The sequence below is a fragment of the Narcine bancroftii genome, chromosome 1, assembly GCF_036971445.1.
Source record: "Narcine bancroftii isolate sNarBan1 chromosome 1, sNarBan1.hap1, whole genome shotgun sequence".
In the NCBI taxonomy this organism is placed as follows: domain Eukaryota; kingdom Metazoa; phylum Chordata; class Chondrichthyes; order Torpediniformes; family Narcinidae; genus Narcine; species Narcine bancroftii.
In genome coordinates this window covers 354,781,601-355,027,885 of record NC_091469.1, presented here as the reverse complement: position 1 = coordinate 355,027,885, position 246,285 = coordinate 354,781,601, and the positions used below count along the sequence as shown (strand labels likewise).

Below are 246,285 nucleotides of genomic sequence, written 5' to 3'. Positions count from 1 at the left end.
CCTAAGCAAGTCAAGGGAAGAAATATTGTAGAGTGATTAATATTTTCATATCTATGGACTTCAAGTTTACTTTTGAAATTGTAATCAAACAGGAGAAGATCATTGCCCATCAAATCCCTACTGGATATGTATTGGTCCTATTTCTCCATAGCCCTGTTTCTACCCCTCTCTTTCTACCCTTTTCATTTAAATCACTCTGTTTTAACCCTCTCTTTCAATCCAGCTATTTCTACCTGTTCTTGATTCTGGTTTGCACGCACTAAGTTCCAGATCAAATCACCCTGTGTTTTGGAAAAAGACAACACCTTGCTTTTTGATGCCTTACTGTCACTTTCTTTTAAAAGACCATTGATTATTTTACTTGTGGGCAAGATCCTCTCCACCACAGTCGCTGCAGTATACCACCTAGAAAATGTGCGTCTCCTGTTGGGTATTTGTTCCCCATTGTAAAGTTCATGGTTTGGGGTAGAAACAGAGGGGCTGAGATGGTGGGGCAGGGAGGCTGTGACAGAAGGCTGGAAACATAGGGCTAAGATTGGAGGCATTGAAACAGAGGGATTGAAGAGGTGTGTAGATGGGCGGAGGCAGAGCGGCCGAGACAGAGGGGGGAGAATGGGAGCTGAGACGGGGTTGTAGCAAAGGGATGGAAACAGGATCGATACTGATGACCCCTCTGCTTCGACCCCTCCATCACGATCCTTTCATCTCTATCCCTCTTATTAGACCCCTGTTTCGACCTCTCTGTTTTGACATCTCTAATTTGACCCTTTTGCTTCCCCACCTCTGTTGCCACCCCTCTGTTATTACCACTCTGTTTAAACCACTCTGTCTCTAGCGCTCTCTTTCAATCCCACTGTTTCTCCATCTGTTTTCCCCCGTTTCAACCTTTCTGTTACTACCCTTGTATCTACACTTCTGTAACTCCCTCCATTCTCCCCCTCTGTTTTTACCCTTTTGTTTCCATCTGTTTCCATCCCTCTGATTCCATCCCTCTGTTTCTATTCTGCTATTTCAAATTCTGTTTCTCTTCCTTTTTTCCTGCTCCATTGCACCCACCCGTTTCTGTCCTTCTGTTTCTACCCCTCTCTTTCTACCCTTTTCATTTAAATCACTCTGTTTTAACTCTCTCTTTCAATCCAGCTATTTCTACCTGTTGTTGAAACCCTTCCATTTCTACCCCCCCCCCATTTTTACCCCTCTCACCATTTCAAACTCTGTTACTACCCCTGTGTCCTCCCCTCTGTATTTAGCCCTCTCTTTCAATCTCGCTGTTTCTACCTGAGTTTCTGCACCTGTTTTCCATTTCAACCTTTGTGTTTCCATCCTTTTGTTATTACCCTTTTATCAACCCTTCTGTGACTCCCTCTGTTTTTTTGTCTCAATTTCTACCCCTCTTTACCCATTTCCATTTCTATTTCTACCCCTCTGTTTCAAATCCTATTTCTCTTTCTTTGTTTATGCTCCAATGCTGCCACACCTCTGTTTCTGTCCTTTTCTTTCTACCCCTCTTTTGACCCTCTATGTTACTATCCCTCTGTTTAAACCACTCTGTTTCTAGCCCTCTCTTTCAATCTGGCTGTTTCTATCTGTATGTTTCTACATGGTTTTCTCCTGTTTCAACAGCTCTGTTTTCACCACTCTGTTACTACCCTTGTATCTACCCTTTTGTAACTCACCCTCCATTTCTATCCTCCATTTCTACTTTTCTTTATCTACCCTTCTGTTTCCTCCTCTGTTTCCATCCCTCTGTTTCAAATCCTGTTTCTCTTCCTTTGTTTCTGCTTCATTACTCCCACCCTTTGTGTTTCTATCCCCTCCGCTTCGACCCTGTCTTTCTACCCCACTGTTTTTAGCCCTCTTTTTCAATCTGGCTGTTTCTACACCTTTGATTAACTCCAGTTTCAACTTTTCTATTTCTACCTCTTCTTTTCACCGCTCTTTTTCTACCCATGTTTCAAACCCTGTTTTCAACCATTTCCACTCCAGTTTCCAACCCTCTTGCTCACCCACTGTTTTAATACCTCTATTTCTACCCCCTCCTTCTCTCCTTCCATTTGAACCCATTTCTAACCCACCGTTTCTCCCCTCTTCTCCTGTTTTGTCCTCTACTTCAACTCCTCTTTTTCCTCCGCTCTGCTTCTAACCTTCTTGTTTCCATTCCTCTATTTCCACCAGTTTCTACACTTCTATTTCTATCCCTCTGCTTTGACCCCTCCGATTTACCTGTTTTCCCCTTCTGTTTTCACTCTCTGTTTCAACCCAGCTATATCTTCCTGTCAACTACTCTCTTTCCACGCCTCTGCCTCAACCCCACTGTTTATACCCCTCTGTTTCTACTTCTCTCTTGATACCCCTCTCATTTAAACCACTGTTTCTAGCCCTCTTTCAATTCCATTGTTTCTACACCTGCTTTGTTACTGTTCCTCCTGGTTCCACTTCCACCCCTCTGTTTAAACCATTCTGTCTCTTGCCCTCTCTTTCAATCCCAGTTTCTACCTCTCTGTTTCTACACCTGCTTTCCCTGTTTTAACAGCTGTTTCAATTCCTCTGTTGCTACACTTGTATCTACCCTTACATAACTCCCTCTCTATTTCCATCTCTGACTTACTACCTCACTGTTTCTATCTCTCTTTCTACCCTTCTCATTTAAACCACTATTTCTAGCCCTCTTTTTCAATTCCACTGTTTCTACCTGTCTGTTTCTACCACCTGTTTTCCTCATGTTGCAACCCCTCTGTTTCCACTCTTCTGTTTGTACCTCTTGTTTTCACCCTTCTATTTATACCCCTCTGTTTCTACCCCCTGTTTCAAACCATCTATTTCAAAACCTGTTTCTTGCCCTCTCTATTAATGCGGCTGTTTCTACTTGTCTGATTTTACACCTGTTTTCCTCTTGTTTCCACCCTCGCTTTCTACTCCTCTGCTTCTCTCCCCCCCCATTTCAAACCCTCTGTTTCTACCCCTTGTTTCCTGCCTTCTGTTTTCCCCCCACTGCTTCAACACCTCTATTTCTACCCCCTCATTCTCACCGTTTCCTTGTTTGAACCCATGTTTCTACCCCATGGTTTCTCCCACTTTTTCTCATCTCCCATCCCCTGTTTTAAACCTTCTCTTTCTACACAACTGTTTCTACATCTGTTTCTATCCCTCATTTTTACTCCTGTTTTGACCCCTCCTATTTACCTTTCCCCCCTCTATTTCAATCCAGCTGTTTCTTTCACTCTGTATTAACTACTCTGTTTTCACCCGTTTCCACCCCTCTGTCTCAACCCCTCTGCTTCAACACCTCTGTCTTTCTACCCCTCTCATTTAAACCACTCTGTTTCTTGCCCTCCTTTCAATTCCATTGTTTCTACCTTTTCTACACCTGTTTTCCTCTTGCTGCAACCCCTCTGCTTCATCCCTTTGGTTTTCAACCCTGTTTCTCCTCCTCTATTTACACCCCTCTATATCTAACCCCCCCCCACCTGTTTCAAACCCTCTATTTCAAAACCTGTTTCCGCCCCTCTCTTTTACCCCTTTCATTTAAACCACTCTATTTCTAACCCTCTCTTACAATCTGCCTGTTTCTACCTGTCTGTTTTACACCTGTTTTCCTCCTGTTGCAACCTCTGTGTTTCCACTACTCTGTTTCTCCCCCACTGTGTCAACACCTCTATTTCTAACCCCTCCTTCTCACCCTGTTCCTCTCCTTCTGTTTGAACCTATGTTTGTTCCCCCACTTTTTCTCCTTCTGTTTTGTCCTCTATCAGTTTCCACCCACTTGTTTCAAATGCTCTGTTTCCACCCATCTGTTACTACCCTTTTATCTACCCTTCCTTAGCTCCTTCTTTGTTTCTCCACCCTGTTTCCAAACCTGTTTCTAACCCTATCTTTCTACCCCCCCCCTTCCTGTTTCCACCCATTTTGATACCTCTGATTCACCATTTTCCCCTTCTGTTTCAACCCCACTTTTTCTTCCCCTCTCTATCAACTACCCTATTTCTGCCCTTCTGTTGCCGCCCCTCTTTTTCCATTCCCCATTACTACCCCTATCTTTCCACACATTTAAACGCTTGTTTCTTTGTTTCTACTCCAATGCTCCCACCCCTCTCTTTTCATCCCTCATTTTGACCCCTTGATTTACCTGTTTTACCCTTCTGTTTCAAACCCATTTCTTCCCCTGTTTCTACTCCTTTGTTTTGACCCTTTCGATTTACCTGTTTTCCTTCAGTTTGCATCCTCTCTGTTTCAACCCCACTGTGTCTTCCCCTCTGTGTCAACTACTCTGTTTCTGCCCCTCTGTTTCTACCTCTCTCTTTCCATCCCTATCCCTGTTTCTTCCACTCTACTTCTACCTCTGACTCCCCTTCTGTTTCTACTCCTCTTTCCACTCCATTTTTTTCTACCCCTCTCTATCCACACCTGTTTCTATCCATCATTTTCTACTCCTATATTTTGATCCCTCCTGATTTACCTCTGTTTTCCCCTTCTGTTTCAACCCCTCTGTGTTAACTACTGTTTCCGTCCCTCTCTTTCTGCCCCCTCTTTAAATCCCGCTGTTTCTACCTCTGTTTCTACATGTTTTCTCTTGTTTTAACTGCTGTTTCCACCACTCTGTTACTATCCTTTATCTACCCTTCTGTAACTCCCCCTCCATTTCATCCCTCTGCTTCAACTCCTGTTTCCACCCCTTGGTTTCTCCCCCACTGTTTCAACATCTTTATTTTTACCCACTCCTTCTCTCCTATTTGAACCTGTTTCTACCCCACCGTTTCTCCCCTTTTTCTCCTCCTCTGTTTCGTCCAATCTGTTTTACCTCTGCATTCCCTGTCTGTTCCCTCTCCTCTGCTTCCAAACTTCTAACACTCTCTTTCTACCCTTCTGTTCCCACCTCTCATTTTATACTCCTGTTTTGACCCGATTCACCTGTGTTTTCTTCTGTTTCTACCCCAGTTTCTTCCCGTGTCAACCCCACTGTTTCTACACTTGTTTCTATCCCTCATTTTCTACTCCTATGTTTTGACCCCTCTGATTTACCTCTCTGTTTCAACCTCTGTGTCAACTACTCTGTTTCTAACCCTCTTTCCACCTCTCCAATTTACCTCTGTTTCCACCCTCTCCGCTACCACTGTTTCTTCCCCTTTGTTATAACTACTCTGATTCTACCCATTTCCACATTGCTGTTTCTATCCCTCATTTTCTACTCCTGTTTTGATCCCTCCGATTTATCTGTTTTCCCCTTCTCTTTTAGCCCCACTGTTTCTTCTCCTGTGTCAACTACCCTGTTTCTGGTCTCTGTTCATACCCATTTCTAACTCCCTTTTTCTGCCATTCTGTTTCTAAATCTTTGTCTGCCCCTCTCTTTCCTAACTTCTGTTAAACTCCTCCATTTAAACCAGTTTCTAGCCCTCTCTTTCAATTCCACTGTTTCTACCCCAATGCTCTTATCCCTCTGCTTCTCCTCCTCTGTTTCTTCTTCTTCATCAGTGTTTATATCCATCTGTTTCTGCCATTCTGTTTTGCCCCCTCTGTTTCATCTCCTCTTTCTGCCCCACTTTTCAATAATTTTGGTTTCTACTCCTCCATTCCACCTTGTGTCCACCCCTCTGTTTCTATCCTCTCTTTCTACCCTGTTTCTATCCCTGTTTCCACCCCTCCATTTCCAGTCCTCTGCCTCGACTCGTTTCTACCTCTTATTCTCACCCCTCCTAGGTTTCCACTCCTATGTTTTGACCCCTCTGATTTACCCTTTTACCCCACTGTTTCTTCCCCTTTGTGTCAACTCTGTTTCTGCCCCTATCTTTCTACTCCTCGGTTTGGACCCCTCTGTTTCCATCCCTCTGTTACTAATCCTCTGTTTAAACTACCCTGTTTCTAGCTCCCTCTTTCAATCCCATTGTTTCTACGCCTGTTTTTTTCCTCATTTCAACCACTGTTACTACCCTTGTATGTTCCCCTCCATTTCCAAACCTGTTTCTAACCCTCTCTTTCTACCTGTCTGTTGCCTCCCATCTGTTTCTAACCTTCCATTTTTTCCCCATTACTCTTTCTTTGGCTTGGCTTCGCGGACGAAGATTTATGGAGGGGGTAAAAAAGTCCACGTCAGCTGCAGGCTCGTTTGTGGCTGACCAGTCCGATGCGGGACAGGCAGACACGATTGCAGCGGTTGCAAGGGAAAATTGGTTGGTTGGGGTTGGGTGTTGGGTTTTTCCTCCTTTGCCTTTTGTCAGTGAGGTGGGCTCTGCGGTCTTCTTCAAAGGAGGCTGCTGCCCGCCAAACTGTGAGGCGCCAAGATGCACGGTTTGAGGCGTTATCAGCCCACTGGCGGTGGTCAATGTGGCAGGCACCAAGAGATTTCTTTAGGCAGTCCTTGTACCTTTTCTTTGGTGCACCTCTGTCACGGTGGCCAGTGGAGAGCTCGCCATATAATACGATCTTGGGAAGGCGATGGTCCTCCATTCTGGAGACGTGACCCATCCAGCGCAGCTGGATCTTCAGCAGCGTGGACTCGATGCTGTCGACCTCTGCCATCTCGAGTACCTCGACGTTAGGGGTGTGAGCGCTCCAATGGATGTTGAGGATGGAGCGGAGACAACGCTGGTGGAAGCGTTCTAGGAGCCGTAGGTGGTGCCGGTAGAGGACCCATGATTCGGAGCCGAACAGGAGTGTGGGTATGACAACGGCTCTGTATACGCTTATCTTTGTGAGGTTTTTCAGTTGGTTGTTTTTCCAGACTCTTTTGTGTAGTCTTCCAAAGGCGCTATTTGCCTTGGCGAGTCTGTTGTCTATCTCATTGTCGATCCTTGCATCTGATGAAATGGTGCAGCCGAGATAGGTAAACTGGTTGACCGTTTTGAGTTTTGTGTGCCCGATGGAGATGTGGGGGGGCTGGTAGTCATGGTGGGGAGCTGGCTGATGGAGGACCTCAGTTTTCTTCAGGCTGACTTCCAGGCCAAACATTTTGGCAGTTTCCGCAAAGCAGGACGTCAAGCGCTGAAGAGCTGGCTCTGAATGGGCAACTAAAGCGGCATCATCTGCAAAGAGTAGTTCACGGACAAGTTTCTCTTGTGTCTTGGTGTGAGCTTGCAGGCGCCTCAGATTGAAGAGACTGCCATCCGTGCGGTACCGGATGTAAACAGCGTCTTCATTGTTGGGGTCTTTCATGGCTTGGTTCAGCATCATGCTGAAGAAGATTGAAAAGAGGGTTGGTGCCAGAACACAGCCTTGCTTCACGCCATTGTTAATGGAGAAGGGTTCAGAGAGCTCATTGCTGTATCTGACCCGACCTTGTTGGTTTTCGTGCAGTTGGATAATCATGTTGAGGAACTTTGGGGGACATCCGATGCGCTCTAGTATTTGCCAAAGCCCTTTCCTGCTCACGGTGTCGAAGGCTTTGGTGAGGTCAACAAAGGTGATGTAGAGTCCTTTGTTTTGTTCTCTGCACTTTTCTTGGAGCTGTCTGAGGGCAAAGACCATGTCAGTGGTTCCTCTGTTTGCGCGAAAGCCGCACTGTGATTCTGGGAGAATATTCTCAGCGACACTAGGTATTATTCTATTTAGTAGAATCCTAGCGAAGATTTTGCCTGCAATGGAGAGCAACGTGATTCCCCTGTAGTTTGAGCAGTCTGATTTCTCGCCTTTGTTTTTGTACAGGGTGATGATGGTGGCATCACGAAGATCCTGAGGCAGTTTACCTTGGTCCCAACAAAGCTTGAAAAACTCATGCAGTTTGGCATGCAGAGTTTTGCCGCCAGCCTTCCAGACTTCTGGGGGGATTCCATCCATACCTGCTGCTTTGCCACTTTTCAGTTGTTCGATTGCCTTATATGTCTCATCCAGGGTGGGAACCTCATCCAGCTCTAGCCTTAGGGGCTGTTGAGGGAGCTGGAGCAGGGCGGAATCTTGGACTGAGCGGTTGGTACTGAAAAGAGATTGGAAGTGTTCTGACCATCGGTTGAGGATGGAGATCTTGTCGCTGAGGAGGACTTTGCCGTCTGAGCTGCGCAGCGGGCTTTGGACTTGGGGTGAGGGGCCGTACACAGCCTTTAGAGCCTCGTAGAAACCCCTGAAGTCGCCAATGTCCGCGCTGAGCTGTGTTCGTTTGGCGAGGCTAGTCCACCACTCATTTTGGATCTCCCGGAGTTTGCGCTGAAGATGGCTGCATGCGTGATGGAAGGCTTGTTTCTTCTCTGGACAGGACGGCTTTGTAAGGTGAGCCTGGTGGGCAGCTCGCTTCTTTGCCAGCAGCTCCTGGATTTCCTGGCTGTTTTCGTCAAACCAGTCCTTGTTTTTCCTGGAGGAGAAGCCCAGTACCTCTTCAGTGGATTGCTGTATGGTAGTCTTCAACTGATCCCAGAGGGTTTCAGGGGACGGGTCCGTGAGGCGGGTTGCATCGTCGAGCTTTGCTTTGAGGTTCCCCATTACTACCCCTCTGTTTAAACCACTTTGATTAAATCTGTTTCTAGCCCTCTCTTTCAATCCCGCTTTTTACCTGTCTGTTTCTACACCTGTTTTCCCTTCATTTCAACTACTCTATTTCAACTCTTCTGTTTCTCCCTTTCCATTTCCACCCTTCCATTTCAAACACTCTTGTTCCACCCCTCTGTTTCAATTCCTGTTTCTCTTCATTTTTTTCTACTCCTATGCTCCCACCCCTCTCATTCTACCCCTCTTTCAAACCTCCCTGTGTCTATCCCACTGTTCCATTTCCACCCCTCCGCCTTGATCCCTCTGCTTCATCCCATCTTTCTACCCCTGTTTTTTTCACCCTCTCTTTCTCTGTTTTTTTTAAACTTTATTTATAATTTTTTTAACCACAATATAATTACATTACATTCAATTGTAAATTATTTCAATAAATAATTATACATGTGGTATATATCCTCCCATCCCCCTCGATACCCTCTTCCAACCCGCCCCACAAAGATTAAAAATAGAAAGAAAAAATTGGAGAATGCTAAGAAAATAAAACATTGATGCAGAAAAATCTGTTGGAAGTTACCAAGTGAGGTCTTCAGCGAGCCTGTCAAACATGCAAACCAACATCTTGTAAATATGGGTGCCATATTTTCAAAAAACATGATATTAATCTCACAGATTATAAGTAATTTTCTCTAATGGTGTACAACTACTAAGGTTCTGCATGCCTACATCTATTTCTGACTTCCATGATATTACTGTACATTTCCTAGAAACTGCTAAAGCAATGAACAGAAATACAATTTGATAAATATTTAAATTTAATTTTGGCCTTATGGCCTAAATATTATTCAGTAAAAGCAACATTTGATCACAGTAATTAATCCCAAAAAATTACCTACCCCTAACCAAAATTATCTAACTTTAGTTGAATGTTAAAAAAGTTCCAATCTCAGATCTACACCTAAAACATAAATCTGATATGGCAGAATTTAATCTATTTAAATTTTTTTGAAGTCAAATATAACTGATGTATAAAATACATATTGAACTAACCTATATCTTACATTTATAGGTTTATAGTCATATTATTTTACACAACTCCATCCAATCCTTTTTACTTATTTGAATATTTAAATCTAATTCCCATCTTAGTATTGATGTATGCACCCCAATTTTGGGGGTCTTACATTAAAGTTATACATTACTGAAATAAATTTATTTATAGTAGTGTTACAAATCAGTAGTTCTAATCCACATTGATGATAACTCAAAGTAGGACCTATATTGCCAGATAAAAAAAATCTTTAACTTGGTAATAACAAAATAGATTATTGTTAGGTACATTAATTTTTTCCCCTCATTCTTTCAAGCATTATAAATCTCCCATCCTCAAAACAATCTTCAATCTTCTTAATAACCTTCCATCTCCAAATTCTCAAGAATTGGTTATTCATTGAAAAAGGAATAAGCCTATTTGGACACAGAGGCATTTTCCTAGATTTTAAACCTTTCATGCCAATTTTAGTATCAAAAATAACATATAATTTAAGAAATAACATCACAGTATTTGAACAAATTTGGGAACCATACATGGAACACAACAGAGAAGTCCTACCGCGGACCTCCACCACCTAAAATGACAGAAAGAGAAGATGACAAAATGAACTGACCCAGTATGTAAAAGTGGATGACACAAATTTCTTGTTTATTTTCATTGTGTGATGACATTGTTTAATGGGTTTAATGTATCATATATGTTGAACGTTGAGTGGGTGGGGATGGGGGGAAGGGAGGGGGAAAAGGGAGAAAATGACACTGTGTTTATTCAAGAGGGAAATGTTTGTGTGTATTTTGGTCAGTATGGTTCATAGTGTGAAAAATAAAAAAATTATTCAACAATTCAAATAAATGTTTCAACATAGATGATTCCCTCCTTCCAAATAACAGCTTGTAAGTAAAATCTTGGGGATCCATATTCTCTATTGCATTAAATTCAACAGAAGACCAAGATGGAATACTATTTAAATTAAACCATAAATCTCAGTGAGCTGCTTTATAATAATTTTTTAAATGAGCAAGATGCAAATTCCCCCAACTCATATTTCCAAGTCAATTTTTCCAAAGAAACCCTTGGCATTTTATCTTTCCACAAAAAATTCCTAACTACTGTATTTATATCCTTAAAAACATTCATTTTAACAGAGTTTACTCTACCAATTAAAGTAATAGGTACATTATTCTACTTTTAAAAATCAGCAACAATTCTATAAAGCAAGGGTAACTAATTTATTTTATATATTTTTTTAATCATTATCAATTCTAATAGCTAAATATTTAATACCTATGTCTGGCCACCTAAACTTTCTAACCATTTTATAATATGTACACTCACCCACAGCTAAGGGCATGATCTCACTTTTTTCCCCAATTAACTTTATAACCAGAGACTTCCCCATATTCTTTCAATCTAATCTGTAATTGTAACAGAGAATTTTTAGGATCAGTTAAATAAACCAAAACATCATCAGCAAATAAATTAATTTTATATTCTTCTTGATTCACTTTAATTCAATTGATCTTAGAATGTAATAAGTTCAATTGCTAAAATAAATAAAGCCAGAGACAAAGGAGAACTTTGTCGGCTTGATCTAGTTAATGGAACAGAAGCAGAAATTTGTTTATTAGTAATAACTTTTGCCAAAGGATATTTATATGTCTTTAGCCCAATTTATAAATGCAGAACCAATACTAATCTTCTCCAATACTTTAAACAAAAAGCCTGTTCCGCATCCAAAGTTACTGCAATACTATGATCTCCTCTTTCCTGAATTAAACGAATTAATCTTGCAATATTGTCTGCAGAATACTGTTTTTAATAAAACCTGCTTAATCCATATGAATTAAATCAAGCAGATATTTAGATAATCTATTTGCTAACAATATTGCAATAATTCTATAATCTACATTCAATAAAGGTATTGGATGATAAGATGCAGGATTTAACATATCTATCTTTCTTTGGCATAACTCTAATTATCACCATTGAAAAAGGATCCAGTAAAGAATAGGTTTCCGTTGCCTGCTTTAGTACCTCCATAAATGAAGGTATTAAAAGGTCCTTAAACTTCTTATGAAATTCAGACAAAAAAAACATCTTCTTCTAAGATTTTCCATTCTGTAATGAACTAAGCACTTATTAATTTCTCTTATTGTAAAAGAAACATCCAAATTTTTCTGATTTTGATATGTCAAGCTAGTTAAATTTATCTGAGATTAAAATTTTTTATCTATTTTACCTTAATCTCCAATGAATCCTGATCTATATTCATTGGAATTTTTTAAAAAACTTAACATCATTGATTTCTTAAGGATTATAAGTAATTGTCTTTGATCTCTTCCTAACAGCTTTAATTATTCTAGAAGATTATTAAGTTTTTAGCTGTCAAGCTAAAACTTTATGAGCTCTTTCTCCTAATTCATAATTACTTTGCATAATTCTATCAATCAATTTTTAAGTCCTATATGTCTGAATCCCATTAGGAGTTGAAATAGAGGGGAAGAGACAGTGTGGTTAAAATATCAGGCTTAAAACAAAATCGATGTGAGAAACAGTGGGCTTGAGAAAGGGATGTTGAAATAGTGGGGCAGATATGACAGCTTGAGAGAGGGCTAGAAAAAGAGGGTTAGATGAAGGTTGGTAGAGATGGATAGATACAGAGAGGTCAAAGCAGAGGGGAAGAAAGATGGGTCGAGGCAGAGGGGTGGAAAGAGATGGGCAGAAAAGAAAAGTAGAAACAAGGACAGAAACAGGGGTGGGAGCATTTGAGTAGAAACAAAGAGAAACAAGTTGAAACAAAAGAATAGAAACGGGTATCTAATGCAATCAATGAAGTAACCATCTTTATTAATCAGAAAACCCAGGCATGTCTCTACATTCTGCTGGCTCATGTCCAAGGCAGGTATGAGGGAAGAGAAAGAGAGAGAGGAGAGACACAGACATCAGTTCCAGAGGGACAAGCTGGCAAGCTTTGGAAGACGGCCTGGTCAAAGGAGAGGATTGACTGTCCTGTATTTCCCTTGGAATAGGAGAAACAGAAAGGAACTCTGTGGTGACCTGAAACAAGAAAAACTCTCTGAAAACCAGCAAGAACTCTCCTGAGTGGTAACCATTTACCTGTTAAGCCCCAAAGCCTGGTGAACTTTATTAATGTTAACTTTTGTGCACAGTACAAGAATCGCCTGCAACCAGTGAGATTGAACTGTGAACCAAAGAACTTTGCTGCACTTACACACATGTGCGCTTAGAGTTAGAAGGGGGTTAAGTAGGTTAAGTGAGTCAATAGAGATAAGTTAAAATTTGATTCTATTTTCATGTTCAAAGATAATTAAAAGCAACTTTTGTTTAAGTAACCCTTTGTCGTGGTGCATATCTATTGCTGCTGGGTTTTGGGGTCCTCTGGACTCGTAACATTTTCACTCCGCCATTCCATCATGAGCTGATCCACTCAGCCCCATTCCCCTTCCTTTTCCCCATAACCTTTGATACCCTGACTATTCCGATACCTATCAATCTCAGTTTGCTATCAAATATACCCAATGACTTGACCTCCACAGCAGTTAGTGATAGCAAATTTCAAAGGTCCACCACTCTCTGGCTAAAGAAATTATTCTGTAAATGGGCACCATTCAATCCAGAAATGTACCCTCTCGGTTGACATTTATGTTTCAACCAACATCACTGTCACATATCTAGTCATGATCTACTTGTGAGAGCTCTGAGCACAAATTAGGTGCCTCATCTCAGGCAGTAAAAATTAATAACAATTTATGTTTATAATTGATTAGAAAGCTCTTTGTGATTTTTGGGGCCATGAAAGATGCCACAGGAATGAAATGCATTATTTACTAAGAGAATAATGTGTGCACTGCAAATGTAATATATTAGCCATTTACAGTGGTGAGTGTATCTCCTCAAGAAAATACAACAAACTATTGTACTATTTACTCTCGTCCAACCCAAGCCATCCTCACTATGCTGCTGCTTGTTGGACTGCAATTTCACAGGTGCCTGTTATGTACATTTTAATCATTTTATGAAGAGCATTGAAAGCTGTAACCAGGAAACAAGCCTTATTAATCCATGATGCTATTCACCCTCCAAGCAAGTTAATAATTTTGATTCCATTTTGTCTGCCTTCCCTTTAGTCATCTAAGCTTCTTGTGTCTGCAAGAAACATACAATATCTTTGTTAAATGAACAAGTAGCAAACAGTTCAGTCAGAGAGGACCTTTGGTGGCCTCCATGAAAGTCTCAATTCTTGTGGTCTTGCTGGAACTAAATTAATATTTGTCAGACACAAAAATAATTTTCTATTTAATAGTGCAAGCCTTGCCTAACTAGTGATGTCACTTGTCTGGTGTAGGAAAATCAAAAATTCTGAAATAAAAATAGAATAGGCTAGAAACATATGTAAATGAAAAGCAGTGTAAATGCTTTAAGCCAAAGATGTTTATGACATAATGAGGAAAGGGAGAGAATGGTTCCAGCATTTTATTCTCTTTATTTACCTGTGAATCTATCAGCTGTGTTGTAATAACCTTACTGTGGGAGTACCTCCCTTTTCTTTTTTCTTTACAAATTATTTTGTTCATCTTAAACAAATTTAAAAATATAATGAAAATGTGAAGTGCTATATATGGCCATTAAACAATCAGTACATCAAGACAAGTATATAAATTGAAAAATATATCCATAAATCATAGTCTGGGTAGTATATTATAGTCAAACAAAAAAAAGAAAAAGATTAAAAAGGGGAAAAAAATGAAGGAAAAAAAAGAAAAAAGTCAGTCTTTTCCCTTTGACATATATATTTAACTTTGAAATAAAAGCAAAGAGAAAAAAAGGAATTAAAGAAAAGATGTAGGTCAAACAGTCAAATTATGATGAAAAATTATAAAGTGAGAAAATAAGTCATGAATGACTGCCACAACATCTGAAATTATATATTTGAATTATTAATTGAATACCAAATCTTTTCCATATTCAGACAGGATAAGATATCCCCCAGTCATTGGCCATGAGTGGGCGAGGCAGCATCCCTCCATTTAAGTAAAATCGCACATCTCACCAAAAAAGTGGCAAAAGAGTATGACCCTTAACTGAGGATAAAGGAACTCCATCCTTTCTTTTTGCATCAAAGAGAACCACCAAAGGATTCAGCACTAATTTGACATTCAGAATTAAAGATAGGGTGCGGAAAATCTCTCCCCAGTATTTTTACAGACTCGGGTAAGTCCAGAACGTGAATTAATGAAGCTTCTCCTCTCTTACACCTATCATAACTAGAACTTATATCAGGATAAAAGCGAGTCAATTTAGCTTTAGACATGTGCGCACTTTGAATTGCAATAAACAATGACAAGCACATAATGAAGAGCTATTAACCATCTTAAAAATAACATCTCAATCTTCAACTGATATAGTCAAACTTAGGTCCCGTTCCTAGGCATTATTAATTTTAAGAAACAAGGCCTGTTTTAAATATAACAGCTTCTCATAAATGATAGATAATAAACCTTTACAAAAGGGCAGAAAACTTTTTCAAAAAAACTCATCAACAAAATTTGTTTCAGACACTTTAGGGAAAATCAGAAATTTGAGACTAAAATATGTCAGATTTGCAAATATCTGAAAAGATGAGTTAGCCAAGTTAAACTTACCAGAAAGCTGATTAAATGATGCAAAGCAGCCATCAATAAAAAGATCTTTAAAACATTGAATACCCACTCTACTCCATTGTTGAAAAACAATATCATGCAAAAAAGGTTGAAAGAGGTGATTAGATAAAATAGGAATTAAGAGAGAAAGATTATGAAATGTAAAATGTTTTCTAAACTGTGCAAATTCTAACAGAATGCTTAACAATGGGGTTGTCTATCAACTTAATTGAAATAAATGGAAGTGAACAGCCAAGAAGCGCTATATTAGAGATTTTTTTTTGGGGGGGTGGAATTCAGCTCCATAGACACCCTTAATGAATGTTCAGTACAATTATAAAAATATGACCAAAACATAACTGATCGCCCAGTAATAAAATCTAAAGTTAGGTAGAGCCATACCACCATCCCTCTTGGGTTTCTGTAAGTAAACTTTGTTTACCCTTCCATATACAAGATGATATAACTAAATCAAGTGAATCAAAAATGATTTAGGAACAAAATTGGTACAGTTTGAGAATGATACAAACATTTAGGCAAACTATTCATTTTAATAGAATTAATACAGCCAACTAAATATATGGACAAAGATGACCATTGAGTTTACTTCACTTGTTTTAACAAAGTAAGATAGTTTTCCTTAAAAAGAGGTTTATGATTTTTTTTGTAATTGTAATAACTGTATTGAGATATGTAAATTGGCTTTCAACAATCTTAAAAGGAAAACCAACATACATTGACAGAGGAGAAGTTAAAGGAAAAAAAAACACTTTGTGTGGATTTAATTTATAACCTGAAAATTGACTAAATTGTGAGAGTAATGATATCATGGTGGTGGGGGGATAGGGAGGAAACTGGGTCTGAAATGAAAAGTAAGAAATCATCTGCATAAAGGGAAACTTTATGTTCAATCCCCCTCCTCGATATCCCCGAGACATTCATACACTCTCATAATGATATAATGGCCAAATCAAAAGATAATGGACTTAAAGGGCACACTTCACGGGTGCCACATTGCAGATTGAAAGGCTATGATTGTTGTGAATTAGTAAGAATTGTAGCAGCTAGATGTGAGGACTGTACACTAATTTAATCTGTGTAATAAAATCAGTACCAAAGTTAAAATTTTTCTAAAATTGTAAACAGATATGACCATTCTATTCAATCAAATGCTTTTTCTGCATCTAATGAGAGAACACACTTGGGATCCTTGTCAGAAGGCAAATAAATAATATTCAATAAATAACATATATTAAAATAGGAATACTGGTTTTTAATAAACACCGTCTTGTCTTCAGAAATAAATATTTTCCATCCTATTGGCCAAAAGCTTTGCTAAAATTTTAACATCAACATTTAATAGGGAATAGGAGGAACATTCAGTTATATCTTTATCCTTCTTTGCTATTAAAGATATACAAGCTTTGTTGAATGATTCCGGTAATTTACCCTGTATAAATTAATCCGCTATCACCAAACCTAAGTAAGGCGACAGCAATTTAGAGAATGATTTTAAAAATTCTACTGGAAACCGTCGGGTCCCAAAGACTTCCCAGACTGTAATAAAGAAATAGCAGCCATTGTTTCCTTCTGATGATAGGTTCATCTAGTTTAGTATGACTATCCAAAGGAATCATGGGAACACAACCATTCTATAAAACTCTTCATCAAGCTACTGTCATCTATACATTCAGAAGAATAAAGTTGAGTAAAATTTCTTAAATGTGTCATTTATCTCAATGATCTGATGTTACATTACCATTATCTTTATGAATCTTTGTAATATGTCATTTAACTACAAATCATCTCAATTGCTTAGCCAGTAGCAGCCTGCTCTGGGGGCTGACACAGCAAACAGCTGTCAAACATGGTGATTAAGCAAACAACACACAGGATGAGATGTCCGGTCCCATAGGTCACAGGAATAGCGGTCCAATAAACCAATCACTGCCAGGGAATCCAATCCAAGACAGCCAATCAGCAGTCAGCCAACTCAAGCCACACCACAGTGGTGATGTGGCCAGCTGCCTATAAAAGGCAGAGCTTCAGCCCAATAAAGTCAGTGTTAATTACATTCCCTTCATGCATGTCTTCTTTCTTTAACCTCATGCTATAACCACATTATACCTCGAGCTAAAACCATACTGACCCCGCAACAAGCCAAGAACTTATCAGATTTATCACCATGAATGTAACACGAACCTTTAGCCTTCAAAAGTTGACATTCAACTGGATATGTTAGTTTTAAGTTCAATCCATTTTTTATATAATTTTGAATTTTTAGTTTAATTTGGTTAATTAATACAGATCTTTCTTTGTTGATTTTCCTTTTTTTATTAACAGTGAAAGAAATAATTTGTCCCTGAGAAAAGCTTTCAAGTCATCCCATATAACTAAACTGGAAATCTCTGGTGAAACATTAGTGTCAAAGAAGAAAGCTATCTGTTCTTCCATAAATTTAACAAAGTCATTGTCTGAAAGTAAAACTGAATTGAAATGCCTTTTAACTTGAAGAAAATTAGGAAGGGTCATTGATAATGTAACAGGAGCATGATCAGATATCATAATACAGTGGTAATTACAAGAATGCATTAGTGGGATTAACTGATTATCAATGAGAAAGTAATCAATAAGTATGATGAACGTGTGAGAAAAAAAAAATTCTCTCTATTAGTAGGGTGAAAGAAATGCCAGATGTCTAAAAAGCCAAAATCTGATAAGAAAGAATTAATTAATGAGGCAGATTTACTTAATGTTGCAGGGTTAGTGGATGAACGATCTAAATTAGGATCTAACGATCAGTTAAGATCCCTGCCCAAAAAAAACAAATATATACTTGAATCCGGCAAAGGAGGAAATAAATATTTTTAAAAACCTACATCATCTACATTGGGAACATAAACAATAGGAAAAACCACCATTTTGTCATGTAATTTCCCCAAAACAATAATGAAATGAACATTAATTTCTGAAAAAACATTCTGCATAAGGAAAGGAATATTTTGATTAATAGGGATTGAAACTACCCTGGCTTTAGCTTGAAAGGAAGAATGATAATGCCACCTCTTCCACCACAGCATCAGGCATGAAACATCACGGCTCTGAATATGTGTCTCCTGCAACTGTGGCTTCAAGTTGTTTTAAATACAAAGACACTTTTATCTGCTTAACTGTATGGTTCAAACCTTTTAAGTTCCAACTGAGAAAATTGGTAGAGTTTGTCATATTAATTCACTAATAAAAAGGATTAATAGCTATAAAATAGATTTCAAAAATTTCAATACACAAATTAAAGTCTGGACAAAATGCCCTAAAAATATTCAGCCAGCAGATGGCACTCTTAGAACAGAACTTAGAAATCTTAGAACAGAAATTAGTAATTAGAAGGCAAAAACACAATAACACCATAGCAACGTGAAACAAAAGTAAACACCCCTTAAGCCAATGTTTCCCAAGGGTTCTGCAGAACAGTGCAGTGGAAGAAATGTATAGGAATAACTAAAACATGGAATAATTGTTTTTATTTAAATTACTTTTTACTTATTTCTTTAAAGTGCTGTGTTTCTGCAATGGAAGCAAACAGTTGCCTCAACACTAACAAAACTAAATGGCCTGACATCAAGATGCCATTTTCAACCAATGAGACTTGGATTATTTTGGCGCAAGGCTGGCCATATTTTAAAATTTAAACTAAAAGATATTCCACATGTGTAATACTGTATTAAGAACCACGGATTGTTGGCTTAAAAAAGAACATAGGAGACAGGATAATACATCTGAAGCAAGCACCGAGGTGCCACTATTTTTTCATGAAGATTCTTACATGAAGCCTTTATCTGAAAAATCAAGTGCAAACAAACAGATGTAGCAGGTCTTCCAGTGCTGCTAGACTTCATTAGGCATGTGTACGAGAAGGATATTAAAAAAGATGTGCTTCTTTGTTAAACTTTGCAAGGGCACACAACTGGGGAAATTTTTAATTGTATCAATGTGATAAAGAATGGTTTTCCATGGAAAAAGTGTTTACATATGTGGACGGATGGAGCCTGAGTGAAGAAAATCGTCCTTGGCAAAATCTCCTGGGCATCACCTATTATTATTATCCACAATTTACATATGCATGGCTGGATTTTCTTATTTATGCAGCAACAAAAACAAAATACAGAAACCGAATTGATGCAGCTCCTGACATAAGAATACAGCTATCTAACATTGTGCCCAACATTAAGAGGATCTGTGGGGACAAGAAACAATTCCATTCATCCCGTTAAATGTAAATTAGAGGCAACAAATTACTTCAATGTGGAGAATGGTGAGTTTATTTACTTTCTTACTATGCTTGTGTATATACCAGGTCTTTTAAATTGTAATTGATGATTGGGATTCCGCGATTTCCAAGTGCTCCCCTAAAGGGTTCCATGTGCACCCCCCCCCCCCCCACCGTCCCAACCCCCAAAGGCTCCCAAATAGATCAACAGTGAGCGAATTAATTTCTCTAGTATTTCAGCACTACTTCCCATTGGATTAGATGTTCTAGCTCCTAAAAATGTTTATAAACAATCCCCAAATATTTCAAATCAATAGGGAAGTAATGTTTAGGCTAAATCACAGTGCCCAGCTGAAAAAAAAACCAATTTGAAGACTTTTCAAAAAATGTATAATAGGACAAACCTGTTAATTATTTACCACTTGCGATTAAAAAAAATTAGAGAAAAATTCTATTTATCCTACTTATTCATAAAAAATAAGTAACCTAATATGTAAATTATATATAGTGAAGAAAAAAGAAATGTTTACATAAATACAATCAAAGTGGATAAATATCCTCAGACACTCTGTGCTTAACCAAATAATATAAAGCATATAAAGCAATCATTACTTTCACAGTAAGTACTATAAGACAAATAAGTAAACGTATAATGCAGGGGTCCCTTCATGGAATACTTGATCCCTCATCGACCCCCTGGCATGGAATCCTGACGCTGCATGGGAGGGCACTCTTCTTTTCTTTGGCTTGGCTTCGCGGACGAAGATTTATGGAGGGGGTAAAAGTCCACGTCAGCTGCAGGCTCGTTTGTGGCTGACGTCCGATGCGGGATAGGCAGACACGGTTGCAGCGGCTGCAGGGGAAAAATGGTTGGTTGGGGTTGGGTGTTGGGTTTTTCCTCCTTTGCCTTTTGTCAGTGAGGTGGGCTCTGCGGTCTTCTTCAAAGGAGGTTGCTGCTGCCCGCCAAACTGTGAGGCGCCAAGATGCACGGTTTGAGGCGATATCAGCCCACTGGCGGTGGTCAATGTGGCAGGCACCAAGAGATTTCTTTAGGCAGTCCTTGTACCTTTTCTTTGGTGCACCTCTGTCACGGTGGCCAGTGGAGAGCTCGCAATATAACACGATCTTGGGAAGGCGATGGTCCTCCATTCTGGAGACGTGACCCACCCAGCGCAGCTGGATCTTCAGCAGCGTGGACTCGATGCTGTCAACCTCTGCCATCTCGAGTACTTAGACGTTAGGGATGAAAGCGCTCCAATGGATGTTGAGGATGGAGCGGAGACAACGCTGGTGGAAGCGTTCTAGGAGCCATAGGTGATGCCGGTAGAGGACCCATGATTCGGAGCCGAACTGGAGTGTGGGTATGACAACGGCTCTGTATACGCTTATCTTTGTGAGGTTTTTCAGTTGGTTGTTTTTCCAGACTCTTTTGTGCAGTCTTCCAAAGGCACTATTTGCCTTGGCGAGTCTGTTGTCTATCTCATTGTCGATCCTTGCATCTGATGAAATGGTGCAGCCGAGATAGGTAAACTGGTTGACCGTTTTGAGTTTTGTGTGCCCGATGGAGATGTGGGGGGGCTGGTAGTCATGGTGGGGAGCTGGCTGATGGAGGACCTCAGTTTTCTTCAGGCTGACTTCCAGGCCAAACACTTTGGCAGTTTCCGCAAAGCAGGACGTCAAGCGCTGAAGAGCTGGCTCTGAATGGGCAACTAAAGCGGCATCGTCTGCAAAGAGTAGTTCACGGACAAGTTTCTCTTGTGTCTTGGTGTGAGCTTGCAGGCGCCTCAGATTGAAGAGACTGCCATCCGTGCGGTACCGGATGTAAACAGCGTCTTCATTGTTGGGGTCTTTCATGGCTTGGTTCAGCATCATGCTGAAGAAGATTGAAAAGAGGGTTGGTGCGAGAACACAGCCTTGCTTCACGCCATTGTTAATGGAGAAGGGTTCAGAGAGCTCATTGCTGTATCTGACCCGACCTTGTTGATTTTCGTGCAGTTGGATAATCATGTTGAGGAACTTTGGGGGACATCCGATGCGCTCTAGTATTTGCCAAAGCCCTTTCCTGCTCACGGTGTCGAAGGCTTTGGTGAGGTCAACAAAGGTGATGTAGAGTCCTTTGTTTTGTTCTCTGCACTTTTCTTGGAGCTGTCTGAGGGCAAAGACCATGTCAGTAGTTCCTCTGTTTGCGCGAAAGCCGCACTGTGATTCTGGGAGAATATTCTCGGCGACACTAGGTATTATTCTATTAAGTAGAATCCTAGCGAAGATTTTGCCTGCAATGGAGAGCAGCGTGATTCCCCTGTAGTTTGAGCAGTCTGATTTCTCACCTTTGTTTTTGTACAGGGTGATGATGGTGGCATCACGAAGGTCCTGGGGTAGTTTTCCTTGGTCCCAACAAAACTTGAAAAACTCATGCAGTTTGGCATGCAGAGTTTTGCCGCCAGCCTTCCAGACCTCTGGGGGGATTCCATCCATACCTGCTGCATTGCCACTTTTCAGTTGTTCGATTGCCTTATATGTCTCATCCTGGGTGAGGATCTCATCCAGCTCTAGCCTTAGGGGCTGTTGAGGGAGCTGGAGCAGGGCGGAATCTTGGACTGAGCGGTTGGCACTGAAAAGAGATTGGAAGTGTTCTGACCATCGGTTGAGGATGGAGATCTTGTCGCTGAGGAGGACTTTGCCGTCTGAGCTGCGCAGCGGGCTTTGGACTTGGGGTGAGGGGCCGTACACAGCCTTTAGAGCCTCGTAGAAACCCCTGAAGTCGCCAATGTCCGCGCTGAGATGGGTTCGTTTGGCGAGGCTAGTCCACCACTCATTTTGGATCTCCCGGAGTTTGCGCTGAAGATGGCTGCATGCGTGACGGAAGGCTTGTTTCTTCTCTGGACAGGACGGCTTTGTAAGGTGAGCCTGGTGGGCAGCTCGCTTCTTTGCCAGCAGCTCCTGGATTTCCTGGCTGTTTTCGTCAAACCAGTCCTTGTTTTTCCTGGAGGAGAAGCCCAGTACCTCTTCAGTGGATTGCTGTATGGTAGTCTTCAACTGATCCCAGAGGGTTTCAGGGGACGGGTCCGTGAGGCGGGTTGCATCGTCGAGCTTTGCTTTGAGGTTTGCCTGGAAGTTTCCTCTCGCTTCGTCTGACTGCAGGTTTCCAACATTGAACCTCTTTCTGGGGGCTTTACTGTTCCTGGGCTTTGGCTTGAAGTGAAGGTTGAGCTTGCAGCGAACCAGCCGGTGGTCAGTGTGGCATTCCGCGCTGGGCATGACCCTGGTGTGGAGCACATCTCGTTTGTCACTTTCTCGCACCAGGATGTAGTCCAGGAGGTGCCAGTGTTTGGATCGGGGATGCATCCAGGTAGTCTTAAGGCTATCCCTCTGCTGAAAGAGGGTGTTTGTAATGACAAGCCGCTGTTCTGCGCAGAGCTCCAACAGGAGGCGCCCATTGTCGTTGCACTTGCCGACGCCATGCTTGCTCAGGATTCCTGGCCAGGTTTCTGAGTCTTTGCCGACGCGAGCGTTGAAGTCGCCAAGGATGACAACCTTGTCGGCTGTAGGGGTGCGTTGGATGAGGTTGCGCAGGTCGGTGTAGAACTTGTCCTTTTCTGCTGGTTCCGCCTGGAGGGTTGGAGCATAGACACTGATGAGGGTGATGCAACGCTTGTTTTGGAGGGGGAGTCGCATGGACATGATTCGGTCCGAGTGGCCTGTCGGAAGGTTTTCGAGTTTGGAGGCAATGAAGCTCTTGACCATGAAGCCTACACCAGATAGGTGTCGTTCATCCGAAGGCTTGCCAGACCAGTAGAGTGTGTAGCCCGCGCCGCGTTCTTGGAGGCTGCCTACATCTGCCAGGCGGACTTCACTGAGAGCGGCTATATCGATGTCAAGTCTGAGGAGTTCATGTGCAATGAGGGCAGACCGACGTTCAGGTCGGTGGCAGTCAGCCTTGCCTAGCATGGTTCTGATGTTCCAGCATGCTAGCTTGAGTTTGTGAGCATCTTTTGAGGGGGAGGACGTGGAGGGGGAGGACGTGGAGGGAGAGGACGTGGACCTGTCCTCGGGCCTGCGCAAAGGAGCTTTTAGGTGGAGTGCAGTGCGCGCAGTACTGGCCCCACCCTTTACACCCATGGTTCGTGTGCCGTGGCCGAGCAAGCTGGGACGTGGCAGCGAGGTCCTTGGGTCGTAGGTTTTATATCGGAGTGGCCTTCTCCTATGCAGGTTTATTACCCGGGCTGGAGGGGTCTGCCTCCCCTCCTAGGTCGGTCCATACTGCCAAAGGTACAAAGCACACGTATCTTTCTTTTATGCTCAGTCTGTCCTCCTGTCCATTCTCAATTTATTCAAAGGCCACCACCATGGCCCACTCTTGCGAGAGATTGGCCATCACTGCCATAGGCTCTATTTTCTATTGATCTGCCCCTGTTTTCCATCACAAAAGTTCAATCAATCCCTCCCCCCAGTGTCATCCACCCCCTTTCAATTGCCTGGCATTTATCGACCCCTTGGATTGTCTCATTGACCTCCAGTGGTCAATACTGACCAATTTGGAGACCCCTGCTATAAAGTAATGAAATTCAATCATAAGTCAGAGTCATCTGCTGAACAAAGAGATGTCACTCAGGGTGCAGAATGGAAGCTTGCTTGATAATGTATTCACGAGCCTCATCTACTGTATTAAATCACTTCTTGTGCCCACTGGAAAGAGTAATACAAAGATGTGCTGGATATAGCAAGGAAGGCTTAACCCAAGATTACATAACTTCTCTGTAGATGGCTCACTGACTCATGACTTCTGAGCAGTAATCTTCAACGACTCTAAGTTGCTGGCCACGATACAGAAGTTTTCCCTGTGACGAGCTTCATGGTTCTTTTGTTTGATATCACTGTAATCATATGACCACCAAATGTGGTTGTTGCACAGATTTGGCTTTTGAGAACAGTGAGTGGAGTGCTCTATCGATCTCCGGTGGAGGAGGAAACATCTCTTTTCCAAATACTGATAAAAAGCAGATCTGAAAAATGTTGGTCAGTTGCCCAGTCTCAGTGACTTCAACTAAGCCCAAGATATGCAGATTTTGACGTCTGCTTTGACTTTCTAAGTCAATGATTTTTGCCATTAACTTCACGCTGTTGTTAGTTAATCCTGAGGTGGTGTCTTCCAAGTGCTGAACTAGGTCACTTACATCATTCAAGGTAGATTCAACAGAAGACAGAAGCTCACTTTATTTTTCCAACAGAAGGGCAAATTTGCTCAAACTTATCCTAAAGTATTGTGAGCTTAGAATTTAGAGCTTTGAATTCTTCAGCAATTATCTTTTTAGTCTGGGGGAGTGCTTTGGAGAAGTCCTTGGAAGATGGCTAGCCAGTATTTCTCGCTTCTTCCCATTGTTTCCAGCCTTGGTGCTCCTTGTATCCAATTTAACATAGATAAAAAATATAAATATGAAATCCAACACAATCTGAAAGTTTGAAAGGAATGCAGGGGAATAAAAGAGTATTGATTATGCTGGAACAAGTGACTGAAGCAGTTATTTCATGTCACAGCCAACCGAAAGTCCATACCTTCCTTAAATGAACCAGTAGTTCACTGACTCCAAAAGGCAATTAGAAATGAAAAATAATTGCTGCAATTGCCAGCAGTGATCATGGTCCATGGAGAAATAAGGTGAAAATTAATTGTCTGGTATCTGAAGATATAATATGAAACAGAAAGATTTGATTTTTTTTAAATTAAGCTAATGCAGATGAGGGGGTAATTTTATAGTTCTGATGTTGAGAGACTCAACCATTAACCCTTAAAATAAATGCCATAGTCTCAAACTCTCTGCTCCTTGAGGGTTTTCATTTCTTGATGACTAAAAATAATAAGTTCACACTGTTATGGACCATGGACTGATGTTTTGGACTGTGGACTGTCATCATAAAGGATGGAACTCTGCTGGAAACACTGTGTGACGTGGTGCATCTGGGTCGAGCTGTGCAGGCAGAAAGAGAGCAACAGCAGTTGGAGTGGCGGAGACCAACCAGGAGAGCTGTGTGAAAGGCACATACCTCATAGATAATGAAGGGTTAAGAACCACAATTTGAGAACAGTCATCTAAGGAGGCCTTGAAAAAGGATACATAAGCTATGGCAACTCAGCATTTGTCATCTCTCTCTCCAATGTTCAATACGATGTCCTTTTGGTTTTTAAGTTGGGGAATTGAATTTGGTCATTGAGCTTTGGGATTGAATTCTGTGGACTGTGTTTTTGGACTAACTTACGTGACTGACTGACCTGGGTTTTTTTAGGGATTTTTCTCTTTTTGAATATTGGGCACAGACTGTAATGGTCTGGGTTATTTTTTTATATACACACTATTTTTGAAGATACGATATTTGTTATAGTTACTTAAAGTGGGGTTAATTGGGATAAGACATATCATTAATAGTCATTAATAAATTTAAAGTTAAAATTTAACCCTTTTGAATTGAGTCTTCTGTTGTTGCTAGTTTGAGAAGTAACAACACATAACCATCCTCCACAATTTTAAACAGTTCTATTGTATCAGGCTGTAGTGACAAGTTAAAAACGAAGTAGGAATTATTAGACTCACATGACATTCAGCGCTGTCCTCTGGGGCCCAGGCACAGGTGTAAGGTGTAATTTACATTCTCTCCATGTAAATGACTGTTTTAAGCAGTTGCCAGTGACAAGTTAAAAATTGACTCGGTGGAAATTCTTTTTCTCTTGTACATGTTAACGGTGTAATGATGTAACAGAACACAATGGATCCAATTTCAGAACAATGGTTCAATGCACGTGCAATTCTACATTGTCTGATTGTCTGATTCTACATTGTCTGATTAGCACATCCTGCCTGATCAAATTTCCTTGCATGCTTTTGGACATTTCTGGAACATGGGTGTAGAGCTCGTCGAAAGAACCAAAGACTTGTTGATCTAGACCAAGGCTTTTATTAGCAAAAGACAGGAGCTCTTCATAGGTGGCCGACCAGTCCGGAATGATCCGACCTGGCTAGGGACACAACCCTTTAAGGCCCAGATAGTAGGTGTGGCTAAGCTCTCAGCCAATCACAGTCATTACACTCTAGATACTGTAACTATATACATTGGTGATAGGTCTGTACTATCACAATGGAATATCCATCCCAAAAATTATCCCCTGCTGTTCATTTTAAGTATCTCATGTGATGTCGTGAGTAGCATGAATGTCACAAGTTTCAACTGAGAGTCAGGGATTATCTTGAAAATGTTCTCCACTAACCAAGTCATGATGTTGAGCTGGGGTCTTTGATTAGTTGAAATGTGCAAGGGACTAGAGAAGGCGGCAAGTAAGCATAAATATCACACCACAGTCCTTCTGAGGGATAGGGAAGATATTCCCAAGACAATGACAAATGTACATCCCTTAGCTAAAGTTAAGAAACAATATTGTGGTTATGGATCATGGCAGCTGCAATTTCTTACTGGAATGACAATCTAGAAAGCAAGACTGAAAGCCCAGCCCAGGGATACAAATTCAAATCCTACATGGCAACTGAAGAATTAGTCAAATAAATCTGAAGTAAAAAGCTTCAATAATCAAAGTACAGCCCAAAGTGTCTGCGATTACTGATCATATTAGATGCTGCAACCCGCTTTGCATCAAAAATATTTCTCAATGGGGACATCACGTGATGTGGTGGAGTCAGGAAGTGGAAATCAGACTCTCCCTGGAATTATTTTTAAAAGTGCTAAATAACCAAAGTACATTTAACCAAAATTATTAAACACTGCTTGACTTTACAATGGTCTAACCGTATCACCTAAAAGAGGGAAGACTGTTGCTGGCCCATCGCAAACACTGACAGAACAACAAGACAAAGAAACAAGGCCTACCATCTCGATGGATCTGCAAGGTGAGGTGAACCCCGATGGAGGCCATCCAATGCTCCACAGCGCCATCACAGCCGCTTCTCCAGGTGGATGGTGTCAAAGAGGAAGATGCCGAAATGCACGTATGTGGGAAGACGCATAGGTGCAGACTAGAATAGCTCCAAGATGTTGCTGGAGCCAGCAGCGTTTTTGCTGGCTCAGATACATACCAAGTGCTATTTCAAGAACAAGAAAAGTTTTCTTTATTTGACTCACAGGCCAGCGATGAAGTGGAAGAAGATCAAGAGGAAGTAACAAAGCAGATAAAAATTTCTAAAGATAAAGGTAGGAAACTAAAAACGCTACAGGAAGAAGACTGTACAATGCTCAGTTATTGAAAGAACTGAGGGAGATGAGAACAGACATGAAAAATTCAGATAAATGGATGAAGAAGTACTTTGCTATTGTACATAACTTGCAAAATAAAGTGGACAATGTAGATGAAAGAGTTAGAATTATAGGGGCTTGTGTGAGGGAGGTACAGGACAGAATGGTGAAAATGGAAATTGAGACTGATGCATAGGCCATTGAAAAGAAGCAACTTTAGGTAAAAATTGATTTAACTTTAGTAGAAGAAATAATATTAAAATTGTTGGTCTTAAAGTAGGTGAAGAAGGAGATGATCTGATAAGATTTTTTCAATAATGGATTCCAGAGATCCTGGGATAGGATAAATTTGAAAATATTATTGAAATTGAAAGGGCACATAGAGCCTTGAGACCTTGGACTCCATCAGATCAGACACCAAACGTCTTCGCTATCAAGACAGAAAGAAAATATTGGGTCTAGCACCACAAGGTGCCAAAAACAGACAAGGTCCATTGGAATTTCATGGAACAAAGATAATTTTCTATCCTGATATAAGCTTGGAATTGCTGAAGAGAAGAAAAGAATTTAATACGGTGAAACATGCTTTATGGAAAAAATATTTATTTTGCGCCATCCTGCAACTTTGAAGGTTTTCTTTCAAGGGAGACAGAACAAATCATGTTCATGCAGAATAATTTGTTGAAATACTGACAGTTAATCAACAAGAGGGAGTTTGAAAATGCTTTGATTAATAAAAAGCATTTTTATTTTTATTTTTACTTTCTGCATATGTGAGAATGATACATGGTAAACATCTTGGGGGAGGGTTTAAAGGAATTATGAACTGACTACTATCGACTCGTGTATTTGTGGTAGATGCCACAACCTGTAAAATGGAGGGGGGTAATGTTGGGTATTATTTAAACAACATTAATGGGGTGTTATTGTTATTTTCTCTTTCTTCTTATTTTTGAATATTATAATTGTTATAAAGTTAAACTGATTATGTTCAATTCTTTCTTTTTCCTACCTAGTTTGCTGAAAAGGACATCCTTTAACACGGTAGACAATAAATACTTGGATTGCCAAGGAGCTTTAATCTTAACGTGCTAAACTGACCTGTGAAGAGAAAAAGAATACTGACATACATTTAAAAAATGAACATAGGTATAGCTTTTTTTACAAGACACTCATTTAACTCAGATAGAACATCAGAAATTAATAAAAAGGCTGGGTGGAATATGTCACAGCTTCTTCATTTAATTCAAAAGCAAGGGGAGTGGCAATCTTGATAAAGAGGTCTCTTCCAGTTACAATTCAAAATGTACCGATTGACCCTGCAGGAAGATATGTTATTTACATCGTCCATTTTTTTTTTCAGAATTTTAGACCCTTATGAATATATATGCACTGAATGTGGATGACGAAAAATTTATACAAGAAACATTTCTTAATCTGGCAGGAGCACATCAGAATATTTTAATAGTTAAGGATTTCAATTTTTGTCTAGGTCCAGTTTTAGATAGATCAACTAGAGCAGTAACAAGGGCAAAAGCCACCTTGACATTAATGAAGGACCTGAATTTAATAGACATATGGAGAAGAATTTACCAGAGAGAGAGACAGATTATTATTTCTTATTCAAGGATAGATTTATTTTTAATTTCGGCACATATCCAAGGTAGCATTGATCAAGTTGATCATAAAGCAAGAATTTTATCTGATCACCCACCTTTATTAATGACACTTACAATGTTAGATCAAGAAGAATCAATTAAAAGATGGAGATTTAACTCAATGTTATTAAAAATACCAGATTTTTGTGATTTTGTTAGAAGACAAATTCAAATTTTCCTTGAGACTAGCTCTAATTTGGTTAGTAATAAATTTATTTTATGGGATTGTGTCAAAGTATTTAGATGTGGTTTGGGAGGAATTGCTAGAGCAGCTTGCACACACACACATTTTAAAACACAGAATATTTGCAGGACTTTTGCAGAGTGCTTTTTGCAAGAGACAACAAAGTATCGACATACAGCTTACCTGGGAGAGCTTGTGATTTTTGCAGGTAGAGTCAGAACAGCTTTGCTCTCAGAGAGGGAGGGAGTGAAACAGAGAGGAGATATACAGAAATCAGTTCCAGAGGGACAAACTGGCAAACTTTGGAAGGTTGCCTGGTCAAAGGAGAAGACTGGCGATCTGAAAGGTGACTTGAAAGCAAGAGGATCATCTGGAGAACCCTGAAGGGGGCAAGTTTCATCAGCTAGACTGATTGAGAAGGAATCAGTTGTGGATGTCCTGGAAAAGGAATCTCTCTCTGAAAACCAGCAAGAACCCTCATGAGTGGTAACCATTTGCCTGTTAAGCACCAAAGACTGGTGAACTTTGTTAATGCTAACTTCTATGCACAGTACAAGAATTGCCTGCAACCAGTGAGATTAGACTGTGATCCAAATAACTTTTCTAATCATAAATATACATTACACACACCTGTGCTTAGTATTAGAGGGGGGGTTTAAGTAGGTTAGGTAGGTTAAGTACATAAGTTAAAGTTTAATTCTGCTTTCTTGTTCAATTATAATTAAAAACTACTTTTGTTTAAGTAACCCTGTGTTGTGGTGCATATCTATTGCTCCTGGTTTTTGGGGTCCTCTGGACTCCATAACAGGATGCAATGAAAGCATATTTAAAAGGACAAATTATGTTATACTTCTATAATTAAGAAGGACTATATGGAAAAAATTAGAACAATTGGAAAAAAGGATAACGTGTTTAGAAAAATATCTCCAAATACGGACCTCCGTGGAAAAACATAGAAGACATAAATAAGAAATTTCAGTATAATACATCACAAATATATAAAACAGAGAAAGCAATAACGAGAACTAAGCAGAGATATTATGAGTTAAGTGAAAGGCCTCATAAGGTCCTTCCTTAGCAGTTGAAAACAGAACAAATTTCAAGAATGATTAATGCAAATAAATTAGAGTCAAATGTGACAACCTATAAATCTCAAGAAATCAATGAAGCTTTGAAGCAATTTTATTCTAAATTATATAAATCGGAGTTGCAGAGAGATGATAACAGAATAGAAGATTGTTTTTATATCACAAATAAGGCTACCAGGGTTAACTTTACAGGAGCAAGCAGAGCTGGATGCCTCTTTCAATAAAGGGGAGAGAAGCATGAGCTCATTACAAAGTAATAAATCTCTGTGAGAAGATGGGTTCCTGCCTGAATTATATAATGAATTTAAAGATTTGCTGATTCCTCCTTTTATGGAAGTTTTAGACCAGGTACCCCCCTCCATAAATCTTCGTCCGCGAAGCCAAGCCAAAGAAGAAGAAAGACCAGGTAGCAGTAATACACATTCTCCCAGAATCTTTTCCTACTGCAATAATAATGTTAGTACCAAAAAAAAAGACAGAGACCCTTTAAAGCCATCATCATATAGACCAATTTCACTGTTAAATGTAGATTACAAGATAATGGCAAAATTTTTAGCTAATAAATTTATGAAATGTTTACCAAAGTTGATAAATATGGATCAGACAGGGTTTGTAAAAAGAGAAAATCTGTGGATAATGTAATTGGCTTACTTAGTATAATACATCTAGCACAAAAGAGGGGAGATCTAACTGTGGCAGTGGTTTTGGATGCAGAAAAAGCATTTGATAGATTTGGGATGGGACAGGTATTTGCAAATTGGGTTAAAGCCTTAAATAATGAATGTAAGGCTAAAGTTGTTACAAATGGTCAGGTTTCAGCACCATTTCCATTAACTAGATCTAGTAGACAAAGATGTTCATTATCACTTGTTCTATTTATTTTAGCAATTGAACTACTTGCTGAATTGATTCAATGTGATCCTGATATTAAAGGTTTTAAAGTTAATCAAGAGTATGTTATTTACTGACAATTTTTTTAAAATATTTTAGTTTTAATTTTTTTTTAAATATAAACATAATAAAATTTTCAATATCACAATATATTAAACATTTTCTTACGAACAATAGCAAACAAAAACAAAACAGTCCCTCCCTCCCTCCCCCTTCCATACATATGAATTCACACACTGTCAGAGCTTACATATTATTTAAATATATAGAATACGACTGGGGAAACCATGTTTAAATATATATATAATAGTTGCATTTATAGTCCTTTTTTTCTTTTTTATTACTGTATTTGGGCCCCTATGAGGTCCAGGTATGGCTGCCAGATCTTTACAAAAGTGTCATATTTATTCTTTAAATTATATGTGACTTTTTTTCCCCCATAGGTTCGTTTCTGCAGTCCATTGTACTATAATAAGTAGAGGGGAGTCAGACTCCAAGTGATCACAAAACTTTTTTTTTGCCACAGCTAGTGCTATTTTTATAAATGAGATTTGTAAATTATCCAATTTGTTTCTTATTTCCATAAAATTACTTAGTAGATATAGCTCTGGATCACCAGTGAAGGCTATTCCTGTTATCCTGGTTAAATGGCCTCACCTTTACTCATGATCACGTAGCATGTAAAAAAGTACTTGTCTCAGTCCCACATCTGAAACCCATCTCTGATATTTCTGCTTTTGATTTATGTAACTTCTGTGGGGTAAGATATTGTTGGTGTAAAAAAATATACAGAACCAATCCGTACCTTGCATTTATAATTGATGTCATCCTGTCCTTACACCATTCTGACCATCTTCTTTCTGAAATCACCACATCCAAGTGCAACTCCCATCTTTCTCTTGGCCTCTGTAATCCTGGTTTTGCACTTTTGCTCTGGAGAGTATAGTACATTTTTGTTATAAATTTGGGTGTATTCCTATCCATACCATTTGTTCTGTTTCACTCATTTTAGATGGAGTCAACATTGGCCCCATCTTTCTCTTAAGAACGATCTAAGATGGAGAAAACAGAAGGTCCCATTGTGTTTTAATTGTTCAAAGGACATAAAAGTTCCTTCCATGTAACAGTCTTCAATACACCTCATACCTTTGTCATAGCACAAATTTAATATTCTATTGCCCATGTTCATAGGCAATAACACATTTTTACACAGTGGTGCTTTTATTGATAGCCCTAACTTTTTACTGATAGGTTCATTAATTTCTTGCCACATTCTGATCATATGTATAAGTATGAGATTATCTTTTTTTAGTGATTTAACATTCCATTTATAGATAAAATACTTTGCTTCCCCCTCCTCCAATGAGTACAATCCCATCTGAATCCAAGAAGGGGTGGGGTTGTCTTCAATGAAGAAGGCTGTGAGAAATCTAACCTGTGGAGCTAGGTAATTTTTTTTTAATCTGGAAGTCTAAGACCTCCCTCCCAGCTATTATCTTGAAATCAGCATTTAACAGGGATATTGGTCGATATGATGAAGTTTTTAATGTGTCCCTTTTTTTGGTAACACTGTAATAATCACGGTTGAGAATGATTCCGGGAAGGTCTGTGTTTCTACTGTTTGGTCCAGAACATCCATTTACAGGGGAACTAATAGTTCTTTAAATTGTCCAGAAAACTCAGGTGGGATCAATTCTCTCCTGATGATTTAATAGCCTGTAGGGTACCCAGGGCTTTTTCAATTTCTGCCCTTGTAAAGGGACTGTCTAGTTCTATCCTTTCTCTCTCTTCTAATTTTGGAAGTTCAACATTCAACAAAAAGACTTCCATTTCACAATTGCCTCCTAGTAATAATTTTGTGTACTATTGTCTAAAAATGTCATCGATTTCCTTTTGTTTATATGCTAGAGTTTATGCCTCTGTTTTTATGGCATTTATCATTTTTTTTTGAATAATTTATTTATAGTCTTCCAGATTTGAACTCAACAATTTACAACTTTTTCATCAACAGTATTTACAAATCTGTCATTCACAACTTATCCTTATCCAATCTATGCAAATTTTCTATGAAGTCCAAACTTATCACCCCTTCCCCTCTCTCCCTCCCCATGCCCTGTTCCTTCCATATCAAACGCTTAAAACATAAACAACCAAAAATGAACATGTAAGGCATTAAAACATTCACAACTTGGAAATAAATTATTATGGGTCTGGCCTGGTCCAGTGGTCAGAGATAGGGCTGATTTTCCTTTTTTCCCTGGCTGAACGTAGACAGACCCCTCATTTCCACACACCCTCCACCCCCCCAGAATTGGAGAGGGATTTCAGCGAACCAGGCCCTGAGGCAAAGTTGTCCTTTTCACAACTGTACTCCTATATGGGTCAGGTATGGCTGCCTTTCAAGTTATAGGTAATTTTCTCCAGGGGAATAGAGGCATACAGCTCCCCGCTCCATTGCACAATACTCAGGCAAGAGTCAGATTTTGGTAACCGCTATGCACTTCCTGGCCACCGCCAATGCGATCATTACAAATTGAATTTGGACAGCTTCATTGTAAGTCTTATATCCATTATATTGCCCAACGAGAACAATTCGGGATCCTGTGGGAATTCCTTACCTAACATTTTCCTGAGGACTCTGTCTAGCTTTGTCCAGAAGGGCCTCACCTTGGTATACATCCAGGTCGCATGCACAAAGTCTCAATGCCGCATCTAAAACACTGACCTTTTAATCTTTTGCGGCATTAGGTACAGCTGGTGCAAAAAATTATATTGCACCAGCTTGTACCTTGTATTGATGATCGCAGTCATGCCGACCCAACACAAGTTGGATCAGCACCACTCATCAATCATTATTCCTATGTCTGACTCCCATTCTGTCTCGAATTATGGAGACCTCGTTTGGGTCCTTCCGCTTGGAGCAGGGAATACATTGCTGAAATAAATTTCTGTGTGATCACCCTTCACTGCACTTTGGTAGGATCATAATTGGACCTAATTTGTCCTGTAGAAAAGATCTGAAGGTAGCAGTGGAATGTCCTGTTTGACAAATCATATTTCTCAATTGCCCCTGTTTATAACAATCCTCTATGTGCCTGATGCCGATCCTACGCCAGGCATCTAGGATCTTGTTACCCACCATCAAAGGTATTAACTGGTTTGGAGTCAGGGGTGACTTTGGAGGCAGCCCAGGTTTTGTTTCTAAATATTGATTAATGTAATTCTAAATATGAATAATTTGTTTTAATATGGGGCTGTCTGTTTTTCCAGATAGCAATTTGGCATCCCATTGTAAATAACGTCCTCTGCTACCCTCTCACCCATGATGTGCAGGCCAATTGGTACCCAGGATGGCACCTCTCCCCTCCCATAGACTGAGGAGATGTAACTCAACTGGGTTGCCCAATAATATTTTTTTTAAGTCCGGCATCCACCCAAACTATAATCCCAGCTTAATTTCTCCAATAGAGATCCTAGCTACCTTCACATTCCATAAGAATCTTCTTAACCACGAGAGCAGGGCCTGAAAGAAAGCCATGGGCAATGCCACAGGCAAGGTCTGAAAAAGATTCAGGAGTTTTGGCAGCACATTCATTTTCACACAGTTGACCAGGGACATCCATCTGTTTAGGTCCTCCTTGAGTTTTCTCACCAAGGGGATATAATTTAATTTGTACAAATTATTTACATCATTATCTATTTTGACTCCTAGGTACTTGATCCCATTTTGCTGCCACTTTAGGTAATTGTTTTTTTTTGGCATTGGCTAAAATCCCCTCCCGTAAGAAGCATAATCTCACTCTTCTTCCAATTAGTCTTGTACCCGGAGACCTCTCCATAATTTTCCAGAGTAGAGTGCAGCTTGGGCAACAAGTTTACTTGGTCTGTCAAATATATCAATATATCATCAGCAAATAAACTGACCTTATGCTCTTCCTGGGCTACTTGAAACCCCTTAATGTTTACATCCTGGTGAATAGCCTCTTCCAATGGCTTCCTGTCTGCTTGATCTTGTGAGCAGAAAGGTTGAAGAAATTTGCCATTGGTTACAACTTTCACCATGGGTCCATGGTATAGTGCAATTAAAATAATCCAATTAACGATAGTTGGCCCCAACCCTATTTTCCCCAGGACTTTAAATAAAAAGTCCCACTCTAATCTGTCAAATGCCTTTTCTGCATCGAGAGTCACAGCAAGACACCTCTCATTTCTGGTTTGCGCCAAATGTATTATACTTAGTAGTTTGCCCACGTTGTCTGCTGCCTGCCCTTTTTGTACAAACCCCACTTGATCTTTATTGATTAGTTCTGGCAAATTCTTCTCCAATCCATTTGCCAGGTCTTTGGTTATTATTTTATGGTCTGTATTTAAAAGCAAAATTGGTCTATAAGAGGAGAGCTTTAACGATTTTTTAAATCGTCATGATGATTGCTGACAAAAAAAGATTCCAAGAGTCTATGAGTCTCCATTGCCTGATCTATCACCTCCATATAAAGAGGTATCAACAGATTTTTGAATTCCTTATAGAACTCAGGTGGAAACCCATCCTCTCCCGGAAACTTGTTGGCTTGCAATGAATTCAATGCACTCACTATTTTTTCTTCCATGAAGGGGCAGTTGAAACCTTCTTGCCCTTCCAGATTCAAGTTTGGCAACTCTATTTTAGATGGGAACTCACCAATTTTATTCAATCTTACTCCCAATTCTGATTTTATAAACTTTCATCAAATTTCTGAAATGTGTCATTAATTTCCTTTAGTGTGTAAGAGATCCTGGCATCCCCTGTTTGTATTGCATTTATTATTCTTGAGGCTTGCTCTGTTCTCAACTGCCATGCCAGAACCTTATGGGGTATTTCCCCCCAATTCATAATATTTTTGTTTAGACTGTCATATGGCCTTTTCAATGTTATATGTTTGAAGTGTGTTATACTTCATCTTTTTATTTACTAAACCCTACAATGGTCTTCTGAGCCTGATTTTTGAAAGCCTTTTTCTAGAAGAGCAGTTTCTTGTTCCAAATTGCTCACCTCCCTCTCATATTATTTCTTTGTTGCTTTGGTATATCCAATTATTTGACCCTTCAAATACGCTTTGAGGGTGTCCCATAAAAGGAATTTATCTGGAGTGGAAGTACAGTTGGCCTCACAAAACACATCTATCTGTGTTCTTATAAAACTACAAAACTCTGGTTTCTTTAACAGCAGTGCATTAAGACGCCATCTGTATACTGTTTCCTGCTTATCTGGCATCTCAATCTTGACTACTAAAGGTGAATGATCCGAGAGAAGTCTCACCGTGCACTCAGCTTCCATGATCTTACCCTCTATATGGGCTGAAAGCAGGAAAAAAATCTATTCTAGAGTAGAAGTCATGTTGCCTTGAGTAGAATGAATAATCCCTCTCCCTCAGATGCTTCCTCCTCCACACATCTATTAAATTCATCTCTTTCATACTGGCAATAGCGGCATGTACCACTTTTGATTTCACTATTCTTTTTAATGACTTGTCTAAAATGGGGTCCAGACAAAAATTAAAATCTACTCCAATTAAAGGAGACTTATTCTCTTTTGTTTTGCCGATCTCAAGAAAATATCCTGCATAAACTTTTCATCATCTATATTGGGAGCATACAGATTCATTAGTGTTCATGATTCTGAGTATATTTGACAGTGCACCATTATAAATCTGCCTGTTTTAACTGTTGTCACACCCTGCTATCTCACTGGAACACTTTTCCCAATAAAAATTGCCCCCCCCCCCCTTTCGAACCGAACGAGGAGTCCAATACCTGACCCAGTTTTGGTGTTCTAGTTTTGTTAAATGAGTTTCTTGGAGGAAGGCCAGGTCCACTCCCATTTCTTAAAGTGTGCCAAGACTCCTTTAGTTTTAATCTGTGCGTTCAGACCATTAACATTCAAACTTGTGAACCTAATACTTTTAGCCATTGCCCCAAGGGTTATCATATAAATATTTCCTTTCTACCTCTGTTGCCCTGAGACCCCTCTTCATCCAGCTCTCCACCATCAGCCATTTTCCCCCAACCGCTTGAATCACACCAGACTCTGGGAGATAAAAACAAAAACTAAAATAACAAGCCACACTAAAATTTAAAAAAATGGAAGCACATATTTGGAATTGGGTAACATGCTTTACTAATAGGAAAGCGCAAAGACAATGACAAAAACTAAAGTAACTAACCAAACAAAATAAAAAGAGACGCAAACACCATTTACAGTTATACCTTTGCTTAATCCCCTATTATCCTTTCCCCATATTATACCCACCCCCAGCTGCTCAGTGACCACCTCCCTTCGGGTGTCACCAACCCCCCCCCCCCCACAACAGGTTGTGCAGTTCGCAGCCTTCTTCTCCTCCCTCTGTCCCCCACACTCCCAAGAAAAATAATAACATTCACTTCAATTTACTACAACCTAATTTTCCATAACCTCTTTTTGTTTTAACACCAGGATACATTACACTCCACAAGTCCATACATCCCTGAGAGTTAGTTCCCACTGTTAGTGTGGGTAAGTCTTCACCCATTTGCTGTGCCCTCTCTGGGTCTATAATCTATTACAAATAGGTCCTCCTAAACAAGGAATTCTTCCATCCCCCAAATAATATCACCTTCAGGGTAGCTGGGTACTTCAGCACATACTCACGACCCTTTTGTTTGATTAGCCTCTTTGCTGGCTCCAGCATCTTTCTGACCTTTAAGATTGTCACACTAATATTGGGATAAAAAAATACCTTATTCCCCTCTATTTCCATGGGGCTCCCTCTCTTTTTTACTCCCGACTGCTGCTGCCCTCAGTATTTCCTCTGTCCTGGTATTACAATAATTTTACCAGGACAGAGCGCGGTCTTTGCTCAGGACCCAGCTTCGGATGGAGGGACTGATGCACCCTTTCTATTTCCACTCTCTCCCCCAGTGCACCTTCACCCAGCACCTTGGGGATTCAGCTTTGAAAGAAACATACAGGGTTCTGTCCCTCAATCCCCTCTTTCAACCCCACTTCTTTAATGTTGTTCCTTCTGCTAGTTTTCAAGGGCATCTAGCTTCCCCCATGCCTGGTCCTTTTCCTTCATCAGGGTATCTATTTTCTTACTTGTAATGTCTTTGGTTGCCCCTCAACCACCAACACCCTTCTCATCAATCCTGAAAAGGTTCCCTGCACCCTGTCCAATTTTTCCCCATATCTTCAGCCCTTTTTTCTATTGAATGGAAAAGCCTATCCTCCATGAAGTTAAGTGCTTTTGTCTCTTTGAGGCTGTCCTTCTGAGTCCAAAGGCTCCTTGGGGACTTCCTCCTCCGCTGCTTGGGATCTCACCACCATTCCTGACCTCCTCACTCCTGCTGCTGTCACTCTCCTCCTTTGCTGATCCAGCACTGGACCCGCCACTGACACTTACCTCCTCAGGTGACCTGATGCTGTCTTGATCAACCTCACCTGCCGCTCCATCCAACCAGAGGCTGACTCTGCCACCAAAGTTATTCTCCATGCCAGGTCCAATGCTATCTGGTTCCTTTCCAACCGCTGGTCCATCCAACCCAGGGCTGGATCTACCACTGAGGCCCAGCTAAGCTGCAGCATTTCTCTCAAGGTTGGGTCTGGTGGCGGAACCTCCTAAACTCCTTGTAGGCCAGCTCAGGTCCATCTCTGCGGTTCTCAGCCCCTCTAGCTCGTGACTGTCGCACCCATTGGGACTGCTACAGGGATCGCCCATGCCACAGGGATGCTCATTCTGATGCTCCCGCTGCAGGAGGAGGGATTTCAGATATCTCTCTCCCTCCACCACTTCCCTTGGGGATTTCTTCCACGACCTGATGGCCTGGGACAACATCCTCTCTCAGGACTGAGTCCTCCTGCTGGGCGGGCTGTATGTCTGAAGTTGCAGTTTCTTTAGCGGGCCTCGATGCGGTCCTGCCATTTTCCTTGCCACGAGGCTGCTCAGTTCGGGTCTTCTGCTTCAAAACTGCTTCGTTACCATTCCTGGATGTGGATTTGCCTTTCTTTGTCATTTTTGTATTCTTGACGTGTTCTAGCATCTTTTGTGTGTACTCTGGTGATTCCTTTGAAGTTTTTCTTCCATTAATTTTCTTTCTGTCTTGGGAGCTCTGAGTTTCTGCCTCCTATTCTCTTTGCATCACATGTTCTCTGGCATTTATCATTCTTGATGACTCCTGTTTTAATCTGTCAAGCTAAAACCTTGTGTGCCTTTTCACCTAACTCATGGTATTGTTCAGTTTTTAATATAGCTTTTTCTTGTCTATAGGTTTGTGTTGTATTATATCTTAGCTTTTTATTCTCAAGTAGTCTATATTCTTATTATAGTCCTGTACTTTGTTTTTTTTTCTAATACTATCAATTCTTTCTCCAAACTATTTATTTGTGCCATATATTCTCTCAAGATTCTTTGTATAGGATATAATTTGTTCCCTCAAATATGCTTTAAGGGTATAGATGGCTGATTTGTTTTACAAAATGTTTTTATGTCTCTTTATAAATTCACAGAAATTTGTTATTTTAAGTAGTGTGGTAGTAAGATGCCATCTATATATATTTTCTTGCTTTTCCATTATTGCATTAGTTAATGTTAGTGGTGAGTGATCTGATAGAAGCCTTGCTAGATATTGTGTTTTTAGAACTCTACTTTTTAAATGGGCAGACATTAAAAAAAATTCAATCCTGGTATGTGAATCGTGCACTCTTGAGTAAAGGAGTAGTCTCTCTGTGGAATTTAATTGCCTCCATATATCAATAAGATTTATATTCTTCATGCATGAAATTGTGGTTTTTGCTGCTTTCAACCTCGTTATTGTTCTTGCAGATTTATTTAGTATTAAGTGCAAGCAAAAGTTAAAATCTCCTCCAGCCAATATATTTCGTCTTCTCTCTGCAGCTTTAAAAATGATATATTTCATAAAGTCTTCATCATCATAATTTGGAGCATAAATATTCATAATTATCCATGCTTCTCCATAAATTTTACAATGTGGCATTACATACCTTCTGGCTTGATCAATCAAAGTGCCTTCTATTAACACTGGTGTATTTTTATTAATTTCAATCACTACCCCTCTTGCCTTTAAACCAAAGGGAGATATGATTATTTGTCCCACCCATCCTCTTTTTATCATGTTCCTATTAAGCAAGATGTGTTTCCTGCAAAAAGGTTATCTCCACTTTTAATTTCTTTAGGTATGCCAAAACCTTCTTCCTCTTTACTGTACCATTTATCCTATTAATATATATACCATTTTCAAAGAAATATTGTATAACAAAGAAATCTTTCCAATTTAAAAAAATACTGTAACATTTCCCTTTTAAGAGAAACTTTCCTTTTAAGAAACACTTCCCCTTTTGTTTCACTTGTAAGCACATTTCCCTTTTAAGAAACATACACATTTCCCCTTTAAGAAACACACACACATCCCTAGCTCTGACGGTGATGTTAACAATAGAACTCAGAAGCCCGTTGGAAAGCACCAAGTACTCTTCCGAACAAGAACAAGTGTCATCATTTAAAACTGCTCCTCTACTGGTGCCATTTTCCCCCTTAAATCAGAGATCCCACCTTGCTATTTCTTCACCACATTTCTTTCTCTCCAGAGATTTCCACATAAATTACAATTTTTCTTTGAGCAGTAAAATCAAGGCGGTTCTGTTCTACTAAATATAATTTTTTTTAAAATATGTCTGTGGTGATACACCACTAGACTACTGCAGGGGGCAACCTGCGTTCCTGCAGAAGTGCACTGGAGGACAAGGCAACACCTGGCCAGCTGTCAATCAGATGACCTGAATGGACCAAGCCCCAACTGGTCGGCTGCCAATCACCCTCCGGGATATAAGCTAGATCCAGCCCCTCGAGGTCAGTCTCAGAGCCAGCACAGCTACTCTCACAGCCAGCTCTGTGGAAGTTTATGTAGAATAAAGCCTGTTTGAACAGACTTTATGTTTTGCTTGTTTGCTTCTGCTCAATAGCGCATCACAACTTATTCTACATAAAATTTGAAGCTGTAATGGAGAAGCTCCTGAGCGCCGGGAGCCTCGAAGTTGACCCACACCATCTGGAAGCACAGGCACGCTTCGAAACCTGGAAGCACACGGTCGAAGTAATCATCAAGGCACATGCCGACAACATCCTAGACTCCAACGGGAAAAGGCTCATCTTACTCCATTCGAAGCTGGGTCCCCAAGCATTCCAGGCCCTTAAAGACTGCACCGAGTACTCTGAAGCAATGAACACCCTAGAAACCATGTACAAACCTCCCACAAATCTGGTCTTCACAAGGTACCTTCTGAGTATTTGTGCCCAGCTGCCCAGAGAGATGGCTGAGTCCAACCTGGGAGCGCTACGTGAGTTAGCCCGACCGTGCCTGGCAGAACCCAGGGTGAACGAAAGGGAGGCAGAAAGGTTGATCAGGGACGCCTGCATCCTGGGTCTATGCTCAAGAGCCGTCAGGCAGAAGGTGCTAGAGGACAATATCTACTCCCTGGCCAAAAGAGTGAAGGTAGTCCAAACCCTTTAGGCAGCAGTTCTACACACCGAAGCCTTCAACTCCAGGCTTCCCATGGTCAGCACAGACAGCAGCTGTGGCTCAAAACCAGACGGTGGATGAGAACATCACTGCTGTGGGTGTCCCACGTCCATGTAAGTACTGTGGGTCCTGGTGTGGGTCAGATTGACGATCATACCAAAACTGTCCAGCCATAAATCAGTACTGCTCAAGATGTGGCAAGAAAGGCCATTTCACAAAAGTATGCCTTTCAAAGCCTGCTGGCAGCTCAGCGGCCCTTTACAACTGGCCCCCCTTCCCACCTGATCCCAGCACATGCGATTGCCAGGTGACACCATTGCCCCTGCTGCAACTGCCGGCCTCCCCGACCTCAGCAGCCCTACTTCCAACCTCGCTGGCAACGATCGCTGCATGCACGCTATGCACCCAGACCAGCCCTTGACCTCACCAGCGCCACCCCGCTAAGATGCCACATCCACTGACTACAATAATGTCACTTCCCTTCCATCGAGTGACATCACTTCCGCCGCCCGCAATGACATCACCAGCGGCAATGGCTGACAGCGTGATGACACTTCCTCCAGCACAACCAGCACAGTCGGGGAGGAAGGCCAGCCAGGCCACCACCACACACCTCCACGCAGTGCCGCTATCTCGTGTCGGGCAGGCGCTGGTGCCACAACCACCCAGGCCGTCAACGAGCACAGCACCGATGATGATGACGACGTGGTCAACACAGGCACTGACCAGGCCACCATACTGATGCACCCCATGCCTCTGGATGCTGCCGATCGCCACCCAACACACCCCACACCTACAGAGAGTGCCAACAGCCAACACTCACCTCTTGCAAAGCACCCCAAGCCTGCAAAAGATGCCGCTGGCTGCAACTTTCCTCTGCCATCGGGGAATGGCGACTCAGGCCCCAAGATGGTTCTATTGGCCACAACACTGACCAGGAACATCCCTCTTGGCCTTGGGTGCTCCATGATGGATGTCAAAATCAATGGGCAGGTAACGAAATGCCTAATCGACAGTGGCAGCACCGAGAGCTTTATTCACCTGAGCGTGGCCCACTCCCTAAAACTTAAAATCCACCCCACCACCTTCTCTATCGCCTTCGCTGCCAAATGCCAAACTATTAACACCCTCGGGTGCTGCTCTGCTGATCTGACTGTGGGGAGGGAGACATACACTGGGTTCAGGCTTCTGGTCATGCCCAAACTCTGCGCCCCAGTCCACCTGGGCTTAGACTTCCAATGTCACCTGCAGAGCATCACCCTCACCTTTGGGGGGGGCCCTACCCCCACTCACGCTCCACAGCATGCTGTCCAACCAGCCCCGGCCAACCTGCGGCCTCTCCACGCTGCATCACCCCTCCCACCCTCTTCTCACATCTCACGCCAGACTGCAAGCCGATAGCCACCAGAAGTAAGTGCTATTGCACCGCGGACAGAGACTTCATCAGGGCAGAGGTGCAGAGGAAGGTCATGGATTACAGCCAGACCATCAATCAGTACACCCAGCTGGATGACTACCCCTTACCGAGGATAGCCAATATGGTCAATGAGATAGCCCACTACCAGGTCTTCTCCACGACTGACCTGAAGTCGGCCTATCACCAACTCCCCATTCACCCGCAGGACAAGCCTTACACTGCCTTCGAGGTGGAGAGGCACTTCTACCAGTTCCACCGAGTTCCATTTGGGGTCACAAATGGGATCTCCGTCTTCCAGCGGGAGATGGATCACATGGTAGACCGCCATGAGCTAAAGGCAACTTTCCTGTACCTGGATAATGTCACCACCTGTGGCCAGCAGGACCACAAAGCAAACCTGGAGAAATTTCTCTAGACGGGCTGAGGAGCTGAACCTCACTTTCAATAAAGAATAGTGCATGTTCAGGACCACCCACCTTGCCATCCTGGGGTACATCGTGGCACACGGTGTCATCAGCCCGGAACAGAATGGATGCACCCATTAATGGAGCTGCCCCTTTCCCCCACACTCAAGGCCCTCTGCAGGTGCCTTGGCCTTTTCTCCTATTACTCACAGTGGGTTCCTCACTTCTCAGACAAGGTCCACCCACTGGTCCAGGCCACAACTTTTCCTCTCTCTCCCAAGGTGCAGGCAGCCTTCACACGCATCAGGCAAGTTATCGCAGATGCCATGATGCATGCCATGGATGAGGACTCCACTTTCCAGGTAGAGAGTGATGCCTCCAATGTGGCCCTTGCCTCTACCCTTAACCAAGAGGGGAGTCCTGTCACCTTATTCTCCAGGACCCTCCACGGTTCTGAGCTAGGGTGCTTCGCCAAGGAAAAGGAGGCCCAGGTGATCATGGAAGCGATCCACCACTGGTGCCACTACCTAGCCGACAGGAGGTTCACCCTCCTCACTGACCAGTGTGCAGTGGCGTTCATGTTCAACACCACCCACAAAGGCAAGATCAAGAACAATAAGATCTTGTGCTGGAGAGTTGAGCTGGCAACGTACAGCTATGATATCCAGTACCATCCGGGAAAGTTTAACGACTCCCCTGACACCCTCTCCCGGACCTGCGCGTCGCTCCATGACGACCAGCTGCAGGCACTGTACGAGTCCCTCTGCCACCCGGGCGTCACCCGCTTATACCACTTTATCATGTCCCAAAACCTCCCGTACACCATCAGGTATGTCTGGACCATGACCGAAGCGTGCCGGGTCTGCGCGGAATGCAAGTCCCGCATCTTCCGCCCACCCCAGGCCCTCATCGTAAAGGCCACTTGGCCCTTCAAGTGCCTCAGCATAGACTTCAAGGGCCCACTGCCTTCCTTGAATCGGAATGTCTATTTCCTAATGGTCATAGATGAGTACTCCTGCTTCCCTTTCGCTATCCCATGCCCAGACACCTCCACAGCCACCGTCATCAGGGCATTGACGCAGATCTTCACCATGTTCGGCTACCCTGCATTAATCCACAGTGACCAGGGATCTAGCTTCATGAGTGAGGAACTGCGCCAATGCCTGACAGCAAGGGGCATCGCAACTAGTCACACAACCAGTTACAACTCAAAAGGTAATGGACAGGTGGAGCGCAAAACCGGGGTAATCTGGAAGGCAGTCCTTCTGGCCCTTAAGTCTAAGGGGTGGTCCATAGAGTACTGGCAGGACGCCCTACCTGAGGCGCTCCATGCCATCAGGTCATTCCTGTGACCCCTCACGAATGCCTGTTTTCATTCCCCAGGAGATTGGCAACATCACTCCCAGCATGGCTCACATCCCCGAGGCCAGTGCTCCTGTGCAGACACATGCAGGCCCACAATGCCGAACCCCTGGTCGAGCAGGTGTTCCTCCTACACACAAACAATAACTACACCTATGTTAGGTTCAGCAGTGGCAGGAAGGACACCGTCTCAACCAGGGACCTGGCACCAGAAGGAGCACCCAACACAGCACAACAGCATCCTTCATCCCAGGACCACGGCAGCCTGACGCACTCCCCTGACCCCGGACAGTTGTGGATCACCCAAGACCACCCCGGGTACCTCAGACTCATTCCAACCATGGGGATGAACCCACCCCTCCAACGCCTCACACACACTTCAACTCTGGCCGCACCAGCCACCCCACCACGCTGCACCACACCAGCCACTCTGACCCCCACCCCCCCCCTGACTAGCCCCCACTTACCCTCACCAACCTTTGACTAGGAGCCAACCCTGCAACGGTCACAGAGTCTCCGACAGCTGCCGGACCATCTAAACTTTTAAATAATGTATATATGTTTGGGGCTTTGGTAGAACATGGAATGTAACCTCCCCCCCCCCCCCCACCACCAGGATAATTTTAAAGGGGGTGAATGTGGTGATACACCACCAACCAAATGCAGGGGACAACCTGTGTACCTACAGAAGAGCACTGGAGGACAAGGCAACACCTGGCTGGCTGTCAATCAGCCAACCTGAATGGACCAAGTCCCACCCAGTTGGCTGCCAATCACTCTCTAGGATATATATAAGCTAGATCTGGCCCCTCAAGGTCAGACTCACAGCCAGCTCTGTGAAAGTTTATGTGGAATAAAGCCTGTTGAACAGACTTTATATTTTGTGTCTGCTTTTTTGCTCAAAGGCACATCACAACGTCTTTTAATTAGTCCCATTTTGAAATGGTCTTTGCAGTCTTCTCATTTGGCAACTTTATTTTTTTCATAACTTTCTTAAAAATTCTTCCTCTTCTTTTTCTTGAAAATTCATCAATGACCTTCTGAGACATCCACCCTCAATGTTGCTGGGCAAGTTATTGAATATTTAAAGTTTTAGATCACAGTTGTCTCTTTACTTCATCAAATTCCTTTCTTTGTTTGACCAAGACAGGGCTAAAGTCCTGGAAACATTGCTTTTGCATTGTCCACCACCAATGGGTCATTACTATTTTTTGAATAGTCATATGCTGCTCCAAAGATAACATCCCTCTCCCAGTAACAAAAAAATCTTACTAGGACTGGTTGTAGTTGCTGTTTACTTTAGCTTCTCTTTGTGTTATTTGTGCATTTCTCAGTTGCATGAATTTGGTCCTTTGGCCACAAGCTTTACCCCTTTACATGACCAAATGAAAGAGACTGTTTGCAGTCATGGTGTCATACTGTTCAGGTAAGGCCACCTATTTCCACCTCTAGCACGAGACCTGATTCAACCCCGGTCCTACTTACCTGTTGCATGGCTCTGTTACTTCCAGGTTGACTATTCCAATGTTCTTCCTCATTCTATTCTCTATCAGTATAAAGTCAATTACTGTCCCTGTCCCATTTGGCACCATCTCATTCACTTATCGCACCTCTGCTTGGTCTTGATTCTGTTTAAGCAGTACCTTTCACTGTAAAATTTTTACCCTTGTTTACAGAGTCTTGCTCCTTCCTATCTTCTCCAGAATGACAGTCCTTTGACATAGACAAATACTCTTCCAATTTTTGGGTATCTCTCATCTCTGAATTTCACTACGAGGAACTCACTACCTCTCTAATTTGTTTTCCTCAAGATGTCCTTCATCTTTGACCAAATATGTTTTTCAACTACCCTAAAATTTATTCATTTGGTTTGGCAATTGCATTTTTCTATATTAAATGCAAGTTATTCGACTTCCATTTATGATTGCATCAATGCAATCAGATGTCATAATGTTGCTGGCATTGAATCACAGAGCATTCCTTATATTTCAGATACTGAAAATAACCTCAACCTCAAACCAAGCACAAGATTAGTTTGACAAAACATCTTTTAAAAAAAATGTTTGAATAATGCAAAATTTAAATATATACTCTATCGTCACTAAGTAATATTATCCTGTTTCTCTCTCGTGAATGAAGATTACATAAATTATTGCAAGAATGTCTGGATTTCAAAATCTCTTTTTATTCTCTTTTATCAAGATGTTCAATTTTTCACAGAATCTCAACTGGAAAATCCTGGCTGCAGCTTTAACATTCATGGGAGTTGAATAACAGAACACATGCACATTAAATGTGATCTTATGAACTGCAAACCATTGCAAATAGATAACAGGCAGTTAACTCCAACACTGTTGAGAAGAAGGTGATATTGTACATTAAAGATGAAAGTTTTAACAAACAGTAAAAATGTAAATGTTACCTTACTACAAATATATAAATTTAACTATTCTGTAGATGTGGAGATTTACAACATAATCATAATGTAGAATGTATTATTTAGTAATATTAGAGGTTATACTGCCAGACTATGCATAATCATTTTAGATTTTCTCTTGGTAAAGGTGCAAGTTTGATTTGACTCTGAACTCAGTGATGACAGGTATGGAACGTATTAATCAGTGTGCTGGAAAGGTACAATGTAACTTGGGGATTGTGAAAGTTTGTCTAAACAACTGAGTCAAGAATTGATGTTATCAATCATAAATCCACTGCTAACTGTTCTAGCACGAGCTGCATTTACACCACAAGATAATCTTCCCCATAATCTTCAGTTGTAGAAAACAAGTATACACATCTTCTATTATATATTACTGCATGGTCCATCTTCAGTAAGTGCATTTAAGTTTTACCTTCCTAGATTTGAACTGATGAAATTTTAATATTGGGGGTTGCTTTTAAATAATAAAAAAGTTAAATGGATGTATAATACAAATTAAGTGTCATAAAATATTCAAGATGCTTTGCTATTACACTATTTCAGTTATATTTCTTTCAAAGAAATCTTACTTTTTATATGTGAAATATCATACCCCTTCAGGAAATTTCAAAACTGATTATACTTAACAAAAAAATTTTGAAGTCTAGTTGCTGCTAGAAAGTAAGAAAAACATAAGCTAATATGCAATAAATAATCTATTTCCAATATTTATTGGCTGAAATATTGGCCAAAAAGCAGAGAACCATTATGATCTTGATTAAATAGTTCCACAAGATCTTTTATATCCATACAAAAAGGCAAAGGAGTAGAACTTTGTGTTGGTTTAACATATTTGAAAGGCAGAATCTTTAACAAGTCGGCATTCCTTCAATAATTGCACTAATGTGTCTTGATACTATGTTCAAGAGCTTTCCATGTTAGAGGAAGACTTACCACCTAATGAAGGTATCCTTAGCTGACAAATCAACCAACTCAGCAGATGGACCAGCATCAGTGGGAGAAAAAGAATTGTTGATGTTTTGGGCCAGACTCCTTCATCAACATACTTTGATTCTTGTACATAATCAATGCCCAATGTGTTCCGAGCAAACAGTGTAAAGCTTAACAGAAATTATTCCTTATAACCTACGACAAAGAACTTCAATCTGTAAATAATATCATGTGACAACACATTTTTCAAAAGGTTTGCTTCCTAAAAAAAATGGGGAACACAAAGATAATTTCAGTTTTGCTGTATCACGTAGGAAGATAGAGAAACATTAAATTAACTTTGAATTTATCATGTTTAATCACATAATGATACTGACACATTCCATTAGTTCAACAGTCCCAAAAGTGTTTTGCCACTGATTTTGATTTCTACTCAGCATCTGATGCCTCTCATGTCAGTGTCCAACAATAGTCGGCCAGTAATGAGGGTTTCCAGGAGCCCTGATATGGATTTTTTCATGGTCACAATGTTCTGGTGAAATCTTTCACCATGTTTGTCACTAACTGCACCAAGATCAGCAGGGAAGAAGTGCAAGTGAGAATGCAGAAAATGAATTTTCAATGACATGTTGCACTTCATGATTTTCTATGCTTGAAGTTGACTTAAAATATGACTGGAAAACACAAAAATATGATATATCTAAAAAACAATATATGATAAGAACAATTTAAGGTGATTTTCATGATCAGCAGCCCAAAATCCATAAAATATATCCAAACATGTTCAGGAAGAAAAATCTTTATTGTCCAGTGTAATAAGTATCAAGAATAATTATTTCAATTTGTGCCACAATAATCTCAGCTGAGACTTTTTGACATCAAAATTACAAACAGAAATATAATGGGTACACTTCTCTTCCTGTAAAATGACTAAAGACATCTTTTGTAAAATTAAGTACAGAGCATTAATGTAAATAGTTGTTTAATATGAGTTTAAATGTGCTGCTCTTGAGATTCATGGCATCTTTTTAAGGACTTTCTGGTGTTCTGGCCAAATAACTGAAGCAATCAGTACCAGAAAAAAAAGTCATGAGTTGACAGTTCACTTCATTCTTGCATGGGGTTTAAACTGGGTATTGTTACTATTTGGGGAGGCTGAGCAATTTAGTGGACCAAATTATCTGGCACTAACATTATTCCCACAGAACATGTTGGAAATTCTTAGTAGGTCAGAGAGCATCTACTGAAAAAGAAATAGAGTTCAGAGTCAAGACCTTCTCTCAGTAGTTATCTTTCCCAGATCTCTCTGGTTTTTTTGCTTGTGAAGCTGGACAGAGAATGCATAACGCATGCTTGAAGCAGTTCTCCTGAATTTGTATAGGTACAGCAGAACTTCATTTTGCACATTAAAAGCAGACTTATGCCTGAAGAATGCAAATGTTTCTGATGTAGCTATAAGGCCATTTTGAAAGGAATGTATGAATTAGCCAATTTATCTGCCTTAGCATTCCATTGGCAATCACAGGGACATGATATGTCCTTATAAAATGGCTGCTATGTTCTCTTATGCACACGCCATAGATCCAAGGATATTCATCGTAACAATTCTGCTAATTTTTCTGCAAAAATCCTCATTTCATGATTTTCTCCAATAACTGTTACATGTCCCCATCAGTGGATCGACCTTCTCAATTCCATTTAAATAAGCTTACAGCAATTTTTGGCAGGATACTTCTTTCTGACTCCAAATCTCTGCTTCCAAGCCTAATTATCTGGAGACTTAATACCTCAATGCTTGTGTTTCCACTCTTCAAAACTCCCTGACCACAAAACACAATTCATCCAGAAAAGTTGCACTCACCATGTAACAGGATTGCCTCTAATCACCATTCACTTGAATTTTTACCTTCTTAGCCAATAGTGGTAGATCTGCATGTCATGCTTGGATAGATCAGAAAACACTTGAGAGTCAATCATATTGCAGTGGGTCTGGAGTCACATATAGATAAATTTTCCATTTCTAAAAAGAAAAACTCCTAATCAATGTTTTACTTAATTGTGGTATTTGAATTCCATGTTTGTAGATTTTTTTGAATATTTTTATTTTAATTTTTCCAAAACCCATATTAAATGGATCATACAAATAGAATTTTAAAATTACAGTCTCATTTGATTGCCAAATCTCACCCCCCCCCCAAATGCTAACATTAAAAAAAACTATTGTTCAAAAAAGAAGGGGTTTTTGAGCATTAATTAATCCGTATCTTGATCTTCATGAATTTGACGCTATGAACCCATTATTTAAACCTTTTTGGGGAAATTAATTATATCCTTAAGCCAGCATGATTCAAATAAGGTTTCCATATTTTAACACTCCTTATTTCAAATAAGGTTTCCATATTATAACACGCCTTATTTCTTTCTAAGATTAAAAGTTACCTTTTCCGGGTGGCATGACTTTGCATTTCCATATTTCAATGAGTAACAAGTCGGGGAGTAGGGTGGGGGAGAGTCAGACTTCCATGCAACAGCTATACATTTCCTGGCTACCGCAAGTGCAATCCTCACCAACTGTATTTGATAGTTTCGTCCCAATAACCATGAGATTCCTCAACAAATACAGTTCTGGTTCCAATGGAAATCCACTTCTACAATTTTAGTCAAAATTTCTGCCAAGTCATACCAAAAGGATCTTACATTCACGTATAGCCAGATTGAATGTATAAATGTTCCAACCTCTACACACCTCAAACACGAGTCGGGAATTTTAGATTTTAAACCGTGCAATTTTTGTGGTGTAGGGAATAATTGTTGCATAAAATTGTATTATACCATTCCAATTCTGAATATGAATACCTCTTTGAAGCACCTTAGAAGGATTTACAGCATTAAAAGTCTCTGTAAATTGAGCTGTAGTGGTAAAGGAGGCTCAAGAATCCAGACAGTATTATGTTTTTAAATACTTTTATCCCAAAAAAAATCAACACATTTGAATGTAATTAATACAAATTTCAAAACCTCTGGGCAAACATATTTGCTTTACAAATGTCAATAAACCACTGGAAACAAGTACAACATACTCCTCCATCTACTCCAATTAGTACTGATGTGTAAAAAAAAATAAACACATTAATTGATCCAAGAACTCATTTTGCAAACTACTGATAACAATCGCTTGTGGTCAATGCGTGGCATGGAGTTTGTTGCTTGAATGATCAGCAACCAAACAGTTGTGGGGATTGCCTTGAAATGCCATTGCTTAACCGAACAAGTGCAAAGAAAAAAAAAAGCAATTCACTGAGAAGCATCGCGCAGGGTCCAAGAAATGAAAATCACCATGCTGTGACCCAAATCTCGGGAGGACCAGTGTCACATTGCTCAAAACGGACATTGATTACCTGTAATCCCCGGAAAACGAACGTGTACACGAGTACTCTTGATGGTTTAACTGTTAGAAAGGCTGGCCCAACCCTTTCAAACTTGCAGATCTGAGTGCAAAAGACAGACAGTTATGCTATAGACTCTGTACAACCGCCTTCCCACCAGCTGCGTTCTGCTCAATTCTGTGGGTGTGGACCGTGCTACCAAGGCAGAGACCGTGACCCGTGGCTGAATTGAGGTCGTCGGTCCGGGCAAGGTATCGGAGGCAGGCATGCAAATTTCAACCTCTCCTCTGCTCCATGCCGTTGGGTAGGAAGCCTGCAATAATGGGCACCGGCCAGATCAGTGCAGCCACGCTCCAGATGATGATGACCATGGTCATGAAGCAAGCCACCAGCGTGGATTCAATGGGCTTGCGGTTAAGTCTCCAGCCCTTGTCCCAGCTCAGCTCCTCCAAACTGAAGTCCAGGCAGCAGAAGTTGACCTGCTGCCCTTGAAGGGGTGTTCTCCGCTTGCGCTGGCTCCCCTCGCAGCCGACGCACAGTTTAAATTCTTGCTGACCCCCGCCTCCGACCCCCACATGGTCGATGATGAGAGGGGGGAAGACCCTGTTGAAAGCCGCAGAGAAGAACGACCTGGCATTGGTGTTGGTGGTGAAAAGCAGCACGTCGCAGTGGAATCCCAACGATCTCTCCCAACGGGCCAGCAGCGACGTGGTCACCAGCCTCAAAACGGTGATGTTGCACTGGTTGTTCCGGGCGATGGGTCTGTCCGCCGTGACAGCCCCAGAGACCGAGCCCAACTCTAAGGCGGCCAACGAGAAGTTGAGGGAAGTGTCGTTGGGTTGCAGGAAGAACTCCTCTCCACTCCAGCCCCTGCAAGATGGGAGGCTGGTGGTGGCGACCAGAGCCACTACCAGGAGTTGGAAGGGCAACATTACCCTCTCCCTGGATGCTGCATGGTATCAGGGAGGTGCTAAGAGGGAGCTTGTGACTCTGCCAATCTCTCTCTCTCTCTCTCTCTCTCTCTCGGTGCAATGCATGAGTTCCAGCTGCTGCACCTCCTTCCTGTTTTTATACAATCCTGCAACACAGTCGCTTAAAGCTGTCGCACCGTGGGAACATTTTCTTTTCAAACCTTGCAATTTTCCTCAAATTGCCACGCAGGTGCAAACAGGACGGTTTTCTTGCCAAACATCCGTTCTCGCACAAATAGATTTTTTTTCTCCCCCATTTGAGTATATACACCTCCCCATTGTAAACACAACTAGTACTGGCGTGGTCTGACCACACGAGACCGATAGTAACTCAAAGCTACAAACTGCGTCAATATCATTTTTGATTCTGCAAATCGATGCAATTGAGTGTTTCCTTACATAAATGTACAGTTCCCGGCTTTAATCGTTTTATTCAGGTAATCTAGATCAAGTATTTTGCTTTCACTTCTGTCGCTAGTTATTACTGTAGATGCTAAAATGTATTGATTGTTTAAGCTACCGAATGGTTATATGGTTAATTATTTGCAGCTTCTAAAATGCTCACTATCACTTTACTCCCAGGGTTGCTCTGTCTTCCAACATACAAAGAGCGTTTCTGGGAGGAGCTTGCAGGATGGATTTTGTTAGTGCTCGTGTCTTCTCTGTCACGTATTAAGTCCAGATAATGTTACCATCATTTAATAGTAATTTATGCACGTACTGTTTAAGGTTGGTGTAAAGGGTATTAACTAAGATGAAGTGTTTTGAAACAGTTGGAATATGCTTGACTCAATGAGCAGTTTATGCACCACTGAATGGACAATTCACATCCTGAAAACTGATTCCAGATGCAGTCTGGAATGCAATCCAGTGCTGAGGATGTGCTTCCCCCCCCCACCCCCACCCCCATGACATATTAAAACGCCGGCTTCTATACTCTATCAGGTTAATATAAAAGATTTCCTGGCACAATAATGAAAAAAAGTTGCAATATTATCTCCAGTCTCCTGCTCAATAGTTATCCCTCAATCAAAATCATGAAAGTACATTTTATATGTACATCAGCCTCTGGTTATTTGTGAAAGTTTGCAGTGCAAAAATCAACATCACCATTTCTAATATTACAACAGTGAAAAGTATTATAATGGACAGCAAGATTCTCCATTCTTAGAATGTGTTGCATCTTGCTGCATGTGAATAGGTTATCCAGTATTAGAGACATGAGGGAGTTGTTATCCTCCTCTGGAACAAGGAATAGGTTTAGCCAGTTAGTTGGTGGGTTTTCTAAAAGGCTGGTCATGTGCAGTCAGAACAAGTAATATCTGTGCATATGATATCAGTGAAGTTTATTACAGTTGCCATAAATTTGGATTACTTGTTGAATGCATTTGGTTATGAGTTTGTTTTAATAGCCACTGTGAAAACAAAATTCGAACAGGAAAGATGTAGGTGAAGAGAGCAATATGAAGGTGGGGACAGAGGGGAGATTAGTTGGGGTAATGGGAGAGACAGAGAAATTAACTTTAAGTAATTCACTGAAAATATATCATGTGATAGTATGGGATCACCACGCTATATATTTGTATATATTTACATATAGTGATAGTGATTGGCTGAGAGCTGTAGCCACACCTACTGGCAGGTCATAAAGGCCTGCTCCTAACCAGACCCAGGTCAGTCTGGACTGGTCGACCTCAACGTACTGTCGCCTTCTTTTCTAGGACCCTCCAGGGCCCAGAAAGCTGACACTCCTCTGTCAAGAAGGAGACCCAGGCCATTGTACGTCGTTGGAGACAATACCTCTATGGCAGACGCTTCACACTGTTGACCAACCAATGAGCAGTCTCATTTATGTTTAGCAACAACCAGTAGGGTAAGATCAAAAATGACAAAATTGACAGGTGGAGAACCGAATATTCTGTACCAGCCTGGCAAACTCAACGACCCACCCGACGCCCTCTCCCATGGGACATGCACCAGCATCCAACTGGACAGGCTGCAGAGACTCCATGAGGAGCTCTGTCACCCGGGAGTCACCAGGTTCGCACACTTCGTAAAGGCCCACAACCTGCCCTATATGGTCGACGAGATCCACTCCATGACTCGAGCCTGCCCAGTATGCGCTGAGTGCAAGCCCAATTTCTTCCGGCCCGAGAAGACCCACGTCATTAAAGCCACCCAGCCCTTTGAACATCTTAGAGTGGACTTCAAGGGGCGGCTACCGTCGACGAACCATAACACCTACATTATCACGGTGATCGACGAGTACTCCCGCTTCCCGTTCGCTATCCCCTGCTCGGACATGACCGTCTCCACAGTCATAAATGCACTGCACAGCATCTTCACCATTTTTGGGTACCCCAGTTACATCCACAGTGACCGGGGGTCTTCGCTTATGAGTGCAGAGCTGAGGCAGTGCCTTCTGAAGCACGATATTGCTTCGAGCAGGACCACCAGCTATAACCCATGCGGTAATGGGCAGGTCGAAAGGGAGAATGCCACAGTCTGGAAACAATCACACTTTCCCTCCAGTCTAAAAGCTCCCCAACCACTCGTTGGCAGGACACCCTCCTAAATGCCTGACACTCCATCAGGTCCCTGTTATGCTCTGCCACCAACGCTACCCCGCACGATCGTATGTTCTCGTTCCCACGAAAGGCGGATCGGAAATGACCACACCGACTTGGTTGATGGTCCCTGGACATGTCCTGCTGAGACATCATGTCTGGTACTTGAAAAACGACCCCCCCCCCCAGTCGACCGAATAATGCTGTAACACGCGAACCTGCACTCTGCTTATATCAAGTACCCGGACGGGTGGGAGGACACGGTCTCGGCAAGGGGCCTGGCTCAAGCCAGATCTAACATTGTCACATTCCACCCCAACCTCCCTCCAATCCTCCCCTAGATTACATGCCGGGACAGCGGGACCAGCAGCACCTTGCGGATGATGACAGCAGTAGACTGGACCAGCATACGGCCAACGACAACAGTGAACTAGGTGAAACTGCACCCACACTCAGGGACTCCAGTGATGATACCCTGCCAGCTACCCCGATTCCGGCGCCACGACGATCACGTCGGACAATTAGGCCACCTGACCGCTACAGCCCGTAACCCCTGCATGCTATACCACCCCCCTCCTTTTTAACTTACCCCGGGGTCAGTTCTTAAAGAAGGGGTGAATGTGATAGTATGGGATCCTATCACCACTGTATATATTTGTATATATTTACATATAGTGATAGTGATTGGCTGAGAGCCATAGCCACACCTACTTGCAGGTCATAAAGGGTGCTCCTAACCAGACCCAGGTCAGTCTGGACTGGTCGACCTCAATATACTACACTCCTGTCTTTTGTTAATAAAAACCTTGGTTTGAGTCAACAAGTCTTTGAGTCATTCGACATACTACAAACCAAAATTAGATTTTCTTATCACAATACGAGAAAGCAATTGTCCGTAAAGTATCAAGCAACAAATAATATTACATACATGTAATGAAAGATCAAAAGAAGTGAATGATTACAATGACTGATGACTATGGCAAGGCAAGAGAGAGGTTGTAAATTTAGTCAAAAATAAAAAAGAGACATGTTGATTTCAGGAAGCTACAATCAGACAGCACCCTGCAGGAAAATAAACATTGCAGGAAATACCTCAAGCAGGGCAAAATGGACATGAGATGTCCTTGGAAAGCATTATTAAAGAGAATCCCAAGGTACTTACATTTAAAAACAAGAGGGAGAAGATGTTTAAGGGAGATGTGTGGAATAATATTTTTACACAAGAGTGGTGGTGGTCCAAGCAGATACCAGAGTTGCTTTTAAGTGACTTCAAGATTGACACATGAACATGAAGGGGTGAAGAGATATTTATCAAATGACAGCAGCAGAAATTGGCATTTTGTGGAATTATGATATTGTGGCTATTAGTGAAATTTGGTTGCACAGTATAAGAATTGCTGATACCAGTGAACTTGGAGGAGTGAGAAATGAGATTGGACTGTGAATTAAAGAACTTTTCTGAATTTACACACACATTATATACACTTGTGTTTAGAATTAGAAGGCGGGTTAAATTAGATTAAGTTAAAGTTTGATCCTGTTTTTAAATTTAAAGATAATTAAAAGCAACTTTTGTTTAAGTAACCATTTGTCTTGGTGAATTTCCATTGCTGCTGGGTTTTGGGGTCCTCTGGGCTCATAACATTTGGGGGCTCATATTTTCGGATTGAAAATTGGAGTTTTAGGATCTTAAGCTTTTAGAGTTTTATGATTTATTAGTTCATTGGTTTTTCCAAGCTAATTTAAAGCTTGTGTGTGTGTGTGGGAAAACAGCAGCAATGGATGTTAGTACATTTTTGTCACAACCATCACCTGCAGAGCAAGAGAAAAGAGGAACTGATGGTTATTTCTAAGGCGTTAAAGCTGACTCAAGTCAAGAATTGGATGAGGAAAATACAAATGCAGAGGATTATAGTGAAATTATAGGTGAAGGAAAATTTGTTGAGAAAGAAAATTTTCCAGAGGATAGATCTATTGAATTGCCATTAGAATTGGAGAAATTGAGGGTTAAGAAGAAAGAGAGAAAAGGAACTTTGAGTTGCAGAAACAACAAAATGAGTTAGAGGAAGCTGAAAAATGGAGGAAAGATGAGTTGGAGGTAGCTGAAAAATGGAGGAAAGATGATGAAAGACAAAGAAAATATGACTTGGAACAGATTGAAAGGGACAGACTGTTGCAGTTAGAGAAATTAAAAATTGAATTGGAGGAGAGGCAAAAGAATTGAGGCTGTAACTCCTGGGAAGATGTTTTTGGCTAGTAGTGAGGTAAATCTAGTTCCTCCTTTTGATGAGGGAGATATAGATAGATATTTTCAGCCTTTTGAACAGGTGGCTCTGAGTTCAAGATGGCCAAAAAAAATTGCCTCTTATGCTCCAAAGTGTATTGAAGGGAAAAACACAAATTTCATACTCTCATTTGACTACAGAGCAAGTGGCAAAATATGATACTGTTAAACAAGCAGTATTGAAAGCTTCTGAGTTGGTTCCAGAAGCATAAAGACAAAAATTTAGGAGTTTGGTGAAAACATGGAATCAATTTAATATGCATTTTGCTCTGGGAAAATCTGTTTGTTTTGACCGTTGGTGTGCCTGAAAAAGAATAAATAATGATTTTGACAGATTAAGAGAATGATATTAATTGAAAAAATTAAAAGTTGTGTTCCAAATGAGATTAAATTATACCTGGATAAGAGAGACATGGGGACATGGCAGAAAATGGCAAGGTTAGCGGATGAATATGCCCGGATTCACAAAAATAAATTCAGAATATTAAGCCTTTTCACAAGGTTAATAATGAATAGATTAGTAAGCCTGTTCAGAAGGTTAATGTAGAGCAGACTAGTAAGTCTGAAATTAAGTCTGGGAAGAATGTTAAGAGAAAAGATGAAGGTAAGGTGGGAAAGGACAGAACTTCTGGATTTGTATGTCATTTTTGTTAACAAAAAACCTGCCACAATTGATCTTCTTTAAAACATATCTATATACAATATAAAATATAACATAATCTGTCACAAGGGTAACTCAAGTTGTTCCATTGTTTCAAAAAGGCTCCATAATTAACCATGGAAATGATAGGCCTGGTGAGCCTGACATCAGTCATAGGTAAATTATTGGAAGGTGTACTAATAGATTGGATATATAAATATTTGGATAGCCAGGGACTGATAAGGGATAGTCAACAAGGCTGAGTGCATGGTTTAACAATCTGATAGAGTTTTTTCCCAGAGTTTACCAGGAAACAATGAAGGAAAGGCTGTGGATGTTGTCTACATGGACTTTAGTAAGGAATTTAACAATATCTCACATGGAAGGTTCCAGCGCTTGGTATTCATAGTGAGGTAGAAAAATGGATTCAACTTTGGCTATATGGGAGAAGCCAAAGACTGATAGTGGATAATTGCTTCTCAGACTGGAAGACTGTGACTAGTGGTGTGCCTCAGGGATTGGTGCTGAGACCATTGTTGTTTGTCATCTGTATCAATGATCTGGATGAAAATGTGGTAAATTGGATCAGCAAGTTTGAAGATGACACTATGATTGGAGGTATTGTGGACAGTGAAGAAGGTTTTCAAAGCTTGCAGAAGAATATGGACTGGCTGAAAATGGCATATGATGTTTAATGTAGGCAAGTGTGAGGTGTTGCATTTTGGAATGACAAACCAAGGACAGACATGGTAAATGGTAGGGCATGAGGAGTGCGGTAGAATAGAAGGATTTGGGAATATAGATTAGATGGTTCCCTGAAAGTGGTGTCACAGGTAGAAAGGGTTGTAAAGAGACCTTTTGGCATATTGGCCTTCATAAATGTAAGTATTGAGTATAGGAGTCGGGATGTTATGGTAAAGTTGTATAAGACATTGGTGAGGCCAAATCTGGAGTATTGTGTGCAGTTTTGGTAACCTAACTGCAGGAAAGATGTCAATAAAATAGAAAGAGTGCAGAGAAGATTTACTGGGATGTTGCCCAGACTTCAGGAACTGGGTTATAGGGAAAGGTTAAACAGTTTAGGACTTTATTCCCTGGCGCATAGAAGAATGAGGGAAGATTTGATAGAGGAAAACAAAATTATGAAGAGTTTAGCTAAAGTAAATGTAGGTAGCTTTTTCCACTGAGACTAGATGAGATACAAATCAGAAGAAATGGCTTAAGAGTGAAAGGGGAAAGTTTAGGGGGAACATTTGGGGGATCTTCTTCACACAGAGTGGTGGGAGTGTGGAACGAGTTGCCAACTGAAGTGGTGAATGTGGGCTTAATTTTTAATATTTAAGAAGAATTTGGACATGTACATGGATGGCACTTGCAGAGCTGCATGATGTGGTCAGTAAACAAGAGATGAACCACCCCAACACACTACAAATCTTAGTCAGAAACTTTAACCAGGCTTTTTCAAGACAACCCTGTCCAACTCCCAACAGCATGTAACCTCCTGAACCAGAGATCCCAGCACATTCAATCACTGCTATGTTAAAATATGGTAGGCTTACAGTTCTTTCCCAAGACACATTTTGGCAAGTTGGATCATCTGGCTGTGCTCCTAAGAGGCTCTAGAGACCAGGACAGCTAGAGACCAGTGGTCATAGTAGGCTGAAGTACAGTTACAGAACTTCCTCTATTCAGCAGGTTTGGGGTGTTCAAGGACTCAGCTGAGGATCTGAATATTACACCAGGGCAGTCACAGATTTCCTTAAAACATCTGTGGATGAATGTATACCTAACAAATCATTTACGATTTCTCCAACCAGAAGCCCTGGATGAAAAATGAAATCCGGAACCTGCTGAGAGCCCGATCACAAGCATTTAAGTCCAGAGATCCAGATTGCCACAAAAGGAGCAGGTGTGACCTGCGGAAAGCCATCTCCCGGGTAAATTGGAGTTTCTGGACGAAAATGGAAACCACGAGGGACCACCATGGCAGGGACTAAATGACATCACCCGCTACAAAACCAAATCCAGCTCAGATGGAGACATCAAAGCTTCACCCCCTGATGAACTCAATGCCTTCTACGCCTGATTCAACCACAAGAACAAGAAAGAACCATCCTCCGCACCCCCATGTCCCCTGATGATCCTCTTCTGTTTGTATCTGAGGATGATGTGAGGGCTGCCTTCAGGACAGTGAATCCGAGGAAAGCATCTGGTCCAGATGTAGTACCCAGCCAAGTATTAAAATTCTGTGCTGACAAACTTACCAACCTATTCACGGATATCTTCAACCCACTCTGGCAGGGCACGGTACCCACCTGTTTCAAACAGGTGCGAATCATACCCAAGAAGAGTGTGGTAACCTGCCTAAATGACTATTGAGCAGTGCCATTCACTTCAACAGTGATGAAGTGTTTTAAAAAGCTGATGCTGAAGCACATTAGCTCATGTCTGAGTAGCGACTTGGTTCCATTCTAATTTGCCTACTAGAACAATGGGTCTATGGCAGATGTAATCTCATTAGCTCTACACAAACACCTGGAATACCTCATACATCAGGATGCTCTTTATCAACTACAGTTAGGCATTTAACACCATGATCCCCTCAAAACTGATCAGCAAACTCCAAGGCCCAAGGGACTCAACACCCCTCTGTGTAATTAGATTCTGGATTTCCTCACCTCCAGCCAACAATCAATGAAGATTGGTAAGAGCATCTGCCCACATTATCCATCAATACAGGAGGACCACGGGGCTGCATTCTTAGTCCCCTGCTCTACTAATTTTACACCTATGGCAGTGTGGATCAGTACAAAAATAACACCATCTACAAATTCACTAACAATACCATGGTAGTGGGTTGTATAAAAAAGGTGATGAGTCAGCAAAAGAAGGGAGATTGAAAATTTGGCTGAATGGTACACCAACAATAACTTCTCACTCGTTCATCAAAACCAGATGATGATTGTTGACTTCAGGAAGGGAAAACCAGAGGTATCCAATCTAATGATCATGGGGAGGGGGGGTGATCAGAAGTGGAAAGGGTGAGCAAATTTGAGTTCTTAGAAATCACTATCTCGGAGGATATTTCCTGGACCCAACACGCTCATGGCATCATGAAGAAAGCATGACAGTCCCTCTTCTTCCTCAGAAGTTTGTGAAGGTTTGGTATGACACCAGAAACCCTGGCAAATTTCTACAGAGGTGTGGTGGAAAGTGTGCTGATCAGCTGCATCATGGACTGGTATGGTAACACTAATACCTGAGCATAAAGCCCTGCAAATGGAAGTGGACACAATCCAGGACATCACAAGCAAATCTGTTCCCACCAACAAGAACACCCTCTACCCCCTTCTCTTTCCATTCACAAACCATTCCCCCCTACTCCTGCTTGGTGGTGTGCCCCCTCCCTTATCCATCTATTACCTCTTGCCTGTGGACTGTACACCTCCCCCTCTCCACCCCCCCCCCCCCACCACCATTTTGTTCGGGCAATTGCTACACTCTTTCTTAAGATGATGAGGACTCAAGCCCAAAAATTTTGTTATGTATCTTTATCATTGCTACATAAGTACACTTTTGACCAGCTGAGTTTCTCTAGCATTATTTTTTTAATGATGAAGCTGCTTCTCCAGATGGTTATCAAAGCAAGATAAGCGAATGTAAAACTTATTTGGTCAATGCCTGCTCAATAAGTTGCATCTAAAGGGGTTGCTTAAAGGCAGAAAGATAATGGAGAGGAAGAGAAATTTGTTCAGAATTCATAGCTCAGGTCCTCGGCAGTGGTAGGCATGGCTGTTAATTGTATGCAATTACATTTGAGTTGTTATCTCTAGTTTTGATTTTTGCCTGTGGGAGAAAACTCAGCCAATGAAGAGAGAGAGAGTGAGTGAGTGTGTATGTGTGCGCACACAAGAGAGCGCTATGGACTGAGAGGGACAGAGAAAGAGCGAGCACTGTGGTGGTACACCACTGGCCTACTGCAGGGGGCATCCTCTGAACCTGCAGAAGAGCAAGGGGACCAGACAACACCTGGCCAGCTGTCAATCAGCTGACCTGAATAGACCAAGCCCCACCCGGTCAGGTGTCAATCACCCTCCGGGATATAAGCCTGAGCCGGCCTTTGAAGACACTCTCAGAGTTTACAGCAGTTCTCCTCACGGCTGGCTCTGTGGAAGTTCATGTTAATAAAGCCTGTTGTACAGTCTTTGATTTTGTGTGTTTGCTTCTGACCAACAGCGCACCACAAGCACTATAGAAATGCAAGGAAGAAGCTTGGCAGCAGATTCAACATAGTAAGTAGAGAGAGGGAAATACTGCAAGGAAACAGACCCTTCAGCCCCTGAGTCTGTGAAAACCATCAAACACTTGTGAACACTAATCTTGTGTTAAACTTATTTTAGATTTCCTCCACATTCTCATCAACTCATCTCATATTTGGCAACTCGTGAATGTCGAGAACTGGCTTTGTGTCAGGAGTGTTTAGAAGGTAAGTGGAGGGAAGTAAGCCAGGACTTGGCAACTGGTGAATGCTGGGGGCTGGGCTTTGTATCAGGACAGTTTAAAATGTAAGCAGAGCAATGATTGGTTGAGTCTGAGCTACAGATAGAGCCTGCAGCATATGAAAAGAAGGGAAGCTCAAGGGAATTGACCAGTAAGGAGCAGCCAGTGTGTGTAAGTGGCCCAGTACAGGAGTGGAGATTCAGAAGCTTTGGCTCGAGATACTCCAGTGAGCAGAGGCTGAGGACGTGCTACAGGTAAGGTCATGTAAGATGTTTGCACAGTTACAAAGTGTTGGTAGTGAAGATGGCAGTTAGGGCAGTGAAATGCTCCATTTGCAGGATGTGGAAAATATGGGAGAGCACAATTGTCCCTGAATTGCCACCTGCAAGAGGTGCGTCAAACTGCATCTCCTTGCAGACTATATTAAGGGAACTGGAGCTGTATCTGGATGAAATCTGGATTATTTGGGAGGCAGAGGGAATAATAAACAGAAGCTAAAGGGAGATAGTCACACCCAAAAGACAAGAGGCAGGTGCCTCTTAGGTGCCTGTTAGGAGAGGGAAGAGGTATAGGGAGACAGTGCTGCGCATCCCTGTGGCTGTTCCCCTCAACAGTAAATTAACCATTTTAGATACTGTTGGGGGTGGAATAATGTACCAGGGACAAGTCATAGTGGTCAAGTCTCTGGCACAGAGTCTGGCCTTTCAGCTAAAAAGGAGAGGTGGGAGAAGAGGAGAGCTATAGTGATTTGGGATTAGATAGTTCGGTGAAGAGATTGGAGGTTCTATGAACAAGATCAGGACTCCTGAATGGTATATTGCCTCTAGTCAGGGATGTCTCAGATCGAGTCCACAGCACTCTGAATCAGGGAGTGAGCAGCCAGATGTTATGGTTCAAGTCAGTACCAATTACATAGAAAGGAGTAGAGATGAGGTCCTAAAGAGGGAATATAGGGAGTTGGGAAGGGAGTTGCAAAGCAGGAGCTTAAGGGTAGTAATTTCTGGATTGCTGCTTGTGCCATGTGCCAGTGAGGGCAGGAATAGGAAGTTATGGCAGATGAATGCATGGCTGAAGAGTCAGTGTAGGGGGCAGGGGTTCAGATTTGTAGATCATTGGGCTCTCTTCTGGGGAAGGTATGACCTGTACAAAAAGAATGGGCTGCACCTGAATTGGAGAGGGGCCAATATCTTGACAGACAAGTTTGCTGGGGAGAGTTTAAACTAGTTTGGCAGGAGGATGGGAACCAGAATGTGAAGGCAGAGGAATGGAGCAGAACGTGGAAAGGATGATGCAATGTGTTGTGGGTTTGTGAGGAAATACAGGCAGGAGAGGAGGTTAGGGAGGTCCTAAATTAATACTTTGCTTCACCAGAGAAAAGGCCCTGGGTCAAGGTGAGATTGAAATAAACCCAAGATGATATGCTAGACCATGTTGAGATTGAGAAAAAGGAAGTGCTGGATCTTAAAAACATTAGGATTGATAAGTCCCCGGGACAAGATGAGATATATCTAAGGGTGCTGTGGGAAGGGAGGGAAGAGATTGCTGGGGCTCTGACATTGATCATTGCATCCTCTTTGATGAAGGTAGGATGATAGATGTGTTGTATGTGGATTTCAGTAAGGCATTTGACAATGTCCCAATGGGAGATTCATTCAAAAAGTCATGAGGCATAGGAAACATGGAACTTTCACTGTATGTATTCAGTATTGGCTTGCCTGTAGAAATCAGAGAGTAGTGGAGAGCAGGAAATATTCTGCCTGGAGGTCAGCGACTAGTGGAGTTTCACAGGGACCTATTCTAGGACATATTGTGAAGTTGAGGGATGGGTCAATAAATTTACAGATAATACTAAGGATGGAGGTGTTGTTGATAGTGTTGAAGATTGTCTTGTGTTACAAAAGGATATGGACAAGATGCAGAGTTGGGTGGAAAAATGGCAGATGGAGTTCAAACCAGAGAAGTGTGAGTTGATGCATCTTGAAAAGTTACACTTCAAGGCAGAGTACATGGTTAACAGTAAGATACTTAACAGTTGTAAGAACCGAGGGACCTTGGGGTCAAATCCATAGTTTTTTTCAAGGTTGCCATGCAGGTTGATAGGATAGTGAAAGTGGTATGCTGGGCTTCATTAGTCAGAGTATTAAGTTCATGAGCCATGAGGTCATGTTGCATATATATATATAAATCTCTGCTGAGACAACACTTAGAATATTGTGTTCAGTTCTGGTCATCTCATTACAGGAAGGATGCGGATGCTATGGAGAGGGTGCAGAGGAGATTTACCAGGATGTTGTCTGGATTGGAATATATGAGGAAAGGTTAGCAGACTTGGGCTTTTCTCTTTGGAGTGAAGAAGGATGAGTGTTGACCTCATAGATGTCTACAAGATTATAAGAGGCATAAATAAGGTGGACAGTCAGAATTTTTTTTTCCCACGATGGGAATAGCAATCACAAGAGGACATTTGTACAAAGTGAAAGGAGGAATGTTTAGGGAAGACATCAGGGTTGTTAAGGTTTTTATACAGAGAGCTGTGGGTGACTGGAATGCATCACCAGGGGCTGTGGTGGTGAATAATCAGAACATTTAAGAAACTCAAACAGGCAGGAAAATAGTGAGTTATGAGGTTGGAAGGGTTTCTTTTTTTTTGGGGGGTGGGTAGGTATATATAGGGTGGCACCACATTGTGGGCTGAAAAGCCTGTATTGTGGTGTTCTATTCTAATCTATTCTATTCCATCACTCACCTACTCATGAGGGGAAATTTACAATGGCTAATTGACCTATGAATTTGTGCAACAAGGATAGAATTCTCTTTGTACTCACCTACCACCCCATTGGCTTCTGCATCTAACATATCATACTCTGCCATTTCTGCCATGCAGACAAATCTTCCCCTCTCCACTTCTTCAGGGATTACACCCTCCATGACTCCCTTGTCCACTCCTCCCTTACCACCAATAGCCCCTGAGCACCTACCCTTCTGACCGGAGGGTGCTGTACTTACACCAACACCACCTCCTCACCAAGGGTCCTAAACAGTCCTTTCAAGTGAATCAACACCTCACTTGTGAATCTGCATGAGCCATCTACTGCATCTGGTACTGTTGTTGTCATCTCATCCTCAGAGACGTTGGACACAGACTGGGAGATCACTTCATTCAGCACCTTTGTTCTGTATTCAGCAATAGCGGGGATCTCCCAGAGGTCACCCATTTCAATTCCTCGCCCCATTCCCAAGCTGACATGTCTGCGCAGTCTCATGCACTGCCAGACTGAGACAACGTGTAAATTGGAGGAGCAACATCTCATATTCTGTCTGGGCACCGTCCAAACTGATAGCATTAACCGACTTATCTAGTTTCCATTCACCCTCATCCCCACCTTTCCCCTTCCCCTTATTTCTTGTTTCCTCCTGCTCTATATTCACTGAGCCACCCCTTTCCGCGATCAACTCTTATCTTTCCTATCCAAGTTCAATTTGTCTGTTGGACTGTGCCCCTCCTTACCCTTTCTTCCTTTTTTCTCCAGCTTTTTTTTACTGAGGCACCTACCTTCTTGTTGCTCATACTTTGAAGAAGGGCTCAGGCACAAAGGTTGGTTACATATTTTTACCTCCTATGGATGCTATGAGACCTGTTGAGTTCCTCCAGCATTTTTTTGTTTTTATTAAAATCACAGTGTCTGCAGATGCTTGTGTTTCACTAACACAGGAAGGAAGATGTTGAGGAAGAATGTGTCACAAAAGAATATTTTGAGGTTGTTGCTTTATCAAAGCTAAATCACACTTATGAGAGTTGATGCGAGATAGTGCGACCATGGAAACGGTCCACCTCTGTTATCGTACAGAGACTTATTACAATGCTAACTGAAAATTGGCAATGACAAGGAGCTTTGCTGTATAACCATAATGGTCTTTTTGATTTAAGTTGTGATCACTATTAAGGTCAATGTTACGCAACATTTGTTAACAGAAACCTTATGAAGAGAGTGATTTGGTAAAAAGTCAAACAGAATAACATTCCATGACATCTTATTTTAAGATTGAGATTAGTCTGAATTTTCTGATGCAAGAATTATTAAGGGTGATAAACAGTAAAGATGCTCGAATGAATATCCTTTCAATGAAGCTAATTCAAACAAAAGAACACACTGTATATATTACTCCTCGAAACGTTTAACTGGGATCTTCAAAAGTAGTAGATATATTTGTAGTGTGTATTGTTGAGGGTAAGGTGGCCTCTCTGTCTAGAATCCAGTGGGAATGTGGATTCTGGAGGGTCATGTGACCTCTCTGGCTGTACCCTAGTTGGAAGTCACTTTATCTACCAATTAAGAGTTAGATCTGCTCACAGGTGAGGCTGACGCACAATCGGTCCTCTCAGGTCACATGGACGGGTTTTGCATTGAAAAAGCCAAGCATGTGCAGTCTCTCTCTCCCTCTCTCGCCAAATGCAATGGGTTCATACCAGATCCTGATGCTGGAGACCAACTTCATTTGATGTACTTACAAGTTGTAATTAATTTAGTTTTTTAGTGAGAGATTTTGTGGGTACTCTGTGTTTAACCCTCACATTCTCAACTTCCAGTTGAGAATGTTTACCAGAGATGCATTTGCATCTGATGTGTAGTTATTTGTGTATTATTGCTGTCTATGTGCTTGTTAGTTGTGATCATTTATGAACTCCAGGCTGTGAGCCACAGGCAGCTCTGGAAGGTCGACTGTAGTGGGCCCATCTTGGATCCTGAGCAACGGCGACACTGGAGTTAAGGTTCATGTATATGTACTTGTTTAGTTACGTGGTATACTGTGCCTTTGGGTGGTGGGTGCCGAAGAAGTTAAACATTTCTCGGTATACCATGGCTGTGGCAGGTGGGTCCTGAAATTAAATTCTAATTTCTCAGAATACTATGTCTGTGTCTTATGTATGTTAGTCTGCCAGTGTGTGCCCTTTTTGTTAATTCCTGTGTGTAAATAAAGACCATTGTTTGTTTATAACATGTGTCCAGCCTTGATTCTTTTTGAACCACCAAACCTATTCTTGAACACAAACAATAGTTCAAAATGTTAATCCTTGGTTAACATTTTCAACTTTTCAAAAGAAATTGAACATAAAAATTAAAGATCTTGCATTTCTACAGGACTTTTTATGACCACATGATATCCTTAAGTGGATAATCTAATTAAATGCTTTTAAAAAGTGTGAGAAGCTAAACTGCTTCCAGGTTCCCTAATAATGATTAGATCTTCTGTTTTACTGATGTTAAGAGGTTAAAATTGTTCAGGAAACCAGGGAGAACTATAATGATGTATTTCATGCTCATCTAAAGGAACTGACAGGACAAACCGTGTACTTTATATCAGAAAGATAGATACATAACTAACATTTCAGGCTTGATCCCTTCTTCACGGTATGAGCAATATGTAGGCAGTTGCCTGAATAAAATGGTGTGGAAGAGGGGCAGGGGGAGGATCACAGGCCCACAGGAAGGAGGCAAATAAGGGAGGTGAGATGGCTCTGTGAATGGAGAAGGAATGGGGAAAGTCTGCAGACTTTCAATTTTGGAGCTGACAGGACCTTGCTTTGCTGAAAAGTTGCACCCTTGTTAGTACTACACAGTGAAATTTCAACCTTTTTTTGTCTCTAAAATGGAACTTGTACTTGAAACCTTTTGTTTCAGAGAAGAGGAAAATATCCACTGAGCCACAGTAGACAAATGCATCAAGCACTGAAAAACATTCAGACCAAGATTTGGTTATTACAGGAAGGATGCAGAAGCTATGGAGAGGGTGCAGAGGAGATTTAATAAGATGTTGCCTGGATTCAAGAACTTGTCTTATGAGGCAAGTTTGACAGAGTTAATACTTTTCTCTTTGGAGCAGAGGAAGGTGAGAGGTGACTTAATAGAGATCTAAAAATTATAAGAGGCATTGATAGGGTGGACTGCCAATGCCTTTTTCCTGGGGTGAGACCAGCAAACACCAGAGGACATCTGAACAAGCTGAGGGGAAGAATGTTTAGGAGAGGAGTCAAGGTTAAGTTTTTTTTATACACAGAGTGTGTTTCTGGAATGTAGGCTGGTACAATAGGGACAATTAAAGACTCTTAGACAGGCCCATGGATGCAAGAAAAATGGAGGATTATGGTTGAGGTAGTGAAGGTTTAGTTTGTTAAGTAGGCTGGGCCAAAGGGCCTGTACTAATCTCTGAAAGTTCTATGTTCTTAACTGAAATCCATTTATGAATTGATCACTCTGATGTATGATTCATTCCACTCAAATCTAACTGTATTTTCCTTTGCTAGCATCCAGCCTGGCAACTTGTTCCAATTGTTATTTGTTCTTTGAGATAGGTGACTGTTTAAGTTCAAAAAATGTCCATCTATATTATTTAGCGGTTTTTTTTCCTTTGCTTTTTAGGGTGACTGTGTAAAAACAGTTGTCCATTCTCTTAGTTCTCAAGAGCATAAAAAAGTTTTATGCAAGAGAGGGCACCAGATTTTCTCACATTTAGATAAACAAAGAAACCTGCTTCGTGCTCCCATCCTACAGTGTGGACACCAAAGCTCTCTCCAGTCATATCGCATGGCTCAATGGCTAATACTCTTGTGGATTCAAATTCCAATCCTAAAACTAGAGTACATAATTCAAGCCTTGCTTCCACTAATGGCACTGAAGGAATGCCCGATTTATGCAAACTAGCTGTTGTGTTTTTTTTTTACATTGCAATACTGATTTCTCGACAAAAGTCCTTCATTGGCTATAGAGCATGTTAGGACATTCCAAGGCTTTGAAAGGTACTAAATAATTGGAACTCTTTTTTTCACTATTAAATCACTTCAAGTTTTGTTGTCAATTAAGATCTTTAAGTTGGGCCAATTCATGTCAATTGTTTCATCCCACAGATTCATAAGCAAGAGAATCAGAATTTACTGTCGTGAACATGTCACGAAATTTGTTGATTTGCAGCAGTATCACAAGTGCAAACTTACAAAATTAATAAAAATAGTGCTAGAAAAAAGAAAAAGTCAAAGCAAGGCAGCGTCTGTGGTTCATTGTTCATTCAGGAATCTGATGGCAGAGGGGAAGAAGCTGCCCTTGTGCTGTTGGGTGCTCATCTTCAGGTTCCTGGACCCTTTCCCCGATGGTAGCAAAGTGAAGCCTGGGTGGTGGTGAGGACTTTGAGGATAGAGAATGCTTTCTTAAGACACCACCTCTTGTAGATGTCCTGATATCACAGGCTGAGTAAACATAGAACATAGAACAATACAGCACAATACAGGCCCTCCGGCCCTTAATGTTATGCCGACCCATATATCCCTTCCTAATAAAAGTACTAAACCCTCCCTACCCCATAGCCCTCTATTTTTCTTTCATCCATAAACAAACTTCTGCAGTTTTGCTTGTCCTGAGCATTGGCACCTCTGTACCAAAGTGATGCAACCATTTGGAATGCTCTCCATGGTACATACACCTATGGAAGTTTTTGAGAGTCTGTGGTGGCTCACCATAAGGCAGGTGAACTGGCCCCACTTGTAAGCCACGCGGCGGGGCAGCCAGCCAAAATGGCGCCATCGGGGGTTTCCCTCCCTTCCAGCCCGGATGACGTCAGTGCCCTCCAGTGCAGTTCTCACCCAGATCTGGGCTGGGAGTACAAGTGCAGCCCAGCAGCCTGCAATAAACTAGTCTGCTCACTGAGCTCAACTCGTCTGATTGTGTGTGTTGTTGCAGGAGCAGTGTAGCTGCCGCTACAAGTCTTTGGTGACATAACGAATCTCTTCAAACTCCTCATGAAGTATATCCATTGGTGAACCTTCTTCATATATAGTAAGCATCTTGGCTGCATGGATGAAGTTGGCCAAAAGGATTTTTTTTCTTTTTGCTATGATTCCATGATTGTATGGTCTGCGGCTTTTAGGTGTCTACTGCTGATTTAGTTTATATTCTCCAGGCACATATCAGCTATAAATGATTGATGTAAAAGGTTCAAAAGACAAAGTGGCTCCTTTTGATCTTGTGTTCGTAGGCATCAGGATATTGCAGCTGTTCTACTAGTATCACCTTGACCTCACACAGTTGGTAGAGCAGATTAGAAGAAAAAGACCTAATGAAACAATATAAGGAAAGAAAATCTTTCCACTATTAACCCTGCTTCTGATGCGAGATAAATCATTTAGTCTTGTTATTTGAGTTGAAATATTTCAATGAGTTGCTTAATTCTTTAAGGCAACACCTGCAGTATTCACTGAGCTGCAGAAAAATTCATTTATATAGCACCTTCTACACTTTTTTAAGGACATCCTGAAGCACTTCACAGGCAATGAAATACTCTATGTGATGTAAGAAACTGGATGATTTGAGCACTGAATGCTCAAATCAACTGAATGTGGTCATCTGTTAGGGTGACATTTAGAAAAGACTAAATATTGCACTGCACTTTATTCTGAAGCTTTTCTTAGAGATAGGGCATTGAAATATTTATATCTACCTGTGAGAGCAGGGTTGGGGAGCAATGCCTCATCTGAACAGAAGCATGGCTGAAAATACAACACTCCCTCAATGATGCACTGGAGTATCAGCCTAGCTTTTTGTCCTCTTGTCTCTGGAGTGGGGCTTCAACCCACAGTCTTCTGACTCAGAGAGAGAGTGCCACCCACCTGAGCCATGCCTTACTGGAATCATGAGAGATTATGAGGGTTGCATGCCAATCAAAGTACCTGTGTGGGCATCCCGCAAGGTTCTATTTATATCAGCAGGCACATAGAGAAGATTTAAAGTAATCTTGCTATTTTGCATGATTAAAATTTAATCCACAGTTTAAAATGTGATGGTTGAAGGAAAGCTAGGTCTGCACAGATGGCAGAATTATTGAAGTATTGCTAAATAGTCTGCTATTATCTGACCTCTCAGAATTGATCACATGATTAAGGAAGAAAAAACAAAATTACAGACATTAACTGATGAGTATGCCACAGAAAAAAAATAAAGTGTTGTTGAAAGATAAGCTTAGCCAAAAAAAATTTGCTTTGAATTAAGTTTTTTGTTGACATTTAGCTTCTACTTTAACTCCAAGCATGCTGGTTAAGTTGATTCATTGTCTGGACCATTGCAATTTTAACTTGCGGGCCTTCTTTAAATCCTTGTCTTCCTGCACAAAATGAGGAGATGGGGTAAATGGATGACTTGAATGAATCAGTTGAGGAAGGAAATGCAACTTGATCAACATGCCGATGCCCAAAAGTGCCACTGCAGCATGTTAGACTCATGATCAAGGGAGCTAAAATTGTGTTGTGGTGACATCACTCTGTCTGTTCAGCAAGCTCTCAGCTGTCTGGCCAGGCTGCCCTCTGACCTCACTTTGTGTATTGTTAACAAACCAGCAGGCGGGAGTCTATCAGGAAAGGCAATTTCAAATAGCTTGGTTGAAAATTTAACCCAGCAAAAGTTCGAATCAGGCACTCTCTGTAAGGAGTTTGTACATTCTCCGTGTGTCCACTTGGGTTTCATCCGGGTGCGCCTGTTTCCTTCCACATTCCAAAGATGTATGGGGTTAGAAGGTCAATTAGTCACAGGGGTGTACTTGGGCCACGTGAGCTCATGCGTCAGAAGAGCCTGATTCTCGGTTGTATATCTAAATTTAAAAATAGAATTAAATTAAAATTAAATGATTTCTCTGGCTTGATAATCTTTAGGAATCTGTGTGTAGTTCAACATGAGTTTCCAGTCAAGATGTGAAGTAGCATTCTGTTTGAAACAACATGGGTAGCTTACCAGACAGACTATTTTGTTTATATTCAATCATAGAATATGGGCAGTGCAAGTAAATGAGCTACTTATAAAGCATTTCAGAGGGTCATTAAGATTCAATGCATTGCTTTGGGGCCAAATCACAAATTAGCCAGACCTGGACCACGAGCTTTTACAATAATTCAGTAACTTCATAGCTTCTATTTCCAGAATTTATCTAATTAAATTCCCTGGTTGCTATGGTGGGAGCATTCTGTTTCTGGACCACTGGAGAGAGCTGCTAGATTCCTCTTTCTTTCTTCTCATTCTTGTTTATCTCTCCCTCTCTTGGCTGCACTGTTAGCCCAACAATATTTTTCATTATTCTAATAATAAATAGGAGAGAGACTGGGGTGGGGGGGTGGGGTAGGTAGAGAAAGAGCAAGGGGAGAGGGAGAGAGAGAGAAAGGAAAGCAATAAAGAGATGAGAAATTGACAAAAAAAAGTTCAACAAAGGGGAATCGAGAGGTCCTGGATGTACAATGCTCCAAAGGAGTATCAGGCAAGATCTTGAGCTCCAATCTATGCAATCAAACTTTACACTGTGTGAATCAAGGGCAAAAGTACCTATTGAGCCACATCTAACAGAAATATACTGATTCCTCTCAGGAACATTATTAACCTCCAGCATCATGGACATGCCTCCAAAATGGTGCTTGGAGGAAATCTGCAATTACTTAAGACTGTTTCATGCAGACTATGTAAAATTGAAAGCTTCTTGATTGTCAGGGATGGCTGCCCTCTGTCTTCTGAGTCACACTGATATTTTTGCCAATCTATCATGAAGGACAGGCAAGAGAGGGGTGACAGCCTCAGTAAGGGCAAACACAAGGTCAAAGCCTCCCCATACAAATGGACAACATTGCCATCTTCTGCACTGTCAGTTAAGAAAGTGATAAAGTCCTAGAGCCAGTTTAAACAACTACAGGGGCCAAAATCAAAGTCATATTTTTTTGGCAAAAAGTCTGACCAATCCTTTGTTTGCATCACCATTGGGCACAATTGCCCAAAGCAACTGGGAATATGATTCAGAATAGCTGTGCTAAGTTCCAAGGACTGGGTGGGATACATAGCCAAGTTCAAACAGAAACTGAGATTGCAAGAGTAGCGCTTTCTCTCCATCGCAGTAAAGAACAGGTTATCAAATGCAAAAAAAAATCAAATGCAAGGTGTCTGGCTGTTGCAGTCTGGTCCAGACCAAACTCCTCTGCTGCTACAATCACCCAAAGCACTTTTCTGGTGGTGGTATCAACTGGGTAGACCAGGGGTATGAAAACTTCACTATGCTCTGAGATTTCGTCTGTTTTAGGTGCTATAAAAGGATATTACTGTACAAAATTTAATTCAGTTCGATTGTGCTAGATCACATCTCTCTCACATACAAATTTGTGCAGGTAGTGATTAGGTAGTGGGCTGCAAGGAATGTTCTTGGTGACCTGTAGGAAAAAGGATGCCCTGTCCTGTATGCCCTGACAGATAGTTGCCCGAGTAGACTGTTTGAGTCATTTGGATGAATTCCTTATCATTAGGACTTACAAACAAGGACCAAGAACTTGGTTAGCTGGAGATGAAAAGTGTCCTCTACATCAGAGCACAGCATTGTTTCCCAGCCCACCCTGGTCTCCTGATAGTTGGGGTGAAGAGGAGACAGTCATCTACTTCCTTTTACAGTATGGAGGGACTTAGCAGTTTAAACAGTGCCTTTATATAGCAAAGGAGAACACACCTTGATGAAACAAATAGCCTGAAACATTGGTGAGTGCGGTCCGGCACTCACTACACTATACTAAAAAACCTGCCCCAATTTATCTCGAAAAAATATCTATATATAATACAAACACAACATAATCTGTCACAGTTTCCACCTACAAAGGAATGTTAACTGGAGTTAAAATTCAGATATAACTGAATTGAATTTAAAATCACTGAAGAGATAACAATACACAATATATAAAATGTTATAACAATGTAACCCAATGTTGAAAGTATATATTTCTATACATGATGAATTTTAACATCTTGACAAACAATCTGCTGTCACATTATTTGTACTTCTGATATGATTAATTTGTAGATTATATTCTTGTAATATTAAACTCCAGTTTAACAATCTTCTGTTTTCATTCTTCATTTTATTCAAAAACACCAGAGAATTGTGATCAGTAAATATAACAATTGGTTCATGAGAGGTACCAAGATATACATCAAAATTCTGCAGAGCAAATATTACAGACAATAGTTCCTTCTCAATAGTGGAATAGTTCCTTTGATGAACATTGAATTTTTTGAAATAAAACTGCACCTGCTGCCCCCTCACTGGCATCCACTGCTAAAGAAAATGGTCAGTCAAAATCAGGAGATTTTAACACAGGGTATGGCATAGCATCTCCATTTTCCAAGGCTGTATGACAAACTTTAGTCCACACAAATTTCTTCCCTTTCTTCAAAAGATTGGTTAAAGAAAGAGCAACCTCAGCAAAATTTCTGCAAAACTTCCTATAATATCCTGCCATTCCTAAAAACCTTCTCACTGCTTTCTTCCCATTGGATATAAGAAATTTAGAAATTGCATTCACCTTAGCTTGAATAGGTGCAACTTTGCCTTGACCTATGTTACAGTAGAATCTGCAAATTGACATTTTGCTAAATTAACATTTAAGTTTGCTTCAGATAATTTTGCAAACAATTTGTCCATTTCTCTTAGATGTTCTTCCCATGTATTACTTTTTGTGACCAAGTCATCAATATAAGCATCTGTATGTATTAACCCTTGGATTACTGAATTAATCATCCTTTGGAATGTTGGATGGGCATTTTTCATGCCAAAAGGTTACAAATTATACTTATATAAACCGGATGGAGTTACAAAAGCTGAAATAATTTTACCTCTCTCAGTTAGAGGGACACACCAGTAACCCTTCAACAAATCCAACTTAGTAAGAAATTTAGCTTTCCCAATTTTATCAATACAGTCATGAATTCTCAGAATAGGATAAACATCTGTTTCAGTTATTGAATTAACCTTCCTGTAATCTGTACAGAACCTAACAGTTCCATCTGGTTTTGGTACCAGAATACAAGGAGAACTCCAACCTGAGTTCAAAGGTCTAATAATATAATTTTTCAACATATATTCCACCTCCTGATCAATGTTTTTACTTTTCTGAATGTTTATTCTATATGGGTGTTGTTTTATGGGTCTTGATTCTCCCACATCCACATCATGATAAATCACTAATGTCCTTTTTGGCACATCAGGAAACAAATTTGTATATTTCAAAATTAATTCTTTCAACTGCATCTATTCTTGGAACTTAAGATGACCTAACTTTTCCTCCAAATTTTCCAAAATTGCGGAGTTAGACAGGTGCACAGGAACCATGGTTTCTTTAAGGTTTTATCCTCACAAGATTTTGTTTCCATAATCTTATGATGTATAACTTTCTCAACTCTATCAACAACTAACATCTCTGATACAGATTGTTCTCCACTACCCTTATTCTCATAAGGTTTCAACATATTTATGTGACAAACCTGAGTTGCATTCCTTCGATCTGGAGTGTTAATAACATAGTTAACATCATTCAGTTTTGATTTAACTATGTACGATCCAGAAAATTTAGCTCTCAAAGGATTATCATGTGATGGGAACAAAATTAAAGGTTTACTTTCCTGTCTTAAAATTTCTCACTTGAGCTTTCCTGTCAACTAAATGCTTCATTTTACCCTAGTCATTTCTAAATTCTTTTGAGCCAAAGTCCACACTTTTGTTACCTTAAGTCACTAAGATCTGTATCTGTTCTCGGTTGCTGAATTAACCCTTTCCTTGACAAAGAGAAATCCTTACTCTCACAATTAACCTGCTCTTTCAAGAATATTTTAGCAGCACTGGGCAAGTCTCTATCAACTGGATCTTCCTCAGCCCTCATCATTTTCTTAGACAAAGACCTTGTAATAGCACAAGCAGGATATATCTCGTAATCTTTTTTAACATCATCCTTACTAGGTGATTTGTTAATTTCAAAACTGACCCACCTTTATCCTCTGCCAAATCATTTCCTAATTTCTGCATGGGTATCTCGGTTCAGCCTACCCGCACACATCACTTCCGACAGAGGCCCACAGTTTATCTCGACACTCTGGGATATTTTGTTGTGACTGCTGAGAATGCAGCTCCACCACATGACAGCCTACCATCCACAGTCGAATGGCCTAGTGGAGGGGTTCCATAGGCACATGAAGGCTGAACTGATGGCCTGCCTCCAGGGACCTGGTTGGGTGGATGAGGTGCCCTGGATTCTCCTTGGAATAAGAACAGCACCCAAGGAGGATCTCAACTCCTCATCAGCCAAATTGGTTTTTGGAGCCCTGCTCATTGTACCTGGTGAGTTCATGCCCACAGCATGTGGACAGGAGGTGCCACCGACTGAAGTCTTAGGCAGACTGCAGGAGCAGATTGAAAAATTGGCCCCAGTTCCCACATCAAGGCATAGAACAACTACACCCTTAATCCCAAAGCAGCTCCAGGACTGTGAGTTTGTGTTTGTGCATAGAGGTGCACACAGGCTACCCTTACAGAGGCTGTATGAGGGACCCTTCAGAGTGCTATGAAACAATCATACAACTTGTGTACTGGACATTTTGGGGGGGGGGGGGGGCAACCAGAGACATTTACGATTGACTGACTAAACCCTGTTCATCTTGACCTTGATTATCCCTTGTCACGACCCCTGATGCAAAGGCGCAGATAACTACCCAAGAACAATGGACATTGATGGGGCCAGAGGTTTAGCTTCCTATCAATGGTTCGGGGGGGGCGGGGGGGAGAACTATGTAGCGGATCATCGGAGGCTTAATTGAACTGGCTCGGGAGGTTCTGAGTGACATCATGACATCACAATGCAATGACATCATTTGGAACATGCAGGGATTTAAAAGCTGCAGTTGACTGTTTGAGTAACAACTTTTACTGAACTTCAACACAACAACATCTGATCATTTTCTCCTTCTTCATTTCACACTGCGACATAGTTGCTACGCAGGCTTAATTTTGTTTGGCCTGCATCTCCTTATATTTTTCTGTAAGTGGTCCAAAACCAAAAAATGTTTGGCCACCCCTGACTTAAAAGAATTACGTTGAAGAAGGGCTCAGGCCCAAAACCATAGCTATATATCTTTATCTCCTATGGGTTCTATGAGACCTGCTAAGTTTCCCCAGCAGTTTTGTGCTTTTATTTAAAGAATTCAAAGATGTAAATTTTAAGGAAAGATTTAGGAAGACATTTCAGAGCTCAGGATCAAGGAAGCTGATTGTATGGCACTAATTACAATTACATTTGTGGAGCAAGAGGACAAAACAAGAGGAAATCTGAGCTCCCAGACAGCTACACAGCTGAATCAATGAAAAATAAAGGGAAGGCTTCAGAGTTATTTATAAACAAGGATGAGATATAAACAAAGATACTGCAGTATTGCTTGAAAGAAGCACAGGCAAGAAAAATGAATCAGATTGGTGTGAGTTAGTACGCGGGTCGCTAAAAACAATCTGCTGGAGGAACTCAATGATCAAGCAGCATTAGAGGGGAAAAATGGTCTAAACTTTGGGTTGGAACCTTTCATCAAGACAGTCTTACTGAAGGGTTCCAACTCAAAATGGTGACCACTATTTTTCCCCCACTGATGCTGTCTAGCCTGCTGAGTTCCTCCAGCATCTGCAGTCTCTCATGTATCTCCACAGACAGCAATATTTTGGTAACCAGAACTTTATGGATGTTCAACTCCAAAAGGCAGAGCTAATCACCTGGCCAGTGAGTCAGTGGCTCAAATTGGATGAATGTGACACTAATTTTGTTCAACTTCAATTCCTACCAGGCAGAGATATAGAGTAAGGGCGAGGTGGTGGGATGGAAAGTAATGACTTCATTCTTCACAGTACTTTGTTGCCTTTTAGAAAGACATAGATCACAAACACGTGAAGAAATCTTCATTCTATACTGCAAATGACATAAGTACAGGAAATGCTCAAAGGAAAATTGGTAATCTGCCGAGATATAAAAGAAAAGCAGACATTTACACTGGCAACATCTATTGATAATTCATCACCAGGACATAATAAAATTAACCAAAATATTAAGATCTCTCGGATAGGAGTCAGCTACAACTGACATTCAAATCCATGGGATAGGAAGTAGATTAACAGCGATTTCTGCTCTGCCTCACGATTATGTGGCCCCTTCTCACTGCTGGAATGCAGGAGTCCAGAAGGATATAGAATCCTTTCCAGTAGTTTGAAGTATTGGCTCAGAAATTATCTCAGGGACAAAAAACAATTCAAAGCACTCACTACTGTCAGTTCATAAATTCAGTTAATTAATAAGTATGGAATTACAAATTAAAGTCACAAATGGATCGTAAACCTAATAAATTGTTATTAATAACTCATCTGTCTCGCTATGGGCTTTGGGCAAGGAAATGTATCATTTTGGCCAACATGTGACTCCAGATTCAATGCAGCTCAGAGAAGCTGTCTACCAAGCCATTAAATTCAAGAGTAATTAAGGATAAACAATAAATGCAGGTTGTCATTGATGAGAATAAAAAATAATATGCAGCAATAGGCTGCATTCAGTAGGAATGAACTTTAGAGGCCACCAGTATCCCCTGTGCAATGATAATTCTATTCTGATAGACACCACCCTGAATTGCTATTTCTGCAAGTCCGTACAGTTGTGAGTTATGATGCCAATGGAGGGTCTTCCTTCTTCCATAAATTAATTCATCATTTGAGAGATGTAGGCATTACTGACAAGGCCAGCATTTATTTTCCATCCGTAATTTCCCTTGAGAAGGTGATGGTGAGCCTTTTCACTGAACAGTTGCAGTACACCTGGCGAAGTTGCTACAGCAGTGGGAAGTTACAGGATTTAGACTGAGCCATGCTGAAGGAATGGCAATATATTTCTGCTAAAGAAAGTTATCTGGTTTGTACCAAGTTACTGTATACAAGTTGATTCCTACTTTCTGCATGGCAGCAGTAATTGCATTTCAGAATAATGTAGTTTGTTGCCTTCAAAAATGTTTAGTGAGATCATAAGATAATGAAAGGAACCTATATAAAAATATATATTCTTCAAGGCAATGTGGGTACTGAATGCTCACTTCTAACCAGCGCTATCATTGGGCTATTGCTTTGCTGGTCCATTCTCGGGCTGAGTGGTCCTCCTAACCTCACACAGGTTGTTGGTTATTTCCCTCAGCTGTCACCTGCCCTCTCCATCTTCCCAAAGAGAATATGCTGGTTAATTTGTAATAGTTGTAGCAAGGATTCCCCACTCTCACTGCCTGATCCGTGCTTGGTTCAAGTTACCAACTCACAGATCATATCAAAATGAGGCATGATTACTGATTTCATTCCATTTTCCTACCTGTTTCCACCTAAAACAACATATACCACCTCAACCGAAACCTTCTCAAACCCTACATTATCATGTAATGCCTGTTCAAAATGGTTTAACATTGTATTTTTAATAACTTTAAAGCTTTGACTTACGCCATTCAGTCATTCAATAGATGTGAGAAATCACAATGTCGAGTTTGACAATTGCAAAATAATTGCCTAGCTGTTGCTTAGTAACATAACGAAGGAAATATGTACCAATCTATTTTTAAAAAATGCTTTCTATATTCAATATCTTAGGAGGAGGGGAAGTACATTAATTTCAAAAAATCTAAGCCATCAGAAATAGTCTTCCTGAAATGATGAGGTTAACATGTATGAATAATACTGTTAGGACATATTATAATGTAATCTGTAGGAATAATGGATATGCAAGTTATCTCTTACATTAAACCTTGAACTGTAGATGTGAAGATTTTGATCCTATTTTTATGTTTGCAATATTGAAAGGCCCATTATTATAAAATTACCAGAGGAAATGCAACAAATCCAATGGCTCTTTCACATCAATTAAAATGTAATTGAAACTAGGATGTTCATAATTTGACACCTAGCCACATCAGATATTTGGGCAGATTTCCAAAAACTTACTCAAACAGGCAGATTTCAAGGAGATAAAGAAAGAAATATGGCTAAATAGAGAGGTTTAGTAAGGAAATGCGAAAGCTTAAAGCTTCCACTGTTGAAGAGATAGGGGTAAGTGGTGGAGAGTTAAACTTGAAGATGAAAGAGAGGGAACATAGAAAATTGATGACATTTCATCAATCGAAAAGTCATTAAAATTAAATATTAGTGATGTTTCCTATCTCCACAGATGCTCCTGATCTACTGGGTAAATCCAGCATTTTCAGTAATATTTCAGACTTATGGCATTCACAGTACTTTACATTTGGATTATTATTTATTGTAATGCTTGGTAGAAGAGCAATGGAAACAAATCACAAGGAGATGAGGTTAATAATGATAATGAGATGCTCAGTTTTGCTTGATTGCAGGGTGAGGGTAGAGACAGAGAGAAAAATATTGTGGAATCTCTAAACAATTAATTTGTTAATTGCAATGATAAATGCAGAAAACTCATGCTCATCTAATACTGGATGTTGAGAAACAAGCAACACAAAATGGTAAGAGTGAAAGATTGAGGGAGTTGATACTTTGACTGAACATATACGTATGTGGAATCTGACTAAGTACACTCAAAAGTGCTTCACTGCTTTCTGATTAGACCTCCATCCTCAATCTTTTTTTGGCTATGGTCCCCTTCGGACTCTGCTTGAAGTTTGTGGGCCCCCTTCCCTGTGAAGCAGTCAAGTTTTGGATTCTTCCATATGTCTCCCTACCGACTACATAAAAATGTAAAAAATATTGCTGTACATGAAGTGAAAAGAAAACAAGGCTTTTACTTAAATGTGCTGTGGCCCCCATTGAGAATGGCTGGATTAGGCTACCCACAAATTTTTCAGTCTGCTTTACTGTTGAAAAAGGAAGGACTCCTTATTTAATTACCACTTCCTCACCCGAGGGCCAATCAGGAAGAGGAAGAAAGCAGCACTAATTATCCATTGCCCCATCCATTTCTAAGCAAACCTATAGCTTTTATTGCATTCAGTGTAAAAAATAACCAAAAACAAAGAACTCAGATATTATTTCATGCTTTTTGCATCAATTTAAAGAGAGAAATTCATTGTCAAAGTTAAAGTTAAGATTTATTGTCAGAGTACACACATGATATCTGTAATGGAGTAGAAAAAATATTGGGAGAATTTGGTAAAATTAGACTAGGTTACATATATACACACATTTTAAAACAGATCTTATTTGAAATACTGAAGAATTCATATTCAGTGGACTTTACAGAAACTATGGAGAATGCTATGCATATTTTACAAGTAGGTGCTAATTGAAATGATGTCATAAAATGAATGGACTATTGTTTGGACTGGAGACACTTTGACTGTTTACAAGGCTTCTGAACTTTCTACAAAGTGCTCACAGAAAGATTACTCCTGGGTTTTGTTTACCTAAGACAACAGCTTGACCAAGAAGGATACCTCCTGTGGTTTGCTGAAGAAGGTGGGTGATTTGTGGCAAGTGAGAGAGTCACATGGACTTTCTAGCAGTCTCAGTTGGAGAGAGAGAGAGGGGTAAAACAAGCTCTTTCAGCCAGTGTGTGTGTGACACTGAAAGATGGCTGAAACAAGCAGGAGAAGCTTGTTGGAAACAGAAAGCTCCAGAGTGGCAGATGGCTGAAAGTGCTATCTGTCTGATATTTCTCTTGGAATAAGTGGAACAGAAAGGAACTCTCTGGTAGCCTGAAAGAAAGAGGTTATCATCTGGAGAACCCTGATGGGCCAAGTTTCATCAGCAAGACATTGAGGTGACTAATGGTGGTACCTCAGTTGTGGAAAACCTGGAACAACAAATCGCTCTCTGCAAACCCTACAAGAACCTTCCTGAGTGGTAAACATTTACCTTTCGAGCACCAAAGCCTGGTGAACTTTATACATGTTAAATTCTGTGCACAGTATAAGATTTGCCTGCAACCAGAGAACTTGGAAGAATGAGAAGTGAGATTGAACTGTGAATCAAAGAACTTTTCTTAAATTTACACACACATTACATACATGTGCGCTTAGAATTAGAAGGGCGTTAAGTTGGGTAGTTATGTTAATAGATATAAGTTAAAGTTTGATTCAGTTTTCATGCTTAAAGATCATTAAAAACAACTTTTGTTTAAGTAATTACTTGTCTTGGTGAATGCCTATTTCTACTGCGTTTTGGGGTCCTTGGGCTCGTAACACATCACATGTCATGTGATCTTGAGAATCCTGAGATTCTCTTTCCTGTGGGCCAGACAGAATTTCTACTTATCGATAGTGAAAAAAACTGTACTCAAGATACGTATACAAAGGAGAGAAATATAAACAAAGAAAGAAATACAGAGAGAAAAATATATTGCTCAAAGTCATGGTCCTTAATGTGTCTCTTACTGAGCTTGTTGTTCAGGAGTCTGATAGTGGAGGGAGTCATTTGCTCCTGAGTCTGGTGGTGCATGTCTTGTGGTACCTATACCTCTTCCTGACAGCAGCAGTGAGAATACAGCTGGGTATGTGGATCCTTGATGATTGCTGCTGCTCTCTGTGTTGGCAGTATTTTCTAGATAGTGGGGAGACTATTGCCTGTGATGTACTGGGCAAAGTCCACTACCTTTTGCAGGGGTTTCTGCTGCGAGGTGCTGGTGCCCCCAATCAAGGCCATGACACAGCTGGTTAGCACATTTTCCACCACACATCTGTCAAAGTTTGCTAAGATTTCCAATGTCATACAGACTTGAGCAAACTCCTGAGGAAGTAGAGGCGTTAATGTGCTTTCTTCTTGATGACCTTAGTGTTGGGTCCAGGAAAGGTCCTCTGAGATGGTGACTCCCAGAAATTTAAATTTGTTAACCATCTCCACCTCTGATCCCCTTATGATCAGTGGATCATACACCTCTGATTTTCCCTTCATGAAGTCCACAATCAGCTCCTTGGCATTGATGGCAATGTTTTGTCAGTACATCATTCAGCCAAGTTTTCAATCTCCTTCCTGTATCATTGCCCCTTTTATACAACTCACTACTGTGGCATTGTCAGCAAATTTGTAGATAGTGTTATTGTTGTTGTATCAAGCAACACAGTAATTAGTGTAAAGCGAGTAGAGTAGGGGACTACAAACACAGCCCTGTGGTGTTCAGGAACTGATGAAGATTGTGGAGATGTTCTTACCAATCCTCACTGATTGGGTTCTGGAGATGAGGAAATCCAGGAGTCAATTACACAGTTGGGTATTGAGGCTCAGGTCTTGGTGTTAGCTGATCAATTTTGAGGGGATGAAGGTGTTGAATGCTGAACTGTAGTCAATAAAGAGGATCCTGTCATATGTATGTTTCTTGTCCAGGTGTTCCAGGGTTTGGTGTAGAGACAGTAAAATGGCATCTGTGACTGCTGTAGGCAAATTGGAATGGATCCATGTCGCCACTCAAGACAAGAGCTGATATGCCTCAACAACAGCCTCTCAAAACACTTCATCATGGTGGATGTGAGTGGCTGGCACTAGTCAGTAGCTATTTAGGTAGATCACCACACACCTCTTGGGCACTGGTACCATAGTCCCATTACTGATGGAACTGGTCTCAATATTGGAGAATGCTTTACAGCATTTTTTTGTTCAGAATCATCCCATTTGTCAGAAATGTTTTGATAATAATTTTCAATTTCTTTGATGTTGATACATCATTGCATTAATGCGCAGAGCTGAAAAGATCTGTATTAAACTCCTCCCTCTTCTTTAAGAATTCAAAACTTATGTCCGGGTCAAAAAATATTTTTTGACCCCTGTATTCCAATGGTTTATTGTTTTCTCTAATTTTATTCCTTGTCTGCTCCAGATAATTTTCTCTTGTCTGTCATATATCTCAAAAATTTTATTAAAATTGATCTTGGTTTTTGATGTATCTGTGGTTTTGGAGCTAGTGTTCTGTGTGCCCTTTCTATTTCCATTTCTTCCTGCATTTCTGTCATTCCCAGGACCTTCGGGATCCATTCTTTTATAAATTCTTTCATATCTGTGCCTTCTTCATCTTCCTTTAGTCCCACTATTTTTATGTTGTTTCGCCTACTATAATTTTCCAACATATTAATTTTCTGAGATAACAACTCTTGTGTCTTTTTAATTTTTTATCACTTTCCTCTAAATTTCCTCTTAAGTCATTTACTTCCATTTCTACAGCCGTTTCTCATTCTTCCACATTTTCTACTCTTTTCCCTATTTCTGTCATGACTAGTTCTAATCTTTCCATTTTGTCTTATATTCTTTTCATTTTTCTTTTAATTGCACTAAATTCTAATGACAACCATTCTTTTAATGCTCTCATTTGTTCTTCAAAAAAAGCTTTATCTATATTCTGTCCACCTGTCTTACCTTCTATTTCTCTGTGAAGATCTTGGTCTTCTTCTTCCTCTCTTCTCTGTCTGTACCTGTGTTTGTGTTTTCTTTTCTTCTTTGTATCTGTGTCTCTTCTGATTTTTCTGATGACTAGCTTGTCTCACTTTGTTGGGTCTCTTCTTGCGTGGCCTCTTGCTGTTGGTCCTCTCCTTCTGAGCTGCTCATCTGTCGAGCCTCCTGCTGCTACTCCTCTTGCTGTTCACCCCATTGACTTTCTTTCTCACCTGGTACTTCACTCCCTCTCATGCCACTTTCCTCATCTTCCAGCTGAGAGCCCTGGTGTCGGGCGTCCCTCAGCTGGTCGCGCCGTGGTTGCCCACTCCTCAGCTGAGCCCCCCTCCCTTCAGTGTTTTCCTTTACCTTAGATTGCGCACTGCTCATGCGTGACTCCTCGCGCATGCGCAGTTGCGCACTTTTGCTTGGCTCAGAGCACCATTTTTGCAGTCCACCAGTCAGGGGTTGCGACTCCGCAGGGCCAACACCAATCTCAGAGATCAGGTGCTCTTCACCACCTCAGCTCCCTGTTCCTTCATGCAGGTAAGGCCTTCTCCTTTCTTTTCCGGTGTTTTTTCTTCTTTGTTTCCCGTTGTTTTACTTTTTCCTTCTTAGGTGCCATCTTCTTTCTCTTCTCTGCAACTTATTTTTTATTTCTTGTATTTTATATTTATTGAACTTTGTCTTTTCTTAACTTTTTTTCTTCTTTTCTGGAGAGGGCTGGTTTTACCCTACCGGCCACTACTCCATCACATGACTCCTCACATTTATCATTCTTGATTACTCCTCTGCTTTAATCTGCCACAATAAAACTTTGTGTGCCAAATTCAACTAACTTATAGTATTGTTATTTAGTATTGTTACCGTTCTATATGTTCCTACAGTATTATATCCTAGCTTTTTATTCTCCAGTAGTCTATATTCTTCTTGATCACCTGTTCCTTGATTTTTTTTCTAATTCTATAATATCTTTCTCCAAACTATTTAATTCTGCCATATATTCTCTCTTAGGATTTTTGTATAGGATATAATTTATCCCTTCAAATATGCTTTGAGTGTGTCCCATATCAAACAACTATTGTTAGTAGATGACTGGTTTATTTCACAAAATATTTCTATGTCTTTATAAATTAATAGAAGTCTGTTCTTTTAAGTAGTGTGGCATTAAGATGCCATCTGTATACATTTTTTTGCTTTTCCATTATTGCAATAGTTAATATTAGTGGTGAATGATCTTATAGAAGCCTCATTGGGTATTCTGTTTTTATCACTCTACTTTCTAACTGGGCAGACATTAAAAATAAGTCAATCCTTATATGTGAATCGTGCAGCTTTGAGTAAAAGCTCCAAATATTGCTAAGATTTAGATCCTTCATATATGAAATTTTGGTTTTTGCTGATTTTGCTCTCATTATTATTCTTGCAGATTTATCTAGTATTGAGTTCAAGCAAAAATTAAAATCTCCATACAATATATTTTGTCTTCCCTCTGCTGTTTTTAAGAACATATCCTTCATAAAGGTTTCATCTTCATAATTTGGAGTATAAATATTTGTAAATGTCCATGCTTCTCCATAAATTTTATAATGTGCCATTACAAACCTTCCAGCTTGATTAATCGAGGTATCTGCTATTAACACTGGTTTATTTTTATTAATTAGAATAGCCACCCTTCTTGCCTTTGAACTAAAGGAAGATAATATTATTTGTTCCACCCATCCTCCTCTTAATTTATCATGTTCCAATTTGGTAAGATGTATTTCCTGCAAAATATCATATCTGCTTTAAATTTCTTTAGGTATCTCAAGACCCTTTTCCACTTCACCAGCCCATTTATCCTGTTAACATGAAGACTAATAAATTTAAGTGTTTTATCCATACCATTTTTCAAACAAATATTCTATAACAATAAAATCTTTCCAATTTTAAAAAATAATGTAACATTTCCCTTTTAAGAGACATTTCCCTTTTAAGAGACATTTCCCTTTTAAGAAACATGCACATTTCCCCTTGCTCTGATGGTGACATTAACAATAGAACTTGGAAGCCCACAAAAAAAGCCTACGGAATCTTCCAAAGAACCTCTCCCTTTAGTGCCATCTTTTAAAACTGCTCCTCTCCTGGTACCATTTTCCCCCTTAAATTGGAGATCCAACCCTGCTACTTTCTTCACTACTTTTCTTTCTTTCTAGAAATGTCCATGTAAATTACAATTATTTTTCTTATAGCAATAAAAACAAGATGGTTCTGTACTACTAAATATTTAAAAAAAATATTTTAGTTAGTCCTGTTTTGAAATGGTCTTTTCAGACTTCTCATTTGGCAACTTTAATCATAAGTTTTTAAAAAATTCTTCCACTTCCTTGTTCTTTAAAATTCTTTGATTACCTTTTGAGACATCCACTTTCAATATTGCTGGGTAAATCATTGAATATTTAAAGTTTTTAGATAGCAGTTGTCGCTAAAGTCCTGAAAAAAAAACATTACTTCTGCATTGACTTGTTTTGTCTCAGCATTTGTGGGATTCATGTTTCAAAAAAACTCACTGGGTCTTTCCCCTCAATTCCTTCTTTCAGTCCAATGATTCTTACATTGTTAGGTCTGCTGAAATTTTACATATGATCGATCTTGTCCAATCAATCCTTTTGTGTCTGTGTCCCATGTTTTTGCTTTTTCTTCTAGAGCCTTTAGCCTGTCTTTTGTTTTGTCCAGCTCAGCCTCCACTTGAGTCATTCATTCCGTTAGATCTTCCATGATTTCTTTAATTTCCGATATCTTTTCCGATGTGTCTCATCGTTGATTCAACGTTCTTGAAATGAGTGCACAAAGTTTCCATTGTTCAGGATGGTGGCTACACCTTGGACCAAACCCCCCAGCTCTGCTGGCTTCAGCCTGTCTCAAGTCCCCTCCTGAGCTGCTCCTCATCAGGCTTTCACTCATTATTCCTGACTGAGCTGTTGCTTCTTCAGTTTTTGTTTTTGGTTGCCTTGGTCCTTTAGCATTATTTTATCCATTTTTGATGATAAAATTCTGTTTTTTGAGCTTTCAGACTGTCTTTTTAATACTTTTTATGGAGAGCTCTTTCAAATCACATCTGCTCAGATCCTCAGCATGGCCCCAGCCCTCTGTCTTCTTTGAGCCTTCTTAATCTTTCTCTTGAGCTTTTTCTTACTTTTTTATGCTCCTCAAGTACCTTGTCTGTTCCATATTGCCTATACCTGCTACAGACCTTTCTCTTCTTCTGAACCAGATCCCCAATATCCCACAAAATCATAGGTTCCTAATGCCTGGTAATTTTGCCTTTAATCCTGACAGGAATGTACAAAGTCTGTACTGTCAAAATGTTACCTTTGAAGATCTTCCACTTACCTCGCACATCCTTGCCAGAAAACAACTTATCCCAATCCATGCATTCTAGATCCTTTCTCATTTCCTCAAAATTGGCCTTCCTCGAGTTTAAAATTTCAATCCGAGGGCCAGACCTATCCTTCTCCATAATTAACTTGAAACTAATGACATTATGATCACTGGACCCAAAATGTCTCTACTTATACTCTGCCACCTGTCCTGTCTTGTTCCCTAATAGGAGATCTAGTCGGGCACTCTCTCCATATATTGATTTAGAAACCTTTCCTGAATTCCAACCCATCCGGTCCTTTTACAGTCAATATGTGGAAAGTTAAAAATCTCCTACTGTCACAACTTCATGTTTCTTGTAGCTGCCTTCTTTGTCATTTCCTTCCTTTTTTTAACAAAATAGCACCGAGCATAGTGACTCTTTGAATAGCATTCAAAAGAAAGCTTTTCCACTATAACTTGGTCTACCTGACAATAATAAATAAATTCAAACAGGTGACCTGCACAATCTTTCACAATTCTATGAACTTTGGTTTGTTTTTCAATGAAAACATGTAACTTTACATGAGTAAAACATGAAAGCCTGCAGACAACGTGACTGAAGTAAAAACATTGCTGGATCAACTCAGCAGGTCAAACAGAATTCAGAATCAGAATCAGGATCAGGATATATTGTCATGAACAAGTCATGAAATTCGTTGTTTTGTGGCAGCATCATAGAGCAAACATACATATTATAACCATCTTACGACATTACTATAAAAAATAAAATAATAGTAACAATAACAGTGGACGAAAAGTAAGGCAGTGTCTGATTCATTGTTTATTCAGAAATCTGATGGCAGCGGGGAAGAAGCTCTCTTCGTGCCGCTGTGTGCTGGTCTTTAGACTCCTTTACCTTTTCCGCGATGGTAGCAGAGTGAAGAGGCCATGACCTGGGTGGTTGGGGGTCTTTGGGGCTAGAGGCTTCTTTTTTAAGACACCGCATCATGTCCTTGATGGAGTGAAGTCTGGTGCCTGTGATGTCGGAGGCCGAGTTAACAACCCTCTGGGGTTTATTCTGGTCCTGTGAGTTGGCACCTCCATGGTAAGCAGTGATGCAACCAGCCAGAATGCTCTCCACGGTACAACTGTAGAAGTTTATGAGAGTCTTCGGTGACATACCAAAGTACCTCAGACACCTCACAAAGTATAGCTGCTGGTGAGCCTTCTTTGTGATTGCATTATGTGACTTCCTCTGAAGATCACCTTCATCTCCTTGGTTTTGCTGATGTTGTTGTAATTACAGCATTCAACGAGCTGATCTATCTCCCTCCTGTACACTTCCTCATTGCCATTTGCGATTCTGCCAACAACTGTGGTGTCATTGGCAAACTTGTAGATGGTATTGGATTTGTGCCTGGCCACACAGTCATGGGTGTATAATGAGTAAAGCAGTGGGTTAAGCACATATCCCTGGGGTGCGCCTGTGTTATGATCAGTGAGGAGGACACGTTGTTTCCAATTTGTACTGATTGTGGTTTTTCCGATGAGTAAGTCAAGGATCCAGTTGCAGAATGGGGTACAGAGGCCTAGAGTTTGTAGCTTCTTGACCAGCACTGAGTAAATAATAGTATTGAAGGCTGAGCTATAGTCTATGAAGAGTAGCCATATGTATCAATTTCTGTTTTCGAGGTGATCCAGAGCTGAGTGGAGAGCCAGTGATATTGCACCTGCTGTGGAGCAATTGTGACAATAGACGAATTGCAGTGGGCCCAGATCTTCACTTAGGTATGTGTTAATTCTAGCCATGACCAGCCTCTCGAAGTATTTAATCACAGCAGAAGTTAGTACAATTGGGCAGTAGTCATTGAAGTAACCCCATCTACTCTTCTTGGGTACCAGGATAATTGATACCCTTTTGAATCTGGTGGGAACCTCTGACTGCCACAATGAAAGTTGAAAATGTCCATGAACCCTCTGACTAGTTGATTGGTGCAGATTTTCAGTACCCTGCCAGATACGCCGTCAGAGCCTAACACCTTGCAAAGATTCACCCTCTTGAATGATGTTCTGATGTTGGCCTCAGAGACAGATATCACAGGGATTTGTAGGGATTCTAGTAGGCATTGTTTAGTTCTTCTTCTCAAAGCAGACATAAAGGTGTTCAGCTCATCAGGTAGTAAAGCATTGCAGTCATACACAGTGTTCGCCTTCACTTTGTAGGCTGTAATGGCCTGCACTCCCTGCCATGGCAGGCATGTATCTGTCTCTGCTTCTAGTTTCCTCCGGAATTGCCACTTTGCTTCGGATAAGGCCTTCCACAGGTCGTCCTTGGACTTCTTGTAAAGATCTCAATGCCCGGCCTTAAATGCCCTAGTTCTCTGATTCATCCAGGGCTTCTGGTTGGGAAAAACCCAGTATTTGCATGTGGGTACACACTCATCTACGCAGGTCTTGATGAAGTCAGTGACACGTGTTGCATATTCATTCAAGTCTATGGATGAGTTCTTGAATATGTTCCAGTCCACCGATTCAAAGCCGTCCTGCAGATGCTCCTCTGCCTCCCTCGACTACACCTTTGCCGTCTTCACCACTGGTGCTGTGGTCTTCAGTCTCTGTTTGTACACCGGGACAGCCAGGTCATCAGACTTGCCTAAGTGCTATCGTGGTAATAGCTTGGTATGCATTTTTCATGGTGGTATAGCAGTGATCAAGTGTGTTGGTTCCCCTGGTTTCGCATGTGATACGTTGGTGGTAGTTTGTCAGAGACTTCAGGTTGGCCTGATTGAAGTCCCCTACAATGATCGGGAAGGCATCCGGATGTGCCGTCTCATGGCTGTTTATCACAGTGCTCAGTCGCTCCAGTGCCAGCCTGACGTTAGACTGGACAACGTCCATTATATAGCAAAGATAAAAAATACATAACTGACGTTTGGACTTGAAGCCTTCAAGCACAAAATATTGGTTATATATTTTTTTCTTTGTTATATAAAGGACAATGTTTGACCTGCTGTGTTTCTCCAGTATTGTGTTTCTCCTTGTAACTTTATATCATTGTCTTCTACACTTTACACTTTCTCCCTTTGGTTAACAACAATCAATCAAAGATTTAATATTAAGTGCTATCCCAGCATCAATTTCCATTTGAGGAAGAGATTTCCAAACTTTCAGCACATATTACATGTACGCGTTTCCTAATTTCACTCCTGAGGGGCAGTGAGCATATTGCTACACTCCTCAATCAGTTGAATTAATTTCTCTTCATCTGTCTCCTTAATTCTTTGAAAGCTTTCCTTAACCTTTTAAATTCCTTGGAGTTTACAGATCCAAGCTGAAATATAATAACTCCAAACTCAATTGAAATTAAATATCTGTTTTCATAAAATAGTTATTAAAATACTCTTTCATTGCAGCATTTCATGCAATAAATATTATGATGTAGTTGGAGAGATCCATGATTATTAATCAATTTGAAAAGGATGCTTCATCTGAAAATATCTGAAATCATTACCCAAACTCACAATTATTGCTTTCTCATTAAAACTGAAAAAGTGAAAAAAAATCTCACGTGAAAGTGATTTTTATGTAGAGACTCTCTCTGTCCATCTTCCATAATGGTAATTTCTAATCCTCCAAATGACAGGCATAATGGTACTGCTTAATCTTCCAAATGGCAGACACAATATATCTTATTAAAGATACTGCAGTGATTATTGAAATAGATTTCAATACCAGAGGTGTATGGTCCAGTGATCACTGGGGAAATCAGAGGTGGAGAGTGTGAGCAAATTTAAAATCCTGCGAGTCAATATCCCAGAGGACCCATCCTGGACTAAACACACTAATGTCATTGTGAAGGAAGCACGTCAATGCCTTTACTTCCTCAGGAGTTTGCGGAAGTTTGGCATGACATTGGAAACATTTGCAAATTTCTACAGATGTGCAGTGGACAGTGTGCTGTTTGGTTGCATCATGGCCTGATATGAGGGCATCAGTACCTCTGAGTGGAAACCCCTGCAAAAGGTAATGGACACAGGCGTAGTACGTCACAGACAAAACTCTCCAAACATTGAGAAAATCCACGTGAAACACTGCTTTTGGAGAGCAGCAGCAATCACTAAAGATCCACACCACCAAGGAGGATATGCTCTGTTTTCACTGCTGCCATCAGGAAAGTGCCACAAGAATCTCAGGGTGTATATTATGTCATGTATGTATTCTGACAATAAATAAATCTGAAATCTGAAGACTCATATCACTAGGTTCAGGAACAATTGTTACCCCTCCACCATCAGATTCCTAAACAACAGACAAAATCAGACTCTCAGTTAAGCCTCTTACTTTGGACATGATTTATTGCTGAATATTTATTTTTTCTGTATTTGGTTAGTTTATTTACATTTCTTTTTGTTTTTATTTCTTTCTTTTGTATACATTTCTTTGCCTGTAGTTTTCTCACTATCGAAGTCAAAATTCTGCTTGGCCAGCAGAAAAAAGAATCTCAGGGTTGTATGTGATGTCATGTATGTACTCTGAATGTTGAACTTTGAAATTGTGTGAAGTGTTTCTTACTTGAAGTCACACTTTGAGGGATTAAGGACAGAGCCTGGAGCCTCTGGAGCCTAAAATTTTATCTGTGGCATCCTAGGGCATTCTGTTAATTATAAATTTTAATGGCTGGGAGATTAGGCACATTGCTGTTCAAGCATGCTGACACATTGGTTTTAAGTCAGATTTTAATTTAGAATTAATGTTTTCATTAATGTTTAAATCCCTTTGTGGACTTGCACCTTAATCTCTATCATCTTCATCTTCCACAATCCAATGAGATTTTTGGCTCCTCCAAATTTGGACCCTTAGGCATGCCCAAAATTATTTGGTCTACTGTTGGTGACTGTGTCTTCAGCCACTCAAACCACAATTACAAGAGTTAGAGTCATAGAGCCACACAACAGGGAAACAGGACCTTTGGTCCAACTTGTCCATGATGACCAGCTTACTCATCTGATTTAATTTAGCCTACATCTCTCCGACACTTGTAGCTGAAAATATGTCATTTAAATGTTATAATTGTACCTATCTCCATAACTTCAGCTAGTTCCAACACCTCAATTGTAAGAGGTTTCTCTTTTGGTCCCTTTTAAATCTTTCCCTTCCTCATCTCAAATCCATACCATTCATTTTTAAGACTTGCCTGGGGGGAAAAAAACTGTGACTATTATCCCATCTGTGCACCTCATGATTCTGAATACCTCTGTACGATTACCACTCAGCCTCTTATATTCTAATGTTAAAAAAAAGTACATCCAGCCTCTCAATCCTTAAACACCTGGTAATATTCTTGTGATATCATTTTTGCTCTCTACAGTTTAATAACATCTTTTCTATAGCTGGGTGACCAGAACTGCACATAGCATTCCAAATGTGGTCTCATCAATTTCTTGTACAGCTGCAATGTGCGCACAACTCCTGTAGTCAGTGACTTGGCTGATAAAGGAAAGCATGCCAAGCAAGTAATTCACTATCCTACTTAGCAGTATCATCAATTTTAGGGACCTATTTACCTGTACCCCAAGGTCTCTTTACTCTACAACATTTTCCAAGGTCCAATTGTTTACTCTAAAGTCCTGCCTTGGTTTGACTCACCAAATTTCAACATCTCGCACTTCTCCGAATTGAATGTCATCTGCCATTCCTTGATCCAGTGGCCCATTCTAGATTGTGTCAAAATCGTTGTACAGTAAGCATAGCAGATAGTGCAATGCTATTACAGCACCAGCGACTCAGGTTGGAATCCAGCACTGACTCTAAGGAATTTATACATTCTCCCCGTGTCCACAAGTTTTCTCTGGGTGATCAGGTTTCCTTCCACTCTCCAAAATGCACAGGGTTGTATGTTAATATATATTTTTTATTTTTTTAATTCTGATTTATACATACAGAAGAGTAACAGGCCCTTCTGGCCCACGAGCCCATGCTGCCCAATTACACCCAATTAACCTACAACTCCCAGTATTTTGAAGGGTGGGAGGAAACTGGATCCCCCAGGGAAAGCTCACGCAAACACAGGGAAAACGTACAAACCCTTTACAGACAGAGCGGGATTTGAACCCTGGTCCCAATCACTGGTGCTATAACAGCGTTGTGCTAACTGCTACACCAACCATGCCACCCTTTTGTTAATTCAGGTGAAATTGGTTAAAATGTCCAAAATCAGCTTCTACCGCTCTAAATGGACGATGAACTACAGATACTACCTCACTTTCTCTTCTACTGCATTCATTTATTTATATTTGCACCCGTGATGCTCTGTAAAACAACAAATTTTGTTACATGTTCATGACAATAAATTCTGATTCTAAATAAAATTATAAAAATTTTAGATAATCTTCCTCAATATCCAATACATCATCAATTTTAGTGCCATCTGCAACTTTATTAATCATTCTAAACAACAGTAGACCCAACACTGATCCCATTGATCTCCAGTCTGAAAAATAAGCCTTCACTTTGGGTTTTGGCCCGAAACCTTGGTTACAAATCTTTGCTGCATAAGCAAGTAATTCACTATCCTACCTAGCAGTATCATCAATTTTAGGGACCTATTTACCTGTACCCCAGGGTCTCTTTACTCTACAACATTTTCTCTACTGAAATTCTTGCTGAATTTCTCCAACAAGTTTGTGTAATGAAGTATAATCACAGTATCTGATTACCAGTTCTTGCTTAACTCCAATCACCATCACTCTCTGTTTCCTACTGTCAAGATAACTTTGTATCCAGTTGGCTCACTCATATGATTGAACCTTCTGAACTGGTCTACTGTGTGGAATTTCTTCTTTAAATTTGCTTATAAAAAGTTCATTTTAAAGAAAAGTTTAAAACAAGTAGATTTTATGCCTTATTGCAAATAATTTTCCACAGTAAGTTTTGTCTTTTGCAGAACTCAAATCACCTCAAGCTCAATTCATTGTTTACATAACTATAACATCTTCCACATTAGGCTGATCCACCAAAGCATTTTTATGTATAGACATTGACATATTGGATGAAACATGAAATTAAAGATTACAAGACTAGGGGGTTTAAAAAAAGGTATGGGATCAATTGAACTGATCATTCAAAGTTGCTGGCATGATCAGGACATCTGAATAGCCTTCCTCTCTGCTGTACGATTCCGTTATGCAATATTTTGGGTGGAAAAAGCCAACACAGTCAAAACCTGTGATTTTATCATGATGACCAGTAGTCTGTCAATCAGCATGCTTTTCATAAATATTGTACTTCTTCGTCTGGTCACTTGATACATAAGACAACACCTTCCTAAAGAGAATTGACAAGTTAGATAAGGGTCCTAATTTTTGAGGACGATAATATAGAAATCACTGAGAAATGCCAAACTGGATGTCTTGGTGAGTTTGAGCCCTGAGAGGCATCACAAATTGATAGACTGCAACCTCCTGTGAATATAATCTAACACCCGCTAAGTCACTTGCTGGTGATCTCAGGAACATTGACGAAAGACAGACAATATGAACTATATTTTGACATAATGATTGACAGTGAGGATAGAAAGAAAAGACTTGGTTTAAAGTAGCAAAATCATTTATTTACTCTAATTATGTTCTTTATTCAGAGGACTAATTGAACACCAGGATTGATTACAGATTCACAGGAAGAGAAAACAGATGAAGAGGAGGTGGATATTTGGCTCACTCCTCACGTTCATGTCTTTGCAAAAATTCTTTTTCATCTTTCAAATATCCTAGCCAATACTGGAATTAAATTTAAAAAAATAGCATCCTGTAACTCTGTATAGAAATAGGAAATCTTTTTTTGTGACATTTTTTCAAGTTTAGGGAGCCATAAATATTGTGACCATGGGAAATGAGTGGTGGAATCATTGCTGTATTTATTTCCATCCTTAATCACTCTGAGAGGACTGTGGATCAATAATGCAATTGGGTCTGCAGCCAGAACAGGTAGCATTAACTGGCCACATTTGAACAAAAGTTATGAGAGCAGGAAAGGCCATTTGATCCCTCAATGTTCTCTAATAAAGTAAATCACTTGATACAAGAAAGCAGCTTCACCAACACAAGGACAATTAGGGATAGGTTATTAAATGCTGGCTCAGCCTACAAAGGTCACATCCCTTAAATGAAATAAATCTCAGTTCCAACTCTTGCACATTTCTGAAGTCCCATGATTCTTTTTATACCCAAAAGCCTAAAGATTCCATCCTTCCAAGTGCTCATTGACAGAACAGCTTAGATGCATATGTGAAGAAAATTCAAAACGTTCAGAATATTCTGCAAAGAAAAAATTCTCCTGAAAGGATTCCTAAAAGCTCACCTTTACTCTGAAGATGTTATTCATACCTGGTGTTAAGAGCTCAAAGGATCCCAAAACCCAGCAGCAATAGATATTCACCGCAAGTAGTTACTTAAACAAAAGTTGTTTTTAATTATCTTTAAACACGAAAACAGAATCAAACTTTAACTTAGCACTATTAACTAACCCAACTTAACCCCCTTCTAATTCTAAGTGCACGTATATGCAATGTGTGTGTAAATTTAAGAAAAGTTCTTTGATTCACAGTTCAATCTCACTTCTCATTTTTCCACGTTCACTGGTTGCAGGCAATTCTCATACTATGCACAGAATTCAACATGTATAAACTTCACCAGACTCAGGAAGGTTCTTGTAGATTTGCAGAGAGAGAGATGTGTAGTTCCAGGATTTCCACAACTGAGGTACCACCATTAGTCACCTCAGTATCTTTCTGATTAAACTTGCCCCATCAGGGTTCTCCAGATGATAACCTCTTTCTTTCAGGCTACCAGAGAGTTCCTTTCTGTTCCACTTATTCCAAGTGAAACATCAGACAGATAGCACTTCCAGCCATCTGCCGCTCTGGAGCTTCTCCTGGCTTGTCACAGCTCTCTGTGTCACATACGGTCCAAGACTCCCTTCTGTCTCTCTCTCTATCTGAGATTCAAACTGCCAGCAACATGTCATTCTCTCTCTCACTTGCAAAATCCCCGACCTTCTCCAGCAAACAATAGGAGTTAGTCTTCTGCTCCATGTGATGTTTTAGGTAAACAATAACTTCTCAGTGAGCACTTTGCAGAGAGGTCAAAAGCCTTGCAAAAAGGTGAGATCCCATCTGCACATGCGCAGCCATTACATCTGTTGACTTGTAAGGAGTAGCACGTGTTTTTAGCTGGGAGCAAAAAGGCACTGAATCAGTGGGGAATCATAATAGGGCAACCCAAAAAAACACTAAAATAGTAGGCCTGCAGGAGCAGAGCCATGAGAGTGATCGCAGGAGAGAAATCCATAAAAATGGAGTCAAACCCCCAACTGGGCCCTCTGGTGGGAGGTTCTCGAGTCCAGATGAGGGGAGGCCCTGATGTAGCCCTCCAGAGTGGAGGCGGAGGTGTACTGGAAAAGATCCGGGACAACTGGTGGAAGGTTCCTGGGTCCCGATGAAGGGCTGGGGCAGAAGCAGGCGGAAAAAGTCCGAGAAGGAAGGCCTCCAAGAAGAGCCCCCATAGCACTTTGTTAGTGCCAAAAATCCAGCGGGCCTGCTGGGGTACAGTGTCACAGCTGAGGAGCAGCAAGGCCAATCTACCTCCATTGGGGGTAGGATGAGATGGCATTGGCCTATCTTCACTGAAGGTGGGGTCCAAGCCTGGCTGCACTGACCTAGCTTCGTGGAAGTCAGGGTTTCAAAAAGCAGGTAGTGATACCATTATTTCGCTGCATGAGGTGAGCTGCTTGAGATGATTGGACCTCAGTTCATTGAGTGGCAGCGAAGGAGAGTATCCCGCACAAGAGCAGGTAGGACCTGTTGCAAACCTAACATATTGCGTAGTGAAGTCCCCCACTCGACGGGCAAAAATAACCACCAGAAAAGGCCCGAGGAAGGGCATAGGCTCTGTTCGATGGGCACCCACTTGATCAAGGTTCAAGAGTAAGGCCTGCCAGAGAGCAGAAGCCTCGACCAGCGATGAAAATGTAAGTCGTCTGGACAAATTGGAGGAACTGGTGACAGCCATGGTGAGTAAGTTTCCTACACCATCGGAGCAAGGGAAGAACATTTATTATTATGCATGGAAAGATGATGAAGGGCTGGTAATGGAAGCTGAGTCACCTAAATCCCTATACACAGCTCAGGCCAGCTCAGATCAGAGCCATATACCAACTATTGCTGCAAAGTTTGCAGTTCCGAAGGGTATCAGCCAACCACTAGAGGATGATATTGTGGGGTCAATAACTTATACGGAATCCAATGCTTTTCAGGAGATGGTACTAGTAAAATCCATCAAGAAATACCCCTGCCCCGTTAACTGCCCTCTGTTGGAGGTACCTAAGGTAAACCCCACAAGGGCAAAGACATGAAATTGTAGAGACTACAGGGGTCACTGGTTTAAGTATCGCTGCATTTGTACAATTATCACACAATTATCAGTGACCCAACAAGACGCTCTGCGGCTGTTATCCCATGGAAACTATGAACTGAATACCTTCAGGAAGGAGCTGATTAAGCCCGACCTAAATGTAAGATACGCTCATTTGTGCAGACCATCTAACCCTGTAACAAAATTTCTATTTGGTGACGACCTCAGCAAACAGGTAAAAGATTTGAATGAGCAGCAGAAGGCAGCGGCTGGTGTGGTCAGAGTTTCGAGAGCACAGGCAAGAGAACTTGTTATGTTTCACTCCTATTGCAGGTATGCAGGGGAATTTAAGCGGGTTATCCGAGGTGGCTTCCTGCTCCAAGTATCTTTTTTCGGCAACGCCCGCTGTGGAGACAGCAGCAGCAAAATTTTCTCACTCAAAGTGCTTCGCAGAGGTGGGCCCAGAATGCACCAGCCCACAGACAAGGTGGGTCGAGGAAGTGAACGCTTTGCATTTACAGTTGAGAGCACTTGATCATTACAAGGCTTTAACGGTTGGCGGTCGATTAATGCTATTCTATGATAGATGGTTGTAGTGAACTGGGATTCACTAGAAGTGTGCTGTACTAACGACTGGTCCTGCCTCCCTGCTCCTCCCCATTGGGCCTGAATACACCTAAATCCAGAACCCCTCTGAAGCCTATTCGTGAACCCTACCTATGTTGTAAGCTAATAAAAGCTTTTGTTCTCCCTCCAGTCGAGTGTGAACTTTTATCTATGCCACAATTTTATTAGCTTAACAAACAAGGATGGAGACATTGCTCAAGCCCAGTATGCTGACAGTAGACCCTCAGTCCCCAGCTAAGGAGTTCACATATTGGCTAGATTGTTTCCAGGTCTATCTGAGTGTGACCAGGGACGTCTTCCTCACAGACTAGCTCCGGAGGTTTGCGCTCATCTCAAGGGTAGGGATGAAGGGGTACGCAGTCATCCAAGACTGCCCGACATATGAGGCCACCGTCGAGGCACTGAAGGCCCGCTACACGAAGGCCCCAAATGAGGTCTTAGCGAGGCACTGGCTCACCCTACGTTGAAACACCCTGGAGAGTTGATTGATGACTACCTGCTGGATCTGCAGACGCTGAAGTGCAGGTAGGAGGCCACTTCGGGCCGTGTCTGGGAAGATGAACGGATCCGGGGCACTCTGGTTGCAAGGGGCCATACCTGACCTCACAAGGTATGCTCGAGTCAGGAAGGAAGGACCTCGCTAATCATGTCAAACTGGCCAAATCCCTGGAACAGGCCAGTCTCGAGAACGATGATCTAGAGGCCAGCGAACGCGCACTCTCGGGTAGCATCTCCAAGGACCAACTGCTCCTGCTACGACGGCCCTTGCTCTAACGGCTGCCGCTTCCCGAACCCAGGAGTGCTTTTTCTGCAGTAAGGGACAGCACCCCCATGCCCGCTGCCCGGCCAAAGACTCAGTGTGCTCCAGCTGCGGGAAGAAGGGACATTGGGGGAGGGTCTGCCACACAAAGGGAGGTCCAGGGAAGTCCACGGCCTTTACCACTCCTGGATCCAAGTCTAGCCCTGAGCCATTTGTCCTGAACTCGCCTGAGATCACCAGCTGCGCAACCTGCTGCCTACGGAAACGGCATGAAAAGGCATGGCAGCCATATTGCAGTGGCCTGATTTTGAACTCGGTGCTATCATCGTCAGAGGAGGAAGGAGGCCAGCCATCTTGCCACACCACGAGATCAGCGCCATCTTACCTGCGCAGGTCGACTCAGGACAGAGGGAGCCACTTGAGGGTAGAACACAATATCTCCAGCGACCTGGCATCGCTGGTCCTCGACCAGAGCAGACCTCACCAGCTCAGCAACTTGATGGTGACGGTGAAGGAAAATGGACATTCGATCAAGTGCCTGATTGACATAGACTCCATAGAAAGTTTCATAGACTCACGGACTGTGCAAAAATATAACGTAAAAATGTACCCATCTCATTACCAAATCTTCCAGCATCCCAGTACCATTCGGCTTGTGTACAGAAACATTTGAGGGGGGTGGGGGGAATTTTGTAAATTTTGCATGTACATTTTAGATGAATTGTGTGCCCCAGTATTGTAGGGTCTGGACTTGCTGCATCACCTTAAAAGTGTGACCTTGGAGTTTTCTGGTCCTCTTCCTCCTGTAACAGTTTTGAACAAAGAACTCTCAAAACCAGAATCCACTTGCAGCCTCTCCATGCTGAACATTGACACCACCCCCCCCCCCCCAGCCCCCCAGTTCCAAAACCTGTCTGTCGACTGTAAGCTCATCGTCACCAAGAGCAGGAGGTACAGCACAGAAGACAGGGATTTTATAAAGACAGAGACCCAGTGCCTGCTGGAGGAGGGGATCATCAAACCCAGCACCAGCCTGTGAAGAGCGCAAGTGGTAGTAGTAAAGGGGGAAAACAAGACCAGGTTAGTGATTGACTATAGTCAAACAATTAACAGATACACACTCCTGGATATGGTGAATGATATCGCACAGTGTCGGGTCTATTTAAACATCGACCTGAAAGCTGCCTATCACCAGCTGCCAATCCATTCCAAGGACCGCCCATACACGACATTTGAGGCTAATGGTCAACTCTATCAGTTCCGGAAGGTCCCTTTTGATATTACCAATGGGGTGTCTATTTTTTACCCGCAGATGGACAGGATGTTGTCGAGAATGGGTTGAAGGCTACTTTCCCCTACCTTGACAACATCATCATCTGTGGCCACACCATGGAAGACCATGACACCAATCTCCAGAGCTTTCTACATGCGGTGAGAGCCCTGAATCTCACTTACAATTCTGACAAGTGTGTATTCAGGATTACACAACTGGCTATCCTTGGCTACATGGTGGAGAATGGCGTCATTGGCCCCGACCCTGACAGGATGCGCCCCCTGTTAGAGCTTCCCCTCCCTGGGACCACAAAGGCTTTGAGGAGATGCCTGGGTTTTTTCTCATATTACACCCAGTGGGTCCCTCAATATGCCGACAAGGTTCGTCCCTTCTTAAAGGCCACCACTTTTCCCCTTTCAGCCATAGCCCAGACTGTTTTTAATTACTCCGAAGTCACATTGAGAAAGCAGCCATGCATGCAATGAACAAAAGTGTATTTTTCCAAGTGGAAAGTGACACTTTAGACATCGCCCTGGCCACTACTCTCGATCAGGCGGGCAGGACAGTTGCCTTTTCCTCACGGACGCTTTAAAGCCACAAGCTCCGGAACCTGTCTGTGGAAAAGGAGGCTCAGGCCATTGTAGAAGCCGTAAGGCACTGGAGGCACTTCCTGGCTGGTAGAAGATTTATGCTTCTTACAGACTAGCACTGTGTCACATTTATGTTCAGCAACACCAAGTGAGACAAAATTAAGAATAACAAAATTGCTAGGTGGAGGATCGAACTCTCCACCTATAATTTTGACATGATCTACCGGCCAGGGGCCCTTGACGACCCTCCAGATGTCTTGTCCAGGGGATGCTGTGCCTCCGCACACACCGGTCAACCGTGGACCATAAACAACGAGTTCTGCCATCCAGGAGTCACCCATATGGCTCATTTGGTCAAGTCCCACAACTTGCCCTACTCAATAGAAGATGTCAGGGAAATGACCAGGTCATGCCAGGTCTGCACTGAGTGCAAGCTGCACTTTTATCGCTCCACAAAAGCACACCTGATTAAGTCATCCAGTCCCTTCAAATGGCTCAGCGTCGATTTTAAGGGACCTCTCCCCTCCATGAACGGGAACATCTACTTTCTAGCAGTCATCAATGAGTACTCCCACTTCCCGTTAACCATCCCGTGCCCAGAAACATCTGCCTCATCCAATATGAAGACCCTAGACTCTATTTTCATCCTGTTTGGGTATCCCAGTTATATTCATAGCAACCAGGGCTCAGCCTTCACGAGCAACGACCTGTGTCAGTATGTGCTGGTGAGGGGCATCATGTCCAGCAGGACTACCGGGGGAACGGACAGGTTTAAAAAGAGAATGCCACGATCTGGAAGGCTGTCAAACTTGCTCTAAAGCAAAAAAGCCTTCCAGACCCACGTTGGCAGGATGTCCTCCCCATCGCGCTCCACTCGATTTGGACACTACACTGCACTGCGACTATTACTACTCCTCATGAGCTCATGTTTACATTTGACAGAAGGTCGGCATCAGGGTCTACAATCCCAGCCTGGCTCACTAATCCTGGTCTGGTCCTTCTCAAGAAGCATGTGAGGAGAAGCAAGACCGACCCCCTGGTGGAAAAGGTGAAATTGCTCTATGCCAACCCTACATACGCCTACAAGGAGTACCTGGATGGCAGGTAGGACACCGTCTCCATCAGGGACCTGGCACCCACTGGAACAGAGGATCCGTTGCCTCAGGTGCCCCATGAGCTACCGAGCTTTTTCTCTCCACACCCGCTCGGGGCCTCTAGAGACCCAGTTCAGGAGGAGAGTTAACCCCCCTCCATCATTGAGCTGGAGCCCCAGCCCACTACCCTTCCATCACAGGTGGACCAGGAGACTTAGTCCCCCAGTGCTAAGGCGCTCCAGCAGAATCTCCAGACCCCTGGACCGCCTGAATCAGTAAATAGTATTATAAACATTTCTCTTCTGTGTCTATTACCGGATTCTGATCCTTGTTCTCTTCATCCACAGACCTTTAATTCTGAAGGAAGGGGTGAATGAAATGAACTGGGATTCACTAGAAGTGTGCTATACTAACAACTGGTCCTGCTTCACAGCTACTACCCCTGAGGCCAATATATAACCCTGGTTTCTAGAACCCCTCTGAAGCCTATTCTTAAGCCCTACCTGTGTTTTAAGCTAATAAAAGCATTTGTTCTCCCTCCATTCATGTGTGAGCTTTATCTATGCCACAAAGGTATAATATTAGCACTGATGCCTCTATTCGGCAGATAGTGAAGGGGTATAAAATCGAATTTGATCCACAGAAAACCTCTTCAATAGGGAGGAAGGGTCTATATACATTTATATGCAGACCGCAACTGATGGAGGCTGTACATGCCAAGAGAATGGTGTTAAAAAAAGAAAAACGTTATTGAACGTTGTAGTCATGAAAAACATAAGTTTGTATCAAACATCTTCACGCGACCCAAAAGAAGTGGCGGCACTAGAGTCATACTGGATCTATCGGATCTTAACGAATATGTCTCATACAGGCATCTTAAAATGGATAACATATATTCTGTGATGACAATGTTACGTAAGGGCTATTACATGGCCTCGATAGATCTGTAAGATGCATACTATTCGATCACAAACTGCCCACAGTACAGAAAATTCTTGAAATTTACTGGAAGGGAGAGCTATGGCCGTATAAGGCTTTGCTGAATGGGCTGTGAGCTTGGTGCCCAGGACATTTACCAAGTTACTGAAGCCGGAGTTTACAAGGCTTAGGAAAGAGGGGCACGTGGTAATGGTTACCTAGATGATACCCTTATCATGGGCAGATCGTTCGAGGAAACAAAAAGGGCAGTAGCAGCCACCTCAAGATTATTAAGCCATATGGGATTTCTTGTACATCGAGAGAAATCAGTGCTGGTACCTACTAAGAGGTTAAAATTCCTCAGCTTCATTATTGATACAGAAGCCATGAAAGTTACCCTGCCCGAGGATAAAGTGGCAGAGATTAGGACAGCCTGTAGTCGGCGGGCTCATGATGGAGTCTCATCCCTCCATAAGAAAGGTGGCCAGGTTGATTGGGAAACTGGTGGAAGCTTTTCCGGCAGTACAATATGGTCCACTAAATTATAGGTTCCTGGAAAGGGACAAAATATCAGCTCTTAAGGCAGCTAGGGGACATTTTGACAGGCCCATGAGGTTAACAAGTGAGGCCAGATCCAACCTGACACGGTGGATCGACTATATCTTGTTGGCTTATGTGAGAATCGAGCTCAGAAAAGTGGACCTGGAGATCAGGCCAGATGCTAGTGGCAAAGGTTGGGGAGCTTCGAATCTAAAGGTTTCTGCTGGAGGCAGATGGATGGACAGAGAGCACAGGGAGGCCCCAAAATCCAATATCAAATATTTGGAAATGCTGGCAGGTTTTTTAGCACTAAAGACTTTCTGCATGAGGGAAGCTGACATTCATGTACTGCTGAAGTTGGATAAGACTTGAGCAATGGCCTACCTCAATAATATGGGAGGTCTCGAATCTCCTTCTTGTAACAAGCTAGCCATTGATACTTGGCACTGGTGCATTCAAAGAAACATTTGGGTTACTGCCGCCTACCTGCCGGGTCGGATAAACACACAGGCAGACCTCATGTCCAGAAAATTCAATGATAGCACTAAGTGGACTTTGGGTAAGAAATATTTTAAACTACTAGCAGACACCTTTGGCATGCCAGAGATCAATTTGTTTGCATCCAGGTTCTAGGTTCCAAGGTTCGTGTCCTGGATCCCCAAGCGGAGGCCATTGATCCCATTACCCTAGACTGGTCAAAATATAACTTTTATGTGTTCCTCCCGTTCGCCTTGGTGGCGAAGTGCCTGAATAAGATACAGGAAGATGGTGCCACGGGATTGTTGGTAATGCCAAATTGGCTTTCCCAATCTTGGTTCCTCATACTTCTTAGGCTTATGGTGGGGAGTCTGTTAGTATTTACAAAAAACAAAGGCCTGCTAAGCCAACTCGGTGTCAAAGATATCTCATCCATTCTTTCACTTAAATCTGTTAGGTTGCAGGATCAAAGAGCGAGGACCAACATAAACGCTCTGCAGCCTAAAACTCTGGAGATCCTGTGGGCATCTTGGAGAAAGTCTACACAAAAACAGATGCTTGCTATGTGGGGAAATTGGAAAAGTAATGTGCCCAAATCGGATTGAATGAACAGTCAGCCTCTATTGGAGGTGTACTGAGTTTTCTAACCGATATGTTTTATGTGCAAGGGACCAGCTACAGTGCAGTGAATACAGCAAAGAATGCACTGGCTGCTTTCTTGATGCTCCAGGACTCTGAGCAGGAGATGATAAACCACTCCCAATCAAAAAATTCATGATAGGAGTGTTCCACTCGCATCCTCCAGTACCAAGATATAAGGAACTTTGGAACGTAAAGATTGTTTTGGACTATTTAAAGCTATTGTCACCAACTTCCAGTTTGGATTGAAGTAGCCTGTCCCATAAACTGATAATACTGGTGACCTTGACATCGACCCAGAGGGTACAAACTTTGCTTGCATTCATCTGGACTATATCCATTGGGAGGAGGACTTTGTAAACATTCAAGTTACAGACATTCTGAAACATAATAGGCAAGGAAAAATTGGGACAAAATTTTCATTGTATGCATACGGAGAAGATGAAAGATTATGTGTGTTGATTGTTTAAAAAGATATGTTGTATGTACAAAACATAATAGACAAAATGAGAAATACCTCTTTATACATTATAGAAAACCGCATCAGCGGGCTACCTCCCAGACGTTGGCCAGATGGCTGCGGGAGGTCATGAGAGTGGCTGGAGTGGATATTACTAAGTCTGGGTCCCATTCAACTAGAGCGGTGGCAAACTCGGCAGCCGATAGGGCCGAGGTCCCTATCTGGGATATCCTTCACCAGGCAGAATGGAGTAATGAGAGTACCTTTAATAGTTCTACAACAAACCTTTACATTCAGAGGGGCAGAGTTTCCCTGCTTCCATCCTACACGCGGCAGATTGATCAAGACTGCAGACGGGGAACCCAACGAACTGATTATGGTCTTTCGGACCACCCGAAGGGGATAAGCCACTGAGCTACAAACTCTCATGTTGGCTAACCTACTTACATTGCGAAGAATAATAAAACATTAAACGAGCACTTACCTGTGTGAAGTTTGATGATTATTATTTGAGCAATGGGAGTTGGTGAGTCAATGTACCCACCTCTCCCTTCCCCTTTTTTCTTGTTTACGGATAAAGATATTTGGTTTGTAATAAATAATATTCAGTCACAGGTTTGTGTTATGGTTAGTTCGTCTAGTTTAGCTCATTTAAGTTCAGTGGCTTCTCCCCTCCAGACTGTAAAGAAATGGCTGCGCATGCATGGATGGGATCTCACGTTGACTCACCAACTTCCATGGCTCGAATAATAATCATCAAACTTCACACAGGTTAAGTGCTATGTTTAATGCTAATTTTCCTACAATCACAGCGTCTGCAGACTTTTGAGTTTCACTCCTCTCATTGCTTTAGAGTCCTGGCAATATAGATTTAATATATTCAACCCTCATTTCAGTCTTTCTAAAACAAATACAGTTGTCTTTAATATCATTCTCCACACACGGTCTCACCAAGGATTTTTGTAATTGCAGTAAGGTTCCTCCTTGCGTGAACTGACCATCATATAGAGACCATGTTTAATATTCTTCCATAATGAGTTAAATTTCTAAATTTACAATCAGTATTAAGTAAACTGTTAGCTGATTTGATTTGATATCGGTTCCAAAACTACTAGATTTACTGAATAAAACACAAAAATCTGCAGGCAGCATGACTGAATATTTATTGATTTATTAAAACTAGATTTATTGATTTCAGTTTCTCTAAAGATGTTTACCATGTTTCTTGAGCTTCCATACCCCCTTGGATGGATAGTTTCCAATGTGATAAGTCATGAGATTTCTTTATACCATTTAGGGAGTCAATGTGGTGGATTGTGCTTAATATGTTCTGAAATTGAATTTATTTCTTTCTTCTCCGACTGCACACTGCACTATTACTGAAGCTGTAAAACAGGTTTAATCATCAGTACATCTGCCAATTACTGTAACTGGATTCCATAGTCAAGATCAACTACAAAGAACACAGACACCCAAGGATCCATCCCTTTAAAAGCCTAGAAAATAGAGCTTAATCAGTGATAGCAAGGCAGTCTGCAATTACTGGAGAAAGCACTTGGATAATGTTACCACACTGAATTTCATCTCACAGACCAAATAAACCTGATTGTTCCCAACCTAGACATAATTACCCAAGAGCCATGCAACTATTAAAAACAAGGCCTCTGAAATCCTCACTGAAGCAATAAAATATGGCTTTGTATTTCAGATTTATTGTCAGATGACATACATGACATCCACATGCATCCCTGAGATTCATTTTCTCCTCCTGGCATAGAATTACCACTAATTGGTAGTGCAAAAAATAAACTGTACTCAGTGTCAACATGTAAACAATCAAAAGAACTGTAGACAGATAATGAATGTAAACAAATTGACTGTGCAATACAGGGAAAGAAAGAAAATCAAGTGCACCATTAAGAGTCTTTAAATTAGTTCCTGATTGACTTTGTCATTGAGGAGTCTGATGATAGAGGGGTAGCAGTTGTTCCTGAACCTGCTGGGGCAAGTCTTGTGGCACCTATACCTCTTTACAGATGGAAGCAGCAAGAACAGAGCGTGTGCTGGGTGGTGTGGGTCTTTGATGATTGCTGCTGTCCTCCAACGGCAGCATTCTCTGTAGATGTACTCAATAGCAGGGAGGGTTTTGCCTGGAACATACTGGGCTGTGTTCACTACCTTTTGGAGGGCTTTACACTTGGGGTATTGGTGTTCCCATATCAGACTGTGATGCAGCCGGTCAGCACAAGTTCCACCACACCTCTTAGAAATTTGTCAGCGTTTCCGATGTCAAACCAAACCTCCACAAACTCCTGAGGAAGTAGAGGCGCTGATGTGTTTTCTTCACAATGCCATTGGTGTGTTGGGTCCAGGAAAGATCCTCCAAGATAGTGACTCCCAAGAACCTAATTCTGCTTACCCTCTCAACCTCTGATCCCCCAATGATCACTGGATTGTATACCTCTGGCTTTCCTGAAGTCCAACAGGTGGTCATTCATGAACTTATCTCTTATCAGAGGAGGTGAGAGTTCACTAGGTGATCTCAAATGTCATCATTGTGCCCATTTTTGAGAATGGAAATTTCCAATTGTGGAATTTTCAGAAGAGCATCCTTATTTTTTTCACAGGGAATGTCATCGCAGGGATTCCCTTCAATAGTCTCTGTTAGTGGCTGAATAATTCCTTCCACAACCATAATGCAAATTCTGTTCTTCTGTCCATCAAGAGGGAGAATGGAAATAATCTTCTCTGTGTGTCAAATCCAAAAAAAGCCCAGGAAGCAGTATTAACCACTGTATAGCCTTTATAGACTTCACAAAAAAAGTTGTTGATTTTTTCAACTGAGAAAAATAATGCAAACTCATTTGCAAATTTGATGGCATTAAAAAAAGGTTTTTCAATCACCTATACGCTTAGGGGTAACATGCAAGATGAAATCCTTTCCAAATGATCCACAATGCAGGCTGGAGGCCTGCAAAGCTGTATCATCTCATCAACCTTATTTCCTATCACCTTTGCTGCAATGCATCACCTCAATTTCAACAAGCATTTGAAGTAGACCTTCTCCATTAACAATGGCGTGAAGCAAGGCTGTGTTCTCGCACCAACCCTCTTTTCAATCTTCTTCAGCATGATGCTGAACCAAGCCATGAAAGACCCCAACAATGAAGACGCTGTTTACATCCGGTACCGCACGGATGGCAGTCTCTTCAATCTGAGGCGCCTGCAAGCTCACACCAAGACACAAGAGAAACTTGTCCGTGAACTACTCTTTGCAGATGATGCCGCTTTAGTTGCCCATTCAGAGCCAGCTCTTCAGCGCTTGACGTCCTGCTTTGCGGAAACTGCCAAAATGTTTGGCCTGGAAGTCAGCCTGAAGAAAACTGAGGTCCTCCATCAGCCAGCTCCCCACCATGACTACCAGCCCCCCCACATCTCCATCGGGCACACAAAACTCAAAACGGTCAACCAGTTTACCTATCTCGGCTGCACCATTTCATCAGATGCAAGGATCGACAATGAGATAGACAACAGACTCGCCAAGGCAAATAGCGCCTTTGGAAGACTACACAAAAGAGTCTGGAAAAACAACCAACTGAAAAACCTCACAAAGATAAGCGTATACAGAGCCGTTGTCATACCCACACTCCTGTTCGGCTCCGAATCATGGGTCCTCTACCGGCACCACCTACGGCTCCTAGAACGCTTCCACCAGCGTTGTCTCCGCTCCATCCTCAACATCCATTGGAGCGCTCACACCCCTAACGTCGAGGTACTCGAGATGGCAGAGGTCGACAGCATCGAGTCCACGCTGCTGAAGATCCAGCTGCGCTGGATGGGTCACGTCTCCAGAATGGAGGACCATCGCCTTCCCAAGATCGTATTATATGGCGAGCTCTCCACTGGCCACCGTGACAGAGGTGCACCAAAGAAAAGGTACAAGGACTGCCTAAAGAAATCTCTTGGTGCCTGCCACATTGACCACCGCCAGTGGGCTGATAACGCCTCAAACCGTGCATCTTGGCGCCTCACAGTTTGGCGGGCAGCAGCCTCCTTTGAAGAAGACCGCAGAGCCCACCTCACTGACAAAAGGCAAAGGAGGAAAAACCCAACACCCAACCCCAACCAACCAATTTTCCCTTGCAACCGCTGCAATCGTGTCTGCCTGTCCCGCATCGGACTGGTCAGCCACAAACGAGCCTGCAGCTGACGTGGACTTTTTACCCCCTCCATAAATCTTCGTCCGCGAAGCCAAGCCAAAGTAAGCAAAGTATCTACATAATGAAGATAAAACTATTTAACATTCAAAGATTTTCTACCATTTTTCAATACACATGGCAACAAACAATTCAATTCAATTGAGAAGTGCAGATAAACATCCTGCAAAGCATCAAGCCCTTCAAGACTCTCTGACAGGATTACAAGGAGGCAAAGTGAAAATCAGAAGGATCCCATGCAACCTCTCCCTGTGAAGCTCCACACCTTTCACTTGTGGTAGTTCATCCTTGATTTTGTTGAATAGTGGAACAAGCTGGATGGGTGAAGCGGTTTCCGTACAGAGCTCTTTAGTCATTTCAGAACCCAAAAAATGAGAGTGGAAGCAATGCATCTTCAACCCCAAAGTGCAACCTAAGAACCAATAGCAAGTCCCCTCTAGCTAATCAGTATTTGGTAAACCACTGTAATATATGATCAAACATGCCTATTGGCTGGTTGTACCTGTGGCCCCTCCCCCCACAGGCTCCAGTATAAAGGTGGCTGTTCCACAGCCACCAGCAACTCAGTGCAGGACAGCCAAACAGTAAGGATATGCTACGTTTTCAAGTGAATTAAAGCCTTTTGGTTTCTTCACAATAGTCTCCTGAGTGATTGATGGTGCATCAATTTAATTTATTTGAAATTTTCTACAATGGAGCAGATCCTCAAACCAGAAAAACTGGAAATCCTTGGCTGTGTCGTAGAGAAATGAGTCATCAGTCCGGACCCAGACAGCATGCAACCACTCTTGGAGCTTTCCCTCCCACACAACCTCAAGGCCCTGAAGAAGTGCATTTGGTTTTTCTCCGATTATGCTCAATGGGTCCCCAATTATGCAGACAAGGCCCGCCCCCTTATCAAAGCTACGTCCTTCCCCCAGTGGAGGAGGCTTGTGCAATCTTCGACCACATCAAGTCCAACGTCGCCAAGGCCACAATGCACGCTGTGGACGAATCCATCCCTTTTCAGATGGAAAACGATATGTCAGACTTTGCCCTGGCAGCCATCCTTAATCAGGTTGGTAGGCCCATTGCATTTTTTCATGCACCTTGCAGGGCCCAGAGATTTGATGCTCGCTCCTGAGTCAAAAAAGAAGCCATGAGGCACTGGCACCATTACCTGGCTGGTAAGATATTCACCTTGCTGACTGATCAATGCGCTGTCACATTCATGTTCAACAGTCAACAGCAGGCCAAAATCAAAAACAATAAAATGCTATGGTGGAGAATAGAATTATCCACCTATAATTATGTCATCTTGTACCGGCTGAAGAAACTTAATGAGCCACCAGACACCCTGTCCCGTGGGACTTGTGCCAGGGCCCAGATCGACCAACTACAAAACCTCCGTAATCCCTACCACCCGGAGTCACCAGGTTCTTTCACTTCATCAAAGCATGCAACCTGCCGTACTCCATTTACGAGATCAGGACTATGACAAAGAACTGCCAGGTCTGTGCTGAGTGCAAGCCACACTTCTACCGGCCAGACAGGGCACAACTTTAAGTCACTCACCCCTTTGAGGACTCAATGTCGACTTTAAAGGACCCCTGCCATCCAACGACTGTAACATACTTCTTTAACGTCATTGACGAATATTCCCATTTTCCATTTGCCACCCCCTGCTTGGACACAACCACTGCCACAGTCACCAAGGCCCTGTGCAGTCTCTTCACTCTATTTGACTTCCCCACTTATATCAACAGCGACTGGGGGCTTTCCTTTATGAATGATGAGCTGCGCCAGTACCCGTTGACCAGAGGCATTTCCATGAGCAGGACCACCAGTTACAACTCCCAGGGTAACAGGCAAGTGGTGAGGTAGAATGCTACGGTCTGGAAGATAGTCCTCCCAGTCTCCCATTGGCAGGAGGCCCTCCACTCTATCAGGTCCCTGCTGTGCACTGCCACTAATGCTACACACTAACGTATGTTTTCATTCTTCAGGAAATCTGCGACAGGGACCACACTCTTGAATGGCTGATGTTTTTGGCGCCCGTCCTGCTCCAGAGCAAAGTAAGGAACCATAAGTCTGAAAAGGTCCACTTCCACCATGCCAACCCACAATAAGCCTACGTGGCATATCCAGATGGACAAAAGGACACTGTTTCCATCAGGAACTTTCCTCCCTCAAGGACCTGGAGACTGCTGCTAATCATCCCACACCCTTCTCACACACACACGATGCACCGGACCTCTGGTATCCTGCTTCTGGCCCAAGTGAAGCTACATCAGGCATAGTGCCTACCCATCAGCACAATACTGATGAATGTGAACAGGTGCGCGAGACAGTCCAGGACTCCACTGCTGCCCCACAGCCACAACCGGTTCTACGACAGTTCCAAAGAATGACCAGACCACCTGATAGGCTGAACTTATGACTTTTAAATTGAAAATGTGCAACTTTGTAAGTTCTACTTCATCCCGCAGGACTCTTTATAAACAAGGGGTGAATGTGGTAAACCACTGCAATGTATAATTATGTGGTCAAGCATGCCTATTGGTCGGTTCTCCACAATAGTCTCTTGAGTGATTGATAGTGTAACACAGTACTCTGTATCTGGTGATGCTGGATGGAACTGCTGGTTTGACTGACCATCGAACACTGCAGCACAGGAAGAAGGCCTTTGGCCTATAATGTCTGTGGTGACCAAAATGCCAATTCAAATTGCACATCTGGCTGTACATGGTCTCTTGTCTGCCTGTTCATTTTATTTGTATAAATGCATTTAATGTTACTATTGTATCTGCTTCCACCACTTTCCCTCTTGGCAGCACATCCCAGGCAACTGTCACTCTGAGTGAAAATAGCTTCCCTCGCAGTAACATCTCCTTTAAACTTTCCCGCTCTCAACTTAAATCTGACATTTACATCTTAGGAAGACTCTGGCTAGCTACCCTATCTATATCTCTCACAATTTTATATCTTCTACCACGTCGTCCGTCAGCCTCCAATGCTCCAGCAAATACAATTATGTTTGTCCAATCTTTCCATATAATTTAATAGTCTCTAATCCAGACAAAATCCTGGTGAATATCTGCACCCTCTACAAGGCCTTCATATCCTCCCTGGAATGTGGTAACCAAAAATGCTCCAAATGTGGCCTAATCAGCTGCAACATGCAGCATGTCTTTTGGTTCTGTGGACAATTGCACTGCTGTATCAAAAAGAATTGGCTATCTATAACTCAACATTGTTTCCTTTTACATTTAAAATGTTGTACAAGTTAGGAGCAGGATCCTTAGACTTGACCCGATAATCAATAAGATCAGGACAGTCTGAGTGTAACTTCAACTCCCTATTCCCATTTTTCTTTTATCCCTTTGCTTATGGATCTAACTTAGCCTTTAAAATAATTGAAGATTCCTATTTCTCTGGCCATTTAAAAGAATTCCAAAGATTCATGATTCTCTGAGAGGAAAAGAATTGTTTCATTTTGCATCAGATCTAGAATCTCCTACAAGTGGAAATAACCTCTCCAAATCTATCCACAGGATGATATATTTTAATCAAGACCTCTCTCACTCTGCCAAACTCCAGTGGATACAAGCCAAGCCAGTCTAACCTTTACTCATATGACAAACCACCTGCTCCACACATTTGTCAAGTACATTTTCTCTGAATTGCTTCCCACGATTTTGCATCCTTCCACTGAATACATGAATAAAGAAACAAGTATTTCTTTTAAAATATTTTTATTGAGTTTAATGTATAAACTTGCATACAAGTTAAATGTAACCAGTCATTTTATATACAGGTAAAGAAAATTAGAAAGAATAATATAACAGTGTTAGCCAGTTGCCTATTCATATGAAAAAACAAAGCAATTAACATATTCTTAATGTACATAATTAAAACCATTTACGAAATTATTTGAGTTTAAAAACAGTAAACCTATAGAACTAAAACTAATCTAACCCTCCCTCTAATCAAAATTACTGTTAGTTATACAAAATGAAGTTTGGAATCAGATAGTGACCTTCAGGCATCAGATGACGAACTCCTGGATTCTTCAGAAATCTTAATTCTTCCAATCATAATAGTATTTCAAGAATGGGCAAATTGAAATTTCCTATCTTTAATATTGTATCTAATTTTCACCAAGCCTCAGTAAGACTTTACATCACATAACTATTGTGCATGGGTAAGTGAAGAACCATCCTTCCATTTCAGTAAAATTGAGTATTCTTTTCCAAATTCATTTTTGCAACCAGGGCTTTGCTGACAAGGTCAACATTTTTTGCCCATCCTTAGTTGCCTTTAAGAAGGTGGTGATGTACATTTAGTAGAGAGTACACACTACAACTACCATGCACTTGAAGTTAAAGGAATGAATGTTTACTGTGTTGCCAATCAAAAAGGACCCCGCAAGAAAATTTAAAACTGCAGATGCCGGACATCTGATATAAACACAGAAAATGTTGGAAACAATTGGCTGGTCAGGGATCATCTGGGCAAAATAATTAATTGATGATTCAGATCTTGGACTCTACAACAGAAATGAATGCTTTGACCTGTATGGTACCGAGCTTCTTGAGAGTTGTTGGTACTGCCCTCATCCAGCCTAGAGGAGTAAATTATGCTACACATAATCTGCTGGAGGAACTCAGCAGATCAAGCAACATCAATAGGAGAAAAAGAATAGTCAACGTTTTGGGCCAAAATTTTTGACCATTCTTTTTCTCCCAGTAATGCTGAATTCCTCTAGCAGAATTTGTTTAGCTTCAGATCCCAGCACCTGCCACCTGCTGTGTCTCCGAGTTCATCGCGCTCCTAACTTGTGAATTGTCAATGGTGGAAGGTCTTTTTACCTATTCTTCACACTATTTATATGGCTGGTCTGTTGAGTTTCTGGTCAATGATGAGCCAAAAGATATTGATGGTGGGGCCTCAGCAATGGTACTACCATTGGATGTCAAGGTTTGGTGGTTAGACTTGATCCAGTTCAAAATGTGTCACTTTTGTGAAGTGAATGTCATTTGCCATTTGTCAACCCTGCCTGATTCTTGTCTAGGTCTTGGTGGATCTGAGCATGATCTGCTTTATTTGTTGAGGAAATTGCAAATAGAATTGATCATTATGCATTTATGGAATGAAGGTGATTAATGAGGCAACTGAAGTTGGTTGGGTCTACAATATTGCAGTGAGGAACTACTGCAGTCACATCCTTGGCCTCAGACAATTAATGGCTAACAACCATAACCACTTCAGTTTGTGTGAGGTGTGACACCAACCATTAGCGATTTTTGGTGACTTCAGTATTATTAGAGCATTTCATGCATACTCAGTCAATGCTGACTTCATGTCAAGAGCAGTCATTCTCACCTCACATCTGGAATCCAATTCTTTGGTCCATTTTTGGACCCAAGTCTATGATGAGATCTGAAATTGAATAGTCCTGACTCTCAGTAGAACTTGGCATCAATGAATAGGTTATTGATGAGCTACTTGATAGTAGCTGCCATCACTTTGTTAACGATGGAGAATAGACTGATCAGTCAGTAATTAGCACTGTAACAATGTACACAGTACTCTATGTGGTCATATCAATAACTTGTATTAGAGGATAACTTTCCTCTTTTGTATTCAATTCCTTGACCAATAAACCATAATATCCTGTCTTCATTTACAGTTCCTTAATGTTACCTTTTGGTGAATCTTGCACCAGGACATCTGGGTCCCTCTGCATGTCACTCTACACTTTCTCACCATTTAGTTAATTTGTTTTTTTTTTGTTTGTTCCTGGCAAAATAGACAATTTCACATTATCCAATACTATACTTCATTCAACAAATGATATTCCCCAAGAGCAGAGAGCAAAACTTTAAATATAAGGAATATAAATACTACATTAAGACATATAGAATGAAGCATTATTAGTTTGCAGTGCACAGATAATAAGTGTTTATTATAAATGCAAATACATTATTCAGTAATATCACACATCCCCCATCGTATTCTCGTTGATCCACTTTAACTCATGTACCGTTAATAAGATGTATGATAGCTGTCAACACCTGGCATCTTGAATAATGAAGTGCATACTTAAAGAACTCTTGATTTTATTGCTGTTACCTTCTGGAAAATGCAGAATTCAAGCAAAATAAAGATAAATCTTTATACGAAGATCCTATGTCCCATGGAACCAAATTTTGATGATTCAAGAGGGTGCTGAGGGCAAGATAGGCCTCAGGCACTGAAAGTTTCCTGATTTTATCAGAGGTTAGACTTTGGAGCTCAGGTTGCTAAAAGATCACATAGGGCTCTGGTGGCTGCAGAGGCTGTGGGAACACTGGAGGTGAATCCATGGGAACTCAATATTTCTGAAGGGACTCCTGTTTGCTTCTTGTTCTGTAAGTGGCACAGGGCAATGCTTGTAGCAGGTAAAAGAACATTTCATGTAATGTTACATTTTCCATATTATTACATAATAATGAAAGGAATCTTGAATCCTAATTTCTCTCATTTTAGGTAACCTCACCCCCATCCGTTTCCTTCTCTTCTTATCTACCCTTGGACTGATCTTTTTCTCTTCTTCACTCTAATTTTTCTTTCTACACCCCTTCCTAATGGTTTCTCTTACTACACCTTCTGTCCTATACTCTATCCATACAGTATAGAGTACTCTATACCCCTCCCCCAGTTTCTTCCCCCCCCTCCCCCAGCTTCTTCCCCCCTCCCCCAGCTTCTTCCCCCCTCCCCCAGCTTCTTCCCCCCTCCCCCAGCTTCTTCCCCCCTCCCCCAGCTTCTTCGCCCTCCCCCAGCTTCTTCGCCCTCCCCCAGCTTCTTCGCCCTCCCCCAGCTTCTTCGCTCTCCCCCAGCTTCTTCGCCCTCCCCCAGCTTCTTCGCCCTCCCCCAGCTTCTTCGCCCTCCCCCAGCTTCTTCGCCCTCCCCCAGCTTCTTCGCCCTCCCCCAGCTTCTTCCCCCTCCCCCAGCTTCTTCCCCCCTCCCCCAGCTTCTTCCCCCCTCCCCCAGCTTCTTCCCCCCTCCCCCAGCTTCTTCCCCCTCCCTCAGCTTCTTCCCCCTCCCTCAGCTTCTTCCCCCTCCCTCAGCTTCTTCCCCCTCCTTCAGCTTCTTCCCCCTTCCTCAGCTTCTTCCCCCTCCCTCAGCTTCTTCCCCCCACTTTATAGATGTAATTTCACCTATTCTAAGTTTGATAAAGGATTCAGACACCACACATTGAGTGACCATTTTTACCTTTGTATGCTGTCTGACCTGCTGAGATATTCCAGCAATTCTTTGTCTGCTCAAAATGTTAATATCTGCGGCTTTTGTGTTTCTCTGGCTGTAGGGTCATTCTAAATTTGAAACTTAAGATGGGAAGAAAATCTCAATTGTTATTCTTGCATCTTTTGAAGGAAAAAAATGGAGTTGCAATCCACAGAAATTTGACATGAAAATTCTGTCAAATTATATTTGTCTCCATTAGTTTCAATTAAATAAAAGCAAATCCAATGATTTATCAAAGAATGAGTTAGGCACAGCTGAACCTGTTTCTACTATTCCCAATGATCACTTCACGAATCAGAGGAATACTTTTAGACTCTAACCAATGGATATTAAATTCTATCTAAAAATGCTTAAAAGTTCAATTAAGGTTACCCTAGGCAACAACTTGAATCAATCTGTTACATCTGCTCTATGAACAATTTGCAGTGATTTGGAAGGGTCCCTGTGCCTTAAAAGCTCAAAGTATTAACCTCATTGCTTTGATAACAGTCATTTAAACCAATGAACTGTTTCTGTGGCTCACCAGCAGGTCATATGTGAGATAGTCATTGTGAAAAATTATAAGATCTGAAAGTTAAGACCAATGTAATGGTATGTGATGATCTGTTAATGTACAGGTCAGAATTAGAACTAAAGGCAATTGTCACTACAAGCGATTTGATGAATGGAAAGATTAATGATCAGTGTTTTAACAGCATAAGTAGCCAATTATCAGCAAGAAAGACAGAATCACATGAAGTACAATGTTCAGGCCATATCATCAGACTAAGTGGTCAGGAAGACCATACTGGTGATTATTACTTTAGATCAGCAATCTCTCATTAAAATATTTTTCATGCAACATTAATTTTCACTAAGAACAGGAGCCATTGATTCCCTTTCTTGGGTACTGAATGGGGTTGCTTCATGGCTCACAAGAAGTAGGTTTGTAGATCATTTTAAATATTTTAAGTTTTCCCCTACCTTTGATCCTTTTATAATTCTATTTGAATCATAGCCTTTTATAGCAAAGGAATACAATAACAGATCTCTGATTCCTTGTTTGCATTGCACTAATATATATTTTCTAAATTAAAAAAAATTTTTTTTGACATACAGCACAGTAACAGGCCATTTCGGCCCATGAGTCCAAGCTGGCCAATTTATGCCCCATTAACCTACACCTCTGGTATGTTTTTGAATGGTTGGACGAAATCGGAGCCCCTGCAGAAAACTCATGCAGATATGGGTAGAATGTACAAGCTCCTTAGAGAGTGGGACTTCAACCCTGGTCCAGTCCTGATTGGTAGTACTGTAAAGGCATTGCGCTAACTGCTACGCCAAAAGAATATATTCATATTCTTTTTTAAATTACCATGAATTTTCATCCTTGTATCTTGTACACTAATAATTTTGTATCATAAACTTGTATTGAATGATTTTGCCTAGCAAAAATGCTCTAAAACTTCTGTTGATGATCTTGAATTTGAAATATATCCTGCTGGTAATCTAGCTTCTGATTTACTTTATCATAATTTTGATCAACACCCCTCACTTTCAAGGTTTGAAAGAAATGTAAGCTTTGATCTTTTCTCACAAATAATCAATCTCATGTCACTTTAAAAACAAGTTAATACTGGCTTCTGTTAATGAGGTGTATTAAAATTCTGTAGTGTCATTTAAAAACCAACATGCAAGGTTAATTGCAAATGAGTAAGACCCTATAACAAAATCTTTGAAATCGAGGGCAACAAGGAGTTGAAGTGATGTTAAGAGAGAATAATCTTTATCCGATTTGCAACATGCAAAATCCTCCTTCCACATCTGTTACTTCTGGTTTGTTCAAAGGGCACCTGAAACTTGTGTTCCACGATACTCACAATCAACAGCCTTAATGCAGTAGGATTTATTTTTCATTCATTTATTTGATCATGGCTACCAATACTGGCATTTATTGTCCTTCCCTAGCTGTCCTTGCATCCTTGGTAAACCACCTTCTTTCAAGTCTAGATTACTAAGGCACTTTCACAGTCCTGCTGGGTGGTGGTTTCAAGATTCTGACTATGTAACAACAAAGGATTGTGCAGCTTAGCTTTCCTTACCTGTTTACAGAATCTGAATGGCATAGTGATCCACCTTCTTTCTGGGAAATTTTGTGGGTTTCTTCTCTCTTTGTTGGGGAAAGGATCTCTGGCTCCATGACACATCGCTAAAGGTAGAGAATATTATGAATCTATTGTCAAAGTTTTTAATCTCTTTCTTCCAGTTTTAAACTTTCCAAATTCCTCTTTTTTTTTCTGCTGGCCTTTTAAATAATTGAGATTGAATTTACTGTGTCTCCATGTTTGCTGCTCTATGGTGAGACACAAGCAATTCCCACATCTTTGCAACACCCAGCATTGAAGTATTCAACTTCTGACACTCGTCTGGGTTAGGGGCACAGTTGCCAAAGACACTTTAGAAACAGAAGAAATGCAGATTCTGAAATATTGAGTGAACAAAGAGATGCTGTAGGAATTCAATGGTCAGTAGGCACTTCCACCTGGATTTCTCATCGTGGATGCTGCCTGATCTGCCGACTCCTGCAGCTTTTCTTTGTTCTATCAAAGGCGCTCACCTTCTGGATACTGCTGCTTCAGGTGACAAAGGTAGGAGAAAGGGGTCAGGGTGAAGGTAAGAGGAAATTGGGAGAGGGAAGGAAAGAAGGGACAAAGGACAAATATTATCCCTTTTGGCCAGCATCATTTCCCCAATCCAGCTGCACGGCCTACAGTCATCAATCCCCGGGGCCACTGTTTGACCAAATTACCCCAGAACATTATTTGTTCCAGTCATTCAATGGCATGGGGTTTGGAGGATTGGAGGCGCTATGCTGACATCGTCCGAGCCAGCAACAGACGCAGGGTGTTATCAGAATTCTTCCCGGAGAACCAGACCCTTATTGCCCATTTGGCAACCCTACCACAGATCACACAGGAACGAATAACTTTAAAACCTCGTGTTTCACTCCAATTGTGGATGTGTTCACCAGACATTTAAATACATCACACGCCTGGAGCTCTGAAACGGGCAGCGTCATCATTCTCGCAGACGTGGCCGACAACGCGCCTGCGCGTCAGCTCCCTCCTTGTCGGGTTTGCGACTGCCATCAATAAAGATTGTGCACGGCCAGTGCTTTAAATAAAGTATTGTTGTGATTCGGCAAGATGGCGGCGCCCAAGCGATGAGGTATGTCTCGGCGTTAGAATCGGAAAACGATCGCAAAACACTTTCAAACTATCATCTGCACAACGAGGGGCTGGTTATTTATTCTCTCCTGTGCAATTTCACAATGACAATGGGATTTCGTATCCGCGAAATGGGATTGAGCAACTTTGTTGGTTGAGCATGGACTGAAGGGCGCAGCCAACGTCAGGGTGCTGTGGAGAAGGTCCAGAGTCCTTCCGTTTCGGGCAATGAGGGGCTGAGACCGAAGGGAAGGCCCTCAAATAACCGGGGGTGGGGAGAGTTACCACCAGGTGCCACAGTGTTGGCAGTGGTACTAAATAGAAAATGAATGTAACAATGTACAGCGATAGAAATGTATGGATATTACAGTAAAGGTGTGAAGAAACAGAATGGTTTTCTTTTTGTAAATAATTTATTGTGAATGAAATCTATTTTTAGTTAAAAATTCAGATTTTCATCCTTGGATTCAATACTACTCCAATGAGGTTCAAAGTAACTTGTGCCACATGTAACTTGCCAATTTGACACATATAGCTTTCAAGATTTGATGGAGATTTCAAAAGATTTTTATATAATCAGATTTACCAGTTATTAATCTTGACTTTTTTCAGCTATTTTTGTCATATTTATAACCTCTGATTGCATTTTTATTCTTCACTTGTGGCAACCCACTTACCAGCAAGCAAACCAGCTCCTGAAATGAGCTGTGAAAAATGCAGGAAATTGACCTACATTCAATACAGGTTTCTATCTAAGCTGATGACATCACTGATGATGTCATTTCCTGTCCATGTGACAGAAGCAAGTGATGTTTATCAGCCCACATGCAAGCCTGGAGGTATCATTCTTGACCTAGATGCCATAGCATATATGTTGGCTTCCCCATGTGTACATCTTGGCAAGATGTACAGTGATTCCACATCATGTACACTAGCATCTGTAATAACTTGGTATAGAATGCTTCACTACACACTAACCTTTATTACTCCCCTCCTGTTGGCACTTCCATCACTTAGTCAATCAATATCTTCTGTCTTGTCGCAGATATTACCCATGGATTTTTCACCCTTCTCTATGCAATTCAAAAATTATTTCTAATTTCAAGATTCAATTTATTGTCATTTAATAAAGACATTGCAATATTACATGAGATTTGTTTTATTTTTCAATAAGACAGAAATTGTCTGAAGCACCTCTTACAGTCAGAGAAAGAGAAGCAAAAGAAAGTCCCTCAGAGTGGCAGTGTTCACGGATTTGCCTCCAGTGCTTCTGCAACTACACAGAGTTCAATCCAATCAGCATCCTGAGCTTCAGATCCAAACCTCTGATACAATCAGGAATCCCTCAGCACCCTCTTGCATTCCAGTTCCGATACCTGGTACCTATTCAGCCAGTCTTGAAATAGTCTCCAGCAGTCTGAGTATGAATTACTCGACTACAGTCATGAGTGCCTCACCTCAAGTTGCTAACTGCCCACTCCCTGTGTGTTGTTCAGCCTCTGGGCATCTCTCTGGTCCGTCGCCATGGTCGCTGTCCCATGGGTCATCTCCTCTGCTTCTCTTTCTCAAATAGTGGGTGGTCTCTCTGTCTTCTGGTGCCCTGTGCCAGTCTCTGCTTCCCTGGAGTCTGCAATTCCTTGTGGCTGCTGCCAATCTTGGGCACATACCTTGCAGTTACAGCAGTTTTATATAAAACCATCATCTGCTCCATTTACAGGGCATTTAAAACCTGTATGGAATTGACGCTGTGACTTTGCTCACCATGGGTCCAGACCAGCAGCAGCGCTGCCATTTTTTATTTTCTAGTTCAAATATAATTTTATCTTCCTAAACAGGTTCTGCTTGACTTTAATAAAATAGGAATTGGAAACAAAATAAAATGAAACCTAAATAGAGCCACATCTGCAGTAAAGGATATATTAAAGATTTTAAATTGAATGTTAGTTCAAAATTCCATGATAAAAGATGATCAGCTCCTTCTGGGCATTGCTGGAGAAATATAAGAGTCCTAAGATAGATCTGAATGTGTTCAGAATGAGGAATTAAAGTGACTATCCTTAAAGCATTCTGGAGGGACCATTTCCTCTGCCACCTCCTTTGTCTCCACCAACTATGCCTCATTCCACTTTTCCTTGTCCCTAAATAGGCCCTTTAGGATGGAGATGAGAAAACATTTTTTTACCCAGAGAAGTGTGAATCTGTGGAATGCTCTGACACAGAGGGTGGTAGAGGCAGATTCGCTGATTATGTTCAAAAGAGAGTTAGATAAGACTCTAGTGGGCAAAGGAGTTAAGGGTTATGGGGATAAGGCTGGAAAGGGGCACTGATGGTAGTGATCAGCCATGATCTGTAAAATGGCGGTGCTGGCTCGAAGGGCCTACTCCAGCTTCTATTGTCTATTGTCTTCCTTACAATTTGGAGATCCAGGCAATCCTTGCAAGAAAAGAACTTACACTTGGATTCATCAGTCCTCATGTTAGAGAAGCCAAATGCAGATTGAATGGCTACTTTGCAGAACATTTCTACTTAAGCATGACTTCCATTTTCTTGTCACTTTAATTCTCCATCTCGCCCTACTGGTTTTTGCCTTCCTATGTTGTTCTAATGATGCCCAACTTAAGATTGTGTGCAGAAACTCATCTTTTGACTGTGTATTTTACAACCATTAAGAATACAAAATGTACATATTACCGATATTGCCATTTATTTTCTCCTTCCACACCTGTGCCTGTGCCTTAATTTTCTTTCTTTTTCAATCTTTTTATTAACATTTCATAATATACACAGTATAAGGAGAATAGAAATAACATTATTAAAATGGTATGTCCAAGTCTACATAATATAAATATATAAATTTCAAAGAGTGAAAATGTGAAATTAGAAATAATTCTCCTAACAAAGAAAGCAGAGATAAAGAAATAATTATAATATATATATTTTAAAAACTCAACTAATAAAAAAAATAAAGAAAACAACTGAGTGGCTTATCCCGAGAATCTGGCGAATAGTTTAAAGCAGACCTCCATCCACTCCTACAGATAACAAAAATGCCAGTTATATCCCATGAAAGTAATCAATAAATGGTTTCCATGTTTCTTCGAATTTTGTGGTTGTATCTAAAGTACGACTTCTGATTTTTTTTTTCCCCCTCAAATTTAAGAAAGACACAACATGGGAAAGCCATTGAAATAATGAGAATCAGAGGCTTTCCATGTAAGTAAAATGGCTCTTCCAGCTAATAGTGTAGGAAAAGCTATAACTCAATATGCAGAAGTGGGTAACTTAATCTTGCAATATGTTTTCTATTGTATCGAAATGCCAGTTCTTTGTGTAATTGTTATCTTGATGACCCTGGTTTCTGTTCTTCCACAAATATTCTCTGCTCTCTCCAGCACTCCCCCTGTCTTCTATGTTTAAAAAAAGCTCATGTTCACTGAATTTTCTGGCTCTGATGAAGGGACACTGATCTGAAATGCAGTTAATGCTGCTTGACATGAGTGCTTTCAACATGCTGATGATGTTGCTTAATAATAAATTTTGGACAATGTGTGTCAACTGAGATGAGTTGATATTTGAAAATTCAGGATTATGTGTGAAAGTAGAATGAGGAACTATTTACTGGGTAGAAAATGGTATTTGCTTTTATCCAAGAGACTCAATCTGATATTTATGCTCAACATGTACATCCTTCACCCTTCTTTTATCAATCTATGTCCTTCTTTTCCTTTCTCCATCAGTTGTTTATCTGATGTCCTCTTAAGATAATTAACAGTATTCCCTTCAAATAATCCTCATCACATAGGAAGTGAATTTGTTCCCTGTAAATAGTATTTCTTTGATTTTAAAGGTACCTGATTCGTACAAAAGATGAAGGCTGTCTTGTGGATGTTGAGCCATTCCAACTCCAGCTTGAAGAGATGTTTATGTGGTTGGCACAATTTACCAAAGCAAAATGGAAGCCAAGTGCTGGGATGCAAAAGAAATATTTACAGTGAGACAGGAATATGGGAGAGAGATTATCGGCCTCAAACACGGAAAAGTGTGGAACGATATTGGCGTTCAAGAATAAAAGAGCAATTTCAAATTGCATCCAAAACTGATGTAAGTATTTGTAAAAACATACAGATTATACGCAAGGTTTGAAACACATTCATGTTAACCTGAGATTAAGATAGGAAAGAACACAGAAATAAGAGAAGGCATTCACCTCCTCGAGGCTCAATGTTGAAAAGTAAATGACAGATTTACCAGTGATGTGCACGTCCTGAATATTTTCTATTTTTGCTGAAAGTTTTAGCAATATGTCATCTATCTTCAGATCTGTTCTCTGAAACCTTACCAGATATGGCACTGTAAAGGCAAAAATTCATTTGACAAGAAATTTAAAAAGCATAAACATTCAACAAATTGGACACCCAAAATAAAAAATAAACATTTCAGGTCATCGTCCTTCCACCACACAGACATTTCTACAGATATTTTTTTTAAATCTACCAACTCCCAAAACGACCTCGATCTACATTTCTCCACACCCAGTCCTCTGCAGGATTCTATTCCTTTCTCTCAATTCTTCCATCTCCCTCATTCTGCTCCCAAGATGAGGTCTTCCAGTCCAGATCATCCGAGATGCCCTCCTTCTTCCAAAAGCATGGATTCCCCTCTGCCACCATCAACTCAACGCCTAGCTGCCTTTCCTCCATTTTCCATTCATTAGCCTTGGACTCCTCTACCCCGAGATCCAACAAAAACATGATTCACCTTGCCCTCACGTACTTTCCCCCACCCCCACCAAACTTTACATCCAAAGTATTATCCTCCACAATTTCCGTCACCTACAACATGATTCCACCACCAGACACATCTTCCCCTCTCCACCTTCTGAAGGGACTGCTCCCTCTGTGACTCCCTCATCCACATCCCTTTCCACTAATTGCCCCTTTGACACCTTCCCCTGTGTCCGCAGAAAGTGCCATACTTGAACCCACACCTTGTCCCTCACCACTATTCAGGGCCACAAACAATCCTTTTAAGTGAAGCAGCACTTCAGTTGTGCATCTGCGGGAGTCATCTACTGCATCCACTGCTCTCATGTAGCTGTCTCTATATCAGAGAGATTGGATGCAAACTGGGAGATTGCTTTGCTGATCGCCTTTGCTCTGTCCACATCTATGACGGGACACCTGTAAATTGAAGGAACAACACCTAATATTCTGTCTGGGCACTCTCCGTCCCTCTCCATTCATAGAGCCATTTCCTAGCTCCTTTTTTGCTGGTATGCCCTATCTCCTTTATTACCTCCTGCCTGTGGGACTGTGCTCCTCCACATGCCCCTCCCCTACCAACCTCTCCATTTTGTTCAAGTGCCTGTCCACATTTTGTTCATACCTTGATGAAGGGCTCAAATGCCAAACATTGGTTATGTATATTTATCTTTATGTCATAAAGTACACTATTGACCTGCTGAGTTACCCCAGCATTGTGTTTTACCTCACTCACACAGGAGCAGACTTTCATGTTTTATGTTCTTCCGTCATAATTGGGAAAAGTTAGAAATAAAACATGCTTTGTTGAAGATAAAGTGGGAAGGGGGAGGAGAACAAAAAGAATCTTAATGACATGATCATTGGAGAAATAAAATCCAGATTGGATGACCACTTTCAGGATACTCCATTCCACTTTGACGTGTATTATTCTTGGGATTTGAAATTGTTCCAATGAAGGACAAAATAATTTTGCATATTAGCACCTTATTCTCTGTTGTGCTACCTTTTTAATTGATGTCCTGCCTCTACTTCCTATTGGAAAGTAATTATTTAGTTCAGTGATGATACAACCAGAGCATCGTGAGCTTAAAATGAGTTCTTACAGTCTCATAATTCATTTTTATTTTTATTGCAGAAATCAAAGCCAAAGTGTTATGTGCTTTCCATGTTCCCATATCCTTCTGGGAAGCTCCACATGGGGCATGTTCGAGTGTACACCATTAGTGACACAATGGCCCACTTCCAGAGAATGTGTGGATTTCAGGTACGGTAACTTAATTGTATTACAATATTTGTCTGAGTTTAAATTTTATCGGCAATTTGTACTCGATATCATTGACAGTTTCCATCAGGAGACAAAAGAGAGAAAATGTCAACTGCAATACAGAAAAAAAACCAGTGAGAGTCCTTAAATGAGTCTCTGGGTTTATTATTTAGGAGTCTGATGGTGAAGGGGTAGCTACAAGTTTTGTGGTACATGTGGCACATCATCTTCCCGATGGCAATAGTGAGAACATTGTATGGCCTGGGTGGGGTGGATCCTGAATGGTTGTTACTGGTCTCCGATAGAAGCATTCCATGTAGGTTTTCTTGATGGTGGGGAGAGTTTTGCCTGGGAGATCGCTTCGCTGATCACCTTTGCTCTGTCCACATCTATGACAGGTTTCTCCCAGTGGCCAACCATTTCAGTTCTGCTCCCCGTTCCCACACTGACATGGCTGTCCGTGCCCTCATACACTGCCAAACCAAGTCACCTTTAAATTGAAGGAACAACACCTAATATTTTTTCTGGGCACTCTCCCAACTGGATGGCTTTAACATCAACTTCTCTGGTTTTTGCTATACCTCTCCTTATCTTCCCCATCTCTCTCTATCCATCCTTCAACTGTCCACTCCCTTCCTTCTCCATTCGTGGAGCCATTTCCCATATGTGGCTATGTCCACTATCTTTCACAGGGCATACTGCTCCGAGGTGTTGGTGCCCTATTTCAGGCTGTGATGCAGCTGGTCAGCATACTTTCCACTACACCTCTGCAGATTGTGCCATTTTTTTTTTGAAAGAACCTTTACATTAATATGGCTTCTTCACAATGACATTCATGTGTTGCTTTCAGTAAAGGTGCTCTGAGATAATGACTACCAGGAATTTAAATTTTCTCACCTTATCCACCTTTGATTCCCCCAATGATCAGTGGACCATATATCTCTGATTTTATCTTCCTAAAATCCACAATCAGCTCCTTGGTTTTGGTGACATTGAGTGCAAGGTTGTTGTTGGTGCACCATGCAGCCAGGTTTTCATTCTCCCTCCTTTATACAGACTTATCACCCTTTTTAATACAACCCACAACCGTGGTATTGTCAGCAAATTTGTAGATGGTGTTATTGTTGTACCAAGTCACACAGTCATAGGTGTAAAATGAGGAGAGCAGGGGGTTAAGAACATAGCCCTGTGGTGCTCCAGTACTGATGGAGATTATGGAGGAGATGTTATTACCAATCCTCACAGATTGTGGTTTGGAGATGAAGAAATCCAGGATACAATTAAACACTGAGGGATAGAGGCCCAGGTCTTGGAGTTGATTTAGAGCAAATATCAATTAAATGCAAATGTTTCTATCTTCCCCAAGAGTTCACGTGAGTAATTCTCACCGGAGTTTATATTTCCCTTGATGCATTTACTACAGGCATTTGCAGAGCTGCATGATGTGGTCAGTAAACAACAAATGAACCATCCCAATGCTTTACAAATTATTGTAGGTGATTTTTACCAGGCCTGTCTCAAGAAAACGTTGTCCAATTATCACCACCTCATAACCTGCTGTACCAGAGGTCCCAGCACACTTGCTGACTACTACACCAATTTAAGTAATACCTTTCGTTCTTTCCAGAGAATGCATTTTGGCAAGTTGGAACACTTGATGGTGCTCTTGCTCTCTGGCACACATAGCCTAAAAAGTGAGGTGCTGGAGATCAGGACAGCCAGAAAGTGGTCATGGAAGGCTGAGGATCGATTACTGGATTGCAGCGAGTCAGTGGATTGGTCGGTTTTTGAGAACTTAGCTGAGGACCTGATTGATTACAGTAGGGCCATTACTGATTCGTTCAGGGTTTTACCCAACCAGAAACCATGGATGAACATTAAAATCCAGAACATGTTGAGAGCTAAATTACAGGCATGGAAATCAAGAACACTACAAAAAGTGGAGGTATGTCCAATGGAAAGCTATCTCCTGGGAAAAGTGGAGATGCCAGATGAAAATGGAAACAACAAAGGATACTCAATAGCTGTGGCAGGGTCTAAATGATAAAGACACATTTGCTGCAATAGGGGACAGCAAGGCTTCACTCCCAGATGAGCTCCATGTCTTCTATGCTCAGAAGAAGAATGATCCATTGGGCACACACCCCCCAATCTCCTGTCAATATCCAAAGATGATGTGTGGACTGCCTTTAGGACAGGGAATCCAAAGAAAGCATCTGATCTGGATGGTGTACCTGGCCAAATTCTAAAAACCTGTGCTGACCATCTTCACTCTGACAGGGTGTGGTACCCATCTGTTTCAAGTTGGCTGCAGTTGTACCAGTGTCCAAAAAGAGTGTGGTAACCTACCTAAATGATTATCAACCAGTGGCACTCACATCTACAGTGATGAAGTGTTTTGATAGGCTGGTGTTGAACCATATCAGCTCCTATCTGCATGGTGACATGGATCCGTTCCAATTTGTCTGCTGCAGCAACAGGTTTAAGGCAGATGACATCTCACCGGCTCTTTACAAAACTCTGGGACACATGGACAGGAAAGATACATATATCAAGATGCACATAATTGACTACAGTTTGGCATTGAACACCATCATCCCCTCAAAACTAATCAGAAAATTCAAGGACCTCACTATGTAATTGGTTTCTGGGTTTGCTCACCTCCAGACCCCAGACAGTGCAGATTGTCAAAATCATCTCCTCCACAATCTCCATCAGCACTGGAGCACCACAGGACTGCATACTTAGACCCCTGCTCTACTCGCGTTACACCTATGACTGTGTGGCTCAGAACGACAACAACACCATACACAAATTTGCTGACAATACAGGAGGGAGATTGAAAATTTGGCTTTATGATGTACTAATAGCAAATGTGCACAAAGACCAAGAAATTGACCATAGACTTTAGGAAGAAAAAACCAGAGGTATATGATCCTGCTATCATTGGGAGATCAGAGGTAGAGATTGTGAGTAATTTTAAATTCCTGGGGGGTCACAATATCGGAGGACCTGTCCTGGGCCAATCATATTAATGCCATTGTGAAGAAAGCATGACAGCACCTATACTTCCTCAGTGATTTGAGTAGGTTTGGTATGTCAATGGAAACCTTGACAAACTTCCACAGATGTGTGTTGGCTGGCTGCATCACGGCCTGGTATGGGGGCACCAATACCTCTGAGTGTAAACCCCTGCAAAAGGTAGTGAACATAGTCCAGTACATCACAGGCAAAACTCCCCACCATCCAGAACATGTACATGGAACATTGCTGTCACAGAGCAGCAACAATTATCAAGGATCCACACCACTCTGTTCTCACAACTGCCATCAGGAAGGAGGTACAGGTGCCACAGGACATGCACCTCCAGGTTCAGAAATAGTTGCAACCCCTCAACTATTAGACTCCTGCACAACAGACTTATTCTGAGACTCGTTTAAGGACTCGTACTTTGTTCATTATTTATTACTGAATATTTATATTTCTGTATTTGTGCAGTCAGTTCGTTTGCAGTTTTTTTTTCAGTACAGTTTACATTACCGATAATACGAAAATCTGCCTGGCCAGCGGAAAAAGAATCTCAGGGTTGTATGTAATGTCTTGTATGCATTCTGACAAGTTTGACTGTCCAGAAGGTAGCAAACGTAGTCAAGTCAATCACAGGTGCTGACCTCCAATCCATTGAATACATCTATGTGAGGCACTGTCTTCAGAAGGCAGCCAACGTCATAAAGGACCCCCTTCACTCTGGTCACAAACACTTCTCTCTGCTACCTTTGGGAAGAAGGAACAGCAGGTTGAAGTCCAGCACCTTTTGGTTCAAGAAAGGTGTTTTTCCCAATGAGTATCAGGCTTTTGAGCTTTTTATCTCGCTAACTATAAACTATCCCAGGACCACAAAAAGACCTACATGCACTATAGCACTACTCCATTTACTGACTTTTTTCTTGCACTCATTGTAACTGAATACTTATTGTCTATCTTTCGTTAATATGTATTATCTCTTTCCACACAAGGGTAATACTTGGTGCATATGTACATTGTGCTCATGTATATATCAGCAAACATTATTATTAATAATAACAATAGCAGAATATGAAGCACAATACCCAAACTTAATTTTTGCTCGACTCCATTTACAGTTGTTTTTTCACATAAAACCACTAGAATTCTGTTCAATACACAAGATATAAACTAGTTTTGCATACAACAAAAATTGGATCTTTCTTCTCAACCCTTGTGTTGCAAACAATTAAAGATTTTCTAACAAGTATAAATGACAGGAACAATTAAATTGCATTATCTTTCATCTTCACTTATACCAGCTAATTTTTCTGTAGTACAGTAATTCAAGCCTTTACTCCATTTATAATTGCTTATTGAATGATGGTATCAACCTTCAGTGCACTATCAATAATCTAGCATCATCCTCGATTAATGTCAAGCAGCCATTTGAAATGTCTGCCATATCTTTGGACTCTGCCCAAATAATAACGACGGATATGAAAACAGCCTGAAGGTAAGTGAAAGCAATGAGAGCAAAGTCTAAATGATAAATAATGCTTAAAATAGTCTATATACTTCCTGCGAAGAGGAACAATTATTGGCAGTAAAACCAAACTTACTCATGCAAGCAGCTGCTTGAAAAGTTTATTAAATATGAGGAAAGCAGAACAGGATATAGTCTGTGGAGGTGGTCACGTGTTGGAGTAGTGGCTGGTTAGGAAAAAACATCCCTCCACAGAGAAAATTGGAAAAAAATAGGTAGAAAATCAAGACAGAGAGGAAAACATAAAATTGCAAGATAAAAAATATAAGAAGAACCTGAGAATGGCTTCAAAGAAGGAAAAGACTACAAAGATGAGCAAAAAAGAGATGAAGAAATCGCTGGGGCGGGGGGGGGGGAGGGGGTGGGTGGGGAAAGAAAGGCATTACCGAAGTCCATGAGTAGGGAGCTCTTCCAAAGAGGATGGCCCAAGCGGTGAAGCCGGTAAGTGGCCAGCTTGGCAGCAATATCCCCCAGGCGGTCTGGAGGGTTGGCTTGCGGAACCAGAAAAAGAAATGCCATCGCACATGTGCGACTTCTCATACATGCGCAGTACGTCTTCAAAAGAAGACACCGAAGGGAATGGATGTTGACAGCAAGGCGCTGACTCAGTAATGGGAGAAGCTGCAGAGAAGACACCGATAGAAGTGAGATCAACACAGGGCCAAGAAGAAGAGAAAGACATACAAGAAAAAAATACAAGGTTTAAAAAAAAGACGCAGATGGTAGATAAGTAATAGTTTGACAGTCAAATAAAGATTCTAATGGAAACAATAATGCCTGAGTTCAGTACTATTTAAAAATAAAACCATGCAAGAGACAGATGTAAAAATGCAAAGAATGGCAAATGCTATGGGAGAAGTGAGAAAGCGAAGTGATGAAGTGGAAGACAGAGTGATAGGTGTGGAAATGGAGGTGAATGAGTTAAGAGAAAAATTGGGAGATAAGGAGATTAATAAGACATGCCAAAAAATTGTAATTTTTAGAGAATTTCAGCAGATGTAATAATATAAAAATAGTGGGTCTGAAAGAAGGGAAAGATATAAAAGGATTTATAAAAAGATGGATCCCACAGATTTTGGGAGTAGAAGAAGTCCAAGTAGAAATTGAAAGAGCCCACAGACCATTGGCGCCAAAGTCACCACCACAGCAGAAACCATGATCCATACTGATTAAACTATTATGTTGTACAACAAGAGAGAAAATATTGGAACTGGCAATGAAAAGAGTGAAAGAAAATAAGGAAGTATTGGAGTACAATGGGAAAAAAAATTTTTCATCCAGATACAAGCTTTGAACTTTTAAAGAAGTAAAAGGAGTTTAATTTAACAAAAACTGTACAAAGGAGAAAAAAAAGGTTATAACTTTGTGTTATGGCATCCAGCAGTGTTGAAGATATTCATCCCTGCTGGGCAAAATAGACTTTTCAGATCCAGAAGAAGCTCGTTGCTTTGCAGACCAAGTACCAAATAAGTAACAAGAAGAGGAGTAAAGAAAATAATAAAAGGACTGTTAAGATAATGTTTATAAATAAGTTGGAATGTTAATAGTTTAAGAAAAAAAAGAGATTTAAAAAAAAAGCTTTTTTTTATATTTTTAAGAATAATATATAGTGATTCCCTGAGTGGGGCTGGGGAGGAGGGAAGATTTGTCCATTGTGAAATCTGTTGACATTTGCTGTATACACCGCAACCCTCGTAGGAAAGGGAGTTGTGGTTGTCTTGCGAGATGGCAAGGGCAATTCAGTAAAGGGGAATTTAATATTATTCTTTGGTTTTCTTATGGTTTTTGTTATTTTCCTACTAGTTGTGTCATCGTGTATAGTAAAGAGTAAGAACAATCTAAAGAGTGATTTTGGAAGAAGGGAGATGGAGGGGTTGAAGAGGTGGGATAGAGGTGAAAATGGATGGGTAAAATGAATACATTGAACTATATGGCTATAATATTAATGGAATTCACGATCAAATTAAGAGAAAAAAGTTACTGACACTAGTTAAAAAAAAAAGAGAAAATAGACATAGCATTTATACAAGAAACACATTTAACTGAGTTAGAACATCGTAAACTGAAGAGAGACTGGGTAGGTCACATAATGGCATCATCATACAAAAGTCGGGGGAGTTGCTATATTAGTTAATAAGAATCTGCCAATTAAGATAAAGTAATAATAGACCCTGCGGTCTATGTAATGATGATGTGCCAGATTTATTCAGAATCTTTGAATTTGTTGAACATTTATACACCTAATGAAGATGACCAAAAATTTATGCAGGATATCTTTTTAAAAATAGTAGATACACATGGACACATTTTACTAGCAGGAGACTTTAATTTAAACCTTGACACATTAATAGATAAAACTGGGAAAACTTGTAAAATATAAAGCAGCTAAATTTACATTGAACTCAATGCATGAGATGAAGATAATTGATATATGGAGAAAACAACATCCAAAAGAAAGAGATTATTCAAACATAAAACCTATTCTAGGATTGATATGTTCTTGTAGTTGGCTCAGATTCAAGGAAGAGTTTGAAAGACCAGGTGTGTAACTTCCCTCCTGTATGCTGACTCATCAGCCCTTTTTGTACAACCCACTACCGTGGTATTATCAGTGAATTTGTGAATGGTGGTGGTGTTGTGCCAAGCCACACAGTCATAGGTGTAAAGCAAGTGCAACAAGGGGCTAAATACACAGCCCCGTGATGCTCCAGTAGTGGTGGAGATTGTAAAGATGTCTTTAAAGCAACAAGCAGGAGACATTCTGGCAGTTGAAAGCTCCTTGCAAGGGTTTTGACAGAGTGCACAGAAAGGTCACTGCTGGGTTCTTGTTTAACTAAAAACAACGGATGGGAGCAGAAGACTAACTCCTATTGTTTGTTGGAGAAGGAGGGGGGCTTTGCAAGTGTGTGTGTGAGAGAGAGAGAGAGACTGGACAGTCACAACTGAAACAAGCAGGAGTAGCTTGTTGGTGCTATCTGTCTGTTTCTCTTGGAATAAATGGAACAGAAAGGAACTCTCTGGTAGCCTGAAAGAAAGAGGTTATCATCTGGAGAACATTGATGGGTCAAGTTTCATCAGCAAGATATTGAGGTGACTCAGTTGTGGAAATCCTGGAACAGCAAATCTATCTCCGAAAACCTACAAAGAACCTTCCTGAGCAGTAAACATTTACCTTTCGAGCACCAAAGCCTGGTGAACTTTATACATGTTAAATTCTGTGCACAACATAAAGAATTGCCTGCAACTAATGAACTTGGAAGAATGAAAAGTGAGATTGAACTGTGAACCAAAGAACTTTTAAATTTACACACACATTAAATAAGCATGCGCTTAGAATTAGAAGGGGATTAAGGTTAGTTAAGTTAAAGTTTGATTCTGTTTTCATGTTTAAAGATAATTAAAAACAACTTTTGTTTAAGTACTATTTGTCTTGTGAATGTCTATTGCTGCTGGATTTTGGGGTCCTTTGGACTCATAACACTAGCATTGTTTACTGAAATTAGTGACGCTAGGTCAGACAGGATTTGTTAAAAATAGAAGAGCAGCAGATAATGTCTGTAAATTTATTAATTTAATCCATACAGCACAAATAAATAAAACATCAACTGTGGCAGTAGCTCTAGATGCAGAGAAAGCTTTTAATAGGGTGGAATGGAATTATCTGTTTAAAGTACTACAGAAATTCAAATTACCAGAAAAATTTATTAATTGGATTAGAGCACTGTATCTTCTTTGGCTTGGCTTCGCGGACGAAGATTTATGGAGGGGGTAAAAAGTCCACGTCAGCTGCAGGCTCGTTTGTGGCTGACAAGTCCGATGCGGGACAGGCAGACACGATTGCAGCGGTTGCAGGGGAAAATTGGTTGGTTGGGGTTGGGTGTTGGGTTTTTCCTCCTTTGCCTTTTGTCACTGACAAAAGAGCACTGTATAAAGTGGTAACAAATGGATTTGTTTCAGACCACTTTAAATTGAGTAGGTCAACAAGACTGGGATGCCCATTATCACCATCCCTGTTTGCTTTGGCTATAGAACCATTGGCAGAGCTGATAAGAAAAGAACCAACGATAAAGGGAATATAAGTAAAAGAGGAAGAAATTAAAATTAGCTTATTTGTGGATGATATTATAGTATATTTAACGGACCCAGATAAATCAATAGAAAGGTTATATACAAAATTGAAAGAATATGGGGAGATATCAGGATACAAGTTTAATATTGATAAAAGTGAAGTGATGCCAATGAACAAAGTCGATTATACAAAATGTAAAAGGGGATCCCCTTTTAAATGGCAATCACTGGCCATACGTTATCTAGATATCAGGATAGATAATAATTTAAATCATTTGTATAAATTAAATTACCATCCGTTAATTTAAAAAAAAATACAGAAAGACAGAGAAATGGAAAGCCTTACCATTTACTTTAATAGGGAAAGTAAACTGCATCAAAATTAATGTATTTCCATGTCTACAATATCTGTTCCAAACATTACCAATTCCCTTGACAGGGGATTTTTTTATGGAATTAAATAAAATAATAAGAAAGTTTTTATGGAAGGGTAAAAAAAAAATCAAGAGTGGCTTCGGAAAAATTAACACGGGTGTATTAAAAAGGAGGATTGCTGTTACCAAATTTCAAAAATTATTACAGGGCAGCACAGTTAAGATATCAGATTTTTATCAGATGGGAAATAAAAACAGATTGGCTCAAGATAGAACTATATAAATTAGGAGAAAAGGTACCAGAACATTTACTTTATGAATGGGATGAGAAACTGGTGCAAAATAATAATCCACCAATACTACATCAAATACTAAAAATATGAAGAGAATACACCTGGAGCGAAAGGTGATAAATTATCAAATATCAGACAACCCTGGTCTTACTAATGCAAAACCCATTAATTCCTTTTACAATAGACAATTTATTTTTTAAGGAATGGGCAAGAAAAGGAATTAAAAGAATAAAAGATTGTTGTTTGGGAAATAATTTATTGATATTTGAACAGTTAAAAAATAAATATGGAATATCACATGATACAATATTTTCATACTATCAGTTGAAAATGTATTTAAAAGAAAAGTTGGGAACTAGTCTAAGATTACCTGAGAGTAGCTTCTCTGAATACTTAATTACAGACGCTGCGATAGTAAAAAAAAATCATAAACATGTATAGTAAATTGCAATACTAGGAAAATTATGAAGCAATATATAAACCCAAACAAGATTGGGAAACAGATTTAAATATACGATTAAAGAATGAAACATGGAAGGAACTATGCGCAGGGACCATGATTAATACAATAAATACTCTGTTTCGTATGATCCAATATAATTGGCTACATAGATTAAATGTTACACCTCAAAAGTTAAAAGAATGGAATCCAACACTGTTGGACAAATGCTTCCATTGTAAATAAGAAACTGGAACAACAATACACGCAATTTGGACATGCATAAAGTGAAAAATTTTTGGGAGGATTTAAACCTAATATTAAATAGAATTACAAAAAAATTGGATACTAAAAGACTCAAAAATCTTCCTGTTAAACAACATAAAAAAAGAAAGAATTAGGTCTAAAATTAGACAGGGCAGCAAAAACGTGCACAGTGATAACTTGGAAAATGGAAGCAACAATGGTACATAGAAATGAACAAATGTATTCCATTAGAATAAAATTACCTACAATCTAAATGCCAAATATGCTTTATTTGAACAAATTTGGGAACCATACATAAAGTATATTAGAAACTGCCAATTTCAGACCTCCATCTCTTGACATGATGTTACAGTTATGAAAATAGTTAAATATGAAATATTGGATGACACTTTCTTTTTCTTTTCTTTCTCTTTTTTCTATTATTTATTTCTTCCTTTGTTCTTTCATTTCTTGCTTTAAGTTAATACGGGGTGGGGAGGATGGGGAAGGGGAAAAAAGGAAAATGTCACTGTGTATATTTTAATGCTGAATATTTGTACATATTACTAATGTGGTTCGCAGTGAAGTATTAAATAAAATTATTTTTAAAAAAAAAAGAACAGGATATTGTCTGCAAAGTTTCTGGAGGCAGTTTTACACTAATTGCTGATATATCCTTGGACCTTGGGGGAGACTAGTGTAGAAATTGCAGGAGCCTGGCAAAAATATTTAAAATGTCCTTAACCACAGGTGAGGTGCCGGAGGATTGGAGGGTAGCTCACATTGTTCTGTTGTTTAAAAAAAGCTCCAAAAGTAAACCAGGAAATTACAGGCCAGTGAGCCTGATGTCAGTAGTAGGTAAATTATTGGAGGGTGTACTGAAAGATCGAATATACAAGTATTTGGACAACCTAAGGCTGATTAAGGATAGTTAGCATGGGTTTGTGTATAGTAGGTTGCATTTAACGAACCTTATAGAGTTTTCAAGGAGGTTACCAAGAAAGTAGATGATGGAAAGGCTGTGGATGTTGTCTACATGGACTTTAGGTAGGCCTTTGAAAAGGTCCCACATGGGAGATTAATTCAGAAGGTTCAGACGCTAGGTGTCCATGGAGAGGTTGTAAACGGGATTCGAAATTAGCTGAATGGGAGAAGACAAAGTGGTAGTGGATGATTGCTTTGCAGACTGGAGGCCTGTGACTAGTGGTGTGCTTCAGGGATCAGTGCTGGGACCATTGTTGTTTGTTGTCTATATCAATTATCTGGATGATAATGTGGTAAATTGGATCAGCAAGGAAGATTTTCAAAGCTTGCAGAGGGATCTGACCCAACTGGAAAAATGGGCCTGAAAATGTGAGGTGTGGCAAGTTGGAAGGACAAACCAAGAAAGGACCTACACGGTAAATGCTAGGGCACTGAGGAGTGCGGAGGAACAAAGGGATCTGGGAATACAGATACATAATTCCCTGAAAGTGGTGTCACAGGTAGACAGGGTTGTAAAGAAAGCTTTTGGCATCTTGGCCTTCAAAAATCAAAGTTTTGAGTATAGGAGTTGGGATCTTATGGTAAAGTTGTACAAGACATTGATGAAGCCAAATATGGAGAATTGTGTGCTGTTCTCATTGCCTAACTACAGGAAGGATATCAGTAAGATTGAAAGAGTGTAGAGAAGATTTACTAGGATGTTGCCAGATCGTCAGGAGTTGAGTTATAGGGAAGGAATAAATAGGTTAGGATTTTATTCCTTGGAGCATAAAAGAATGAGGGGAGATTTGATAGAAATTTACAAATTATGAGAGCTACAGACAGAATAAATGCAAGTAGACTCTTTACACTGAGATTAGGAGAGATGAATACAAGAGGACATGGCTTTAGGGTGAAAGGGGAAAGGTTTAGGGGAACATTAGGAGAAATGTCTTCACTTAGAGATTGGTGGGTGTGTGGAACAAGCTGCCATCTGAAATGGTTAATGCAGACTCGCTCTCAAGTTTTAAGAATAAATTGGATAGAACTTGTCATGAAATCTGTTGTTTTGCGGCATTACAGTGCAAATATTGCTATATTACATTTAAAAATAAATAAATGTCCAAAAATAAGAGAAAATTATGTAGTATCTGTGGTTCATTGTCCATTCAAAACGATGGCAGAGGGGAAGAAGCAGGGTGTTCGTCTTCAGGTTCCTCTGCCTCCTTCTTGATGGTAGCAATATGAAGAGAGCATAGCCTGGGTGGTGAGGGTCCTTAAGGATAGAGGCTACTTTCTTAATACACTGTCTCTTGTAGTATCAGTCTTCACTCCATCAAGTGAAGACTGATGCCCATAATTGGGCTGGCCGAATTCACAACTCTTTTTTTTTCCTGACCTGTGCATTGGCACCTCCATAACAGACAGTGATACAACCAGTCTGAAAACTCTTCACCTTTAGAAATTTGCAAGAGTCTTTGGTAACATACCAAATCTCTTCAAAATTCTCACAAAGTATAGCCGCTGGTGAGCCTTCTTCGTGATTGTATCGACATGAAAGCCCCAGGTCAGATCTTCAAAGATATTGACACCCAGAAATTTGAAGTTCTTAATCTTTTTACACACTCAATGAGGACTGGTGTGTATTCTCCTGATTTCCCCCTCCTGAAGTCCACAATCATCTCCTTGGTTTTGCTAAAGTCGAGTGCAACTAGTTGATCTATCTCCCTCCTATACACTTCCTCATTGCCGTCTATGATTCTGCCATTGATTGTGGTGTGATTGGCAAGTTTGGAGACAGCATTTGAATTGTGGCTAACTGAGAATGTAAGTTTTTAAATGTTGACTGGAAGAGAGAAGCTGGCTGCAATCCTTTCTTTCTTGTTATCAGCTAGAGCTGATAATGACCTCCTTATTTGGTAATGTAGTAAAAGGATACAACTCTGATTAACAAATCCCAAGAGAGTTCTAAGAAATATGTACTTATGGAGCAGTTTGTTCAAATGTTCTAGAAACCTTGGCGTCGGTATAGTGACTTTGATCCAATAAATAGTCACTTGAAGGCTAAGTGAGACACTTATTAGTGACACATTTTCAATTAGTTTCAATACAGTCCAAATGTATTTAAATCAGCGAATCTCAACTTTTTTCTTTCACTCACATACCACTTTAAGTAATCCCTATGTCATTGGTGTCTGTGATTATTAAGGGATTGCTTAAAGTGGTATGTGAGTGGGAAGGGAAGGTTCAGAATCATTGCTCAAGACCTAATTGTTATTGAAATATTTTGCTTGAGAAAAATTGTCATTGACCCATTTCTTTTAGAGTTATGAAACTGTGCACATAACGAGTCAATTAGGTATGACTAAAACAATGGTTTTCAAACTTTTAATTCCCACCCATATACCACTTTAAGCAATCCCTTACTAATCACAGAGTACCTATTGCATAGGGAATACTTAGTGGTATGTGAGTGGAAAGAAAAAGTTTGAGAACCACTGATTTAAATCTTTTATTCCAACACATTAAATTATCTTCTTTAACGTTGAAATAAAATATCTATAAATAACATCTGTTTAAACTTGCTGTAACATTTATGTCAACTAACATGGTCAACGAAAGTTATGAGCATTTCACTCACCCTTCTCTGGCTCCATGTTTATAGTATTATATCTAAACTCCTGATTTGTACTCTGCCCCACCGTGCATGCTCCAGTCGGCACTCCAACGAACTCCCTGTGAATGCTCCTGGAACTGTGCATGCGCATAACAACAAAAATGGCCGTGAAAAGTTTTTTAAAAAATAACTCTGATGTGTCCAATGATCATGTAGAGACCAAATTTACCTAACAAGGTAAATAAATTCTTCACACATTTTGGCCCCTACAGTTGGAATGTATAATTATTGTAAGCTACGAGGCAGACTCTTGTGGCGAGACTGCTGTTCTTGGCAGTACTTCATGCTGTAAAGGAGTTCTCACGCTTTGCAAAGTGATTAAAAATCTGTTTGTGCAGCTGCATTCATGTTGTTTTCAATCAACCAAAGGTCCACACAGTCATGGGTGTAAAGCCAGTGTTTAGTCAGTAATCTCAGGACCTAGTACCAAATATGTGTTATGTATCTAAATTATAAAGAGTACCTAATCTATAGCACGGCAGAATGATCTTTTCTGTGCTTGAAATCTACAACAATTTTTCCTTCCAGAGATTACCGTATTTGACAGCATATAAGACCTTTTTACTTAAAAAATCACTCAAAAAAAGTCCCTGGGTCTGTATGCGAGGGTGACATTTTGGTGAATATGTTGAGAGATCATCATACTTGCTAGTGTTGCCATCTTGTGTTCCGCTCCGAAATACAAATGCATTTGTATCCTCAAGAAGGTGACACTATTTCATGCAAACTAAAAGTCATAACCTATGCTAAGGAGCTTGATAATGAGGCAGCAGTGAAATTTTTTTTGAACGCCAACAGCAAAAATGATACGTGATTGGAGAAACCAAACAAAAAAATGGCTACAGACTGCTAAAAAGGGTAAACACAACCTTCATTGTCCAGCCCCATGTTGGCCACAACTTGAGGAGGATTTTAAAAATGGGTGATGAATGAGAGGTATTTAGGGAAATGCATTCCTACCAAGATCATTCATGAGGCCAGGAGATTCGGAAAAGAACAAAGGAATGAAAGTTTTTGCAGGAACAAATGGCTGGTGTTACAGGTTCATGAAAAGACTGGTTTATCAATGTGTACAAAAATGCCAGCAGATTATGAAGACAAAATATTAGCATTTCATAAATTTGTAATAAATGCATGAAAAATAATTTGTTTTGAAATAGGGAACATGGATGAAGTTCCAATAACATTCGATGTACCATCCATCAAGACTGTGAGTGTCAAATGAGCTAAAACAGTCATAGTAAAAACCACTGGTCATGAAGATACACTATACAATAGTTCTGGCCTGTTGTACTGATGGCAGAAAACTGCCACTGTTTGTAATATTTAGAAGAAAGATTCACTCCAAAGAAAAGGCTGAATGAATGAAGCTGGAATCAATTTATGGTTACAGAAAATATTGCAAAAGCGTCCCAGTGGATGATTAAAAAAAACCTGGACTTCTGGTCTGGGATCAATTAAGGGCACATAGAACTGAAGCTGTTTAAAAAAAGAAGGTGGGAGAACTGAAAACCCAGATAGCTGTAATTCCTGGTAGTCTGACGAGCTAATGTGTGCATAAACAAGCCATTTAAAAATAGCATGAGGGAACACTGGAACAAATGGATGGGAGAATCAAACCGTGAACTCACATAAACAGGAAGAGTGACATGTCCCACTATGACACAAGTGTGTGAGCGGGTGAAGACATCTTGGGAAAATGTAAGAGCTGAAGTTATTGTGAAGGCCTTTAAGAAATGTGGAGTTAGTAATGACCTTGATGACACTGAGGATGAGGCATTATTTGAAGACAGTGATACCAGCAGTAGTGATGATGAGTTTTTGGCCTTTGGCAGTGGCGATACTGATAAATGTTCAGTCAGTGAAGATGATTAAAGTTATGTAACAGAACACTGATGTTTTCCAAACCTTTTATTGTGTTTTTCTTTATGATGGATACTTGTAGCTTGTTCTCTTATAAAATGTTTTCTCTTGTTAATTAAAGCAGTATTAAAACTATATCGTATTATATGGCGAGCTCTCCACTGGCCACCGTGACAGAGGTGCACCAAATAAAAGGTACAAGGACTGCCTAAAGAAATCTCTTGGTGCCTGCCACATTGACCACCGCCAGTGGGCTGATAACGCCTCAAACCGTGCATCTTGGCGCCTCACAGTTTGGCGGGCAGCAGCCTCCTTTGAAGAAGACCGCAGAGCCCACCTCACTGACAAAAGGCAAAGGAGGAAAAACCCAACACCCAACCCCAACCAACCAATTTTCCCTTGCAACCGCTGCAATCGTGTCTGCCTGTCCCGCATCGGACTGGTCAGCCACAAACGAGCCTGCAGCTGACGTGGACTTTTTACCCCCTCCATAAATCTTCGTCCGCGAAGCCAAGCCAAAGAAGAAGAAAACTATTATATATATATAATTATTATATAATTCTTATATGCCATTAATATGGGTTGGCTTTCCAGTTTCCAAGCCTTGACAGAAGGCAACTCAAAAAGAGAAAGGGTATAAAAGCCAGTTTTAAAAAAAAAATCTAATTCCTGGGAGTCTCTTTCAGGTTAAATCTGACCAGCGGATCACCTCTGTACCATTCTCACAGAACACCAAGAGAATAAGAGGACTTTCACCTGATCATTTTGTTTTAAAAAAAATAAATCCCAATCTAAATAAAAAGTGTGTGTAAATTTCCCAACTTCTGATCATATCTCTGGTCTTAAATTTTGACACATCATAGGACTTTTTACCAAAAATAATTTTCAAATAATTGAAATTAATCATTCAACAAATTAAATTCTCTTATTCATATGGAATCTTTTCTCCCACCTGACTTATACAACACTTATCATGTTAAAACATATTCAAGCATGCAAAACTTTCCAAAGAAACACAGATTATATCATTAAGTAATCAGATATAATTTAGGAAAAAATGTTCAATTCTGTTAAGCTAATTTTTAAACTTCATTAAAAATATTCCTTTGAGGTTTTAAAAAAAAATTTTTCATGGGATGTCTGTATTGCCAATAATGTTAATGTTTATTTTCTTTCATTTATTACACTTGATCCAAAGATCATTTCAGAGGGCATTTAAGAGTTGGCTTCATTGGATATTGAATCAAATATAGATCAGAGTGCGAGGTCAGCATATTTATTTCCCTGAAGGATGTCAATGAATCATATTTTTTTAATAATCTACAATTTTCTTTGCCAATTTCACTGACACCAGTTTTTTAAAAATAGCTGGATCAGGTTGACTTTCTAATATTTTAAAAGCAGACTAGATGTATACAATTTAAAATATCTATCATGAAGAATATCTTCGTATTGAGAGTCTTATGAAAGTACAAAGAACTGCAAATAGGTTTAATGGAAAAGCATATTCCGACTGGATGACTTGTATTTGTACTGGAGGGGGACTAATATCCTTGTGGGTAGGTTTGCTAGACCAGCTCTGGGGGGTTTAAACTAGACTTGCAAGCGGATGGGAAGCAGAGTCAGAGCGAAGGGGAAGAGAAAAAAGATGGTAACATTGTATGCACAGTTAAAAGTCAATGGGTTGTATGTGGTGAAAATGTTCTCAAGTGCATCTATTTCAATGCAAGATGTATTGTAGGAAAGCAAGATGAGCTTAGAGTGTGGATTGGCACAAGGAATTATGACATTGTGGCTATTAGTGAAACTTGGTGGCCAGAGGGGCCAGACTGGCAGCTGAATGTTCCAGGCTTCCATTGTTTCAGATGCAATAGAGTGGGAAGGGTGAAAGGGGAAGGAGTGGCATTGCTGGCCAGGAAAAATATCACAGTGTGGTGGTCTGCCGCGGTGGCGATCGATCTAGCACTCCAAGTGGTGAGCGCAACTAAAGGCCAGCAGCCCACGCAACGGCACTGGCCCAAACAAGTGAACCGATGGGTGAACGGCAATGGCAGCTTAAAGGCCAGCGATCCCAAAATGACGTTGGCCTTGCTGCTCAGCCAACAGACGGGGACAGCGCACAGGGAAGAAGGGCATTGTTATATAGGAAAGTGCCTGCATACGGGAAACCCAATTTTGTTATGCATGCTGTGATGTCAGTCAAGGGGGGGGTCACGGCAGGAACAGTGGAAGTATAAAAGTCGGGCCTGAGTCCTAATAAAACTCAAAACTTAACTTGACTACACTACGTGTGTGTGTCATCTTTTAAGTAGCGCATGGCTATAATTGGTGACCCCAATAGTTTAGACGGCATTTAAACCCAGTGTTGAGTGAACAGGGAGCAGTCAATCCAATCGCACTCAAGCTGCTGACCTTCTGAACGAATCAACCATGCATGTGGTTTGACCAGGCTGAGGCACAGTTTCAGATCCAGCAGAATCCACCCGGTACTACCACATGGTGAGTGTCCTTGACCAGGACACAGCAGGCCGGTTGGCCAACTTCATCCAGGAGCCCCCATCGGAAGGCATGTACACCGCCTTCGAGGACTTGCTGATTGAGACCTTTGGGCTTTCACGGCATGAGAGAGAGGCACATCTGCTCCACTTGAACGGGCTAGGGGACAGGCCTCCATCAGCCCTCCTGGGCAAACATGTTTGAGCAAGCATTCCTGGAGCAACTGCCCATGGACATCCAACTGCTCCTGGCTGCTGCAGATTTCAACGACCTCCCCACCCCCTCCCCCCCCCCGGAAAGTCGCAGCATGAGTGGACGTCTGTGGAAACAGAAGAGAGAGTGCTCAGCATCCTTGGGGCTTGTCACTAAAAGCTGCAGCCAGAATCATGCAGAGCTGCCAAGACGCTATCAAGGAGAGTGGACTTCGTGGCACTGGCGGAGGCGCAGCAGAAAGACAAGGAGATGCTCCAATACAGGACTGCCATATCAGGACTGCAGCTCCAGGACATACAAGTCAGCACAGGTAACACCACCCTCCTGTGCCAGGTCAGACCCATTATCCCGGCGGCTTAGAGACTGCAGGTTTTTGACTCCATCCATAGACTGGTCACCCATACATCAGTCTGGTGGCCAGCAAATGCATGTGGCATGGATTGCAAAAACATGTCAGCAGGTTGGTGAAGGCATGCATGCAGTGCCAAACAACCAAGGTACAGCAGCATGCCAAGACCCCACCTCAGCACTTCAAACCCACAGAACGAAGGTTCCACCACATCTACGTGGACCTAGTAGGACCCTTGCTGGTATCCCATGGTTTCCACTATCTGTTCACAATGGTCAACCGCTTCCCCAGGTGGCCAGAAGCAGTCCCTTTGGCAGACATGTCCACAATCTCATGCACCAGGGCCCTCATCTTGTCCTGGGTGGCATGGTTCGGGTTACCATCCCACATCACATCTGACAGAGGGGCCCAGTTCACCTCCAGTCTGTGATCTGACCTCGCCACCCACAGCACAATGGGTTGGTGGAGTGCTTCCACAGGCACATCAAAACCGCACTCATAATCAGACTCCATGGACCCAACTGAGCACACGAGCTACCATGGGCGCCGTTGGGCATCCGAATGGCACCCAAGGAGGACCTCAACACCTCTTTGGCTGAACTCATCTACGGAGCTCCACTGGTGGTCTCACTGGAATTCGTATTATCCCCAAGCAGACAGCAGTACGACTCTGCAGAGTTCCTCAGCAAGTGTCGGCAACCTGGCCCCAATTCCACCTTCCAGGCACGGACACATGAGGATTAACGTGCCCAAAGACCTACAGATCTGTGAGTATGTTTTCATTCACAGGGGTCCACATCATCCACCACTTCAAAGGCCATACGAGGGTCCATTCTGAGTCAACTGCAACAACGGGGCCATGTTCGAGCTGGAAGTCGGAGGCAAGAAGGAGGTCTTCACCCCAGACAGGCTGAAGCTGGCAAACTGGGACCTGGCGTGCCTGGTCGAGACAACAGCACCACGCCGAAGAGGCAGGCCACCGAAAGCTGCAGAGACTTTGCCTCTGGGCACCAAGGACAAAACAAGGACAATACTGCCAGTTTTGGAAGGGGGTGGCATGTGGTGGTCCGCCGCAGTGGCGAGCGAGCTGGCGCTCTGGGCGGTGAACACAACCAAAGGCCAACAGCCCATGCAGCAGCACTGCCCCCAACAAGCAAGCCGGTGGGTGAACAGCAAGGGCATCTTAAAGGTCAGCGACCCAAAATGGCACTGGCCTTGCTGCACAGCCAACAGACAGGGACAGCACTTGGGGAAGAAGGACATTGTTATGCAGGGAAGTACCTGCGTGCAGGAAACCCGGTTTTGTTATGCATGTTGTGACGTCAGCCAAAGGGGAACATGACAGGAATAGTGCAAGTATAAAAGTTGGGCCTAAGCCCTAATAAAACTCAGAACTTAACCTGACTACACTACGTGTGTGTGTCTTCTTTCGAGTAGTACGTGGCTACAACAGCTGTGCTCAGACAGGACAGATGAGAGGGCTCATCCACTGAGGAACAGGAAAGGTATAACCACACTCATAGTGTTGTATTATAGACTGCCCAAAAGTCAGCAAGAATTGGAGGAGAAAATATATGGAGAGAGAGCAGATGGCTGCAGGAAACATAAAGTTGTGATAATAGGAGATTATAACTTCCTGCAAGTTGATTGGGACTCCCTTAGTGTAAAATGGCTAGATGGCTTGGAGTTTGTCAAATGTGTTCAGGAAAGTTTTCTAAATCAATTTTTGAAGTACCAATAAGAGACAATGCAATGCAATAAATCAGAGCAATGTATATAGGAGTTGGGATGTTATGGTAAAGTTGTGTAAGATATTGTGAGGCCAAATTTGGAGTATTGTCTCCAGTTTTGATCACCTAATTACAGGAAAGATATCAATAAGATTTATAGAGTGCAGAAAAGATTTACTAGGATGTTGTTTGGACTTCAGGAACTGAGTTACAAGGAAAGGTTAAACAGGCTTGTACTTTATTCCCCAGAGCATAGAAGAATAAGGGAAATTTTGATAGAGGTATACAAAATTATGAGGGGTGTAGACAGAGTAAATGTAGGTAACCTTTTCCACTGAGGGTAGGTGAGATACAAACCAGGGGACGTGGGTTAAGGGTGAAAGGGAAAAAGTTTAGGGGGAACATTAAAGGAAGTTTTTTCACATGGAGTTTGAAGTGGTAAATGCGGGATCATTTTTAACATTTAAGAAGAATTTGGACAGGTACATGGATAAGAGGGTGTAATGGAGGATTAAAACCATGTGCCCAGATGCTTTTTGCTTATGTGGAACTGACGACACTGGGTCCACACGCAGGTCACCTTACTTTCAGAACTAGCAGATGTAATTAAACTCAGCCATGGGGATTTATCTGAAGATACACTTTGAAATGGAATTCCACTGTGAGGCCCAGGGAAAGCAGTTGTCAAATGCAACACTCTGAAATTGACGAATTGGTCACAACCTGTCTTGCTCGAGAAGTTTTAATAAGTCTTTGTATCTACGAGATAAACCAGGAAATCATAACATCCTGGTTCCATAATAATTAATCTTCTAAATTGTAGAATATAATGTTCAGTTTTGATTTTGACTGACAAATGTTAGAAGGAGTAGGCGCATGATTAATTGTTTTTGGGGTATATAAGCCTGTGGTCCTGCTGCTGAAGTTTAGACTCTCCGAGGGGTGGGAACACCCCTTGTCAAGAAGGAAGAACAGCCAGAGTCCGAGCAATGTCCCGGTCGGGGGAGGTGGAGAAGCTGCTACCGGGGCCCTGACAACCTACTACAAGTGTGCAGTCGTTGCCTCGCTTCGGCAGTTGGGACCAGTCCAAGCATTGATAAGTATAGTTGGGAAGGGCTTGCATATTGTAGTGTGAAATCAGCTTTTAAATTAGTAATAAACATTTGTATAAACTGAACTGCTCTCGGTGTGTGTGTCTATTTTCTTTCGGTAGCTCAAACACTGTGACCAATCTAAAATGAACAAAATGAGAGGTATAAGTTTACCCAAGACAGAGGGTATGGAGGGCTAAGGACTAGGTGCAGGTCAGTGGGATTTGGTAGAATAATGGTTTGGCACAGTCGAGAAAGAGCCAAAGGGGTCTGTTTCTGTGCTGTAATTTTCTATGGTTATTTATTTCAATAATAGGGAAGTCGTCATCTACTTCTTTGAATTGCAGGTCTTGCATCCAATGGGATGGGATGCATTTGGATTGCCAGCAGAAAATGCTGCAATTGAGCGTGGTTTGGATCCAGAAAAGTGGACAAAAAGGTAACGCAAGTCTAAAAATGGACATTTCAGAACTGTTGTCCAAATTATGTTTCATAATCAGATAATATTCATTACATGGTCTTGGAAAGAGCAGCGATGAGATGTCACTTGAAAGACATCCGTAAGGAAAGGGCCTCTCGCGGCTATGGATTTTCAGCATTTTTTCAAATCCTCCAGCTGTAAAGAAATAGCTACACATTTCTGTATCATGATGGTGCATGTTTTTAAGGGGGGATTTGCTATCCGGGCATCAACGACACTTGTTCTTCTCAGTGAGGATTGCAGCTTTTGGAGATGCTGTTGCTTTGACAATAGTGCAGATGGATTTAAGGTGAAGCTAAACATACATATGAATGATGCAAGAATAATGGAAGGATATGTGTAAAAGCAAAAATACCTCAGTTGCTGGAATTCTGAAATAAAAACAGAAAATGTTTGGGGTATGCAGCAAGTCAGGCAGCAATAGAGAAACAGAGTTCTGATAGAAATGAACTCTTTTTCTCTTTGCACAGTTGATGCCTTTCTTGCTGGGTGTACATTGGAACGATGAAAAACGGTAGGTAGGTTTACGTGAGCATTGACTCCTGGGAGTGATCTGAGAAGTTGAAAGCAACATGAAAGTAACAAAGTACATGAAAGCAACAAAGTACCAAGAAAATTCCACTCCCCCCCCCCCCCCCACCCTTCCCTATACAATGGTGGAGGCTTCGGCTTTTGAGGATTCAATCCAACTGTAGGTACAAAAGGAGGTCATCCTTTCTTTTGCATGCACCAGTTAATTGGGTTGCCTCTGCTCTGCAAGGGGAAACCGCTTTCTTGAGAAGCTATCTTCTTTTCACGCTAGGTGCTTGGCAAAGCTGATGCTCTTCACTCCTAATGCTTCTGCCTCTTGGGTGTCTGTTGAAACTAAATGATTATAATAATTGACATTTTAATGGAAGTTTTGAAAGCTTACTGAAAATAAAATAGCAGCTGGAGTTAAAGGACTAGGAAACTTCGTAGCAGTTTGTAACAGGGTATATTTAAATAAATGTGGATGGAGACATAAAGCACTATTTTTGAACAGGTAACATTCCACAGGTATCTATAGGAGAAATATGAGCAAAAGAAATAGTTGGTAGATATTTGGCTTCTTGAACATTGGCACTCTCATTGTACTCCCAGCAATTTAAAAGGAAAGGAAACTGAAGAAATTTATCTTAAAAAGACTGACCTAAATTATGGATGAGTCAAAATGGAGGGTTGTCTTCAGACTGGTGTCCCTTGTGCCTGCTGCAGCCCTTCTGTGTTGGCGGGCATTATGGATTTAAGATGTGCCACCAAGAAGCTTTATTGAGTTCTACGATTGTGCATCCCTGTACATGGTTCACATAGCAGCTGCATGTCAGTCATATGAAATAATTAGGATCATGCAACAAGTAGAGTTGTTGTGCCCTGGATTGCAGTTAAGCTATTTGAATGTTGTTGCATGAATGACGAATCTATGCAGTCCAAGCTAATTTGTATGTTGAAGTTGGGGGGAAAAAAGACTTTGTGAAGTTGAGGGGGGAATGACTTGCACTGATTTGAAACCCAGGAAATTTTTGCCTTGAAATGTAGGTTGAGTAGACATAAGTTTACATAGCCAATAAACCTAGCTAATGTGTTTACTTAATTGGCTAATCTTCACTCAGAGGGTTGTAAATCTTACATTTTTTTTAGAATCCACCTTGCTTTCACCCAGTTAATCTTACATATATATTCCTTACTTATCAAGGATCACCATTGAGCAGGGGTGGTTTGGGTTGAGGCTGGCCGCTGATTGGATTTTTATTTTCCTTTCATGGGAACATATTTTAATGTTATTTTTCTTGTCAAATTTACAATATTGTTTAATGTATTACATTCAGTATCAGTAAATCAGAGCAATATTGCATGTGAGCTGGAGGGGGATCAAAAACCTTGTGGGTAGGTTTGCTAGTGGTACTCTGGGAAGTTTAAACTCGTGATGTAGGGGGATGGGAAACAGATTCCAGAGCAGACTGTGAAGTGGTTATTAAAAAAGGGATATTGTTAAGCCTGCAGACAAAGTCAGATCAAGAAAAGTTGAGCATGATGGGAATAATGTTCTGAGCTGCATCTATTTCAATGCAAGCAGCCAAGACACTGTGGTTTCTAGTGAAACCTAATTGCAGGAGGGGCAAAACGAGCAGCTCCATTTTCTGGGGTTCCATTGTTGTAGATGTAATAGAGAGGAAAGGGTGAAAGGGGAGGAGTGGCATTACTCATCAGGGAAAATGCAACAGCAGTGCTCAGACAGGACAGACTGGAGGGCTCATCTGCTGAGGCTATATGGATGGAAATGTGGAATGACAAAAGGATGGCCACGTTAATGTGATTATATTATTGATCTCCCAATAGTCAATGGGAATTGGAGGATCAGGTTTGTTGGGAGATAGCAGATAGTTAAAAGAAGCATAAGGTTGTCATTGAAGGTTATTTTAGTTTTCCAAATATTGACTCGGACTACCATACTGTAAAACAGTGGTTCTCAACCTTTTTCTTTCCACTCACATACCATTTTAAGTATTCCCTATGCCATAGGTGCTCTGTGATTAGTATGGGGTTGCTTAAGATGGTTAGAAAAAGTTTGAAAAACCATTGTTTTAATCATACCTAATTGACTCGATATGTACATGTTCATAACTCCAAAGGAAATGGCCCAATGACAATTTTTATCAAAGCAAAATATTTCAGTAACAATTGGATCTACAGCAGTGGGTTCTCAACCTTCTCTTCCCACTCATATACCACTTTAAGCAATCCCTTACAAATCACAGAGCACCGATGAATTATTTAAATTGGTATGTGAGTGGAAAGAAAAAGGTTGAGAACCACTGCTGTAAAAGGACTGGAATGATTAAACTTTGTTAAATGTGTTCACAAAAGTTTCCTTAATATATAGCGTTCCCATTGGGGAACTTCTTCATTCAGGATGATGAGAGTGTGGAACCAACTGCCAGCAGAAGTGGTGGGTGCAAATTCGCTTTCATCATTTAAGAGAAGATTGGAGAGGTATTTGGATGGGTGGGGTATGGAGGGCTATGGTCTGGGTGCAGGTCAATGGAACTAGGTGGAATAAATAGTTCATCATGTACTGGATGGGCTGAAGGCCCTGTTACTGTGCTGCAGTGTTCTATAGTTCTAATATTTGTCTTTACTGTGGATCATCAGTGGACCACAGGATGAGAAATGCTGATCTAATCTATGCTGTTGTGGATGTATTTTGTTGGCTTCTTGGGGAATTGTGGATGTCGGATCAGTTGGGAACTTGGATTAAAGGTATGGTGGTGCTTATCTTAAAAAGCATATGGGCTTCAGCTGTTCATTTTGTTCATGCTTGGTTATTTCTCTTGATTAAGCAATACACAGTAGCTACCAGATTTTCTGAAACTTTAATTGTAGTACCTGCAATATTTGGATACATATTTTAAAATAAAATATTATTATCTTTACTTCTAGTAACATTGCGCATATGAAAGAACAACTTCATAAACTTGGTCTGTGTTTTGATTGGAATAAGGTAAGTGATAACTACATTTGATTTTGAAATTATTACAGATTGAGTACCCCTTATCCGAATACCCAAAATCTGAAATGATCCAAAACTTTCTTCATCCGTGGTCCCATAATACTTAATAGAGTTCAGAAATCCCAATCGGAGAATGAGATGTAGTGGACTCAAGCAGTGCATTATTGAGTGTAGATTTTTCAATATATGTCTACTTCAGTTATTTTGTGCATATAATAAATATTTGTATTGTAACGTGAATGCATGAGTGGATTTTTTAAAATGGTGTTCCAAAATTTGAAAAAATCCAAAACACTTCTGGTCCCATATGTTTCGGATAAGGGGTACTCAACCTGTATTATAAAAATAAATAATGGAAATTGTCAAGATGGGTTAAAAGTTACAGGGTGTTACACAACTAGTAGAACCCTCTCACCTCTCCAGCAATCCGTCAGTGTAGAGTTTCCACCTTCTCCCTGTGACCACATTGACTTCCTTCCACATTTCAAAGATGTTTGGTCAAATAATTAGCCACTGTAAATTTCTGCTTCGGTGGTTAGTGGAATTTTGGGGATGACAAGAATATGGAGAGGATATGTTGCAGGGACAACAAGTGGGATGTGCGCTTGCACTTATTCTGTGAACAGGTAGAGACTTGGTGTCAAAACCGCTGCATTCTGTCAGAAGCATATAGACAGGAATTATTAAAAATGTTTTTACAATAATTGTAAAAATAAATTTGTTCAATATATCAACAAAGATTCCCCTGAAATTCAAGGGTTAAATTACAAACAGAAATTGTGCAAACAAGGATTTTAATAGCATAAATGGTGATTTGGTTGAAATTTTCAAACTATTAAAGAGGACCAATAACATAGAAATAGACGATTTTTGCTAAATGGGAAACTTGTGCTGAGGGCATTGTTTAAAAATTCACACCAGGCCTTTTAGGAGTGAAGTTGGAAATAGTGGAACATATTGAAGATGGCAGGAATTTAGAAACTCTCTTCCACAAGCAGTAATTGATCACAAGTAACATCATTAATTTTGAAATTGACATTTTGTTAACCAAAAATGTTAAGGGATATGCAGAAAATATCATTTTCCCTTATGCTTGTTTGTTCACAGATTAGCTGGAATATTATTAAATGGTAGAACAAGCTTAATTGACTTTTAACTTTCCTCTTGTTCCTTTAAATATAAATTTATGACAGAATGGAAAACAATATCTAGGTATTATAGTGAGATAGGACCGTCCATTTCCCAAAGGGAAATCATCTGAACAGGAAGAGTGGGGAGGTTAGCGATCACTCAAGTTCTGGTTGCTTCATTGCCCTTTAGGGAAGAGTAGTTGGGCAATGTATAACCTACCAACACTGTACCCATGGCGTTTGGACATTTTGATTAGTACCATTGTTAAGGCAAGTAGAAGGAGAGCAAAGAAATTTAATCCTGTTGAAGGAAGGAATGTGAATGTTAGAGTCAAAAAGCTTTTATTGCTATGTCATAAAATAGAAAAAGTAATATTATACAAAATTTCCTTTAGTCTACCATAATAAGGTGGACAAAGATTCATGATCAGCAGAAATAGCCAGGCCCCTTACTTTCTCTTTTACTTCCCTTCCTCTGAAAGTAAGGGGCCTGGCTATTTCTGCTCTCCCCCCCTCCTCCCCACAGAGTCATTGAGTGTCGATGGATTCGCCTCCAGAGCTCCTGCAGTCTCCGCAGCCACACAGCCTTCATTCCAAACCATAAGCAAATCGAGTTCCAGATCCAAACCATGACACAATCAGGAACCCCCAGCATCCTCTCACATCTCAGTTCTGATATCAGGTACCCCTTCAGCCAGTCTCGAGCAGTCCGGAGCCTGAATAGGTTCCTTGTAATGAGTCACCAACAGCCTGCCATCTGTAAGTTCTTCAGTTGCAAAGCCCCTTACTGGTCCACTGTCAAGGTTACCTTCCTGTGGGTTGTCTCATCAGCGTCTCCTTCAGAAACAAGGGGAAATTTTGTAGAAAGCCAATGAAATAGTTTTTTAGAGCAGCTTATTGATGAGCCCATGAGTGGATTGGCTATACTGGATTGGATGTTGTGTAATGCACCAGAAGGGACTAGAGAGCTTGGAGTAAAGGATCATAATCTGAATGTCTGCCATCCACAGGTGTCGGTGCTGGGGCATTTCTTTTTATGTTGTATATTAATGATTTGGATTATGGAATAAATGGCTTTGGGGTCAAGTTTGCAGATGATACGGAGAAAGGTGGAGGTACTGTTAATGAAACACGAAGGATGCAGAAGGACAGACAAATTAGGAGAAAATGGCAAATGAAATATAATGTTTGAAAGTGCATTGTCATGCACTTTGGTAGAAAAAATAAACAGTCAGTCTTTTTTTTTTAAATGTGGAGAAAATTGAAAATACTTAGATGAAAAAGGACCTGGGAGTCCTTGTGAAGGATAACTTGAAGGTAAACTTGCATGTGGAGATGGTGGGGAAGAAGGCAAGTGCAATGCTAGCATTCATTTCAAGAGGAATAGAATATAAGATCAGGGATGTGATGTTGAGGATTTATAAGGCAGTGGGATGGCATGGCTAGCATAATGCTGTTATAACATCAGCAACCCAGGTTCGAATCTGCTGTTGTCTGTAAGGAGTTCATACATTCTCCGTGTTTGCGTAGGTTTCCTCCAGATTTTCTGGTTTCCTTCCACCGTTCAAAACGTACCAGGTCTGCAGATCAATTGGATGTAATTGGATGGCACAAGGCTAAAAGGCATGTAACTGTGCTGTATATTGAAATTTACATAAAAAAAAAATGATTCACTCAAAAAGCATTTAGACGAGGATCAGAATGGTTCAGAGGGATGATTGATGATTCCAGGATGAAAGGATTATCATATGAGGTGCATTTGACTGCTCTTGACCTGTACTCATTGTAATTTAGGAGAACAAGGAGGAGATCTCATTGAAACATTTTGAATGTTCAAAGGCATGGACGGAGTAGATATAGAAATTATTTTTACCCATGGCGTGAGAATCTAGGTCAAGAGGGTACAACCTCAGGATTGAAGGGTGCCTGCTTAGATCAGAGATGCGGAGGAATTTCTTCATTTAGAGAGTGGTAAATCTGTGGAATTTGTTGTCACAGGTGGTTGTGGAGGCCAGGTCATTGGGTGTATTTAAGACAGAGATAATAGATTCTTGATTAGCCAGGGTATCAAAGGCTATGGGAAGAAAGTCAGGAAAATGGATCAGTTCATGATTAAGTGGCTGGGTAGACTCACTGGGATCAGTGGCTTATTTCTGCACCTTGCCTTATGGTCTCTCCTTTTTCTAATGCCCTGCACCTGTCCTCTGCACCTCCAGTGTCTGCAGACCCTTGAAGCTGTTGATGGACATAGGCACTTCCATCTTGGGTCCAGACCCCCGTGATTTCAGGATTTTAAAATAAACTACTTTCGGCTCCTTTAGCAAGCTGTTTAAAGACTGTGCAGAGGTGACTGGGCAGTTGACCCCTCAGGGGAGCTCTCCGCTGGGTCCGCACCAGAGGCATTGATGCCTCTTCTCTGACAGCACCATCATTTTTTTATTGGAAACATGATTAAAAATTGGTGGTGGAGTTGAGTCTGGTTCTGTGTCTCAGAAGGAAAGGATAGAGAGGTTGAGGGCAATGATTGGGCTTTCATTGGTTAAGGGTATTTGAAGGGACCTCAGTTTGATATCAAAGATAATGCAGCACTCTCAGTAAAGTGCCAGGGCGCCAGCTTAAGTTTCTGTGCTTAAGCAACTGGAATAAGACAAAATTCCTGACTTAGTGGGAATTCTAAAGAGATATAGTTGACATTGAGCTGTTTTACAAAGTCAGCTTGAGTATGACAGGCTGAGTTTTCTTTTTTTTTTTAGCAAGATAATTTTACTCTGAATGTTGTGTGCAGACATGGTTATTGAAGTGATTTGTTTTGTTGGTTTACAGGTTTCACCGAAGTCAATTCACCGATGGAAAATTCACTGATTATCAAATTCACCGGCGGAAAAGTCACTGACTTTTAAATTCACCCCAAGAAAATTAAACTATAAAATTCACCAAAGGAAAAATCATTGACCATCAAATTCACTGACAATTCATTGAATGAAAAAAATGAATTTTTAAGAGGCATAGCTCATAATATATCATTTTAATTTTAATGAATTTTTAAGTGTCCTTTAATAGAGCTTTTAATTAGGTGTTGATTGGTAATTCCTGCAGATATTTGTCAAACAAACCTCTCCTTAGGTTGTTGCTTTCGTGCTGCCTGTGCTAGTTCTCCCCCCCCCCCCCCCGCCCCCCCATGGTGTTCACCTCTCCCGCTCCCCTCCTAGCAGGGATGTACGCCAGTTTAAAGCTGATTTCGTACTACAGTCCTGGATCTCTTAACGATTCCCCCTCTCCCTATTCCCTTCCTCCCCCACCAGTCACCCCAAGAGAGAACACTGCAGTTGGGTGTCGGAGGAGGAAATGGAAGGCAAATCCAAGAGGGAGGTGAGATGCGGTAAACAGCATTCCCTCAGCTCAAGCAGCATTCCCCAACCTCCAACCAACCAACCTAAATGCTGTTGGGGTGAGCGCAGATTAATTTTGAAGTCAGTGAACTTTCTGTCAGTGATTTTGATGGTTGAAGATTTAGTTCCTCGGTGAAATTTTCATCAATGAATTTACCATCGGTGAATTAAATACTCAGTGATTTTTCTCAATGGTGAATTTTTCATCAGTGAATTTTTCGCTGGTGAAATTTTTGTCTGTGAATTTTCCATTGGTGAATTAAATGGTTGGTGATTTTTTTCATTGGTGAACTTCAGTGTATTTTCCATTAGTGAATTGATTTTGGTGAATTTACTGCACACTGGCTTATTATGTTTTAATCTGCTCTTCTCTTTCTCCTTTTAGGAAGTGACCACCAGTCAGTCTGACTATTACAAGTGGACACAATTCCTCTTCCTCAAGATGTTTATGGCCGGGTTGGCCTACCAAAAGGAAGTAAGTTCCAGACATAATTTGTTTTATTCATTAGAAAAATAAATGGTGGCACACAAGGTTGCAGTGGCCATTTCGGCTCTACAATGGTGAAATTCCCCCATCCTACAGATATTTTCTACAATTGAGAAACACTAGAGAAAATGAGAAATACAACCTGGACTTTCAAACTGGAGGCTCGGACTGCTAAGTTATTGAGAGTCTTTATTTTACTGAAGGAAGTGACTCAGACTGTAGTTAACAGCAAAATGGATCGCTGGAGACGTGTGGGAGGTTGTCAGAAGCACTGTGTGAGAATTCACGGCCATGCTGAATGCCACAGTTTGCATTCCACCTTTGGCGATTGAGGATGAAGCAATGAAGGAGCTTTATGGTGCATCTGTGAAGCCCAGATGTCTCAACCTGATTCTTGCATTGTTCAACTCCAGTTTCAACAGCAAGTTAACTTCACCACCAGAGGAGAGAACACCCTAGATCGAGTGTACACCATCGTCCCTGGTGCTTATGTCATCCGTCTTAGATATTTAGACCACATCTCCCTCCTGCTAACCTCTGGAAAATCAAACAAAGTCAGTTCACAGGGAAATCAGGACATGGCAAGAGGGCAGCCACAGCAGCTCAAGAAGACTGCTTCAGGACCATAGACTGGAGCTGTTTAGGGAGAGGGCTAACTACAAAGGTTATATAAATATTGAAGAGTACATAACTTCAGTGACTGGCTACATTAGCAAGTGCATTGAGGATGTCATGGAGATTAAAAGTGACTTAACCAGAGCTAAACAGAAACTTTGGTTGGACACAGGGGTCCATGCACTTCTCAGAGCTCAAGATGCAGCCTTCAGGTCTGGAGAAAAGTTGCACAACATCAGCCAAAATCATCCGTGCAATCCAGAAAGCAAAGCGTGGGTACACACAGAGGATCCACAGTCAGCTGCACAACACCAGTGACAAGAGGCGTATGTGGCAAGGAATCAAAACAATAACCGATCACAAGTCAACCTTGTGGGTCAACAACAATGCCTCCCTTCTGAAAAGGTTTAACACACAGTTCATGTCGCCAAAGAAAGCTCCATCTTCCCTGAACAACAGGCCCCTTGCATACCTGCGGCCGAGGTGAGGAGAATCATGACCAGGGTGAGGCCAACAAGCCAGTGGGGCCAGACACCGTATCCAGTTGGGTACTACAGGACTGTCCAGACCAACTGATGGAGATCCTTATGGACATCTTCAATACATCATTGCAGCATTCCATTATCCCTGTAAGTTTCAAGGCAGCTACCATTATCCCAGTACCAAAGAGGACAACAGTAACAGGCCTCAACGACTACTGCCCAGTGGCACTGAACAACACCATGATGTCATATGTCTGGTGATGGAATGTCTCAAAACACACCTCCCATAGACACTGGACCCATTTCAATTAACCTACAGATGGAACCATTCCCATGGCTCTACTCCATCCTGATCCACCTGGAGAACGACAGCTCATACATCAGGCTGCTGTTCATTGACTTTAATTTGGCATTTAATACAATAATACCCCAGAGGCTAGTGGAGAAACTGTCTTCACTGGGATATAACACCCCTTTCTGTAATTGGATTCTGGACTTCCTAATGGAAAGACCACAGTCTATCTGGGTTAGCAGCAGAACGTTGAACATCAATACACCAAGCACAGGCTCACCTCAGGGCTGTGCGCATAGCCCGCTTCTGTTCATATGAGTGACCCACGACTGCATCACCAGATCCAGCTCCAACAGAGTAATCAAGTTTGCAGATTTTAGTAGTTGGCCTCAATAGCAACAGCGATAAGTCGAAATACAGAGAAGAGGTGAAAAATCTCATGAAATGGTGCGGCAGTAACAATCTGAGTTTTAATGTGAACAAAACAAAGGAGATGATGGTGAACCTCAGGAGGATCAAGGACAACCACCCTCCACTACACATTAATAACATGATAGTGGAGAGCACTAAGTTCCTTGGAGTCTACTTCAGAAGTGACCTATCCTGGGCACAAAACAACTCACTTGTCAGGAGGACACAATAGCGACTGCACTTTCTGAGAAGGTTCAGGCTACCAGTCACCATCATGTCAACTTTCAACAGGTGCTCTATTGAGAGTGTCTTAGCCAGATGCATCAAAATGTTGTATGGTTGCTCCAGAGCATCAGATCAGAGGTCAATCCACGGGACCTTAAAAGCAGCAGAGAGGATCACTGGGTCTCCCTCCCACCCAGTGATGTGATTTACTGGGATCATTGTTTAAAGAGGGCTCACAAAATTAGGTAGGACCCACTACCACCCCGTACACAGCATCTTTCAGCAACTCCCACTTGGTAAAAGATACGGAAATATTAGAACCAGAACCACCAGGCTAAGGAACAGCTTTTTCCCACAGACAGTGAGATTGCTGAATGATTGTTGAACTGGGAGTCACGTGATGGAGTAGTGGCCAGTAGGAGAATACCAGCCCTCTCCAGAAAAGAAGAAATAAAGTGAAAAAATGCAAAGCTCAAGAAACACAAAACACAAATAAAAGATAAAGGTGTGGAGAAAAGAAAGAAAATGGCACCTAAGAAGGAAAAACCAAAAGCAACGGGAAAAAAAAGGAAAGACGCTGGAAGAGTAAAGAGGCAGGGACCCGCCGTGGACAGAGGAGCCCGCTCCCTGAGGTTAGTGGAGACCCCTCAGGGTCGCGACCTCCCGACCGCGGGACTGCAAAAATGGCTCACTGAGCCAAACAGAAGTGCGCAACTGCGCACACCAAGGAAAAGGAAAACACCGACGGGAGGAGGGCCCAACTGTGGAGTGAAGAAGAAAGCAATGGGAAAGGGAGAGATAAGAAAGAAAAACAGCAACAGGAAACCCAACAGATAACTAGCCCAGAAGAAGAGGACCAACAACAAGAAGCTATGCAAAAGAACACCCAACAAACAGGCAAGCAGCTCAACAAGAAAGTCAGAAGAGACACAGATACAAGGAAGAGAAGTAGAAGACACAAACCCAAGAGCAGACACAGAAGAAGAAGAACACCAAGCTCTGCACAGAGGAATAGAAGGTAAAATAGAAGGACAGTATATAGATTTTAAAAAATTTCAAGATCAAATGAAAGCATTAAAAGAATGGTTGATATCAGAATTTAGTGAAATGAAAAGTATAGAAAAAAAAAGTGAGTAGAATAGAGCTGGTCATGACAAAAATAGGGAAAAGGTTAGAAAATGTGGAAGAATGAGAAATGGCTATAGAAATAGAAGTGAATGACTTAAGAAGAAAATTAGAAGACAGTGACAAAAAAGTTTGAGTCACAAGAGTTGTTAGTACAGAAGATGGATATAATGGAAAACTATAGTAGGCAAAATAATATAAAGATAGTGGGCCTAAAGGAAGAAGAAGAAGGCAAAAATATGAATTTATAAAAGAATGGATCCCAAAAGTGCTGGAAATACTGGAAGGCATGGAAATAGAAAGGGCACACAGAACACTAGCCCCGAAACCACAGTCAACAAAAACCAAGATCCGTTTTAGTAGAATTTATGAGATACATGACAAGAGAGAAAATATTGGAGAGGGCAAGGAATAAAATTAGAGAAGACAAAAAACCATTGGAATACAAGAGTCAAAAAATATTTTTTTACACAGACATAAGTTTTGAACTCCTAAAGAAGAGGAAGGAGTTTAAAACAACAAAATCAATCCTATGAAAAAAGGCTATAAATTTATGTTAAGATATCCAGCTGTGCTTAAAATAGTTATCCCGGAGGAGCAAAACAGACTGTTCTCGGATCCGGAGAAAGAAAGAATTTGCAGAACGCCTGCAGGATAGAAAGAGAGATGAAGAGATGTAACAAGAACGAAGAATGACAACAAACTACATATAAAGATGTAAAAATAATGTTTAAGTAAGAACTAAAGAAGGGAAAGAAAAGGGAAGTAAGGGAGAGGGGAAAAAAAGGAGGGGGAAAAAAGAGAAGAAAAGAGGGTGAGCTTTGTTTAAATGTGAAGATAAAAGTTTTCTGGAGGGGGTTGGGTGGGAGAGAATAACAGTCACTGTGAAATCAGTTGATGCTTGCGAGCGGGTTCACAATCTGAATGGAGAGGGTAGTTGTGGTTGCCCGGTGAGGGACAAGGGGCAACTCAGAGAGGGGGGGACACTTAGGGTTAAGGAAATTTTAGATGTGGGAGTTGTTGAAGTATTTTATGTTTTAGAAGTGTTATACATTGAGTTCAAAAAGAGAAAACTGAGAGATGAAAAGGGGAAAGGTGGTGGTGAGGAAGCAGGAATGAGGTGTAAACAGAGTATGAGATGGCCATGTTGAGCTATATGACTATAAATATTAATGGAACACGTAACCAAATTAAACGAAAAAGGCTATTAAATTTTCTGAAAAAAGAAAAAATAGATATAGCATTCGTGCAAGAAACACATCTAACTGAAGAGACTGGGTAGACACGTAACGGCAGCATCATATAATTCAAAAGCCAGAGGTGTAGCTATATTAATCAATAAAAATGTACCAATCAAAATAGAGGAGGAAATAATAGATCCAGCAGGGAGGTATGTAATGATAAAGTGTCAGATATATTCAGAATTCTGGAATTTGATCAATATAAAACGTACTCAAGGATTGACCTGTTCCTGTTGTCAGCCCATATCCAAGGGAGAGTTAGGAAAACAGAATATAAAACTAGAATGTTATCTGATCATTCACCCCTGTTATAAGCAATAGAACTGGAGGACATCCCATCAAGAACATATAGATGGAGATTAAACTCCATGTTACTTAAAAGACAGGAATTTAGAGAATTTATTGAGCGTCAAATTAAAATGTACTTTGAAATAAATACGGAATCAGTGAAAGACAAATTTATATTATGGGATGCAATGAAAGCCTTCATCAGGGCAGATAATAAGTTATATAACTAAGATGAAAAAGGACTACAATCGGGAAATAGAACAGCTGGAAAGGGAAATAATAAGTACAGAAAAAGAACTAGCAACAAGGGAAGATGCAACAAAAAGAAGAGAATTGGCAGACAAAAAAAAATACGAAGCATTACAAATGTATAAGGTGGAGAAGAACATAATGATGAGCTAAGAGAAAAAACGCACAAAATACTAGCCTGGCAACTTAAAACAGAGCAAGCTAAAAGAACGGTATTGGCATCATGAAAAAAGGACAAACAAATTACATATAACCCAACAGAGATCAATGAAAACTTTAAGGAATTCTATGAACAATTATACAGAACTGAGAATGAAGGGGTAGAAGACAAAATAGATGAGTTTTTAGCTAAAATTGAACTACCAAAATTGGAAGAAGAGGAGCAAAACAAATTGATAAAACCATTTGAAATAGAGGAAATACAAGATATATTAAAAAAGCTCTTCTTTGGCTTGGCTTCGCGGACGAAGATTTATGGAGGGGGTAAAAAAGTCCACGTCAGCTGCAGGCTCGTTTGTGGCTGACCAGTCCGATGCGGGACAGGCAGACACGATTGCAGCGGTTGCAAGGGAAAATTGGTTGGTTGGGGTTGGGTGTTGGGTTTTTCCTCCTTTGCCTTTTGTCAGTGAGGTGGGCTCTGCGGTCTTCTTCAAAGGAGGCTGCTGCCCGCCAAACTGTGAGGCGCCAAGATGCACGGTTTGAGGCGTTATCAGCCCACTGGCGGTGGTCAATGTGGCAGGCACCAAGAGATTTCTTTAGGCAGTCCTTGTACCTTTTCTTTGGTGCACCTCTGTCACGGTGGCCAGTGGAGAGCTCGCCATATAATACGATCTTGGGAAGGCGATGGTCCTCCATTCTGGAAAATTAAAAAAGCTACAGAACAGTAAAACGCCTGGAGAGGATGGACTCCCAAAAGAATTCTATAAAACATTTAAAGTGTTATTAATTTCTCCTCTCCTGGAAGATATCAACCAGATAGAAGAAACACAAAACTTGCCAGATTCATGTAAAACAGCAATAATTGCAGTAATACCAAAGATGGGGAAAGATCCACTAACACCAGCATCATATAGACCAATATCTCTACTTAATTCAGATTATAAGATAATAACAAAACTATTAGCCAACAGATTGGCCGACTGTGTACCAAAAATAGTAAAACAAGATCAAACTGGATTTATTAAGAAAAGACGAACAACGGACAATGTCTGTAAGTTCATTAATTTAATCCATGCAGTACAAGGAAATAAGATACCAACAGTGACTGTTGCTTTAGATGCAGAGAAAGCCTTTGACAGGGTAGAATGGAATTTTTTATTCAAAGTACTACAGAGGTTCAGTCTACCAGAAAAATATATTAATTGGATTAAAGCATTATGTAAGGGACCATTGGCGAATGTGACAGTAAATGGTATGTATCGAACCAATTTAAATTAAGTAGGTCAACGAGGCAGGGATGTCCACTATCTCCCTCACTGTTCGCTTTAGCAATAGAATCATTGGCAGAACTGATTAGAACAGAAAATAAAATAAAAGAGATAAAAATAAAGGAGAAGGAATATAAAATCAATTTATTTGCAGATGACATCATAGTATACTTAACAGAACCAGAAATATCAATAAAAGAACTACATAAGAAATTGAAGGAATATGGAGAAATATCGGGGTACAAGATCAACGCAAATAAAAGTAAACCAATGGCAATGAATAATGCGGATTACACAGAGTTTAAAAAAGAATCACCATTTAAATGGCAAACACAAGCAATCCGATACTTAGGTATTAGAGTAGATAATAATTTAGGCCATCTATACAAATTAAATTATCAGCCATTAATGAAGAAATTACAGGATGACTTAGAACATTGGAAAGATTTGCCACTAACATTGAGAGGGAGGGTAAATTGCATTAAAATAATGTCTTCCCAAGGATACAATACCTATTTCAATCGTTTCCAATTCCCTTAACAGAGAAATTCTTCAATGAACTAAAGAGAATAATAAGGAAATTCTTATGGAAAGGGGGGAAACCGAGGATAGCACTAGATAAATTAATAGAATGGTATAAACAAGGTGGTTTGCAGCTACCAAACTTTAAAAATTATTCTAGAGCAGCACAATTAAGATATCTATGAGATTTATCAAACAAGGGAAAAACCAGAGTGGACCAAGATAGAGCTAGATAAAATAGGGGAGAAGATACCTGAACATATATTTTATAAGTGGGATGAAAAACTGCTGCAATATAGAAGCTCAACAGTACTGCACCATTTACTCAACATATGGAAGAAGATTCACGTAGAAAAGAAAAAAACAAATTACCAACTACCAAAATTATTATTGATGCAAAATCGACTAATCCCTGTCACAATAGATAACCTTTCCTTTGGAGAATGGGAGAGAAAAGGAATTAAAAGAATAGAAAATTGTTTTTTGAGAAATAATTTATTATCATTTGAACAAATGAAGTACAAATATGGAATAACTCATGGTACAATGTTTGCATACCATCAACTGAAAGCCTACTTAAAGGATAAATTGGGAAACAGACAGATAACCAGAAGGAAGCAGCTTTGAATATGTGATTACAGAAACAACGATAGTAAAAAGATTTATAACAAACATGTACATCAAGCTGCAAGAGAAGGAAAATGATGAAATAAGCTATAATCCCAAACAAAAGTGGGAACAAGATCTAAACATAAAGATAAAAAATGAAATATGTGAAAGTTATGCTCTGGATTGATTAAAAATATAATAAACACGAGGTTACGCATGAAACAATATAATTGGTTACACAGGCTATATATTACGCCCCAAAAGGTAAATAAATGGGATCCAACATTATCAGTTAGATGTTTTCGCTGTAAGAAGGAAACGGGAACAACAGTACATGCAATTTGGGCATGTGAAAAAGTGAAAAAGTTTTGGGAAGATCTAAATCAGGTATTAAATAAAATCACAAAAAGCAACATACCAAAAAATCCAGAGATCTTTCTTCTAAGTAATATAAGAAGTAAAGAATTAGGCCTCAAACTGGATGAAGCACAAAAAATATTTATTATGATAGCCTTAGCTGTCGCAAAAAAATGTATAATGTCAACTTGGAAATCAGAAGAGAGCTTGAGAGTACAGCAATGGTACATAGAAATTAATAAATGTATTCAACATATTATTTAAAAAATAAAGTCACATTATTTGAACAAATTTGGGAACCGTACATGGAATACAACAGAGAGGGCCTATCGTGGACCTCCACCCCCTAAAATGATAAAATGAGAAGACAAAATTAAAAGTAGATGACATAATTTTCTTGTTTATTTTCATTGTGTGATGACATTGTTTAATGGTTTTATTGTATTGTATATGTTGAACGTTTAATGGGTTTGGAGGGGGTTGGGAAGGAGGGAGGAAAGGTAGGGGGGAAAAGGGGGAGAAAATGCCACTGTATATATTCAAGAGGGTAATGTTTGTGTGTATTTTGATTGATATGGTTCATAGTGTGAAAAATAAAAAATTATAAAAAAATGATTGTTGAACTGCTAAGACAACTCACTGTAACTTATTTATTAATTATGTAAGTACTGTGCATACAGGTATGTATCATTTGTATGTGTGTTGCGTCTGAAACCTAGAATACAGCACAATACAGGCCCTTCAGCCCTCGATGTTGAGCTGACCCATATACTCTTTCCTTAAAAAAATACTAAACCCTCCCACCCCATAACCCTCTATTTTCCTTTCATCCATGTGTCTAAGAGACTCTTAAATATCCCCAATGTTTTAGCCTCCACCACCATCCCCAGCAAGAGATAACAGGCATCCACAACTGTCTGTATTTAAAAAAAAATTACCCCTGATGTCTCCTCTAAATTTCACCCCCTCCCCCCGCTTAACTTCGTACATATGTCCTCTAGTATTTGCAGATCCACCCCTAAGAAGCAGTTGCTGGCAGTCCACCCTATCTGTGCCTCTCATAATCTTGTAGACCTCTATCAAAAGTCTCCTCTCATCTTCTGCACTCCAAAGAGAAAAGTCCCAGCTCTGCTAACTTTGACACATTAGACTTGTTTCACAATCCAGGCAACATCCTGGTAAATCTCCTCTGCATCCTCTCCATAGTTTCCACATCCTTCCTATTATGAGGTGACGAGAACTGAACACAATACTCTAAGTGTGGTCTTACCAAAGATTTGTTGAGTTGCAATATGACCTCTTTACCCCGGAATTCCATCCCCCTATTAATGAAGCCCAACGTCCCATTGGCCTACTTAACTACCTTATCAACCTGCACTGGGACCTTGAGGAATGTATAGATTTGAACCCCAAGGTCTCTCTATTCATCCACATCCCTAAGTGTCCAACCATTAACCCTGTACTTAGCCTTCTGGTTTGTTTTTCCAAAATGCATCACCTCACACTTATCCTGATTGAAATCCATCTACCACTTTTCTTCCCAACTTTGCATCCTGTGTATATCTTCTTGTAACCTTCGACAACCTTCAGTTCCATCCACAACTCCTCCAACTTTCGTGTCATCTGCAAACTTACCGATCCATCCTTCTACCTTTTCATCCACATAATTTATAAAAATCACAAAGAGCATGTGTCCCAGAACAGATCCTTGCAGCACTCCACTAGTCACCAACCTCCAGGCAGAATACTTTCCTTTCACTACTACTCTCTGCTTTCTTCCTGAAAGCCAATTTTTTATCCACACAGCTAAGCCTCATGACTTTTTGGATGAGTCTCTCATAAGGGAACCTCATAAAATGCCTTGCTAAAATCCATGTAGACCATATCTATTGCCCTACCTTCATCAATTTCTTTTGTACCTCCTTGAGTAGGCTGTACTTCCCCAAATGCTCATAGATCCTATTCTTAAGAATCCTCTCCATTAATTTGCACACCACTGACTTAAGACTCCCCGGTCTATAATTCCCAGGTTCTCCTTATTACCTTTTTTTAAACAAGGGGACTACATTTGCCATTCTCCAATCCTCTGGCACCTCCCCTGCTCCCAAAGAGGATTTAAAGTTCATAGCTACTACCCTAACTATCTCTTCTCTCACTTCCCACAGCAGCCTGGGTATATAGCATCTGGGCCCAGGGACTAATCAATTAGTCAATAAGAAGATCCAACGTTTCCACTTTGTCCAGCACACAGGCCTGTTCAATTTTGACCTCACCACAATCAAGGTTCTTTTCCCTTGTAAATACTGACACAAAATATTCATTTAGGTCCTCCTCTGCCTCCAGGCACATGTTGCCTCCTATATCCTTTAGTGGCCCCACCTTCATTCCTGTCATCCTTCTGTTCTTCACATATGCATTGAATATGGTTCTCCTTAATTCTAAATGCCAAGGCCTTCTCATGTCCCCTTCGAGGTCTCCCAAATCCTTTTTAAACTCCTTCCTAGCTACCATATACTTCTCATGAGTCCTTGCTGTTTCTTGCTTCCTTTATCTAATGTATGCTTCCTTCTATTGGAATTCTTTGAGATGGTAACAGGTAAAATAGATGGGGGAGAGCCAGAGGACGTGGTGTACCTGGACTTCCAAAAGGCCTTCGATAAGGACCCGCATAAACGACTGGCTTCCAAAATCAAGGCTCATGGGATTGGGGGCAAAGTATTGATGTGGATTGAGAACTGGCTGGCAGGTAGAAGACAGAGAGTTGGGATAAATGGCTCATTTTCTGAGTGGCAGGCGGTGACCAGTGAGGTACCACAGGGATCTGTACTGGGACCCCAGCTGTTCACAATTTACATTAATGATCTGGATGAGGGGATTGGATGTAATATCTCCAAATTTGCAGATGACACGAAGCTAGGAGGGGTTGTGTGCACGGAAGAGGGGGTCAGGAAGCTCCAGTGTGATTTGGATAAATTGAGGGACTGGGCAGATACATGGCAAATGCACTACAATGTGGATAAATGTGAGGTTATCCACTTTGGTAATACAAACCGGAGGGCAGATTACTATTTGAATGGCAATAGATTAAGAGATGGGGAAGTGCAGAGAGACCTAGGGGTACTTGTACATCAGTCTCTGAAGGCGAGCATGCAGGTACAGCAGGCGGTTAAAAAGGCAAATGGTATGTTGGCCTTCATATCAAGAGGGTTTGAGTATAGGAACAAGGATACCTTACTGCGGCTGTACAGGGCCTTGGTGAGACCACACCTGGAGTATTGTGTGCAGTTTTGGTCACCTTATCTAAGGAAGGATGTTCTTGCAATGGAAGGAGTGCAGAGGCGATTCACCAGGCTGATACCTGGAGTGGCAGGAATGACTTATGAGGAAAAATTGCACAAATTGGGATTGTACTCGCTGGAGTTTAGAAGATTGAGAGGGGATCTCATAGAGACATATAAAATTCTGGCAGGACTGGACAGAGTGGATGCAGATGGGATGTTTCCAATGATGGGAAAATCCAGAACCCGGGGCCATGGTTTGAGGATAATAGGCAAACCATTTAGGACCGAGATGAGGAGGAATTTCTATACCCAGAGGGTGGTGAATCTGTGGAATTCATTGCCACAGAGGGCAGTGGAGGCAGGTTCATTAAATATATTTAAGAGGGAATTAGATATATTTCTTCAGTATAAGGGTATTAATGGTTACGGAGAGAAGGCGGGGACGGGGTACTGAACTTTAAGATCAGCCATGATCTCGTTGAATGGCAGAGCAGGCTCGAAGGGTCGAATGACCTACTCCTGCTCCTATCTTCTATGTTTCTATGTTTCTTCCTCTTGACTAGCTGCCTCACCTGTTTCATCAGCCATGGTACCCTTTTCCTACCATCTTTTCCTTGTCCCGGTGGGATAAGCCTATCTTGAACCCTGCACAAGTGGTTCCTAAATTTCCTCCACATTACTTCTGTGCTTTCACCCTTAAACACGTGTTTCTAATTTTTTTCTCACTAGTTCCTGCCTCATCCCTTCATAATTAGCCCTTTTTCAGTTGTGTTTTTCCATCGTTCTGCACTGTGGACTGGAGAACACTATTTCATCAGGTTGCACTGTACAATGGGATAACAAATAAATCTGAACTTGAACTTGTAGTGAAATGTGAGCATTGATTATATTCCTGCATTTGTTGTCTATCCCTAAGGTAGGGCAGAAAAGGATTGGATATTTCCTTCTCTCAAAGATATGAGTAAACCTTCTGGGTGTTTACCAACTATTTTATAGTCATGATTACTAACACTCGCTTTTTACTCCTGATTTATTTAACTGATAACTTTCCAACAGCTATGGCGGGATTTAATTTTGTGGTTTTTTATTAAAATCCATGCTTGTTTAATAATTTTCCTCTTTGTTTCTGTGCTACTGCACATTGTGATCCAACAGAGTGATGCAAATATTACAGAAACATTATTCAAGTTAGTTGTAACTTTCATCCAACACATTTATTGCATAAGGGTGATTTGTAACTCATTATGATTGGGATTATTTGTGTTTTGCTTGAGGCTACTGCTGCATGAATCTTAATGTTACCTCCTCGACACAGACACACTTAAATGAGGAACATGAGAGTTTTATCTGAAGGTCAGAGGTTATGATTTTTTTATTTTTATTTTTAGACATACAGCACAGTAACAGACCATTTCGGCCCACAAGTCCGTGCTGCCCAATCTACACCCCATTAACCTACATCCCCGGTATGTTTTGAATGGTGGGAGGAAACTGAAACCCCCCAGAGAAAACCCACACAGACATGGGGAGAACGTACAAACTCCTTACAAACAGCGCAGGATTCAAACTCCAGTCTGGACCCAATAGCTGCCGCTGTAAAGCCATTGCATTAACCACTACACCAACCGTGCCATCTTACATGTGAGATCAGTGTACAAGTGGTTGAAATTTAAATATCCAAATGTGATCAGTGTAATCTAAATTTAATCACATGCATTATACATTTAGAATGATTTAGAATTACGAGAAAACCAATGGCAGAAAAGTAGGTATGTGACCATCTGCCCACACTGATTAAAGAATGAGCAAATTCCACTTGGATTTCAATCCAAAACTTCGTGACTCCAGGGCATCATGTTTTTTTTTGTAACATTTTCTACTCTTTAAAGTACAGGTACACAATCCTTTATCTGGACATCTAAATTCCGGAAAGCTCCAAAATCCAACAAGTGGGGAGAGAAATGGCAGCGGCGAGTTGGGCGGGCGAGAGACCGGCAGCAAGAGTCGGGCGGGCGAGGAGTTGGGGGGGAGACTGATAGTGTGAGTCGGCGGGCGAGGGGGGGACCGGCAGCGCGAATCGGGTGGGGAGACTGCAGCGCGACAGGAAGGGGTTGGGGGTGGATACGGCAGCACAATTCAGGTTGGCTTAAATCTAGCTTTCCGAAATCTGGAAAAATCCAAAATTCGCAACACACTGTCCCTCAAGAGTTCCAGATAAAAGATTGTGTAGCTGTAGTAACCACTTTTTGAACAACAAAAGTTTTTGTTTCCAAAGTAAAAGCAGTGCAGGGTTGAAGACATTGGTCAGCACCACAATTACAGAAAAAACTATAGGTGTAATGATTGTTGAAACTGGAATGTTTATTTATGCTTCTGGTCAATCTGTGGTGTGTTGCTGATCAGAGATATCTTCTGGCCTTTGTTGAACTGGTATATCCTCGCAAATTCAGAAGTCATTCTGCAACACATGAGCCAATATTTTGAAGAAACACTTTTTTTTCTCCTGTTATCTTCACTTTGTTCCTTCTGTTGAGGAAGCCCTGCCTTTCATTTAGCAAAGTAGCTTACCACTGGCACAAGTCTGTAGTTACTGAACTGAATTCATTGTGTGCATATACATTTGTGAACACAAATTCTAATTTATTTTTTATTGTTCTTCAGGGATTGGTCAACTGGGACCCAGTGGACCAGACAGTGTTGGCTAATGAACAGGTGGATGAAAATGGCTGTTCTTGGCGGACTGGGGCAAAAGTTGAACAGAAGTACCTCAAACAGTGGTTTATTAGGACAACAAACTATGCAAAGGTGAACATATCACAGCGACAATGAGATGGGCATGCAATGCTTTTACTCACCTTGAATTAAAAAACACCTCACAACAAGTTGTCCTTCACCCAAATTAATAGCTGTTTTCTCACTTACCTCTGAAATCCTTAAAAGTTTATCAAGATGGGTACAATTGTTTAAGCTTTTAAAGTATGCAATTTATGCCAATTCAATTTATGTTAAATTATCTAAAGGATAATATGTATACATTATGCAATGTATAATACACACACACACACACACACACACACACACACACACACACACACACACACACACACACACACTTGTTTGTGCATGTATAACTTGCTTAATACATTGTTGCTACAATTTCAGGTCTAAGTTACAATGCTCTCACTTCAGAATCCGAAGGTTATCGAGCACAATATCTTCACTACCTTCATTATAGTGCTGAGGGAGAATTTGACTGATGATGTTAAATTTAAGATCTACTGTCTTCTCCAATGAATATATATGCCCCACACTGGTATTTATCATCAATACTCCGACCATGAGGGGAGTCACGTGATGGAGTAGTGGCCGGACGGTGAACTCCAGCCCTCTCCAGAAAAGTCGGGAAAAACAAAGGAAAACACAAAGGCACAGAAATAAAAGTTACAGAAAAGTGAGTATAAAGGTGGAAAGAAGATGGCGACAAAAAAAGAAAAATCGAAAGCAACGGTAAGAAGAGAGGAAGAGAAGACAAAGGAGGAAAAAGGTGAAGGCCTTACCTGTCCGAAGAGGCCCGCTGCGGAGAGAGAAACCCGCTCCCTCAGGTCGGTAAATAATGGACTACAAAAATGGCTCGCAGATGCGAATGAAAAAAAACACACCGACGGGAGGGGGGACCAGCTGGGGAGTCGATCTCCACAGCCGGCAACGACAGCTGCAGAACACCTGCAGCAGGAAGAGACCACAGAAGACAATAGAAACAAGAAAGAAGAGGAGGAAAGGGCACCAAAGAAACAACAGATGGTCAACCCAGAGGAAGAAGAAGAGGAAGAGTACAGGGAAATAGAAGAAGAAAAGAAAGGCAAGGTAAAGGATATACTTGCTCTTATTAAAGGATACATGGAGTCATTTAAAGAATGGCAAACACAGGAATTTAAGGATTTAAGAAAAAGAATAAACAACACAGAAGAGAAAATAAATAAAATGGAGATGACCTTAACAGAAATGGGAAAGAAAATGGACAAGATGGAAGAGCGGGCAGTAGCAGCAGAAATGGAGGTAGAAGACTTAAAAAAGAAATTGGAGAAATCTAATAAAAAAACTAAAGAGACACAAGAACTACTAGCTCAAAAAATAGATACAATGGAAAACCATAACAGAAGAAATAACATAAAGATAGTGGGCCTTAAGGAAGATGAAGAAGGCAAGAATATGAGGGAGTTTATAAAAGAGTGGATCCCTAAGACCCTAGGATGTCCAGAACTACAGCAAGAAATGGAAATAGAAAGGGCACATAGAGTATTGGCCTCTAAACCACAACCACAACAAAAACCAAGATCTATTGTAGTAAAATTCCTAAGATATACTACAAGAGAAAAGGTACTGGAGAAAACAATGGAAAAAGTAAGAGAGGGCAACAAACCACTGGAGTATAAAGGGCAAAAAATCTTCATTTATCCAGATATAAGTTTTGAACTCCTAAAGAAGAGAAAAGAGTTCAATACAGCAAAGGCGATTTTATGGAAGAAAGGGTATAAATTTATACTAAAGCATCCTGCGGTATTGAAAATATTTATTCCAGGACAACAAAACAGACTATTCTCGGATCCAGAAGAAGCACGAAAATTTGCAGAACAATTACAAAAATAGACTGAGGGAGGAAGACGGGTAATGAGAGTAAAAATGATCACGATTGATATGTATGTGGGTAAAGACAAAAATAGACTGAGGGATGAAGACGGGTAATGAGAGTAAAAATGATCACGATTGATATGTATGCGGGTAAAGAGGTATAAGAGTGAATAGAGACAATGAGCATACATGAATGTATCTGTACTTAGAGGAAAATATAGATAGTATAGACAAGAATTAATAAGGGAAGGTAATGGAATAGAGAGAATAAGGAGGGAATTAAAAGAGTGACCTTTGTGACATATGAAAAGTGAAATCTTTTCTGGGGGGGGCGGGGTGGGGGGAAATAGCGGTCACTGCAAAATCAGTTGACGCTTGCGAGTGGATTCGCAAATCCAAATGGAGAGGGGAGATGTGGTTGTCCGACAAGGGATAAAGGACAACTCAGGAGGTGAAGGGGAGATTGGGGATAAATAAGATAGAAATAGGAGAATAAGGAAAATGTTGGATGTTGTAGAAATGTTGTCTTATAAAGAGTTGAAAATAAGAAAACAGAAATGGAAAAGGAGGAAAGGTAATGATGGAAAAACGGAAAGAGAAGATAAACAAAATATAAAAGGGCTACGCTGAACTATATGTCTTTAAATATTAATGGAATACATAACCAAATTAAAAAGGAAGAAACTACTAAATTTAAATGAATAAATGTATTCCATTAGAAAAAATAACATATAGGTTAAGAAATAATATTGAAATATTCGAACAAGTATAGGAGCCTTACATTAAATACAATAGCGAAAACCTACCGGGGACAAACATTACCTAAGTTGATGGAAGGAGAAGGAAAGAAAAGAATGGACTCAGTAGAATTTCTGGTGTAATTTTGTTGAATGACAACATTGTCTGACTGGCTTAATGCAACCTAGATTGTATACCTAAAATGGATGAGAGGGGGGGGTGGGGGGGTGGCTTGGGAGGAGGGGGGGGAGAAAAAGTCACTGTATATGTGTGAAAAAGAAATAGTGTATATCATGGCTAATGTGATTTATGGTGTGAAAAATAAAAAAATTTAAAAAAAAAAAAAAAAAATACTCCGACCACAAACCTAAAAACAATATCTGGATATTATTAGGTTATTTTTTGATGGAACATAATATAAGTTAGAACAATGACTCCACAATATAAAAGTACATATTCTATTATAAGGCGTGTCCAGAGGTTGCAAAAGATCCCGTTAAATGCAACCTTTTGTTCTCTTTGATTGATCATAATGAAAAAAGAACAGATCAAGAATGAAGAATTTAATTATTCTGGATTATTTTTAATTTGAATATCATTTAAAAATATAGATATTTATTTTGTAGAAGAAAAAAGAATAGAAAGACTTTAATATTTTGATGAAGTTAATTTATAAGATAAATATTATTCAAAGAGCACTAATCAAAAAAAAACTAAAGACTGAACCAAAAGATGAAAATCATGGAAATAAACAGCAAATCAATCAGCACCAATGCAAAGAGCAGGTGACTGAACAATCAAGCAGAACCTGATGGTCACTCGTATATAACCCACAACCTTTAGTAACGTCTGTATCAACAGAACTGTTTCCATTTGAGCGCTGATGACAGACATCTCTGTGTTAATCGAACCCTGCTGACATCTTGCCCAGCAGGATGTCAGCAGGGTTCCTTGCTGGGCAGCACGTTTGGTGTAGCGGTTTAGGTACAACATCTAATGAAGAATGGTAGCAGGACCTGTGTCTGGACAGTGTAATGGGGGTTGTCAACTCCAGATACAGAATGGAGCAGTATAACTTCATGCACCAGTTGTACCTTACACCTCAGAAACTACACAGATCAAAGTCAGAAGTTTCAGAAATGTGTTTTATTTTGGTGTGGAGGTGGGAACTTTTGTCCACTCTATATGGCTGTGCTCAAAGGTGAGACCTTTTTGGGGAGATCGCGGGGATATTCTAAAAAAAAAATTACAAGAGTGAATGGGGATTTGATAGTTAGGGAATTTATAAATAAATAAATTCTTTGGTTATCTCTTCACCTAACGATTGCAGCCCAATCTGCATCCACCCTGGGGGGCTCCCTCCCTCTTCTTCCTTTCCCTTCTTAGCTGAAGGGCTCTGACTCTGTGCCTCTATGACTTGTTTCTGGTAGATCATCTTCCCCCCCCCACCCCCAACAGCATCAAAATGGTATACTTATTGTTCAGGGGAACAGCCAAAGGTTTGCTCTGCACTGAGTGCCTATTTCATTTCCTCTCCTAAGCATCACCTAGTTATCTGCCTCTTGTCTTTTGGGTGTGACTGTCTCCCTATAGCTTCTGTCTATCACCCCCTCTGCCTCCCAAATGATCATGATTACTCTATCTTGACTCATCTGCCTTAAATGCTCATCCATGATTAACATGTGTCCTATGTCCATATATGTATTTGTATGTTTTTACCCTGAGGACCAAAGAATGCTGTTTCATCTAGTTGTGCTTTAAAATTGTATGGTATTAATAAACTTGAATTCGTTATCTATCAAGAAACATATTTAGTTTGCCTTATCCATTATATCTTCTGTAAACCTATGATCAAAATCTGCAGCTCGTGCCAAACTCTCACCAAGTCCCATTCGTCTGTAACCTCTGGGTTTATTTACCTGCACCCACTCATCATTGATCAGTCCATTAATCTTTAAAATTCTCATCCTTATTATTTGTCCATGGGCTCTGTTCTTCCTATCTCTATAAACTGCTCAACTCTAATGAACCTCAGAGAGCTTAGAGCTCCGATAATTATGAATTCTTTATAATTCCTGTTTTCATTACTCCAGTAACATATTCAGTGTCCACGATATCAAGGACTGTGTTTTTCTGTCTAAACTTTGTTTATTTACTTTTTCTTTCTGCCAGTTTTGACTCCGATTTGAATAGTGTTCTTGTCAGCAGAATAATATATTGAATAGATGTTTTACTTTGGCCAGAATTATGAGATAAGGCATTGTCAAGGGTGGTCAGAAGGTTAATAGATCTGATTCATTACTTTTCAAATTTTTTAAGTCAGTGGACTTTGATGTTTTACAGTCTTTGCTGGATTCCCTGGAAGACCTTCCTGATTGGTATGGTGTCAAAGAAATGCAAGCAAACTGGATTGGTGCTTGCACTGGATGCTACTTTGACTTTGAATTAAAGGTATAAACAACTTTGGATGAAATTCCACCATTTCTCATTTGCCAGTCCAAAGCAGTCCATCTTTTCAAATGTCACAGGCTGAAATGCAGATGTAGGAAAGTTGAGATTATTGTTTCATACACATTAACTAACTAAAATCAGCTAAATTAGCTCTTGACACCTCTGACAATGCAGATACCTACCCTAGTCCCAATCACCCCCATTCCCTAGCTAGTTCCCACACCAACCTCAGCTTCCACAGGCTGACACCTTGGATATCTCTGCTACTGGATCCCACAGGCTCATTATCTCCCCCACCTACTCCTTATCTCCTCACACCCCTTGCTACTCAACCCCCACCTATTCCTTTGAGTGTCCCCTTTCTTCCTACCCCCAATCCTTAGACCTCTTATCTTTCTCCCCGCCCCCACTGACTTTCCAGTGACACTGCCTCAGAATGCCCCTTGCCATCCACCACCCCTCTCTGACTTCCCCTATCTTCCACCTCAACCCCTCTGATACCCCCACCCTCCTTCTTCAACACCCTCCACCACACTGACTTCCATTCTGACTCCTGCTTGGCCTTTCCCATCCCCATTGACCATCTCCCCCCTCCCCATCCCCTCTGTCCTCATTGGAGGGTTCACCTTCATCCCCCTTCGTCCACACCTTAATGAGTTCTGTGCACGCCATGACACCAAACTCTTCTTCCGTTGTCTCTGTCTCCATGCTCAGCTCTTCCACCATGATTCTCCACCCTCACTAAAGACCCCTTTTCCCACCTTAAGCCTTCTTCCTCCTTTTGGACACCTTGTCCTGGCCAGCTGCTGTCAAGACATCAACCGTCTCAACTTCTCCACTCCCCTCTCTTATTCTAATCTCACCTCCTCTGAATGCTCTGTCCTCCATTCTCTCCACACAAATCTCAACCTCTCTATCAAACCTGCAGACAAGGATGGTGCCGTTGAGACCTGGCTAACTGACCTCTACGATGCCAAGTCCAGGGACAACTCTCAGACATCTCTTACATACCCCTTCAATAGGACCCCACCAAAGAACATAAAGCCACCTAATGAAGAGGATCAAAAGTTTACCATGTGTAACCTCATCACTTCTGGTCATCTCCCTCCCATGGCCTCCAACCTCTGTTTCCCATCCCCACACTGCCCAGTTCTACCTCCAACCCAAATACACAAACCCAATTAACCAGGTATACTCATTGTTTTCACATGTTTCTGCTCCACCATTTTACCTCGATTCTATTTTGTTCCCTCTGCTCCTGTTCCTCCCTACCTGCATCCACTATGCCTCATATGTCCTCCATCTAACTTCCAATTCCCTGAAATTGACTGCCTCATTTTCACTATGGATGTCCAATCATTTACACCTCCGTCGCCCAATCTGAAAGTTTCAAAGCCCTTTATTTCTTTCTTAACAACAGACTGAACCTGACCCCCTCTTCTGCCTGACAGAACTTTTTCTCCCCCTCAATAACTTCACCTTTGACTTATCCCATTTTTACCAAGTCAGGAAAGATATCACCAAGATAGAAAGAGTGCAGAGAAGATTTACTATGTTGTCACCTGGACCTCCAGAACTGAATAAAAAGGGAAAGGTTAAACAGGATAGGACTTTATTCCCTGGAGTGTAGAAGAATGAGGGAGATTTGATCAAGGTATTTAAAATTACAAGGGGGGGGGGGAATAGATATAGTAAATGTGGGTAGGCTTTTTCCATTGAGGGTAGGTGAGATACAAACCAGAGGACATGGTATGGGTGAAAGGGGAAAAGTTTAAGGGGAACATGAGAGGGAACTTTACACAGAGAGTGGTGGGAGTGTGGAAGGAGCAGCCAGCAGTAGTGGTGAATGCAGGTTCAATTTTAACATTTAAGAAGAATTTGGACAGGAACATTGATGGGAAGGGTATGGAGGGCTATGGACTGGGTGCAGGTCAGTGGGACTAGGCAAAAAAAATGGTTCGGCATGAACTAGAAGGACTGAGGGGACATGTTTCTGTGCTGTAATTTTATATAGTTCTGTGATTCAAAAGTGTATCAACATGGGTTCCAGCTATCATGGTGCAAGTCTACACAAGCAAGGTTCCTCAACTTTTACTCCTCCACATTGATGACTCATGCACCTGTGATGAACTTGCCAACTTTATCCATTTTGCTCCTAACTTTCACCCCCCACCTCAAATTCACTTAGTCCATTTCTGGTAGCTCTCTCTCTCCTTTCTTGATCTCTCTGTCTCCATCTCGGGAGACAAACTTTCTACAGACCTTTTCTACAAAACTACTTCTACTAGACTTCTTCATACCCATTTCCTTTCTCTGAATTCCTCCATTTCATCACATCTGCTCCCAAGATGAGGTCTCCTATTCCAAATCATTCGAGGTGTCCTCACCTCTCCCACCATCAACTCACCCTCACCCACATTTCCTCCATTTCCTGCACTTCTCTCCTGGCCCTCTCTGACCCTAGTCGCAACAAGAACAGGATTCCCCTAGTCCTCACCTACCATTCCACTAGCCTCTGCATCCAATATGTTATCCTCTGCAATTTCCATCAGTTACTACGTGATTCCACCACTAGACATATAATCCCCTCTCTACCTTCCATAGGGACTGCTCCCTCCGTGACTCCCTCGTCCACTCATCCCTTCCCACTAATCGCCCCCTTGGCACCTTTCCCTGTGACTACAGGAAGTCCCACACTTACACCAACACCTCCTCCCCCACCACCATTCAAAGCCCCAAACAGTTCTTCCAAGTGAAACAACATTTCATTGTGTATCTGCAGGGTTCATCTACTGCATCCAGAGCTCCTGATGTGGCTTTCTCTACATTGGAGAGACTGGACACAGACTGGGAGATTGCTTTGCTGAGCATCTTCACTTTGCCCATATCAATGACAGCAATATCCCAGTGGCCATCTATTGCAATTCTGCACCCTCTATTCCCACACAAGCATGTCAGTCCATGGCTCATGCACTGCCAAACCAGGGACACAATATCTTGGAGGAGGCAGCTCCTCATATTCCATCCATCTGGGCATGGCATTAACATTGACTGCTCAGGTTTCTGTGAGACCACACCCCATTCTCTCTTTTCCCTGTCCCTCTATCTGCTTTCCTTCAGCCTTCCACCCTCTTCCCTTCTCCATTCACACTTAATGCCACCCCTCCCCAGTTTTCTTTTGTGCCCTCTCTCCCTCCCTTAATCACCTGTTACCACTTGCCTGTGGGCCTGTGCCCCTTCCCCCACCATTTTATTCAGACACCTTCCACATTTTGCTCATACCCTGAGGAAGTGCTCAAGCTGGAAACATTGCTTATGCATTTTTATCTTTGCTGTATAAAGAACATGGTTTGACCTGCTGAGTACTCCAGCATTGTGTTTCTACATCAGTCACTGTATCTGCAGACTTTTGTGTTTTACTCTTGGCTAAATTAATGCCTTTTTATGGTCTTCAAAGAGGGTCAAATATAGAAATATAAGCATTTTAAATGTATCCTGCAGCTGTAAAATTCCAAGTTCATGTATCATTTAAATATTGTGAATCTGTTTTACCTAGGTAAATGGAAAACCCATTGGTGAAAAGCTTGCTGCATATGCCTTCTTTCCAGATGCCATTTATGGAGCATCCCATCTATCTATTCTGCCGAGTCATGGATTGCTACATACCAATAGCAAGCTGAGATTTTTACTTCAAGAGCAATTCATATCTAATACAGGTAAGGTTTTATGGAAACCCTGCATTAACAACTGTAAACTCTATTTATTATTTTCCCAGGTATTGGATTCCACAGTCAGGCTTTTTAACTCCAGGGGAAAGAGAAATGAGCTGGAAAGGGATTGTAGACTTTGGATGAGAATTGAAACGTGTCTAGAACAACCATTCTCAATTGGAGCCCTATAGCCCCCCCACTGGGGCCCACAGCACATTTACATAAAAGCCTTGTTTTCTCTTCACCTCGCACAACAATTTTTTTTAAAGTTTATTATGTAGTCAGTAGGAGAGAAGAATGGAAGGGGAAAGGGGCCCATAAACTTTGAGCAGTCATTGAGGGGCCATATCCAAAAAAAGGTAGAGAATGGCTGATCTAGAACACAGAACATTACAGCACAGTACAGGCCTACACCCATGATGTACCAACCGATATAAACTGACTGGAAAATCAAAACTTTCCCTACCTCACAACCCTCCATTTTTCTTTCATCCATGTGCCTGTCGAAGAATATCTTAAATGTTCATTTATACTAGCCTCCATCAACACCCCTGACAATGCATTCCAGACACCCTCCACTCTGTGTAAAAAAAACTTACTCCTGACATCTCTCCTCAACTTTCACTTTATACAGATATCCTCTGATATTTGCTATTCTCGCTCCAGGAAAAAGGTGTTGACTGTCTACCCTATCTATGCCACCCACAATCTTGTAGACCTCTATTAAGTCACCTCTGTTAACCTTGCCTCATAAGGTTAAACCTTATGAGGGATTCTCCAAGCCAGACAACATCCTGGTAAATGTCTTCTGCACCCTTTCCATAGCATCCACATGAGCTGACAATATTCAAAGTGTGGTCTAACCAGAGTTTTTTAGAGCTCTAACATTACCTCATAGGTCTTGAACTCCATCCCCCAATCAATGAAGGCCAGCACACCATAAGCCTCAACACCCTATGAACCTGTGCAACAACATTGTGAGATATATGGATTTGGACCCCATGGTCCCTCTGTTCTTCCACACTGCCATTAACCATGATCTCTTCCTTCAAGTTAGACCTTCCAAAAAGCATCACTTTACACTTATCCAAATAACAGTCACTGCGAAATCAGTTGACACTTGCGAACAGGTTCGCAGTCCGAACGGAGAGGGGAGTTGTGGTTGCCCAGCAAGGGACAAGGGACGACTCAGAGGGTGGGGGGGGGGACACTTGGGGTTAAGGGGATTTTAGATGTGGGCGTGGTTGAAGTATTTTATGTTTTAGAAGTGTTGTGCATTCAAAAAAAGAAAACTGAGAAATGAAAATGGGGAAAAGGGGAAAGGTGGTGGTGAGGAAGCGGAAATGAGGTGAGGAAGTGGTTCTACATGGTTTGCCTATTATCCTCGAACCATGGCCCCAGGTTCTGGACTCCCCCACCATCAGAAACATCCCTTCCGCATCCATTCTGTCCAGTCCTGCCAGAATTTTATATGTCTCTATGAGATCCCCTCTCAATCTTCTAAACTCCAGCGAGTACAATCCCAATTTGCGCAATCTTCCCTCATAAGTTATTCCTGCCCTTCCAGGTATCAGCCTGGTGAATCGCCTTTGCACTCCCTCCATTGCAAGAACATCCTTCCTCAGATAAGGTGACCAAAACTGCACACAATACTCCAGGTGAGGTCTCACCAAGGCTCTGTACAACTGCAGTAAGGTATCCTTATTCCTATACTCAAATCCTCTTGATATGAAGGCCAACATACCATTTGCCTTTTTAACTGCCTGCTGTACCTGCATGCTCACCTTCAGTGACTGGTGCACAAGAACCCCTAGGTCTCTCTGCACTTCCCCATCTCCAAATCTATTGCCATTCAAATAGTAGTCTGCCCTCCAGTTTGTATTACCAAAGTGGATAACCTCACATTTATCCACATTGTAGTGCATTTGCCATGTATCTGCCCACTCCCCCAATTTATCCAAATCACACTGGAGCTTCCTGACCCCCTCTTCAGTGCACACAACCCCTCCTAGTTTAGTGTCATCTGCAAATTTGGAGATATTACATCCAATCCCCTCATCTAGATCATTAATGTCAATTGTGAACAGCTGGGGTCCCAATACAGATCCCTGTGGCACCCCACTGGTTACCGCCTGCCACTCAGAAAATGAGCCGTTTATCCCAACTCTCTGTCTTCTATCTGCCAGGCAGTTCTCATTCCACATCAATACCTTGCCCCCAATCCCATGAGCCTTGATTTTGCATGCCAATCATTTATGTGGAACCTTATTGAAGGCCTTTTGGAAATCCAGGTACACCACATCCACTGGCTCTCCCCCATCTATTTTACCTGTCACCATCTCAAAGAATTCCAATAGATTTGTCAAGCACGATTTACCTTTTGTAAATCCATGTTGACTCTGTCCGATCCCTTCTCTGCTAGTCATATACTCCGCTATTACATCCTTAATAATGGATTCCATCATTTTGCCCACTACTGATGTAAGGCTCACCGGCCTATAATTCCCCGCTTTTTCTCTACCCCCCTTTTTAAATAGTGGGGTAACATTAGCTACCCTCCAATCCATGGGTACTGATCCTGAGTCTATCGAGTTCCGGAAAATAATTCTTAAAGCATCTGCTATCTGAATGGCCACTTCCTTGAGTACCCTAGGAAGTAGATTATCAGGCCCTTGGGATTTATCAGCCTTCAATCCCTTCAATGTCCCCAAGACACGTAGACACGTAACGGCAGCATCATATAACTCAGCCAAAGGTGTAGCTATATTAATCAATAAAAATGTACCAATCAAAATAGAGGAGGAAATAATAGATCCAACAGGGAGATATGTAATGATAAAGTGTCAGATATATTCAGAACTCTGGAATTTGGTCGATATATATGCACCTAATGAAGAGGATCAAAAGTTTATGCAAGATATTTTTTTGAAGATTGTAGATACAGAGGGGAATATATTGATAGGAGGGGATTTTAACCTTAATTTGGATTGAAAGATGGATAAAACTGGACAAAAGACTAGCAGAAAGAACAAAGTAGCCAAATTTATGGTTAAATCAATGCAGGAAATGCAACTTTTGGATATATGGAGGAGGCCACACCCAAAGGAGAAGGAATACTCGTATTATTCGAGTAGGCATAAAACATACTCAAGGATTGACCTGTTCCTGTTGTCAGCCCATATCCAAGGGAGAGTTAGGAAAATATAATATAAAGCTAGATTGTTATCTGATCACTTACCCCTGTTATTAGCAATAGAACTGGAGGACATCCCACCAAGAACATATAGAAATTAAACTCCATGCTACTTAAAAGACAGGAATTTAGAGAATTTATTGAGCGTCAAACTAAAATGTACTTTGAAATAAAAACGGAATCAGTGAAAGACAAATTTATATTATGGGATGCAATGAAAGCCTTCATCAGAGGGCAGATAATAAGTTATGTAACTAAGATGAAAAAGGACTACATTCGGGAAATAGAACAGCTGGAAAGGGAAATAGTAAGTACAGAAAAGAACTAGCAACAAGGGAAGATGCAACAAAAAAAAGAGAATTGGCAGACAAAAAAATAAAATACGTAATACTACAAACGTATAAGGTGGAGAAGAACATAATTAAAATAAAGCAGAAGTATTATGAGCTATGAGAAAAAATGCACAAAATACTAGCTTGGCAGCTTAAAACAGAACAAGCTAAAAGAATGGAATTGGCATCAAGGAAAAAGGACAAACAAATTACATATAACCCAACAGAGATCAATGAAAACTTTAAGGAATTCTACGAGCAATTATACCAAACTGAGAATGAAGGGAAAGAAGACAAAATAGATTTTAGCTAAAATTGAACTACCAAAATTGGAAGAAGAGGAGCAAAACAAATTGATAAAACCATTTGAAATAGGGGAAATACAAGATATATTAAAAAAGCTACCAAACAATAAACTGCCTGGGAAGGACAGACTCCCAATACAATTCTATAAAACATTTAAAGAGTTACTAATTTCTCCTCTCCTGGAAGTTATGAACCAGATAGAAGAAACACAAAACTTGCCAGACTCATGTAAAACAGCAATAATTACAGTAATACCAAAGACGGGGAAAGATCCACTAAGACCAGTATCGTATAGACCAATATCTCTACTTAACTCAGATTATAAGATAATAGCAAAACTATTGGCAAACAGATTGGCCGACTGTGTACCAAAAATAGTAAAACTAGATCAAACTGGATTTATTAAAAAAACGAAGAACGGACAATGTCTGTAAGTTCATTAACTTCACACTTATCCAAATTGAACTCTATCTGCCCTTTTCCACCCAACTCTGCATCTTGTCTATATCCGGTTTTAACCTATAATGACCTTCAACAGTATCCAGAACAATCTCCAGCCTTAGTGTCTTCTGTAAACTTAATAACCCTTTCCTCAATTTCTTTGTCCAGGCCATTTATAATAATCACAAAGAGCAGATCCCTGCGGAACACCATTAGTCACTGACCTACAGGCAGAATATGATCCATCCACTACCTCCCTCTGTTTTCAGCAGGCAAGCCAATTCTGATTCCACACAGCTAAGGCACCATGGATCCCATGCCTCATGAATTTCTGAATGAGTCAACCATGGGGGACCTTGTCAAATGCCTTACTAAAATCCATTTGTACCACATCTACCACCATACCTTTAATTTCTTCTGATAGACCTTTCAAAAACACAATTTGGCTTATGAGGACTGACCTACCCTTCACAAAGCCAAGCTGACCAACTCTGAGAAGACTAATCTTCTCTAAATGCTAGTAAAACCTGTCCCTAAGGATCCTTTCCAATCATTTGTCCATCACTGATGTAAGACTCATTGGTCTATAATTCCCATAATTCTCCCATGACCTTTTTTCAACAATGGGATCATATTTGCCATTCTCCAATCCTCTACTACCTCCCCTCTGGCCAGGGAGAATAACAAGTTCATTGCCAATGTCTCAGCATTCACATCCCTTGCTTCTTGTGGTAGCCTGGGGTATTTGTCATCTGGTCCCAGAAACATCAATCCTAATGTTTTTAAGAAGATCCAGCACTTCCTCTTTCTTAACCTCAACATGCTCCAGCACATACACTTATTCTATTCTGACCTCAGCTTGACCAAGATACCTCTCTCAGGTGAATACTAAAGCAAAGTATTCATTTCGGCATGTTCTCTCCCTTATCCTTAAGTGGTCTGACTCTCACTCTCATCATACTTCTGTTCTTGACATATGCATAGAATGCCTTCAGGTTTTCCTTCATCCCATTTGCCATTGCCTTCTTGTACCCCCTTCCTGTTCTCCCAAATCCTTTCTTAAATTCCTTCCTGGCTACCATAGAATTCTCATTTCTGATTCCGAAATCTAATGTATGCTTACTATTTCCTCTTATCTATCTGTTTTGTCAGTCATGGTTCCCTTTCCCTACTATCTTTTCCTTGCCTTAGTGGGACAATCCTATCCAGAACACCATGCAAGTGGCCCCCAAATAACCTCCACATTACTTCAATGCATTCCTCCCAAGAACATTTGTTCCCAATTTATTCTCCCTAGTTCTTGCCTAATCCCATCATAATTAGCCCTTCCCTAATTTAAATGATTTCCCATTTTGTCTGATTTTATCCTTGTCCATAGTTATGCTAAAGCTCAAGGAATTGTGGTCACTGTCACTTAAATGCTCCCAAAATGATAGGTCCATCACCTGACCAGGTTCATTATCTAGTACTAGATCCAGTATGGTTTCTCCTCTAGCCAACTGGTCCACATACTGTGTCAGGAATCTTCTTGGACACATCTGACAAATTCTGCCCCATCTGCAGATATGCGTCGCGTAACGTCCACGATATGTTCTGTGCAATTGGGAGTTATGTGCTATGGATGTTGTGCAAACACCATATCATATACTTAGCAAAGCTATATGGGATATTGTAGTGTGCCTGTAAACTTTTATTTGTAAGTAGGGATCATTGTGGGAATTGACACGAGGCTGTGGGCAGAGAGCAGGGCAGTGGGATCAGTGTGGGCACCGACACAGAGCTGTGGGGAAAGTGTGGGGCAGTGGGATTAGTTGGGACTGATACAGGGCTGTGGAGTGAGAGTGGGGCAGTCAGATCAGTTTAGGTATTGTGACATTATAGATATGTTTTTGGGAGATAAATTGGGGCAGGTTTTTTTTAGTGTAGGTCACATACAAACACTTTAAAGTAGATCTTATTTAAAATGCTGGAGCTCTGCTCATGATAGACAGGACGTCTCCAAGAGCCTTTGCAAAAGCTTTGGAGAGTGCCCAAGAGACGTCACTAATGGATTGTTGTTTACAAAAGGGCAACAGATGAAAGAACTCATCAGAGCCGCAGGCTGGCTGGAGTGGAACTTGCTGTTCTAAGAGGGTCATGTGGTTTTGCAAGCAGAGAGAGAAAAACAGGTTTTTTATCAGAGAGAGAGAAAATTCAGTTCTGCAGTGTTATAGTCAACAGCAGCAGCTGGGACTGGAACAGGACAAGCTGGAAAGCTTGTGGAAAACCCCCATTTGGAAGATGGGTTGTGAGTGCTTAGTTCAGATTGATCAAAGCCCTTGTGGCTCATACAAGAGGAGAGAACTGGCTGTCTAATATTTCAATTGAAATAAGAAAAACAGAAAGGAACTCTGTGGTGACCTAATGGGGCAAGTTTTTTCGGCAAGACGCTGTAGTGCCTGATGAAAAGGAATCAGTTGTGGGTGTTCAGCAAACAATAAATCTCTCTCTGAAAACTGACAAGAACCTTCCTGTCCAGTAACCATTTACATTTCAAGCTCCAAAGCCTGGTGAACTTCATAAATGTTAAATTCTGTGCACAGTGTAAGAATTGCCTGCACCCAGTAAACTTGGAGAAATGAGAAGTGAGATTGGACTGTAAATCAAAGAACTTTTCTGAACCTACACACACATTACATACACGCTTAGAATTACAGTTAGGTTAGTTAATAGTAATAAGATAAAGTTTGATCCTGTTTTAATGTTTAAAGATAATTAAAAACAACTTTTGTTTTAGAAACCATATGTCTTGCTGAATATCTATTGCTGCTGGGTTTTGGGGTCCTTTGGGCTTGTAACAGTATACAGTACATAATTTCCTATAGCTAACGATCACTTTTTCTAAATTGCTTTGGACTTGCTCACAGTAACTGAATAATTATGGGACCACGGACGTTTATGAGGTTGGATATTGCCCGAACTAAGCAGCACATACCTTTATACCTCTTGCAGTGAGATGGTGCCAGCCAGTATTCAGGAAGTTGAAGTCTCTCATAACAACAACTCTATTATTTCTGCACTGTTTAAAACTCGCCTACTCATCTCAATGTTTTGAGAGCTATTTAGTAGCCTATGGACTTCTCACAATACAGAGATTACTCTCTTCCTGTTTATGACTTCTGCCTGCACTGACTCAGTAGTCAATCTATCCATATTGACCTCCCTTTCTGCAGCTCTGATACTATCCCTGATTTGTAATGTTATACCCCTCCCCCGTTTTTAAAAAAATCTCCATCCGATCTCTTTTAAAACATCTAAACCTCGGAACCTACATCAGCCAATCCTGGTCTGTGCTCCTCCACCTGCTCTTTCTTTCCTTCTCCCCAGCCTTTTCGTTCAGGTGCCTGCCTGCTTATTAATCATACTTTGAAGAAGGCCTCTTCAACAATGTATCCTGCGAGACCTGCTAAGTTCCTCCTGGATTTCTGTATTTATACAACTATCAGAGTCTGCAGACTCTAGTGTTTCTCTTTGTTCTTGTGTCAGCCAAGTCTATGTAACAACCACAACATCGTATTTCCTCATACAGATCTAAGCTCTAGTTCATCTCCCTTATGCCTAACACTTCTTGCAATGAAATAAACACATATCAATCCCTCCAACTAACTACATTTATGCTTTCTATCCTGCCATTCCTTCCTCACAAGCTCATAACATATTGTGTCATCCTTTCCATCATCTGCTCCCTTCTCTGCCTTCTCATTCTGATTTCCAGCCCCCTGCCAAACTTGTTTAAACCCTCCCCAACAGCTCAAGCCTTCTTGGATATTCATCCACCTCCAGTTCAGGTATAACCTGTCCTTTTTATATAGGTCATACCTTCCCTGGAAGAGATCCTAATGATCCATGAATCTGAACCCCTACCCCTACCCCTACCCCAACTTTTCAGATATGCATTCATTTGCCATAACTTCCAATTCCTGACCTCACTGGCACGTGGCACAGGCAGCAATCCAGAGATTATTACCCTTGAGCTCCTGCTTTCCAGCTTCCTTCCTAACCCACTATATTCCCTCTTCAGAACCTCAATCCTTTTCCTATCTATGCTCCATGTCATTGGTACTAATGTGGACCACAACATCTGTCTGTTATTCTTTCACATGAGAATGCTGTGGACTCACTCTGAGATGTTCCTGACCCTGGTACCTGGGAGGCAACATACCATACGGGAGTCTGAATCTTATTCAAAGAACTTCCTATCTGTTCCCAATCTTCAATCACTATAGCTCTCCTTCTCTTCCCCCCCCCCTTACTTTCTGAGCCAAAGGGCCAGACTCTATGCCGCAGACCAACCACTACAACTTGTAGATCCTCCCCTCCAACAGCATCCAAAACAGTATGTCTATTGTTCAGGGAAATGGCCACAAGGGAACTCTGCACTGACTGCCTATTCCCCTTTCTACTCCTAACAGTCACCTAGTGTTCTGCTTCTTATTTGTGATTGTCATCTTATAGCTTCTGTCACCCTTTTCAGAATGATGCCATGTTCATATAGCTCCCTAACATGGCCTATAGGGAGCTGTAGCTGGATTCACTTCTTGCAGGTGGCTGTTCCAGATTTACCATATCCTGTAATTGGAGCATACCACCATCCTAACTGCCCTCTCCACTATCTACTCAGGGTTATTATGAAAAGATCTATTTTTACGAGTCCAGAGGACCCCAAAACCCAGCAGCAATAAATATTCACCAAGACAAATGGTTACTTAAAACAAAAGTTGCTTTTAATTATCTTTAAACATGAAAACAGGATCTAACTTTATCTTATCACTATTAACTTAACTAACCTAACTTAACCCCTTTCTAATTCTAAGTGCATGTGTATGTAATGGGTGTGTAGGTTCAGAAAAGTTCTTTGGTTCACAGTCCAATCTCACTTCTCATTTCTCCAAGTTTACTGGTTGCAGGCAATTCTTATACAGTGCTCAGAATTTAACATTTATGAAGTTCACCAGGCTTTGGAGATTGAAAGGTAAAGGTTACCGCTCAGGAAGGTTCTTGTCAGTTTTCAGAGAGAGATTTGTTGTTTGCTGGACACCCACAACTGATTCCTTTTAATCAGCCACTTCAGTATCTTGCTGAAGAATCTTGCCACCTCAGGTCACCACAGAGTTCCTTCTTGTTTTTCTTATTTGATTAGGCAGTCAGTCCTCTCCTCTTGCATGAACCAAAAGAGCTTTGACCAGGCTGAACTAAGCACGCACAACCCATCTTCAAAATGGGGTTTTCCACAAGCTTGTCAGCTGGTGCTGACTAAAACTGCAGAACTGAATTTTCTCTCTCCCTCTCAGAAAAAAAAGCCTGTTTCTCGCTCTCTGCTTGCAAAACCACATGAACCTCTTAGAACAGCAAGTTCCACTCCAGACAGTCTATGGCTCTGACAAGTTCTTTAATCTGTTGCCTTTTTGAAAACAACAATCCATTAGTGACATCTCTTGGGCACTCTCCAAAGCTTTTGCAAAGGCTCTTGGCACTGGCCTGTCTACCCTGAGCAGAACTCCAGTATTATAAATAAGATCTGTTTTAAAGTGCTTGTATGTGACCTACACTAAAAAAAAACTGCCCCAAGTTATCTCCCTAAAACATATCTATATACAGTACAAACACAACATAATCTGTCACACTATAAGCAAGTCCTCAGCCTACCAAAACATCTCGAGCCGAAGCCTCTATCTCATCATACTTACATTGGGCTGCTCCACTTGAGCTTCCCTCCATTTTATTTGCTGCTAGCTCTATCTGTATAACTGAGTCCAACCAATTGCTGTGGTTCTCACTCTGCCTCAATGTAAACTCCCCTGAAACTAAACACAGCTCCTGACACTCACCAGTCTAATTATGAAACTACTCTTTTTATCTTTACAGAGTCATTTTGTTCGCCGTGGCCAAATTTTCTTTCTGGATCTGGTCATCATTGACAATGCCAGCATTTATCATCTATGAAAATTTTAAATAACTGCATATGGTAGAAATCTGAAATAAAAACCTTCTGTGGAAAGAAAAACAGTTAATATTTCAGGTCAAAGACCCTTCTTCATAGCTAAGAGAGAAAGGAAGTTAGTCTTGACAGAAGTTAGGGGAGAGTAATGCATGCAACAAAGAGAATGTCTGTAAAAGGATTAATAATATAACCTTTAAATTAACAGTATTAGCAGCACATGAAACAAATGAGCTTAATTGCCCATTTAATGGTTCTATTATTTCACCCTATTACAGACATTCCAGCTTTGTTATTTCAAATAATCTGGTATTGTTGGTGTTGATCTTATTGAAAGCTGTCAGAGCTGCACTTGTACAAGCAAATGCCAAGCTTTCCATTAAGCTTACAGATGGTGGAAGTGTTTCAGGGTGTCAGGAGGTGAGTAAATGGCCAATCGATATCCATCCTTCTGTAGCAACTCAATGATGTAGAAACCCCAGAATCTGTGCTTGAGAATGTGTTAACTTTTGAAGTATAGATTGGACATTTGACAGATAGAGGAGGGAGTAAGGAAAATATAAATGCATAAGACTTGTAATACATTTAGTTCCATCTGTTTTTTCAATTGTTGTTGTTACCCTATATTGAACTTAATTTTCCATTAAGTTACAAATTTTGTTTCTTTCAATGAAAAGCTCAAGCCTGAAACATTGGTTTTGTATCTTTAGATAAAGACCTCAAGCTCAAAATGTTTTGTATCATTATCTTTGCTATATAAAATACATTGCTTGACCTGTTGAGTTTCTCCAGCATTGTGTTTTTACTTCAATCACTATATCTGCTTAAACATCAAATGTTGCATCGTATTGTTTAGCTCTTGCCATTAAAAACCTATGTCATACATATGTCATGCACTGAGTTTAGTGCACAAAAGTGCTGGAGAAACTTGGCAGGATCAGGCACCATCTACAGGAACTAAAAGGCAATCAGTGTTTTGGGCCTTAATCCTTTGTCAGGAATTTGGAGTTTCTCCTGCACTTTTGAGTACCACACTAGACCCCAGCATCTGCAGATTTTTTTGTTTCAATTCACTGAGTGTCCAGGACCTCAGAAATATCTCCTTTTCCCTTTGCAATTGTGTAATGCAATCTTTTGCATTCACTTAAGAGTAGATAGGGTCTCTAGGTAGTTCACAAATTTCTGTTGTTGTAGTGCACACTCTGTGCTGACATTCTGGCTGGGTTTTTGCACAAAGCCTTGTGGAGTGTTACAGGGACTGGTCTTTGGCAAACGTTGAATTTGTAGGTGAGAAATTGTTTTGCATTGTGTGAATTTTTGCCTGTGCATCGAACAGTAATTCCAGTGCCTGCAATCTCTTGTGTCTCCATTGAGCAATAATGCTACTAATAAAAGAAACCATATGTCATACCATTCACTGGAGAGTTTCTCAAACCAGGATATGTTTGCAAAACAATTTCTTGAGCAGGAAATTCCAATTGTGTCTGTTTTCTGATAATACAACTAATGTCTTTTTTTCTAAATATTGAACTGGAGGAAATCTTGTCACAAATATGTCTTCATCAGGAAGTGCCTTTTTAATAGGAATGTATTTGTGTGTCATCAGCTGTGTGGTATCCCATTACTGGCTGAGCTGAATTTATTTTCTAGTCCTGGCACAATGAATCCGAGAGAAAAATTAACCAATTGAAAGCTATTTTCCCCAGACTGTTCCTTTTAAAGTTACTCTCAGAATTATCATGAAAACATCCTGTTTACTTAATAGCAAAGTAAAATTTGCCTGCAAATATTTTCAGTAGTTTTTCTCATGGTATGATCAACTACAGTGCCCTCCATAATGTTTGGGACAAAGACCCCTTTTTTTTCCTTTATTTGCCTCTGTGTCTCACAGTTTTAAATTTGTAATCCAACTATTCACATATGATTAAAGTGCAAATTCCAGGTTTTATTCAAGGTTATTTGTATACATTGAGCTTTGGCCTTGTAGAAATTATAGCAATTTTTATACATAGTTTTCCCCCCACCCCTCCAATTTCAGGACACCATAATGTTTGGGCTATTTGGCTTTGCAGGTGCTTGTGATTATTCAGGTATGTTTAATTTCAGATATAAGTGATCTCGGCTTGCTTCTAAATTTAGTCATCTTTGGAATCGATAGTTGCCATTTTTCAACATGAGGACCAGAGTTCTGCCAAGGAAAATCAAAGAAACCAGTATGAGGTTAAAAAACAAGAACAAACCACTAAGAGACATGACCTAAACCTTAGGATTACCAAAATCAACACTTTGGAACATGATTAAGAAGAAAGAGTGTACTGGTTGGCTCAGTAATCGCAAAGGGATTAGTTGGCCAAGGAAGACCTACACTGGTGATAATAGAAGAATTCTCATCACAGTGAAGAAAAATCCCCAAACGCCAGTCCAACAGATCAGAAATTCTCTCCAGGAGGAAGGTGAAGATATATCAATGACTGTCTGCAGAAGAGTTCATGAACAGAAATACAGAAGCTACACTATAAGATGCAAACCACCAGTTAGCCACAGATGACCAAATTACAGTTTGCCAAGTATTTAAAACAGCCTGCGGAATTATGCAAAAAGGTTTTGTTGACAGAGGAGACCAAGATTAACCTATATCAGAGTGATGGCAAGTGCAAAGTGTGGAGGCATAAAGGAATTGCCTAAGATTCAAAGCATACCACCTCATCTGTGAAACATGGTAGTGGGGGTGCTATGGCCTGGGCATGAATGGCTGCCACAGGTACTGGTGCACTTTTCTTCATTTATGATGTAACAGCTGATGACAGCAGCAAAATGAATCCTGAGGTGTATAGAACGTCTTATTTTCTCAAGTTTGAGCAAATGCCTTCAAATTCATTGGATGTGCTTCATCCTACAGCAAGACAATGATCTCAAACATACTGCTAAAGTAACAAAGGAGTTTTTCCAAAGCTAAAAACTGGAAAATTCTTGATTGGCCAAGTCAGGCATCCATACTAAATCTAATTGAGTATGCCTTCCATATGCTGAAGAGAAAAGTTGAGGGATCAAGCCCCCAAAACAAAATGGCTGCAGTAGAGGCCCAGCAGAGCATCACCAGAGAAGATACTCAGTACCTGGTGATACCTATAAATCACAGACCAAACAGTCATTTCATGAATGGGATATGCAACAAAGTACTAAATGTGAATGCTTTAATACGCTATGTCCAAATATTATGGTGGCCTGAAATGAAGGGACTATGTTTAAAAAGTGCTGTAATTTCTAAGGTCAAATCAAAAAATATACAAATAACCTTGAATAAAATCTACAATATGCACTTTAATCACATGTGAATTGTTTAATTACACATTTTAAAACTGTGGAGCACAGGGGGGAAATAAAGGGGGAAAGAAGTGCCTTTATCCCAAACATTATGGAGGGTATTTGTCTACACATCAACGAGCTACAGACAATACACCCGTAATGAAGTGTTGGAATTTTGCTGGTGGTATATATATTGCCTGACAAGATTCTTTCTGTTTTTGTCACTGAAATGCTCATTATTTTGACTATAACACGCAAAGGTTTTGTTATTCCTTTTAATCTGGGCAACTTCCTTAAAATGACTAAATGGGTTAAATTCTATTTTGATAATGTGTACTTTTTAAAATGATGATTAGTTGTGCATTGGTTTCAATTTTCCCTAAAAGCCATAGGCCTAATTTTGAGGACAGTTAAATTGTAGTTTAACCATGATTGTTGCACTATATTACAAGAGTTATAAATTAAAACTCAGGTTTTCTTTTGATGTGGAATATTGTTTGCACTCTGTCTGGAATTGTCTGGGCCAGGCTTTTCTTTTGTTAAACAACTTAGTTGTGATTAATGAGGTCCATTCATGGAAAAACAGTTGCATATTTATTGAAAAATAAATTTTGAAACTAACCATAGTTCATTCCTGATTGATTTCCAGATTGCCAAACTCCAGTGACTGGTGTGAATCTTTTGAATGGTCAGGAGATTCCTCTTATAATTTCAGCCAAGAAAGAATTTGAAGGTCATCTGGATGCTGTCATAGGTAAAGTGTACATTTCTTCTTTAATTTGTCATAGTAGGGATATGTATTTGAGGTTGTTTTATCTCCTGCATAAATCAATAAATTTATCAGGTGAAGGTAAACTAGTAGCAGCTGAATGTATGTCCTCCATTGGTGGAGCAATAAAATTTGGAGATGAGCAATAGGCCAGAATTGGTGATGTGTTTAAATACTGATCAATTGCAAAGAAGAGAGAGATTGGAGGAATTAGGCCACGGTTGGATTTGAAAACAGGAACAAGTAGTCTGTTTGCAGCAGTAATGCCCATATTTATCCAGTTTGTGGCATAAATTCAACGAGGTGCTTTCCTTGTAACAGAGATGGGGCTGGAGAAAAGAGTGTAATCCTTTGTAACTGTAGGGCTCTTCAGTTAACATGTATAGAGTCATGGATGTAAATTTATCTCAATTACACTGAGGGGACCTGGAATGCAAAAGGATTTCCACATCAACAGCATTTTCCAGGTAATCTCATCCAGTTTTGTAGCTTTATAATCGTATTGTCAGAAGCTGACCAATTTTCATTTAGTTAATAGCAATGTGCTGTTGATAATTGTTTGCATAAATATTGATAGGAATAAATGTCTTCCTGGACAATAGGGAGAACTCTCCTACCATTCTCAAATTAGTCAAGGGATCTTTTGCTCACCTGGCAAGCTGCCAGGACCCTGATTAGGTGGTACCTCGGATAGAACAGTGCACTATCAGTATTCAATATTGTATTGGAGTCTTAGCTTTGGTTCATATGCTTGGTATTCCAGAATAGAATGTGAAATCCCAACCTTTTGACTTAAAGGGGATGCAAGTGCTTCCCACTGAGTGACAGCCCGAACGACTGATTATGTTTGATGGTTCAAAGGGAAAGACGAAAGGCGCCTGTTGAAATCACAAAAAAAATTGAAGCCTATTTCTTAGTATTGTTCCACTAATCTTTTCCACATTTGTATTTTTTTAAAAAACAAAGGTATTCCAACTGTTAATCCAGAAGATGCAGTAGTTGCACAAAAATTGGGTCTGCAGTGGCAAGAGGTCTTTGAAATTTTACCTGATGGCACAGAACAGTTAAGGAATTCTGGCGAGGTTAGTGCTGTGCTTGGGATATTTTGTGTGAGAGGCATTTTGAAGAATGTTTCCAGGATGAGCCTTTTAAGTTGCATTTCCCAATGATCAAAGGTTTTTTGATGGAAGATTTAGATACAGTTTGTGAAACCTTTTTCAATGGCTAAGGAGGAGATGACTAGAGTTCACAGATTAAAATCATTAGTAAATGATAGAGAATGAACAAATGAAAATAACTATGGGGAAAAAAAGGGATGGGATAGATCTAAGATTAAATGGGAAAATAATATTAATCTTACTTTTTCTGAGGATGACTGGTTAGATATCTGTCATGATAGTGTTACTCGACTGATAAATGTTTATTTTGCAATGGTTAATTACAATTTTTTTACCTCAATTGTATTTAACACCTGAAAAGTTTTTTTTTAAAAAAAAAAATATGGTTTTAGTGAATCATTTAGTGGATGTCTACCTAGGTTTTATCCTCGGGTGTGTGTCTGATGTGAAATCTCCAAATCACCAAGGTGAGGCCCTCTTTGATTCCCAGATGCACTGGTGGGGAACAATCAAGGTGAATATTAAGACATTTTCATCTTTTGTGGTGTTCAGAAAGCAAATAAGAGTTGGAAGAAAATGTACCAACTGCTAAGAAGCACTTTGAATCACCACCTGCTGTAGTCAGTGGGTGTGTTTTGGGAAGGAGCCAGCATTTCTCACACTGCCTTGGAGGCCTTCAAGCTTGTTTTCTGATTTGGTTTGATCCATGGTGCAAAATGAGATGTGTTTGCATTCCTCTTTCCACAAGAGTTCACAGAAAGAGCCATTTGAACGGCAGTCTCACAGAATTCGAGATTGAGAATGTTGGAGTCTCGATTGACCAGATATATAGTTTTGCAGTTTATTCCCTTATTCCAATTTTCCCCATCATCCTTGTAGCTTAACAAATTTAATTTCTCTCCTTCCAACCTCTGATTGTCTTCAACCTGAAATGTTAATTCTGTTTCCTTTCCCAGAGATGTGGCCTGACTTGTTGAGTATTTTCTGTTTTTATTGCACTCTTACCAGGAGGAAAGCATCAAGTCATGAAGGTGACTTATCACCAACACCTAAAAGCAAATTGGAGATGGGGAAGAAATAGCCATCTCTAGATCCTGTGGGGGTAAAAATCACTAATTTACTTCTTAAAATTAAATAAGGCTATTTTAATCTTTCAGTTCACAGGACTAAACAGGCAGGCTGCAAATCAGGCCATACTGAAGCGTGCAAGAGACCTTGGAATTGGGGGCTATCTTACAAGCCCAAAAATGCGTGACTGGTTGATATCCAGGCAGCGTTATTGGGGAACACCTATTCCCATCATCCATTGTCTGTCTTGTGGAATTGTGCCAGTTCCTTACGAAGACCTACCAATTCTTTTACCCAAGCTGAAGTCATTTACAGCCAAAGGAATTTCCCCACTATCCACAGCTACTGAATGGTTGAATTGTACCTGTCCCAAGTAAGTAAATAATTTTTGTTTCAAAACTGCTGTAATAGCTTGTTGAAATTAAAAGAGAGAAGTATTGGGAATGTATTGCAGGTTTAACATTAAGTCATGAGAATAATCTTTCATCAGTTCTTCAAAATAGAACTGTCAGATTGTTTAAATATATCTGAGAGGGTAGATAGGCTCATTGTTTAACTTCTAACAGTACTGCACTTCTCTGGAATATCAGTCTAGATTTTGTTCACTCAAACATCCTGACTGGGACTAGAACCCACTCCCTTCTGTTTCAGGCAGATGTGCTATCAGTAGCAAAAATCAGTAAATAAGAACCTATGATTCTAAAACTATTGCTCATCTTTTGGTCCATACTTTTAGAATCTTATAGGTTAAAATTAATTGGGCTTCTTGCAAATGCCCAATGAGGCCGGATGGTCACGGAAATATAGACTGCTCGATTTTGATTATCAACTCGATTTCCACAGCTGTGACTGGTGACGAAGTACAGATCTCACAGTTCATTGATCTTTCATCAATAGTTCACAATTAAAGGAGGAAATTATTTTGTAGTCATTTGATATGATGAGTATTATAAACTAAACAATTTATGCTGTTGATAATGAATTGATTGTTATTTACATAAATACTGTGCACAGATCCACCAAAATTCTGATTTGCTACAGTCAAATACACCAACTGCAATAGTATACCTTAAATTGCATAATTGTTCTATTCTCCAACAGAGCATGTAGAAGTGACTTGTTTAATTTGTACTGACCTAGTTGCACAATTAGAACAATATTATCAATGATTTTTTAAATAAAATAAAGAACTCGAGTGTATTTATGTATATTTATTGATTATAGGCAATCACTCATGCCATTAAAAGTGAAATAATAATATTGCTAAAACTATTAGTTTGTATCAGATGTGTTGCTTGATATCAGGTTGACTGCCTAATGCTTGCTTGAAAATCAAGCTGATCATTAAAACTAAGCACAGTCTATATTTCCGTGACCATCCTGCCTGTTTGGACATTGGTAAGAAGCTCAATTAATTTTAACCTATAGGATTCTAAAAGTATGAACAAAAAGATGAACAATAATGAAAGAACAACAGATTCTTATTCATTAATGTCTTTATTTTAATGTATGCTATTTTTACTTGTAAAAGCCTCTTCTAGATTCACTATTGGATTTCGTATCTATTATGTAGATTGTAAAATTGTTGCCCTTGTTCAGACTTGCAATGCTTCATTTTTGCACATTGCCACAATATTTTCATAATACCTCCATGGTCTGGAACCTCCTTTTCTCAATAACTGCCTCTAGCCCTGTAATCCTCTGTATACTACCAATTGAAGACTCTTGGATGACTCAAATGTCATTGCTCCATCTTTGGCTGCAGTGCCTCAGCTGCAGGGAATCTGGAATTCCTTCCTTGATTGCTGTTGCCTTTCCACTTTTCTTTAGTTTTTATCCCATAGTGAACCAAGGGAACATGGGGAAATAAACCCTTAGTAAGATTCAAGAATGCATGAGAAATGCGCAAGTTTCAAAGGAGCATGGGAGCCTGGGGAAACAGGTCCTTGGTATGTGAAAAGATGTTGGAGGAAGGGGCTTGAGGAATTTGGAACCCAGTGAATTAAGGGGGAGTAGGAACTAGAAGTAGAAAGGGATGTGTGAATTGGGAGCCCATTGAGTGAAAGGGGAAGTTGAAATCCTCATTCATTGAACTAGATGCCAAATAATTGGGATTTTTAGATAATAGGTGATAGAGGTTTTCCTGGAAAAAAAAAGTTTTCTTGAAGTACAGTCGATTGCTGGGCAGCATTTGAAGAGAGTGATAAATAAGAGGTCTTTATTGGAAATTATTCTGGCTCTAGATGGATTTATTTGGTAGAGAATGACCCAATCACTTTGCAGCATTGTTGAAGTTGCTGCTATCTTATGGTGCTTGCTGCAGTATGGGTTGTACTGTAGAACATTGCAACACAGAAACAGGCCACTTCAGCCCTTCTAGTTTGTGCCTAGTCCCACTGACCTGTGCCTCTCCCATCTATGTACCTGTTCAAATTCTTGAATGTTAAAGTTTGGTTGTAATGTTTAGTCCAGTCAGCACTCTTCCCAGTTTGTTATTGGCTCAGAAGTTTACAGCTTGTCTCTTCCTTTGCAGGTGTAAGGGCCCTGCCAAACGAGAGACTGATACTATGGATACATTTGTAGATTCAGCCTGGTACTATTACAGATACACTGATCCTCATAATAGTCAGAGGTGAGTTTGAAAATTACTCTATTTATATCACAAAATGAGTATTGTTTCCCTTTTTGTGTCTCAGTCCTTGCTAGAATGGACTGAGCATTAACTCATTAAAATATGCAAAAGGGTTTTGCTCAAATGCCACTCTTCAGTCCTTTTGCTGACTGAAGGTTATTGCTCATCCAGTGCTTCTTGAGATTTTTGTTTTAATTCTTCTGCCTCCACGTTTTTTTTTAAGGTCATGAGTTCCAAACCATCCCTCCACCACTTCCGAAGTGAAAGAAAATGTCTTCAACTCCCCACTATCTTGTGGGCTAAAGCAACCCATTCAGCCCCTCTATCTTGTTTTTTCCCCACCCATTTAGATTGTGAATCTATTTTTCCCTCATTTCCCTGATTTAATTTTGTATTCCTTTTATATCCTGTCTTAACAGCTTGCATATCTCAGTTTTCAGGCTTAAGATTTTATGGGGAGAGCTTTAAGGTTTTGCACTGGTTTTGCCAAAGCTGCCCAACACCTCTAGTCTTGCTGTCAGGGGAAATCGTTTCTCTCCATTTACCCAAGCAAATTCTTTAAACATCTTAAACACCTCAAGGAAGTAAACAATGATCTGTACTGAAACGAATAGAAGTCATGTCCATGCAATTTAGCCTTGTAGGTTTAGGGGTGCTCAAAACTCTGAATGTAGTCATAGAATTTTACAGCACAGAAATAGGCTTTTTGGCCCAACTCTTCCATACCTACCAATTTGTTCGCCTAAACTAGTTCCATTTGCACGTTTGGCTTCTGTCCCACTAAACCTTTCCTATCCATATACCCGTCCAAATGTTTTCAAAATGTCATAATTGTAACCATCTCTACCACTTTCTCTAGCAGCTCATTCCACATTTCTACCACCCTTTATTTGAAAAAGTTGCTCCCTATTAAATCTTTCCCCTCTCTCGTTAAATCTGAGATCCATAGATTTAGACCCCTGCCATTACCCTGGGGAAAAAGGCTAAAATTATTTATCCTTTTGTATACCCCTCATGAGTGGATATACCTCTCCGTCTCTTATACTCTAGGGAAACCCGTCCAAGCCTATCACTATCAAAGCTCTCCTGTGCTGATAATCTCGTGAATCTTTTCTACGACCTTTAATAACCTCTTTTCTCTAGCTGGGAGACTTGAACTATAAAGTGTCAGTTTTGCACAACCTCCACCTCTTGATATACCACCAGATTTTGAGAATTTCTTTATTCTTCACATTGTGCAACTTGGTATGTTTTTCAGTTTGAATTGTCTTGCAATGCTATCATAATGGCAAAGTTAGACCAATTATAGGGTCATATTGGCAATGGAGAATCTGAGGAGTGACCCTTTTGTCAAAGATTAACATAGGGAAAGACTACAAAGAGGGCATGTATCCTGAAATTTAGAAGAGGTGGTTTGATCAAATTATCAAGTCATTAAGAGAAATTGATAAGGTAGATAAAAGAGCAACTCTTTTAATTGTTGGGTTACTTGGGAGTTGAAATCAAATGGATCCAGAAATAAACTTAGGAAGCACATGCTATGGAGGGTAGAAATTTGGCCCTGTGTTTGAATGGCAACTGGAGTTCATGGTAACTCGATGTTGGTTCTTTTCAACCTCCGGTAGAAAGACTTGTGAGCCCTGTATGAATTTAGATCAGGTTTCAGATTTATTGTCAACACATACAACCCTGAGATTCTTATTCCTGCGGGTGAGGCAGAATTACCACTTACTAGTAGTGCAAAAAAAAAACTGTACACAGCATATACATGTAAACAAATAAAGAGCTATAAACAGATAATGAATGTAAGCAAACTGTCTGGTGGTGTGAGTCTTGTGGCAACTATACCTCTTTCCTTTTTTGAATATTTTAATTTGGTTTTCAAACATATATCAAATATACATATTTTACATATAGTAAAATAGTCTATATGCCACTTGCGTACAAAATAAAAATCCTTAAAAAAAATACAAATTTTCATAAATATTTGTAACAAAAATCAACCAAAAAAATAAAATTTCCAAGCAATGAACATTCAAGCCCCCACTCCCATGCTCTGCTTCCCCTTTCCCCTTAACTTAAACAGGATAAACAAATACAGGGTCTTTCCGTCCACTAACGGACCTTACAGTCTATTTTCCTTAAAAGAATAGTATAAAATCAAGGGAAGATCATAAATTTACAACAGCAATATTATACTTGTGCACCAATATAATTCAAATAGGATAACCAGGTCTTGATGAACATATCATGTTTGTTTTGCAAATTGTAAGTGTGTGGCCGCGCACTCTCACATGGTGAACCGGCCTCACGTGTAACGCCATGTGGCAAGGCAGCCGTGGGAAAATGGCACTGTCAGGATTTCTCCCTGCCTCAAGTCTCCTGCCCAGCACGCGCTTGGGGCAGCGATTATGACAAGGTGACTGAGCTCATGCTGCCCTTAAAGGGGCGCGCGCTGAATTTGAATAAAAACAGTCATTAACGACTTTCAGTATAGTGGCTAAGTCTTTCTAGGCTGTGTCCAGCACAACATTGGTGACCCAGTTGAGCCCAGAAGCCTCTCTGGTCTCAAGAACATGGATCCAGCAGAGATCAACGCCGTTGCCATCAAACTGCCCCCCTTCTGGACCCATCACTCGCATACGTGGTTCAGGCAGGCGGAGGCGCAGTTTCAACTGAGGAACATTTCAGCAGACGCCCCAATGTGCTACCACGTCGTGAGTGTGCTGGACGAAGAAACGGCAGCCAGGGTGGACGATCTAATACACAATCTACCGGCCAAGGGTAAATATCCTGCCCTCAAGAACCTACTCCTTGGCACTTTTGGGCTTTCCCCTCAGCAGCATGCCTCCGGGCTGCTGCACCTCAATGGGCTTGGGGACCGCATACCATCGGCCCTCATGGACGAGATGCTGGTGCTGGTGGAGGATCACAAACCTTGTTTCACATCCCGTCAGATCTTCCTCAAACAGATGCCCAGGGACATCCAATTACTCCTGGCGGATGAGGACTTCATGGATCCACGCTGAGTCGCAGCCCGAGTGGACACCCTCTGGCGCACCAAGAAGGAGAATGAAGCAGCCCTCAGTCAGGTTGCGCAACCAAGAGCCAGCCGGCCATAACACTTCACCAAACACAAGCCGGAGGAGCATCATTCCACCTGGTGCTTTTACTATCAGCGCTGGGGAGCGCAAGCTCGTAAGTGCCAACAACCATGAGACTACCAGGGGAAATGATCCGGCCAGCCACCATTGATGGCTACAACGGCTGGCCACGTGGACAGCCTTCTTCACGTTACCAACAAGTCCACTAGCCAATGTTTTCCTGGTGGACACAGGAGCAGAGCTGAGCGTCCTCCCAACCACCCTCGAGACATGCACCCGATCTCGTGGTCCCACCTTGCGGGCAGCCAACGGTTCCGCCATCAAGACCTTCGATACCCGCAGAGCACAGATCCAGATCGGGAAAGAGAAATTCCGCTGGAAGTTTGTGTTGGCCTCAGTGGGTACTGCATTGTAGGGGGCCGATTTCCTGAGGGCACTTGGACTGTTGGTCGACATGAAGGACAAGAGGCTGGTCAACGCTTGCACAATCCATTCGGTGTGCTTGAACACCATGGACGTCTGCAAGCCTGAGATTGCCGCCATCGCCACTTCCAGGGATGAGTATTCGAGCGTACTCTGAGTTCCCCGCCATCCTACAACCACGGTTCAGCACCACCTTACCCCAGCACGGGGTATACTACCATATCTCCACGCAGGGCCCTGCGCTGCACACCAAGCCCAGATGACTTCCGCCCAAGAAGCTGCAGCTGGCAAAGGAGGAGTATTCCCGGCTACAGGAGTTTGGGATCATCTGTCATTTGGACAGCACCTGGCATCCCCTCTCCACATGGTCCCCAAATCTTCCGGGGGCTGGAGACCCTGCGGCGTTTACCGGCATTTGAATGACGCGACCACACCAAACAGGTACCCGGTTACACACATTCAAGACTTCTTGGCCAATCTCCATGCGCGCAAGTCTTATCCAAGTTCGATCTGGTATCACCAGATCCCGGTCCACCCCAAGGACATTGGCAAGACGGCAATCATCACCTACTTTGGCCTCTGAATTCCTGCATATGCCTTTCGGCCTCAAGAACACAGCCCAGACTTTTCAGCGCCTCATGGACGCAGTGGGTAGGGACTTGGACTTTGTGTTTATCTACCTTGACGATATCCTTATCGCCAGCCGCAAATGTGAAGAGCACAAGGCCCACCTCCATACCCTGTTTGCCCGACGGTCAACGTGGCCAAGTGCCAGTTCGGCAAGCAGACACTGCAGTTCCTGGGGCACACCATCTCGGCAGCAGGTGCTGCCCTGGCGCCAGAGAAGATCGCAGCCATCCAGCGATTTTCGCCAAGTCAACCACCCTCAAGGGCCTGCAGGAGTTCATGGGGATGGTGAATTTTTATCATCAGTTCATCACCGGCGCCGCCTGCACCATGCGACCACTGTTCGTGTTGATCACCACTAAGGAGAAAGTCCTGATCTGGTTGGAGGAGGCAGAGACTGCTTTTCCCGCAACAAAGGAGGCCCTCGCCAACGCAACTCTATTGGTCCACCCACGTCCGGAGGCACACACGGCACTCTCAGTGGACGCCTGAGCCACAGAGGTAAGAGGCGTATTTGAGCAGTGGCTCAACGGACCGTGGCGCCCGCTGGCCTTCTTTAGCAAACAGCTGCACCCTTTGGACCTCAAGTACAGCGCTTTTGACCAGGAGCTCCTGGCACTGTACCTGGCCATCTGGCACTTTCGATACTTTCTGGAGGGCAGGCCCTTCACGGTGTTCACAGACCACAAGCCCCTCACACAGGCTCTCGCGATGGCCAAAGATCCGTGGTCGGCTTTGCCAGAAACACCACCTCTCCTACATGTCAGAGTTCACCACCAACGTCCGACACTTGGCAGGCAAAGATAACTTCATGGTGGATGCTCTCTCTCCGGTGATCAACGCTCTCATCCTTGGCCTTGACTACACACAGTTGGCACAGGCCCAGAAGCTGGACACAGAGACACAGGCTCTCCATACCGCCAGCTCTGGCCTCGAGCTCCAGGACATTCAGTTGCCCAACCAGCTGGACACGCTGCCCTGCGACGTCTCCATTGGCTCGCCGCGCCTGGTAGTCCCAACACAGTGGAGGTCGAGGGTTTTCAGCTTAGTCCACGACCTAGCCCACACTTTGGTGAAGACTTTGGGGCGAATGGTGGCAGAGTGGTTTGTGTGGCACGGGCTTAAAAAGGAGATGGCTGAGGTGGCGAGGAACTGCACCAGGTGCTAGGCCTCCAAGGTCCACCTGCATACTCAGGCCCCAATCCTGCAATTTGACCCAGTGGTGCGGAGATTTCAGCACATCCACGTTGATGTCGTAGGCCCCCTGCCGGTGTCCAGAGAAGCACACTACCTTCTCATAATAGTTGATCGGACCACGAGATGGCTGGAGGCCATTCCCATCTAAGAGGCTTCCTCAGAGACGTGCGCCAGGAACCTAGTCAGTCATTGGATCGCTAGGTTCAGAGTCCCGGCGCACATCACCAGTGACAGGGGTGTCCAGTTCACCTTCGCGCTCTGGGCTCAGCTGGCGCACCTCCTGGAGGTCAAACTTCACCACACCACAGTCTACCACCCGCAAGCAAATGGTTTGGTGGAGAGGTTTCATCGTCATATGAAATCTGCCCTCATGGTTTGCCTCACCGTCCCAGGCTGAGCAGACGAAGTGCCCTGGGTCCTCCTCGGCATCAGAACAGAATCCAAAGAGGACCTACAGGCGTCTTCTGCGGAACTGGTCTACGGCACGCTGCTCTTGCTGCCTGTTAATTCTTTGGCCCAGAGCGCAACGTCACATCCAAGCACACAAACCTTTCGGCAGATCTCCGGAAGAAACTATCCTCGCTAGACACACCGCCTCCCTCGCATCATGGCATCCGGCCGACACATCATCCCAAAGAGCTGGACTCAGCGGAATTCTTATTTGTTCGGCACAGCCCACATATGGCACTTTTACAACGCCTGTACAAAGATCCATACAGGGTCCTCCAGCGGTCCGGCAGGACTTTCATTTTGGACATGGGGGTAAAGGTGAACTTTTCACCATGGACCGTTTGAAGACGGCGCACTTAGACCTATCACGGCCAGTATAAACAGCCATGTCCAAACGCCGGGGCCGCCGGCCCAAGTGGCGAGACGTGTAGCCAGTTCTGGGGGGGGTTGTGTGGCAGCACACTCTCTCATGGCAAACTGGCCCCTCATGTAACGCCACATGGCAGCGCAGGCCATGGGAAGATGGCGCTGTCAGGGTTTCTCCCTGCCTCAAGTCTCCTGCCCAGCACGCGCCTGGGACAGCGATTATAACATCACAATGCATGAGGTGACTGAGCTCATGCTGCCCTTAAAGGGGCATGCACTGAATTTGAATGAAAACAGTCATTAACGACTTTCAATATGGTGGTTGAGTCTTTCTTGGTTGTCTCCAGCACAACAAGTGATCTTTTCCTTAGGGATACAACTGTCCATTTCTAATATCCATCTTGCCAAAGAGATCGGTGTATTTGACTACCATGTGACTGTCACACATTTCTTGGCTATGGCCAGTGTAATCTTAGAAGACAATATTTGATACTCTATAAGATAGTAACTGATATCTGGGTTACCAGGAAAATTAACTCCAGTAATCTTTGTTAAGACTTCTGACACTTCTTGCCAGAAAGAATTGACCTTGGTACATGACCACACTGAATGAAGAAATGTTCCTTCCTCTATTTCACATTGAGAACATCTGTCTGATAGTTTTGGCTTTGATTTGCGCAATCTTTGCGGAGTCAAGTATAATTGATGCATAAAATTATATTGCATCAAACCATACCTCACATTGATAATTTAAGTTATTCCATCTTTACACCATTCAGCCCAAGATTGTTCCAATATGTTCATTGTCAGATCTGCTTCCCATCTTTACCTTGACCTATGAATTCCAGATTTCTTCCTGTCCATTTGCAGGCCATAATATATTCGAGTAATAAATTTAGGTATTCTACCCATCCTTAATGAATGCCCCTTATATTTGTGAGGTTTTTCAGTTGGTTGTTTTTCCAGACTCTTTTATGTAGTCTTCCAAAGGCGTTATTTGCCTTGGCGAGTCTGTTGTCTATCTCATTGTCGATCCTTGCATCTGATGAAATGGTGCAGCCGAGATAGGTAAACTGGTTGACCGTTTTGAGTTTTGTGTGCCCGATGGAGATGTGGGGAGGCTGGTAGTCATGGTGGGGAGCTGGCTGATGGAGATAAGCGTATACAGAGCCGTTGTCATACCCACACTCCTGTTCGGCTCCGAATCATGGGTCCTCTACCGGCATCACCTACGGCTCCTAGAACGCTTCCACCAGCGTTGTCTCCGCTCCATCCTCAACATCCATTGGAGCGCTTTCATCCCTAACGTCAAAGTACTCGAGATGGCAGAGGTCGACAGCATCGAGTCCACGCTGCTGAAGATCCAGCTGCGCTGGGTGGGTCACGTCTCCAGAATGGAGGACCATCACCTTCCCAAGATCGTGTTATATGGCAAGCTCTCCACTGGCCACCGTGACAGAGGTGCACCAAAGAAAAGGTACAAGGACTGCCTAAAGAAATCTCTTGGTGCCTGCCACATTGACCACCGCCAGTGGGCTGATATCGCCTCAAACCGTGCATCTTGGCGCCTCACAGTTTGGCGGGCAGCAACCTCCTTTGAAGAAGACCGCAGAGCCCACCTCACTGACAAAAGGCAAAGGAGGAAAATCCCAACACCCAACCCCAACCAACCAATTTTCCCCTGCAGCCACTGCAACCGTGTCTGCCTGTCCCGCATCGGACTTGTCAGCCACAAACGAGCCTGCAGCTGACGTGGACTTTTACCCCCTCCATAAATCTTCGTCCGCGAAGCCAAGCCAAAGAAAGAATGTATGCCCCAATTGATTCACTCCTGGAAGAGTCCTATCATTTCCCCAAGTTTCTCTTAGAAAAGCATTTAGTTGTAAATAACAAAGAAAAGTGCCATTTGGAACACCGTAAATTTGTTTCATTTGTTCAAATGACATTAAAATACTATCTTTGTAGCAGTCACCAATGTAGCAAATTCCTTTCTGTGACCATATATTTAAAATCCTATTTCTCATTATAGGCAACATTGGATTATTACATAGTGATCTTAAAGATATTCCAGTTTTCCTTCCTATATTGTCATTAATATCTTGCCAGACCTTTATCAAATGAATCAATATAGGGTTTGAGGTCTTTCTCTTAATTAATTTCCAATTCCATCTCTAGATGAAATCTTTAATCAATGTTTCAACCATCTCATGCAGTGTCATATGAACCCATTTTGGTTAATCAGTTTCGAAGAAAAATACCAAAAACCTCAACTGTGAAGCCAGATAATATTTTTTAAAAATCTGGGATCCTCAATCCCCCCACCCCCCCCAATTTATCAATTTTACTAATGCTGTTCTAGGAACTTTATTATTCCATAAAGATTGTCTTACCAAACTATTTATTATTTAAAAAATCTTGTTTGGTAAATATATTGGTATTGACTGGAAGAAATATTAAATCTTTGGCATAATCTTCATTTTAATACAATTAACTTTCCCTATTAACATTGGGGGCAGGTTCTTCCATTTCTGTAAGTCTTTTTCTATTTTCACCAGTAGAGGGGAGTAATTCAACTTGGACAAGTTATTCAAGTTGTTTTCGAGCGTAATTCCCAAGTATTTAACCCTTCACTTTTCCATTTAATCATACTATTTGCTTTAAAACATTCGTTAATGGTAAAGTTTCACTTTTATTGTATCTTCCATATTTTAAAATTTCCTGCAGTTTTTCCATTGACCTTTCTGGTTCAGACATGTATAACACTATATCATCGGCAAACAAACTAATTTTGTGTTGGACTCACCCAATCTTGAAGCCTTTAATTTTAGGATCACCCCTAATTATTTCTGGTAGAGGTTCTATCACTATTACAAATAATGCCGGAGAGAGGGGGAAGCCTTGCCTACTCAATTAACTCAATGGGAACATTCCAGATGTTTGATTATTGGTTATTATTTTTGCTTGTGGTTTTTGATATAATGGCCTAATCCAGTTAATAAATCCTCATCCTATACCTAATTTCCTCCCTAGTAAAATGTAAATCTAATTCCTATATGTCCTCATTATTCAACATCGGGAATATTCCACACCATCCAGGAATTTCTCTATTTCAGCCTCATCTCCCAGCGAGTCAGATTTATATAAATTTTTATAATATTGTTTAAATATTTCATTTATATCTTTCTGATTATATATAGCATGTATAGCTCTTGCTGATTTTTCAGCCTTCACTTGCCATGCCAGTACTTTTTCCTAATTTGTAGTATTGTGCCGACACACTTACTCGTAACAAACCGGCCCCACTTCTACCGCCACGTCAGCGGGACAGTTGCGAGTACAGGGCTCCATCGAGGGACTTCTTTGCCTCATTGTTTGAGCTGAGCGCGCACCCCAGGCAGCGTGATGACATCACCGCCCACGCGGGGGTGGAGCTCACAGTGCCCTTAAAGGAGCTTGCGAGGGTTTTGAATTAAACTGCCATTGAAACTCACAATGTGGTGAAGGAGAGTCTCTTTCTTCGTAGCTGCCGCTATAGTATTTCTTTTTTGTGTTTAATATTGTCTTCTCTATAGGTTTGCAAAGTATTATATTGAATTTTCTTATTTTCCATTATTCCATATTTATCCTGTTCCCCTGTTCTCTAATATTCTTTTTCTAATTCCCCTATTTCTTTCTCCAGTTTATTTATTTCTACATTAAATTCTCTTTTAATCTTATTTGTAAATTAAATGATTTGTCCTCTTAAGTATGTTTTTAATGTATCCCATGTTAAAAAACTATTATCTGTCAATCCTAACTTTGTTTCACAATAAATTTCAATCTGCCGACTTATAAATTGTCTAAAATCCTCCCTTTTTAGCAACATCGTATTCAGTTACCACCTATATTTGCTTTCTTGTTTCTCTGATTACTAAAGTTAGTGACGAATGATTCGACTATAGCCTGGGTAAGTATTCAGTTTTTACTACTCTGTCCTTCAAACTCTATTTTTAAAAAAAAAAGTCTATTCTAGTATGTGAATTTTTTTTTGAATAAAACGAGTAATCTCTTTCCTTAGGATTGGTCTGTCTCCACACATCCATCAAATTTAAGTCTTTCAAATATAAAAGAGTTAACTTAGCCGCCTTAGCTCTTGTTACTGTTTTTACTGATTTATTGAGAATTGAATCCAATCAAAAATTAAAGTCTCCACCAATCAATATAATTTTGCCTTCCATCTTCCGTTTTTAGAAACTCATCCATCATAAAGGCCTTGTTGTCATAATTTGGGCTGTAGATATTCATCAAAGTCCAAGATTCTGAATAAAATTTGCCATTTATCATTACATATCTACCTGCTTGGTCCACGGAAGTATTTTCTATGGTAATCTGAATATTTCTATTAATTAGGAATGCCACTCCTGCTGCTTTTGAATTAAATGATGAAGAAAAGTCCTCCCCCTCCACCCCCCCCACCCCACAATAACCCCACCCTAAAGCACCACCTTGAAAACTAAACTCCCCTACTGACTCCATTAACCCCCTGGTACCTTCTTTCCACTCTCCGAGCTCCCTGAGAAGCATAGAGAGGATAAAACATTGACATTTCTTCATAAATTTAAGATGTGCTTCCAAAATAAACTTTATTATGTCCATAAAATATCTTATTTACATCACTCTTTTCATTTGTCAACCTTTCTCATGTCTATCTTCTTTTAATTGCTCCTCTTTATAGTTGTTGAATGAACTCTTCCACTTCCTCTTTCGATTTGAAGTATCTTCTGTTACTTTCAGAGATTTCCACTCTCAAAGTTGCTGGGTACAACATCACGTACTTAAAGTTCTTTTCACAGAGCTGCCTCTTGACCATGTCGAACTCTCTTCTGAATTAACGTCGAACTCCCTTCTGAATTACTGCATTGTTGAAGTCCTGAAAAAAACCTGATCTCTGCATTGTCCCACTTTATTAGGGAACAAGAATTCCGTGTACAGGTACATGATCCTTTATCCGGACATCTAAAATCCAGAAAGCTCCAAAATCCGGCAAGTGGGGAGAGAGGCAGCTGTGCCAGTTGGGCAGGCGAGGAGGGGGAGACTGACAGCGCGAGTCGGGCAGGCGAGAGACCGGCAGCACAAGTCGAGAGACTGGCAGTGCGAGGAGGGTGGGCGAGAAGGGGGAAACCGGCAGCGTGAGTTGGGCAAGCGAGGGACCAGCAGCGCGAGTCAGGCAGGCGAGGGGGGGGTGAGGGGAGTCGGCAGGGCATCTGGAAGGGGGTGGGGGTGGATACAACAGCATAATTTGGGTGGGCTTAAATCTTGGTTTCCAAAATCTGGAAAAATACGAAATTTGGAACACACTGTCCCCCAAGGGTTCCGGATAAAGGATCGTGTACCTGTATTTTTATAAGCAACTCTTAGGATCATCTCTCTATCCTTGAAGCTCAGCAATCTCACCAAAACGGGTCGAGGGCAGGCTTCACCCATTCTCGATCCAAGAGTTTAGTGAGCACATTCAATTTGGACTCGTTTGCTGAATTCTTCGGTGCGAAGGACTTGAGGAATCCAAGTCTTGAAGAATTTCACAGCATCTCTGCCTTCTGCACCTTCTCTCAGACTAACTATTCTCACGTTGTTCCTCCAACTGAAGTTCTCCATGTGATCCAGTTTGTCAGAAGAAGTTGCTTACCTGTCACCCACTTTTCAGCTTGCTTTTGTAATTCTTCAATTTGTTTGTCATGTTTGCCGAGATCTCTCTCAGCACTATCCATTCTTTCAGTTAAATCACTAATGACTTCACCCACCTCTTTCTTTGAAGTGGTAAACTCTTTAATAGCAATCTCCACATTTATGAAACGTTTTCCCAGACCTCCGAATTCTTGCAGCAGAGTTTCCAGATCTAGCGTTCGTTGGGAAGAAGAAGCATCTCCACCCACGCTGTCCATTGGAGCGGCTGGCAAATCTGGAGCTTTTTGCATTGTTGATTTTCTTTTTTATCTGTGCAATCTTCCAGTCAACCTTCAAGTTTTCTTCAAAAGATATATCCACATTTTTTTACAGTCAAAAGAATTCTATCAAACCCACTTTTTGGTGTCTTTTGATAACTTTTTTCAGAGAGCTCGGAGAAGCACGTCTGCACAGCCATCCAGCATGGCCACACTCCCCCTCCCATACTTCTTTCCTGATGGCAGCAGCAAGAACAGAGCGTATGCTGGTTTGTGTGGATCCCTAAAGATTGCTGCTTCTCTGTGTTGGCAGGGTTCCCTGTAGATGTTCTCAATAATGGGGACGGTTTTGCTTGTGACGTCCTGGGCTATGTCCACTGCCTTTTGGAGGGCTTTACGCCAGGATTTCTGGCATCATTATCAAACCTCCGCAAACTCCTGAAGAAATAAAAGTGCTAATGTCCTTTCTTCATGATGCCATGTGTGTTGGATCCAGGAAAGATCCTCCAAGATAGTGACTCCCAAGAACTTAAATTTGCTCACCCTCTCCACCTCTTTTCCCCCAGTGATCACTGGATCGTAGATCACAATCAACCATGATTTCACTGAATGGCTGAACAAACACTTTGCTAAGTAACCTCCACTTCTTTCTATAATTGAATATTTACTTTGAAAGAAGGTGCTATAATTTGCTAAGCCCTAAAACCAAAAATGAGATTATTAATTTTTGTGCATTTGGTCAGAGAATGGATTGGGCACATTTGCACAGTTTGGTTTCAAGATGGACATAAATAAAGTCATCTTCAGTCTGGATGATTTTGCTATCTGAAATTCTTTTAATGTTAATAGTAAACTGTAAAATGTATTCAATCACAATAAATGTGGCTGTAAATAGGTATTCCACTAAAGCAAACAATGGTGATAATAATCTGATGTGTGTTATAAATTCTTCAGTTGTTTGGCAATCAGTTATCCCAGAAAATTGAGGTTGGGCTTTGTATAAAAATAATAATGTTGGCTTAACTGAAAGAATTAATAGCTTTGAATATAATTGCTAACTGTCTGCAACTATTTATTTGTAAGGCCCTTCGACAGCTTATTAGCAGACTTCTGGATGCCTGTAGATTTGTACATTGGAGGGAAAGAGCATGCTGTCATGCATCTATACTATGCAAGATTCATGAGTCACTTCTGCAATGATCACCACATGGTCAAACACCGGTAAGTCCTATTCAAAAAATGTAAGCAACAAAATTATTTGGGTCTGATTTTTTTTTTTTTCCTTTCCCCCCCCCCCCCCCCCCACCTGCCTCATTGTCCCTTGATAATTCATATGTCAAACTGGGTCAGTGCAATTAAGCTTTTGTGTACTTTTTAATTTGCCATGAGCTGTCGAGAGGATATTTGCCATGTGTGAGTTGGTGTGGTTTGCTTCCACTAGATTCTTGGCCATTAGGTGCAGTAGCAGCTATTTGTCCCTAGGCAGGGCAGCTGAGCTGTATGCCCTTAAGTTTGCTTCATTGGGAAGAAGCATTACAAATTTTATACGAATGTCCTTCAGCATATAATTTGGCAGTGACGCTTTCTCATTTTCAAACAAAACAAATCTCAGGTGTGCTTTTTTCACTGGTCTGAATTTTTAAACAGAATGAAGAATGAATTGAGCATCTGTTGGTGATGCACTACAAGTTAATTAGGATGATTATCTGATGGAGGAGGGCTGCAGTTGTCTATAAATTTAACATAAAATTCCTGACCTGGACATGAGAAGACTACTGAATGACTGCTGAAGGAGATGTTTTCTTTCAGATGTGATGTTGACAGGGCTGGATTAAGACCAACTGATACCAAACACAGCCCATCAGTGGTTCCCCCTTGTCTAACTGACAAGACATTAAGGCTCAATAAGTGCTGAATGTGAAATAATAGATTTAAGAATTCTGTTTTCTTCCAGGCCAGACCCCACATGGGTCAGGAAGTCCAACAAGCACAGAGGGAGCATGCAAATTCCACACAGACCACCCAAGTCAGGATTGGTCATTAGTCTCTGGAGCAGTAGGACAGTAGATAGAAATTTTACTTTAGATTTATTATGTTTCTGTTAACTGGATCCAGTGAAGAACATGAAGATTCTTTTAAATTAAAAGCTAGACTATTTTCCCTGCTGTTTTGGGCTTTTTTCTGAAGGTGTGATTTTAAAAAAAAATAAAGGGTTGAGGGCCAATGTACTCCCACAACCACTGACTTATTATTTTCCTTACATGCTCAAAATAAATTACCCATTCTCTTCTCCACTGGTCACTGCCAAGACTAGTAAATATCTCTGTGCAGAATAAGTTGTCTTCTTTGGCTTGGCTTCGCGGACGAAGATTTATGGAGGGGGTAAAAGTCCACGTCAGCTGCAGGCTCGTTTGTGGCTGACAAGTCCGATGCGGGACAGGCAGACACGGTTGCAGCGGCTGCAGGGGAAAATTGGTTGGTTGGGGTTGGGTGTTGGGTTTTTCCTCCTTTGCCTTTTGTCAGTGAGGTGGGCTCTGCGGTCTTCTTCAAAGGAGGTTGCTGCCCGCCAAACTGTGAGGCGCCAAGATGCACGGTTTGAGGCGATATCAGTCCACTGGCGGTGGTCAATGTGGCAGGCACCAAGAGATTTCTTTAGGCAGTCCTTGTACCTTTTATTTGGTGCACCTCTGTCACGGTGGCCAGTGGAGAGCTCGCCATATAACACGATCTTGGGAAGGCGATGGTCCTCCATTCTGGAGACGTGACCCATCCAGCGCAGCTGGATCTTCAGCAGCGTGGACTCGATGCTGTCGACCTCTGCCATCTCGAGTACTTCGACGTTAGGGATGAAAGCGCTCCAATGGATGTTGAGGATGGAGCGGAGACAACGCTGGTGGAAGCGTTCTAGGAGCCGTAGGTGATGCCGGTAGAGGACCCATGATTCGGAGCCGAACAGGAGTGTGGGTATGACAACGGCTCTGTATACGCTTATCTTTGTGAGGTTTTTCAGTTGGTTGTTTTTCCAGACTCTTTTGTGTAGTCTTCCAAAGGCGCTATTTGCCTTGGCGAGTCTGTTGTCTATCTCATTGTCGATCCTTGCTTCTGATGAAATGGTGCAGCCGAGATAGATAAACTGGTTGACCGTTTTGAGTTTTGTGTGCCCGATGGAGATGTGGGGGGGCTGGTAGTCATGGTGGGGAGCTGGCTGATGGAGGACCTCAGTTTTCTTCAGGCTGACTTCCAGGCCAAACATTTTGGCAGTTTCCGCAAAGCAGGACGTCAAGCGCTGAAGAGCTGGCTCTGAATGGGCAACTAAAGCGGCATCGTCTGCAAAGAGTACATCCTGGTGCGAGAAAGTGACAAACGAGATGTGCTCCACACCAGGGTCATGCCTAGCGCGGAATGCCACACTGACCACCGGCTGGTTCGCTGCAAGCTCAACCTTCACTTCAAGCCAAAGCCCAGGAACAGTAAAGCCCCCAAAAAGAGGTTCAATGTTGGAAACCTGCAGTCAGACGAAGCGAGAGGAAACTTCCAGGCAAACCTCAAAGCAAAGCTCGACGATGCAACCCGCCTCACGGACCCGTCCCCTGAAACCCTCTGGGATCAGTTGAAGACTACCATACTGCAATCCACTGAAGAGGTACTGGGCTTCTCCTCCAGGAAAAACAAGGACTGGTTTGACGAAAACAGCCAGGAAATCCAGGAGCTGCTGGCAAAGAAGCGAGCTGCCCAGCAGGCTCACCTTACAAAGCCGTCCTGTCCAGAGAAGAAACAATAAGTTGTCTTAATATAAAAGAAAATAACATGAATGCTAGAAATACTTAAATTTAGGCAACATCTGTGGCGAGAGAAACTGCGTTAACATTTCAGGGCAAGGTCTTTTCATGGGAATGAAGAAAAATTAGTGGTGAGACAGTTCATGAGGAAAACAAAGAAAGCAAAGAGGCAGATCTCAAAGTCTGCATTGCTGGAAATTGCAGCTGACAATGAGTGTTTCCTTTTGGCACTTTTAATTTGATACTAATTTAATTTCTGTTGGCTCTTCCTCATACAAAATCAATTACATTGTCAGTGTCTGTGAGGATAAGAGGATAATCATTTGTTTTCTTGGTCCATTTTCCTCATTAACATTTGCTGTGATTTGTCATAAATGTCAGTCATGTGTCATTCTGTGGTCATTTGATTTTGTTTATGTAATCTGAGCTTTCCCATTCTCTCATCTGGGTGCAGAGAACCTTTCCATAAACTCCTCATCCACGGACTTATCAAGGGGAAGACTTATCGATTGCCATCAAATGGCCAATATCTAAAAAAAGAAGAAATAAATTTCAGTGGTAAGTCGCTGCTTGAACTTCCTATGCAGGGCCTTGACTGCTGAGGGCATGGCTGTCAGTGGTGAAGCAATTAAATTCAGGGTTATTTAAGAAACCAGAATTAGAAGATTGGAGAAATATTGAAGGATTTCAGGGATGGAGGAGAATTCAGACAAGAAGGGAATATTAATGAAGAAAAGTTAAAGTGTAGGTGAGAGTTTTAAATCAAGATCCTGTTCAACCAGGAACCTTGAATATGCAGTGGTGTAGGGCTTGTATTGACCAGTATGGACACACAACCACACATAACACATATACAGACAAGCAATACTTATGCGGAACAAGTATTCATATATTCAAATAAATAAATTTTATTTTGTAAATATGAGAGTCTCAGATAGATAGTGTGAGCAGATCTTTTGGTCGTTCAGCATTCTCACTGCCTGTGGGAAGAAGCTGTTCCTCAGTCTGTATCTCTTTCCCAATGGAAGCGGATGAAAGATGCTGTCTGCAGGGTGGAAGGGATCCTCAATGATTTTTGCACACCCTCTTCAGACAATTAATCTGGTAGATCACGTTGATTGGTGGGGGGGAGATATGAAAATACCATTAGAAATGTTGCTTTGCTTGCTGTCCATGAAATCCAAATAGAGGATTTTTTTAAATGTTGTCAAACATCCTAATTCTCCCACCTTTGGATGCCCTACAATCTGCTAAGATTGACAGATTTTGCTAGGCAAATGTAGAAATGGGTATGGAGCAAAGGCACAATCTTTGCAAATTACAAAGTGAGCTTCAAAAATGAATGTCTATTTCACTGTTTTCATTTTTCTTACAAGGCCCTGAACCAGTCCATGCTAGGACCTTGGAGAAACTCCAGATCACCTGGGAAAAAATGAGCAAATCCAAATACAACGGCATTGACCCAGCAGAAGTGGTCCAGCAATATGGAATTGATACAGTGCGTCTTTATATTCTGTATGCTGCTCCTCCTGAGCAAGATATTCTATGGGATGTTAAAAGTAAGTGATTCCACCAACAAATATCTTGCGACTGTAAATTGGAAACCTTCCAGAGTGGTGCCATAAATATCAATTCTTCCCTTTGCCACAAGGGTACTATGGCTGGAATGTGTACTGTCGACAAAGTTCGTCAGCTCATCAAGGCTTCTTTAATGGAGGGCCCCCAAATGCATGACCTCTGCCACCTAAGTGACAAAGTAGTAGAATGGGAATGCTGTCATATGCAACTTGCCCTCCTGATCTCATAACAAACTGAATAGGAAATTTTATCACTTGGTAAAAATCTGGTAACTTAACAAAAGTGAAGTATTTTCACACAGACTGCAGAAGAACAAGAAGATGGCCCATTGCTACCTTGAGAACATTTGGCGATGAGCAGGAAATACTGGACTTTTTGGTGACACTCACATCTTGCAAATGAATTGGGAAATAAAAGCTGCAAATTTTGTGTGAATTTGAGAGTATCATAATTCTTATGATCCTGTGGATTGACCTCCAATCAAATCCTCTGCAGCAATCTTAATACACTGATGCAGCCAGCCAGGACCACCTGGAAAGAGCTCCTATAGAAGGTTGCACCTTCCTGATACGTGAGGAGATGCTGAGTGTCCACGATAGGTCATTTGTTTTTTAATATTTTTTTTCCATAAATATGCATATCCGGGTCTTTTCTTATAAATCTCCACCAGAGGATCAATGGCTAGGATGAATAATGCAGGTGATAGGGGACACCTTGTCTACTCGACCTACTCAAAGGGGAAAAAAAAATGACATTTGATTATTATAATTTTAACTTGTAGCTTATGATAGAGAGCTTTTAATCCAATTTATAAATTTTCTACCTACACCAAATCTTTCCAACATTTTATATAAGAAAGACTATTCTAGTCAGTCAAATGCTTTTTCTGCATCTAAAGAAATACAGTGGAACTCTGATTTAACACAATCCGATTTAATGCGAATTCAAATATAACGCAATAAGTCATTAGACTCGGGCTTCAGGCTGCCGTCAGGAGCAAGTATGAGTGCTTAGGGTTTGCAGGGACCTGGGGCTGCCGTGAGCAGTGTGGACATCAGGTTGCCGCGAGCAGCGGAGATGTCAGTTTGCAAAGAAAATTGTGTTTTAATTTTAACTGTAATTACAATGATTTATTGAAACCCCGATTTAGCACCACCCTGCTTTTTTCATGATAAAATTTTATTTTTGGACCCAAACCAAAATTAGTTATGTTTGGATTCAACCTTGATTTTGCCATATGATTATATTGAATAATCTACCGAGGATATTTGAAGAATGCTTTCCTTTAACAAATCCCACCTGATCTGGATTATTAATTTTGGTAATTACTCACCCAGTCTATTAGCTAGTACCTTTGCTAGAATGTTATAGTCTGCATTCAGAAGTGATATTTGTCTATATGATGAGGTTTTTAATGGATCTCTACCTTTCTTCGGTGGCACTGTAATTATTACAGTTGAAAAGGTTTCTGGGAGGGTTTGGGTCTCTACTGCCTGGAGACATCCATCAAAAGAGGCATCAACAAATATTTAAATTTCCTATAGAACTCAGGAGAGAACCCATTTTCCCCTGGGGGCTTATTAGCTTGTAAGGTACCCAGAGCTTTCTTTATTTTTTCCCTTGTAAAAGGAACACCTAAATCATCTTTTTCTTTCTCTCCTAGTTTAGAAGTTCAACATTTATTTAAAAATTCTTCCATCTTGTTTTTGTCTCCTACTAATTCAGATTTGTAGAGTTTCATATAGTATTGTCTAAGCGTATTATTTAATTTTTTGATTATATGTTATCGGCTCAACTTCTTTGTCTATTGCATTTATCATTCTGGATGATAACTGCTTTAATCTGCCAAGGTAGCACTTTATGTGCCCATTCTCCTAGTTCATAATATTTTTCTTTAGTTTTAATATTTTCTCCATTCTTTATGTTTGTTGTGTATTAGAATTTTTTGTTCTTTAATATTCTATATTTTATGTTCCTGATATCTGATATTTTTTCCAATTTTGTTATATCCTTCTCTAGACCTTCTAAATCTTTCATATATTCTCTCAAGAATTTTAGTGTAAGAAATAATTTGTCCCCTCAAGTAAGTTTTAAGCATATTCCATATTAGAAAACTGTTGTCAGTGGAAGGAAGATTGTTTTCACAAAATATTTTTCCATCTCCTAATAAATTCACAAAAATCCTTCCTTTTAATAACATAGCATTAAGGCACCATTTGTACATTCTTGCTTTTCTTTATCAGGATTGTTAATGGTGTGTGGTCTGATAAAAGTCTTGTCAAGCACTTCATTTTTACCACTACTTTATAATTGGGCAGACATTAAAAATAAGTTAATCCTTGTATATGAGTCATGTACCCTTGAGTAGAATTAAGGGGTTGAGCTGCCTCCATATTATCAATTAGATTTAAACCCTTCATAAATGACAGTGTCGTTTTTGCTGCTTTCACCCTTGTTATTCTCACTGATTTGTCCAGTATTAGATCTAAACAAAAATTGAAAACTCCAATCAATATATTTTGTCTTCCCCTGTCATAAGGACTTCATAGTCTTAATTTGAGGTATAAATATTCATAAATATTCATGATTCTGCATAAATTTTACAGTGTACCATTACAAATCTTCCAGCTTGATCAGTTAATGTCTCTTCTATTATTATTGGTATATTTTTATTAATTAAAATCTCTACACCTCGTGCTTTTGATCCAAATGAAGACAATATTACTTGTCCCACCCATCCTCTTCTTAATTTAGCATGTTCCAATTTGGTAAAATGTGTTTCTTGTAAAAAGACAATATCTGCCTTTAATTTTTTTTAGGTATTCTAAGACCCGTTTTTTCTTCACCAACCCATTAATTCCATTAACATTAAAACTAATACATTTTCATGTTTTATCCATATTCTTCTTTCAAACTTTTTTTAAAACAGTAAAATCTCTTTGACTCTTTAAGTAATAATCCTTCCCGTTTAAGAAAAGCACACCGTGTCCCTCCCCAATGGTGACGTATACATAGAGCCCAGAAAGCTTGCGAAATAAAGCCTACGAAATCTCTCAAGGAAAAATAACCTCTCCCTTTAGCTTTTTTTTTGTTACTTTTTTCCAGGCACCATATTCTCCCCCTTGTACCAGAGTCTCCACCCTGCTACCACTTTTCCCAGATTTATTTTCTTTACTGAGCTCTCCATGAATATTTCTCTGTACTTTATTTTTAAACCATAAATACAAAGTGATTTAATAAAATTTTTAAAAATACACTTTTATTACTTTGTTCCATTATAAATATTTTCACAATCTTCAACCTTAATTTTTTTTTACAAACCGCAGAAAGTCTTCCACCTCGTTCTTGGTCTTGAAAAATCACTTGTTCCCTTCCACTACTTCGACCCTTAAGATCATTGAGTATTTCAAGTTTTTAGCATGTAGTTGTCTTTTCACATCTTCAAATTCTTTTCCTTTTTTAATCAAGATCAGGCTAAATCTTGAAAAAAATAGTACCTTTTCATGACCATTCTCAGCTGGCCATTATTCTGCTTAAAGTAATCATATGCTCCTCCCAGAATTATCTCCCGTTCTCGGTAGCTTAAAAGTCACATCAGAACTGGTGTGATCGCCAGCCCTTCTGGGTCTGAGTGTTTGGTGAGCTCTCTTGATATGCAGTTTTTCTCCAAAGTTGTCTTCTCCCAACCCTTGTGGGATCCATTTTTGAAAAATGTTCACGAGGTCTCTTCCCTCAGTTCAATGATTTAGACATTGTTCCATCAACTAAAGTTCTCCATATGGTCAATTTTTGTCCGGCAATCCTTGTTTATCCAACTCCCATTCTTTGGCTTCTTTTTCCAAAGCCTCAAGTTTTTCATGCGTTTTCATCAGCTTGACCCATTCTCTCCATCAGGTCTTCAACAATCTCGTTTACTTTGGTAATTTTCTCCATCATGTCTCTCCTCACCATTTCAACACATGAATTAGTCGCTCAAACTCTCTTTTTTTCCAGGATGATGCCCAATTCTTGACCTGCCTCCCCAATTTTACCTGGTTCTGCCAGTCACGTCACCATTTTTGTACCGCTCCCTTTCAGATTTTCACCTGATGCTCCTGGTTGAATACGAACTTCTTCAACCTTTGTTTTTGGCTGTCTTGGCTTCTTTGTGCTAGTTTTATCTATTTTTGATGAAGAAAATCTTGATTTTTCAAGTTTTAACTATTTAGTATTCTTCATGCAAAGCTCAACCAAAACACATCTGTCTAAGTCCTTCGTATTGCCACACCCCCTATCGGTCACTTGTTAAGTGAACTCCAAGGAATTTGGTGCTCTTCACTCTCTCTACTACCGAGTTATTGATATGTAGTGAAGGGTGGTTGTTCTTGGTCCTTCTGAAGTCCATGATCATCTCTTTCATCTTGTCCACATTGAGACTCAGGAAAAGCACTGGAGATGCCGAGAAGTCTAACAGGAGAAATTGCTTGAAATGCTTTGCAAGTCAGACAGCATCTTTGGGAAAGAAACTGACAGCATTTCAGATTAGTGCTTTATTGGAATTGAAAGGTTATAAATCAAGTGTTTTAAGTTGGAGAGAAAAGGAATTTGGGGAAAGGGACTAAACAACACATTGTCGTCGGTGGTAGCTGAGAGAGGATGGTGAAGACCTTAACAAAGCAGATTATCTAACTGCAGGAGATGTAGGAGTCCAAGTCACTGGTGACAGATGAAGTAAAATGTCTTGATTCAGTTGTCAGGATCTGGTGTGTTTATCTGAAAAGTTGCTGAAAACTGATTCTGTCAATAATTTTAAAAGGCCATTGGGCAAGTTCTTGAGATCAATAAAGTCACAGAGTCACAAATAAAAATGAACATGAATGGTCAGCCATGGTGAGCAGACCTGAGAATATTAGATACTGGAACCTGTTGAGTGTAACTTGTTTATCTTTCTCTACGAACAGAGGATGCCATTCCTGGTGTGCTCAGGTGGCAAGTAAAGCTTTGGACCCTGGTGACAAAGTTGATTGATGCTCGGAATGCTGGAATAATCCCCTGTCCCAAACTTCTCAATGAAAAGGAGAAATCAGAAGCCAAGAAGATATGGCAGAGCAAAAACTATGCCATTTCTCAAGTATGTGCAATTTTTGTGTTAGCCACTAATTCATTTAGTTTTTCTAAAACACCAAGTAGTTGTTAAGACATCCCTCCTTCAAAAATTGATACTTTAAATTGTCCTGTTTTTGATGATCTGAACTGCTCAGGGAAAGTTAGATATAATTGGAAGAAATTTGCACCTCCCTTTATTCTTCTCCCTTCATCCACAAGCCACTAAGCAATAATTAGAATGTAAGCATTCTTAATGTGAAACTGATCTTAATATTTCAATATACATTTCACACAGAGCCACAACATTATGGAATTTCTGATGGCAAGATCTGTGAATGCTCAATTGTTGACTGGATTCAAAGTTGAGATTGTGTATTTAGCAATTAGGCTGATAAAAGGTATGGAGGTAGTGGAGACGAGAAGCAATTCAAGGGCTGCTCCTGCTTCTGTTTCTTAGGGCTGACCTTTTTTTTGCCAGTGAATTCCCAGTGATGAGCACAAGCTGGTGCTATGTGGGCTACTTGTGGCTGCTTCCATGCTGTTTTGAACTATTCCCTCCAATCCTTCCAAGAAAATATTTATTGTAAAATTGATTTTTAAATAAAAATAAGGAGAGAAAAAAATTTGCTAAACACAAAGCACAAATAACTTGTGAGATAACTTGAACCAGAACCAAATGGATAAAGGGGAGTAAAAGTCAGCCATATAACCAAATCAATGTTATAAATCACTACATCAATTAAAATGATGATCCAGAATTTACATTACAAGCTGTACTACTGTTTAATCTGATGGCAACCTCTAAATTAAACACAAATGCAGGGGAACGTGGATGGTGCCTTCATTGATACTCTGCACCTCCATGGCTTTCTCTAGTGTAATCTTCAGAAGTAAATGATCTGACTCCCACTATGGATTGATCAATCAAAGCAATACTGAGTGAGTTTTTTTTTAAAGGTTTCCCAAGTCTTAGTTTAAGCTTTCTTACCATTAAATGCTAATTTGTACATTTGGAGTCTTAATTGCCTCAAAATAATAATTTCCAAATTCTATGAATTTGAAAGTAATTACCTTTTTTTAAGTTTATAGTTCCCCATGAAAAAGTTTGAAACTAATCATAAGAATTTAAACTTTTTGCTTACTTTTTACTCCCGGAATTCTTCATTATATATTGAGCAGCCTACCCATTTGTATGCTACTGTAGACTATGTTGTGTTATGTGAGAAGAGTTATCTGGCAAAGGATCTCTAACCTGAAGGGTTAACATTATTTCTCATTACATTGGCACTGTCTGACTTGCTGAGATTTTCTAGCATTTTTTCTGTTTTTATTTCAGATTTCTAGCATCTGTAGTTTTTTTTTGTTTCTCTGCCTGGAATTAAAGATAGGGTAACTAATCATAGCAAACAGAAAAGTTAAGGATCATAATGCATCCAAAGTGGAGTCAGATAGGATGTTCAAAGTAGCAAGACTGAGGTTTGGGAGTAGTTCAGATTTCAGCAAAAAAAGGACAAAAGGAATGACAAGGGGGTCATAAATGGAGCGTGACAGATAATCTGAAATAGATTGCTGTTGTGTTTGGAAGAGTACAGGTTCGATAGGTTCATAACGAGACGAGTCTGGGCACAAGTGTTACAATCACACCAACAGTTGGGTTTAGCTTAATCTCCTTTGAGTTCCCACAGCTGCAATGTAGTTGTGGAGAAAGTAGAATTGAATAAGAAACTGTTCAATGTGAGAATGTATCTGCAGAAGTTTGTCTTCTGATTGGTGATTTTTCTTTTTTTTTTCCCCACGTCCCACCTCCCCCATCACCACCAGTGGAACCATTATCAAAAGTATTTGTCCCTGTCGGTTGCAGGTTGGGGATTGGGGGGACAGCTTTAATTGCACTTGCTGTTCAGTTCATGTATGCCCTTGAAATTAAAGCACAACAAATGTTTGCCATCTTTAAGTGAAATCAGAAGACAATCAAGATAAGGTAGCTTTATAGTCACGTCCAAATGTAAGAACCCACAAAGTTTGTTAACTTTTCCCTTCAGGTGCCACTAGCATTGCTCAATGCCCCCAACAATAAGGGAAAGAGAAGCAAAAGAGATACATCAGTGGTTGCGGATTTGCCTCTAGCACTTCCGCAGACTCTGCAGCCGCACAGCGTCCAGTTCCAATACCTCGTTTCCATGAGCCAGTCTCCAGCAGCCTGCAGCCGAGTGTGAGTTCTTCAGCTGTTGAACCCCTCGCTTGCTCTGTAACATTGTTTCCAAGACTTCTCCTCTGACGTTTTCCCACTTCTGATTCCACGCACCAGTCCTTTGATCCCCTGGAATCCGCAACTCCTGCAATCTGCCCATCTTGGGCACAGATCACCAAGGTTACTAGGTTTTTTTTTAAAACTGTTGCCCTTTAACTAGCTGCTTAAAGCTTATATTGCGACCAAGTAGTAGGAATATGCAGAGGAATGCTAGGTCGCTGCTTCCCATTCTCCCAAACTGCCCCACATCAGACTTGTAATAATAAAATAGAAAATTGTATTTTTAAGAGGCCTTTTATAACTTCCATGTATTTTTAGCCCGATCAATGTATTTCACACCCAATTAATGACATTGGAAATGTAGTAATGTAAAAATATGGTAGAAAATTTGAATACAGCAAATAATTTGCATGCAGCGTATTCCCATATCAGTGTAATATTATTCAGATAATCTGTTTGAAGGGTAAATGTTGACAAGGATGCTGGCAGTGGGATTTGAACCATCAGACTTCTGATTCTACACTGACATCAAGCAGCAATTTCTTTTTAATCTTGTTACAGAAGTAAAAGTGCTCTTAATGTGTGTCTTCATTTCTAAAGCAGAGGATTGCTGTCTTCAATTTCCACTCAGCCAGCCAAGGATTGCAACAATTGCTTTTAATTTTGTTTCCCTGATTTTAATATGTTTAGGTAACCAGTTACATGACCAAGGATTTCCTGCTGAATGCTGCAATATCCCGGTTAATGGGCCTCACAAACATTTTATCAGTAAGTGTAGTTCCACAAATTTCTAAGTGCAAAAAAAGCAGGAAATTAGTGAGTACAACTGGCGATAAGTATCTCAATCAGCCAGGAGAACAACATAACATCTGTCAGTTTTGAATTTTTATGTTGTGAAGAACTACGAGAGTATTTAATGCTGAATTGTAATGAAATTTCTATGCATTTATTCTTTACACCTTTTGTAGTTTTCAAATATCCTGCTTATTTTTTTTTTTAAATGCAGTTTTGAAAGTGCAGTTCTGTAAACAATGACTTGTCTGCCAGATGAATGCAGGAACTCCTCACAGGAGGGAAAAAATGACTAGAAAATCTTGCAGCAGCATTACAAAAGGCCATGGAGCAAGTACAATTTGCATTATTAAATTAATTTACAGACACCGCATGGTAACAGGCCCTTCCGGCCCATAAGCCCGTGCCCCCCAAATACATATTTAGCTCCAAACCCTGTACATTTTTGAAGGGTAGGAGGAAACTGAAGCTCCTGGAGGAAACCCACACGGGCACGGGGAGAGCGTACAAACTCCTACAGACAGTACCGATTTCGAGCCCTGGTTGCAGGTGCTGGAATAGTGCTGTGCTAAGTGCTATGCTAACCCTGCTGTCTTCAGCCAGGTTGTTAAGAAGGTAAAAAGTAGCATATGGAAACGTGCTGAATTAGGATTAATTTTAGATTGGCAAGTTTAATTTTAAAAGAAAATAAAAGCCTCTGCGGACAACGGGAATAGTGATGGTGAGGGAGATTACCATCTCGCACGTGCTGTTTGTTGCACTACGTCCACTCTGAGCATCAGCAAATATTTGCACTAAGCCACTTTCATTCTCCCAGCATTTTCAGTCATGACATCCATCTGTCTTGCTCTTGGTTTTAGTCAAGTGTGATTGAGCGTAAAGTTTAAATTACATTTTTTTTAATTATATTTAGACATACAGCACAGTAACCGGCCCTTTCGGGCCACGAGCCTGTCCTGCCCAATTTATACCCAATTATCCTACAACCCCGGTACATTTCGAATGGTGGGAGGAAACCGGAGCCCCTGGGGAAAGTCCATGCAGACACGGAGAGAACGTTCAAACTCCTTACAGACAACGTGGGATTTTAACCCATCTCCGATCACTGGCATTGCGCTAACCGCTACGCCAACTGTGTTGCCCCAAAGTTGTGTAATATCGGTGAAGAAGAGGATACAGAGTTTCCACATCTTCAACGATGATAATCCAATATTCTTTTGGTTCAACAAATATGTCTTGGTTTAATTTCCTTTCAGTTAAGTAGATAGCTCAAACTATAGGAGCTGCAGGTAGGAATGAGAGTGAGGAGAGGAGAGCAACAGAATTATGGTGCAAGTGTCAGATGGGAGGAGTGAGGTGTGGAGAGAGCACAAATGATCAAGAGGAAGCCACTATGAATACTGCCTCTCCCTTCACCCACCTCCGATCAAAAAGTCTCTTTAAAAATAAGCCTAAAAGGGAAAAAGGAGTCTGAATAATTTGTTTTTTATATTACAGAAAGGCTGACTATAATTTCTATAATTGTGTGCTCCGTATTTGAATTGCTGTGTTGAATTGAATTTATAACCTCAGTTATAAATAATACTAGTGACCATTAGTCAGTTTCTTCTGTTCGCAACATGTTTTTTTAGCTATAAAACTGCATGACTGTTAGACCATGAGAGAGCAGAATTGGCTTATTGGCCATTTTGGGTTGTTGAGTCTGCTTCACCATTAGAATCATGCAGATGTCTTTTTTCTCTCAATCCCAACTCCCCGTAATCTTTCAAACCCTTTCTAATCAAGAACCTGTTAACCTCTGTTTTAAATATTTCTAATGACTTGACTTTCATAGCTGTCTATAGCAATGAATTCTACTGATTTACCCTGCCCAGATGAAAAAATTCTCATCTCTGTTCTAAAGGATTGTCTTTTTATTCTAAGACTGTGGCCTCTGATCCTAGACATTTAAAAGCAGCTTCTCCACCTTCTCTCTTTCTAGCCCATTCAATATCCAGTAAACTTCAATCAGATACCTTGCCTCATGAGACACAGATGTATTCTATCTGGTCCAGGTGATTTAGCAGATTGCCACGCCCCTTCACCTTGGTAATGGCAGCTACATTGACTTCTGCCCCCTGACCCTCTCAAATTTCTGACATGGCTCTGGTGTCTTCCACAGTGGAGAATGACTCAGTTCATCTGCTATTTCTTTGCTCCTCATTACTATTTCTTTGTAATTTGCCAACAATCCAATGTCTACCCTTGCTTCTCTTTTACTCCTTATATATCTGAAAAAACTTTTGGTATCCTCCTTACCTTCATATTTTATCATTTTTTCCCTTGTTGCTTTTTCACTTTTTTGTTGTTGAATTTAGCAAATTCTATTCCTTTTTAATTTGCCTTTGATTGCAATCTCCAGTATATAGTTAGCCTTTTGATTCATTTTTTAATTTGGAACTACAAAAGGCAGCTTCCAATTTTAATTACTGCATCCTCTCTTATACTTTCTATTCATTTTATTCCCTTTTGGACCCCTGTACTTAGTGTTTCTAAAGTTCACTTGATTCTGTTTATCTTTATTGTCCTTTCAGATACCTTCCTCCAGGTATCATTGCCATGTTTCGTGTCTAAATATGATTTTTTTTTAAATTTTGATTGACATTCAATTGTAACCTAACAGATGAATTAATTTAGTGAAGTTTTCTCAGTGGTTGTTTTAAACAAATGAGGGTGGAAACGTGCACTATTTATTTTGTATACAATTTTTGTTCTTTTTTAAAAAATACCTCTTCATTGCCCTATCTGTTCTTTAATATTCACCTCATAATGTTTGAGATTTTGACACATTATGAGTGATAGATAAACCTAACTGGAAGTTATCAACTGTTAAGGAGCCACTTTAAAAGAGCTCATTCAAGCAGTTGCCTTGGCAATAAGCTGCAATACAAGTACTGTTTGAGGTAATGAGAAAAATATTGGCCTCTCCGCACTCATCTTCTTTCCCACTCATTTCCATGTAGTTGTATAAACAAATCTGTGAAAACATTTTTTGACTGGTGTATGGCAATCTGTTAGGAATGGTTTCTGTCTAAGAATTAATTATTAGATTTTTCAACAATAAAGGGACCTCTGACTAATTTCCACGCCAGTGGCTCTAGCCTAATTTGATGTCTGATGCATTTTGAACCAATTGCCTTTTATATGTTGCTTTAAGTTTTCTCAGTTGGTTTCTATTTGAAGAGCTCCTTGAAGAATGCAGTTCATGGTAATCTCATTCCCCAAAGCCAAACGTCATTCATTCTCCCAACTCCCAGTTTCGAGGGCTGTTTTCATGATCTTGCTGGAAATATTTTGATTTAATTCTTAAACTTGTGTTGTTTTGCGATCACTAATTTTGAAAAGCACAAATGTTGCATTAAATAATTCCAGACGATATTTTGTGTTTGCCTTTCTCCCCCCCCCCCCGTACCTCAACCCTAAAAAAGTTGACTTAACAATTCTCATTCTTCCCCCCTCCCACCCCATGCATGACTATGTCCACCCCTGCAGTTGTGATCACCCATGATTGTGATTTCCCATCTTTATTTCTTTTCAAAGTATTGTTATTGAGTTTAACTTATAAATCCTACATGCAACGTCTACTAATATAACAAATCACAAATAAATACATATCACAAATTAATATAAATGTAATTCAAAAAACCTATCCATATTTGTTTCTTTAACAATGTTTCTGGATAGAAACCAAGTAAACTACATTAGACAATCTCTTGGTCAAAATAAAGAGTAAATTCTGTCTTATTTAATGATACTGTGATGGTGCACATCTCTGTCGGAAGGCGAACAGGCTCCACGTGTTACGATCACGGCAGCGGTGCAGGCGCATCAAGATGGCACTCCCGAGGTTGCCTTTTCTGCCGGCCGGGTCGCATTCCCATGCACGCAGGGCAATGTCATGATGTGGTTTCCGGCGCGATGGCAGGACTTACCCGTGGTCTTATAAGGCACAGTGCAGGAAGATTCAATCAACAACTGGAGTGCAGACAACCCCACTAAGTACAAGTCTCATTCTTTCGACTCCGCTTAGCTGCCACTACAATACAATCTAAGACAATCATAATTATGGGTAGATTTAACAAATTAATCTAAAAAAAAGAAACAAAAAAAACCTAAAACTAAATCTAATCTATCCCCTCCCAAGGTAACCTATCAAGGTTACCTTGTAGAAAAGGATGTAAAGATATGGATCAAATAGTGACCTTCAGAAACTAGACAGAGAATCTCTGGAGCATCCAAACTTCTTAAATCTTTCAATCATGATAATATTCTATGAATGGGCCCCACATCTTTTCAAATTGAAACTTTCTATCTATAATGTTATATTTTATTCTCTCCAAACTTAAGTAGAACATAATATCATGTGACTGGGTCTGAGTAGGTGAAGAGTCATCTTTCCATTTCATTAAAATTGCTCCTCTGGCTATTAAATGATAAAAGCTAAAACTCTCTGTAATTTCTTGTCAACCTATTATTTCCGCATTTTTCTACGGTTCACTTCTTCATAATTCTCAGCATTACCACTGGTGGTCGTGGTTTTGAAGATGCCGAGTTAAATTTCTCCACCGTATACTGCAGAGTTCCTGCTACTTTGGCACCTTCTTTTGCTAGCCTTCTCAAACCTATTTTCAACTGTCTTCGATGTTCTCCCATGCCTTGCCTGCAAATCCTCTGCACTTTCTCTTGTTCAGTTTCTACTGTATGTTCCCTCTGATTAATGTGTTTCATTCTCCTTGATCTTCTCTGTGATGAGGGGATTGTCCTATGGAGTGAGATCAAATAGAAGGCACTTATATTTACTGAGGTTAGGAAAATTCTGACATGATCTCACTGAAATATAAAAGATTCTGCCAGAGATTTTCTTTGTGTTGAAGGTTATAGGTTCTAGTAATTGGGGTGAAAATGGGACAAGAGGAATCAAGATGAGAAGAAATTCTTCTTACAAAGAGTTGTAACCTTTGGAGGTCTCAACCTTTGGATGTGTTTTGATGCATATTCATGACTGAGATTAAAAGGATTTTATGCAATAAGGAAATCAAAAGATTTGGGGAATGGATAGAAGATGTTTATGATTTAGAAAAATGATGTGTTCTTTAATAGATTGTTGAAGACTTTATTGAAAACTTTAATTTCTCTTCCCCTTAATCTTTCAGCAATCTACTCCTCCAGTAATTCTCCATAGCAGTGAATATGAAGAAGCTCTAGCTGCATTGTGCATTATGGTGTCTCCTATAGCTCCACATCTTGCATCAGAGTTATGGAAAGGTAAAGCTGGAAAAAACAATTCTTGAGTTCCTACTTTTTTTTTAAATGTATTGCATTTGTATAGAAAAAATGAACCCAGTCCATAATATAATGCATCACTGAATGGAGTTCAGAGTTGCCTTCAAAATCTGTCAGCTGTGTTGTGTAGATAGCCATTGGTTAAGGAGTTCCAGATAATCAAAGAATATTGATATTTTACCAAACCTACACAAGAAAGGTAAATTAAGGGTGATAGATGTGTTGAACCTGCTGGCCTTGAATTATCAAGGTCCTAGTTTTGTTTGTTTCCATGCGGGTAGCCATATTGAAAGGAGTGAGCGTGACTGATGGTGAAGATGGTCCCAATCAAGAAAGGTGTTTTATAGCCGATCGTGGCAAACCATTTGAGTGTTTTTGGAACTGCACTTGTCCAGGCATATAGAGATCATACCATCACACTCCTGAACTCTGCCATGTAAATGGTGAAAGGTCTTTGAGGCATTGGTAGATAAGCTATTGAATGCCCAACCTCTGATTGTTTTGATAAAACATTTTGATCTTAAATATGCCTTCAAGCATTCAGCTCGCATGATATTAACAACCAAGATTGGGTTTTTCATTGTTGAATTTTGAATCCATGTTTGCCTAGCACCTGAATGCAATGTAGAAATGGAAAAGGCCATGCAAAAATCTGTTTGTGCTGGTATTGCAAAATAAATTTGCCTGCTCAAAGCTTTATCTAAACTACAAAACATTCAGTCAAGAATCCTATTCACTAAATTTGTGGCCTTTTCCTGCTCCAAAACTTCCATACTTTTCATTGGATTTAGATAGCATTGATTTTCCACTTCTCCTTGAGAAATGGCTGTGAGCTGCCTTTGAACCACTGTGTTGAAGCTATTCCCACATACTATCGATGAGATTTTTCAAATTTGGACTCAGTGATGATAAAGTCAAGTCACAAGGTTGCATGACTTGATGTGTGATTTGCGCTGAGGTCCATTTACGCTTCTTGCCCCTTATTAAACTCATGAGAGATTTCAGATTTATTGTCAGAGTACATACATGGCATCACATACAACCCTGAGATTCACCTATTGGTGAGGCAGAATAACCACATTGATAGTGTAAAAACAAAATGTACACAACGTACACACATAAGCAAATAAAGAACTGTAAACAGATAACGAATGTAAACAAACTACTACAGAGAGAATTTTTTTAAAATCAATAAAGTACACAAGTAAGAGTCCTTAAACGAGTCCCTGAGATTGAGTTTGATGTTGAGGAGTCTGATGGAGGAGGGGTAGCAACTGATCCTAAACCTGGTGTGAGTCTTGTGGCACCTATACCTCTTTCCTGGTGGCAGCAGCGAGAACAAAGCGTGTGTTGTGTGGTGTTGATCCTTGATCATTGGTGCTGCTCTCTGACACCAGCGTTCCCTGTAGATGTTCTCGGTAGAGGGTAGGGTTTTGCCTGTGATGTCCTGGGCTGTGTCCACTACCTTCTGAAGGGCTTTATACTTAGGGGTATAGGTGACTCCATACCTGTCTGTGATGCAGCCGGTCAGCACACTTTTCACCACACTTCTGTAGAAGTTTGCCAGAGTTTCTGGTGTCATACTCCTAAGAAAGTAGAGGCGCTGACGTACTTTCTTCATGATACTATTAGTGGGTTGGGTCCAGGAAAAAAATCCTCTGAGATAGTAATTCTCAAGAACTAAAATTTGCTCATCCCCTCCACCTCTGATTTCCCCCAATGATCACTATATACCTCCAGTTTTCCCTTCAACAATCAGCTCCTTGGTTTTGGTGACATTGAGAGCAAGGTTGTTATTGGTGCACCATTCAGCCAAGTTTTCAATCTCCCTCCTGTATGCGGATTCATTGCCTTCCTTTACACAGCCCACTAATAATGTGGTATCATCATTAAATTTGTAGGTGGTGGTATTTTTGTACCAAGCCACACAGTCGTATGTGTAAGTGAGTAGAGCAGGGGCTAAGAATGCAGCCCTGTGGTGCTCCGGTACTGATAGCGATTGTGGAGATGTTCTTACCAATCCTTACCATTGTGGCCTGGAGGTGAGGAAATCAATAATCCAATTACACAGTTGGGTATTGAGACCCAGGACTTGCACTTTGCTGTTCAGTTTGGAGGGATAAAGGTATTAAATGCCAAACTGTAATGTTAAATTGTAATGTAGTGCCAAGTAATTTTAAGGTTGATTTATCATGGGGTACCTTTCTTTCAGCTGCTTGTTAGCACACAGCAGCAGGAACTATGATGCATGTATTTATTTATTTTTTTATTCTCCTTCCTAACTCGAGGTCGTTTTTAGTGTCTATCCTTCCTTAGCTCGACAATTTGCTTTTACAAAATCACAGAACTGCAATTCCCTCCAAATAGCACATCTTCCTGTTCTTGCTTAGGTGTCATTTGAAGATCACTTGTAAAAATTCTGTGTGGGCTCAAATTGAAAATCTAGGTTGATTCCAAAACTGCTGCTCTCATGGCATTTCTGCCTCTTGGGTGAGACCACTGGCACTTGGATAAATTAAAGAGCCTGTGGTACTTTTTTGAAGGGCAGGGAAGTTGTGACCACCAGTCAACTCTTATCAGTAAAAATATTTATATGGTCATTGTTTAGCAATGCTGTTTTTTTATTAGCTTGCTACCTGCACAATGGCTCCATTTCAAAAGAAAATCCACCTTGGGAGATAAGAACATTTTGAGTGAATGAAATGTGTGGTGGAGTGATGTTATATGCATCCAAACTAAGCATTGTGCAATATCAGTATATAACACAACTGTAGCCCATTAGAAGGTTATAATGTTTTTTCTTGTAACTTGTTTAATATATTGTCAGTAAACTTGCAAGACACAGTAGCACCACTGGTGGTTCTGCTGTAAAATACTATTTTATCTTTGTTTACCCCTAACTGGTTGGTCGAGTGTAATCAAGAACTGTTTATAAGTTTGTTTTCTCTTGCTAGCTGCTTAGAGCAAAGTTATTTTCATTCCCAACTACTTTATTTTTTTCCTTCTCTTATCATTTCTGAAATTCAGATTCATTGAGAGAGCGAAACCTTTTCAGTGACGTGCCCAGACACCCACACTACTGGGTCATTTATTTTCCTGATATTAAATAAACACAAATGGAAAATCTGACTGCTATATCACTGAAGTGTAGCAGCTACAGAGTGTTATCCCCCTCTCATAAAAGTTACTTATTTCCTGCACAGAAATGGCTTTAAATGACCCAGATTAGAATTCACTGTTCTCATTTCTAAATAGCCCAAACTTGTTGGGTCTCAATCTGCATGGATTCTGTTGGCTCAGACAGTACTGATGGTTGAAAGAGTGCAACGATTTACAAGGATGTTGCCAGGACTTGATTACGGGGAAAGGTTAAGCGTATTAGGACTTTATTTCTTGTTGCATAGAAGAATGAGGGGAGATTTGATAGAGGTATATAAAATTGAGCAGTATAGATGGTATAAATGTAAGCTCGCTTTTTCCACCAAGGTTAGATAAGGTTAGGGAAGAGGACAAGGGTTAAAGGTGGAAGGTGAGATGTTCAAGGACTTCATGCAGGAAGTGGTGAGAATGTGGAACGAGCTGCCAGCTGAAGTGGTGAATGCGGGCTTAAATTTTAATATTTAAGAAAAATTTGGGTAGGTACATGGATGGGAGGGGTATGGAAGGCTATGGTCTGGATGCTGGTTAATGGTACTAGGCAGAATAATAGTTTGCATGGATGAGATTGGCCAATGGCCCAATTTCTGTGCTGTAATGTTCTAAGATTCCATGGAACTAAAAGACATTATCTCAAGGACCTCATTCAGTATATTCAGCTCATGTGGATGGTTCATATTAAGGTATGACTACAAAACTGGGTAGATAGAAAAACCACACTTCCCAAATTACCTGACATTAATAAATGTTTAAGAATTCTAAAATTGATGTATTTGAAATGTGATGATTTTGAAAAAATTGAAATTAAAATTTCCCAACATCTTTAACAACCTTAAGAAAAAGAATGCTACTTTCTTTCTGCAAGTGCCATTCAATTGTATTATATACAGTATGCATGCGTAATAGTCGATACTGTGTAAAAGTTGATCTCCTATTTTGGCCCCGGCCACCTGCCCACTTGAGCTCCCGATACCCTGATTGCCCAATGGAGCTCCTGATGCCCCAATTGACGTCTCTCGCCTAGGACCCGGCTGCTTTCCCTTCCGACGCCCCAACCACGAATCCTCACCAGCCGTTTGCCCACCCAAGCTCCCGACACCAAACCTGCAGACCCTCATCTCAGCCTCCCACTGACCGAAGCACCCAATGCCCTGATTGTGGATCCTCAACTCGGCCACCAGCCCATCCAAGCTTCCGATGCCCCAAACAACGCAGGTGCTTACTGCAAAACTCAACTATTACACGAGCATATACAATAAATCCTGCTCCAGATCTTATCATGGATCAGTATCTGAAAGATGATTCCCTAGTATAACGGTGCAGTACAGCCAAGAATTAACCATCAGTACTTGGCTTGCAACATCAAGACATCAGAACTTCTCTATGAGTTCCAAACTTGCACAAAATCAACCATGTCTTTTTTCTTGTAGTTTATCAAGGGACAGTTTTGATAATTCAGTTTGTTCTATCACATTTAAATGTACTTTTCTCTTCACAATGATGTCTGTGCTTTTGTTAACAGATAATCTGATCATTTACTAACCACAAAACCTGCCTTAATTATCTAGAGATAATCTAGGGATGAAAAATAAAAGTTTTAAACTATCATTAAGAGAATACTCAAATAAAAATGAGTATCCTGAAGTAATCTTTAATAATTTATTAACACAAAAGTTGAGCATAAAATGTACCCTTGCACTTGTGAAATAATTTGTGAATTTTATGGTAGTGATTAAAGATCCTAATCTTTGGCCAAATGTTTGCTTTAATTCTTTCCATTAAGTGTTGATTATAATTATCAGTTCTTTTGAACTCACCATTTAAATATTAAGTCTACTCAGTCAATCTATTTTAAAAAGTCAAACCTTGATCTCTCAGGCAATTGTTCTGGCAGAGATTGCTAATTTTGGAAAATATGCATTAATATGTTTAGTAAAAGTAGTCCTTCTGATCAAGTTTCACAAAAGACTTTTTTCAGGTGGTTTTTGCATCTCTTTCAGGATGCTCTACAGCCCTGTGAAAAGTAGAAACACAGGAAACTGCAAATGCTGGAATCTGGAGTAACAAATAATCTGGTAGAGTGATTGTTTCAAGTAGCTCGAAGCTTTGCCTGGCCTCACAAATTTAATCTGTTTTTCGTAGAAGTGATCAAGAAGGTTCATCAAGGCAAGGCAGTAGACATTGTTAACATGGATTTTAGGAATGCCTTTTGAAGTTTAGCAAGACCTTTGACAGGTTACCACATGGTAGGATGGTCCGGATGCTCAAGTCGTATTGGATCCAGGACAAGTGAGCCAATTTGATACAGAATTTGCATGATAGTGGAGGGTTAATTTTCAGATTGGAGGCCAGTTGCAAGTGGTGTGCTGCAATGATCAGTACTGGGCCCCCTATTATTTGACATGTATATTTAACAATCTGGATGAAAATGTAAGTAGCAAGTTTAATGTGTGAATGATACTAAAATTAATGGTATAGTGGTCAATGAGCAAGGATTTCTAAGATTACAATGGGATCCATATGAACTGGGTTAGTGTGGTGAGGAGTAGCACATGGAATTTAACTCAAATAAGTGCAAAGTGTTTAATTTTGTTATGCCATACCAGGGCAGGACTCGGAAGCTTAGAGGGATATTGGCCAAGTGCGGGGAAGAGGAGACTTGTTCAGAATGCCAACTTAGTTGGCGTGGATGAGTTGGACTAAAGGGTCTGCTTCCATGCTTTAAAGCTCTGTGACTCCAGTTCTGAATTGTGCGTGGCCTGAAGTGGGCCATCCAAATGGTCTTCCTCCTTTGCACTTGTGGATCTTGGGTATAGTAGCATAGTCCCATTTCACAGTATTGGCAATCTCTAGTCTAGCAGATATTTGGGTCTCTTGGATATATAATTTCTCTAATTGTGCAGTAAGTTGTACTGTCATCCTGATGCCCATGCTGACCTTGCGGTTAAGGATTACCTGAAGGAGTACATGGGCTGCAGTTTAATATATCACCTGAGAAATGGTACATTCAGTATTGTAGCATCTCTTTGCTGCTGAGCAGTGTCAGTCTTGATCTTTCTGTGCAGAATTTTGGAAAGGGATTTGAATGCAAGGTTATCTGACAGAGGAAAGCATACTACCCATTGAGCAATAGTTGATTTTCATTTCAGTGAGCTGGATTTATTAATGCAGTTTCTCTACTACCCTGCAGTTGGATAAGGCATTTCCTCAGACTCTTGGCATTTCGTACTTACCCAATCCCTCTACCAGCAACAGAACAGAGATGGGGTTCCTATTGTCCTCGCCTTTCATCCCAGCTGTCTCCAGATTCAGCTCATCGTCCTCCATCCTTTATGCCAGCTGTTGCTTGACCCTACAGTCAGACACATCTACCCCTCCTCACCCCTTTCTACCTTCTGCAGGGATCGCTTTCTCCATGGTTTCTTTATCCCCCACTGACCTCTCTGTAATGCCAGTACTTTCAGCTGCAACCGGATGAAGTGTACACCTTTTCCCTCACCTCCATCCTGGGTCCCAAACAGCCCTTCCACATCAGGCAAAGGTTCACCTGTGCCTCTTCTAATCTCATCTGCTGGACTTGGTGCTCCCAATGTAGCCTCCTGTACATCAGTGAGACAAAAGGCAGATATGGGGGCCGATTTGCAGAACATCTGCTCTCTGTCCACAATGGCCATTCTCAGCCCCCAAATTCACGCACAATTGGGACCCTATACAAACGAAAAGATCAACCTCTCATATTCTACCTGGCAGTCTATGGTATGAACATGAAATTTTATAATATCAGGTAATGTGTCCTGTTTCTCTTATTCTGTGCCTCTTGTATTTGTCCCATACTCCCTTTTTTTTGTTCCTATTCTGCACCAGTTTAATGTGTTCCACACCAGTTCTCATCCATCCCTTCCCTTTGGTTCTATCCCACCACGTCCTTCTTCTCACCAGATTTTCCAACTCTCTTCACTCCCCACACCCTCACTCTGATTCCACCTACTTTCGATACCACTATGCTCTTCTTCTCTACTAATCAGATGTCATGACAGGTAGCCTTTGTTCTTTAAATCACCCACACCACCTGGAATCACTCATCTTCACATGGTTGGTGTAGCAGTTAGCGCAATCCTGTTACAGTGCCAGCGATCGGGGCCTGAGTTCAAATCGAATCCCATGCTATCAGGAGTTGGTATGTTCTCCCTTTGTCTGCGTGGTATTTCCCCGGGGGCTCTGGTGTCCTCCCACGATTCAAAAATGTATGGGGGGGGTGGTTTGTAGATCATTGGGATGTAACTGAGTGGCACGATCTCGTGGCTGAACTGGCCCGTTACCGTAATAAATTTAAATTCCTCCATCTGATGGTTTGTTTTTCTTGCCCCTCTTTGTTTGGCATCTGCCAGCACTCTGCCTCTGTCTGACCCATTTCTTCCATGCTTGGTTCGCCAATCCTGTGTGGGGCACCTGTCCCATCCCATCCTCTTTCCAATGTTTATGTTCCAACTTTCCTCGGGCATATGAAAAGTTTCATCTTGAAATGTCAACCAATCTTTTTCACCAACCGAAGCTGTTTGTCCCTGCTGATTCCTGCAGCTAATTGAGAAAATCTGCCGTGCACAAAAGTGCTGGAGAAACTCAGCAGATCATGCAACATCCATGGAAGGTAAAAGGCAATTGACCATTTGGGTCTGAGCCCCTCATCAGGAGTGCAAATTCCTCCACAAAATTGTGTTTGGCTTCAGATTCTAGCACCTGTAATCTGGAGAAGGGCTGCAGGGTTTCAGAAATGAAACTTCCATAACTTGTTCTGTTTTCCCTTCCATCTGCCTATGGTCATTATTATGTATGCTGTTTGTAATCATTTGTTAGTTTGATAGAATAGGATTCAAGATTCCTTTATTGTCACATAATAAAACAGTTGTAATATTACACAAAATTTGCTCTTGTCGGCCTGTTGCAAAGCCAAGGAGATTCACCATCAGCAGAAATTGCCATGCACCTCTTACAGTCAGAGAAAGAGAAGCAAAAGAGGTGGAGATCTGACAGAGGGAAGGGAAGGGGGAAAGGAGAGCAGGTTAGTTAACACCATAAAAGTAGATGTTAATGCCATCTGGCTGGAGAGTGCCCAGATGGTAAATCAGGTGTTGTACCTCCAGTTTATGGGTGGTCTTGGTGAGATAGCACAAGGCCAAGAACAGACGAGTATAGAAGGTAGAGAGCCTGGATTCCTAACGTTTGGTTCCATTACAGGAAACTCTGAAGCTGCAATGCTAATTTGTAACATGTATTAATATTGCAGAGATTCTTAGGCTTCATGAATTCTACCTTCCCACAGTGCCAACCTTGGAACTGAAAGTGTTGCATCATTCCCATAAATTGTTTGATACAAGTCAGGGCACCAGACAACACAGCAGGATGTGTTAATGCTTCTAATTGCAGCAAATTACTCAGCAAAGACATGAACTTGCACAGCCTAGTCCTTTGAAAATTTTCATGGCCTTCAGTTCCTTGTATAATTTTAAGGTGTTTTGAGAGATCTTGTTCCAAAACATACTTGAGTGTGAGCAATGTTATGAAACAGAAGATCATTACTTTGATTCAAAAAATATAATTCTTAGCAAGAGAAGTATCAGCAGATGCTTATCCTTTTATCTGAGATTCTCGGGACCAGACACTTCTCAGTATTCAGGTTATTCTGGATTATGGAATTAAAATGGCAGCGGTACAGATCTGTACAAAACATAAGCCTTTTTTATGGAGTGACTCCGTATTGAAGGCAGCTCAACAAGAACTGGCAGTATTCGTTACCCATAACCCCCCCCCGCCGCCGCAGCTGAAACCACTCTGGGGAAAAACAGAGCGGTTCTAGCTGAATGAGGGATTGTGGGTAATGAAGACGACCATTGATCCCGCACTAAAACAAGAAGAGGCTCACCCTCACCGTGCTTCACTGCGCCTTTGACTGCCTCCTTCCTGCCCGGCTCAGCTGCCTCCCATCATCTGATCCTTCTGCACCAGCTTAGCTGCTGGGGGTGGGTTTCCCATCACCTGCTCCTGCCGGTCCCTGCTGATGACATATCTGGGGAAATGTGTGGGAGAAATAGTGCGCATGCGTGGGTTAGTTCAGCAAGCTGCATACGTGGGATGGATCTCAAACTCTGGAGGAGAGTGAAAGTGTCAAGATCACCCGTGTGATGAAGAGGCAATGAGAAGGTTAGAGGGGCTTGACTAGGTGCTGTTTGGCAAGATGAAGAATTCAGTGTTGTATCTGAAGGGAAAAAGGAGAGTCAACTCCATTTTATGCTGAAAGAAACAAGTGAATGTATTCTTTAATTATGTGTAAATTGGGTAAATTATTGCTGCTACAAAGTGTGTTTACCACATTCGACTTTAATGTCCTCTTCTTGAAACAACCTTCCTGCAGCCTTCACCAGAGTATACCTGAAAAATTCTTAAGAATAGAGAAAGACATATTAAAAATACAAGACAAAAAGATCAAAGAAATTAATGGATGAGGTAGAGAGAAATATGATTGACTAAGTATGGTTTTGGTCGAATTGTTTAAATGCTATCGCAGTCCAGCCTTTAAACCTATCCACCTGACTGCTAACATGTTCCTCATAGCACTGCTGTATTTATAAGTGTATCTAAATTTGGTTTGCTGAAAAGCAAAGCTCACTCCTTCAAGTTAGTTTAGTTTATTATTTTCATATTATGTTTAGTTTATTATTTCATATTATGTTTTGATATGATCAATTCTTAGTGAAATCTTTTCTGGAAGTTTGTGCTGTGCAAATTGACTGTTACATTTCCTACATCTACAGCAATGTATACACTTTGAAAGGTACTTCACAGCTGTGCACATTAATTGAAGGCAGCACACAGAAGTGCAAATATTAAAGTCACACCATTCAGAATGTCGTATGACTAGATTTCCTTGAACAACGTTGAGAGAGAATGCTACCATGGTACTCTTGTCTCCTTGTTTGAAAACCCAGTTTTGTGATGAACATTATTTCCTTCAAGGTGTTTCTGCCACTACCAACTGAAGTCTCTTTAGGAATCTGCAATTTTATATTTCTGTTAATGCACAAATTAATATGTTTCTTTGTGTTATAGGTGTCTCAAGTGTTCAAAATAAGCTTATCACTCATTATCAGTGGGACGTAGATGTGCTTTTTCAACACTGGCCAAGCCTGGACCCAAAGTTTCTGCAGGAGCCAGACATTGTGCAAATGATAGTCAGGGTAAGAGCAGCAGTGTGAAATAACTTTTCCACACAGCATTATTATGTATAAACCTTTATTTCCTGTACCATTCTTTAGCCACATTTCTTTCACCACACCAAATTTGTAGCTTTTTTTTAAGTCTCTGTGAATCATTCCAGCTTATTTTGTTCCCAAAAAAATTTCCTCTTTTGCATCTCCAAGGTGGGTGGTGCATTGCCAAACTCTACAACCAATTGACTTGAGTTTGCCTTGAGATAACAGGAAAAGGCTAGGCCATTCCAATTTCTTCCATTCTTGTCCATGGCTGATCTGTGGCCCAACTCCTTGTATCCATCTCCTTGTTGGACACTGCCTCTCTGAAGACAGAAACATTGAGACATAGGTCTATCGTGATTCGAAGAGACAGCAGATAGATTTTTTTTTTCATGTTCTCACTCATTTTATTCTCAAAATGGAATAACGAGTAGGAGGAGAATGGAAAGATTCCTCTCTCTTCTCACCTGGGTGTCAAGTTTCTCCCAGTGAAGGAAGGGAATGCAATTTTGCTGATGTGGCTCTTGATTTTAGCGCCTGACAGTGTCCCTTGGTCAGAATATTTTCTGGATCTTGGTAGAGGGAATTCCTTCCCGCCCCCCCCCCTCCAGAATTTAGGATTTTAGTATGTGAGAATCAGAGTCCATCATAATAACCTGCACAATTGGTCATACTGGTGCAGTAAATAGAGAACCTTTATATACTGAAATTAACAGAATACTACTACTTCTAGTCAAATTACTAGTTAATTAGTAAATATTGAAGCAATACCTCTCTCAAGGTGCCTTTTAGAAATTTGAACATAAGATTTAGCAGAATCTCTGTTGCAGTATTGAGGGAGGCAGCAGCAGCTGTAACAGTAACACTGCCACTGATGCAGGCCCAGGGGAGCGGAACACAGTGCTGCTCTGAAAGGTTCAATCACCTGGTCCTAAGATGGTGGCTCATAGAAGCTTTAACCGACTTGTTAAAGAAGCTAATGGTGTTTGTAAATCGAATCCTGCAACTGCAGAGATCTGTGCCCAAGATGGTGGCACATATGCTCGGCCACGTGGCAGACTCAGGGGCAGAGGACCGACGCAGGGCACCAAAAATGGGAAGAACAGACACCCCCCCCCCCACCCTGTGGAGAAGCAGTGAAGATAACCCTACAGGACAGCGACCACGGCAGCAAAGCAGCAAAGGCTCAGTGTCTAAGGGACCCACACTGGCTGCAGGTGACTTGCGGTCAGGGGAATTGCACTGTTTACAGGTTACTGGAGATTGGCTCATGGGAACCAGGCATTGGAGCCAGGATTCAAGAGGGCCCCGAGGGGAAAAAAGGACTCCTGAAGGGTCTCTGGCTCTGAAGGCTTCCTCATTCTGTTGGAGGTTTAGATCTGGACCTCGGGTTGCCGATGAATCGAATAGGAGTCTGAGTGGCTGCGGGAGTGCTGGAGATGAATCCGCGAAACTGAAGGGACTCTCTTTAGCTTCTCTTTCTCTCTCTCATTTTAAGGAGTGCTGGTGGTGACTAATGGTGACTCTTTGTCTGCCTTAAGACAATAAAAGAATCTTGAGTACCACACTGTCAAAAAGAGTCCATTTCAAATGAAATTTTAAACTGAGGCCACATCAGGCCGATGAATTGAATGTGAAAGGTTGCTTGGTGTTGTTTAAGAATCTGGGGATTAATGCCTGATGTGTGAGCCAATATTTATCCCTTGGGCATCACCAGAAACAGACCATCTTGTCATTATCTTCTTTCTGATTTTGAGAGTTTGCCAAAAAAATTTCTTGTGATGACAAAAACTTCGCCTGTATTTCTGGAGTGTTCCTTCTTCACCCAAATCGTTACTCTTCGAAGCAGTAGCATTGCTGAAGCAGAATTTGATTTTATAGCCATACATATTTGAAAGAACATGGAAGTAGGAGAAGGAATAGACTTACTTTTTGCTATTTTCCTGCTTTATCTTCGTATTCCTTGATTCTTATAAAATCCAGAAATGTAATGGTCTTTGCTTTTAATGCAATCAACGATTGAGCCTACACGGGGCATGGTGGTAAAGAATTAAACAGATTCATGATGATTAGAGTGAAGAAACTGCTCCTTGCTTTCGACCTAAAATGCTTTTCTCTGATTTAGAAACTGGAATCCGATTCTAGACTCTAGGTTTGGGAAACACCTTCCTGGATCCACCTTCTCAAATCTCATTCTTCTAAACACTGGAGAGTAGAAGACCAATCTATTTAATGTTGTATAATAGACCTACCATCTCAATTCAAAACTAAGAGTTTGAGGGATGTTTCTATTCTAGAGAATTTTTTTTTTACTGTGTGGCTGCAATAGCAAAACTCTGCAATGAAGTTCAAATTCAGTGGAAATTTTCAGCTTGGTAAAGAATTTGTTTAGGATGAACTTTACTTCTTTAAAATATATTTCTGACTATGTTCTTTACAAATATGTTTTTCTGTGTCATCGCAGGACATTTGGGAAAGGCTGGTTTCATTTAAATTCATCTCTTATTTAAAAACATTCATTATTTTGAGTCTATCACTCTTGAAAGTTGAATTTGAAATCCTCTATTCTGGTAGAATTGCATGTGACAATTATCCACACATTTCAATTTGTCTGAAAATGTCTGCTTTATTGAAACCCCTCCAGAGTATTGGAAGTGGAAAATACTGTCCATTCCAATCATGCTTTGCATTCCTTAGCATAGCTGTGTCCCCACCCTGTTGAGATACCAGAACATTTTTATATGTGAATGTCATTTTGCCCCATCCTGGATTCAATCCTGCAAAATATAATCAACTCTTTGCTATCCCTGCACATTTCCTAGAATCATGGATTTACACTGCAGCAAAATGGCCTTTTTGGCCCACCATGCCCATGACATTAGTCCCATTTGTCTGCATAGATCCATATCCTTTGAGGCTGTCCCTATTTAAGGGTTTGTCTAAATATCTCGAATGTTTGTTGGTATCTTATTCCATCTCTCCTGGAAGCGTGTTCCAGATATCAACTATTCTGTGCTTTATTTTAAAAATTCTCTTCAAATCTCCTTTGAAACTCTTCACATTTTTAATCCCCTACCAAAGGGAAAAAAGGTTCTGACTATTCACTTCATCTGTGTTTCTTGTGATTTTTGTATGCTTTTCTTGCATCTCTACTTGGCCTCTTTTGCTTCAGGGAAAACGAGCCCAATTGATCAGTCTCTCCCCATAACTAAAGTCCATAAATCTGGGGAACATCCTAGTGAACATCCTCTGCACTCTCTTCAATGCAACTGCATTCTCTGCCATAACATAATAACCAAAACTGTACACAATGTGGCCTCACCAGCATATTTTTCTATTCTCACCTTTAAGTGAGTCAGATATTGATCTGTACTGGATTTAAATGTATGACACAAACCTGTTATTTCAACCAAGTATATGGAGTTTTGCATACAACCACATCCATTGTGCCACATTGATCTCAGGGAATCTTGGGGCAAAGTTTGCTCTCATCTTGTCATTGATGCTCTGGGTTATCATTGTGGTGACATTATTACTGAATTTAGCTTGGTTTCTTCTTGTGGTTCGATGGTTAATACACATCCAGACCTGGATTTAATTGTTCACTCATTCTGGATTGCTGATCATGGTCAAAGCAGCAGTAAGTTGGAGGTCAGGCAGTAAATAAAGGATGTGGTCTGCGGGAAACCATTTGCCTGAGTCCCCTAAATTTGGAGAATGTTTTCAACCTTGATTTTTCTCCCTTCTGTGCCTTCACCTACTGACCCCATCTCCTGATGAAGGGCAGGGTTTAGATAGAATGAACAGGGGCTGGACCAGATTTGCTGAGATTCCCCGCTGTTGAATAATTTATCAATCTTCATCTAAATTTACATTTGAACATTGGCACAATGCCAGAGGTTGTGACCGATTCCAGTATAGAAATCAGATAGAATAGGAGGAAATGAGAAAACAGAATATGGACAGTACATCCTGAACGTCTGTGTATTTTTGGAACAACAGTCCTGTTAAGCTGAAAGGCATTAATGTAATGGAAAACTGGATGTCATATGGCATTTACTGAATCTGCATGTGGTTTTAGCAGATGGAGAAGCATGATTTTAGAGGGCTTAGCATTAACTATTGTGTTCTGTGCTGCTGTCAGCATATTCTCTTTGTGGTGACAGGAGAAGCTTTGGGATGTTGGCACTTAATATAAATGGGAGATTTGAAATAAAGCTAGGTGAGGATTTAATTAAAGAAAGGGTGCTGGGATCCAGAATTCACTACTTGAGAAGGTGGTGGAGTTGGACACACACTCCAGAATTTAAAGTCTGTGGCTGTATGTCAAGGCTACAGACAAAGCATTGAGAATGTAGATTTGTCTGGGCAGCTTTTTTGCTGACAGGCATGAGCATGACTACTAAATGGTCTCTCCCTGCATATAAATTCTCATGATCTAATAATGTTAGCAAACAATATGAATCATAGAAGTCCACTTCAGGTGTTCAGAAGGAACTGCAAAATGCAGTTCTATTGAGAGTATTGCATCTAATTTATAGTTCCTGATATTAGAGCAATATAAAGTGACCAGAATTGCCTTGTTCAGCTAAGTTGCAACTCTCTCCAACAGATCAACAACAAGGTCTGTGGCTCGATAAATGTGCCCCAGCAAGTGGCCAAGAATTCAGAGTGGGTACAGGAGCTGATTCTTCAGAGTGAACTGGGCATCCGGCAGCTGCAAGGGCGCCCCATCAAGAAAGCCATCCTGTCTCCCAGAGCTTCTCTCATCAACTTTCTAGTGGAAGAATAAACTTTCCAGTGAAGCCTCACTACCGTTGCAAGTTGAATCATCACTTTAAATATTGCAAGGATAGCAAGAGTTGAGCCCTCAAATTACCAAGGAAGGTTGATGGCTTGTGTTTTGCTGCGACCAGTTATTTTCTCAAATCTGGAAATGTTCAGCTAAGGTTGCAACCTACCAGGTAGTGAAATGCCTAATCTTCTTGACAAAATTCTATTAATAATGATGTTGGTCATTTACTCCACCAGGTGAAAGTAGATAGAACACTGTTTGCTACAATGAAGAAGAAACTGAAGCTGGAAAGTAAACTTCCAGATGCTTGAAATCTGAAATGGGAAAAAGTGAATAAATTCAGCAGAAAGAGAAAGAGAAATGAATGTTTCAGAGCAGTGACTATTTTCTGTGGGGTTTTTTTTAATTTATACAAGATGTAACTTATTGGTTCTTGAAATCAATGCATTTTAAATGTTAGACAGTCTCAAAAACAATGTTTTCCAGTTTTTATGTTTCAATCATCAATTATTTTCTAAGCACAGTGAATTCACAGCAAGTGAAACAAAATACTTAGTATGATTTTAATGGTGTGGTAATTAAATAAAAAAGGAATTTAAAGAAGTAATAATACTAATATTACAAATGTCTTGATTGATTTTGCATCTTGCATGTGTAAGGAGATAAGCAAGGTTCTCATTGATGAGTGGGGACAAAACTTGTTCCTTGAACCTAATTTCCGCAAAAAAATCACTGCTGTGATAATTTGCTTAATCTGAATAGTTTTGGCAGTTCTATATTACAGATTGTTTTGTACAAAAACAAAAATATTGGAAACCAGAATAAAAAGAAATGCTCACCATGTGGTTTGCATCTTTGGATCAACTTAATGGTTGAGGGCAGTGAGCATCAGATGTCAGGAATTGACCTGAAATATTAATCCTTTTTGTTTCTGCAGAATCTGGATAACCTGGTAAATATGCCCACTCTTTTATTTCTATGTTACTTGATATACCTATTTCATTATCAGAAGATGGTAAATATAAACATTTTCTTAATGAAAAAACACAAAGTGCCTTCATCAAAGTGCTACATAAAGA

The 246,285-nt window shown here is 40.8% G+C and overlaps 2 protein-coding genes and 2 long non-coding RNA genes across 12 annotated transcripts; 2 read left to right on the top strand and 2 right to left on the bottom strand.

Annotated features, from left to right (window-relative positions):
- Positions 1–49,298: 49,298 nt before the first annotated feature.
- On the bottom strand, positions 49,299–53,090 carry LOC138749795 (transmembrane protein 158). 2 transcript variants are annotated; one of them, XR_011348870.1, is made up of 2 exons: positions 51,943–53,090; positions 49,299–50,485 (listed from the first exon to the last, which is right to left on the bottom strand). XR_011348870.1 is itself a non-coding variant. In XM_069911668.1 (1 exon), the coding sequence occupies exon 1, from the start codon at positions 52,860–52,862 to the stop codon at positions 52,206–52,208; it is 657 nt and encodes a 218-aa protein (XP_069767769.1). In that variant the 5' UTR covers positions 52,863–53,090; the 3' UTR covers positions 51,492–52,205. The 2 variants fall into 2 exon arrangements, 1 of the variants encoding a protein (XP_069767769.1); XM_069911668.1 differs by lacking the exon at positions 49,299–50,485 and having other exon boundaries at positions 51,492–53,090.
- A 1,489-nt stretch (positions 53,091–54,579) lies between these two features.
- Positions 54,580–56,291, top strand: LOC138749803 (uncharacterized). Its single transcript, XR_011348871.1, has 2 exons — positions 54,580–54,774; positions 55,810–56,291. It is a non-coding gene; the product is annotated as an uncharacterized lncRNA (long non-coding RNA).
- A 60,087-nt stretch (positions 56,292–116,378) lies between these two features.
- Positions 116,379–126,307, bottom strand: LOC138749783 (uncharacterized). 7 transcript variants are annotated; one of them, XR_011348858.1, is made up of 7 exons: positions 126,269–126,307; positions 125,174–125,275; positions 124,777–124,891; positions 121,904–121,998; positions 119,801–119,907; positions 117,687–117,799; positions 116,379–116,840 (listed from the first exon to the last, which is right to left on the bottom strand). It is a non-coding gene; the product is annotated as an uncharacterized lncRNA (long non-coding RNA). The 7 variants fall into 7 exon arrangements; XR_011348859.1 differs by having other exon boundaries at positions 124,788–124,891; XR_011348857.1 differs by lacking the exon at positions 121,904–121,998.
- On the top strand, positions 120,841–246,075 carry lars2 (leucyl-tRNA synthetase 2, mitochondrial). 2 transcript variants are annotated; one of them, XM_069911617.1, is made up of 21 exons: positions 120,841–120,926; positions 124,773–125,026; positions 126,824–126,952; positions 148,651–148,742; positions 152,244–152,304; positions 157,218–157,307; positions 171,105–171,248; positions 176,154–176,261; positions 179,818–179,977; positions 194,176–194,280; positions 195,262–195,377; positions 196,571–196,854; positions 199,015–199,113; positions 212,285–212,422; positions 215,435–215,538; positions 216,357–216,539; positions 221,499–221,668; positions 224,585–224,662; positions 229,879–229,990; positions 240,269–240,396; positions 245,024–246,075. In XM_069911617.1, exons 2-21 carry the CDS (start codon positions 124,793–124,795, stop codon positions 245,201–245,203), a joined length of 2,715 nt encoding a protein of 904 aa, XP_069767718.1. In that variant the 5' UTR covers positions 120,841–120,926; positions 124,773–124,792; the 3' UTR covers positions 245,204–246,075. The 2 variants fall into 2 exon arrangements, with proteins under 2 accessions (XP_069767718.1, XP_069767727.1); XM_069911626.1 differs by lacking the exons at positions 120,841–120,926; positions 124,773–125,026 and adding an exon at positions 126,480–126,730.
- The last annotated feature ends 210 nt before the right edge of the window (positions 246,076–246,285 follow it).

Coding starts and splice junctions, on each gene's coding strand:
- LOC138749795 (XM_069911668.1), bottom strand. CDS start 52,862: ATGTTGCCCTTCCAACTCCTGGTAGTGGCTCTGGTCGCCACCACCAGC.
- lars2 (XM_069911617.1), top strand. CDS start 124,793: ATGAAGGCTGTCTTGTGGATGTTGAGCCATTCCAACTCCAGCTTGAAG. Junction 126,953..148,650: donor AGAGAATGTGTGGATTTCAG/GTACGGTAACTT, acceptor TTTGAATTGCAG/GTCTTGCATCCAATGGGATG. Junction 171,249..176,153: donor GGACAACAAACTATGCAAAG/GTGAACATATCA, acceptor GATGTTTTACAG/TCTTTGCTGGATTCCCTGGA.